The 288,358-nt window shown below is 44.9% G+C and overlaps 1 protein-coding gene across 1 annotated transcript; it reads left to right on the top strand.

Annotated features, from left to right (window-relative positions):
- Positions 1–51,486: 51,486 nt before the first annotated feature.
- On the top strand, positions 51,487–215,866 carry LOC146796256 (myosin light chain 1, cardiac muscle-like). The gene is made up of 7 exons (XM_085628748.1): positions 51,487–51,718; positions 109,005–109,032; positions 153,665–153,814; positions 166,156–166,329; positions 191,997–192,074; positions 201,777–201,812; positions 215,177–215,866. Exons 1-6 carry the CDS (start codon positions 51,599–51,601, stop codon positions 201,803–201,805), a joined length of 579 nt encoding a protein of 192 aa, XP_085484874.1. The 5' UTR covers positions 51,487–51,598; the 3' UTR covers positions 201,806–201,812; positions 215,177–215,866.
- The last annotated feature ends 72,492 nt before the right edge of the window (positions 215,867–288,358 follow it).

The following is a 288,358-nucleotide window of genomic DNA, read 5'->3' as shown; positions in this document are numbered from 1 at the left end:
GAATGTTTACTAAGATCTAAGAGCCAATCAGAATCGTGCTCGCGCACGCCACCGTACGCGTACGGTAAGCTTACGGTAAGCGCACGGTAAGCGCACCGTAAGCTGCCACAGATATATATATTGATTTAAAGGCTATTTTCTCAGAATCTACTGAACAGATTTACACCAAACCTACAAAAGGCACTTCCTTGACCTGGGGACTACCTCTCTGCCAAATTTCATTAAATTCTGTTCAGCCGTTCGGGCTGTAGCCCTGTCTAAAGGTCCTATGGAAAAATGCATGGGAAAAACGCGTTTTGATACCCCCCTTTTATCTCAGCCCCCGCTTGACGAATCCCCCCGAGACTTTCAGGGTAGGAGCGGAGCGTAGCGCCCCACCTATTTTGAAAAATTCGCGAGGATTCGTCGACCGGCGCCAAAGTTATTCAAAATAGAATGTTGCGGATTTCCTATGGAAACGTGGTCCTAACTATAACTACCTACTGGCGACCGCCAGTAGGTAATATATATATATGTGTGTGTGTGTATTGGTGACTTTTGTGGTTCACTCTGGCAAGTATTTTGGTTGTTGCTTGAGAAGGATTTTTTCCACCTCAATCAAAAAAACAATTTCTAACAAGTTTTGTCTCTCCTTTCTGTTTACTACTCTTCCTCCAATTAAAAATATCTCTCTTTCTCGAACAAATGACCTTTGCTTGCCAGCAGATCGCTATCTGTAATGCAGGTAGAGATAAATTACATAGCATGAACTCCTATTTAACTTTCATGATCAGAGTATGTTGGTTTTTGTAAGGAAAGACCTATTTTTGCATTATCATCCCCTCTTCAAACGTTGTGGACTGATGCTGCTGGTCTTAGACTCTTTTGCACTGGGACCCTGCTAATCAGGCACCAGTGCATACGCTCTGATACCTAAAATATGTGCACAATTGGCTAATCCCTGATTGACATCCTTAGCTTATCTGTAGCCCCTAGTATGTGGTACTCTGTGTATCCAGGGCCTGAAAATCTAAATGTCAGTAGTAGACTGCAGCACCTATTGTGCCTCCACTACAGTAACAAAGTAAAAGCAGGTCTTCAGACTTGCCTCTGCAGAGTGTGCAGTTCAAAAGCTGCAAATTTGACCTGGTAAAATAAATATTTTTAATATGAATGATAGAATGCATTCTAAAATCATCAAAACGTTTTCAAACGCTCACAGGAAAAGTTTTAGCATGGAACTCTGGTGCGTTCTCTGCCTAAAATTTAGGTATATGTGATTGGCACTAGCTGGTGCCAAAAAGGTGCACCAGACCCCGAGTGCACAACCACCAAGCCCATAGGTCAATATAATCAGCAATATTAGTCCAATCTACTCAATTATTTGTCAGTTCTTCAATGCTGTATTCAACATGATGATTCCAGTATTCCAAATTCTTACAAGATGCGACTCCAAATGTGTTGCTGCAGGATATAGCCATACATGAGTCATCATTGATAACCATTGTGACATAAAACCCAATGCATTTTGGGATAAACCCTTCATCAGGGGTAGGTTATAGTAATCATATAGTAAAAATCTGACGTCCCATAGGAGAACCAATATGACACTTCAAATAAAAATTAAGCGCGTAGCATGTCAAAATGTGGAGACACCCATCTGTGCAACAAGACACTATGGGGCTTATTTGTAAGCCTCTTGCGCCTCCTGTACATAACTTTTAAAAGTGAGGGACTGGCAGCACAAGGGGATTGTAAATATGCCCCAATGAGATCAAAAATGCAGTCATGAAATTGCCGTTAAAATTTAGGAAATGTGTTAATCGCCAGCCCACCTGTTTGAGGTAAATTGGAAACTGTGTCGGTATCTTGTAGGAACTTGGAACACTGGAATCATCATGTTGAATAAAGTATTGAAGAACTGATGGGAAATTGAGTACATCAGACTAATATTGTTGACTACATTGGCCTATGGACCTGGTGGTTGTGCATTCTGGGTCTAATGCACCTTTTGGGCACCAGCTAGCGACAACATTCATCTTTTGCCAGGTCTAAACTTTCTTTTTAGGTATGGTGTTATCCAAGACCTTTAGATTAAAAAAAAATATATATATAGATATATTTAGGACCTATTTTCCATAGGAAATCCGCATATATATATATATATATATACACAATATACTAATTTAAAGGAGTGTTCAGCCAGCTTTCTTGTTCCATTGGCCTGTTGGTGTGTCATTCACATTTTGCTTCTGCCCACTTCAGCTTTCAGCATGGGGCAGGGGGTCAGCCCACGTCAGCAACTGAATGTGAATATGAGTTTATTCATGATTGATTACTTAAAATCATTACATGTAAGCAATAAAATACAGCATTTTCCCAAGAGCAAGTATGAAGAAAAATGTTGAAACCATGTTTAATAAAAGTTGTCAACAGATATTGTAAACAATCTTAACATTTTTAAAGGAAACGGCATCGTAATTGAGCGTGTAAGTTATCTCTTCCGGTAGTTTGCCATGTTTGAGCGATCCCCATTTTTATGGGTGGGGAAAAGAAATTACCCTCTTAATGAGAATGGGATTGGATTGTTGCAGTGGTGAGGGCATATGTGATTGGCACTAGCTGGTGCCAAAAAGGTGCACCAGACCCCGAGTGCACAACCACCAAGCCCATAGGTCAATATAATCAGCAATATTAGTCCAATCTACTCAATTATTTGTCAGTTCTTCAATGCTGTATTCAACATGATGATTCCAGTATTCCAAATTCATACAAGATGCGACTCCAAATGTGTTGCTGCAGGATATAGCCATACATGAGTCATCATTGATAACCATTGTGACATAAAACCCAATGCATTTTGGGATAAACCCTTCATCAGGGGTAGGTTATAGTAATCATATAGTAAAAATCTGACGTCCCATAGGAGAACCAATATGACACTTCAAATAAAAAATTAAGCGCGTAGCATGTCAAAATGTGGAGACACCCATCTGTGCAACAAGACACTATGGGGCTTATTTGTAAGCCTCTTGCGCCTCCTGTACATAACTTTTAAAAGTGAGGGACTGGCAGCACAAGGGGATTGTAAATATGCCCCAATGAGATCAAAAATGCAGTCATGAAATTGCCGTTAAAATTTAGGAAATGTGTTAATCGCCAGCCCACCTGTTTGAGGTACATTGGAAACTGTGTCGGTATCTTGTAGGAACTTGGAACACTGGAATCATCATGTTGAATAAAGTATTGAAGAACTGATGGGAAATTGAGTACATCAGACTAATATTGTTGACTACATTGGCCTATGGACCTGGTGGTTGTGCATTCTGGGTCTAATGCACCTTTTGGGCACCAGCTAGCGACAACATTCATCTTTTGCCAGGTCTAAACTTTCTTTTTAGGTATGGTGTCATCCAAGACCTTTAGATTAAAAAAAAATATATATATATAGATATATTTAGGACCTATTTTCCATAGGAAATCCGCATATATATATATATATATACACAATATACTAATTTAAAGGAGTGTTCAGCCAGCTTTCTTGTTCCATTGGCCTGTTGGTGTGTCATTCACATTTTGCTTCTGCCCACTTCAGCTTTCAGCATGGGGCAGGGGGTCAGCCCACGTCAGCAACTGAATGTGAATATGAGTTTATTCATGATTGATTACTTAAAATCATTACATGTAAGCAATAAAATACAGCATTTTCCGAAGAGCAAGTATGAAGAAAAATGTTGAAACCATGTTTAATAAAAGTTGTCAACAGACATTGTAAACAATCTTAACATTTTTAAAGGAAACGGCATCGTAATTGAGCGTGTAAGTTATCTCTTCCGGTAGTTTGCCATGTTTGAGCGATCCCCATTTTTATGGGTGGGGAAAAGAAATTACCCTCTTAATGAGAATGGGATTGGATTGTTGCAGTGGTGAGGGTGTAGTTGAAGACCCTGGTAAGTAACCTTGACCAGAAGTCTTGTGTTGTTTTAAAGACTGAGGAAGGGAGGCCGCTGGGACTCGGAGCACCGTCTCAGCTTATTTTAAGTATGGTGGCTATGACTGAGGCCTCTGTGATTGGGAATGCTGGTAGGGCATGGCAGTCTCGGGTGGGGGGTAATTTCACTTTGAGTGACTGCATTTTGTTTTTCCACAAGGAGCACACAAGCTAGTTATTTTCTCTGGCTATGTTTTCTTTTTTAAATGTCTTAATTTTTTTGTTGCCTTTGTATTTAGAGTTTGATGGGACAGTAGAAAACTTCATATCAGATGTGAGCACAGGCCACATTCCACTCTTTATCAGTTTCTGTCTCCTACCGATGTTGTTATAAATTCCTTTTGGAGTGCCCTTTGTTTACTGTTTGACTGCTGGTGTTTCACAGCATAACAGATTGCTTCCATTTGAAAGTGTTCTGTACTAAGTTATCGAAGGTTCAATATTATACATGTGCATTCATAAGTGGACAATTCTTTAGAACACATTTATTCTGGACACAATGTCACCAGTGGCTCTTTATTAAACTTTGCCGAAGAAGAAAACCAGTCTTTATCGTTTTTAATCTGTAGTACTTATAACACTTTTACATTGCCTCTTTTCCTCACTTCTTTCTTTCCTTCTTCCTTCTTTCTATGTTTCTTTCATGACTTCTTTCTTGTTTTCTTTCACTCATTCCTCTTTCTACCGTTCTTTCCTCTTTTTTCCCTTTTTTCTTGCATTCTTTCATTCATTCATTGCATTCTTTCATCCCTTCTTTTCTTTTTCTTTCATTCATTTGTTCTTTTTTCTTTCTTTCCCTTTTCCATCATTCTTTCGTTCTTGCATTCTTTCTTTCTTTCTATCTTTCTTTCTTTCTTTCATTCTTTCTTTCTTTCCTTTTACATTCATTCCTTCTTTCTTTCTTTGTTTCTTTCTTACTTTACCATTTTCTTGTAGTCCCTCTTTTTTTTCCTTTTTCTTTTTGTTCCTTCTTTCCTGCTTTTCTTTTCTTTCATTGTTTTGTTGTTTCATTTCTTCTTTCCTTCTTTCTTGCTTCTGTTTTTCTATCATTCCTTCTTTACTTCTATGTTGCTTGCTTTCTTTTTCTTTCTTCTTTCTTTCCTTTTTTCCTTACTTCTTCCTTCTTTCTTGCTGTTTTCTGTCTTGCTTTCTTTCTTTTCTTCTTTCCTTTTTCTTGCTTTCATTCCTTCTTTTCTTCTTTCCTACTTCCATTCCTACTTTCTTGCTGTTCTACTCGCTTTCCTTCTTTCCTTTTTGCCTTCATTGTCTCTTGTCTTTCTCTCCTTTCCTCTGTCTCTTTCTCGATTCTTTCTATCTTAGATTGTTTCTTTCTTTGTTTCTTTCTCTCTTTCTATTGCTCTTTCTTTGTTTCCTGCTTTCATTCCTTCTTTCCTCTTTTCTGTGCTCTTTGTTTCTTTAATACCTTCTTTCATTTTTATCTTTCTTTCATTCCTTTTTTCCTCTTCCTTTCCTTTTTTCTTTCATTTTTTAGTTCCTTCTTTCTGTTATTTCCTTTTTTCATTCTTTTGTTCCTTCTTTCCATTTTCTATCATTCCTTTTTTCTTTCTTGCTTTTTTCTCTCATTCCATCTTTCTTTCTTCAGTTCCTTTTTTCTTTCACTTTTTCATTCCTTTTTTCTTTTCTTCTTTCTTGACATCCTGTGCTTTCATTTTATCCTTTCTATCCGTCTTTCAGTCATTTATTTTATTTTTCTTTCTTTACTTCTTTCTCTCTTTCTTTCTTTCTTTCTTTCTTTCTTTCTTTCTTTCTTGCTTTCTTTCTTTCTTGCGTTCTTTCTTTCTTTCTTTCTTTCTTTCTTTCTTTCTTGCTTTCTTTCTTTCTCCAAGGCAAGAGGCTTGCAGGCAATGGCACAATAATTGGCTTTTGTATATCTATGTTATCCAGGACCTTTTGATTTTACAAAAAAAATGTGTATGTTATGGGGGGCTTTCTGCTACACTTTATCCATTTGTCTGTGGTGCTGTCATTCACATTTTTCTCCAGCCCACTCAAAAATGCACCAAGGTCGAACACATCATCCCACTTCAGCCATTGGCTGACTTCTGTACGAGTTACAGCATACTACCCTTTCACAAGAAGCATATCCACAAACAAAGTGGTTCCCTTCAGTGTCGGAGAGTACTACTGTAATGTGTGCTTTTATGAGACTAAAATTATTTTGCCTTTAGTCCATGTTTTTTTTTTAGATGGACAAATTCAAGATAGCTCCCCAAACCATAAGGATTTACAAATGTAATGACAAAACAAAACATGAATTGCAAAAATGCTGGTGGACGACTCTAAACCTATTGTCCTTGCCAATGCTTGTTATCACTTGTATGTCTCCTCTAATGTAGTAATGTAGGAAAGGAGCACACCTTGAAATAAACTCTATTAGGTTATTGGTCTACAAATTTAAAGAGTTTTGACTTGGACCAGATTAGCTGTCCCTTTTTAACTACAGACATTGTTCAGAGCCTTCAGCATGCTGTATGCCATTACTAACCTCCGCTTGAGCATCATCGTATTCATATTGTTTCTATGGTTTGAGAACATGAAAAATTTATGATATTTACATTTGTTTTAGGTTGGCTCCTGACGAAGGGACTTTCATAATCCCGAAATGCATTGGGCACTCTCCATCAACGACTTGAAACTATTTTATTATGTATAATCTAGTTACCTTTGGTTGATACCTAACAAGCTAATCTGTACATTCAGTTAAGAAATTATTAACTTGTTGTACCATTGTATATTTTCATTAAGTTGTCCTTTAGAAATACTGGTCTGATACAAAAGATTTTGTTGTTTACTCAAATATGTGTATGGTTTATATATTTGGAATTGTCATTTGAAACAATTTTGAGCTAAATTGTATTCTTGGGGGGATTCCCCAAGCTTGTGAACAGTGCAACGTTCTAAGTGGGTTCTCCCACTTCCCCTCCTCTAATGTAGGCCATAAATGTCCTATAGGGCAGGGTAGATGGTATTTAAAATGTAGGACATTGGTTACTACGCTTTACATGTCCTGGCAGTGAAACAAATCAAAGTCATTTTTCATTGTGGCAATTCTAGCTCTTCAAAAGAAAAGCACTGGTTTACATCGTAACATCTTATAATGCATAACTTTAGTTTGGTAATAACTCGAACCACGGTTCAAGAACTCAAATTAATAGAAATGTAATTCTAATCTGATAGTCAAGTCGTATTTTGAATTACTATACTGAAAATCCCACTTATAGAAAGTTGGTATTTTCTGTCTAAGGTTTCTAGCAGGCTTTTCAGAGTTAATTCCCAGCTGTCACCTGGCAGCTTGCTGAGAGGTGTGAATGGCTCCCATGAATGGGAGCAAAAGGGCCTTAGCTTAGAGCATGTGTGACCTCCCCCTGACAAATGGGCTTACGGATCAGCCCACCAATTGCACAAGCTTCAGAAGGACATTTCCTGTCACAGGCAATGTAACCCATACCTAGACTACCCCCAGCCATTATCCAAGTTACCAGAGTGGCACCAATCCCAGTGGAGATCCTGTACCACACATGATTTGCTGGGTGAGTTTCTCATTTTCCTAGCTACACCTCTGGGGTATGCCCAGAGTTCAGACTAGGGGAAGAACAATGCTGCCATACTAGATTTTAGCAAAGCAGAAGACTCTGGGATTGTTTAGGGGCATATATATTCAGGAAGTGATGTCAAAGTGGGTATAGGTTTGACCCCAGGAACCTTTTCCCTATTGGACAGGAAGTTTCCCTCCATCCCCTATCCACAAGCAAGTGCAAGGCATAAAGGTGGCACCTCTGCATATCTTTTCAAGTACACCTCTGGACCTGTCAAAGACAGAAGAAAGACTGCAACTGCTGTTGAGACATGTGAGGGAACCTTAAGGGCTGGATGTGCTCCTACTTTTACCCAGGACTGAGCAGTGGACTCCAGGGTTCAGTTCGTTGATCTCCTATTAAGCTACAGGGACACAAAAGCTGTAAGAAATCCACCTTTCTGAAGAGTTTAGCTGGACAGTTCAAACGTAACTTGCCCAGAACCCTGCTAGTTGCTCCTCATTGAGTCCTGACCCCAGGTCATGTCAGAGTTTACTTGTCCTGCCTAACCTTAAAATCTGGGATTTAGAAACTGTTTTATGGACCGTTGCCAAAAGAACCAGAGGTTACCACCAGACCGCTGCCAAGCCACAACCGCCTCCCTGGGTCTGGTCTTCAGAATATACCCACTCTTAGTTTTCCCACATTTGAATTCGAAAGCCTTGAACCTCCTGCCAATACTGAGGCTCTCACAGTGGTCCTGAACTTCAGTCGCCGGAAGTCTACAAGCTCCTCTTGCGATCAGTTGGCTTCTTGACCCAACAGCCCCATTGATGAGGATTTTCTCCACAAAAAAGACTAAGTCAGAAAGCAAAATTTCCCATGGACCTATTCGATCCCTGTGGTCAAAATGTCCTCTATTATGTCAGAATTAACTTTTTACTTTGACTCGTCCTAGCACAACCAGATACTGATGGTTGGCAGTTTGGGATTTCTGGTGCTAGAAACATCTAAATGTTGTCATTTTTGTGTTTCTTTAATCATTAACAAATTTTAACTTTTAAGAAAGTGGATTGAGATTTTAATTGTGTTATGTTTTCTACTTTGTAACTGTTTGGAACTGATAAATGCTGTACACGTTTCTTCTAAGCGAAGCCTGTCCACTCTGTGCTACAGCTACCAAGCGTTAAGATCAGGTTTACATTTTCGAGAACTAACAGGATCTAGAAAGGAATAGTGCCATTATTACTTCAAGAGGATCACCATCCACTGCAACTAATAATCCACTTTAATACAGTTTTCCACTGGAGTTTCCTCATTTCACCTGGGCAATACCACTTTGGAGACAAACAGCTCCACAAAGAAGCATTGAAGTCTTGTTATCTTGAAAGACTGCCGGAGTAGATTTTTTTGGGATGGATTTACTGTAACATGCTGGGAAGTACTGGAAAAGAGGGTTTCCTTGACTGTGGACAATTTCTGGTAATAGAATCAGAAACCCCCTCTAATGACTTGCTAGTGGACATCATAGGAAAGGCCTCCAACCACCAGCACACCAGAAAAAAATGGGATTGGATCATCTCAGAAGAGGAGAACCTTGCCACATCAGCCACAGGTGAGGACTGAGGCCACGTCTGCTTGCATTTAAATATACCCAGGAAGTGGCAGTGCTTCTCAATAGTATAACCAGTGAAAATGTTTTATACCAGAGACATAAAGAACAAGAAAGTCATTTTTCCCAGAGAACTAGCAGTCTGTTTGGGAATGGTATCTGTGCTGAAGTCTTTCCTAGAGGAAATGGTTGAAATTGCCTCCCAATGCTATATTTGACCTTGCCCCCCACAGCTGTCCCTAGAAGTGGGAGATTTGGAGCTCTCAGGGTGAAGATATCCAGCTATTGGCCATAACCTTATGGTACCGGATGCAGATACATATGTCTCCCTCGTGTAGAAAGGTGCACTTTTGAAGAAGGACTCAGCATGTCAATGGGACTAAACTTTGGTTGTAGCCCTAAAGAAGCAGGGTTTAGAGGGGTCTGTTTCACCTAAAATATGTGCCTGGAACCCCCGCCCCATTCCCTACATGTGAATGTTATAGCCTACAAGGTGATTGGCCCTGATTTCCAGACATATGTCTTGCAGCACACTTTGCTGGTAACTGTTTTTCATTTTCTATGCTTGAGTATCCCCATAATGTAGATAAACTAATATTGACTTACATACCCCATTGACATTTAAAAAAAAAAGAATTCTTCATATCTCCTGATCCCATATCCATCTTTGATTGTTTTGGTCTCGTTTGACCATGGCATTGCACTTCCTTTTACTAAACTGGTTTGAGAAATTTGCTGATTTCTTTCTTGACTTTAGAGATTTTTGTTGCTGCTTAAGTATTTTACTTGCATTTCTCAGAGGAAATGCCTGCAGCTATGTGATATCGCTCCAAACGGTAATCCCAGGTTTTTTCATTGAAACTGAATATACCTAACAAGGCACTGTTTTAGAAAGTTTGTGAAAGTTCCTATCTTACAGTCCTCTCAGTTAAAAATCAAGGATCTCATAAATTGTTTCGTACAAGACACCAGTTCCAAACACCATCTGACCTAACAGTGACTCGTTAGCATTTTTCTTAATTACTCTCTTCTTTTGCACCTATGGGTCCGGCTTATCTGAAAGTGAGTTCTGCTTCATCAATATAGCTGCTGGTTATTCCATAGCCTGCTTGGAATTGGTGGGCAAGAGTCTAACTTCGTCTATGGCACAGCCACTTGTGGCAACATGTGACATAAAAGCTATTCCAGAGGATTCAACATATCTTTTACATGTGACAATTAATAGCTGCTGAGGCAATTCAAAATGTTGGTCTGTAGTATGCTTTAGTCTAGCTCATGCTCTTTAGTGAGCCAAAGGTGACTCAACGTTCTCTGCTGCATTCCATTTATGTGTTTTTCTTGACAGTGGCTTCTTCGTAATCAGCTTCGTCTGTTATCTCAGTTTATTCTGTTGAGCCAGTATTTTCATTCTACAAGGTTTTGCTTTCAGGGTAGTTACTGATTGATGGGTCAGGGAAATAAAGCATCATGTTGCCAAGCATGCATACCAAACAATCCTCCTTGGAAAATGTTTTTCATGGCCCTTTTACATTACTTGTTTCTGTATTCAGGAAGAGCCTACACAATTTTTCAATATCAGCATTCTTAGTGCACACAAGCAAACCATGAGCTCCCCTTGTGATCTTCAGTCATCTGCAGGTGTAAAATCCATGATCACTTTCAAAGAAGATTTTATCAAGCTTTAGCAAAGGGCTATGCATCGTCAAGAATCACAATTGACAACTTGCTTTCTGCCAATGGGTTGGAGAAACTCACACAAGCCTAAGAGATTTAGGCGAGAAACTGGGAGTGATGCTGTAGAGAGAGAAACAGGGAACACTCATCTTCATCTTATTGGACACTTCAGAAAGGTTCAGCATTCATGGATGGAACATACTATTGATCACAAAGAAGAAAAACATTATCTAAGGTTTGATAAGAATATAAACTATATGCAATAAATGTTAAGCGTTTGTCAATGTTTACCCATCTCCAAGATGGATTACAATAGTTTGATTCCCTGTGTCAATCTGGAAATGAGCAGCTAACACTTGGAAGCCACAGGAAGTTGTAACAGGATGTTTCTGACCAGGAAGCAGAAACAGCCATATTTTAAAAACTCTGCCAATTTTCTTGCCTAAACTGAAGGAAACACGAGGGAGAAAACGAGAAAGAGAAGAGCCGGTATGTCTATGCCAAAGTAGATGGTAGCTAGAAGCTATACAGCTAAAACAGGATTCTGTGGTGGTGAGGCAAGGCTCTTGAAAATCAATACTTCTTGCCTGTAGTGCGGAACGCACTCCAAATGACTCCGGTGAAGGTAGTCCAAACCCCCACTGCCCATAGTTAATTTGATTCTGTCAAAGCGTGGCCAGCCCTTGAAAATGAGCGCTTCTTGTCTGCAGTGTGGGATGTGCCCAGGTGCATGTTCTGGTGAAGACCTGAAAGAGCGGGCCGTCTTCACCTATCATCGGCCAGAAGAGGCTGACAACCCCCCTTGGTTGCAAGATGGACATGGAAGGTATGTGGTGTTTTAGTATTAAAGAGAGTTTGGCACATTGTGAATAACGTTGCTTCAGCGATAAGGTCAACACTCTGTATCTTAGCAATTCATAACTTACTTCTGGCCAAGGAGTGAGAGAGCTGAGGTCCTGTAGAGAATCTAGCTTATAGTAATGTGGAAAAGAAAGGCAGCTGAGGCCCCAATGGGAATGACATTATCAAAATAATATGCTAATCTTCCTCCTTAGAGTGACACGCTAAGAGAAATAAATTATTTAATTGATGGTCAAGACTATTCTGAATGCATCCATTATCTCCATTTCTCCACCTAGAAGCAAACCAATAGCAAAAATATTTTCAAAAAAGCCAGGCAAGCTACGCAAGACACCTTGCCTGCAGAGAAGTCCTCTCTCCATTGTTACAAATGGGAGTGTTAGTATGGAGCCTCTTCAAATTGAGACATTGTTTGAATCCGTTCACGCCTCGTTACCTTGGGACCCTACCATGGTCTTCAAAATGCAAAAATTGATCTGCTATTGTGACAGACTCGGAACCTGTTATATTGTGTATTTCCAATAATGTAAACAGCTATCCTTTTACTAACAGTATCATCCATCATACCCCATTGAATATCAAACTGCTCCAGGTTGTAAATGACTCAAGACCGAACTAGCAGAATTCAAGGCGTGTGTCAAGTCACTAACTACCCAGCTTAAAGTAGTCACACCTTGTGTACAAGAACTGGTTTCCATAAATGATCAATCTACCATATTGTCGCAACGTGGGAGTGAAGCTAGATTAGATAACATAGACAAGCATTGCTACCAGCTCTCCAATGGAAGATGCCACCCGGAGCCTTTGAGGTCAGTACAAAAGGCCATGTGTCCTTGGAGGAAATCCCCAGTATAGGGAAAAGAAGAGCCACACATACAAATCCATCTGCTTACTCATGAAAGATTTAATTCATCTGGGTGGGGAATAGATGTATTCGCCCTTGTTTGTATGAATGGGCTGCCCCCTCCCCACACAAGGGATTATCATCAGGCAATGTCTTTGCATTTTGCCAGAAAAATCTTCCTTAAGCCTCCTCAAGATCATGACTTATGTTCGAAAGGGTTTATTTACATTCATAATACTGCCAGAACTTCTACTGGCACAGGAGAAGTAAGAGACGCACTGATTAACAAAGTGATCCAGTGGATCTGAGATGTTCGCAGATACACTTCAGAAATTCGTTCAGACATTCTGAGGGCCAATACATTGTTCAATACATGGAAATACATGCCACAATGTCAAAATATAATTGCCATCATGAGACCTGGCTGATTGCTGATAGCATTGGAGGCCTAGTCGTTCTGCTCCGTACCAACAAATGTTTGATTGAAGTACAAGCCGCCCCTGGCAAGGGAGGAAAGTCAACAAGCTAATAATTTCACTCCTCAAGATCTTCTAAAGGAACCTTGTTCTTCAGTTGAAAGTGTGGCTTGACTTTGCACAAAGTAATCACAGCTGCTTTCTTCTTTACAGCTAAACAGAATGTTGCTGGCCAGCTTCGTCATGATAGTAACAGCCTCAAATACTCCCACTGCCAGAATTACCTAGGAAATATATCACCAACCCAAAAGCCACTATACTGGTATGTTAAAGTTCTAGTTTATTGGCCTAACTTGCACTGTTCCATTGTCACTGATTGCCACAGCCTGTTAGACCCAATTATTCTACTATGTGCAAGGTCATACGTGATCTACTCTGTCCCATCACTTAATTTGTGCGTTATCCTCACTCTGGTGGTTTTACATTCCATTCCACAGGAGTCAGTCTGGTTACTTCATGGTGTCATGAAGGTACACTCACTGCCAAAAAAAACATTCCCTAAGAGTTTTATTGAGGTTTTGACTTTCTTGGGCATTAAACATGGAACTTCCACATTAAACTGGGGATATGAATAAATGATGTGGGGATAGGTTTAACAAATCTACTAATCTGGCACATTTTTTGTTTACCTGAGCACAGATGTTAAGTTGAGTGGTAAACTTATTTCCATAGTCTGTGAGTTTTTGCTACACAAAGTTAAAATGTGCTAAGAGTTTATTTGTTCATGTTCAGGATATCTTGTAACCACAGAGTTATCACTGGAATCCTACCTAAATACTACAGATCTAAAAAAAAAAGTCTAGTGAGGGTTAATCAGATCAGATTCCACTCCCTCAGTACTATTTAAACCAAGTACCTTTCTCTGATGCCTGATTAGCAATCCTTCATCTTCATCATCTGCAGAGATCAAAAACAGAGATACCCATAGCATACAAAAGGTTGATGGGACACCGCAAAAAAGATGATCTTCACTACACTATGTTGTTCTTTTCCTTCTCTACCAGTAGCAATTTTGTAGGATGTCAGATTTTGATTCACAAGATTTCAAATCTAATATAGCTTTGTATCTGTCTTGGCTTGTAAAGATGTCACTTTTTCCTTTTCATCACCAGAATCTGCATAGCATTGGATGTTTGGAATAACACTGTCTCCACTTATCCTATCTGGTGAAATGTCTTTTTCAGTAAGCAGATCAAGGTGTTATGTTTTGGGAAGTTGAAGGGTCCATGTCAAAATGTTAAGGCTTATGATGTATTCCTCCCACTTCTCTAGATAAGGAAATTATTTGTTTATGTTGAATTTAGTAATGATTGTCATGACTGGATCAATGTTCTGGTCCTTGATTCATTGGTAAAATTTGCTGATATTAAGGTTTATCTGTTACTATGCATTAGGACCATCTCCGGGGAGGAAAGCTGAGGCCTTTTGCCACCAAACAGAAAGCCTACTCTGTTCCATCTCAATGTAGTTGAAGTAGCAACTTCATTAGTTGGTTCTAAATACAGATTGTTTCACTTCCCCTGGAATACATTTCTTAATTATAAGTAGCTCTTTGGATTAGAAACTAAAGAGAGTCCACTATAATGTTTGCCCCTCACAGTGCTACTAAAGCTTCTGACATCCTGCTCTGCATCATGGAGCATTATTTCTTGGCTTTCCATGTGATTAGTCATGTGTGTTGGTGGATGAGTAAGTATGTTATGAAGGTCTTAGAGAGTTACAATTAGATGGGGTATGTGATCTAATTCTGTGAGCTCTCTTTATTTCCAGCAGAGTATTACATTTTAATTGGAGGATCATTAAGGCAAATGTCTCAGAGACCGAACCAGATTTTCAACTTCACACGTATTTTGAAATGTTTCTCCTTTGTTCTTCTAAATCTGTGTTGGCAAGCACCAACACTATGATTTGTAAATGCTTACATCACTCTAGTCTGTATTCTAAATTGGAGAAACTGTTTTCGGCTGCTTTGACTCTCATTTTGAGGGAGGGGTAGAAGTTTTCTGTTTAAGAAGTTAAAGGTTGATTGATTATGTTTGGAGATGTGGATGCTGTTTTTAAATTCCCACTAAACCGCTTTTTGAGTCTCTCGCGTTATGGGGAGATGAGGTGCCTTTAGGTATTTAGATTTTTTTCTAGAAAACGTCTTAATGCCTGTCATTCTGCCCTAATATCTATCTTCTTACCTTCCTAGATGTACATTGAGGTGCCGATTATGATCCTGGAAAAAATGTCCCCGTACGACTCGTATCCGGTCTTTATACCGTACGAATCGTACAAGTGCCGTACAAACTGCCAAGTACGATTCGCATGGGAAAAAGTCCATACGAATCGCATTGGGAATTATTCCCCACACGTCCTCGGGTCGGAAAATGTGTCCGACACATCCTCGGACGATTTACCGTACAAATGTGAAAAGTGAAGTCCGACCGCGCTAGTACGATCCATCCCGTGCGTCCGATGTTACAACCGTATGGAAAAAACACCGTCCGCACCAAACTCCCATAGCAACATGTGCCAGCATATGCGCCCAACACTCCCCCCAGCCCTCCTATGTACGAGTCGAATCCCCACCCGTGTATGTACACCCGTGTATGTACGAGATGTACCCCCACCCGTGAATGTACACCCGTGTATGTACACCTGTGTATGTACACCTGTGTATGTACGAGACGTACCCCCACCCGTGTATGTACACCCCCGTACGTACGGCCGGTACCCCCACCCGCGTATGTATGGAGCATACCCCCACCCCAACAGTGTATGTATGACCCGTACCCTCACCCGCGTACGTATGGAGCGTACCCCCACCCCAACCGTGTATGTACGACCCATACCCCCGCCCCAACCGTGTATGTACGACCCGTACCCTCACCCACGTATGTATGGAGCGTACCCCCACCCCAACTGTGTATGTATGACCCGTACCCTCACCCGCGTATGCATGGAGCGTACCCCCACCCCAACCGTGTATGTACGACCCATACCCTCACCCGCGTATGCATGGAGCATACCCCCACCCCAACTGTGTATGTACGGACCGTACCCCCACCCCAACCTTGTATGTACGACCCGTACCCTCACCCGCGTATGTATGGAGCATACCCCCACCCCAACCGTGTATGTACGACCTGTACCCTCACCCGCATATGCATGGAGCGTACCCCCACCCCAACTGTGTATGTATGACCCGTACCCTCACCCGCGTATGCATGGAGCGTACCCCCACCCCAACCGTGTATGTACGACCCATACCCTCACCCGCGTATGCATGGAGCGTACCCCCACCCCAACCGTGTATGCATGGAGCGTACCCCCACCCCAACCGTGTATGTACGACCCGTACCCTCACCTGCGTATGCATGGAGCGTACCCCCACCCCAACCGTGTATGTACGGACCGTACCCCCACCCCAACCTTGTATGTACGACCCGTACCCTCACCCGCGTATGTATGGAGCGTACCCCCACCCCAACCGTGTATGTACGACCCGTACCCTCACCCGCGTATGTATGGAGCGTACCCCCACCCCAACCTTGTATGTACGACCCGTACCCTCACCCGCGTATGTATGGAGCGTACCCCCACCCCAACCGTGTATGTACGACCCGTACCCTCACCCGCGTATGCATGGAGCGTACCCCCACCCCAACCGTGTATGTACGGACCGTACGCCCACCCCAACCGTGTATGTACGACCCATACACTCACCCGCGTATGCATGGAGAGTACCCCCACCCCAACATTCTAAGTACGGAGCGCACCCCAGGCCCCAACACCAGCACCTTCACCCAACATCGCGCATGTACGAGTCGTACCAAGCCAGACACAAGGACAGCACTGTACAACAAAATTCCCGAAGTACACACCGTACACACGCTAAAAACGCACGTACACAACCAGGACAAAGCAAAACAATACAAGAATACACTATTCGAATGGCACAAAGCCACAAAACATGTCCAACAAGCACAAAAAAAACACATTCACTGACCTGCAACTGCCAAAATCCCAAACAGAGGCCCAAAACACAACCACTCCTTATAACACACCCACCCAAAGTTCAAACACAGCCACACCCACCAATGGACCAATAAAAAGGGCCCACAGACACAAACCATGAGCCTTTGCAACAGACTCACTGCTGCCAGACCCCACAGACAACCTACAGCACCATACTTGAACCTTTACTACACCTTACACTTGCACACCTTCACACACCCACCTTCACAAACACCCCCTCATCACATTCACACACACACCTGCACAACCACACCCACACACCCACAACCATCCACACCCACACCCCTCACCATGCCCACTAACAAGAATCCAAAGTTCACTAGCCAAGAGTTGGAGGTCCTTGTCGACGAAATCCTCAGAGTCGAGCCACACCTCTTTGGAACATTGGTCAGACAGACCTGCATGTCCAAAAAAACAGCCATGTGGCAGAGGACTGTCGATGCTGTGAATGCTGTTGTGTCCACCAGAAGGACCAGGCATGAATGCCAAGCCAGGTGGTACGATCTGCGGAGGGGGGTCCGAGCCAAAATGACCGACGACCACAACCAGGCCAACGTCACTGGAGGAGGGCCGCCCCGCAGGCCCGTACAATACCATCCCTGGGAGGAGAGGGTGATGGCCATACTGCCGGTGGTGTCAGTGGACAGATTAGAAGGACTCTGAGACCCGGGTGAGTACACAAACAACTCACCTCACATGGGGGGAACGTCATCCACAACCAAACTCACAATCCGGCACGCAACCACCCCAAGCTATCGCATGACTCAACCACAATCCATGAACACGCACATGCCACTGGCGCCACCATGCCCCATGCACCCAGCTGGACAATGCAAAGTCACAGGCCACAGAAAACACCAACACAAGACACGGTAAGCCGGATGGCGGGAGTGTGGGCCCCAAAAATCACATAGTGCAACTCAGAAGCAGACAACAATGCCCTCTGCCCATATGGCCTAGGTCACAGCCAGAGAAACAGTGTGTCCCCACACAGGAAATACTTGCCAGCAAATGGCGGACACCTTGCATTAAGACATGGGGGTGACGGCACGTTTTTGCACATGACAGCATCTAATGAACAGCCAACACTGTGAAAGAGTGGCAGCACACACCACCACAGCAGCAGCGCAGACACAGACACTACACCCAATGGGTGCCTGGAGATCAGAAACAAACTCACATCAACAAGCCAAGGGCCATTCAAAGAACTGCAAAAAGTGTGTGCCTAGGAAGCTGGGCTGAGGTGACAGAGGGTGACACACAGAGGGAGGGAGAGGGGGAGAGAGAGGGAGGGAGACACAGGGAGATGGACAGAGGGAGGAGGCTGGCACAGGGAGACGGACAGAGGGAGGAGGCTGACACAGGGAGGGAGAGGGGGACAGAGAGGGAGTGAGAAAGGGACACACAGGGAGACCAATTCAGCCTTGGGGGGTGTGGGAATGTCTGCTCGTCAGCAGGTGGACTGCGTGCATGTAGACAAGAGTGGCCAGTGCCTGAATCCCCCTCTCTTCTCCATGGCAAAACACTGGGCCATGTCTCAACCTGTGCACGAGCACAACGCCAGCTACCTGCATTATATAAGTGTGTGTAACAACTCCATGTGCCCACGTACAGTGCAACACGGAAGGCGCCAATGCATGGCTCGCCACACCTGCTCACTCCACTGCTGACTGCAGTCACAATTGATGCAGCAAGTAAGACTGTGCCACACATAGGTAAAGTTGCAAAAGCTGTGGCCAAGGGACATACCCATGCACAAGTGCACTGTGAGTGGAATGCAAGACATATCCAAATTCCCAGAGGAAATGTGCCAACTTAGAAACGAATGAAACATGGATGTTGGATGGAACCAAATTAACATTGTCTCTCTCACACACAGGTCAACGTCGTGGATCACCCCCCAACACTGGGGGGGAAGACTCACCGGACCCGGCTCGGCGGGATGACGGACCCACCGGCAGCGACGACTCTCACCACTCTGTGGACGACCCCGACCAACCTGGCCCCTCTGGTGTCCAACCACCTGCAGCACCTGCGTCAGGTACAACTGGGCCAACCACCAACCCCACTCCTGCCACATCCCAGGAGACACCCAGGATCCCTGCCCCACCACCACAATGCAGCCAGGCTGTCCAGGAGGGACACGGTGTACCGGGCACCAAGGAGGAGGCAGGCGACAACGCCAATGCCACCCCTCAGGGGTCCCGGAGACCCGATGTGCCCACAAGGGCAGGCCAGGTGCAAGTGGGCAGGGGTGGTGGGAGTGGAGGACGGCGGAGGCGCGAGCCTGACCAGTTGGCTGCGGAACCGGTATATTCCCATGTCAGAAACATCCTGGAGACTTACCGGCAGGACACCACGGGCATGGCCCAGGTTGTGTCCATCCTCGAGGAGATGAAGACCCAGCAGGCCCAGCAACATGCGGAGCAACATGCCTGTCTACTGCGACACCAAGGGCGGATGGAGGACAGACAGGCTGAGCTCGTGACGGTGTTCACGGGAATTCACCGTACACTCCGTCGGATAGCCGACAACATGGGCAACCCTCCCTGTGTCACCAGGCGTAGAACATCACCACCCACAGGGAGGGATCAGGAGGAGGAGGAGACATCCGACGGAGCATCCCAAACATCGTCACGGCCTGCTTCTGAGGGTCCCCGCAGGAGGGCGGGTCGTCCACGGAAAAGACCGTGAGGGTCGGCGCAACAGCACAATCTCCCAGGACACCTGGCCTGGCACCTGGCCCACTGGATCAACAGCAGCACAGCAGCAAAAGACATTCTCTGCCACATGGACTTGCTGGTCACTGTCTGACCAATGTTGACAAAGACTGTGGCATGGACTCTGAGGATTTCCAATGGCAAGGACACCAACTCCCCTAGTGAACTTTGGATTCCAGACACCCGGAAAGCCCCTCATGTCATACCCCCCCCACGTACCCCAACAAAAATAAAAAGTTACACGATAAAGAGATGATGCCTACATTTTGCATTATTACCTTACATGTGTCTTGTAAAGTCTAACCATGCCTGAGTTCTCATATGACTCCAACCATCCACACCCTGGGGCCTGAGTCTGGCACCGGACACACATGGGTCACAATGTATTAGGCAACACAGACATGGAGCACCATACACACCCGTGATGGGCCCAACCAGCTGAGGGGGTGGCCGCACAACCGTGCCGACAGACATATTGAGTACAGCGACAGCCATGCGCAGAGGTCAGGGATCATGTGGAGTGTCCTGGGGGGCACCCAGGTATGTGTGGACAGGTGGCAGAACCATGTCCTGCAAGCTTGAGTCAGGTGGATGCAGAGAATGGTGGCCTGGCCAACGTTGAATGCATGGGGATGGCACATGTCACAATACCCACACAGTCATGGACATCATGCACAATACACAGTCTAATCCCACACAAACAGCTTGCATCTTGCTACTCGACACATAGACACATAGCCACTATCAGGGAAAACCATGCCAGACATGCCGTATGCACCGTGGCAACACACCAGCATTGACTGAGAATAGGCACCTTGGAGGCATAGGGACACCTTTATTATTCATGTATTCGGGAATGCAGAGGCAACTCGGAGTACACATACACAGGTCATGTGGAGTAACATGTGGGTCCAACACAGGAACCCCCTTCTGCAGCACAAATGCTTGATAGCCATGGAACTGGCACACAAGTGTCGGCTAACAGCTAAACACCCCCTGCTGCTCACGGAGAGGCTGCCATACACCATTGATCCTCTGATGTGGAAGTCCCACACCATGTCAAGCCAATGCAAACCGTATGTGTCCGAGGGCAGTGTTACACACATTGATGCCATCATCACAATCCACTATCCCATCACAGATGACTGTCAACAAGTCTGACCATCTATTCAGGTGTACCCAGCTACATGTCATGTGTCCCATGGTGATGCGACATGTCTGCAGAGGAACCAAACATCGACAGGGGCAGTGTGCACACATCGTAAACAACTGCCACACTCAATACACCCCTGATGCATCCCTTACCCTAAGGAGACTTCCAAACTTGTCCGTGCGTGTAACGCTGAGTCAGCACACGATGACGTGTCCATGAGGAATAGCAGTGCCACAATAATGCAACCAGCAGACGGCATGCGCAAGTACCTGGGGATGAGAGACACACAAGAAGTCAGCCACAAAAAGCTCATCCACTTGCATGTACTCGACACATGTAAGGATGAAAACATGCTAGGTCACAATTATGACTGGGGAAATACACTCATCACTGGCACCATCACTCGAGTGACACATCCACACACACCTCTGACTCACGTGGCATACATGCAGATGGACACACACATCGCAACACGTGCCACACGGGGACCAATGCGTGCACACTCAGACACTGGTACTCACCACTAAGCAAAGAAGTCGCGTATGAGCCGACTCCGAATGTCCTCTTGTGGAACCACATCCTCCACATCACTAGCCCCATTGCCAAGCCCTTCGTCCTCCACGGATGGATGGTCCTGATCATCTTGATCCAGGATGAGTGGCACAGCTTTCTCAACTGCCATGTTGTGCAGCATGCAGCAGACCATGAAGATTTTGCAGACCTTCGCCGGGGCATATGGGAGGGCGCCGCCGGTCTTGTAGCGGCATCTGAACCGGCTCTTCAGGAGGCCAAATGTCCTCTCTATCACTCGCCTTGTCCGGCCATGGGCGGTGTTGTAGCGGAGCTGGGCCGGCGTGCTGGGGTTGCGGAGAGGTGTGATCGGCCATGGCATGTTGTGATAGCCAGCGTCCCCTACATGGAAACCACATGGACATAAGTAGGACAGGAGAAGCGGTCGTGCTGGAAGTCTACGCAAAATACAGGACAGACAGAGTGTACCCACCAACAACACATGCTCGTTCGTTGCGCAGCTGCGTCATCATTTCAGGCACCCTGCTACGCCTCATGATGTAGGCATCGTGTGCTGATCCTGGAAAACGAGCACAGACATGTGAAATCACCATGTTGGACAGACACACCACAAGGGCATTGATGGAGTGGTAGTGTTTGCGATTCCTGTACGCTACCTCCTGTGCCTGTGGTGGTACCAAAGCCACATGTGTCCCATCTATGGACCCAATGACATGGGGCATCCCTCCCAGGGCATAGAATCCACGCTTGACCCCAGTCAACAGTTCAGGAGTTGGGAAATGGATGAACTCATCAAGGTGAAGCAACATGGCCTCTAAGAAATCATGCAGCACACGGCTGAACATGCTCTGGGACATGCCACCAACATGAGCTATGGTATATTGAAAGGTACCCGTGGCAAGAAAATGTAGGGCTGCCATTACCTTCAGCTTGGGTGTCAGTGCCGTAGGATACCTGTGCAGCGGTTGCAGGTGTGGTGCCAGCCTTGCCGTCAACTCCTCAATCAACGGTTGGGGGAAGCGGTAGCAGCGTATACAGTCATTCTCCCGCATGTCAGCCAAGTCCGGAATTGGTCGGGGAAGAGGCGGCGCTCTGCAGTAATTTGGAAGTGACAAGGAAGAGTGAATGCACTACAACAACAATTTATTTGTACTGAGCACATGTTAATCTGTCAATACACATATGCTACATACGGAGTTAGGTATGTGCCACATGCCCTGGACACGTATGGCTGCCAGGTGACACTCCTACCAGGACCCAGCTACACACGGAGATTGTGCACCTCCACATGCCATGGCATGGGATTAGCTGTGTCCCAGTGTAAGTGAACAGCCAGACGCAACACAGGAGTCACATACATAAACACATCAGCAGAAGTAGGATGTCGATTTCAGAGACAGGTAGCGGAACACTAGAGCCACAGGTCACATGACATTACACTAGGACAGCCCACACACCTTGCCATTAAGGTGTACATGTAATGACTCACCACACATACATTGAGAGGATGCAGACAGGTCCTTGTTACGCTACTCCGTGTCCCATGCATACATACACACCTCACATCCGATACCACATGTGGCCTGGTGTGCGTAACAGTGTGCCATGTCCATCTACACACAGACACATGTTGGTTGCTGCAACAGCTGATGCTCTTGAGGGAACACCAACATCAAGCTAATGGGAACACACCACACATACATGACATAGACACATCGTGCACCGTGGGTAGTCACATGTCTGGTGTGGTAACCCCTGTAGCGGGCATCAGGGGACACTTGCGTGTGTTGTTGACTGTGCCATGCCAGTGACGCTCATCCCAAGTGTGCAGTATGACATGCACACATGTCAAAAGAGTCATGGGCATGCCTGGCACATATTGCACCGTCACACATAACATCTGTACACATCTCATCATACATCTATTGCCTTCTCGACTCAGGAGTAATGTGCCACATCACAGCCTTTCACACCTGTGCCACACACATGTAGTACTGCCCAGACAATGGCTTGATGTCCATCCATGGACAAGTATGTCAGCTCTATTCCTTCCTGTGTGCTGCCTGTCACCACTGTGATGTGTGAAAGGCACCGTACATTCGCTCAGAGGGCCTGTGTACGTTCCCTAACACTATGGGAGTGCTGCCGTATGCGTACCCATAGTGATAGTGAGCGTACAGGCGTGTGTACGGTCCGTATCACTATGGGTGTGCTCGCATATCCGTACCCATAGTGATAGTGAGCGTACAGGCGTGTGTACGGTCCGTATCACTATGGGTGTGCTCGCGTATGCGTACCCATAGTGATAGTGAGCGTACAGGCGTGTGTACGGTCCGTATCACTATGGGTACGCTTACGCGAGCACACCCATAGTGATACGGACCGTACACACGCCTGTACGCTCACTATCACTATGGGTACGCATACGCGAGCACACCCATAGTGATACGGACCGTACACACGCCTGTACGCTCACTATCACTATGGGTACGCATACGCGAGCACACCCATAGTGATACGGACCGTACACACGCCTGTACGCTCACTATCACTATGGGTACGCATACGCGAGCACACCCATAGTGATACGGACCGTACACACGCCTGTACGATCACTATCACTATGGGTGTGCTCGCGTATGCGTACCCATAGTGATACGGACCGTACACACGCCTGTACGGGCCATTGCTATGCATTTGAGGTGCCCTAGGGCCCCGGAACGCACCGTACCTGTGTGTGAAACTCCAAATTACATAGGGGACACATGAGGGACAAGTATAAAGGCCTACATGCATGCTGGTTGTCATGGAGACCAAGTTTAAAGTATGAATTTTTTTCTGCAGGTGCACAGCAGAAGTCAGTTTGAATGAATCTACTTTGTTGCAATGTGGTTCTGGAGTTGACATCATGCTCAAGAAAAAAAACATTTAAAACCCACTGACTGTGCTAGGTTTGAAGGGATTGGAGGAAAAATAGGATGCAAATGTGAGTGACTAATCACTCTGTACTCCTGTGCATGAAACAGGCCAGCAAGGCAGATATAAGGCAGCCAGGTCCCATGAGGGAGCACTTGCCTGCACAACTTTGGATTCTACGACCCAGCTGCTGCTCCTGATTCCCTGGAACCATGTCAAGGTCTGTGGAGAGGGCACAGCCTTTCCCCCTGGAGGAGAACCTGGCATTGCTGGATGTGATCCTCCCACAGTACCCCCTGCTGTATGGGCGACCAGGGTATCAGGTGAGTGCAGAGTCTACTAGCACAGACTGTGTCCCTTTTTTGTGACTGTGACTTCTGGCATTGTGTCCAGGTGTGACACACATGCAATGTACTGTAGGGGGGGTCCCGGGGGGGAATGCCTGATGTCTCCCAGCCAGAGCATGCTGTGGTGCATGTCTGCCGTCCTCACTTGCATTGTGTTTACTGTGACAATCACTGCATGGTGCATGCCACATTCTGCCTGTCTTATCCTCCTGGGAATGTAGCCTCTACAGTCCTCATTTGATTATGTGGTCAGCCCAGTGTGACAGGTGACTGTACCCACAGATGTGTGTTAGTTCTGTGTACCTGTGCTGAGAGTGTCCACATGATGTGTTCGTACCCTGGACATCAGTGTGTGTGTAAGTCCCCTGTCATGTGGGTGGGTGCATATGTGGAGTGTAGCAGCCGGGCTGCATGAGGAATGGATATACCCTGCCCATCTGATGTGAGCAGGGAGCAGTGCTGTGTGTCTGACGTGCAGAGCCAGCCCCACACCTGTGAGCCCCCCCCCCGTCTAGTGGCACATGTGCAGAGTGAGGTTTGTCGCTGCATTTGGCAATGGCAGGTGAATGTCCTGTGCCTGTGTGTGTCTGTGTACTCTGCTGAGGTAGCGTCAGTGGCCTGTGCCATGTGACTGCTTAGAGGTGCTGCACATAATCCTGGTGTAGCTTGTGATGCACAGTGTGAGCCTGGATCACTGATTGTGTCGTTGCCCTCATTCCACCTGTGTACTTTCAATGGCACGTACTGCTTTTGCCCTTCCCCAGAGGATTATGTCCCTATGACAAAGGTGCAATGCGTTGGATGCATACTATGCCTTGTTGTAAACAGCAAATTTGTTCTAATATGTGTCTCTGTGACATGTGCCAGGTGCATTGATGTAGTGTCACTTGTTCATCCTCACAGGTAGGCGCCTCTGCCAAGAAGCAGATCTGGATGAACGCCGTCAGTGCCGTGAGGAGGACGGAGGGTCGCAAGCGGCGCCTGGCCCAGGTGAGGAAACGCTGGCAGGATATCCGGTGCTGGATGCGGAGGATCGCACGGGTCCTGCTGGGGAACTCACCTGAGACCCATAAGAACCACGGGCGCCGCCGTCTGACCCACATCCACAAGCGTGTGCTGGCGGTGGTCTTTCCAGACTTGGACAGGTGCTTACAGGAGAAGCAGCAGCAGGAAGGGGGTAGGTACATGTGTGTTTGTTGTGTGTCACCAGCATTTGTAAGTGCACAGTTGCATGGATACACTGCCAGGGTTTAAAGGTGCTGTGCAGATCCTGTTACCCACAGTATAGCGGTGCTCTCTTGCCTACCTTCCCCTCCTTGCAATGTGTTCCGTGGTCTGTGTGTAGTCACACCTTCACAGGGTTATCTAGGCTGGCAGTTTATCCACGTGAACAATGCCTGTAGCATCATGTGTTGGGGTGGTGTGTAACAGGTTTTGGGACCTTGCCTGTGCCCTGTCCAGTTCAGTACTTGTGGGTTCCATGTCAGTTGGCACTGATGCTGAGTACAGACATGGGAGTTAGTCTCTCAAGTGTCATGCCTTACAGCACGCATGTCCTATGTTGTGGCCTGTGACATGATGTGCATGAGTGTGCGATACACATGGTGCAGGGATGGTGGCGTGTGTTGCAGTCATTCCCATTCAGGACCATGGAGTTGTGTGGCCACTACTGTCCCCTGGGGCATATTTTCCTAGGTGTCATGTGTGTCATCACAAAATGTGGACACTCTCAGTGTCTACAGCATAGGTTGTGCTCTGTGCCATTGTCCCCTGGCACCATGTGTATTGACGTAAAATGTAGTACAAGTGTCCACTGTACAGCCTGACCTGATTTTCCTTGTTCATACTCACGGTGGCCAGTGCCTGTGTGACTTGTTACAATCATCTGATGATGACCATTTGTACATGATTATTTGGACAGGGGCACCTTGGGTATTTTGTGTCCAATCTTGCATTTATCCAGCCCATGTGTATTTCACCCAGACTAAGAGATGTAAGTGCTTCCTGTGTCTCAACAAATTGTCTCATGTAGGGGGTGGTTGGTGCGGGCAAAGCCTACATGTCAAAACCTGATATCTCCTTGCTAGGTCAGGCCAGTGTGTGATGTTTGTATGGACATACACTCAAGGTGCAGTGAGCCAGTCATGGTGGGCATGTTTTCAGTATTACCTATGCAGCATGTGCCTCAAGTTCATGGATATGGTCCCTGCTCATCCCTATTTTCGGCAATGCTGTGTGGTGCAGATGCAGTGCTGGATTGTCCCGAGAGCCTGGCTCCTCTGTCAAAATCCATTTCATGTCATTTGCTATTGTGTCATGCTCTCCATAGTTTTTCAGTGGCATGGTGGGTCAACCAACTGTGTGTTGCATGCCCTACATATGTACCTTGTTTTGTAGATGTTACTCATCTTTCTTTTCAGGCTATGCACTGTAGCCTATGTAGATTGGACTCATGTGACATATGTATACAGGTGTATGATTAATTGCTGTCTCTTCACCTTGCCCACAGCATCGTCGGGGGACACGGAGGGAGACATCAGCACGGACGGAGCGGAGGGACCGAGCACCAGTGCCAGCGGTGACATCGTGGCTGGCACAACGAGTGGAACTGAGGCGGAGGAGAGTGAGGCCGAGGACCTGTCCAGTGCCACCACAGAATATGAAGCTGACGGGTCCGAGGATGAGCTCTCCGAGTGGGCGGAGGCTGCACCAGCAGCTGACAGCGGCACAACATCTCTCCCCGCCCCTCCATTGCCATCAGCCGCCTCCCACTTGCTTGTGTCCCTTCCCAGCGTGCCCGGTCACCACATGTCTCCTTCCTGCCAGGCACTGCACCCCCTGCCCCTGTCTCCACTGCTGCCGCCAATGCCGAGTCTGTGGACATCCAGCGGCAGTTGCAGGTTGGTCAGCCTGCGATGCTTAATGTCCTCCATGGCCACAGCCAAGTGCTGAACAACATGGAGGCATACTTGGAGGGCATTTTCTCATCGCAGGCTGACCAACGCAACATTCTGAGGTCCATTGACTCGACACTGACTGCAGCAGTGGGTCTCCTGCAGCGCTTCGTCCAACCCCCTACCCCTGACCCATCCACACTTCCCACTCCCATCCCTGTCCCACGTACACCCAGACGTCAGCATGCACCCACCACAACAGACACAGGCACCACACCAGCAGGGAAGGTCAAACGCACACCTCCTGGCATGCACACACAGGGTGAAGTAGGCACACCCACTGGGTCGGGGGGCAAACGTAAGTCATGCAGCCAGAGTGGGAGTCCGCATTCCACCAAATCCACTCCCTCCAAATCCCCTCCCCTCAGCTCTCCTGGCCACATATCCAGCAAAGACTCCTTCATGGCCGCTCTGTCCCTGAGCCCCACAGTGACACCACCCCACAAGCGGTCAAGGGAGTCCCCGGTCGGGGTGGTTGAGTCCCCCCCCTGTCCACACCCTCCCCAGTGGTGCTGCGACCCATTCCTCTGACCCCCCCTCCTTGGGGCCTGTGGTTCCTTTGGGTGCAGGGGAGTCGCTGGAGGACCTTGCTAAGGTGTGCAGCGCCATCCTGGCCTCCGCCTTTGGCCTTGCCCCACCCGCTGTGGTGGAGTCCTCCATCCCTGCACCCACGACGCCTACCCTTCGCCCTCATGTCCCTGCGGTGCCTGGTCCTTCCCCCCCACATGATGCCCCCCCCCTCTGGAAGACGAAGGAGTCTGACTGTGCAGGCAAGCTAAGGGACACGCGTCCCACTGTGTCCCCTACCTGGATTTGAACTTTGGATTGCCCTATGGGCATTGTACATTTTGAACTTTCAAGGGACAAACAGATTTTTGGATGCTGAATAAAGCAATTTCTTTTTCCTTAGTACACTACTGTCTGTCTGGTATTGCTGTTGGTGGACCTGCTCCATTATTTTGGGTGGTGATAATGTGTTGGGTGTGTGGGAATTGTAGTCTTGTGCTGGTCATAGGGTGGATCCTGGTATCTGTGTGCCATCACAAGCTGTTGGCTACATAACTTTGTTCATGTAAGCAGTTACTGCATGGTGACATTGTCCCAAGGTGTGTTCCTTCCTCTGTGTAACCTGACATCTTCCCTGCAGGGTCTTTCCAATATGTGGTGCTGAGCTGTGTCTACATTGGCTGGGTGTGTGACGGACTCGTTGGACTTGGGCCATGCATGCTGAGCGATGTCTCCACCTGCATCATTCGTGTCGTCCTTGGTGGTCACTGTACTTGTGTATGTAGACTGTTGTCATGACTTCATGTGGGCATGTTTTCTTTTCGGCGCTATGCATGTGTATACTCCCAGCCTCGCACACATGTGGTACATGTACTGCAGGATCTTTGTGCACCTGACTGACATTTGTGGGCATTGGATCTGTGGGTACTCCACCCTTTTCTTTGCAGGGGCACTGCTGTGAGTGTTAGGCACCCACCCCTCCTGTGTCTGGGCACTGCTGGGAGGACTCTGCACACACCCCTCCTGTGTCTGGGCACTGCTGGGAGGACTCTGCACACACCCCTCCTGTGTCTGGGCACTGCTGGGAGGACTCTGCACACACCCCTCCTGTGTCTGGGCACTGCTGGGAGGACTCTGCACACACCCCTCTTATGACTGGGCACTGCTGGGAGGACTCTGCACACACCCCTCCTGTGTCTGGGCACTGCTGGGAGGACTCAGCACACACCCCTCTTATGACTGGGCACTGCTGGGAGGCCTCTGCACACACCCCTCCTGTGTCTGGGCACTGCTGGGAGGACTCTGCACACACCCCTCCTGTGTCTGGGCAATGCTAGGAGGACTCTGCACACACCCCTCTTATGACTGGGCACTGCTGGGAGGACTCTGCACACACCCCTCCTGTGTCTGGGCACTGCTGGAAGTGTTAGGCACCCACCCCTCCTGTGTCTGGGCACTGCTGGGAGGACTCTGCACCCAACCCTCCTATTTCAGGATATGTACGCTTAAAACATACACGGGTGTGGGTTCGCTCCATGCATACGTGGGTGGGGGTACGCTCCATACATAAGTGGGTGAGGGTAAGGGTCGTACACACACTGTTGACATGGGGGTACGCTCCATACGTACGCGGGTGAAGGTACGGATCGTACATACACGGTTGGGGTGGCGGTACGCTCCATACATACGCGGGTGAGGGTACGGGTCGTACATACACTGTTGGGGTGGGGGTACGCTCCATACGTACGCGTGTGAGGGTACGAGTCGTACATACACGGTTGGGGTGGGGGTACGCTTCATGCATACGGGGTGGGGGTACGGTCCGTACGTACACTGTTGGCATGGGGGGTGCGCTCCATACGTACGCGGGTGAGGGTACGGGTCGTACATACACGGTTGGGGTGGGGATACGCTCCATACATACGCGGGTGAGGGTACGGGTCGTACATACACTGTTGGGGTGGGGGTACACTCCATACGTACGCGGGTGAGGGTACGGGTCGTACATACATGGTTGGGGTGGGGGTACGCTCCATACGTACGCGGGTGAGGGTACGGGTCGTACATACACGGTTGGGGTGGGGGTACGCTCCATGCATAAGGGGTGGGGGTACGGTCCGTACGTACACTGTTGGCATGGGTGGTACGCTCCATGCATACGCGGGTGAGGGTACGGTCCGTACAAACACTGGTGGTGTGGGGGTACGGTCCATACATACACTGGTGGGGTGGGGGTACGGTCCGTACATACACTGGTGTGGTGGGGGTACGCTCCATGCATAGGGGGGTGGGGGTACGGTCCGTACATATCCGTACCCACGCTGTGGAATGCTTGTGCGGGCCGTACCCAGGCCTTTGCCACGTGGGTACAGCCGTCCTGCCATTGTTGGGGTGACGTAGGTGTGGGCGTGGTACGACTCGTACCCACGCTCTTAAGGCGTGGGTACAGGACGTACCTGTATTGTTGTGTTGCCGGTTCGCGTCATCAACCACTTCCGTTGTGGCGGACGCTGGCTTTGCTGGACACGCCCCCACCCCCTCGTAGTGACCAGGGCCTGGGGGTCAGGTATGTCCAGGGCATGTGTGCTGTGTGACTTGGGTGGGGGTTTTGTGGCCTGCCCCTGCTTCTGCCCCACCCCCCCCTTTCCCCCCTCCCTTTGTTGTTCTGACCTTCTGCGGCGTCTGCGTCGTAACCTGTAGAGGAGGTCGACTGCTATGAGGGCCGGGATGACACGTAGGTTCGGGTCCATGTCTGTCCGTCGCGTGCAGGTACTCCTTGTTCGCGTCGTACTGATTTCCCGGCAGTTTTTGGCTGCCGGAAAATATTCTCCGTGCGGGATGACGTCGGTGCGAATCGTACTTCCTGGTTCGTGAATGGCAGGCTACGTGCGTCCCGACGTCACGTCGGTGCTTTCCCCGATCACATTTGTATGTTTATTTTCGTCGGTCGGGGTTTTGTACGAATCGTACGGAAATAGTATTTCCGTGCGAATCGTACTTACATGTTTGTATATTGTTACGACCGGGTACGTGTCGGACGAAGAGTATGCTCCGTCCGACGGTTCGTACCCGGTTTTTACAGGATCGTAATCGGCACCTGAGTGTCTTGTGGGAGGGGCCATTCTTTACAAGTTTTCTTGAAATATTCTCAAGAATATGGTGTGAAACAATTATTAGATCAGACTTCATTGTGCTATTAGTGGCACATGCAGGCTATTGTTTGGGGCTCTTTCGTCTCAGAGAGGTCTAACAACACAGTGGAGATATATATTTTCAGAGTGGAGTACTGGGTTTCACATAAGATGACTTCTACCTAGGGAGTGAATTGTTGGTTGAGGTGACTGTTTAGATGACTTAACATGATCTCAAATTTAATGCCTCTAAAAAGCAAGTGATATTTTCAGGTATTTTTAGTTGTTACATGCAGAGTAAAATGTATTTTTTCTCATTTTGTTTTTGTTTTTCCTAACTCCTTAACTAAAATCTTATACTCATGTCAGATTAAGCATCTTCTTCCTTATAGAAATAATGGATACCATCAAGGAGTAGTAGGCTCATTGACCAATACCAAATTGTATTTGGATATTGCTTTGCTTGGGAGCCTGCTGACGTATCAAGTAGACTAGGTTCAATATAAGTAGACCGCCAATGCCTGTGTGATTCTAAAGGCCAGCAAATATGATAATATCTCATACAGTTTTGGTCACTTGCACTAGCTTCCTATCAATAATCATATGAGTATCAAGCCACTCTGATGCTCAAAAGCATCCATTGTTTAGACTCGATGGTCCCCGGAGAAGAGCTGTTTGCTTACACCCCTTCCTGAAACCAAAGTTCTGGTATTCTGCTTCAGGCCCTACCTTCAATTCTCATTTGAGAAGGGACAAGCTATAGATGGTTGATAAATTCGATCCCTTTGTACAAAGGATTCTAAAAAAAAATACTTAGGAGTACTCTGATTGCTCTTTCGGTCTTTCGGTCACGTTTTCTCAATTCCGCTTTTACTTAAGTTTGATCACTTTGGCACTTGGAGGAAATTAGATTTAGAGAAGAAAATAAAACGTATTACTGTGATCATTGTGTAGTACAGCTTCCTGAGTCAGCTAGAACCTCTGTTTATACATTCTGAGTTAAGAGGTGCTGAAATTCAAAATGGGTGTTACATAGATCATATGAGACCCATAACAAGATGGCCTCCACATTTCTTAGTCATTGATTGTCCGTGGTGGGTGAAAGCATGGAATAATAGAACCGAAAGGTAATGCTTTCAGTGACTAGTTATCATAGTTTGCACAGTCTCATACATTGCAAGGCCTACTTTGAATTTAATTCCATACTTGGGTTTCAGCGATCATTCGAGTGTTGTTGATATCTTCCCAGATTTAGCGGTGGGTACTTTTTGATTCTGGAAGGTAGGTCCCTTGGGTGTGATCATACTGTTAGTCTTTTGCCTGTTTCTCTCAATGACACCTCACTTATCAGCAGGTGACCAGAAACTCCCCTGTTGAATCAGTGAAGGTAGGCATGCAAGCCTTATCTCTTTTGCAGAAGATGGGTGTGGTGGGTGTCAGATTCTTCTTGAGGAAAAGTCCCCAGAGATGTAGAGTGTTGGACTTGGCCCTTTTTGCAGGGTCATCCCAGAACTTTCTGCCTTCCTCCTGTATTTTTTCTGACCTGTTGTTGGTGGTTTTATGACTCTGGGAACTTTATCACTGCAGTGCATGTGCTGTCTCTTGCAAACTTGGTAAGATTGGTCTACACATGTTTGACATATTTAATTTACCTGTGAGTCCCTTGTACAATGGTATTCCGTATACCCAGGGCCTGTAAATTAAATGCTACTGATGGGCTTGCAGCGCTGCTTGCTCCACCCACCGACGTAGCCTTTCAAACCTGTCCCAGGACTTTGCCACTGCAGGTCCTGCGCACGCACAGTTTACTACTGCTGTGACATGGCATCTAAAGTGGGTACCACGTCTGCAACTACCCTTGTACTACACATCAGTCACCCCTAATGTAGGCCCTAGCTAGCCCTATGGGCAGGGTGCGATGTAGCTAAAAGGTAGAACATGTGCCTCAATTGTGTGGCATGTCCTGGTAGTGACATAGGGGATTCCCTGATATGTGCTTCGATGGTAATTCCTGACATGAATGGGGTAGCATGACCATGTTTGGTATGTTTGGAATAGTAGTGATAAATCCTGCTTATTGCTTATTGGTGAAAGCAGATTTTTTATTACTATTTTAGAAATGACACTTTTTAGAAGTTGTCATTTCTGTGTGCTATGTGTCTTTCTGCCTATCTCGATGTGTATTGACTGTCTGGTTCTGACTGACAGGGGAGAGGGGATGTGCACTCACTCCAGCCAGTCCCTGGGGGTGCTGAAGTGTGTCGTGCTCTGCCTGGGTGACTCAGCACTAGGCTGAATAGACCCTGCCTGAATTTAGAGTAGTGGGAGGAGTTGTTCATTGCACCTGAATAGGCTTGGTCTGCATTTGGAGTGGTGAGGGGAGTTGCGTCTGCACCTGAATAGGGCTGTGCCTGCCTTCCACAATGCTGGCTCTGACCCCTATGGTGTGTCTGGGATCAAGGCTTACACTGTGAATAGGGGGTGTTGTGCATTTGTAAATGTATTTTTAAATGCCCCCCAGAACAAAGGCGTTGCAACTATAAGTAATGAAGCAAAGAAGAGTGCCGACCCACCGTAAGAGGCACCAAGAAGTTGCAATGTGGACCGCTCCTCATGCTGCTGGGGCACTAGGCGTTGCCTAGTAACCAGTCAGGATAGCAAGGAGAGAGAGACCCAGTCCGCTGCAGCCCCGCCCAGCAGGAGCTGCGACGAAACCTCGGTGCAATGAGGACGCATTCCAGACAGGAGAAAGCTACATAACTTCCATTTCCGGATGCACCCGAAGGGAGTTCCCTTCAAGCACCGATACCCGGGAGGATCCTGCATGACCCGAGGCTTCTGGGTGAGTGACCCTCCATACCTGGCATTCCGGCTGCAAGAAGCCAGCTTGGAACCTTTGTTTTTCCCACATTTTGTTGGCATCTATACCACGAGCTTGTGGTTAACTGCCTGAGGGGCCAATTCTGGGTTCCATTATCTTGGCACCACATGGCGGACTCTCAATGGAGGCTCCGGTGCTGGGAATCACCACATTTGACTGGGTAGGCAAGCTCAACTTTGGGCAGCCTATGAGGTGGACCCAAACGCGGTATATAACCCTGCTAGTGAAAGGGCAGGTGTGCCGGGGGTCCAAGGCCTCTGAGGGGACAGAGGTGCCTAAGGGTGCTGGAAATATGTGCCTAGGGGCACGGTGACCTCTGCATTCTTCTTTGTGACAAGCGCCTAGTGGCTCTGTGCATATATGTGATGTTACATTGCCAGTTAGGATTGCAAGTATGTGCCCTCTACAGGTACATGCTATGAGACACTGTTGATTTTGTCTATGCATAATGGTTCTATGCTGTTTTTGTAACATGTGCGCTCTATGAGCATTGTGTCTAGTGCACTACATGTCTCTATGACAGTGGCCTAATTGGCCCAGCGATTTATGCGACCCCTGTGAAGTCATGACAAGTGCCTAGTGGCACAGTAATATATGTGATTGTGGTCTAATGTGTTTTTATGGATAATAGAAAGGATATTTTTTTATAAACTTGTGTGGAGTTTCTATTGTGGTGTGCCTAGTTTGTCATGGCTGAGTGAGTGTGTTGCGCAAACGTTTTACACATTGCCTTGGGATAAGCCTAACTGCTCTGCCAAGCTACCAAGGGGGTGAGCCGTTGTTATCTTCAGTGTGAAACTCCCTTGCCCTGACTAGAGTGGTGGGTTCTTCCTGGCTTAGGTGCATAGCCTTGCCAACCAGAAACCCAATTTCTAAAAGAAAGAATATCAAAGTGGACAGCATTGTTCCTGTGTAATTGATTATATGTGTGTTTGAAGTCCAGAGTGCAAAATGTATTTTAATTGTGAAAGAAAAGTAGACACAAAAGCAAGAATCCATTTGTCAAATGCTAAACGCACTCATAAATAACACATTACATCTGGTGAGAGTGCATTTTATGTTTTGTATGTTGCATAGCTGAGAATTAATGATGGACAATCCTTTTCTAGAATTGCTCAGTATGCCGATTTTGCCCCTCACGCTCGGTTTGTTCGGTAGTATCTGGATATCCGTTCAAGTTTTAGTGTGGGTACGAGTGCTTTTGAGAAGCCTGCCTTTGCCTAACCCTCATTACGTGCTGTAACGCGACACCACAAATTCAAATGATTAAGTAAAAAAACACTAGAAAGTAGGCTGGCTAATTTGTTTCTTCAAAATGATTGGCAAACATACAGAGTGGCTATTTGATACGTGGGTAAATTTGAATGTCTTCCGTGGCTTCAATAGGCGAGCGAAATTTGAGGTCACTCTCACTAGACAGTGAACTGGACCAAAATTATATTTTGAGGACACTTTAATGTCCTCCTACGTACTCCAGCATATGTGTTAAAAGTGTAGGCAAACCAGTCCACTAACAGTAATAGAATAATGCTTGCGCTGAAATCTACCCCTCTGCTGTTTGACAATAGACAATGGTGTTCCATAGAGAAGTTTTGTAAGCCTACAGATTCCTTTAAATTCTATAGGGACCCTATGGGGAACACATTCTTCATATTGCTGCTCTATTATATAGTGCTTGACCTAAAGCTATGAGAACATTCTTTGGGACAAGTCTGAAGACTGGCAATAGGTATCTGAACTACGTTTACAGAGATGCTATTTCCAACCAAAGAGTCCCTGGGTTTTGGATTGTTACTTCACAACTATAATTTGCCCCGGAAGTAGTTTGACTAATATTGACCATTTATACTTATGAGACCAGGCAAAATGCAGTGCTTTTTTGTTCAGATTACAAGACTCGGGTGGCTGTTATATACTAGGAATCATCAACTGCAGGGAAGGCTATGACCAGCAGATTTGTTTTATTCATTAATTCTTATAAGTATTGATTTTAAATCATACTGAAAACACTATAACGGATTTCTGGCACGAAAGATCGAAAAGTGCCATTATGTACTTAACTTCTTAGGGAAGAAATTAGGATTTTCTGCTCGGTTTGTGCTTTGCTTTCACTGCTCTCAATGTTTACTCCCTAAAATATTGAACCTAAGTTCACTCTGTGAAAACCAAAGTCTTCTATAGGGGAAGTCCATGCATGCCACGAGGTGTTGGCATAAAGGTCCTCTGCATGGCTTGGAAAATATGTCAGCTTTTCTGAACCGGCCCTGTGGGTTTCCACCAGGGAACTTGACAGTCATGGGAGTCCAAAGAATGTAATTCAATTTTACTTTACCGTTCATTGCCAGAGGTGAGATCTGGTGATATGAACACGTACATTGCCTTGCCCCTTATCCTGAGCAAAGTAGTGAATCGTGGTCGTGGCAGCAATTACTAATCCTCATGTCCTGGTCCTTTTTCCTTCAAATCTGAGTGGGAAATGGCTCGCTGGGTCTCTTAGTGAAAAGTTTCTCAGCTCCTCATAAATTGATGATTGACCTTCTTCGTGCGTGGGACGTGTGGAAACTGTGATTGCAGGGAGTGTGCTTGTTTTACGAGCCCTCAGTGAGAGCTGTGTTTTAAATTTGGGTACTGTGTGCATGGATGCACAAGATGGAAATTGCACTGCCACTTTGTTTTTGTCATTTGCAAGGCATAGGAAAATGCTTCTCCTTTGCCCGGATTTCACTCTGAAATCAGTCTAACCCTGTGTATCGGGGGTTCTCCCTTTTTAGGTCGAGCCTAGTGCAGCGCGCATGTGGTGCTCTAGAAGATGACCTTTAGAAATCGGTCAGCACTTTTCAAACACACACTCGTGCTTGTGGCGGCATCCACCTTGCGGGAGCGAGCAGCGGCGCGCAGGGGCCATCTGTTTGTAATTACCGTGGCCGCACGCGCTTGTTCTTCCACTGCCTGTCTTACCTTCGCTAGTCATGAAGTAATGTTGAATAGTTTAGTGCCTCCTATACAGTGAGTCATGATATAATGACATATAACCACATAACAAGGAGATCAAACCTGAGTGCTACAACTGAACTGCACATTTGAGTATCAGTGTGTGCATTTCTGAAATGTAAACCCTGGGAAGATGGCTAGACCAATCTAAGAACACTACAAAAATATTCACAATGCGTCTGCATGAACTGCACACAACCGTATCCAGCTGAGACCGCGCATTAACATGGACTGTTCTCATACTTCATGGTGAAGGCATGATCAAACGGTGATGACGATATTCGCGCATGCGTGTATACATTTCCTCTCTTATTGACTTTGAAAGAGAAAACGTTTGACGCGAACTGAATTCCCAAGTTTGTGTTTGTTTTTTTAAGTTTACGCATATTGTTTGACGCTGCACCACTGCTATTCCATACACAAAAACGTGGAAAGCAAACTACATTATATTGTTAGCCAATGTTACTGAAAAGATTTGCGGTGTGAGTTGCTGGAGAGAAGGTTGAAGCAGGACCATAGTGCGAATGTTTGAATTTTCCTCTGGTTTCTCTTTGAGTCTTTTCCTGCCCGTGCATGGGCGCAGTCTGAGCTGTGGGTGGTAAGTCGTTGTAGCCCAGCATGTCGAACTAGGGAGATTACGTTAGGGTAGTTAGTACTTGGCCATACAGATGAATCGGGGCATTCATAGAGCGCTACCAGGCAGGTACCAGCACTGCAGATCTGTCACAGGACACTCTATGCCAGCCAGTGCCCCCTCAGAGCACGTGTTTGCTGTGCATGCTTGGTGTTTGCACTGCATGCTTGGTGTTTGCCTGGGGTATACACTCTGATTGCTCGCTGCCACCGCATAGTGAGTTGTGCACTGTATACTGCTCACGTTTGTAGCTCCTGTCCTGGGAATTTAGCAGTCCTAACTGCCTTTCTGCATAACGGACTGGCGCCATGACTTTCTATTTGTCTTATATATAGTTAGAACACATGAACCATTTGCCTTAAGTGACTTTTCTTGTGTGTTTTTGCTGCTGGAGTTGGCATACTAGCAGTGCACCACGCGGATATCATCAGCAGGCCTGGACCCATGGGAGCTTTCATGCCGTCATAAGTGTTTTGCATAACATGACATCAGTTATCGATCTGTTATAGTGCAGGGTGAGTTTTGAAGAAAAGTACATCAGATGGCAAACCTAATCCTGCAAGTAGAAGAGACAAGTTTTAGTCTACCCACTTGATCACGTTTCTCATCCTTAAGCCTGCTTCATTTTAGGCCTTGTAAGAGAACTTTATTTCCAAGGATGTGTAATTGTCATAGGGTACAAAATCTGTTGGCAAAGTTTATTACAGGCATTAAATCTGACAAATTATGTTAGTGGTACAATGCATTTATTAGCTTCACCTCTCTACTGGTACACAATGCTTGGTTCTTTCATAGTAGCCCCCTGCCTAGTCCACTCCGGTCCTCCTACTGGGCCATCTGGTATACTCTCCCTTATTAAAATGAGCAATACCCCATTCCCAGGCTCGTCCCATAGTGGGATGGGTGGTACCTTCATCTTCTTAAGACTTGTTACTTTGCTTTGTGCCTGCGATTTGGCCTACACTTTTTATTTTGAGTGCCGTTTATTTTTATTTTTTTAATGGATGCAATTTGGGCTTGATATATGGCAACATATTCTGGAACTATGCTATGATTGAACCACCCAGAATAATGTGCTGCATGACTAAACACTTTTAAGGTCCTAAAAGTGAGACATATTGGCTATGACAATGCTTGTTCCGTTTTGTTTCTTCCTAACTCGGTGTTGTTCGTCACCTTGCCCGGGGTCATTTGTACAGTGCTCTGTCTGACTCGGAAAACATAAGCACATCTTGAGCGGTTCGAACTGAACAGCTTTATGACTTCCTACTCTGGGAGACTGTGAAAACAGGACGCAAAATGAGGAGGTGTTTTTTCTAGGGCTGGAGGAAGGGTCTAACATTTGGGGAAAGCATCCCTATGGTTGGCTGTAGCTTTCCACTGGAGCACTAACATTAGAATAAGTACAGCCCCTACCAACCAGTACTTAGCACCATTTGGAGTTCTTTGGGACTCTCTACACGAGTACAGAGCAAACATGCTGCCTACCACTGAACCTCGATTGCTGCTAAACCTTCAGAAAAAGGCTAAATCTTAATTCCCATTAGAAGCTGTCTGGCAGTGGCCTCTGAGGATAAGGAAAGTTTTCTACCTACAGTAAGATCTGATCTGTGCCTGGAAGATGAAAAGCTGATCATTTCCCAGCGAGACCTGAGAAAAACCCAGCTGTTTGGAGAATCTGTTTGTTGTATGTAGGACAACTAATTGTAAGGCAATTGACACATGGAATCCACTTCTTGGTCCTGGATGGTGTAGTGGTGGAGCCACCCGGCCCGCACTATACATTGTTGTTAGTCCAGGAACCCAGAGGGCGGGCACGCCTGAAGGTATAAATAAAAGGGCGCATGACCGCTCGGGGTCTTGGCCCGTAACATATCACTGGTGTGCATGTCTCCCATTATTTACTGCCCCATTACTGCGGCCTACTTGCATAATAACTGCGCAGGCCCCCCTGGTGCCGATCCCGACATTGGTGACGAGGCAGGTCCTTCCCACGCCTCTGCCGCTCTGCTGAAGACCTGCTGCCCAGCCTTGTGGTTTGTGGCGTCGGCCAGGGCGGCGCGTCCCCGTAGCAGTGCGGCAACGCTGAGGAGCTGAACATTGCTGTGGGTGCCCACCCTGCGAGCCCGGAGTCCGACTGCGCCGATCCTGCAACGCCACTGAAGGTCAGTGTGGTGCGAAGCTACGGCGTCCAGCTTGTGCCCCAGCGTGTGGCACGATCTTATACACGCTCCTCGGGCAGGCCATGAGGATGCAAGGATGTGTGGAGGAAGGCCGCACCCCTTCCTTTGCCCTGAGGAGCTCGCACGTGCCTGCATCTCCGGCGATGTAAAATTGACCATCTCAGCCCGGCAAGCGTGTTTCAGTCATCGAGTGTGCAAAGCTGACAGCTTTCCCCAACACCAGGAGCAGCAAACATTGGCAGCAGCAAGTGCCCTTAGGACTTTGAGGTTGAGCAGCGCGACCCCCCCCCAGCTCCAGTGGCAACAAGCATTGGCCACAACAATACTTCTGGACACTGGGTGCCAGTGAGCAGGAGGGGTGAGTCCCTGGGCTCAGTTAGCGGGATGGTTCAGAAGGTGACAGGGCCAGCACAGTCCATCTCAGCACTGCAGCAACTAGTCGGCGATCCCTCAAGCCCCTGCGCTTGCACGTGCTTTGGCGAACATGAGTCAGCAGGTTCAGGACGGGGCTGGAGCCCCTGTGCAGGTGCCACAGCCCCCAGTTCCGGCTCAGAGGAACGCCCCAATGCCGCCTGGCCAAGCAACAGCAGCTCCCCTGCCCCCCTTTAGCGAGTTGACGGATCCAGCAATGGTCGCATTGAGGTGGAAGTCGTGGATTGGCCGGCTAGACCACTACTTCATAGGGATGCGCGAGATGGACTGAAGAGTGAAGAGGTCCCTGCTCATGTGTTACGGAGGAGGCGAACTATATGACCTGTTCGAAACTTTACCTAACACTGGGGCTGACAACAACTATGATGCAGCAGTGGCAGCTTTGAACAGGCATTTTGACCCTCAGATCAACCCTGATTTTGAGAGGTTCAAACTCCGCCAGGCGAAGCACTGTGAGTCAGAGTCGATCGACGTCTTTTACGCGCACTTGAGGAAGAAGGCAAGCTCCTGTACCGTTCCTGACCATAGAGAGGCGATAAGGGCCCAGATCATCCAAGGCTGTAAGTCGGTGACGCTGCGCCGCCTGATACTCAGGCAACCCGGAATCACGCTGGATGAGATCCTTGTGCTCGCAAGATCACTCGAGTTGTCGAACGCTCGAGCAGATGAGATGGAAGCAGTGCTCAACCGCCACCCAGGAACTGCTGGCATGCCGAGGCCATCGTCGATAAAAGAAGAGGGAGTCGATGCTATCCAGAGATGCCCAGCAGCACCTCGTGTGTCCGGGAGGCCGCCACACAGTGGCATGTGTGGTAAATGCGGCCTCGAACACCCGCCAGCAGGTCAGTGTTTGCAAAAGGAAAAACTTGCTCCAGGTGTAGAAGGCTAAACCACTTCGCAAAAGTGTGCCGCATCGGAAGGAACAGATCCAACACTCCTGGGCAATGAGGGATGTCGACGGCAGTCGGACAGCTGTCGCTAGAAGACCCGCAGGAGCAAAAAGATGCCGCCCTGCAAGGATTTGGACTCGGTGATAATGACAATGACGTCTTTGTAGTGTCATTCGTGAGCCACGATGGCCCATGTCACCAGACCCCAGCCTATGTTCTCCATCGAAGTGGCTGGGTCCACAGTCAGAGTGCTTATAGACACCGATGCCTCAGTAAACATCATGGACAGAGACCAATGCGAACGTGTGTCCCCATGGCCACCTCTAACATGCTCGAAGGCCACGAACTACACGTTTGGGGGTACCGATCCGCTTCCCCTCAGGGGGGTCATAGAAGTCGACGTCGCCAGTGACTGACGCTGCATTCACATGCAGTTCCACGTCACCAAGGGAATAAGGGGGACGCTACTTAGTTGCCACACAGTGGAGGACCTGGAGTTGGTTTTCTTTGCCAACCAAGTAAATGACCTTCACGCACATGACATCCTCAAGGATTTCCCCATGCTATTCAAGGGCCTAGGATGCCTCAAGGGGAAGGTATTCAAGCTGCACGTCGACCCCACAGTCAAATCGACCGCACTCCAACACCGGAGAGTGCTGTTTAATCTCCGCCTCCAGGTGGAGGAAGAGCTGCGGAAGCTCGAGCAGTTAGGCATAATTGAGAAAGTCTCCGGCCCTATCCCGTGGGTGTTGCCTCTGGTGGTAGCTCCCAAACCAAAGCAGCCTGGCGTGATCCGTCTGTGTGTGGACATGAGGCTCCCAAACATGGCAGTAAAGCGGGAGCGGCACCTCACGCCTACCATGGATGACATAGTGGCGGATTTCAATGGAGCCAAGTGGCTCACAAAATTAGATCTCAATGCTGGCTACCATCAATTGGAACTACACCCAGAGAGCAGAAACATCACAACGCTCTATAAGCAAGTGGGGCTACGAAGGTACAAGAGACTGAGTTTTGGAGTATCGTCGGCTGCTGAGGCGTTTCAAAATGCCATTCGAGAGACACTCTCAGGGCTGCAGGGGATTATCAACTTAAGTGACGACAACCTGGTGTTCTCGGAGACTCTGGAAGACCACCACGTCCACTTGAGGAACACGCTCCAACTTCTTGCAGACCGTGGGCATCGTGCCAAGTGCTCCTTCTATCAGGAGTCCGTGGAATTCTTTGGCTACATCTTCTCACGGAACGGGCAACAAGTCGACCCCAAGAAAGCTACAGCCATACGCTTTGCCCCCCGGCCGACATCCCCCACTGAGGTTCGCAGTTTCTTGGGCATGGCCACATACTGTGGGTGGTTCATCCCCAACTTGGCGTCCCTGTCCAAACCCTCAGGAGGTTGACGAAGACCTGCACTCCGTGAGAGTGGACTGGAAAGGAAGACGTGGCATTCACTGCCATCAAAGAAGCCCTCATGGATAAGATGATCATGGCGTACTTCCAGCCTAACAGACGCACCAAAGTAATAGTGGACGCCAGTCCGGTGGGGCTAGGAGCTGTCCTTTTCCAAGAGACATCCGCCAGAGAGTGGGTCCCATTGACCTATGCCAGCCGAGCCTTGACAGACACCGAGATGCGATGTGCCCAGATCGACAGGGAGGCTCTCGCAATAAAGTGAGCATGCCATCATTTTCATCTGTATTTCTCCGGGCTCAAATTTTTGTGATGACGGATCACAAGCCATTGGTCCCTCACTTTGTGGGCACTGCCTGGCTGGCGCCTCCCCGGATTGAGAGATGGGCAGTCCAGTTTTAAGCCTACCAGGTCAAGGTAGTGTTCCGTCCAGGTGTCAACAACAGCACAGACTTTTTGTCATGCCACCCTGTAAGGTCTGTACAGGCTGGGCAGTCCACCGATGAGGAACACTCAGAAGAGTTTGTTCGGCTGGTGTCTCAGAAGCATTGCCCAATAGTGCTCACGTTTGGAGAAGGTCAGTAGAGCCACCGTGGAGGATGAAAGCCTGGCCAAGGTGAGAGAGACGCTGCGCGATCGCAGCTGGCAACTCTTCATGGATGGTTCCAGTGGTTTGAAGGGATGATGAGATGATGCACCAACACCTATGGAGAGTGCGAAGGGTCGCATTGAGTGGTTCTGCGAGGGTCCTCGGTGGTTCCTCGGAGCTTGCAGAAGATGGTTGTTGACCTTGCGCACACAGGACATCAGGGGATTGCTAAAATGAAGGCTCATCTCCGGAGCAAGGTGTGGTGTCCTGTCATGGACACCCAGGTAGAAGACACCATTCGTACCTGCCACTCATGCAAAATCACCAGTAACAACCCAGCCCCTTACCCCATCATCACAGAAGACCCGTGTCACGACCCGTGGGCCCAAGTCAGCATCGACTTTGGATCGTTCCCAGATGGACGGAGTACACTTGTCCTTATTGATTCGCACTCGAAATTCCCATTCGTGGAAGTAATGGGATCCACTGCTTTTCCTGAGGTCAAGAGCACCCTGGACAAGATATTCGCAATGATGGGACTTCTGCTGAAGATCAGATCGGACAATAGGCCTCCTTTCCAGGGCAGAGAGTTTCAAGAATACCTGAGATCCCAAGGCATCAAGCATCACAAAATCACGCCGCAGTGGCCCCAGGCCAATGGTGAAGTAGAACGATTTATGCGGACTCTGAACTGAGCCCTGCGAATTGGAGTGGAGAGAGGCGAGAATGCGGAACAGTGCCTACATCAGTTCCTGAGTGCGTATCATCAGACGCCTCACTGCACGACGCGGTGTGCGCCAGCACACCTTCTGTTCCGGAGAGCCCCCAGGGGTTCCATTGTCGCCGATCCATCCTGACGTCCCAAGGAGTTTGATTCAGCGGCTGCGCAAGCCCGGAGGGAGATCTCCAATAAGAAGGCGAAATAGATTTGCGAGTTGGAGACATTGTCATAATGAAAAGATCGACACCCCAGGTGGAAGTATGGCACTCCGTACGAGCCGGAGGTGTGGGAAGTCACGGATGTACGGGGCACAATGGTTTCTACTCGATGTGGACATCGCACTTTCTCCTGGTTCAAGAAAGTGGAGAACGAGAGTATGGGTGGAAGCGAAGAAGAAGTGGTATCACCGAGTGCTCCAGAAAGTTGTGATGCTGACTCCCAAAGGAACCCCGAGGGATGTGTACCATTGGATGGTGAACAACCAGCGGTGGTCATGAACCCCGCATTGACTGCAGCAGGCGCGGCCGGAATGGGGAACTCCAACAACTCCTGGAGCCAGAGGTATGGTCTCCAGCCGAGCCCCACTCCCAGCCAGAGACTCCGAGACTTTGCGTGTTGTGTGCCCGAATGGGTCTAGAAGGACACTGTACAACATTCCATCTAAATGAAAGGAGGGATGTAGTGACGGAGCCACCCGGCCCGCACTATACATTGTTGTTAGTCCAGGCACCCGGAGGGCTGGCACGCCCAAAGTTATAAATAAAAGGGCGCATGACCGCTCGATTCTTGGCCTGTGACATATCACTGGTGTGCATGTGTCTCATTATTTACTAGCCCCATTACTATGGCCTACCTGCATAATAACTGCGCAGGCACCCCCGGTGCCGACCACGACAGATGGAAACAGATCCTGCACTTAGATTTCCCCTCACAGGTCAAAACAACAAGTGCAGTCGGTTTTCTGTCTTCCACAGGTCCAGCAGTGATATGAAGATGGTACTGGGAGTGCCACATGTATCCCTACTGTCAGCCTGTGGGAGTGCCACATGTATCCCTACTGTCAGCCTGTGGGTGGGAAAACTCCTGACCACTCCGTAACCAGTAGGTTAAAAGTTCCCATGGCTGCTCTCCCTCTTTTGCATCACTTCCCTTGCTGTTTTACTATAAACTATCCCACAGTGCCCCACTCTACCTAAAACCAAATGGTAGAACATTTCTTTCTCTGATAGTGATGATGAAGCAACTTGTAAGGCTCACAGCTACTCCGAAGAGTGTCCCAGCACTAAGCACAGGTCAGAAAGGAAAATAAATCTGGTTGTTCCACACCTGGACAAATAGCCAAGTTTTCAGCCTCTTTTTAAATATTGTCATGTTGCTAACAGAGCGAAGCTCAAGAGCGAGTTTGTTCTAAGCTATGGATCCCAAATAGACGATACACCTTCCTCCAACTCTTGGATGCCAGATTCTTGGCATCTCTACTACAAATGTATTGGCTGACCTCAGATTTCTTGCTGGAACATAAAAAATAAACCTAGTTCTGAGGTAGACTGCACCAATCTGATGCAGGGCTCCATGAACCAGCAGCAATGCCTTAACAAACACTCTTTTCCTGATAGGAAGGCAGTGAAGAGCTTGCAGATGAGGAGGCATATGAGTTCTGACTGGCAAAATCAAAAGAAGGCAAGCTGCTGCATTTTGGATCACCTGAGGCCTCTCTATCAGATACTCTGGCAGACCAAAGTAGAGGTCAATGCCATAGTCCAACCTCAAGGTTATAAAGGTATAGATAACAGTCTCTTTTCTGTGATGGACAGAAAATTACGAAACTTTTCCACAGACCTCAGTACACCAAAGCATGTACCCACGACAGTCTTGATTTGTGGCCTGAAAGACAGACAGTCATTGAATATGACCCTAAGCCCTCCCAGAAGGCTGGGAGGGGGTGGCATTTCCGGGTCAGAAAGCCTGCAAGGTTTCTGGAGAAGCATTGCCCAGAAAAAAGTTTTTTCAGCGTTGCAGAGCTCCCTGTGCCCACCCAGAGATGTGACTATGATAATGGCTAAACCCTCCCTTCTGGTCACTCCAAACCAGATCTGGGGTCAGCTCCTCTCACACTGGAATTGTTGCCTGGCTGGCAAGCAGTACAATAGAGTGGCAGGGTCATGTGTGAGCTACTTCTTCCTGTGACAGGATGGGCATCCTTTGAAGTTAATTAGGTTCCTGGACACAACCCAGATGGCCATCCTGTCAGGGAAGGTCAAACTCGCTCTCTTTGTCTCAGATTTGGGAGCCACTTCACACAATATCAGTTACCGTATAGGCTTTTTGGGCATACCTTAGGGGTGACTTATAAGTATTAAAAATGAAGGTGTAGGCCAGGTAAAAGTTTTATTTCGTCATATTAAATTGGAAGTTTTGCATACCCAGTCTGCAGGTGCGGGCCTCAAGACAAGCTTTGCATTGTCACTTTAGTGGTAGCACATTATGTGCTGCAGTACACTAGTTACATTTAACTTACAGGCCCTGGGTACACTTTTGTACCCCATAGTTGGGACTTACAGGTAGGTTAAATATGTCTATCAGGAGTGTAGTCAATTTCAACCTGTTTTAGGGTTCAGAGCATGTGCTTTAGGCATGTCCTAATATACAAAGTCCAAAAACAGCAATAAAATCTAGCAAATAAGGGAGATGACCGCAAAAAAAGAAGCCTTTCCGTATATGCATTGACACAGATCTACTCAGTATTTCTGTTTCTTCTATTCCGAAAACGTTTTGTACCTATACACAAGGAGAGTGCAGTTGGATTTTGCAAGTGGGACTTGATTAAACCTATTCCAGAAACCTTTGCAATAATCTTTTGAACCTCACGGTTCCAGGGAACCATTTATATTTACAGATGGTTTTCAACACTAAATTCAAGGTTCCAGGTAGAACTTGTAAAACCTTCTGGTTCAGTTGTTGCCAAGTACCTGAACTGCCCACTTCGGGAAACTCTTCATTGCAAATAATCCCTTATGGGATTTAGTCACTTAAGTTTGATAATCTCCTGGAATGGAATAGTTGGAATAGCTGCCTTATGTTATTGTTCAGAGAAAATAACTTGTAAAAACCTAAAGATACAAAGGTCCTGTCAGAATACTCAACTTGGCTCTAGACTGTAAGAGACTGTCTCCTTCCCAGTTGTAGTTATGGGGCCTGGTGACCAGTTAATTGGAGCAGAGACTTGGCTGCACCCACTGGCACTTGGCACTTTTCCTCAACATTCGGATCCTATTTCACTTTGGAGCAGTTGGTGATTTTAGGAATTGGCAGTTACTGGAACCATTGTCTGGATTTTAAGTTAACATTAATCCTAAATTAAGGTTAGCCATTTAGGACCTGCACCACTTCAAGGACTTGAACAGCCTCCCCTTCATGAATTCTTACCATAAAAATCAAATGCCCTGTGAAGAAAAACTCTTACACTATGTAGGTCCAGAGCGGTCCTGAGCATCCCCAAGTCTTCTTAAGTGCCCCAAGCAGGATAACATAACCATGGGGTCAATATTATGGAATCATATAGGCCAAGGAACTAAAGAGCTATAAATGCATGGTGAAGAAGAGAAGCTTCAAACATTTTTGCATAAATCTTATTTGTAGGTGTTCTGTTTATCTGCGTAGAAATAAAACCCTATTTGTCTTTAAATGTTGTAACACCTACTGGATATTGATGTTATTGCATACTGTTAGACTTGGCATCCTTGATGTGGTTTCCACTAAACTTTTGCCTCTACCTCCGGCATGTTTGACTGTGTGATGAGTTTTGTTTTTGCTGGCTTAGATGCCAATCAGTGTCAAAGTGCAAGTGCTCCCTGTGTAAATTTTAATTATGATTGCCTCTCCATGATTGACATTTTTGATTTACTGGTAAGTCCATAGTAAAATGCAGTGAGTGTGCCAGGGCCTGTAAATTAAACGCTACTAGTTGGCTTACAGCAATGGTTGTGCCACCCACATGAGAAGCCCTGTAAATGTGTCTGAGACCTACCACTGTAGTGTCCGCGCACGCAGTTTGGAACTGCTCTGTTGACCTGGCAAGTGCACACACTTGCCAAGCTCTAACCTTCCCTTTTCTTACATGTAAGGCACCCCTCAGGTAGGCCCAAGGTATCCCCATGGGCAGGAAGCAGTGTATGTTAAAGGTAGAATATGCACTGGCGAGTTTTACAAGTCCTGATAGTGAAATGCTGTTTATTTAGTTTTTCATGATTGAAAGGCTGTCTGTCGCATAGGTTAACATGGGAGCTGCACTGTAACATCTTACAAGTCTAACTTTCCATTGGGACAAGTTAGAGAAATTGAGTTTGGGCTCTCTGGACTCAGAATTTAATAACACATATTTTAGTAAAGGTGGTTTTTAAATTGTGTGTTGGAAAATGTCACTTGTAGAAAGAGGACATTTTCTTGTTTAACCATTCTGTGTGCCCTGCCTGTTTGTGTATTCAATGTCTGGTTTTGAAGTGACAAGAGATGGGGATGTGCAATCACTCTAGACAGTCACAAGGGGGGTTGAGGTGTGTCCTGCCTTTCCGGGGTGACTCATAGCTGGGCTGAATAGACCTGGTTTAGAGCAGTGGCAGGAGTTTCACTAGCTCCTGAATAGGCTGTGTCTCCTTTGCATAATGCTGTCTCCACCTCCTGTAGTGAAGCTGGGCCTGAGAGGGCAGAATTGGTTTGGACTGGGCTCAGAGACCCTTGCCCCAAAGAGAACAAAGAGAAAAAGGGGTATACGTATTGGACCTTAAACCCCAGTGAATTAGATCACTTCTGGACTCAAGAGGAACCTCTGCCAAGGAGAAGAACCAGAGCACTGCAAGGAGTACTACCCCTTTTCTCTGTGTGATTTGATGGGTTGTCCTGCATTTGCTGCTTTGGCCAAGGAGAGGACAAAGACTGAAACTTTGCTGTGAACCTGCTTGAAGAAGACTCTCCAAGGGGTTGTGCGTGCTTCCCTCCTGTTCTGAATTCTCAGGGCCACAAAGACTTTGCCTGCACCCACTGACCTGCACCTGTAATCCTCTGTGGACTCCGGTATTCAAAAGGCCGCCAATCCCAGTTCCTGGACCTTAACAATTGTGTGGTTGGTTTTACAAAGCAAGGAGAACAACTCCGACACCGTCAGCGAACTGCACTGAGTTTGGGCGTACAGCTCGTGAAGTGCACGATGCACTGCCCCACCTGAAACGCAGCTCCGACGCCTTTCAACACCTGGCGAAGCCTGCAGTCATCTGCCTTCCCACACCAGCACTCACACTGATGCCATCACCACCAGCACTAGTATCACGTTATCACAGAGCCGATAACTGACGAGGGTGACTTCAAAACTTTTCAATGTCACACCGCCTCACCGGAACCAATTCCTCATCGCTGCTGCCACCTTGCTTCCCTTGTCCTGGATGTGACGCTTTGACTCCTCATGTGCTCGGGGCCTCGGCTGAAGGGGCATTTTCCATATAATTATGGAGTTGCTGAATTTTCCAAATAATCGACCACCTGCTGCATAATTTGCAGATTTCAACAATTTTCAGCACACCTCCATAAACATTTATGAAAATAATGCCACATGTGCTGTCACAGAACTGCAGAATCTTCGAAAAGGTTCCTCATCAATGTATTTAGGTGGTAAACTTGTGCTACTAAAGTTTAGCCTAAGACCATACAGTGGCAATATGTGTAAAAATAACAAAATAGCACAATTATAGAGCACTCACTGGGCCACATTATGCTGCATAATTTGTCTTTGCCTGCCACAAAATTTTGTGGACCCTAATGCTTTAATTCAACACTCCTTTGCAGCATAGTTTCAAAAGCCGGAGGTTAGCTTGGGAAATTGCACCTTAACATACCTTCTATAAATAATGCTTACTCTTGGTTTTTAAGTAAATTGCCCACTTTATGTGAATTCTCAAAGAATTTCAGTAGTACTCCATTGAAGCTTTGACTGGCACAGCATTCCAGGAGTCTTCACATGTGCAAGTATTTACACACTCACTATCAATAAGTGTGGATTTCTACACGGCCAAATATAGCGAACAAGTATATTTGGTTTTGCGACCGAACAACACAGGAAAATACACCGCATGCCTTAAGCACTGAGGGGCATATTATCAAGAAACGGCGTTAAAATTATTGCCGCTTTAGTGGGCGGAAACTGCCGCTAAAGCAGCGATAATGGGCTTGATAATATGCCCTTGAGAACTCCAATAGAAGCCCATGTTCTGGTTTCAACATGGGCTTCTATTGGAATTCTCAAGGGCATATTTTCAAGCCCCTTATCGATGCTTTAGCGGCAGTTTTCTGCCGCTAAAGCGGCGATAATTCTAACGCCGTGCTTGATAATATGCCCCTTATTTTTTACTAAACATTTTTTTACAACGCATATGTTTTTACAAGACATACCATTACCTTTATATATATATATATATATATAAAATAAGTATTTGTGGGGGAGAACCCATATGCCTCCAACATACCTTAAATGCGTGGTAAAGACATGCATTGTAAAAACGTGGTAAATCATGCGTGCTAAAAAATGCGTGGTCAAGGCACAATGTGGTAAAAACCTCGTTGTAAAGGCTGTTTCCCAGCATATTCGCATGTTTTTTGTCTTTATACGGGGAAAATATTTTCCTCATGCAGAAACCCTTTCCCACCCACCTTTTCTAATTTTTCGTCTGTTGTCTCTCCATTCCTCTGCAAGCTATGGTCACTTGAAGGGTGTGATATGATTGTCACTTGTGAGTCTGTGGGTGTTCACCTACTTAAGTAGGCATCCCAGTATTAGAATGCCTCAAACCCGCCTAGTTAGCAGATTTCCTCACTCCTAATATCACAGCATACCAGTATAACACACATATAGGTAAATCCAGTCACAAGTGAAAGTTCCCAGATTTTTTAATAGCGTGAGTTTGCACTCTCACATGAATATATATCCACGCGCATAGGCTCGATTAAGCGTACAAATGGATTTATGTATAGGGCTCTGCGAAAATGCAATTGACATCTTATCTCAGTTTCCCTAAAACCATGGAAACTCGTATTTCTATCAGACATTAAGCACTTTACATTATTCTTTCATTACGTTTGGTATAAGAAATACATATCTGTGCCCATATTTCTCAGGAGAGGAGCCTAACACACTGATTATTTTGTTTCTGTTTCCACAGAGAGGAACGCACTCTGCCAGTGTGGGGACGTTTGCTGGAGAGGTCAGAATATATGATATCTCTTCTGCGTGAGGCGCACAGGCACAGAGCAGATCCCCAGCACCTTCCCATTTAAGTGCTAATCCATAACAATGCCGGGCCCATCTGTTCAAAAATAGCAGAGCAAATGTTTTGGCCTTTTATAGGAGTTCCTCTATTGTTATCCGAGGAATGTGGCAGGCCTGTCGAATGACACATTGTGTGACCTTAGGGGAATGAGCTGAGATAAAGACCTTCTTGGCCAGGGAGACCTGTGCTGCATTTTCTCACTGGGTCCCTCAGTGTCTGCCTCCTCTGAGCCCTCTGTCCCTCCGCCGTCCCTTCCATTTACCAGGACCTGATCTCTGTCACAGCCAAACGCCAACATGCCACCCAAAAAGCCCGAGCCCAAGAAAGAGGACCCCAAGGCAGCACCGAAGCCACAACCACCTCCACCTGAGCCTGAGCCTCCAAAGGAAGTCGCATTTGATCCTTCCAAAATTTCAGTAGGTATCAAAACAACGCTTAGGGCGCTGAAGTACTATCACGGAAAAATGGTTGGTGTTTATGTGTGTTTATTTTTATTTGCCTGAGCGTTCCTCGCGCTTTGCTTTTTTGTGCACATACACGTCATTATTGCTGCCTGTGGGTGTGCGTGGGTCTATGTCTGCGTCCTTATCTGCTTCTCTCTTGGTGTTAGGCTGCCCGTGTCCGTCACTGTCTATGCAGCTGTTTTTGTCTCATCCCTCTCCCCTTCCTGTGTCTATCTGTTTCTGGCTCTGTATCTTTTATGTGTTTGGACCCCTGCGTGAGTCTCTCTGTCTGTCTTTAAGTCTGTGTTTTTGCCTGTGCCTCTTCTTCTGTCCATTCAGGTTGTCCGCTGATAGTCAACATCCACGTCTGTACCTCTATCTGTAGTTATATCTGTCTCTCTTTTTGACTGTTGCTTCATTTGTGTGACTTAAGTCCTTGTCCATGTACGTGTATCTTTCTTCGTATGTGTTCCTGTCTATATCTGCTTCAGTTCTTGACTGTGTTTGTTCGAATCTATGGTGTGTTCCCACTAAAAAAGCAATGTAGAACTGACAAAGTGACATTTACAACATTTCACTACGTCACTCTACGCCTTCACTGTGTCAAAATCCCTACTCCTGCTCAGACCAGGCGTAAGGAATGATGCAGGGCTTTTGTAATGTTGTGGCACATTGCTAGAGTTGCGTCACTTTCATGAGCAACTCCAGTAAATTTCACTTTGTCAGTTCTACATGGCTTTATGAGTGGGGACGCCTAGCCTGCGTGACACTATTCCTGGCACAGGTATAATGTGAGGCAGGGCTTTACAACGTGAAGCATCTCCCTAGATGTGTCACATTGTAAATTGGCGGCATTGTTTACGCCGCCGTTGCGTAAAAAATGTGACACAATGGCGATGCAAGGAGGTGCAAGCAGCTTGTAAATCTGCCCCAAGGTTCCTATTTGTCTAACCTGTGCCCTCCTTCATCGTGAACTGGTTCACTGTGTTATCTTAGTAGATGTCTACTTAATCAGCTTGCCCTTTTTAGAGACTTCTGACATTAAACATACATTTTAATCATGACAGAAGAAAGTGCTTAATTGCTCTCTCTTTAGATAGGATGCTTTTTGGCTTATCCGGACCTAAAATAATTTAGAGCGTTGTTTGAGAGTTCTTACATTGCTCATTTAGCTCTGAAGAAAACCCTTTCGAGGCCTCACTTCCGGTCTTCTGTTGCCAGGCAAGGGCCTGTCAGTTGGAGACCACTTAACTTTTCTATCTTATACAATCAATCAATAAAATGCTCACCTTGGCCACTAAAACTTCTCTTTTTGTATCATATCACATAGTGCCCCACAAAACACCCACACAAATAAACTGCAAAACAACAGACTTAAAATGTGTGCGAACTCGTGTTTAAAGGTTGAAAGCATTCACCTTTGAAAGGCGTTATTGTTGAACCATCCCCAGTAAACAAATAATGAGTAATGTTTTCTTCAGTAGTGGAGAAGGGACAATGGTGTACCAAGAGTCCGTTTGGCACTATTAGAAGGAAAACGGGCCCACTTAACCCGTGTTGGGTAGTTGAAGTTAGTTAAGACTAGGGGGGTGCAAAATGTGAGCAATTTGTTTTCGTGTCATTACGCGAACTTTCAGCAACTCACACGAAATTAAGCCTATTTACACAAAATGCGAATCCGTCATTTCTCACTATATTTTAGCATGAAATGAGTCCTCTTGCCAATTTTTGAGGCAAGACTACAGTTTATGCTAAAAATTGACAACAAAAAAAGCTCACTACGAACAACAGCCACTGGTGTTCTCTTGTTCCTGTATGTTCATGTTAAATTTGACAGCAAAATGTGTGTAATCATGCGAAGTAGCGTAATGACGTCCTTTCAGGAATTTCGGGTAACACGAGTAACTTTAAATTCCCAAATGTAAGTACATTTTGCTGATGTCATTTAAATGTCACCCAGGCCTAGTAAATACAGGTAAATGTATGCCTCCCTATATATTCTGACTATCACATTCTGATTGTCAATATTTTGCCATCAATATTTTGGAAGAATGTTTTATCCTTCCATTTCTGACATACAGTCTTTTGTAGATTACCTGATTCAATATATTTATGACCACACCATCGACTAGAGCGGTTGACATTGAAGCTGGGGAACCGGGTTCGAGTCTCAGCGGGGATGTTAAACATCCTGTGACTCTGGGCAAAACACTTAATCGCCCTGTGCTTAACAAAATGAATTTGTCTGTCTGTGAGACACCTGCTGCCGATGTAAAGAGCTCTAATACCTTTGGGTCGAGTTCGCGCTATATAAACCCCCCCCCCCCCCCGAAAAAAAGTTCCTCTATGGTGTCTGCTTGCTATCTTAGACATTCTTAATCATTTCTGTAACACATAACACATGCGAGATACAGGTGAGGGTGGAATAAAGCAAGATTAGATGGGAGATGGACAGAGAGATACAGGAGAGAGGTATGAATGGAGGGGCAGAAAGCGATATCTAGGAAGGGATCGAGAGAGAGATGGCCTGAGTAGAGAAAAGAGAAATGAAGAAAAATGATGAGGAAGAGGGAGAAGGAGGAACTAAGGCACAATGAATGAATAGGTAGATGACATGGGTAGAGTGGGTGTGCATTGTGGTGTGCATTGAGATGGTGGGAGATATAGCACACACCGCGGTGGGGAAAAAATAGCAATATTCACACAAAGTCTTCAATAAAGCTGCATATGCTCAGCTGGGTGGTGGTGAATGCATGCATAGGAGATTATATTAGGGTGAGTCTATGAGACCTGGTCAAGGGTGCAGAGTACCAGGCAGGAATGCATAAGGGAAAAGAAGTCAGCACAGTGTCTTTCTACAAAAGCAAAGAGAGTCTGTGATAATTATGGAGGGAAAACAGCGGAAGGTAGATATGAAAGATGGAAAAAGTGGGCGGGGTTTAGTTGTACCAGTCCTTATATAGTGAACATGTGGCTTCCAATTGCGGCTATTTTCATCCTGGGTGTAGCCAGTGTTCTCGTCACACAGTAATGCACCTGTCAGTTTGCTTGGTAGATGACTTTGTTCTACCTCCATATTAACTTCTCATCTGTCTGAGAACATCCCGAAAGCTTTTTGTCATGGTTCTTCATTCTTCTTGAGTGCTTTGAGTGATGTGTCTTAATAAAAACTATTTCGAATGGAACTTTAATCATAGTCATCCTCAGATTTTAAAATATCTGTACAGGGTCAAAAAAGCAGAGATGAAGTCATAGAGTGATGGGAGGGATAGTTGGGACCCGGAGGCTGAAGTAGACTATTTCTAGAGTGTGATATAGATTTGTTTGAAAAGGTTTGTCTTCATCCCACTCATAATTCAGAGAAGGTTTGGTGCAGCCCTGATGGGTATAAGTAATATACATGGCCAGATACTGGGTGCATAGACTTAGAATGCCTGGGACCTCATGTTCAAAGCAAGCTGTAACAACAATATGCTATCTGATAGAAATATATGGTCCTAGTTTTTTTTTTAACTCCATCTATGGACACCCTGCATCACCTCAAACACAAACTTGATGAAACTGACTATACCATTCCAGGAAGGGAATACAAGAGCTTATCTCTTTTCGTGTCCTGAATTTGTCAAAATGATTTGCCCTCCATCTAATACTGCTCCGTCCCCCCTGACTGTCAGGAAAAATTGCAAATCCATCTTCTTCTCTCTCTATACCTCTCATCATGTACACAAATCCCCATTCCTGACTATTACAGATCCACTCTTCTATGGGTTCAATTGACTGTTTCTTCTTGTTGTGTTAATCTCCCCCCCCCCCCACCACCAGATTAAATACCTGTTTCTCCATTGTTCTGTACTTTAAATGCCTTGGAAACTACTCCTTGACCTGTGTACCGTGGTCCAACGTCCTCTATGGTTAGATTCATGCTACAAAGATACTTCCAATAGGGAGAACACTCTTTTTTTTTAATGTTGAAGGTAGAGAATGAGGCCTCCATTACAAGTTACCCCGAGTTTTAGCCCTAGTGGGATACAGCTCTGGGCAAACACAAATAGTCCGGTTTGCCAACCTGAAATGACTGCACTTTAAAAGACTGGACTTAAATTTACTGGGCGCAGTTTCGTCTCCGTAAGACTACTTCTGAAGGGGGGAGTCGGGCAGAGGCACAGGCTGGCACCTTGCCTCCCACCACAACCAGCATTTTGGTTGTACAACAGTACAACGCAGGCAAATACATAGCATGCCTTTAGCATAAATTTTTTACCACGCATGTTATTACCACGCATATGCTTTCACAATGCATGCCATTATCACAATGTATTTATGGGGGGGAGAACCTCCACTCCCCCAACTTACCTCAAATGCGTGGTAAAGGTAGGCATTGTAAAGGCATGCACGCGGTAAAAATATGCGTGCTAATATTGCGTGGTAAAGGCACTATGGGGTAAAATCCTCGTTGTAAAGGCTTTTTCCCCAGCATTTCGCGGGCAGATATCTCTTCTCCAAACAGACCACAGTTTGAGATGGCCATAGATGGCATGCCTGCCCCACCCCACTGCCATGACCTGCCCCCACCCCCACCAAATGGCAGTGGTAGACTCCTGAAACTAAGAAAACCTATGTAACAGGAAGCAGTAATATTCAATATTCTGGGTATTTAAGTCCTGATGCTTGTTAACACAAGTGGGGATACCAGATGGAACTGTTATTTACAGACCCCGTACTTGCTCACGGTGCGAAAGTGTAACCTGCAATGAGGCTGCAAGTGGTGACTCTGTGTAGTCATTCTTCTACTCGCTTTATGTGATTTTCTTCAATGCAGACCAACATCTTAAGCGTGCAGTGAAAGATAGAAATTGCCAGAACTAATAGTACCACATACAGCATAAATCAACATAAGTTTATTATGGAAGGATTCCGAAACACATCACAGGATAAGCTGCTAATGAAGCAGGACGTCAAAAACTTGAAGATTGAAAATATCGAAAAATATCGCAAGTAATAGTAAGCATGCCTTTTTATGTACACCCCTACCTTGCTCCCACCAGTTGAAAAATTTAACCGTTGCTGCCCCGCACCCGCGCGCCCCGCTGTCAGAACATCGTCTGGAGACAATTCCCCGTGTCAGAAGGTCCACCGTGTTCAATTAAGTCTCACTGTATACGGGAAATGTGCCAGCAAACCATATGGGCTTGATGGAGGCGCTTAAAGCAGGGCTTTTCCAGGCTACCTCACTTCGCTCTCCATATCAAAGGCTAGAAATGCAGGAAGCTCCGCGCGCCCTGTGAAGTGGTTTACCCAATTACTGCGGGGCGCGCGCGGCGGTCTTCAGGGAGAGGCATGGGGGGATCTGAACGGGCTGCTGCAAATTCATTCCAGGCGCGTGCAGCTCTCAAGATTCCATACCGGTGGGAGACGGCTGTGAAATTGGAGGCTTTGTCAGATTATCGCTTTATAGAGCATATAAATAAAAGAAAAGTCATATCAGCACTTCAAAGTCAAAGTTGTACAAATCCATTGAGGATATACAACAGGGCATTCATCCCCGCAGTTTTAATGGAGACCTCATTGCAAATTACTTGGACTTTTCAATAATACCTTTTCGGGAATAGAAGGAACAATAAGGAAATGTCCTGGGTCCTTTAGGCACTAAAAATAAGCCTGGGCGACGCCATTTTGTGTCATGTGTGTTCCATGTTTTGGGGCTGATGGGTATTTTTTTTACAATGGGGAGCTGTTATAGTGATAGTTTACCATTTTGCCAATGTTATTGTTTTTAAGAGGACCTCTGTTTTATAATTTTTGTCTGTCAATGAGCCGTATTACAGGTTTTGGCTGTAAATAGGAAGCATTTGTTGATGCTTCTAAATGAAGAACAGTGTGTTCGCACTTTTAAGGAAATACACTGTATTATTTAGTGTCATTTCTGCAAGCCATTGTAGATGTGAGAGACATTTCTGTTTAATTCAAGTTTCTTTTATGTATACTCTATGTCACAAGCATCCCACTAGGGCTCCTAATATTTTGAGGCTTTCTTCTATTGCCACTCTTGCTTTATCACTTGGTCGAAATTCAGTGAAGCAAATGAACAAAGAGCCAAGGAAATCGTTTAGTAGTGCCTGAGAGACCACAATGGCGGCCAGCTGGAGCACTCACCTTCATTAGGAAGGAGGAATTTTGTATAAAATAAGCACAACCGGACATAATAGGTAATAGGGTACTCAAAGAAGCATGATAAAATCAAACAAAAACATAAAAATAGAAAGGCGAAAGGAGGAGGCATGTGTAACGCAGAGGGAGGTTCAGAGGATGCAAAGAGATGAGGTTACCTCACTTTTGGGATCTATTAATCCATGGCCATCTTTCATGTGTGAGCAGGAGTATTCTGCACATGAGAAAACCTATTCCCTCTGAGCTATCGGGTACAAACAAACCATGCCTTAAGCCCTGTGGGACCCAATTCTCTACAGATCTCGGCAAGGCAAAAAGACCCAATAGACCTGGACATCTAAAATGCCCCTCTAGGCCCTGGACCCTTGCAAGTGGTGTTGGAGGGACTGTTCCTGCCTTATCCTGAAAGTTGGGACTGAAAAATATGTAATCCGCCCCATGTGTTTGTGTCTGGAGCAGTTTAAATACCAGTATAAACCTTCTTTAAAAATGTAACAGTACCCATAGGGCATAAAAGGGTGCCAAATAATGCACACATGAACAGGGGGCATTTGAGGACAATAAGACACGTGCAGAGTGTGGTCTTACACGCTGGAAGTAAGGAGCACACACATTTTATTAATTCAGTAGATCTAAGCAAAACCTCAGAATATGTTTATAGACATGGCTCCAAGATCTTTACACCCTGCAATAACCAGCCCGAAAAACAAGCTGTTTGCCAAGTAATCCATTTATCATAAACATTGTGTGCATGATATCATTTCGAGAGCCCAAGAAAAACACTGTCCACACCACCAGTCACACCAATCATGCTGTGAATGGGAAATCATACACACACCGCTGAATCAATTTCTTACTGGCACTCCATCAAGGTCTAGAAGCAGAGAAACAACATACAGAGTCCATGTTTTGAATGTTTCTTGAAGATGGTTGAGACATATTGTTTTTCACTATTTAAGACCACCCTCCAACCTTATATCTAATGGTTTGCAAGTCCTTGTAAGGACACAATCATCTGAGAGGTTTAATTAATGCAACTCCTTCATAGATAGGAGCAAGCAACCTCAGGGTCATGCGTGGAAGCCCAGCCAGGCTGTCTCAGCCTTTCATGTTTCATGTCTGGTATGGGTGGGTGGCTTAGTTATGTGGTCCATGTATGGATGTCTCATCAAGAAACATTGCCTGCATGGTAGAGTTAAACATTTCCAGTACTATAAGAGTGATTTACGTTCAGGGATATAAAAAGAAATGCAGTTATGTAGAAAACATCAGTGACTTTTTGTGAATTAATTTGTGTGTCTGGCACATGACTTTGAGAGGCAAGCATGTGCGCTTACGGGAATCAAAACCACGGTTTGTTAAACACGTGCAGATACGCTAAATTCCCTCCACTGGCTGGCAAGTTTATCCAACTGTGTGGCTTTGTAACAGATTTGCCAGGCTGGCTTGGGATCTAAAGGTAGTCCTGCAAAATCCTTTAATACCAGACACGAACTGCACCGGGGGTGCAAGAGCTGTGGGCGCCCACACGCCACCCGTTGCCTGGCATTTACTCCCATTTAAAGTTGAGATGCTTTGGGGTAATGCTGCGCAGGAGTAAGTGGATTTACGAGTATAAGGAGTCCTTTTATGACTAACTTGCACTCATAACTCAGGCCAATTGCACTCTTAACATAGATTTGGAAGTGCAAATATTTTGTGAATCGGACCCTATTTAGGGGCCAATTTACAAGCAGCGCCTTGCGCCCCAGGTGTGTTACTTTTAATATGGGAAAAAGTGAGTACCGGCAGCGCAATGGGCTTGTAAATGAGCCCCTTAGTTTTAGCTTGCAGTTCTGAAAAGAAGTTCATAAAACATTAAAGTATTTCCGGCAGAACTGGGGGTTTCTTATTGGCATAGGTAGGTACCTTTGTCCAAGCAGGGATCCTTGCTTCTAGTCAGAGTAAGGGGGATACACACCTTAGATAACGTCTGCTCACCTCCTTGGTTGCTTGGCACGAACAGACAGGCTTAGCTCAAAGGCAATGTGTTAAGTATTTGTACTCAAAACACACAGTAACACCGTGAAAATACCACATATTGACTAGGGATGGGCGGAATATGCAAAATCCACTTTCGCAAATTATCACGAAAATGTTTAAAATTATCGCAAACAAGCGGAAATATCGCGAAGATGCGGAATTTTTTCCCCGCATGTTCGCGAGATTTTCTGCATGGTTGCGGGTCGCCAACTTACCCATGTGGTTGCTCGCGGGTGCGGCCATCTTGTTTTGAGTTGTCTCGCGGTGTATGATCGTGAAAAGAAAGACGTGATCGCGCGACGCATGACGTCACTGCGGGCGCAAACTGTCGCGAGACAGCGCAAATGGCTAAAAACAATCCAACATCTCATGGAGAACGCGACCGGATCAAGAAAACTTGTCGGCGAATGCAGTGATTCAGGTAAGGCGATCGCGCACGCGCGAGAATGTATTATTTTACATCGCGAGCAAGAAACAAATTATCGCCAAGCTGCGGAAAGAGGAAATTTTGACATTTTTGCGCTCTCCGCGGAACGCGAAAATGTCAAATTATCGCAATTTCCGTGAACGGAACGAAATTTTTGCCCAGGCCTAATATTGACACCACACCAGTTTAGAAAAAAAAATAAGGTATTTTTATCTAAACCAAAATGAAAAAAAATCAAGCATACATTTATCAAAATAGCACTTAAAAACAGTTACTTGCAGAAATAGCATTTGTAGAAACAAATAGCTCCACCTGAGGCAATTATGACGTTGTGACAGTAATAAATCCAAAGTACGGCCCCAACCTGCGAGGTGCACAGTGGCGGGCACTGAGTCACATGGACCCTAAGCAACAATACCTTGGAAAACGAAGTCTATGGACAATGCACAGCATCGTGGAGGTAAGGCCAGTTTCCGGTTGCCATGGGGGAGGCAAGGCATCATGTCCGTGAAGTAGCGACATGTAGTGTCCAGGACAGAGGAAGTCGTCGGCGTCGGCTGTGAGACGTAGGTTCCAATGAGGCGATGCAAAGTCAAAGACTTTGTGAAGTCACCCTCGTCAGATATCGGCACCAAGATAACGGGATGCTGGTGCTGGTGGTGAAGACATCTTTGCAATTTCTGGCGTCGGGGAGGCCGATAACTGCAGGCATTGAGGGGCGTCAGAGCTGTGGTGCCTTCGGAGCGGTGCGTCGGCACCTCACGAGCAGTGCCCCGGACCTCGGTGCAGGTAGCTGTGTTACTGGCAGCAGCGCCAATGGCATCAGAGTTGTTTTTCTTGCTTTCTTTAACTTTCTTCCAGCTCTCAACAGCAGGAACAACATCCAGAAGCCCAAAACTGGAATAGGCAGTTCAGACCTCCTGCAGTGGTGTTCATGGGAGCTGGTGGTGAAGTCTTTGTGTACCTGAGACTTCGGAACAGGAGGCCAGCACACAAAAGCCCTTGGAGATTCTTCTTCAAGCAGGTTCTCAGCAAAGTTCGAGTCTTTGTCCTCTTCCTTGGCAGAAGCAGCCAACCCAACAAAGCACACAGCAAAGGGGCAGTACTCTTCCTTACAGCTCTCCATCTCTTCTCCTTGGTAAAAGGTTCCTCTTGAGTCCAGAAGTGATCTAATTCACTGGGGCTTAAGATCCAATACTTATACCCCAGTTTCTCTTTGTTCTCTTTGTGGCAAGGGTCTCCGAACACAGCCCAAACCAGTTCCGTCCTCACCGGTGCAGCATGACCACAGGGGTGCAGACAGCATTGTGCAAAGGCGACACAGCCGATTCGGGTGCAAGGGAAACTCCTCCCACCACTCTAAACTCAGCCAAGGTCTATTCAGCCCATCCATGAGTGAGCCAGGAAAGAAAGGACACACCTCACTCACCTCCGGGGTGGCTGACAGTGAATGCGCATCCCATGTCACTCCAAAACCAGATAGTCAATACACAAATAGGCACTGGCACACAGAATGGTTAAACACGAAAAGGCCTACTTTCTAAAAGTGCCATTTTCAAAAACATAATTTAAAAAACCTCTTCCTAAAAAGATGTGTTATTACATTCTGAGTTCAGAGACCCTTAACTCCATTTCTCTACGCTTGTAAGATGTTATAAAGCAACTCCGACTCTAGCCTGTGGGACAAATAGCCTTTCAATAGTGAAAAAAGAAATTGGCAGTGTTTCCTATCAGGACATGTGAAACACTCCAGCATATATCCTACCTTTTACATACACTGCACCCTGCCCATAGCGACACCTTGGGCCTACCTGAGGGGTGCCTTACATGTAAGAACAGGGAAGGTGGGGGTCTGGCAAGTGAATGCACTTGCCAGGCTGACATGGCAGTTTAAAACTGCGCGCCGACACTGCAGTGGCAGGTCTGAGATACCTTTATAGGGCTACTCAGGTGGGTGGTACAATCAGTGCTGCAGGATCACTAGTAGCATTTGATTCACAGGCCCTGGCACACACAGTGCACTTTACCAGGGACTTACCAGTAAATCAAATATGCCAATCATGGATAACCAATCAGAATCACAATATACAGAGAGAGCATATACACTTTGGCACTGATTAGCAGTGGTAACGCGCCGAGAGCCCTAAAGCTGAAAGAGACAGGCCATGCAAAATAGGAGGAAGAAGCAAAAGTTTGGTGAATAACCCTACAAAAGGGCCATTTCGAACAATTTCAGATCGTGGCACTGAAACTAGCAGCATTATTTATCCACAGCATCAAATTATATATTTGCCAATAAGAAAAATTGCTTATTGAATAGTTAATGTGGGGTGAATACAACCATGGGGGAGTTAAGGCCCTCTAAGTATACCTCCTAGTGAGATGAAAGTTTACTATGTATTTGCGGTGCTGTAGGAAGGAGGAATCACCTGACCCCACTCAAATATGGATCTGCACGATCTGTTCAAACAAACAACAATGTCCAGAGCACATGCCAAAATACCACCATTAATGCACACATTTGAAACACAGTGGTTGTCTCTTTCTTTTTCTTTCCTTTTTTGACTTCACATGCCCAGCCAACACATGTTTTGACATCAGAAAAGTTCCCCACGGCTTCTTCAGGGCTGTATAACAGCAATGTTTCGTAGCATTTCCAACCTCCAAGCCAGTTATACTTTCGTCCGGACGTTCAATGACCAACTTTCAGTGTCCATCCTCCGTATCTGTTTCCTCTCGGGACATTTCGTTTTCCAACTCCTTTTCATACGTCGAGTCAAATTTAATATCAACCATCCTTCAAATTTTATTCAAACCTGGTAGAGAGTTGGCTTGTGAAGTATAGTGTATCCTGGCTTCGTTGTGCAGAAAAATTGCTTGCCCATCCCTGCAGGCTCTCTATATGACTGTATGAACTAATAATGGCACCCTGTCCAGCACTGCAAGCAGTCTATTCTCCTTCAGACCCAGAACCATTTTCTATACTAGGTCTGCGTTAACCGTTTGGTTATACTGAAATTAAGAATGCGGCAGCGAGACTGCTTCTCAATATACCTAGGAATCAGTCAGCTAGAGCATCCCTTAGAGAGCTACACTGGCTCCCTGTCCATACCATAATCAAATTTAAGTCCCTCTGCCTGGCACATAGAGCCATGTATGGGAGAGGTTCAATCACGTTGCGAACCCTGATCTCCCACTACGCACCTCGCCGCTATCTTGGATCAGTTTCGAATTCCTTGATGAACACCATCAGAATTAAGAGGTCAAGATGGGGTGGAAGATCCTTTTCACATCTGGCACCAAACTCTGGAATAGCATGGACCCAGAGCTTCGATCGATCGAAAACGAACAGTCCTTCAAAAAGAAACTTAAAACCTGGTTGTTCCCCTAACTCTTGTCCCAGATGCTTCATCTACCTGTTATAGTGCTGGGATGCCAGCGGGTAGCCATGCACTTTATAAATCCCTAAACCTAAACCTATTTACATTATATACGTAGTTACAGGAGTTTTTATACAACATTCTTCACTCATTGGTCTTTTGTTGGGTCATAAAAAATGGTTTGGCTACCACAGTATGGGGCAATTGATCAGGCCACTTAAACCAAAGGTTAACTTCAATATAAGTGAAAACATCCTTTGCTAAGGCAAGGAGCACTACAGCATAATAATCCACATTTGTTATAATAATCCACATTTGTAAAGCGCAAACAATCACCCGTATGGGTCTCTAGGCGCTGGGGGCCATCGGGAAGATTAAGCAAGCTATTGCCCAGAGTCACATGGTGCTGGGCTAATCTGCCGCCGGGGATCGAACCCTGATCCCCAGATTCCGGAGTTAGTCACCCTGGCCGCAGCGCCACACCTGTGCCACACAAAATAGTTCCCTTCAGTGCCATGGACTATTATGAGAAATTATGGTTTTGCAGCCAAAAAATTGTTATGCTTTTAGACAATGCTGGTAACAGCTTTTAGACAGTGAGTGCCTGGTAACTTCATCCAACAATAAGATTTTACAAAAACTGTGACAAAATAAGCACTGACAAATCTAAATGGTTGGCAGCCAACACCAGACCTATTGGCTTTGCCTGCGCTTCTCTCCCATGAGGCTTGGCCAGGCCAGTTTTAAATGAACCCAGTCTACCTTTTGAAAAAGGAGGGTTCGATAGATAGCTTAGTCTTTGAGTTCGCATTCATGTTACCTAATGAATCCGCTTCAAATTTCAGTTGTTTTTAAGTCCAGCTTGGCAGACTTATTACACACATGAGAAACGGTGCAAGTAGCAGTAAGCACTCATGTGGGCAAAAGAGTCACAAGTTCAGGCATCGGCATTCCAACTGGAAAAAGCAATCCAGGTTTCTGTTTAAACCATGATGGCATTATTTACAAAAACAAGGTAGGAGTATGTGCAAAACTTTATGTTTGTAATTGCAATTGTATTTATATAGCGCTTATTACCCCTGACGAGGCATTGAAGCACTTTTTGGCAAGTAGCATGCTACTCTGGAAATCAAAGGTGGATTAGTGGTGAATTAATTGAGGGAAATATAAATTGCTATTGAGAGTGGTGGGAGTGGTAAACATGTGAGTCTGTTAGTTAAGGAATCGGATATGGGATGGATAGAGGAGGGAAGAGTTTAGAAAGGATTATTTTGGAGTTCATAGAAGGAAAAGTGGCTGAGGATGAGTCAAAGAGAATGTTAGTTGGATGAATAGGATAAAGGATGGATAGAGTAGGAAAGAGTTTGGAAGGAGTTGTTTGGGAGTTCATAGTAGTAAAATAGGTTTGGGATGAGTCAGAGAGTGGAGGTAGGAAATAGTTTGAAAGAGAAAAGGGATTAGTCATAGAGTGGCAACAGGGAAAATATTTCGTATTCTCGGCCATTTTTTACACGATGCTTGCAAAGCGGCACCATTGCAGCTTTTCAAGCTTTCCTGGGAAAGTCACGTGACCTCTGTGTGCTTGCTATTTACCCTATACAGACTTGTAAATATAATACGTTTCCACATTATGAGACAACAGCACCTTGCTGTAATTTCATGTTTTTCCCCAAGTGAAAATATTTGGAGGAACAAATTTAGGTGTTGTGACTACAGAACGGCTTTGCCCCCGTTTTGTCGCTTGCAAATCTGACCCATGGAATAACATTTGCCCCTATTATAAGTTCAGCTCTTATGCCCCATATCAATCTTTTCCACAATGCAACAGAAAATAACATATGAAATGAAATGAAGAATTAATAGAGCGCTACATATATCCAGAGGTGTCTAGGCGCCACCTTCAGACAGAGAGGACTATATAGAATTGCCAGGGGATTTACAACTGTTTGCCGCACAATATTTTGCTGTTTTGCCGCACAATATTTTGCTTAGCACTCTTTTCTGTTCATGCTATTTTCCTCAGCTAACACCTGAAAGGAACTGTGTGTGTAAAACCACAGAACTGAGTGCAGCTTGTGCCAAGCCCCTGATTGTAAAACCAGTCTGAATGTTCACACCTGGTTTTAGAGTTACCACGACACTCAGAAAGCTGCCAAAAGCCTTATTCAAAATGTATTCGCCACCTGTCTGGTGGATTCATTTGGACTCAGAAATTTGGAAAAAAGGGTCATGACCCATTTCAGTAGTCCTTTTCCAAATGGTTGCAATATTTACACCCATCGTACAGGCATACCTTAGGGATCTATTCTACAATCTGAAAAGAAATATCCATTTAGCAATTGCTGAGGTGTTTCAGAAAACTTACAGTTTATTGAGGGCATGCCAGTTCCATAAATACACCCACTGAGTTTCATCTAACCAAGAAAGGAGAATGCTTCATTTAGAACTTGGGAAAAGCCTTTCTCTCCCAAAATAAGCATCCTGGCATTACCATCATATATTAGCTTTCGCAATATCATCTGAGAGCGAAATCCTAAATGTTAAACATCTGGGAAAATTATGGAAAGCACATGGAGCTCATTTCATACTCAATCCAGCAGCAAGGCACATTGTCAAGATATATAGTAATCACTTCACAGATGTCTCATTCATTTCAAATTGATGGTAATTTTGCCAAGGATCTATCTTAAAAGCATCACGCCCACTTGTATAAAGCAATGCTCTGTCTACGTTGATCATTCAAAATCAAATATAATATTGTCTTATATTGCCTGGGGTATTTAGACAAAATATCGAAAAAATATCGCCATGCCAAAATATTGTGTCCAAAATATTGTGATATGGAAATATCGTCAGCAGGACTATTGTTGTCAAAAATACCAATTTGAAGGTAAGTAATATTGGTTTTCAAAATATCAAAGTTGTTAATATCGCTTGCAAAAATATAGCTGGTTAAAATATCAATTTCTAAATTATTGTTATGAATTTTAGTATATATGTTAAATGTATATGATGTAAATTTTTTGTATAATCATTGTTTATGGTTTTTAATATATTTGTTACATTTTTATTAGTTATTAAAGTTAATGTAATTAATTTTTGTGATTTTAGTGTCATTGGCAGTTGTGGGTTTATAGGGCTATATGGTGGGAGGTAATTTAAATATAATACATCAATGATTATCCTTTATTTAATTGATATTTAATTATTGAAATTGTGAAAATTGTGCTAGTAATCATTTTTACTTTTTTTGGTGCAGGTTGTGGGGGTTATAGGGTAAAGGGTGGGAAGTAATTTATTTGTAACTAATTAATACTTAGTTCTAAATTAATAGTAATTAATTGATCATTAATTATGTTAATTGTGTAACTTAGGGGCTGATTTCGATGGAGGTCGGACTTTCGACCGACCGCAATCCTAATAGGGAATGGGACCACCCGACTAGCTGTCGGCGGTCTCACAATAGCAATTACAAGACAACCGCCTTCAAGGAGGTCGCAAAGTGTATCTTTTGTATTGAGGCATGTGCATCGGGCTGCAGCACATGCCGCAGTACAAAAAAAACATTTTTTGGCATATTCCTGCACTATGTGGCAGGCACCATGCGGTGCCTGCCAATTTGTGCAGGGATATGTAGGGGGGACCATGTCGTTGGTCCAGGAGGGAAGGGGACCTGCTACGGGCCCACAAAGCACCTTTCTGCCAGCCTTTTCATGGCGGGTGAACCACCATGAACGACTGTGGAAAGGGACATTGCAATCCTTATGGCAGTGCCTAAGCAGGCACCGCCAGTAGAGTTCCAACTCCCTTCGACGCTCTGATGCATGACGGTCGGTCTCTCCGACCGCCAGACATCTGCCCGCCATCATAATGTGATAGGTGGTAAGCACTATTACAATGTTGGTGGGACTGCCACCAATGGGCTGTTATTCGCAGTCCCACCATCATCGTCATCAGGCCCTAATTGTTTTTTAGGTGTGGGATGTGGAATTTATAGGGGTAAAGGTGGGGAGTAAATACATTTATATTAATTAATAATTTGTTGCTAACTACTATTAATTATTTAATTGATGATTCATTATTTTAATTGTGTAAGTAATTTTTTTAAGTTTAATTTTAGGCGTGGGTTGTGGGGTTTATAGGGGTTAATGTTGGGAAGTTAATTAATTTTAATGAATTCATATTTTGGGGCTTATTACTATGTCAGTTGGACGTACCATAGCGGTCTGAAACCGCCCAACATTAGGTCGGCGGTTCTGACCACAGTATTAGGATCCACCCATCCTATGGGTGGTTTGAAACATCCATTTTTATAATGGCAGCTTGTCTGGGGGGCGGAAAAAGCCCGCAGCACAAGCTTCCATTGTAAAATGGATGTTTTGAAACATTTGTGCACTGAGTGGCAGGCACCACATGGTGCCTGCCACATGGCACATAGATGTTTAGTGGGGCACCCCAGGACCCATAGTGGAGGGCCAGGGGCGAAGGGGGCCCTGCTAGGGGGCCCCTAAAACAATTTCCGACAACCTTTCAATGTCGCAAATGCCAACATGAAATGGCTGTCGGAAAGTGCCATTATAATCCCAACAGCGAAGCCGAGCCTGGCTCTGTCATCCTTAGGGGATTATGGTGGCTACCAATGCTCTGACGAGCTCATTGAGCCCATCGGAAGCGCGTCGAAATCCTCCCACAGGTTTCACTCCGACCACTGTCATCCTAATAGAGCGGTCGGACTGAAACCTATGATGTCAGGCAGAAGGCCTCTGACAGCTGGTCGGAGGCTTTCCGCCCGACATCGTAATAAGGCCCTTTGTTTCTGATGAATATTTTATGATTTTAGATGTTGGTTGTAGGTTTTGTAAGGGTATGAAGTGGGGAGTAAATTCAATTTAAGTAATTAATAATTCATTAATTCTTAAATTAATATTAATTGTTAAATTGATAATTATGTTAATTGATATTGATTTTGTAAATATTTTGCTTTTTAATGTCAACTTTTAAATGCAGGTTGTGAGTTTTGTGGGGTAATAGGGTTTGAATTACCTTAATTAAATATATGTAATAAATATTTTTTAATAAATAATTTCAAAATAAAAATAATTATTTGTATGGAAATTATTTCTGTATTTATTTAAAATAATATTTGTAGGTATTTGTGATATGTATTTGTCATTATAATATGTTTTTTAAATATTAAATATATTTGAAGTTGTTTTTCTACTTATTTATATTTTTCGTACTTTGTGTTCGAAATAATTGTATTTTGTTCAAGATATTTTGTTTGTTTTTTAATGCTGCTCTGACTGGAATGGAAATAGTAAATGTTACCCCTCATCCATCCAACACTTTCTCTACTGTTCTACTGACTGGAGTAGGAATAGTAAATGTTAACCCCCATCAATCCAACACTTTTCCTTCTGTTCCATTGATTGGAGTGAGAATGGTAAAATGTACCCCTCTGCAATCCAACACTTTCCCTACTGTTGTATTGGCTGGAGTGGGAATAGTAAATTTGACCCCTCCGCAATCCAACACTTTCCCTACTGGTTAAAAAAAAGCTATGCTAAAACATGCAATATGAAATTTCAACAAATATCACTGGCTGTAGTTGGATGAAATAATTAGAAAGTTTGTATGGAATAATAAACATCCTAGGGTTAAGATAAATACATTACAATTGGATGTAACATCAGGAGGATTGGCACTCCCACATTTTTCAACTTATTATCAGGCTGCTTTAGTTAATTTACTCTCCCAATTGGGCAAGGAAAATTCAGTTTTTGATAATTTCTTATTGATGCATATGTTGAAGGAAAGTAATATATAGAACTCCCTGTGTTTTTACGACTAGCAAAACTCCCAAAGAAAAAAAGATACAAGGTGATACTCACACTGGCTGAGAGAACTCAGTTATTTTTTAAGTTACGAGATATCCCTACATTCCATGCATATATCCCTATTCAAGAGTGTGTAGTAGGAGGTCTTATATTGTCCAGAGGGCTTGATCAGGTATGGCAAGGGCTGGGTTATTCCCAGCTCGGGGATAATTACAATTATGAAACATTGATTACCTGGGAAACGGTTTGTTTGCAGGCTACTATGTTGACTACTGCTCTCTTTCTGAGTTTTTTACAAATAGCCAATTTTCTTAAAACAAATTATTCAATGCTGGGGAATACGGTACGTCAAATCACTAAGCAGATGGCAAATAAAATGATAGGGGTTGGGTGTTGGTATTGGTTACTTCATCAAAATGCCAATTCTGAAGAGATTATGATGAAAGAGCTCCTAAAAATTTACTCAGAAACGGGCTGTAAGTTTAATACCAAAGAATGGAAACAGCTTAGCGAATTAGCGAATAAAGCACTCAGAGGCGCTAATTACAAAAGGATGAACTTTTTATCCAGATGGTTATTATATTACACACCAGAGATTGTCTAAAATGTTCCGAACCAGCCTGAATCAATGTTTTAGATGTAATAAAGATGGGGATGGTGGATGGCTGCACATATTTTACGAATGTAATAATTTACAGCAATACTGGAAGGGGGTTTTCGACAAAATTTCTCGGATTCTATCATTGGTAATTGAGCCATCAGCCATGCTGGTGCTATTTGGTTCTTCCAGAGAAGTGAAATGCTTTACAAAATATCAACAGAACTTTATTTTAATTGGTATTGCAGTTGCCAGGTCACTTATTATTCAAAATTGGAGAACTAATATACAACCCAGCATTGAGCACTGGTTTAATAAAATGTCCAGGACCTGTAGATTAGAGGAAGCCTACGCTAAACGTATAGAAGCGACTGTAAGATTCAGGGGTATTTGGTGTAATTTCTCTTCTAATGAGGCTGCTGATGGAAACTGATCATAAGACTTGGGTCCTAATGGCCCCTATTAGCACACTGCACTTTAAAAGAATAGATGTCATTGACGTATTCGTTAAAATTAGTTTCTGTGTTTTTTCCTGCACGTTGCAATTTATATTTTATAATTTGTTAAATGGTTAAAAATACATCAGCAGTGATATACACATATGCACTTTATATAAGAATGTCATCTACTGTGATTTCCTATTTTAGATCTGATAGTATGGAATGGATAAAAACATTTTTTAGGGAATTTGTATTTGCGATTAGCCATCTTATAACTGGGGACTACTAAAAAATATGTTCTATATTCGATAGAGAAGATTCATCATGTATCTATTATGGATTGGATTTTATAACTGTAGTTAACTATGATCTGTCAATTGCTTGTTTTGCTGTAGTTCTGTAAACTCTTTATAACCTACGCTTTTTTAGATGTTATTAGGATTGTTTTATCTTTCCTGTTCTAATAAAAATTTCTAAAAAAAATAAATTTGCTGGCTGTGGAATTTGGATATTTCTTGAACATTTCTGGCATAAATAAAATTTTACCTTGGCCTAAATCCTAATCTGGAATTGGAAGTGACTCCAGTTACCTGCCGAATTGAGATTCATGATGAGTCACCAAAATGAGTACACTGGTTTTAATAAATATATTTGATGTTCTATTATTTACCTCCGCATTGGCCACAAAGATCCAGCATAGAATAATGATATTGTATGGGAGCATCTCTTAGTACATTAACTGCTTAGATCTAATTGAAGCAATTCAGACTAACTAACTTTTATTATCCACTGGACAATTAAATGTCACACTAATAAACCCTTGAAAGGATCCCATATTTAAGAGTAAGTTCTGATTTAAAGTTTAGCCATCAGCGTAGGCAGTTAAGTCAAATACATTTTCAATTTGGTCACTGGCGGTCCTTACAACGTACTGCGAAACGACTATTTGTGTTCTGAAAACACACAAATTGTAGAGCAGAAATAATCCCAGGACAGTCAGAATTTTTCTTGTACAAATCCTTAGCTCATTCTCACTTTTTTAAGCCTTTTTACCACCCACCCATGCATGCAAAAATAGTTGCTGTCTTGTTTACAATTGGAGAAATTTAGCTGTCTTGGAATCAAGTACTATGACCTTGAAAGTGCTTTAAAGGAGGTGTCAGTTACGCAAGTACTAATGAGTAATTGATGCATTTGGGCTTTGATATGAATTGTCCTTCTGGACAACTTATATTTCAAACGTCTTTCTAATAATAGAACTAGACACCTTGGCAGGTACATTCGACAAGTGCCTTTTTACTCAGGCAATTGTCGCATTGTGGGGCAGATTTACAAGGTCTGGCGCATCTCTGCAAATCAGCAGGGATGCGCCAGAACACTTGCGACCCGCAAAACCACCCGTGCGCCACCACTGATGCGCCGCATTTACAATGCAGCGCGCCTTGGCATATGGATGGGCAGATGCGTGTCGCATCCCCCTGCAGAAATGCGGTGCATTACTGGAGTCGCGTCGCAAGCGTGATGCGACTCCAGCAAGGCTCCGGGGTGCCCTATGGCTAACATGCTGCGTCAATCCTTACGCCTGCTTCAAGCAGGCGCAGGGTTTTGACGCAGCATGGCCGTAAAAGTGACTCAGTGAAATCTTGTAGATTTCACTGCGTCACTTTTACGAGGCGTACCTGCGAGGGAACGCCCACCCTGCGCTGGAACGCCCACATGAAACCTGACGCAGGTTTCATTTGGCGCAGGGGTTTACAACGTGACGCATCTCCCTAGATGCGTCACGTTGTAAATACAGCGCAACATGGTGCATGATTTACGCCGCCGCTGTGTCACAGAAGTAACGCAACGGCGGCGTAAATGTGTCGCAAGGGGCTTGTAAATCTGCCTCTGTGTGTTTACAGACTAAGGTGGGATTGAACCCCGCGTGTTTCTTTGCAGGTTTGTCCCACTTTTAGTTCGTCCTTTGTCTAGTAAGCAGTTAGGACACCACTGGCCATATTACAGAAAGCGGCGAACGGGTGCAACGGGCATTCGCAGTGACCTTGTTCACAGTGGTTGAGACTGTGCATTTTGGATTCAGGAGGTGTTTTCCTTTTAGTGGTCTGTGGAGCCATTTCCCAGCAAGTTTCCCCTCAAGAGACTGACCTCCTTTTCCACCATCCCCTGCAGTATTTGGCAAACACTGCACCTAACCATGTCTCTCACAGCCTTTGAGGTTCCCATATTTCTTGTATTTTCAACATCTGAATAAACATAATAGAATATGGGGGAAGTCAGCCTCAAATGGGCGGCTTGGGAAATGAGGATCATATTGCTGGAACATATATTCACTTTTAGCCAATTTGTACATTGTTGGCATTTTTGGGGCTTTGCGCGACACCACCCGCAGTCTACAAACCTTTTACTATTGTACTGCTGATGTAGCATGTTCTTTTTCGGTATGGGAAACTATTACATGCGTTGAGAGGAAGGCACATAAAAACGGCCTAACAAGCACATAATCTATATTTTTATGTTTGAGATTAACTTTTCTCTCAATTGTTTAGAAAGCAGAACATGTCATTCCCAGTGAACCTCGCCAGTGAACTATGTTTATGGCTATTTATAGTTTTCATATATTTCAGTGTGCAAGATACAGATGGAAAAATTAACAACATTCTGAACTTTTGCAGTAAACTTTCACTTGGCCCCAGTGAGTACTTAAATATGCCAGATGTGCTTATGCGGCAGTTTATGATATAAGTGCATATGCTTTCGGATTTATTAAACATTGCATACTTGGTGTCTGTGGCAGCGACACCCTTTAAACTGTTGGAGGAGCAGCTGAATCAATATTTCATTAATAAATACAGATGTGTATGTCACCGCTTGACCTTCAATTGATGGTCGTACCTTACCTGCTTTTAAAGGTCTAAAGTGTCCCCTTAGGACTGTAGTCAATTTACCTGCTCGAAGTGCCCATGTTTTATATGATTCTTATTGCTCAAAGACTTGACCATTAGTGACCTTTTGAAAAGAAAAAAAGATCTGTGTCCTTTGCATTATTAAACAGACCATTATCATAATATATCGCACGTGGCGCCATAGCAAGCTAGACATATGTCATAGTTTGCACATTACCGTGATTGGTGCTCTTTTTAGGCTCATAGAGGTGACATCTGCCGAGATCTGAAGGTCACAATTTATTTTCTTCACAACGAAAATCCAAACTTAAATGTTTTCGAGGTTGGCAAATTGACTACTGCTACACTTGATAAAGCAGCACTTGCTATTTACAGCGCTTAGAAGCAGGACAAATGTGGGATGAGGCACCATATGAAAATGAAATTGTTAGTTAGTTAGACAGTTGTGCACTACCCTGTGGGACTTGTACTTCTGCTTTCACAATTTTATATGTGAGCCAAAAAAACATAGTTAACTGAGTTTTGTTTGCTACCAATTCTGGAACGACGGAAGCCATCACACCAGATGTAGAGGCCACATGATACCTATAATAAAAAAAAACATATATAGGAACAAAATAAACTTGCACTAAGATAGAAGGGCCATTATTGATAACATCAAGCTTGGAAACACGACCTTCATACACTGAAACATTTAGACAGGACAAGTTTATCATATCTTAAGGTGATCCAATTTGTATAGTTATGATAAAAGATTTGATCTTGTGATTCATTTGCTCAGTTACCTCTGAGAGATCTGGGTATGTTTCACCTTCAGCTCTTGACCACAGATGAAAAGTGTGTGATTCTCATGAAACCACTTTAGTTCTCCATGGCTCTGCTAGAAATGGGGGTCTCTAGTGGTATGCACCCTGTATAAGTAGGAACCCTTCCTTCTAGTCACAGTAAGAGAATTACACAGAAAAGATAACCTCTTGCTCACCTACTTGGTAGCTTGGCATGAGCAGTTAGGCTTATCTCAGAGGCAATGTGCAAAGTATTTCTACCTCAAACACACAGGAAGACACTAAAAACACTACAAATGGACATCACACCAGTTTAGAAAAAAAACAATCTTTCGCTAGACAAAACAAGACCAAAATGATAAAAATCCAACATACCCAACTCAAGATATCACTTTTTAAATGTTTAAGTAATTCAGTCCATAGAACTCTATGGATGCGTTGATATTAGCACATAGTACCTTTGATGCATCAAAACCCAAGACAAAAAACAACTGCAAAGGGGGGAAGCATAAAAAACACAGCGATGTAATGATTCTTGAGTCTCAGGGGAATGGAGGTGTCAGTTCTGCTGAATGCAGGAAAAATGATGGGTTGATTTCTTACTGCAAGGAGAAGCAATGCGTCAAATTCCGAAAGCTGCTCCTTACTTGGTAGACAGGTACGATGCGTGTAAAATCCAGGTGCGCTGGGTCAATGCAGTGGAGAAGCAGGTGCTACATTGGTTCTTCCAGTCACAGGCAGGTGATGCATTGATCCCTTCAGCCGCACAGCAGGTCCTGCGTGGAAGTCGGAGCAGGGTTCTCAGATGCTGGAGACACAGTGCTGTGGATTCGGGCGGCAGCGGTTCTGCGAGACACGATTAGGCACTGCATCGATTTTTTGTGTTACAGCAAACAAATGATGGACGGAATGCTGACAATGCAAGCATTTTCCCCCAGTCAAAAGATCTGGTTAAATCCATCGTTCTTTTGCCCACTACGCCACCCAAGTTTGGACCCAGCCATATGCAAATCAGTCTTGACCCTGTGTCCCATGGGAACAGTCCAGACCGAACTGCCAGGCCAGGTCCTCCCTGGACCGAAAACAAGCATCCTGGGACCAGTTTCAGGGTATGTCACCCTTCTTCAGCCAGGCTAGCTTGAATCCAGTGGCACAGTGAGCAAGGAACCCACGTCTGGGCATACCCATCCCACGTAGGGTGAAAAGTGTTACAGCAAACAAATGATGGATGGAATGCTGACAATGCAAACATTCTCCCCCAGTCAAAAGATCTGGGTTAAATCCATAGTTTTTTTGCCCCCTACGCCACCCCAGATTGGACCCAGCCATATGCAAATCAGTCTTGACCCTGTGCCCCATGGGAACAATCCAGACCGAACTGCTAGGCCAGGTTCTCCCTGGACCGAAAACAAGCATCCTGGGACCGGTTTCAGGGTATGTCACCCTTCTTCAGGCAGGCTAGCTTGAATCCAGTAGCCCCTGCAGCAATGCATTGGTTTTTCAACCGCACAGCAAGCTTGCGATGGGAAAAATAGCACCAAAGGCAGATGCAATGATTTTCAGCTCGTGAAACAGCAAAACCTCCGGAAAGCAAAGTTGTTTCACGGCTCACAGACAGAAGCAGCAAGTGCAGGCCAACCCAGCAAAGCAACACAGCAAAGGAGCAGTACTCCTCTTGAAAGCTCTTCAGCTCTTCTTCTTGACAGATTCCTCAGTCCAGAACTCCCACCCCCCCCCCCCCCCACAGTCTCCCCTGACCTGTGGCTCTGGCCAGATCTGTAAGGGGGCAGAGAAACATACTGAAATTGCCCCAGACTGCAGCATAAGTATGCCGACCAGCGAGTAAGGCTCCAAGGAGAGGCTGGAGGCCCAGACCAGGCCCAAAAGAAACCACAGCCAATTTGGATGGGGCCTGAAGTTAGGCCTTGAGGCTGGAGCCTGAAATCCTCCTGCTACATAAACAAGTGAGCACCGGAAAGGATACTGATCTGGGGTCCCACGAGGACGACCTGCCCCCCGGTGCACACATCTTGGCACTGACGAGAGGTGATACCTGAGAAAGGAGCCCACGCAGTGAGGAACAGGAGAGAGGACTCACTGAGCCCCTCCTCTGGCTCGTGGAACTTGAACCCGACACGCTGACTCTGAGAGACCCTCGGACCCTCACAGAGGCGACCCTGCAAAGATGACCACACACCGGGCAAGAAAGGAACCCACAATCAAAGACCACCTACAGAAGCCAGGCACTAAAAAGTCAGATGAACACTGCTCTGAGCAGCAAGTGGCCCAACCCCAAAATAAGGAACCCTTGGGGAAATACTCAGAGGAACCGACTACCCACTTGTTCCTGGAACAACTATTTGGCACGCTCAGGGAGTTCTTTGCCGGCCTAAGGCAGGACATCACCTCCAATATTAAGCAGATCAGAGTGGAGATCCAGGAAATCGGGGAGCGAGTCAACTTCCTAGAAAGAAATTGCGTCCGTAGAGAGGAGGGTATCACTGAGCATGCCCGGGAACTGCTGGAGCTTAGAGATCGCAATGAGGAACTCTACTTCCACCTAGAAGATCTAGAAAACCGTTCTAGGCAGTCCAACATTTTCATTAAAGGTGTCCCACTGCAGGTGGATGGGGGAAGCTAGAGGAATGGGTAACCCGCTTCTTCCGACGGCGCTTGGTGACAAAGATATCATCCTGGATCGAACACACAGCGCCGTAAAGCCAGCCTGTAGCCCAGGTCAGCAACAAGATATCTTTACCTGCCTCCATTCATACCAGCAGAAGGAGAACATTATGAGCTCAACTCGGGTCAAAACAACCATTGCTTTTGAGGGTCTCCAGGTTGGAAACTATCAGGACCTCTCGCCACTTACTCTTCAAAGACGCAAAGCCCTGAAGCCAGCCACAAATTATCTGCATGATAAAGGAATCCGATATTGCTGGGGTCACCCATTCAGACTTTCCTTTGTATGGAACAAGGAGCTACAAATGGTTCGGTCCCTAAAGGAAGTGCAGGAGGTCCTCTGAATCAATCTGGAAGAAGAGGAAACTTCCGGGTCACAGAAAGATGACAAAGCACCTCGTGGGCCACCAAAAGCGGGCTGAAGAGGAGGGACCAGGTGGGATTAACACCAAACTTTCTGAGTTGGAATGCCAGATAGAGAGGGAAGCTCTACTTCGACAGCTACAGAATCGAAATGGGGTCAGAGAATCCTTGAATGACTGAACTCACATAGTGCATCTATCCTAAGCCCACGGGCTGCGGCAACCAGCTGGTGGCCATCCTTTTAGCTTCACAGTTCCCGGGAACAGTGCTGGGTGTGCACGCAGAAACACCAGGTAGGATGTTGGCTCTGCGGGTATCGCTAGGGGCCCACACATATATAATAGGCTCTATCTACAGGCCAAATGAACTTCAAGAAACTTTCCTCTGGGAAACGCTGAACACCTTCCTCGAAAGTCGAAACCCCGGATGAGGATTCACTAGTGGGGGGGATTTTAATATAGTGCCGGACCCCCAAATAGACAGAAGAGTGCAGCGGGCTGGTCATTTGGGGTCACTCTCGGACTCTATGCTACAGAGGTTGGGGGAGGTGGGTCTGACTAATGCTTGGAGACTCCGCTATCCCAACTCTAGGGAGTACTCGTTCTTCTCTGCAGCACACCAAACCTATGCACGCATAGATTTGTTTTGGACATCCCCTCGAGTTACGAGATACACCGGAGATGTCATGATAGGGACGGCTGCTCTCTCAGATCATTCCCTGATTTCTCTGGTGTTGCGTCTGCCTGGGGGCTCCCCCGCCAGAGAACATGAAGACTAAACCATAAACTTCTCACATATGAATCCAATGTTACCGATATACGGGCAGCTATACAAACCTATTTGGCAACCAACGGCAACGGCTCGGTTGCTGTTACCCTGGTGTGGGACGCATGGGGCACCACCATCGAATTCCTATCTTCGTAGTATATGGAACTTTCTTGCCCAAGATATCTGTGGGTACTCCGACTTCCTACTGCAAACTCCCACATGGATGACCACATCCACAAAGAATAGAACACACCCCCTGGACAGACGCCCACTCTATTGGTATATAGACCACTTCCAGATACCTTGACCCTGACCTTTTTATTTCTATACACTCTAACTCTCTTCACCCCATCCATGAAGATACATTTTCTTTATTGTTCCCCACCGGCCAATGGATGTAGGTGGCGGCTATTGTTAATCTCTGCACTCTTAAACTAATAAAACGATTTACCCCATAAAACTTCACTTGTATACACTGCAGTGACAGATCTAAGACATGTTTGCAGAGTTACTCATGTGGGTGACACAATCACTGCATTTGATTTACAGGCGGTAGGCACACACAGTGCCCTTTACTAGGGACTTACCATTTAATCAAATATGCCAATCATGGGTAACCAATCATAATCAAACTTTACACAGGGAGCACTTGCACTTTAGCACTGAACAGCAGTGGTAAAGTGCCCAGAGTTCAAAAGCCAGCAATGTTCTGCATTCTGTCCATCAAGTGTTCTTTTTGCATTTGTCACCCTGAGTGGGATGGGTATGCCCAGACATGGGTCCTGTGATCTCCATGACACTGGAGTCAAGCTATCCTGGCTGATGAGGGGTGAAAGCCCGAAACCGGTCCGAGGATGCTTGTTTCCAGTCCAGGCAGGATCTGGCCTGGCAGTTCGAGCTGGACTGTACCCATCGGGCGCAGGGTCAAGACTGATTTGCATATGGCTGGGTTCAAACTGGAATGGCATGGGGAGCATAAAAACGATGGATTTAGGCCCGGATCTCTATACTGGGGTGAATGTATGACATTGTTCTGCATTCTGTCCATCAATTGTTCTTTTGCAGCAAAAACGAAGTCCAGCATACAGTCAAAAATACAAGAGGTATAGGCAAAAAGTCAGGGGAACCTACACCAAGATTGGCAGGCTTTTATTGTAAAATGCATATAATTTAATTATAATTAAAATGGCTGTTGCAGCAAATCTAGTAGTGCCTTGAAAATCACAGCTTTTTCAAAACAACTGAATCCAAAATGCGATTGAAAATCACAAAGTTAAAACGAGTGACCACCAAACCTTTCTGAATACAAATCACTTCATTCAAAAACAGACCTTCATCTAACATGACTTCAAGAGAAGTAATATCTTTCCCAAAGCCGAAGGTGTAAATATTGTGCCTCCCATCTGTAAGCCATTTTTGTACATCTTTCCAAACAGCCTAACACTCTACAAGTATAGCCAATGTAGGGTCAGGAGATTCTGACCAAGGTCACAGTTTCATGACAAGTAATGACTAGTTAAATAAGTTCAAGTTAGATCTATAGCATTTAAATGAATGACTCTTGCAGACATCCTGATACCTAGGCGGGTGTGAAATTTTCATAATTTGAATTTTGCATTATTTCCTCAAATTTTGGAAAAATTATGCAAAATTATACATATTAGCAAAAAATGTAACACCGGCCTCTTGTTCTATTTAATAGTGTGAAATGCATCCTTGTAGCCATTTTGGATACAAGGATGCATTTCATGCAATAAAATAGTGACAAAAACACAAGCGACGCAGGCAGCATATACCCTTGTTCTGTTCATTCATGTTGTTGACCACATTTCTGCTGCCAATGACACATAATTACATGACATGGTATATTAGGGTAAATTCAGGAATTTCCCGTAACAGACGTAATGTGAAATGTTGCGAAATTATGCCGGTCTACTGGAAATTTTGTCTGAGTCTACAGTTAACCTGGCTTACATCTAGCCCCTACACTTGCCATCCCTGCCATAGCACAAAACCTGTGCTGAAAACCTTGCCCACAAAATTTGATCCAACTCCATGTCTTCGTCAAGAGCAGTCATTTTAATGTTTAGTCAGACATTACTGAAATTATTGAATTTGGTAATGACTACTTTGCTCCTATTTACATAAGCCATGATGGTTGTTTCCACTTGACAACATAAGGCTGGTATACTGATGTCAGTAGAGGGAATTATTTCAAGTGCATACTTTACATGACATTATTTTAAATGACTTCCATGCACCAGTTTCTAGAGTGCCCAGCTTCCTCAGATAGTCCATTCCCTGCTTGAAGCATATCATCAAGAGATTGAATTTCTAATAGGTTTATTTAAAAAGCCTTTGGTTATTTTGATCAAAAGACCTGGTAATTGGATTGGGTATTCCAGCTCCTAAGTATAAAAAATGTTGCACATCGGAACAGCAGGACAGGACTAAAGGTACTTTCCTCTCTGTGAACATGAAACTAATAGTATTAGTTCAGTCATTTAGGGAAATATGAAAATATCCCTCTGGCATGTATTATGAAATTTAAGCTTCATACTATTTCATTTTAATGCCATATTATCAACAATATAAATGTTAAATTTATTCTGTAATGTATTCTTGAACCTCTTGCTCTGAAATAAAAAAAATAAAAATAAAAAAATAAAAAAAATGTAAGCTTCATTCTTACATCTGGTCATAGCTGAACTTTGTTAACATTTACTGAACAGATAGTGAGGCAGATTTATAAACAAATTGTGTCAGTGTTAAGTCACAAAAAGTGAGGCAAACTGGTCCAAAGTGTAGATAAAGTAATTATTTTCCAGTGCAAAACTTTATGGGGCATATCAACAACAACTGGCGATAATTATCTCTAAGCGCACTTAGCGCTAGGATAATTATCGCCGGCTAGCGTGGATTTTTATCGCTGAGATTGCATGCTATTAGCAACGCTTATCTCAATAGCGATAAAAATCCTCACGCTAACAGGCTAACGTGAGATTATCGCTGGAAACCCAGCGATAATCTCACGTTACCTTGTTGATAGGGACAGGCAAACTTAGCCATGATATCCTCCTTCCATAGGATATCATGGCTAAGTCAGAAAAGTACCAGACGTAAAAAAGCAGCGTTAACCGCGGTTAGCGCTGCTTTTTTTGTCTCCAACAGGGGTAGCGACATTCTTGATAATAGGAGAAATGTCGCTTAGCGACATTTCTCCTATTATTTTACTCTGGAACGCCCCCTTTGCATCTCATTAGAGATGCAAGGGGAAGCGTAGAGTAAAATGGTGCTAACATGCAAATTTGCATGTTAGCACCCTGTTGTTGGTAGGGCGCTAGTTTTATCTCTCCTTTTTTGGCTTTTAAAGCCAAAAAAGCAGAGATAAAGCCCTTGTTGATATGCCCCAAAATGTGCTGGAAAGTAGCCTGTAAAGTATCACAAATAGTGCTTTGCTCTACTTTGAGCTACTGTTGCACTATTTTGCACTACTTTCCGTCAAGGTGTCGTGCAATGGGTGGTACATGGCTGTTGACAGAGTACCACCCATATTTATGGACGCAAAAATGGTAGACAGGGATTTGAATTTTAAAAAAAAATGATGTGTGAAGCACTAGGCATCCCAATTAAGCTCTGGCGTTGGGTGAGAGTGAAGCAGCATCATATCTTACTAGTGTCCAATAGGGCTATTTTTGATACTTTTTATTCTGAGTTTATGGGTGTGCGCTAGACCGCTGAATTTTGGGTAAGGCAAAAGCACAGACCCTTTCTGCATCTGCATAGAACTCTGCACAGGTTCATGATGCAGCCCCATGAGACATTGGAAGCTGAGAGGTTGCAGCTGCAGAATAGGATCAAATTCGAAGGTCAGTCTCTTAAAAAGTAAGGGGCATATTATCAAGGACGGTGTTAAAAATTATCGCCGGTTTAGCGGCAGAAAACTGCCGCTAAACCGGCGATAATGGGCTTCATAATATGCTCTATGGAATTCCCATAGAAGCCCATGTTCTGGTGTGAACCTGGGCTTCTATTGGAATTCTCAAGGGCATATTATCAAGCCCATTATCGCCGCTTTCTACCGCTAAACCGTCGATAATGTTAACGCCGTCCTTGATAATATGCCCCTAAGAGGCTCAGATGTGAGTTAAAAAATTATTCCTCCTGAGCCACCCCTACGTTTGTCTACTATTGTATTTGCCCAATAGGTGCACCAGCCTTCTAAGCAGCAAACGCTGTTAGAATATGTTACACACTTAAAAAACGCAACAGCTTCTCGTCTTCTACATTGAACACATCACAAATGTTTACTTTCAATGGGTGAAAAAGATAGGCTGGGCAACAACTTCACTTTAAACTACCCACTTTACAAATGAACACAAACACTGAATGTTTTCATGCAGGAGCAGTGTATTCCACATGTCAGTTGAATCAGATGCTTACATTATGTCCATGATTCTGTGCCAGGCAGAGCTGAATTCCAGTATGGAATTCTGATCCCCCTGATTCTGAGTGGGCCTTCTTGCACCCATTTTTTTGGGGCGTTGGAACCCCTGACGCCATCTTCTCAGACAGTTTTTCTGCATGGTAAAATCACATGAGATTATAGCAGCAGCAGCATCCAAGCCTCTTATTCCATTTTTAGGTCTTGCCTGACCCAGCGCATGCGCTGGTCTGGCGAGGCTTATTGAGAGGGCTCCAAAAAGTGCTACCAGGCCAGCCTAGAGCTACAGTGCATGTGCGCGGGCGCGCGCGCCTCACTTTACCGCGATTACTTTCACTTTCCCGGCCGCGCGGCCGCTTTGATGTGTGATCGTGATGCGATCACTTTCACTTTCGCGGCCGCTATGCATAACCAATAGGTCTCGCTTTTGGGACCTTTATAAGTATTTAGTTATGCAACTGTTGCATTGCTAAACACTTATAAGGTCCCAAAGGCGAGACCTATTGGCTATGCCAATGCTTGTTTCTCTGTGTGAGGGCGCATACAATGCTTTCCCCACCAGAAATCAACTAACTTCCCCTTCCCTCCGCATCCCCGCACCATCCTCCTTGCAAACAGTCACAGCATACATTTACTTCCTTTTCGGAGTAGGTAGTAAATAAAATAATCATACAGAAATAAGACTCCTGTGTTGTTTTATGAACATTAACGCCGGTCCCACAGGGCTAGTACTCATTCTATGAAATGTAACTCATAGTTGCACGGTATTGGCATGTTATTACTACACAATAATATTAAACTTGCCTGCAGAGTTGGCACTCGACAATGCTGTGCAGCTAGTAATCAGGGACTAAGGGGCACATGCATCAAACTCCTCACACTGAATTGGGCATGGGCTTTCTGGAAGACCAAAAAAAATGGCCCCTCTTTCACTCTGGGTTAAGATATGGAGCAGCCCCCGAGGATGGGTTTTCTAGGAGCATCGTGGGAGATGGCTTAAATTTAAATAACCGCAGTTCCATCCATGGTTGGCATACATCAAGTACACATTAATTGACCTGGATCTAAGAACACTAGATTCCCCAGACAACAGTGGCCTACAAATTAAGGCCTCAGTAAAACAAAAAAATATTTTGTAGAGAGGAGGCCAGAATAAAGAGATCTTTAGAAATGTCCAGTGTTCTTAATTACATGGAAATCTCCATCATCCCTGGGATTGAGCCTTACCTAACATGGGTCGAAAAGCCGGAATATAGATTTTATTTAACAAGGCTAAGACTAAATGCGATACATTTTTTAGTCACTTTTTCCCTCACAGGATTATGTTTTACATCTCTACCACGGTGCCCATGCAATGATTTTTCTCCCCAATCTACGGGGCATTTTTTGCTTTTTTGCACTTTGTACCACACCTTGAGAGCCCGCTAACAATGCCCAATTTTAAAGCATGAGCAACTTACATCTTATCAAGAAGGGATGACCTGTTTAAAACGTTTAGCCTGCCCCTCAATCTGCTTTGCTGTTCTTAATTATATGCCAACTGATAATACATTGAGAAAGAGATATAATTTAGAAAAGTGTCAAATCCTTGATTTTAAATATGATAGACGTCTTTCCATTGTTTGAGATTGCCACCCCTTAATTTTTATGTGATTTTTAAGCTTACTGATTGCTTGTAATGTCTTTTTATCTTGTGCTTTATGGTCAATATCATGACTGAATAAAGTCTATGGAAACGAACAAAACGAGACAAGTAAGCTTTTCACACCACAATATAGTAAAAAATGCCAATTTGCATTCCCTGTCATTTCTGCGGAATTTCATGTAATTATTAGAGGTGGGCGGAATTTGCGAAATTCACTTTCGCAAATTATCGCGAAAATGTTAAAAATCTCTGCAAACACGCGGAAATATCGCGAAGATGCAGAAGCCTTTTTCCCGCCCGATCGCGGTATTTTCTGCGTGGTTGCGGCTCGCCAACTTACCCATGCGGTTGCTCGCGGGCATCTTGTTTTCACTTGTTTCGCGGTGCATGATCGCGAGAAGAAAGACGTGATCGCGCAACGAATGACGTTACTGTGTGCGCGAATTGTCACGAGACAGCGCAAATGGCTACCAACAATCCAACATCTCGTGGAGAACGTGACCGGATCGGGAAAACTTGTCAGCGAACGCGGGGATTCAGGTAAGGCGATCGCATGCACGCGAGAATGTATTATTTTACAGCGCGAGCAAGAAAAATATTTCCGGTAATATGCGGATTGCGGAAATTTTTACATTTTCGCGCGCTCCGCGGAACGCGAAAATTTCAAATTATCGCAATTTCCGTGAGTGGAACGGAATTTTAGCCCAGGCCTAGTAATTATGCAAAAGCAAATTACGCGAATTATTTCCTCCCTTCTAGTTATGATTTTTAGGTTGAACCAACAGTACTGACGTGGGAGTGCTAGCTTGCTTACCTATCTTGCAATTAATCGTAGCATGGTTTTATGCAAGTCTTTAAGGACCACAGAGAGTAAACAGGTACAGCTACAAACAAGGTCCTCTAATAGTTGGATTTCCAACGTTTTCCCCATTGAATATGCATTTTTTAACCTCGACTAGAATGATGACAGTGACAAAAGTTTGATTTGCGCGCTTTATTCCATGTTTAGGTCCACAATTAATGCCTTTGTTAAATTCACAGCTTGAAAAAAAAAACGGTGGCATGAAAAATAATATTTTCTCTGCTTGCTCTAGGGGCAGGGACGTCTGTAAGGTTTCCGACTGCCAATTTCCTGAGCTGACCACAGCAGCAGCTACATTTTAGTGCTGCACTAGGAAAAGGCTTGTGGCGTAGAAGCATATTTTCTACCGGGAGGGGGGTCGGTGCCATGTGTGTGCCGTGCCGCCGAGCGTCTGTGAGAGAGAGCAGTGCATTTCTACTGCACATAAAACCTATTAGAGCTGTCCATAAAACGACAGAGCAGACCCATAAAATGGCCTCATTTCATGCGAAAAATGCAGTTAAATATAAGTCATATTCCCTCTCTTTCACTGCTGCGTGGGAACAACGGCGCTCCTACTCCCCCTAATGTGCCCTGTTGGCACGCGCCAGCGCCGGCCTACACATTTCATCCACAATAAACTCTGTTCATCTGGAAAAGCGCTTGCATTGCTACCGTTAACTGCTGAGAGCCAAAATCATTCTGGCAGTCAACTTTCCCGACTCCCTGCCCAAGAGGAGCAGTTTTCGCTGAAGTTCAGGGTTACACTTCAGTAAAAGTCTAAAGTAAACTATTACAATCTCGGGTAATCGTTCTAAAGGGGCTGGGTCAGCTTATTGTGCTCAATGATACAATTAAATGGGTAGGTTTATTCATAAAGGGACTTCTGTTGTGATAATGCAAAATGGTTGAGTCCGGCCCTACACCTCCAGGCCGAGGCCAAGACTTCAAACATGAATATTTGTAACCAGGGCTTTAGTGGGCTGACAAAACGGGGAGGTCTCAGAAAGGGGCGTGGCCAATGTCATTGAGGGCATGGCTTAAAAACACGTAAGATAAAAATCTGTGCTTAAAACAGTGTGTTGCCCCACTGGTATTGTGGTGGTTCTGTCTTTGCATCCAGATGTATGATGCAACAAGTAACATCATACCTACAAGTCAGGACTATTGGCTTTGTCAATGGTAGTTAGTTTCATACGATAAATAAGCAGCAACCTTGGCTTGTATATAAAATTAAAAAAGCTTCCACTTAAAGATCTGGTGACATCACGACAATGTTGCTGCTCCTGAGTTTCAAAAAGAGAAGGGAAATCCAGAGAGAAAATGACTCTCTTTAAAGGATTTCCCTTCCTCTACAACGCTCCCCTGCCTTGACGTCATGCCGTAACTTCTCCACGAGTGAGAAGTGAGCAGTGTGAGCACTCGCACATCAATGTGCCTGCTGTCACTGCAGTCCGGGAAAATATGGACCGCCTGTGCCAGGGCACGAAACAAAGCCCGATAGAGACCTGTTTTGTGGCCCCCTTTAAAAAACTGCCGGTGCTCAGCACCTGTGAGACCCGGCCCACTTAAAGCCCTGTTTGTAGCCACATTGCTGCCCTACTTCCTAGAAGTCATTTAGTGGCCTGGATGTAAATTGGTCACAATCTATCACCATAGTCTGTGCTTCCATGTGCTGTGACACCAGCGTCATGGTGCTACTATGTGTTGGCGGCCCATAGCTATAAAATACTATTAAAATGTCCTTTTTTTAATATATAGGGAGTGCTACAGCAAGCAAAATGCTAATTTGTCCACGAACACTCAAAATCGTCATATTGAACCCTATTTGTTTTCTAACCAAGGACTTTTTAAAGGGTTGAGTCCAGCATGGACTTCTCATGAGGTGTAGACATTGATATATGAATGTCAACATGTTTAAATCACTGGCGAGGAGTTTAGCACTATACTGCAGCGCTTTAGCGTGTGCAAAGCATGTTGAGCCTTTTGAATGACCCCTTCTAGTGACATGGATGCAGACATATTTAATATTGCCCACGGCCACTGACAGATCATCCTGGCTGTTGGCTTAAGATTTGCCAGGCTCTGCTCCTATTGCCGTTCATTATTGTTTCCAAGGTTTCTACTGTACAGCGCCCTTAAAACTGCTACACCAAAGATTTGTGCTACTGTCAGAAATGGGGTTAATGATTTGAGAAGAGGGTCCCCATACCAATTCAATAAATTCACTCTGGTTAGGTCCAGGTGCGTAACACAGGATTCTGCAGCCCTTGCTGCGAAGCAGAGTTTCCACCTACCGAGAAGCATCATCAACCCTTCGGGGGGAGGGGGCATTCAGCCCAAGGTCATTGAAAATATATGATATAGGGCAGACAGAGGGGGCACTCTTGCTATTCTGCAGAGGGGGCATCATTTTGCATTATGCCACTGGTTTGGGCAAACACAGTTGTGAGAGAATCTCTGCTCAAACCCTGGTAGCTATGGCACAAGCAGCAGGCAGAGATTAATTTGAGCCAGTGGTTACGTGTGGCTCCCACCCACACTGACTGATAGGAATCAGCACTTATTTTTCCTCAGCAGACTTTGACTCAGAGCAAAAGAAGGAAAACACACCCAGAGGGGAAAGAAGAAGGAAAAAAAGGCAGAACAACTGTCATCAGAAGGATAAAGCAGGAACCTCCAAGAGTGAGATAATGGGGCAGGGAGTGTTTGGTGAGGATTAAAGAGGCTTAAGGTAGAATCAAGACTACGGAGTCTTGGTATTCAACATACTGACATTCAATAGCACTGGCTGCAGGCTTCTGAGCAAAACTTTTGGCCACAGCACTTATCCTTTTAGAAATTAAGCACTGGCAGCAGGAAGTCACCAAAGAAGTGCGTGCTAAGGTCAAGCAGTGCCAGCAATTTTAAAGTATCAAACACAATGCAAATAGCATTCCCAAACCGATCTAGAAAATAAAAAATGTTTAAATTAGCAAAAGACACAAAGAACATCAAAGTAGAGTAAGGGGAACAAGAAATATGATTTCTAAAGGTTTTAAAACAAAAGCACCTAGAAAAATTCACTCTCTATGGAAAAACAACAGTTTGTGTGTGACTGGGACCGAGGCGCCAATCACAATGGAGTCTAGGACTGAAGGGAAGGCTTGTTCGCAAGGCACTAGGCCTCTTTCCATTCAGGTCTCCTGCCAGGTCCATTCCTCTTTAGTCAGCAAGTTACTCCAGGAGTCGGTGCCATTATGCTTTTCATGTCCCTGAAGTAGGTAAACAGCCGGCCAAGCACTTGCCTCTGGGAGAGAACTTCCAAAATGTGGGTGTCAATAGGATTCAGGAGGTCTTGAGAGAGTCCTCTTCTTCCAGCAGGATTCAGAAATAAGGATCCTTCTTCCAGCACGGTCTTCTTCTTCTGGTGAGGTCTTCCAGGTATTGACATTTTCTGAGGAGGTTATGTTTGAGGTGCCAAATTGATCATGTTCAGTAAATAGTGATTGGAGAAAATCTACCACCCAATCCCACCTGTTTTCACACAGTTCCCCAACTTCCTTTTGCAGCACTTCATCTTAGCCTTACAATAAAATAATTCAGGATCCCCTTTTTCAACACGGCAGGACCCAGCTGTCACTGGGAAGGGCTATCTTCAGCTTCTTGGGCAATCCCCTACCCAAAAGGGTCAAAACAATTTTTTCCTACTACATTTAATTATACGTACCTGGTAAAGTTGTACTCCCTGTACATAGGGACTGTAAATTAATTGCCACTAGTGGGCTGGCAGCACTGATAGTGCAACCCACTTAAGTTGCCATTTAACCGTGTCCCAGGCCTGCCAATGCAGAGCCTGTGTGTGAAGTGTACACTGCCTTGTCATCCTGGCAAAATAAAGCTTTTGATGTCCCTGAAATTTCTCCACGAAAAAATATGAATAGTAGTTTGTAGGGCAGCTCTCCTCTGGTCTCTTGTGGGAGGCAGAGGGTGCTTCTTAGTGTTGTCTGTGTATGCTTCTAGATTCTGGGTGATGGTTGAGGGCAAGGTCTGTAAAAAGGAGTATCCAAGCTCTTATATCCCTTTGATGGCCGTTGGGTAAGAGCACCCAGCCAATCAGTGGCAGTACATCTCACAAGTTTGCAATTCCCAACAACCAGGCTGCAGCAGAGATTACTTCTCCATGGGGTATTCTGGGAAGGACCAGCCTTGCTTTCCTTTGAGACTACACAATAAAGACTGCCACCCATGTGACAACGGCCTGGAACAATCATGAGCGGCCAATCTGACTAAGGGCCCGTTTACAAGTTTCGCAGTGTGGGAGAGGGCAGCCACGCCACCCCCCCTGCTCCCACACCACCAATCAGGGCTGCTGGCTGCCCGTCAGAATACGAGTTTCCATGTGATCTGGTGGGCAGTCCTTTGGTGTTACCACAGCGGTGCCTTTCAAAAGGTCACTGCAATGGGACTGCCAAACCTTGTTCCTGCACGGACTGAAATACATAATGTTATGCATTTTGTTCTGTGCAGAAAACTCGGGGTGCACACATACAGGGGGGCACAACATGTGCCTCCCTGCATGCACCTCCCAGCAAGATGCTTTACCTCACCACCACCCTTTCCATGTCAAGCTCACCACTGTGGATAGGGTTGCAGTGAGGAAACACATAATAGGCATATTGTGGCTTCATACTGCCATCCCACCACCATGGATCCCGGATCCATGTTGGTTGCAGCAGTTACAAAATGGTTGGACCACTGTGCTCATAATACAGCAGTGAGACCACTGGTGCAGTGATCCCCAACTGCCACTGCACCTCCACCATGGGTTCAGCAGTTCAATTGACCACCAAACTCCGAATCAGGCCCTATAACACGTGCAGTCCTTTCAGAAAAGTACTTGAGAGCAAGGAAGCAAGTGCGTAATGGTGTGAGTTGGCCGCCCGTGTTGCTTCTCTGTGTGTATCATCCATTTCCATCTTGCAGTCACTGTTCCATACAAATTAAAAAAGGTGATTTGCTTATTGCATTGAGGCCGACCGGAGGGGGGAGCAGTGTTTGGCCACACTATGGACCCCGTAAAGACTTCCTGCCGGTCATCCCTGGATGACGGACTATTTCTCGATCTGTCATCACTCACCTATACACATGTTCTGTTTGTTTCTAAGGGTTTTTCGTTTTTTTGGGGGTCCCTTGTTCACTGCTTCCTGTCATAAAAGGGCCTTACAGCACATCACAGGCATCCTTTGGGGGGTATGAACATGACCATACACACTGGTTTAACCCTAGGTCCCTAGCAGCAATCCCTGTCCTCAGATCCCCAGATGCCCCTCAATAAACTCAAGATCCTCACATTGAATTTGAGAGGTCTCAATAACCCGATCAAATGCATGGCGATTCTATCATATTTGGAGAACACTAACACTGATATATGCCTCCTACAGGAGACACACCTGCTTTCGCGCGACTGTCACCAACTCAAATCCCATATGTTCCCAACGCAACTATTCTCTTCCGGCCCTTCTAAAACTGGCAGTATAGGTTTCCTGGTCCTTCCAGGGAAGGGCAGTTCAGAAAGTGGAAGAAATCAGGGGGAGATTGCTGACTTACCAGTTTGCAATTGGGGGTTTTCTGTTAGTCATTGGGTTCCTGTACACACCAAATGAGGGCCAAGAGAGATTTCTCCATGAAGCTCTGACAGAGGCCACAGAGACGGTTGAACGCAAGATACTCCTGGAGGGTGACCTCAACATAGTGCTCGATAATTCCCTAGACAGGTCTGTGCAGTGCTTCGGTCAGACAGGCTCGCTCTCAACAGAAGGGCTAAATAGAATGAGAGAGCTGGGCCTAGTAGAACTATGGAGATGTCATCATCCCCACCTCCTAGAATACTCTTTCCTTTCCAACGCTCACAAAACCTACACCAGGCTTGATTATTATTCCGCGACCTTACCTCTGACGTCGAAATCCTGGTGGCATCTCTATCGGACCATGCGCCGGTTGTGGCCACACTAGTACTCCCTCCGATTCAGTGGCCTACACAGCAGAGGTGCCTCAGAGACACCCTCCTACAGCACCTGGACGTAGTTGCACAAATACAGCGTGCCATAGACAACTATCTATTGCACAATGATAACCCATACACGCTTATGCTGACACAGTTGGGAGGCACTCAAGGCGGTAATTAGAGGCGAGCTAATTGCAATCTCGACGGGAGACAATGCAGAGCATAGAAAGAAAAGAGATAACCTCACACAGAGAATAAGGGACCTGAAGCAAATGCACCAGAGAACAGGGGCACCCAGAATTTGGTGCCAACTATGTGCAGTGCATACGCCACTAGCAGCCATTGACCAGGACAGGGCGAAGTATGTGGCATTGCGACTACACCACTCGTTCTATGTTTGAGTGGACATATGTGGACGCTTGAAAGCACATAAGCTGCGCAAAACAAGACAAATGCAAGGGGTCCAGGAGATACGCAGCCCAACAGAGAGACTAGCATCTGACGACGCAGTAATAGCCGAGACCTTCCGAGACCTTTAAACCCAGTTATACTCAGGCCAGCAGCTGAACAGTGTAGACGGGGACGCCCACCTAGCAAAGGGAAATCCCCCCACGCTAACCCCAGAACAAACAGAACACCTAGAGAGGGAAATAGGAGTGGAATAGGTCATAGCAGCTATATCACGACTTAAACTGGCCAAATCGTCCGGGCCGGACGGATTCACAGCGGCCTTTTATAAACAGTCTTGCCCCGTGTTAGCTCCTCTACTAACTAGGCTCTTCAACACCTTCACGACCCCGGGGGTCATCCCAGAGGCAATGCTAGAGGGCGCTATTGTGGTCATCCCTAAACCAGGGAAAGACAAGACCAGCTGCAGAGCATATTGTCCCATATCTCTCCTAAACATTGATCTGAAACAATATACAGGGATCCTAGCGCATAGGCTGGCTATACACATGCCAGGCTTGATCGACCCCAATAAGACAGGATTTATCCCCCAACGACAGACTAGTGACAACTCTAACAGGGTCCTACGATAGAGTACACTGGCCATACCTGGCACAGGTGCTGTTGCACGTCAGGCTGGGCACGAAATTGAGGATGCAAATTTTGAACTGCTACCACTTCCCCACAGCGTCAGTTAGGGTCAATGGATACACGTCGACCCTCTACCCCATAGGCAGAGGTACAAGATAGGGGTGCCCTCTCTCGCTCCTGCTCTTTGCACTCTACATAGAGCCCATGGCCCAAAAAGTCAGAGCGCACCCTCACATCACCGGGATCAAGTTTGGAGGAGATGTTCACACCATAAGCTTGTATGCGGATGATGTCCTGGTGACACTGTCAGAGCCAGCTACAGCCTTGGGAGCCTTCTTGTCGGAGCTAGATTCCTTTGTGTAGGCCTCGGCCTTCAAGGTTAACATTGAGAAATCGGTTGCACTTAATCTCTCGCTGTCACCACAAACATAGGCCAGCCTACAGAATCAGCATACTATATAGTGGACATGTGACACAGTTCCATATCTGGGAATTCAATTAGCGCCTACTCTACAAACAATTGTGTCGGTTAACTATGCCAGGCTACACACACAGGTCCGCACAGACTTGAGGCAGTGGAAGCATTACCCTATCTCATGGCTAGGGAGGGTAGCCGCAATCAAAATGACCATCTTGCCAAATATACTATACTTATTTCAAACTCTCCCTTTGCGACCTCCCCCCGGGTGGCTACATTGGGTACAGACAGAGATCTCTCACTTCGTTTGGCAGGGCCGCAACCCACGAATGAAGAAAACCATTAGTACTCCAGCAACTAGCGAGGGCGGACTGAGGATCCCTGACCTTCAGCTTTAATATTTTGCTGCGCAATTACGACACCTAGTTGAGTGGAACCGCACTGAGTCGGAGAGGCATTGGTTGTTTCAGGACCGAGCGGTGGCAGGCACGTCTTTGCAGAAGATTCCTTTTCTTAGTAAACCACACAGACCCCCAACTTATATGCTTCCCACATCACACAAACGACACTGCTAGCGTGGGACCAGACTAACACTAAACATAAGCTGACTACCTTCCCCTCCCCCCTCACCCCACTCTTTGACAACCCAGAATTTGGCCCGGGGATGGGTGAGACCGTCTTTACACATTGGCACTCCTCAAAGTGACGCACTTTGGGATATCTCTTTGACTTAGAAGGAGTCCTTTCCTTCCCGCAAGTCAGATATGACTATGGGATCCCTGAGTCAGAAAGGTTACACTATCTACAACTTCGGCACTGGGCACTACAACTACACTACAGGCCACATGCACAGAGGCATCTCACACCCTATGAAAGATGGCTTATAATGAGGACGTCAGATAAGAAGTTAATTTCCGATCTATACAAGATGTTACTCACGCAACATACTAGGAAAGAGACCTGGGACGAGAACTTAGCAGTAAAGAGTGGGAAGGCGCGTATTATAGGGCACGACACACAGCAAGTAATAGGGATTGACTGAAACGCTAACAAAAATAGTCACCTATTGGTACTACACGCCAGAACACATCCACAGGGCAGACCCCAAAAAAAGCACAGAATGCTGGCGGGGGGAGAAAACAGGGACCACTGGTCCATGTCCTATGGGAATGTGAATGCATACAACAGTACTGGTCTCAGATATTAGATGAGGTGGACAAATATCTAGATACCCAATTGCCAAGATTCCCAGCCTATGTACTTTTAGGAGTACCAAATCCCTTAACGTATCGCCTCAAGTCCAGAAGAGGTCGCCAGATAGTGATAGCCTTAGGATCAGCAGCTCAAAATATTTGGACCCACTGGAGACCTCCTGAACCCTCACCTTCACAGGTTAGCTTCAACACTTGTAGCATGTATTGGGTATGGAGAAGATAACCCTCACACTGGCAGGGAAGGGCTCGACCTTTGGAGAACTTTGGCAACCATTAATGGCTCTCCTCACACCAAAGTTTCGCAAGCTAACGTGCTCTAGGTACTTACGCTTCCTGCGTCTCCCTGATACTCATACCAAGGTTAACCAGGGCACGAAACAACAAGCCACAGCATTGGCTTATAATAAGACTATAGAAGGAGCAGTGAAAGAGGGACTGGATGAGGGGGGTAGTATGGGTTTCTTTTTTACTGTTTTCGCCTGTTCATTGTTTGATTTATCCGTAAGCCAATTGCAAAGGGCTCTGTGTCGCCCATGATAATGCATATACTCAAACGTGATGGTTTGTTTGTTGATAAGGCTCAATAAAAAAGATTTAAACCTAAAAAAGGTGATTTTGCTCATTGGAGTGTTACTGTAATGACAAGTGAACCAAATGTGATTGCAAACAATCTTCTGCACAGCGTCTGGTGTTTGTGATTATTGCTGCAAAAACTAGAAACATAATATTCACAAATAATTACATTCATTTAAAGATAGTAAGTAGAGAGCCAAGCTGCCCCTCTTCTTTAAGCTTAATTTACACACAGAGGCCAGTAGGCACGGACTCCGGATGCAAATAATGCACATAAAAACAAAAATAGCAACCATCATGCAGAACCTGGACAAAAATGTAAAGGGACTGTTCCCTCAAAGCTACAAAGTGTTGAGACGCTTAAAGCGTCTCCTCAAATGTTTAGGAAATGCCTAAATGTCCATGAAGGGCATCTGGTCTGTATATTAGGGGGCCTGCTGGTGACTATGAAAGGTTCTTCACACATTACCAACATGGCGAAAAATCAGGAGAACCTCCAGGGCAAAGGTAAAATCGTGGAGATGAAACTGTTGTCCTGCTAGTGATGGCCTTTCTTCCTCATACACTGTGGACTCAACATTTTAGATGGTGTGCACAGGTGCCTTGCAAGCACACAACCCTTGGCCAACTGTTGCTGCTGACATTCATCATCACTATTCTATAATGAATTTTGTTTTCCATAATACTAGTTAGTAGATCATTTATATATAAATCAGCATAAGATACAATTGCAACATGTAAATTAAGAATCCCACCAAAGATGTGTATTTTGTAACCACAGGTTTTCACAAAGAGTTGTTTACAACTAGAAATAATCTGCTAATCCGGTTTTTCTTCTGGAGTGGCCTCCTTTAACTATATGTGATGGCTGCCATGTATTGCTAGGTTTTACCGATATTGGCAGACAATTTACGTATTCAGTGTGCCACCATAATACTGCAAAGTCAAAGTAAGCCTAGCATCTGCGTTGACCTTTTCAGTGCTCCTCATCAAACCAATTGCAAATCAGAAGATTAACGAGCAGGCGAGGGAATGTCAACAGATGTATTAAGTATGCAGCTTCAGTAATTCACTGCAGTGCTTTAAATGGTAATATAGAAGGGCGGGTACTCACCTGTTTGCTTCTGGTAAGTGCCCCTACTCTCCTATTAAATGTATTGCAGCAGAGTTGAAAAGTGCAGGTTCTCTCCCTTTAAATTAAACAAGTTCAGGTACTCAGTGCTCAGTACTAGCCCATTTAAAGCACTGGTTCCGTGTAAAGAAACCGAACGCAAGAGCTTTGTTAACGCTAGCTCATTCCATCACAGCTTGAACCCTCAAAGTGACTCTGTTGTGACGTACCAGACATAGCCAAGTTGTATCTATGTAGTTTCTTTATTAAGTATGTTACAGGCTGGTTTCCATGTAAAGCAGGTTGATAGTCCATGTACTGCAGCCCCACCAGGAGCTCAGCCATCTTCTACTGTCACACCACACCACACAGGCACCCAAACATTCCATTAATCTCTGTCACACCAGCATTCCACTCAAAACACTCACACTGGCTGAGCAGCTAGGAGATAGTTAAGATATGAGTACATTAATACATAGGCAGGATATAACATATCCACCCCCTTTTAAATGGGAACTAAAATAAACCATGCTAAGTAGGAACAACTATACACAAGAATATACATATGCAGAAAATAGTTCAAAACTCAGGGATGCAAAGTAAAATTCAACACCTTGAGAGAGTCTGAACAATTAAGAAAGCAGAGAGGATGAATAAATAGATACTCAAGGAATATCACTGATCCTCCCCCATTATAAAACATAATTTGTCAAGTGTAGCAACGGGTGACACGCACCCCGAGAACTTAATCCCTAATATCAGGGGAACAAAAATAAAGTAGGCAGGATTCCTCACCAAAGGAATGAAAATGTACGCTGTCAAAATGGGACTAAAACCCATCTTGACACCCCTCATGTAAGGGTAAAAAAAATGCAAAAATCAAAGGGACTGTAACCCATAAAATACATCCCTTGTGTAATGGTTAGTAACGTGAACCATGTAAATGGTACTGACACCCATTGAACTACCCCTCATGCAAGGGTCAGAAAATAATGTAAATGGGAATATAACCCCTACAGACATACCCTGTGTAAGGCTTGATAACGTGAACAGTGTAAATGGGACTGACACCCATTGAACCACCCCTCATGCAAGGGTCAGAAAATAATGTAAATGGGACTAATCCCCATAAAAACATACCCTGTGTAAGGCTTAATAACATGAACAGTGTCAATGGGACTGACACCCATTGAAACACCCCTCATGCAAGGGTCAGAAAATAATTTAAATGGGACTAATCCCCATAAAGACATACCCTGTGTAAGGGTCTTAATGTAACATGTGTAAATGGGAACAACACCCATCCAGACAATCCCCATGTAGAGGTCATGTAATGTAAAATGTAGAGCTGGGACTAGTGCCCATTCCCATCCTTCTTGTAAGGGTGAGTAACGTGCAATTAAAAAACAGGCAAATTCCACCCATGAAACAATCCCCCAAGTAAGGGTGTATATAACAAAACCAAGAAATGAGTAAAAAAAACACACTAAAAACATTGTAACGTACCTCATGTAAAGGTACTACAGCTAACCAAAGAAAATGGGCAAATACATGCTGAACTAAAGAAATGGACAATTTCCACCCATAGAGTCATCCTATGTGTAAGGGATTAGTAAAGCTAAATGTAAAAATCCAAAAATTAAGACAAAAAGGCTGTAAACAGTGATACAGTCACACTCACATGAATATAAATGCCAACCAATCTTTCCACACTCAAAGAGAATTAAACAGCACTGTACACAATGTTCTTCTCTGAAACCAAAGATCTTGGTTGCACCGAAACAATGCATAAGAACAGAATCCCACATGCACAACAAATAAGCACTCAGAACACATAGTATGTTAAGCACACTGCAGGCTACCAGAGTAGTAGTTCTAAACTTGAAATGCTGGCGTGACACAGAATATGCATATGAAACCAATGCAACATCAAAGAAAATAAGCAAATATGTCTTGAAAACACAAGCTCTTTCTTGCCTATGTTGAAACACCAGACCTCCTGTGAACGAACACACACAAATTTGTACCAGTAAAAGTCTGGGTCATCAGTCTGGTCTTACCAGCAAATATATTGGCGATAAAATGTGTCCAGCAAGTTGTGATACAACTTATAAAGTGTGCAGTATAGCTATAATGTTGCTAAACTCTTAGGGGATGTTGCGCACACACACAAATTGGAGCGCCTCAGACTACCAGAGACCACAGTAGACCAGATAAGCTCCATTAACTGCAGCAGGACTCTCCTCGTCAGGTTCTGTTGTAATGTAAAGAAACTGCCTACAAGCGTATCGGGATAATCATCGAAACCATTGCATGAACGCCATAACTTCAAAAGAAGTACACAAAATTCCTCCTAAAGACCAAAGATGGCTGCCGGTACGGTGTTGAACGTCAACTTTCTTTGGAAACTAGGACTTACTTCCATGATGACATCAGCTAGAAAGGAAAGCTTCTTCTCACGCTAGGATGAACTCCACAGCTGGTAAGCAGGAAATCCTCGTGTATATTTCACTTAAAAAACTGTGCATTTTCAAATCTAAACAGCAGCACCTTATAGACTTGCAATGAAGAATTAATAAAGTACTCACATGACGTTTCACTCCAGGACATAATTAAGCTCCATGCAAAACGGGTCATTGTGAGATGCGCCACATTACTTGTACATAAAATATGGGGAAAAAACTACCATCGCTCTAGCTTGATTACTTGCATGTCAGCAGACAACTGACACGGCTGTACATTCCCCACATGCCACTGATTCCATGCTGATACTCTGTGCAGGAAGATGTAAATTTATTGATAATGGTACATTGAAAGCACACCAACAAATCCCACGCAGGTGAGCATATACGATACACGTAGAGACACATACATCCGTACGATGTAGGGAAAACACCATCGATGTCACTGAAGATGGTAGAACACATCGCTGCCAAGAACGCTGGGTCACCGCACAATGACTCATAAATGCCCCTATCAGTTCCTAGCACAGACAGTGACCAAACTTAAACAAGGACACTGGAGGATAAAGATCTAACAGCTAGGTGTAAATGGTCTAGCTGGAAACCCAAGTCACGTAAGCAACTGAAGCAAGCCCAGGCTAGGGCCGTCCGATGATCAGGACACTGGTGGGGCTGGTGGCCTGGTGCTCCAGTTTCTATGCTTTATTGTGGATTCTTGTGTTTTTATGTGAACAACTGCTTGCTTTCTAGTGGACACTTCCTCCTGGAAATTTACTTACGCTGTCAGCATCTGTAGTTTCTTTAGATTCCTTCAGTTTTAACTCTTCGTTTGAGAGCCAGGTTTCAGGAAGTCCAGTTGTAAGACATGGGTCTGTCTCCAGGTTGTCGCCAAAATTATTCTGTGATGTAACAGACGTAGCCAAGTTGTATCTTTGTAGTTCCTTCAGAATCCTCCTCACCCAGATCATGTCAGTATCACAGATTTCATTGAGCAGTTAGGATGCTAGTACACACGTTAGGTAGACAGTCTATCAACACACCCAGATACCCACACCTCCCATCACACAGAAATGACAACGATGCCGAAAATCACAAATGGATGCCACACCAGCCTTCAGTAAATTTCAATATCCCATCAGCATGAAAGCATTTACACCTTTGTCACCATTAAGTTGTATACATTTACGCATTCACTCACTGGTTTGCCTAATAATATAGATAGTGATGATACTGCTAACATGATGAGACGGATTGTATGCCAGACACATGGTCAGAGAGTAAGCTTTGCCGAATCCTGGGTAGAAAGAAGTGCATAACTGTCATCATATTACAGATATGCTTGGTAGACATTCTATTGCCATATTCATCTAGATTTGATGTCACACTTCGGTTATCACTAAAAGTGGCCTGAGAAAGGCATCCGATTTTCTTCATTCCTGATGAAGTTACTAATTTCATGGAAATTGGTAACTCTGAGGGTTGGGAAATTCCAGCCCATTGCAAATTGGACTCTCATGGTACACTAAAAAGTAAGAAGTACTGGCTGAATCAGAAATTCTGGGTCTGACTCCCCTGGTTATTCCTCATTTTGGGCTGGACTTTCACCAGTATTTTCACCTGCTTAACAGCAGGAGAAAGTAAAAAAAGTCATATTTCTGATGCAGTCGGTAACCGCTTTTCCTGGCTGCATTGGAATTAGTAGGTCACTGGTGATGGGGCCTTAGAAGCATGGCTTGAGATAGCTCCTTGTTTCATAGTTTGTTTTTAAGACCACTAAAGCACTAGTAATCTCTCTTTAGTGCTGCTGTTATTGGCTTTACGGGAAGCAAATATAAAGGAACCATATAATGTTGCTGCTTTATTTACTGCAGCCTTTGTCTCTGCGGATCTTGTTGTGATTCAAACCATCACGATGGGGGCCTGCTGGGGTCTTCTTATCACGGTCCAACTCGTTTACAACCATACAAGGATAAAGTGTGAACATGGGAATGAGAATTAGACAAAATGTATCTATCCCAACTAAAAATGAAATTTACCATGGAGGTATGGAAACCCATCGTCTTTTTACATGTATATGTATCCTACTTCCTTTCTGCTTTGAGTACTATCATATGATTGCCTCAAAATTTAGTTTGCTGAAAATGCCTCTTCTTACTTTTGTTGGCAATATGATAGTTATTTCAGTGCCAAAAAGGTCTTATAACTCGTCCTTGAAGCAGTTGCGAAAATTCCTCTGCTAATAAGTTGAAAATAAAATGTTTGAATACAAACATCATGGGGCAGATTTACAAGAAACTGACACAACTCTGCAACATAGCAGAGATGCATCAGTTTACTTGCGTCACACAAAAAAAACCTTGCGCCACCATGGATGCGTCGCATTTACAATGCGGCGCACCATGGCACAAGGATTGACAGATGCATGACGCATCTGTTGACACAAAGGTCACGCATTGCAGGAGTCGTGTCGCAAGCACGACGCAACTCCAGCAATCCTCAGGAAGGACTATACCTATTGTCCTGTGTTACTCCTTATGTCGTAGAAGTGGCACACTGCAATCTTGTAGTTTTCCCTGCGTCCCATTTATGAGGCTTTCTTGATTCGGAACGCCCCCTGCATACATTATACCTGACACAGGTATAATGTGACGCAGGGCTTTATAATGTGACACATCTCTCTAGATGCGTCACGTTGTAAATGTGTTGCAACGTAGCACATTGTTTACACCACCGCTGCGTCACAAAAGTGATGCAAAGGCGGCGCAAAAGTGTTGCAAGGGGCTTGTAAATCAGCCCCTTTCAAAGTAGAAAGACAGCTAAGATTTGTAAGTGGGTTGATGTGAGCGTCACATTACAAATAAACAAACACGTATTTTAGATCAGAACATTGGAATGTTGGGAGCTCCATTGTAGACAATGAAGTGCTCCCTGCTTCTACGGGCCGGTAAAGGCCCGCAGAGCAACATTCCAATGTTTTACAGAGGCCTCTCGAAGCTCGAGGGGAGCTTCGAGAAGCCTTTGTTTAATTTGTTAGAACATTCTGCCCTCTAGTGGCAGAATGTTCTAATCACCTTATAGCCCTTCTTAGCAGGGCTATGCCGGCTATTAATGTCCCGCTGCCTTGTTAAAGTCCCTCGTCTTCGGCTCAGGCCTGTTACGCTGCAGCGGGCCTTTAATAGCCGGTATAGCCCGCTATGGCAGGCTATAAGGCTATATTAATAGTCTATTCTAATTTACCTTTCACAACACAATTGTGTTAGCTTTGACACAAAATCTGTAGTAAAAAAGGCTTTCTGAAATATAACACAATATATATTTAAAGGCAGTTCAGCAGAATTACTGTTAACGGCTTGCAAAGCAAAATTTATCCGTGGAAGCAAGTGGTTCGATAATGCTGGATTAAATGATTAAAAGTGAGCTAGCTGTTGCAACTAAAATATTACGATGAAGACTTGTTAGGAAGTAAATACTCAGTAAAACCCCTGGAATTTTTTTACAGACTCCTTAATTAATCCATGGTTAATGCATGGTTATCCATAAATATTAAATAGACAGCCATTTTTCTCACATTGCCATTCAACTCAATGAAGTCATTTTGAAAGTTCAGATATTTGAAAGTTCAAATGGAGAGGAAAGTACTGCAGCTGACTTGCAATAGTTAGGGCCTCATTACGAGTTACCCGCCCCATCAGAATCACAATATACAGAGTAAAACTATGGATCCATGGTGGTTCTTCTGGACACTTTGGGGCATATGTACAAGCCTCTATTCCCACCAGAACATCACTTTTATCGACGTTGTGGCTATAGGGGCTTAGCCTTCTTTAGAATGCAGTGTTAAGCGCCTTAACGTGGCCTAATGCTGCCTTGTAAATAAGCACCCCGTTCACGCTATGGTTAGTGTGAAAGGGGTGGGCTGTGGGTGTTGCGGTGGTTCCACCATATCACCCATTGATTTTGACACTTCCTCCTATGTACAAGGGCAGCATACATAGGAGGCAGCACCAAAATTAAGACCAGGGAAAACCAGGTCTTAAGTTGGCGAAATGAGTAGAAATGCATTATTTCTCCTCGTTTTTGCTTTTTCCATTTGTGCTGCCTTGTGCAGCACACATGTAAAAAGCTAAATTGTTTGGATTGTTTATGTATAGGAAGGTCCCCCTTCCTGTACAGAAAAAAGCTTTAAAAAAAATGCCATTTTGTGACTTTATGTGTGCTCCATCAAGCAGCATACATGAAAGTGACAAAATGGCATTTCAGGATTGTTTATGTGCAGGAAGGGACACCATCCTACACATAAACAATCCTCCCCTGCACACAGACACCCTTGCACTATGGTGCAAGGGGGACTGCGCCGGCGCTCCACTGCTATGGGTAGTGCCACTGCAGAAGGGAAATGCAAGGCTGCACCAGATCGTTGTAAATATGGTGCAGCCGTGCGTTTCAGAAGTGGCGGCGTGAGGCGTTAATCCATGACGGCTAACGCCTCACTCTGCCACTTCTATGTACATATCCCCCTTTTTCTGCTGACAGCAGTGGTAATGTCCCAGTGAAACTGTGGAGGAAAATGAGACATTGGTAGGGGAATTGGATGTGGTATTCCAAACACCCTTATCATTCCTCATTTCATTACACTCAGGGCACACCGGGCAATGTGCAGTAAACTCCTACCCCAGAACTTCCAATGCTCCTGCTTTTTTAATCAGTTCTATGGGACGAAGCCATACAGAGCCCTATACCTGTGGACTGATAATGAACCCCAAAGTGTAAACAAGCATTGGCAAAGCAAATACGTTTCGCCTATGTGAACTTCCATTCCCACCTATACACCATAAAATTGGACGCTTCAGATCTGTGGCATATACCTTAGATGGCAATTAGTACTAATATTGAACTCTGCTTTAAGCCTACAGTCAACAACATCTGACTGTGGTGCAGCCACTTACACTCCTTCTTGTAATTGGATTTTCCAGGTTTTGGATGTCCCTGGGGGTCTTAGCAGACCAGAACATTTAAGGCCAAGTGTACCCTGTATTGAGCCAACCTTTTTACAAGTTTGTCACACGATGTCTAAACATCAGAGATTAATACTCATGACAGATTTGGAACACTATTGCTTACTTTAGGGCAGTGACCCTATATAATAAAGTCCTCTTGATTTAGTAGCCCAGCATTGAAGTCACAGGCCCTTATGCAAGCAAAGGAAAATGCACCCTTGGACTGCTATTAGGGGAGTAAAAATACAGCAATCATCAGGATTCAATGGGACCCTCAGAAGTCTGGGCCCAGGTGCACTGTACCTGCTGCACCAATGGTAGCTATGCCCAGTCTGGGTTTGAAGGTCCTCACGGTTCTGCAAGAACTTAACACAAGCAGTGAAACATCTACTTCCATATAAAATACAGGCCTCGGTTGATGCCCATAGGACTGGCTTATAAGTGAAAGTGTCTCCAACGCATAACAAAGAAATAAGCGGTTGTTTGCTTCTGAAGGACACAAATGGGAGACACAAAACAATGTGCGGCATAGAGCAAAGACAAGTAGTAGTGGGGGAGCTTTAAATTAGGGAACAAAGTAAATCAGGGGTACTACTCACTTCAGTTATTAACTCCAGGAACGCTGAAACCAAATGCAGCAAATAAAACTGATATATTATGAGTTTGGCCTTAAGTTCAGTCAATTCCTCAAACTACTTCCCCAGCACTCATCCTTAGAGATGGGCGAACCACTGAAAGCTTGAGTTAGGCTCAAGCCTGAAGCCTGGACCAGCTCAGCTCTAGGTCCTGTTGGAAACTCAAGCCCATAACAAGCCAAGCTTTTATGTGGCTTCTGCCTGCCTCCTTCCCTGTACCCTGGTGCTGTGTAATGGCCAGAGCTGTGAACTTTGGAACTGGGGAATCATATTTGAGTCTCGATGTCAGCTCGAAAACATGTGATTATGGGCAAATCGCTTAATCTCCCCAATGCTATAAACAATTAATGATGACCTTGTGTAATGTAATTGGTGCTCATGTAAAGCTCTCCAATACATTTGGAGCGAGTTTGTGGCATATTAAAAACTGCAGAAAAGTCCACAACGTGGTAAAAACAAAGCTTTGACACAAAGAAAGACATATAGATAGCTATTTGCTGGCTGATTTGTACAAAGTGGCACCAGAAAACCAGGATAAATTGAGGCTGCCCCACTTAAACTGTGTGATCTTAGACAAATATTTTATTGCATCAAAACTTTCTTTTCTTCATTATGTAAATGATGCCCTTTCAAATATGTGAGTTCAGAATACCAGTTGTACAAAAACCTATTGTGTTTTATTTAATAGACTATTATGTTTCTCTATAACAATCTGGACCAAGTACAGGGTTTACATGACAATTGCCTTGCCTCTTAGTTCAGTAACAGTTCATGTTTTAAAACCCTCACTTTTAATAAAGAACTTCTCTGTGTATTTTTGACATATTAATGTATAAGCTTTGGCATGTTGAAGAAATAAGCCTTTTAGAATTTCTTTAGAGAGTTTATCATATCTTACATGATGTTTGGTATGTGATTTACATACCAAACATTTTTAGGGCTCATGCACAAGCTATAAATACTGCAACAGAGGCTTTCCCAATTAATTTGGTGGCTTCTCCATCTCTACTAATCCCTACTACAGAAATGTAAAAAAACATCTGCAGATTGTCACATTGTTTCCATGGTTACTAAATACCAGGCCATGAGTATCTCAATAACCCTTTTCCAATAAAACAAAGTACTGCATACCACTTTTCCTTCATATTTGTTGCTTCCAGGCACGGCCGGTACAGATAAGAGCGGTGGGGTGGGGGAGTTGACATTCGATGGGATAGGGAAAATAAAATAAATAAAATCACTTACCTTGTGCTCACCGCATCGCCGACTCGGCGATGGGGCGAGAGCATGGTAAGTTGTATTAATTAATTAATTAATTTATTTTATGTTCCCTATCCCGTGGTACAGCGAATTCCCCCCAGCCCGCCCCCCACTCTTACCTGTACCGGCCGCGTCTGCTTCCTTAAATATATGCAGTCCCCAATGTTTACGAAATCAAGCAACCTATCCTAGTCTGACATCAATCGTTGCGGAGTCTCCAAACACGCCAAAGAACGACAGTACTTACCATTTGTGCAAAAACATGATTAAAACAGGTGTGTGAATATGCAATAGACGAAGCCCTAATTGCTTTGAGAATCTATTACATCCTACATAAGTGAAAGTAGAGCCCAAGTAAAGCATGCCCGACCCCACAAGATTACCCATAAAACTCAAAGGCAGTCCACTTGGGTCACGGCTGCCCTCCTCTGGATCTCATTGCACATACACGAGACTCCAGCACAATGCAAGAGACAGCACCAGTTTGAATACATCCCTTTTTACTAAGGACTTTCACCACTGACAGCCTTAAGACCACCCACCTTCGCCATAGGAGTGAAGTGCCGCCCTCCAAATACAACCGACCCATCTGTGACGTCAGCTATAAGATGCAGAGGGAGTCCCAATGTCTCTTTTAGCCCTCATCTCACCAGGAAGGGGCTGTTTAGGGAGACGCAGTCTGTAGTCCTATGAGCACCGTCACTACGACAATACAAATACATGTAATTGATGTCAGTATTGTTATATGTCAAGGTTACATTAAGATGGACCTAAAAACAGCTAAAATACTGGCACCAACTACAGACAGGACAATTAAGGTTTTGGATGGCATGTTCTTCTCTTTCAGAGACAGTTACAAGATATGCTACAGTTGAGATGCATAGTTTCTGGGACATTGGCAGGGAAACTGTTGTCCTCGAAGTGTGCGTTTGTTTGAACAGCCACCGGGGCTGGGAGAAGTTTGGAGCTGCTGGCGGCCGCAGTCATGTGGAATGCATCGATGCCAGCTGCCTTCCATCAGGCTGTCAGCGCTCCCAGCGTGGTAATGGGACAGGCAAGGAGGGCCATTGATGTCTTCAAGACCCTGAGTCAGTCACCAGTCGCCCCTTGTCCAGACCCTCCCAGTGATCCGGAGATTTTCAGTAATTTGATGGTTTTGCAGATTATATTTTCTGAGAAAGCCCAAACCCACTGCAAACGGCCTCATGTGTCCTCCACCAGATACTCCTGTGGGGGAAGACCACTCAAATGAAAACAAGGAAGGAATGGACTGCAGTCACTGTTTGAATCGCAAACATTTGCGATATTCAGGGTAGAATAGGCCTGTTCACGCATCCAGGCCCCGGCGTCACTGTACCTGCTGCACCAATTCCTGGTTTATATAGAAGACATCCTTTTTACAACCATGTCTGGATACAAGCTTTCCATGGCTGCATGATATGACATGGTACCCTTCTCAGCAGCACAAAATATTTGCATTTTTAAGAATATTGTGTGCCGCTCGTTCTCACTGGAAAGTCAAACAAAGACCCAGAGGTTCAACCAATATAGGGGCAGATTTACAAGCTCCCTGCGCCACCACTACGTCACTCTTCGTGACGTACTGGTGGCGCAGGGGGTTCCTCCATATTTATAAGGAGAGGAAAAGCCACGCTGTGTGACTTTTCCTCTCCTCGTAAATATGGCCCCTTCACACACAGCACTGTGCGTGGAAGGGGCGTTCCATGGGTGTTGCTGTGGGTGTTCCCACACAACACCCATGGAAGAAGACATCTACAGATTTACGAGAAATTGTGAATCTGGAGATGCATGTGAATGCTACGCCACCCTAGAGGTGGCGTAGCGAGGCGCAACGAGGAGAAATGTTTTCATTGCTCCTCGTTTTTTCCTCTTTCAATGCGTGCTGCATTCTACAGCACACATTGAAAGAGGAAAAAGCCTCCTGTGATTGTTTTTGTGCAGGAAGGTGTACCTTCCTGCACAAAAACAATCTCCCCACGACGCAGGCATCCTTGCACCATGGTGCAAGGGTGCCTGCGCCAGTGCATGTCTGCAGTTTGTGCACCAGCACTGGGGGAAGCACAGAGATGCGACATATTCTTGTAAATATGTCGCATCTCTTTGCTTTCCAAACTAACGCAGCACGGCGCAGCAAAATGACTTGCTGCACCGTGCTGCGTTACTTTGTTGTAAATCTGCCCCATAGTTCCCTGCACCCGAAGCGCACAAAAGAGAGAGCTGACTAAAAACTCGGCAGCTGCTTTCACTATTGTCTGCTCCCCGTGGCTGTGATTTTTTGTGAAATATGGTCTGTTGACCAGTCAAGTTTCTTTGTGAAATAAGTCATGACTGATCTAATATTTCTATAATTGGATATTTGCAGGCGGCAGTTCTTTTCTTTGGAACAGGAGGCATTATCAAGAAACAGGAAGGTCGACAATTTCAAAAACAAAAATTCTGGCATTTTTCTTGGCCGCTTCATGAGCACAGGAAGTGAAACCACGTAGCTCAACCTAAGTTGGGCTCCATAGAGAGATACAATTGAATGCTCCCAATGTCTTAAGTACATTTAGAATGCATGTCCCAAGTGGTAAATATTTTACCAGGATAACATTGAGGCATTGTTTGAGCATGTAGCTATTGCCAATGCATGTGAGTGGTGCTCTGTTGCTTAGGCCGGCAAAATGGTGCTGACAGGACGACATTACATCCATCAAGCACATTTTCGATGTGTGTAGCCAGACAAAGCAAAGTACAATTCAACAGTAAGAACAGTGAACACTGTGCAGCCTTAATCCAATGAAAGAAGTTCCACCCACAAGAGCGGCGAATGGAAATGAGTACCTGGGCCACGGGAGACTGATAGGAGAAACACACAAGCAGCAACAGGAAATGGACCGCTAAAACTAATAGAAACAAAGGAAAAGTTAATTGGCAAGCACACTGACAAACAAGAAGCAAAGACGGGATCTAAGTCCCTTTCCAGATATAACAAATACAATAGATTTCACAAGCACAGCGCTAGTGCTGTGCAGGCAAAACCTAAAAATGGAGTGGTGGAGATATGTAATGACATTTTGCTGTGTGGATGGAGGATGTGGTCCGTCGGCTAAACTGCCGACTTTGGTGCTGGAAACCAGGGTTCGAGCCTCGGGGTCGCGTCCACTTCCAGTGATTCTGGGCAAATCACTTAATCTCCCCGTGCCTGAATATGTAATGTAAATACGGTGCTCATGCAAAGCGCTCCAATACCTTCGGGTCGAGTTCGCGCTATATAAATATACAAAAAAACTAAAATTTAATATATTACAAGGATATGAGAGTGAGGAAATACTTTTAACAATATTGTTTTAGGTATCTCACATGATTGAATGTCTCTGTGTGCTTATGCACATATACAGAATTTGCACCAATTCATTTGACACGGACCAGTGACCTTTACAAGTGGTGCTCCCTTCAAAAGTGTGTGTGTTCCACCCAGCTCTTAGGGATGCAGGAAATCCACAAATCTGTCTGGGATGGTTCCTCCACTTCCACATGCCACTGCCAATATGGAACCCACAGTCCTCCATGTATTGTACCATACACAGACACACATACATCACATCATGCAAATACAATCACACGCATGCTAAGCAGCGCTACCAACTAAACTGATGTAGGCTAAGGGCGAGTTAGGTGCACAGCATGTAATTCACATTTGTCCCTATTTCTTAAAACCAACTGTTTCATACTAAAGATCCCATTTAAGCACTAAAATTTGTTTTATCTGAAGATGCAAAAATGCCAAACGATATAGTTTGTAGATCTTAAGGGATCATTTGATTTTACAAAATAAGAGTTTTCCTGAATGAATTTGATGATTATCTTAGTTCTATCTGCTGTTTCAGTGGAAAACTTATGTGAGCTAGGAGATTTCTGGATTAAATATGTGCAATTTAGTGCCATTTTCTTCCACCTTCAAAGTAAATGAATTGTGTCATGATTTTTGCTTGTATTGCTGTGTTGTACATGTACTCGTTTTTCTTTATGGTGTGTATGAAGTATTGTTTTTGTGCACTTGATGTACATTGGCTATAATTCTTGAAAATGCGGCTGTTCCAATCAGTGGACCTTACATTTTCAAAAGTGCTCAGCACTGGTGCCCTTCCATATAGACCAGTGTTACATTAGCATGATTTAAAATTCAAACCATTAAAAATGCATTCTTTGTTTTGTATCATAAACAATAACTAATGACTTATTCATTTGATTTGCAGATTGAATTTACAGCAGAGCAGATCGAAGGTAAGAATCCAATAAACATTTCGAGCCTTGGCTATGCGTTTTCTGTCTAGCCTTAATGAATTATGAATCCGTACAAACATTATAATTGTAATTGTCATTTTATTCATGAGGCAAAATAAATGTGAATGTGACTTTCAATGCTATGTAGAGTCGTTCAAAAGCACTGAGCCACGTTTTAACAGTGCTCTGTAGGTGATAACTGCATTACCAGGAAATTTGAAGCTGTATCTTTGATACGATTGTAAGACGGAACAACACAGGGAAATTCATTGCACGTGTTTTTACCCTGCATTTGTTTACAACTCAAATGCTTTTCCAACGTATGCGATTACCATGCATTTTTTATGTGTATCAAAACAGTATATTTGTGGGGGGAACCCCCTACACCCTGCAACTTAGCTTAAATGCGTGGTAAAAGCATGTGTTGTAAAAACATACATGTGGTAAAACGTGCGCTAAAAATGCGTGGTAAAAGCACAATGCAGTAAAAACCTCATTGTAAAGGCTGTTTCTCCTTCGATGGAGGGTTTGACAGATTCACTTTCCTTTTACCACAGAAACTGTGTAACTATCTCTTTCTATGTCCCATCTCATCCTGCTGGCGCTACATGTATCTATATCCACGGTGTATGTCCTTGCTTGCTGCTGGTCTGTGAAGACATGTGGGTAGAATTAGATCTGTGCCATGCACTGCAACAACTCACAGTGACAGCCACCACCTAGAATGGTGCCTGCTCCTGCTCCCTCGGAAAGAGTCAGAGCAAAAGCAGCTCTCTGAAGGAACTGAAGTGTCAGGCGGGTCATGTGAAGAAATATGTCACGTTAGTACGCATGCGTTTACAACACATGCCATTACAATGCGGTCGTTACAACAACCGCGTTGTTACATTGCATAACTTTGAAACAACGACTCGCTGTAGGGGGCACTGGATGTTGGAATAGTATTATTTACTATTGCAACTCCAGTCTGTGCAACAGTAGGGAAGGTGTTGGATTTTAAATCCAACACCTTCTGCCCCCTAACGCAAGTCGTTGTTCCGACTTGCGTTGTAAAGGTATGCTATATAGCAACGCGGTCGTTGTAACAACCGTGTTGTAATGGCATGTGTTGTCGCGCATGCGTGGTAAACGTTGTTTACCAGGTGAAGGTGTCAAGGATGCAGTGCGGAGATAATTATTTTGAAACACCTGTGAAGACCGAGGTAGGTGAAGTGAAAAGCGAAGTAATAGAGAGTGCAAGCATATTTTATACATTTGTGAATATAGGAACAATCAAGGGAGTTATAGAAAGTGTGCAATGACTGTGGGACATCAGTTATTCTATTTTAATAAGTTCAAGGGAAATGGGACGGAAGCTCGGAGAGAGGCGAGGTTGACATTTTCTTGAACAAATTTGCTTATATGATTTGGCTGAGGGGTACGATGGGAAGAGTACAGGAAGGACATATGTTTCTGAAAGAATATTTTGTAATTTGCCCAGTGCTTAATTTGAGCTGGAGGTTTCCGGCTCTCAGCACCGCACCTTATTACCAACACCGGCGCTTTTGACAGCTGCTACATGGTGGTGCAGTTTGTGTAACTTAAATATACGCAAAACACTTGTTTACTAATTCAGTATACATTAGAAACAACTGTTACCTGGTCCCAAGCCATTCATAGAGCTGTGGTGGCCTCGAACAGTCTGAATCTTCATGCTTGTAGGAGTGTGACGGTTAGTAGTTGTAATTGGCAGCACTACCAGTGGCTATGGGTGGTGCAAGCTGGAGTGGCCTCCTGACGAGGACCCTGGCACTGATTTTTTTTACAAATTAAGAACTGAATGCATCTGTGATTTCTTCCCTCCTCAAAACCTTGTCCCTCATCTCATGTGGATAGGGGCTCGAAGAAACACTATGAAGAACCTAAAAGTGTACATGGATAGTTACTAACATAGATATGTTTTCCATGCTGACGTTTAAGGTACAATACAGACAACTCGAGCTTCAATATCATTGCAGGGGCGTAACACAGGCCCCCACAGCCCCCTCCGTGAAGGGGGGCCCCAAGCTCCAGGTGGGCCTCCTCGGCACTACACTCTGGCCATAGAGCTCCTGATTGAGCCTGGAGGGGGCCCCTTTCTGTACCGTGCAGGGAGGCCCCTCAATTTTCGTTACGTCAGTGTATCATTGTGTATAATGTGACTTAGAACCCTTCAGTAGCACAATAACCCGGTTGTTGATGTCTTGCCATGTAGAATACTATATACTCTACACTGGGTGCATCCCAAGGACTGCCTCCACATATTTCTTACTCTGCCTGTCTTTAATGTGTAATAGAATCTGTGGTGTTTCACTTGGATAGGTGCGGTAAGTGTCTTCATACTACTGTGACTTGATATCAGTGCAAGATCATACTGGCAGCGGGAATAACGCCAGAATAAAATGGCAGTTGAAAGGACAGTCCAGTTGGACCTTCGAGGATATGGCATTTTTGCTAACCCAAGACTTTTTTACTGACATACTAGGAGTGTGTTTTATGACCTTCATGACGATTGCACCCTTGGGCATAAATTTCCTTTAGTCAGCCATTACTGCGTCCCTTAGCATCATCAGCTGTCTGGGGTTTGACCCTATATATGAATGAGTGGTTTTTAAGATATCTTATGGGGCGAGAGCCAACTGGATTGTACAAGATGGAGCGGCGCCATCAAAGAGCCTCCTCAGCTATCGCTATCAGTATCTGTGATAGGTGCACTCACCCTGCATGAGCAGGCCGGCCAAACCAACATGTGCACTTGGATATCCCCAGGCTATTGCTCGGAGATGTCGGCATGCTCAGTAGCACAGGCTCCCAGTCTCTGCTGGAACGCGGAACCAGCCTGCTCCGCACAATCCCTACACTTCTCTCATGCTGGTTAATGACATCATGAGAGTAACGTCTGGATTGGCGCTGGGGAGTGTGGGAGTCTGTGGGAGCATTTGAGCTGTAGAGGCAGCGGACATCAGGCTTCAAGTAAGTTTTGTTTCTTTTATTTATTTGTTTCTACCCGCGCTGCCCCACCATTTTCCCCTGCCTGCGTCCGCTACTGTGAGTGACTGCATCCGCCCTTAGAAGAAAGTCTAGAGAGACAATGTAGCCCCACTTGCCCTCTTTCACATTTTATCTGGGGGGTGGGGCTCATTATCTGTTCGCCATTTCTTTTGTGGTGTACTGTCAGCGGGCTCGGCGGCAACCTCTGTGCCTCTGCGTCCATGTCCTTAACACGGCACAGTGCAGATGCAAAATATTTCCTTCATGTGAAAAGGGTCATGATCCCATGCAAATAAAGCAAAGCCCCTTCAGGATAGCTCTGGTGGCACATGTGCACCAGCACTGTCTCAATTATAAAAGAGGCCGGATTAGCATCTGTGGCCCCTTCTGTAATGCCAAAGTACCCTGGGTGCATAGAAAGTGGGTGCACACTTCCTGGAGCACTTAGGGGCATATTTACAAGGCGGCGATAGAAAATTATCGCCTAATTAGCAAGGTCACGCTAACGTGTGAAACCTTGCATTAGCGCACCTATTCTTAACGCCCAGCTTTGCATCTCTAATGAGATGCAAAGTGGACGTTCCTGACCTGACATGACATGAGAAATGTCGCTAAGCGACATTTCTCTTATCTTCAAGCCCCACGCTATGAAGCATAGCAGCAGGAAAAGTAGCGATAACCCCTGTTATCTCTACTTTCCTTACGCCTGCTTCAGGACTGACTTAGCCATGATATCCTATGGAAGGTGGATATCATGGCTAAGTTTGTGAGTCCCTATCAACAAGGTAATGCCGCATTTCGTGAGATTATCGTTGGGTTTCCAGCGATAATCTCACGTTAGGCAGTTAGCGCTAGAATTTTTATCGCTGAGGAGATAAGCGTTCCTAATAGCACGCTATCTCAGCGATAAAAATCCACGCTAGCCGGCGATAATTATCCTGGCGCTAAGTGCGCTTAGCGATATTTATCGCCGGTTGTTGCTGATATGCCCCTAAGTGTATTACAGCCCCAGCTATTAGTAACTGAAAACAAAATGTAAAGGTGGTGCAATCCTTTAGGTTTCGAGAGACCCTTCACCAGTGAACGATGGTTTGCTTTATCTTTCTCCTTAATGTGTGCCTATATGGGGTATTCTCGGATCTGTGAAAGCTTTTGCTGTGACCTCAGTGAATTGTTTGTAATTTCGGAAGTGCAGCACATGCCTTGATTGCCTGCTTAAGGGCCCAAGTCACCAGCAAGTGGGGTTATAAAAGCGGCCCCTGAGGGCCCGAGAAAGTGATAATTAAGGCAAATGGGCTGCATGATTGGTAACATCTGTTAGGCGAACTCGCAAACTTGAGAAACAGCAACACGCCCTATTATTTTGCGATTAGTGCTTATAAATGAGCACTTCGTCAATGTGACTGAGCAGTCTGCCCTACTAGGAGTTCAGCAGTATTCGAGAGGCGCCCATAGCACGCTTCACGCCGCTGAAAGTTCTTTATTGAGCCCGCCATGTCCAATTCTCTTTCCTTTTCTAAAAGTTTGCAGATGTTTTCCAAGACATGCTTGATTGGGCACACAGGGCTTGCACATTTCCTCCCTCGTTTTTCAGTAAGAAAACCGTGCTCCAAATCCTAACGATACATTTGGGGATTTCTAATTTACTTTTTAATGAAGTCAAGTCTTCTGGTTTAGGGGCCAGACGCCATTAGCATATTTTTACACAACGGCGCATGCTTCTTTCATTAGCAATAACGGAGCATCGAAATCTCCACCACATGTTCTTTTTTGACTCTTTCCATTTCCAAATCCACTCCATAACTTTTGGTTCCATCAGTTGCAGCTATGATGTCCCTCCAAGAGAAGTTATGCCTTTATAGGAAACATTGAGCTGATTCTGTAGCCTACTGCACAAGTCCAGGCGCTAATGAGTCTCATATTGCAACTGACAACTTTATACTTGTAATTGTGAAGCTTAATGAATGCATGCCTGATGAAGTTTGAGGTTGTTTCTCAAAAGTGATGTAAGGATATGGGTCAGAGCCACAATGCACAGTGGTGACTGCCAGTTTGCTAAGCTTAATAAATGCCATGCATTGCTGTCATGCATGAGGCAAATCTCTTTACTATGTTCTTGTTGAGTTGACAACCTGCAGAGAGGTTTTAATCTTCCTGGAAAGGTCAATGTGATAAACAATAAATTGTTTTGTCGAGTGACTCTCTTCGAAATACTTTATCAGGAATTCAAGATTCCTATCCCCCCTAGCCCCTGTCTCCCAGAGGAGTCCACGCGGTTCTTTCCAAGCGCCTGTTTGAAGGGGGCGACCTCCCTGCTCTGATGGGGAGCAGAGAGCACGGCTTCAGGAGGGGGTAAGCTGCAGAGGGTGGGGAGAGAAAGTGGCATAGGGCCAGGTAATGGAGTATTTTACCTTATGGGGAGGGTGTGTGTACAAGTGTGTGGTGGGAGGGGGGTTGGACACCAGGTATTTGTTTTCTAATATTGGATAGGATGAGAGTGGATGTTTTTTAGGGTGGTGTAGGAGGGCAGCCGCAGACCAGCTATTGTTTTTTGTTTTACTGTCTGGGTGGGATAGTGCAGCGTGGCTTTCAAGTGTTTTTTTAATACTTGGCATTGGACATTTTCAGATATAGGGGTGGATGAATGATGATGGAGGCTATTTTCAAGAGTAGCGTGGGAAAGTGGTGGCCAGGAAGATTTTTTTAAATTTATTTGTGAAGGGGAAGAAATCATGAGGACAGTAAAGGTGAGCAGCTGAACACTATGTTCATATTTTTTTAAAACTAAAGTAAGGTGCAGTGGGCAGAAGTAGGTGAGGCCATGTTGTGCATGGCTTCCCAATGACTCAAGTTCCCCTGTGAAGCCCATTCATACAATCAGCTACACAGTCAACAAGCATTGGCAAAGCCAATATGTCTCACCTCTAGAAGAGCTATTGGCTTTGGCAATGTGTTTTTGCCATGTTGTACACCACTGCACCTGCTGCTCAGCATGGGTAACAATTAGTGGTGTGGGCGTCATAGACTGGATTCGTTGGAGTAGAGTATTTTAGAGTGGAGTAGGGGGAGTAGAGTGTTGTAGAGTTGAGTAGAGGGAAGTAGAGTACAGTGTCATAGAGTGCAGTGACGTAGAGTGGAGTGGCATAGAGAGGAGTGCCATAGAGTGGAGTGGGGTGGAATAGGGTGGAGGGGGTTGGAGTGGATTGAGGTAGTGGGGTGAATTGGATTGGAGTAGATAAGGGTGGATCGGATTGGGGTAGAGGGAGTTCGATTGAGTGAAGTGTGCTGGATTGGAATGAGTGACCTAGATGGGTGGATAACATTGGAGTTGGGTGGATTGAAATTGGGAGGTGGATTTAGGTTGACTGGAGTGGGGTGGATTAGATTGGGTTGGGGTGGACTGGATTGAATTGGGTTGGACTGGATTAGAGTAGGGAGGTTAGGAGTGGGTGAATTAGAATGGAATGGAAGGGGGGATTGGACTGGACTGGAGTGGGGTGGATTGGATTCAAGTGGGGTGGATTTGATTGGAGTTTTGTGGATTGAACTGGACTGGAGTGGGGTAGTTTGGTATATGGCGGGCTGAATGATCAGATTGAGTGGGGTGGGCTGAACTGAGGTGGGGTGAATTTGATTTTATTGGCAGAGTGGGGTGGATTAGAGTAGAGTGGGGTGGATTGGAATGCAGTGGAGTGGTGTGGATAGGAGTGGGGTGGAAAAGATGGGGTGGCTTAGATTGGAGTGGGGTGGAGTGGATTGATATTGGGTGGGTGGATTGGATTGGAAGGGGTGGATTGGAGTGGGGTGGGTTGGAGTGGAGTGGAGTGGGGTTGAATGGAGTGAAGTAGATTGGATTGCAGTGGGTGGATTGGTTTCAAATGAGGTGGATTAGATTGAGTAGGGTGGATTGGATTGGGGTGGATTGATTGAGATGGATTGGAATGGGGTGGGGTGAACTGGATTGGAGTGGTGTGGATGGACTGATGTGGATTGGATTTGGGTGGGTGGATGGGTAGGTTGGAGTGGAGTGGGGTAGATTGGATTTGGTTGGATTGGATTCGATTGGGGTGGATTGGACTAGGGTGAGGCGGATTGGATCAGTAGAGGGGATTAAATTGGAGTGGGAAGGATTGTTTTGGATTGGAGTTAGGCAGATTGTTTTGAATTGAAGTGGGGCAGACTGGGGCAGTGCAGATTGGAGTGGGTATATTGTTTTGGACTGGAGTGGGGCAGATTGCTTTGGATTGAAGTGGGGAAGTTTGGAGTGGGCAGATTGGAGTTGAGCAGATTGTTTTAGATTGCCATAGGGCTGATTGGAATGGGGCAGATTGTTTTGGATTGGAGTGGACCTGATTGGAGTGGGCCAGATTGTTTTGGATTGGAGTAAACCAGATTGGGTAGGTGCCTATTGTTTTGAATTGGAGTGGGGAAGATTGTTTTGGATTGGAGTGAGGCAGATTATTTTGGATTGGAGTGGGGCAGATTGTTATGGATAGATTTGGGCAGATTCGTTTGAATTGAGTGGGGAAGATTGGAGTGGGGCCGATTGTTTTGAATTGAAATGGGGTGGAATGGGTGGATTGGGGACGGATTGGGGTGGGGTGAATTGGGATGGAATAAGTGGATTGGGGTGAGGTCAGTGGAGTGTATTGGAATGGAGTGGGATGAATTAGAGTAGGGTGGATTGAGTGGGACAGAGTGGAGTTGATTGGGGTGGGGCAGATTGTTTTGGATTGAGTTGGGCACATTATTTTTGATTGGAGTGGAAATTGTTTTGGATTGGAGTGGGGAAGACTGGAGTGGGGCACAATGTTTTGGATTGGAGTTGGGCCAATTGGAGTGGGGCAGACTGTTTTAAATTACAGCGGAGCAGGTTCGTGTGGAGCAAATAATTTTGGATTGGAGTGGGACAGATTGTTGTAGTCTGGAGTGGTGCAGATTGTTTTGCATTGGAGCGGGGCACATTGGAGATGGCAGAATGGAGAGGGGCAGATTAGGGTGGGGTAGGTTTGAGTTGGGAGGATTGGAATTCGGTGGATTGAAGTGGATTGGATCGGGGTGAGGGTTTGGATTGGATTAGTCTGGGATGTACTGTCTGGAGTGGGGTGGATTGGTGTGGGGAGAAGGGGGGTTGATTGGCATGGATTGGAGTGGGGTCGATTGGAGTGGAGTAGATTGGGGTGTACTACATGATTATGAGTGAAAGCATAATTTCAGAAATTACACATAAGAAAGAAACAATGTCACTTTGCAATAAAAAAATCCTCATCTTTTGAGAACCGCGCCCCATGAGTGAAAACAAAAGAAAACATGAGTGCAAAGTAATGTAATGTAATGTAATGTTAATGTGATGTAAAATGGTTCTTGTAAAGCGCGGGCTGTCACTCCGTAAGGAGCATCCTGGCGCTGTGGAGATTGGAGGTAAGAGGAGGGGAGGGGCCCTAGCGTTTCTAAATAAGGGAGAGACACAGCTCTTCTGGGGCTGCAAATACCCAAGTCTTTAGCGCCTTCCTGAAAAGTGTCTCTGTATCAAGTGATCTCAGGTGGGGTGGTAGAAGGTTCCAGGCTTTGGATCCCAGAACGGCCACTGTTCTACCGCCCTTAGTTTTATATTTGAAGGTGGGTGGCTTGAGAAGGTTGGCAGTGGAGGACCTGAGATTTCTAGTTGTGGAATAGGGGGTGAATCTTGCAGAGAGATACTTGGGTCCAAGTTTGTGTTTGGCTCTGAAGGTAATGAGAAGGATTTTAAAAAGAATTATTTTGTGAACAGAGAGCCAATGAAGGGCTTGTAGGGCTGCGGATGCTGAGGATCTTCTTGGAAGTTTGAGAACAAGTCGAGCCGTGGCATGCTGAACAACTTGCAGCTTCTTTAAGGTGGATTTGTTGGATCCTGCCAATAAACTTTTGCAGTAATCAAGACGAGAGAGTATCAGGGCAACTGCCACTGATTTCCTAGCTGTGAGGGGGATAGAGTCAAAGAATTTTTTTAAAGATTTAATGAGGCTGAAGCAGGTCCCTGCTACTGCCGTCGTGTGCGGGAGGAAGGTAAGCACAGTGTCAAATTTTACTCCCAAGTTTTTAGCTACCTTGACTGTGTCAGGGGGGGTGGTGTCCCTTCTGGCCACCACTTACCAGGCTGGAATAGGACATTTTTGCCTATAGGGAGGATTTCAGTTTTGTCCATGTTGCATCTCAGATGGTTCTCTCTCATCCAATGGATGATTGCGGTGAGGCAGTGTTTGAAGGTGAGTTTGGTCGAGGATGAGTTGTTGTCAAGAGAAAGGATCAATTGGGTATCATCCGCATAGGACGTGACTTCAATGTCAAATGATCTTATCAGGTGGATGAGAAGGGTCATGTAGACATTGAACAGCAGTGGGCTCAGAGTTAAGCCCTGTGGGACTCCTGTTGTTATGTTACGTTCAGTTGAAATGAAGGTACCTAGGGCAACTGCTTGTCTACGGTTGGTAAGAAAGGATTTAATCCAGTCTAGGGCGGTGCCTGAGATGGCGCTACGTTCAAGTCGCTTCAGGAGAATACTGTGTGAGATGGTATCGAACGTGAGAAAAGAAGACATGACAAAGTCAAAGAAGATTAACTATAGAAAAGAAATCTTTGCAATTATGTTTGTCCTGTTGGGCACACTTTTGCCAGTCACATGCCTTCTGTTTGCAGGGCACTAAAAGTTAAAAAGAACAAAATAGCACCTCAATCACGTCAGGAGCAGCGGACGGGCTCTAATTAAGTTGAGTAAATCAGTGTTTGGTCCTTGCTCCACAGAGAGTAACAGATATGATGTCAAGGCTGCCTTGACAAATTATGAGGCTGTAAAGAAGAGTGCCATGCAAACCAACAAATGGTTAGAAACGGACGGGCTACAAGCCATTTTAAGTATACAACAATGTCTTGCAAGCACGATCCATGCACTAGGTCATGCTCTCGTAGGCTCGGCCCTAAAAAAGAGATGGGGGTGCAACAACACCGGTATTGACATCAACCCATAAGTAGTTTCAAATGTTCAGGAATTCATTCAGCATCTATTAGGGATACTCAGAAATTCATTGAGAATGATGTTCACAGTTTTATTGTTTACAAGTTTGGCACTGAAAAGTTAGTATTTAGTTGGTTCCAGCACTTGGAAGATTATGTAATATTAGTAGAATGTAAATATTTAACCTTATCAAAAGAAAAGTTTTCATCTCTTTGAGATCCATTCCTGACCTGCTTCACTTTAGGGAAACTCTTAAAACCTGGTTATTTAGCCATTAAATCTTCTTCTCAGTATCCCTGGCCATTTTTCCTTTGGTTAGGGCCAGGACACCCATTTTAGGTAACCGCTGTGCTTTTATTAAATAGCTCAATCAATCAATCAATTATTATTTATCATATAACCATGCCTGGATCATGAACACAACAGCTTTAGTGAGAGCTGCCTCACCTATATATGGACATTGGTCAATAGAATGATAGTTAAGCCTCAGTTAGCTCAGGTATTTTTCCTCTTCAATTCATGCCAGTATAAAAATATTAGCCTCTTCTTCACACAGTATCATTGCAAAGTTGTTAGAAATGTTGATACACTTTTACTGGGGAAAAACCTCTTAGAAAACTAGTGTATTTGTACTTGTGCTGGCTCATAGGCCTTTGCCACACTTTCTGTAAGCAACATTAAAGCCTACAGACATGGATTGCCACAAACATGATCACAGGTTTAAATATTTTACTACACCCCTTCACTTATCTACAGAAGTCACATTTGGGGTTTATTCATAGTCCTACAAAAGTCCACCTACATCTTTGTGTTGCCTAGCTTGGAAAATCATGTTTTCCAGTTATTATCATTTGTTGGGATGTAAAAAACTCCTGCATGCTAATGGATATGCATCCCTGCTCTGAGTGCCGCTGCTATAACAATATCTGGATCTTTGGTACCAAGTTTGTCATCATGGGCGCCATGGTTTAGGCTTGTTTCAAGGACTGTGGTCTTGTTAGACCAGGCATACAGCATTTCTGTGGTAGTGGTAAAGGGGCACTGTCCTTTCCCAGAGTTAGGTAGCATGAATGCAGCATACCATTTTTTGTGTGACAGTGAACAATAAAGTGAACATGCCTTTTTACCTGTGTCACTGGAGTGAGGCCTAAAGGCCCAACCATGTATAAGTCCACTTCTCTGCACCTAACTCGCCCTTAGCGTACATCATGTTAGTTTTGAAAACTGTTTAGCAAATGTGTGATTGCATTTGCATGCTGGGATGTATGTGCGCCTGTGTTTGGTATGGTACATGGAGACCTGTGAGTTCCATACTGGGAGAGGTATGTGGAGGAACCATCCCAGACATATTTGTGGATTGCCTGTACTCCTAAGAGCTGGGTGGTACTCAATCACTTGTGAAGGGAGCACTACTGTAAAGGTCACTAGTCAGTGGGGCCTGGGCACATCTCAGGAAGGAGAAGGGGCTGATGGTGCTGATAAGGGAATCATAAAGAATAGGGCTGAGGGCCTTGGTGAACTTTTCAGTTCGGGTTTCAGTGAGGCTGACACCAGATGTGATCCTCTAGTCCCTCTCATGGCCTGGGTGTCGGGCAATTACATTTGGAGTCATTCCTTGCGTGACAGGCTGCTTCCTGGACAAACAACAGGACAGGTAAGTAGGCACTTCAAAGGAGGTAACCCCCACATCATGAATTTCAAAGACTCAGACACTAAATCACATCTGTGTCTGGAACTAAGGTCTACCAGTCTCTCAGCAAGATGAAGGGATGTCATCCAGGAGAATCAAGACCACTTGCCCTGGAGCCAGGATCACCAGCATTTTCTGCCAATCAAGACCAGTGAATCCCATGAGGAGGAGAAGAGCATCAGGAAGCGGAGGGTTCAGTGGCGATTTTGTTGAGTGGATCACTGAAGCGCAGTGTGAGATACTGATTCTGCGATGAGGTCTGTTCGACCAATCGATCTGTTGCCCAAGTGTTTCTGGCCATTGAAGAGTTTTTTCTGCAAAGCTGTAAAAAGAATGAAGAACATCTTAGTTACAATCTTGTACTAGAAGGACATACCATGACATATTCGGAATCCTTGTCATAAAACCTTCTTAGTGCAATTCCTAATTAGTGTTAAAGTTTAAAAATATCATACTGATATTGCTATCATTACAGCAGGGATTTACAGAAGCATATGAGGACATCAGAAATGTTATACATCGGAATATGCTTTTCGCATGAAAGTAAGTATCTGGTTGAACATTTTTTTATTGGGGTTGCTGAGTGCATTGTGAGTTGAGAGTCTGTGTACACCTTGCATCTATTTCCCATCCCGCAATAAGCCTTGGTCTGCTTGACTTTTTCTACCAATGAAAGGGAAGAGCTGAATGGGTAGTACTTGGCCCACTTACTCATGACCCATACAAGGTCACGCCCAGGGACATTAAGAATATAAGTCCCCAACCTCTACAGTTGGACACAGTGCCGCCTGGCCACCCATATCTGCTTTTGGGTTGAATGAGTGCCTGTAGATAGGTTGGGGCAGTGACCTACCTCATTTACCCTTCGTCATGTAAAAGCGAATTATTATATACTTAGTTATGTAAAGTTGCATTTATTTTTTATATTACGCACTTTATATATTTGCACCAAAGGTGTAGCAATATAACTTGAAAAAACTTTCAAAAAGTGTCTCAATAGAATCAAAGCAGAGAAGTGAATTAATAGCATTAAACAAATGGTTGAGATTATGTGCCTGGTGACTAATCTGGAATATTTTAGAGAGGGTAGGTAGCAGGCAATTTTTATCTGGGCAATCATTCCAAAGGCTAGGTGCTTATACCACAACGTCTTTCTTACCTTTTCTTAAAATGGTAAATTGGAATATGTAGGGAACCCACTGATCTTGACTACAACAGGAATGCTAAAGTCTACAGAATGATTGTATGGTATCATTTGTTTTGCCTCACGGATTAAATGTAAATGTAATATACATCTTGTTGAACACCACCCTTTGCTAAATTACAAGGCAATTCTGTTTTGTAAAGATAATAAGTGCATAATTAAACTTCTGCAGAATATGTTGCAGGTGCAAGGTCTCTCTGCCTTGATGAGGGGCATATTTATGAGAGGGTTGCATCCCGTTTGCACCCCTCAATTGCGTGACGCAAACCTCTAAACCAGATTTTTGAAGCCAAGCAAAGCCTATTTGTGTGGCTTTAAGTGGTTCCATAAATCTGAGGTAACGCAATGCATCACAAATCGCTGCATTGCGGTACTCGGCCCTGGGTAGGTGCTCCATGGGCGTTGTGTGAGTGTTCCCACAAAACTCCCATGGTTTATGATGCAGTCCCAGATTTACAAGACCCAAATATCATTACTTCCTCTTTCTATGTGTGCTGCATTCTTAGGCACACATAGAAAGAGGATTATGCCTCTCAGGATTGTTTTTGTACAGAAAGGTGTTCCTTCCTGCATAAAAGCAATACTGCATGCAATACAGAGACCCTTGCACCATATTGCAAGGGGGCCTGTGTTGGTGCTAGCCAGCTCATTGTGAGCCAGTGCAGGGGGGAAAGTCAGAAATACGCCTTATGCCACAAATATGGCGCATACCTGCCCGTTCCCAGTGACGCAGCGCTGCAAGGTGACATACTGCACTGCACAACGCAACGTTTTCATAAATTTGCCCCTCAGATGTAACTGCCTAGTTCAAACTAACCAGTGCAACAATCAGTACTTAGCTGAGGTCACCGGGTATAAAATTTAATATAGAATGGTTCTGACGCAACTGTTAAATTGCTCCTTACATGAGGGCTCTGAAATAATTATAAAAATTGTCATCTCGTAAAATAGCCACTTTTTTATTTTTATAAGGCATAAAAACATCTGAGTATAAAAAAAATGGTTGAATCTCGGACACTTACATGGAGTTTCATGTGGTTTTCAGCCTTGATTAGCAGACCTCTCTATTGGCGCCAACTAATTTGAGAATGCTTGGCAACTCATCAAGTCTGCCAATGGCTGCAACCACTTACTGGAACTTTGTACTGCCTTCATTCAGGACAGAACTCTGGGGCATATTATCAAGACAGGCAATAAAATTATCTCCGTTTTAGCGGCAAAAAACTGCCGCTAAAACGGCGATAATGGGCTTGATAATATGCTCTATGGAATTCCAATTGAAGCCCATGTTAGATGTCCTTCACATCTAACATGGGCTTCTATTGGAATTCTCTACGGCATATTATCAAGCCCATTATCGCCGTTTTAGAGGCAGTTTTAGCCGCTAAAGCGGCGATAATTTTATCGCCTGTCTTGATAATATGCCCCCAGATCTTTTCGTGAATGTGTTGAAAATTCGATTTTCCATCTTCATCTTAACAAATACAGTCCATTACCCTCCGAGCTCTGCTATCTCGATCTTCTATGCACTTCTTCAAAGATTGTCTACTTTTCTTTTCTTTTGCATCAGTATTTTCTGCAGTAATTATATTGCATGTTGTCTAGTCATTTTTAAAGTGCAGTTATACCTCCCGGGGTAGAGCAGCTATATAAAATTGAAAATAAAATGAAATGATGAAATAAAATTACTTCAGTTCTTCGGACACCTTAATAAACCTCTCATGGGAACCGCTGACAGGCAGATGCATTTTGAAACAATCTGTGACAGTGGTGCACTGCATGTTCCAGATCATATCTGTGATGGGTTTCAAAAAACCATGGGGATGTTGAATGAGTGGTTCTAAATGTTATAAAAACATTATTTGGCTACATTGTTTTGGTGAGCTTTCTGTTTCCTTTTAATGTTTGATCTTGTTTTGCTTCTGGGCGCATGAATCACTTTTCCCTTTTCAAAGCACAACCAGAATTGGTTTTCAATGCAACCTCAAACAACGAATGTAAAATAAAAGTCATATGTTAAAACAGCCAGAGGTCAGAACCCAACATGAAGATCCAGGCAACACTGTTGTTTTAATTAGTTACATCTCTATAAAATGAAAGATTTAAGGTCGCTTTCAGACACATTACACCACTCTGCATGAGACAGGCTGATCCTGTACCCATTCTCAGACAGCGTACAGAATGTAAGTGTAAGAAATTGAGTTACTGGTTGAGGGGGGTGAAACCCTACTCAAGCAGCAACCACAATACTCGTCAGAAAAATCCCACACAAATTTAGAAAAATAGAGAACATTTTAATAAACTATAGACCAGAACAACAAAAATCCAGTCATTATAACCGGAGATATGCAATTTTAAAGATGCAAGTCAAAACAGTGCTTAGAAGCAGACAGCATCAACTGTGGTTATCTGGTCATGCCGGACCAGGACAAAGTCACAAGTTCAGGTCCACTGTGATGGAGTGTGGATCAGATACAGCGACCAAGTTAGGCCTGCTAAACAGAGTGCCTTAAATCCTGTTTGCAGAGTGTTGGGAGTTCCTGCTTTCAGGATGCATCGCGCAACAGGAGTCCCGAGGTAGCTGCACGGCTGCAATGCAGAGTCCTGCATCATCATTGGGGATGCAGTCAATGAGGGACTTGCAGTGCGAAGGCCTGCATTGAGGATGCATCGCACAGCAGTGGTTCTTAGGAAGCTACAGGCTAGGATGCGTGGTCTTGCATCAGGGATGCGTCACACAAAGGTGGTTATGAAGCGTCTCAGAGTAGAAGCATTGTACTGCATCAGTTCTGCCCACAGGACTAGCTTTGGGCGGGCAGAGCATCTTCAGGCCCACTTCTAAGGGTCCAGGACTGGAATAGAACCACTTGGGGGGCAAGACTCCCAACAGAGAGAGTCCAGGTGCTGAGTTCATGGTGGTTGGAGCCTTTTCTGTCTTTAAGGCTCTTATCAGGAGGCCAGCCCACTGGTCCTTGGATTAATTCTGGTGGTCCTGGGTTCAGGATGCCGGTCCAGTCCATCTTCCTCAGGCAGCAGAGCAGCAAGGCTTGCGGCCACAAGTAGCATTTAATTTACAGACCCTGGTTACCTGTGTTGTCACTTTACTAGGGACTTACAAGTAAATTAAATGTGCTAATTGGATGTTAGCCAATTTTCCCATGTTTAAAGGAGAGAGCGCAAGCACTTTAGCACTGGTTAGCAGTGGTAAAGTGCATAGAGTCCTAAAAGCCAACACAAATGGGTTCATAAAATAGGAGGGACAAAATGTTTGGGCCAAGACCATCACAACCCCCCTCCAGCCAAAAGCCAGGGTAAATTAATATATACCTTAATGGTCTTCCCTGCTTAGGTGCTAGAACATGGACATACAGTCTGGTATGAAGGGGCACTTGTCAGTTTTACGCCTCTCTAAACTCTGTCTACACTCTCCGGAGCCACTCGACTTACCCATGGGCAACCCTTCTCCTCACTTGTGGACCGCATCTGTGAAGCATTAACCTTAAATTGCTCACAGATGCATCCCAGTAGGCAGACAGTATCACCATGGCCAACAAAGCGATGTGGCTCATTCCGCCCCTTAGATCAGACTTCTGTTCCGAACCCAAGGAACATTCTGCCCATAAGGACAGCAACCAACAGAAGCCACTGACAAATATGTGTCAAGAGTCAGGCCCGGACCATCCACTGCCAGGTGGAAGCTCCAAGCATGGAGATTGGGTAGGCATCTCTCCAGCCTTGGGGCTGACAAGGAGCTCCCTATGGTCTCCTGACATCTCTCTGATCTCTGGGGTTTCTCAGAGTGGGGAACAACCACCCCAGATATTAGGCACCTTAATTAAGCTCTTCTTCCCATCAGTCCAGAAGTGCTATCCCGAGACTTGCTTTTCAGCTCTTGGTCTGTGCCCTGAGGTGGAACAGGGGACAGGGTTGAGCCCTCCCTCACTCTGGCCCTCCAGCTGGTCTCCCATACTCTCTGCTTGGGAGTGGTAGCCCCAGAAAACTGAACTGTCAGGATGCCCTTGGCGGCCGGCCGGCCGGCCCAGTTTTCCTGACACCTGGAGCAACTCATTCCCCAGAATGCAGTCTCTGAAGTCCTCCTCTGGGTCACATCTCCATTCCATTCCAGGGATACCAGGGCCAAGGGACAGAAAAATTCCTGCTTCTGGGCTAGGGTTAGCCTACACACCTGACCGGTGTAATGTGCTTGAGAAACCAGCTTTCCACTATCATGGCTGGCCCACGTACCCTTCAGAGCAGTTACAGTGACCCCATTCACCTTCACCCGGTGGATGTGACAACTCCCCGCTTCAGGGATCACCAATTCCCCTCTGAGTCCATCTCCTAGCTGAGGGAGAACAGGTCATGGTATATGACCTGCCCCTGGTGTCTACTTACTACTAAGGCTACATTGGCTAACCTTGTAGAGTTCCCACCAGTGGATGGTTTCTTTGGGTAGACAGAGACCCTCCATTTGAGTCTTAAGTCAGAACAATAAAAGCACCAGGGCTAGAAATGGGGCACTTTGGGCCACTGTCCACCAGAACCTCCTCCCTGTTTTTCAGGAGGGGTTTGGGAAAACTTTCCTTCACTTTATTATGGGGCTTATCTAGGTCATCTATAACCTTGTTGTCACTCTGCTGGAGGGGACCTGAACCACCCTTTTTGGGGGTCACTCCCAGGTACCTGTTTGGACACTGTGGTGCTGATTGAGAGGTTTGCCTCCTTGGGGTCAGTGGGCTTGCTATCAACCTTTTGAGGGCACACATTCACAAAGCATGAACTGAGCATGTGCTCTCTCTCAGTATCAGATTAAACAGCCCAGTAAAATCAGAAACATTGCTAACCTGTACCCAATCATTCAGTGCCTTGCTGGCATACTCAAGAACATTCACTCAAGACTGGTTCTGGGAGGAGGAGCCAAGATGGCGGACGGACAGGACGTCTGAGCTCCCGGCTCCGCAGACCGTCTGCTGTTTATATGACATCCTGATCTTTAATCCTGCCTACGGTGCGAGCAAATGTAACCACGAATGCGCTGATACTTTCCGCATTCCTCCGATGTCCCCGCCGGCTTTTTTGGTCGAGGATTCATAGAGTTTGCCGACCTCGGACCTTGCCCACGCACCCTGGCCCGACCACCGTCACCGGACACCGCTTATCACGTACGGTGAGACGACCTGGGGCTGGACCGGCGCCTGGGGAAATGTGACCGGATGTGGAGTGGGCGGCTTGGCGGAGCCTTCTTCGCGACGGATAGAATTCCTGTATGATTGGGCCCGGGCTGGCGACCCTTCCTTTGTCCTGCTACCAGCGGTCAGAGCGGTATCCGTTTTAGAGCGCCCACCACCCGCATTGCAATACAGCCGAGGGCTCTCCCATCGTGTGAGCCCCGTATAGCGAGCAGTAACTTTTCTTGCCTTAACTACTATTCCTCCGCCCTATGGAGTCGCCCTCACCCCTCCGATGTGAGCTAACTGCAAAAATGGTGGCGGTGCCGGTCTACCTCGCCGGAAAGACGGAAGCCTCCATACCCCTGACGCAAGCTTCCCTGCCTACTGTCGAGCTGGAGGGTGTCCTGGTGGCACCTTTACATACTGCCGACATGCGGAAGCGAGGGGCAGACCTGACCTATGGTGATATCCTTCTAGCCCTGGAAGACTTGAGGGCGACATGGTGCCAACACACTCGAGAACTGGAGCGGAAGATCGATGCTGCTATGCCATCCAGGGAACTACTGCGGTTGTCTGACCCCCCAATGCCTCTCATTCCCTTCGAGGTGGATACAATGTGGCGACAGGGGGATACTGTGGAACTTCCTCTCCCTGGCTACAGTGTCGAGTATTCTTTTAATGACAAAGTTGCAGATACAAAGCTCCCTTCCACTTTACAAGCTGAGACTCTGCCTCTGCAAGTGTTGCCACGGCTTCCTCAACATCGCCGGAGTGTGTGCCGTTCTGTGGGGAAAACTGTATTGGTTACTATCGCTGTGGTGATGGTTTATGATTGGGAACTCTCGCTTCCTCTCCCTCTGCGTCTTCTATGCCGGGAGCGGCCATCTTGCTCCTTTGTTCTGCCTGAGGTACACTCCCAGCGGTGGCCATGCTTGGTGGGGTCTCCGCGTTCTGGCCAGGGCTGATGTTGTCTCCCTTGATGATCCTGCCTGACCGCCTGGCATGACCCGGACTAGAATATTTGTCTATGTATTTGCTGTGCCGCATGTGTGTAATTTGCTATTGTTGATTGCGGGGGTGGATCTGTGGGGCCACTTAGGATCGGGCCAGGGCTGGGCGATTCCCTTCAGTTTGCTGTACGTATTGGCGGGCGGGGACTAGGACGGGACTGCTAATTATCTGATTTATTTGCACATTTGGAATGGAGTCTCCCCACCTACTGCTTTGCTTGCTACTTCAGTTGTGCTGATGATATTCAGGGTGGGGGATGCTTATGGGGCTGTGGTGACCGGGAGTATGTAAAATTTCCTCCTCCTGCCTTCTCTGGGAGTCGGAGACTGGGATGTTCTTTCCCGCTCTCCGGACTCTCTTTCCTACTTGGGGTTCATTTGGGGCGACAGGCATGCCTATTGGGGGGGGGTGGGCCGTGGCCTTCCGCTGGTATGCAGGGTGGGGGGATGGGATGTGTTCTATGTCTTTTCTTCGTCTCTATGGCCCTCTTTCTCTTTCTTTCTCTCTTCTTCTTCGGTTTCTTTTTCTTTTATGTTTCTTTGTTTCTTCGGGGTCGGGGTTCAGTGTTAGTTGGGAGTTTATTGTGTTCTATCATTCTGTGGTATAGTGTTTGCTCTTAGTTCCCGGATGGTGGCCACCTGTTTCCTTACAAATGCTTTCCTATATAACGCCTCCTTCTGGGAGCTCCGTGAACGGTGATGTCTCTCCTGGTCAATGTTAGCTTCGACCCCTTTCGTAGTTCACTACATTGTACTCGACAAAATTATAAAATTAAACCTTTTCTTATCCTGACATTATTGTTCTATGTTCTACAATGTCATAGCGGCCGGCCCCGAGGGGTTGTAGGCAGACGCTGTGTATTGTGCATTTACCGAAATAAAGGTTTTAAAAAAAAAAAAAAAAAAAAAAAAAAAAAAGACTGGTTCTGCATCTATTGGCTATCACTCAGCCTAATGCAGTACGTTTCGAGGGTGAATTCAAACTTGGTGACATGGATGGCTTTCATGAAAAGGTACTTCATTTCGTCCCCCACCTCCAGTGTAAGCAAGGCATCCCTCCTCACTGTAGGCTTGTGTTTCCCGAGTGATGCCCCCCAAAACTCTTCTGAGTACCTGTGCATCTTAAGGGATGCCCCATAAGCAGAAAACCACTTGTCTATGTCATCCCCTACCACAAAGATATGCACCAGATCTTTAGGTGAGAGAACATTTTTGTCCCCTTCAGACACTGTGAGTATGCTGCCACTATTATTACTGGTATCCACTTGTTTAGCTCTGATGCCAAGCTGTTTGAGAGTTAGATCATGGGCTATTCTCCTTTCTTCCATGTCCAGTTTATTTTCCTTCATGGCTCTGTGGGCTGCTGCCTCCACCATCTTGAGTTCGGCAATCTGCAGCCAAAACTCCCCATCAGCATTTCTGCTCATCAGCTCCTCTAGGAACAAGACACACTGCTCTCCACTCTGGCAGGGAGTTCCAACTCAGGAGACGAGTTATCCCCCTCCCCAGAGTGCTGCATGTCAGGGGTTGCATCCAAATCCTGCTCCTCCATAACATCTTCCTCATTTCCATTCCCTGTTGCTGTCAGCAACTGATGAGACTTCACCGAGGTCCGCAGAGCTTTCTGACGCTCCAACTTCTTGGTGCCTTTTTTGATTGGCCGTCCACTTGTTTAACACAACTGCATGAGCTCAACCAGAGTGTATCTCTCTAGGTTGATGAGCTTGAATTCCATTTCTGTAGGTATGTTCACAGACAGTCAAAAAGAATGAGAGTGAATTTGAAAAAAGCAAAAAAAGCCAATTAAAGAGAATTTAAATGAAGTTGAATTGGTATCAAATTATTAATTTGGTATTTTTAGTGTAACACAAAATCACTGCACAAACACAAGTCCAAATCCCACAATTCTCGTCTGAGTGAAACACAAGCAAAACACAAATTAACCTGTGCATAACTTCTGGTAGCTTAGCGCTAAGGCAGTCAGGCTTAACTTAGAGGCAATTTGTAAATTATTTATGCAGCACTTCAAACAGTAATAAAGTGAAAACACAACAGAACTAAATCCCACACCAATATAGAAGAAATTGTAATAAAGTATTTCAGACCAAAAAGATTTAACTAAAAACAGTGCTTAGAAGCACAAAGTGGCAACTGTGGTTATCTGCTAGCACCAGACCGGGACAAAGTCACAAGTTCAGGCTAACCGTGATGGATACAGTGACCAACTTAGGCCTGATAAACAAAGTACCTTAAATCCTTGGTGCAGAGCCCATGTGGAGGATCTGTCACACTTCGACCTTTCTGTGGAAGCTGCGAGGCAGTGATAAAGAGTCCTGCATCGTCATTTGAGGATGCCATTGTAGAGGGGCTTGTGATACGAAATCCTGTGTTGAGAATGCGTCATGCAGAGGCGGTTACAAGGAAGCTGCAGGGCTACAATGCGGAGTCCTGCATTATTGTCATGCATGGCAGGGGGTTGAATTTACGTGTGGTTAATAAATCCTAATTTATGTGAACAAAACTCCTAGAAATTCAGTGGAAAAAAATAAAGTTTAAAGTAACGTTATGGTTAGGCGAATTTTCAGTCTCAACATAATGTTTGAACTAGAAAAATACAGAAATTCAACAATTATAGTTACCAGCGCTAACTATAACTTGCGCCCCCGCCATGCACTGCTTGTGACCTCACATATGACATCACGCTTGTCATGTTCTATAACATCATTTATGACATCACTGATGGCATTTCGAATGACATCATTGATGACATCACTGAAACTCCACAATCAACAGCCTACACTTGCTATCATACCAATGTCACATATGCCCCTCTTGGTGCCAGACTGTATCATACTTTGTGTCAAGATTCAGCACAAGAAACCCTTATTTCTTTACTGACCTCTCCAATTCTAGGGCTCCTTCTCACTCTTAACACCCTTGATCCACTTTGTTCCTCATTTTGGACTTGGCCATCACTTCAACAACAGAGATCACACCTTAAATCAAATAAGTTAATCCGTCCTGTGCTCATCTGACCTGTTAACATGTGTATTTGTAAAGCGCATATTCACCCAAGGGTATCTTGGTGCTGAATAACTGTTGTTACCCAACTCACTGGTACTCATTTTATCGACCTCAGAAGGATGAAAGGCTCAGTGGACCTGCCAGGATTTTAACCTGTGAACATGAGGTAAAACACAGGTCCAAACAGTGGAGGCATTAGTCCACTAAGCCACCACACCTGGCCTGTTCAGCTCACAAATATGTTTCATTTGCTTTACCTTCCTTTTTATTTAGTCCCTCTTTCCGGCACATAGAGTTAGTGCTTTTAATACTGCAATGGTGACACCAGTGCTAAATTTGAGACAGTGGTTTCCTGTGCTTGGCACCGGCACTTTATTGTCAGCTCCTGCACTTATGGCAGTCTGACACATGGTGGTGCTGTTTTTCTAACTTAGAGATCAGCACAACAGTTTTTTATTAATTCAATATACATAAAAAATGACTAGTGCTTGCCACCCAAGCCATTCATACAGCTTTGTGGGCCTGAAACCTCCTGGTCAAAGCCACAGGAGCAGAAAAGGCTCCAACCCCACTTGAACCGAGCACCTGAACTTTGTCTGCTGTTGTGAGTCTTGCCCCCCAAGTGGTGACAACCTAGTTCTGGACATTTGGTAATTGTCCTGAAGGTGCTCTACCAGCCCAGCTGTTGTCCTGAGTGCAGAACCAATGTGCAATAGGGAGTTGGACTCAAGGTCTAGCCTATGGCCAAGTCCTACGGCCAAACCCCATAAAGGCAGCGAACCCCACACTACGTAGGGCCGTCAGTCGTGAATGGTGAAGGGTTGGCCACAGGGTCTGGCCTGAAGCTAACCACTAGCATGCAGCCAACCCCACACTGCACAGAGCCTTTGGGCATGCACAGTGAGGAGTTGGGCACAAGGCCAAGCATGTGGCCTGGCCCAGTGGCCAACCCCACCAAAGGTTGCCAACACCACACGACACACAGCCTTTGGCCATGCATGGTGTGGGGTTGGAAATAGGCAAAAATAACAATTGATGGACAGAATGCAGAACAATGTCATACATTCACCCCAGTACAGAGATCTGGGCCTAAATCCATTGCTTTTTAGCTCACCGTGCCATTCCAGTTTGAACCCAACCATATGCAAATCAGTGTTGACTCTGTGCCAAATGGGAGCAGTCCAGCCCGAACTTCCAGGCCATGTCCTCCTTGGACTGGAACCAAGCATCCTAGGACCGGTTTCGGGGTTTCACCCCTCATCAGCCAGGATAGCTTGACACCAGTGGCATGGAGAGCATGGGAGGTATGTATGGGCCTACCTGTCCCACTCGGGGTGACAAATTCAAAAACAACAATTGATGGACAGAATGCAGAACAATGTCATACATTCACCCCAGTACAGAGATCTGGGCCTAAATCCATCATTTTTTGCTCACCATGCCATTTCAGTTTGAACCCAGCCATATGCAAATCAGGCGTGACCCTGTGCCCAATGGGAACAGTCCAGCCCGAACTGCCAGGCCAGGTCCTCCCTGAACTGGAAGCAAGCATCATAGGACTTGTTTCGGGGTTTCAACCCTCATCAGCCAGGATAGCTTGACTCCAGTGGCATGGAGAGCACGGGACGCACGTCTGGGCATACCCGGCCCACTCGGGGTGACAAATGCAAAAACAACAATTGATGGTCAGAATGCAGAACAATGTCATAAATTCACCGCAGTACAGAGATCTGGGCCTATATCCATCTTTTTTTGCTCACCATGCCATTCCAGTTTGAACCCAGCCATATGCAAATCAGTCCTGACCCTGTGCCCAATGGGAACAGTCCAGCCCAAACTGCCAGGCAAGGTCCTCCCTGGACTGAAACCAAGCATCCTAGGACCGGTTTCGGGGTTTCACCCCTCTTCAGCCAGGATAGCTTGACTCCAGTGGCATGGAGAGCACGGGACGCTCGTCTGGGCATACCCGTCCCACTCGGGGTGACAAATGCAAAAACAACAATTGATGGACAGAATGCAGAAAAATGTCATACATTCACCCCAGTACAGGGATCTGGGCCTAAATCCATCGTTTTTGGCTCACCATACCATTCCAGTTCGAACCCAGCCATATGTAAATCCGTCTTGACACTCTGTCCAATGGGAACAGTCCAGCCCGAACTGCCAGGCCAGGTACTCCCTGGACTGGAACCTAGCATCCTAGGATCGGTTACGGGGTTTCACCCCTCATCAGCCAGGATGGCTTGACTCCAGTGGCATGGAGAGCATGGGACCCACATCTGGGCCTGGGAACCCCATCAACTAGGCCCTTTTTTAATTAAATGGGGGGTGCATAAACCCGCTCCCCAAGCTCCTTTAGGCTCTGGGAACTCCATTCTGCAGGGCCGTGCTTACCAGTTAAAAGTAGAAGGGGGCTTTGCAGCCCCTTTAAGCCCTGGGTACCCCATTCCCCAGTGCTGTAAATATATGTTAAAAGGGGAGGGAGTAATGCAACCCCCCTCTCTGAACCTTGTATGTTCCTGGAGACTCCATCCCCTGGTGCCACTCTTTTGAATAAAGGGGTGGGGGATGCAATTGGACCCCTTCCTCAGGCCATTTTCAGTCTGGGGACACCATCTTCCAGGGCCCAGGTGTAATTTTTAGGCGAATAGGGGCACGCAGCCCCCCTACCCTGGCTGATTTTAGCCGTAGGCACTCCATTACCACATTTGTGAATGGTGAGTGCACTGATGCTTATCCAAGGCACCCATCATGCTCTTGTTTGGGGCCCTGGGGGAGATCCAAGGCCCCATGGGACCCAGCAGGCTCCCCACATGCAGCAAGATCTGACGTTGCTCCCACCTGAAGGGATCACCTACTAATGCTGCTCCTTTCAATGTGCTTTAGATCAACATTCAGCTCCCAGTAGGCGGGAGCATTTTCAAAGCTGCTGCCCACTGGAAGTGGACTTGGTTTTTGCTCTCACTTGGAAGAAGTATTGAAAATGCTACTGCAAAGAGAGAGCAAACACAGGTTTCCCTGCCCATGAACTGCAGGCCAGGAATCTGCTATGTCCCAGGTGGACTTCCTGGGAGCTAGCATCCGAGCCGGCCCTGGGAGCCCCCTCTCTTAAAGTAATTGGTCCCAGGGGTGGGCTCTCCAGGGACTTCAGAGGTTCAGGAATGGAGTCCACATGCCCCTCCTAATTTTGAGCAGTTTCAGCATCAGGGTTGGGTTCCCCGGGGCCTTCAGAGGCTTCAGGAGGTCCCACATGTCTCCTCTCCCAATTTAGCAAACTTTTGCCCCCTAGTGTGTGCTCCCCTGGGCCTGTAATAGCTCAGGTAGGGGGCCCGCTGCTCTCTCCCTTTGTTGAAATGATTTTGGCTCCCGAGGTAGGGCTCCCCATGGCCTTTGATAATTCAGGGATGGGGGCTGCATGTCCTCCTCCCCATACACAATATGTTTGGCCATGGGAGTGGGCTCCCTGGGGCCACTGATGTTTCGGGAGGTGGAACGTGCCGTCCCCCTACCCAGTGCTTTAAATGGGAAAAAATAAGTGCAGGTACTCATCAAAATGAGCTAGAGGTGTGGCAAGTGGGCGGGGCTAAGGGCAAGACATGATTATACATAATGACTGCTATGCAAGTTGCAGCACATATTAAAACACGAGAAATGTGTTTATGTAAACAAAACAGATTTAATCATTACACAAAATGAAAGCCAAACAGGATGATCTTTTAACCTTTACATATATATGTATATTTATTACAGTTAACAAGAAATACAGCAGATTTTTAACTTTACAAAAATTTGTGTTAAAATGCCATTTCTAAGCTCCGATTTTAGAACTGAACTCATATCTGGTATTTTTAATTCGCAAAAGTGTCAATCCTAACTTCACCTGTCACATCACTTTTTTACATTCCTCCCCCCCTTCCTTCTTTGTCCATCTCGATTTCCCCCAACCAGACCCATTGTCAGTTGTAATGTGAGCTCATTCCTGGAGATGCAGCGTTTCATTGCTCTTTGGGCAGGGCTATCTTCACACCCATGGATCTCTCTCTGTTATGTAAATACGGCCATTAGTGTTGGAGGCGCACACAAAGGGAAGCAGCTCCTGGGCTGAAAAAAACTAACATGAACAGAAAACCGGCTTTGAGGAAGGTGTAGGATTGTGCTGCACTGCCACTCGCTTTTGTAAGGTCAGTTCAATACCTATTAATGGGACTCGATTACTGACCGCAGCCCCAGCCTAGGCCATTTCACGCACCTGACAGGGAGGGGGGTGGCTAAAGCACTTTCACCTGAATGCTCGTTGCATGCCTAATTAACAGTGCAGGGTCTGCCTAGAGTCGACCCTGCACTGTTAATCAAAGCGTGATGCAAGCCCTCTCAAACCCCTGCAGTGTGGGTACATTAAAAAGGGCGCCTCTAGACTTTAGCAGCGTCCCTGCAAAAGTCTACTTCAGACCCTCAGTGCGATTGCGAGATCCCCTGTGTTGGAGGACATACCGAACCTGCCCATCAATCAGGGTACCGGTACTCTCCCTGACAAAAGAAAAGTGCCGGTACTGACGGCTAGAAAATTTGGAAGTGCCGGTACTTAGTACCGGTGAGTACCGGCCCATTTAAAGCACTGCCCCTACCTATAAACAATGTTTTGGTCCCCAGGTTGGGCTCCATGGGGCCTCTGGGGACTTGGAGCAGGGGGATCAAAACAGCCCCAGTGTTGGGCTCCCCGGGGCTTATACTTAATAAATACAGCCTGGCTACCATTTTGTTTTCTCCTGAAAGAGTCTTGTGGGATTTCAGGATTTTTTGCCAATTGTTTTCTTTTTGGGCCCCAGGGGTAATCCCTCTGGTTCACCCTATTGGGTATAGTGGCTCAGGGCAAACCCTAAACTTATATTATATATATTTTTTTTTACTTCAGGACAGGAGACTAAGTCCAGTGCTGTCAGCAAAATTTTTCTCATGTTACTGCCAGCCAATTCCATCGCTCGCATCCAACAGAGTCTGACTGCCGTGGGAGTGAGATGGCGCAAGGCACAAAAGCTCCTTGGGCTGATCAGAACCCTCCATTTTTAGATTGGTGCTACCACAAAACTCTTGCGGACTCAACTGTCCAGATGTACAATTTTTTTTGTTCCATAATTTCTCAAAAACTACTGAACAGATGGACACCAAATAAACTATAGGCACAATCTACGGAACGAGATCTAGCTTCCTGACAAATATGGTGTAATTCCACTCAGCAGTTTTTGCTTTAGCCTTGTCTAAAGATGTCTATGAAAAATGCATGGGGATTTTGTGTTTTGGGAGCCCCTTTTTTCTTGCACCCATGCCTAATGGACTGCCCAAACCTTCCCAGGAATGAGCTGAGGTGGATAAACTTGTTTTTGGGAAAGTTATGTGATGATTCATCAAGTGGGTCAAAGTTATTAGTAAACCAAAAAACACTCTTTCCATGGAAAGGCAGACCTAGCTATAAGTACCTAGTGGTGATATGAAATATATATCTACAAGGATGATACAGTTAGGAATTAGCATTTGAAAAACCCTAGAAAATCAGTGAATAAACCAAAGGTTACAGGGACGTTATAGTTTGTCTCAGGTTTTACATGTACAAAAACAATCAACTTCAGCCGTTATAGTTAGTGAGCTAACTATAACTCATGCCCCCACAAGGCACTGTTTATGACCTTACATACATCACTCATGACATGGTCAGTGACATCACTCATGCCATCTCAAATTATATCACTGATGAAATCATCCACAGAATCTCTGACGCACCCACTCACACCCTCATTTAACCTTTCATACCTTCTGAAGACCTTCTAGGAACCCATCTGTGTGGGCCTTATTGAAGGTAACAGGAGAGGTAGTTGGCCCCCAAGGACGTCCTTGGGGACCAAGTATGCCTCCTGTTACCTCCAGTAAGTCCCACACAGCAGGATTGTTGAGAGGTTTGTCGGAGGCCATGCCCCCTTCTCCACCACTCTGCGAACACACCTAGTAGCAATCTACTAGTAGGGGGATGAAGTCCCCTTGGCAATTGAGGGTCCTTGGGGGCCAACTACCCCTCCTGTTACCTCCAGTATGTCCCACACTGTGTGTTTGCTGAGAGGATTTTGGTGGCCACACCCCCATTCGCCATAATTCTGCAAATGTGCCATCTCGTGCATTTCTAGTTGGGGGATGTAGTCGCATTGGCTTCTGAGGGCTAAATAGCTTCTTGTTACCTCCAGTAAGACCCACACAGCTGGATTGCTGAGAGATTGTCAGAGACCACACCCATTTCTTCACTACTCTGTAAACGCACCTCCTGGTGCACTACTGGTTGGGGAAAGAAGTCCACTTTAGACGGCCCTCTGGAGGAAAGGGGACTTCATCCCCCAACCAGCAGTGTGCCATGAGACGATTCAAACCCACCTCAAAGGGGAAGTAACATAATTATATCTGGGGAGCCTCGGGACTCCATCACCACAGCAGGAACCTCCACCTCCTATATTTCCACTGGCCCACCCAGGGGCTCATTCATGAGTAATCACAGGAGCCTGCACTTCATTTAAAAAAAAAAAAAAAAGAAATATTGCCAGGCTTCGTAAATCCAGGGCCACGAGGCCTAGGGGGTCAGGGGGTTTCTACCCTGCCCCCTTTTCTTTTTTCAAATGTTTTTTCATGTGACTCGGTTCAAGATGGCTGCCAACACTGCATGATTTGAAGTGTAGGCAGACAATCAGATCTCAGTACGAGATTGGGAGGGCTCACGGATCCTCTGCATCCCCAGATATACAACTGAAAATTTCTTTAAATATCTCCGAAACTACTGAATGAATTTATACCATTTAACAAAAAGGGCTCTTTCTGGACCAACAGCTAACTTTCAGCCAACTTTGGTCTAATTAGTTTAGCAGTTCAAGCTGTAGCGGAACCCCCCAAAATATGCAACACAGCAACTGAAGTGTTAGTGAAAATTTCGCAAACATTCGTTAAACAACGTCAAAGTTATTAGCCAATGCAAAAATGACATCCTAACTATAACTACCCACTGGTAAACGCTAGTAGGTTAACATATATATATATATATATACACACACACACACACACACACACACACACACATGCTCCAACTGGTCCCCTGTGTTTGAGCGCTTCCTACCCGGTGGTGCAAAACACCTGCAGCTGGACCATGAAGCTGAAATATTTTATCAATTTTGTTGCTTCTCGCAAATAAAAAAGCAAGTCGTATGTCCGGGGTGACTGAAGCGCGTCTGGTGTTTGATTGCTAATTCATGCATTAAATGGAGAATCAATACTGAATTTGAGAATGTTACCCATTTTTTTATTTGCAAGCAGCAATGAAATTAGAAAAATATAAGAAGACTTATACCTAGCCAAGGTGTCAATGGAACCTTAGGGCTTATTTAATATTGTGTCATATTCTAATGACACACAATTGATGCTCTCCTTCCACCACGGTGGCATGGACATTTTAAGGCTGCATGAGTGCAGTGACAAACTTAACTCAGACAGTTCAGAGATTCTGGGGCCTATTTACAAGGGCTTTATCTCCACTTTTTTGGCTTTTAAATCAAAAAAAGCGGAGATAAAAATATCGCCCTATTAACAAGAGGGTGCTAACATGCATTAACGCATGTTAGCACCCTTTTACCCAACGCCTCCCTTTGCATCTCTAATGAGATGCAAAGTGGGCGTCACCGGGCAGAACAACCTTGTAAATATCGCTGATGTGCACATTGCGATATTTACAAGGCTGCCAACGCATTTTAGCAGACGTTAGTTTGGGGCGAAAACCGCTATTTTTGCCGGAATCTAACGTCTGCTAAAATGCAGACTAAGGCATACGTATTATGGGGGTGGATTGTGCTGATACGACCCTGTGGGTCGTATCAGCAAGGTTATCACTGTTTTGCAGGGAACATCGCTGGAAAACCAGCGATGTTCCCTGCAAAACAGCGATCTCCCCGCTATCGCTGATAATTATATCGCCCTGGGGAAACGCGTTGTAAATAACGCGCTAACAGGGCGATATAATCAAGCGATAGACGGCGATAAATAGAAAAGCGCTAAGCGCACTTTGCGTCTATTTATCCCCGTCCTTGTAGATATGCCCCTCTATTCTTCACCAACTCTCAAATATCTGAGTAACTGAGCTGGTGGCCAAAGGACCTCAGGGAACCCTCTGCCCCTTCCATCATGGTGTGGAACCTGGTGATAGAATCTGACAGTGAGCTTTACTTCAAATATCATATCCATGCCATCACTGCGTCTTGTATTTGCCCTACTGAAATCATTAAAGAAGACCCTAAAATTCCTGCCAGCACATACTCGCAAAATGCAGCCGTGGTCCGTGCAGGTAACAGCGGTGGGGCGGTGGAGCATGTAAGGGGAATTACTAGGGACGATGCCAAGGGAAAATGAGTTATTTATTTAATTTTACCTTGGCATTGTCTCTCAAAATCCCCTTTACCTTGCCGCACCGCCCGACCCTTGTTACCTGCAAAGACCACGGCTGGCAAAATGATTGCCCATACCATGGTAACTTCTAGATTCGATGATGCAAAAAAATGATGTAAGGGTCCTGATTGCCCTTATTAACAAGCTGCAACTAGTCCGGAATACTGCCGCAAGGTTGATTCTCAATATGCCTTGTTGGCAGTCCATCTCCCCTTATTTAAAGCGATTCCTCTTAATTCTGGCGAATAAAATGATCAAATAGGAGCCTATACTCATCACTTTTAGACCTGTCCATAATAAGGGGCTTACCTACCTCGGTGACAAACTCAGAAAATACATGCCTTCCATATCTTTACCATCAGCCAATCAGGGCCTTGTATTTATCATCGAAATTCACAGAGCCAAATTGGGAGTTCCCTCCTTCTCTTCCCTGGGCAGAAAAGGTCATGAATTAGCTTCCGGGAGCGTTGAGAAACTATACTTCCGAAGTCTATTTAAACAAATGTCTGAAAACTTTCCTCTTTGGATATTTGCTGGATGAGGGTGGGTCACCCGCTGGTAGAGCCGGGAGGCTTCTCAGGAAGCAGATGTTTGAGCTCTACAAATGCAATCTATGTTACATGAGATCCTGGCCAGTGGGCGAGAAGCAGAAGGGGAGAAATGCAGAGGGAATATGGTGCATGGAAAACAGGTTTCAACTCATCATGAATTATGTCACATTATATTGAATGAGAGGGTTGCTGCTGCAATTTGTTATTTCCAAACCATGAGGGCTGTTTTGATCAACCTGCTATGTAACCAAAATGCAGGTTAACCTTCATGTTGTCAGGACTCTGGCTTTACAGTCCCGAGGTTTCCTTTCACATATTATTAATTTCAGTTGTGTTAGTTTGATTTGTTATATGGAACCAACTGACTATAACTTCCAGAATGGAGAGATTTATGAAATCAAAACAGGACCCTGGAATAGATGTGTCCTAGTGACATGAAGCTATCACGTGACTACCAATGTGACCCCTTTAATGTAAACATGCTTATTGTTTTTGCTAAATTTTTGGAACTGGGTATTGAAATTCGTTATCAATCACTTATTAATAACATGTAATCTTGTCATTGAGCTTGAAGATCAGGGAATGTAAAAGCTTTTATTGTCATATTCGGTAACTAAAATTCGAAGGTCACTTCTGCTATCCCTATTTCATTGATGAAAATATAGATATTTTTTATTTTCAAAACTTTCTTATGAAGAAAACAGAAAGAAAGTCTACCATTTTATATCTTTATTTTTTATATCATAAAATTCTGCTGCAAAAATGACCAAGATGTCTGCCCTCCAAAGATAACTTTTTTTATTGTAATCAGACGAAAGTACAATAAAAATGCATTTCTTCAGTAAAGAAAAAAGGTCCAGTTTGGGACTGCATTTCTGGGCATTGGGTGAGACGAACTCTTACCAGAAGATTCAGAATACGATTTCAATACGTAGTTCTGATTCCCCCTTCTAATTTTTAATGGGTCTGGGTCATTATCATGCTGGCCTAGACTGGTGTTTCATGAGATTGGAAATAATTTGGATTTCTTCTTGGGCAAACGATCATTTGTCAATCCTAGTTAAGTTTGCTGTAGTGCACACAGTCAAAGACCTTGGAGCTGAGATAGCAGTGCCAGAGGTTTTTTGCAAGAATGCCCCTCAGAACAAGAGTTTCCGACTGCAGTGCTTACCTAAAAAGGGAGGGGCATATCTACATGCAACATGATTCATAGGGGCATATCAACAAGGGCCTTATCTCCGCTTTTTTGGCTTTAAAAGCCAAAAAAGTGGGGATAAAACTATCGCCCTATTTACATGTGGGTACTAACATGTATTAGCGCATGTTTGCACCCGTTTTTCAGACGCCTCGCTTTGCATCTATAATGAGATGCAAAGTGGGCGTCACTGGGTAGTACTGCTTGTAAATTATCGCTGATGTGCACATCACGATATTTACAAGGAGGCCCGCGCATTTTAGCAGACGTTAGTTTTTGGCGACAACCCCAGTTTTCGCCAAAAACTAACGTCTGCTAAAATACTGACTTACCTATACTTTACATTGGGGTGGATTATGCTGATACGACCTCAGGGTCGTATCAGCAAGGTTATCGCTGTTTTCCATGGAACATCGCTGAAAAAACAGCAATGATCCATGGAAAACACCGCTATCGCTGGAATAATTATCACCATTGTGCTATGCGTTGTTAATACAGCGCTAGCATGGCGATAATTTCCAGCGATAGCCAGCGATAAAAAATCTCACGGTAAGAGCGGCCAGCGATAATTATCGCTTCCGCTTGATAATATGCCCCCAAGGTTTTACATCTTTCGTGAGCGTGGATAAAACTCCAGACCTAGTGATGTTTTGCAATGGTGGTCTGCATTTCTGACTGAACACAAGACATTTTCTTGGTCCTGTGAAGATGTAAATATTATTCTTTATCCATGTTGTGAAACAGAAGAGACTTAAGGGACAGACAAATGTTGTGCACCCTTCACCTAATGTAGAACAGTGCAACATTAGTATGTGGTTGATATTTAACAAAAAAAACCTAATGGTGGAAAAGAGGGGAACCAGAGAGGTATTAAAAAGGGTCAATGACAGGGCAGTACCCTCTGTAACTTTCATGAAATGTTTGTATTGACCTAGAAACAAGGGCGGCTGCTCTTCATTTGTTTGAAAAGAGGATAACCATTTCTTGGGGGTGGTGTTCACATTCACAAAAATGGATTGTCAGTCCACCAGAATCTTATTATCAGGACAGCTTCATGAACCTCACCCACATATCTTAAAGAATCGCACCAGAAAGCCATCAATCCAGTCTCAGCTCCATGAAGAGGCCTAAAGCCTGATTGTAAGGCATCAAAAATAGTGGTGCAGCTACAGGTACTGCAATTCTCTGACCACAGTTTTCTCAACTCGTTTAGACAGGGCGGGTGGTAATTGGACGAAAACTGGCCAAGACGCTTATCCAGGTATATGCATATATCTATATTTTACCGGTGGTATCATCAAACCAACTTTTCAGGACAAGAGAACACAGAATTAAGGGGTCGGAAGATTAATAAGAGTAGCACTAACAATGTATAGTGTTACAAAATGTTCTTTTGGGAGCCACATAAAAGTAGGCCCCAGTAAAAGGTTTAATATGAGGCAGAAATTTAGTAAAATTCGTGTATGTTCTCGATGACTTTTGTACGTGAGTTATGTAATTCCTTATGTTCAAATTGCACGAAAATTATTGGCCAAGTGCATTCCACGCAATAGGCATAATTTCACATAATGTGACAAAATGTAGAATATTTCATGAAAAATGTTGACCGCCCATATGTAAAATCAGGTTAGGACTGAGTCGGTGATAGAATGTCAAAGAAGAACATTTCAGGCAGGAGCAGGAGAGCATTCCATTTATCTGGCACAACTGGGCACATAAGGAAGAACTCTGTTTCACTTACATTTTTATACATTTTTCACGTTTAATGACTTTCTTGGAATATAATCTAGGGATGAAAATAAAGATCTAAACTTTTCATTCCATTAATAAACTATGAAACATACAAACGTATAACATATTCCATAATTTATGTTTCATATTTTCAGCTAATGTTGATCTACATTTCAGGAATCTGCCACAAACCGTAGTTATCATTTATTAATTTCATTTCGGTATAGAAAATTTGATCTTGAGCTCCTAGCGCTTTAATTGACAAACTTATTAAAATAACCCATTACTCCTCATATGCAGTGGGACAATATCTCAATTCACATGATGGCCGTAGCTTTTATACATTAAAAAAAACCTGTTTCCTGAAAAGCTTTTTTTGTGCTCTGTTCTTTAACGTTTACTCAATTTTGACATTACGAATGGTTTTTTGTATGTTTTCGTTTGAAGTGCATGATGTTGTTTGTTCATTTATGTGTACATGTGCCAAGCACTGCTTAAGCAGACCTGCGGCTCTATATTCAACACAGATGGAAAAAGATCTGTTCCAAACCAGAAAGAGTGCACAGAACAAACAAAGCAATGCACACTTTACATTAGCTTTGGACATGCCCGTAAAATCAATAGGTAGCAGACAGACATATTTCATCAATACAGGGCTGGGATGGAAACACAAAGTAGCTCTCTCTCTCTCTCTCTCTCTCTCTCTCTCTCTCTCACCCTCCCTCCCTCCCTCTCTCTCTCTCTCTCTCTCTCTCACCCTTCCTCCCTCCCTCTCTCTCTCTCCTTCTCCCCCCACTCTCTCTCCCTCCCTCTCTCTCTCTCTCTCTCACCCTCCCTCCCTCCCTCTCTCTCTCCCTCTTTCCCCCTCTCTCTCTCCCTCCCTCTCTCTCTCTCCCTCTCTCTTTCTCTCTCCTGAAGCCTCCCTGTGCCTGCTGAAATTACCAGGGGAAGTGGAGAAAGTGACAGAGCTGCTGGTACCCTGCCCTAAAACTCGACCTCAAAAGGCTTCAAGCCTATCGAAAGGCCCTTTGGGAAACATTGCCTGTTCAGACACCATTTTCCCAATCAACAGGAAGAGATTTTTTGTGCCGAGGGAAGATGGATGGCTTCTGGTTGGTATACTGTCATTGGTTTTTATTGATTAAGGCAATCCCTCTAGCAACAGGCGTAGGCGGGTAAATTTATTAAAAAGTCACACAATGCAATGCAGCAATACAACCTGCTGCCCTGCGTTGCATGACCGGCAGAATTGCCGCGTATCTATGCTCTCCTGCTCTCTCCCTGCGCTGGCGAACTGAGGGCTGCCTAGCGCCAACATAGGCACCCCTGCGCCACGGTGCAAGGGTGCTTGTGTTACAGGCAGGATTGAATCTGTGCAGGAAGGTATACCTTTTTGCCTGCACAAAAATAATCATCTGAGGTATTTTCCTCTTTCTACTTGTGCTGCGCATGGAAAGACAAGATACGAGGAAATAACAAGAAGAAACAAAGATATTTCTTCTTGTTACGCCTCTGTTGGGAAGGCGCACCATTGTGATGCAATCCCAGGTTTTATTAACCTTAGTAAATCTGCGATTGACGATTGAATCAAAATCCATGGGTGGATGCATGGGAATGCCCAAGCTCTGCCAAGATCTAACTTGGGCCCCAAGAGTGGTCCACAGTAATAAAATACAATGTGGTACTTTGCCCACCCACAACTCTTGCCGACAGCATCTGCTTCAAGGGAAACATTTGTTCCTCTGAATAGGAAGTCTGTTGGCCCATATCTAAGAAAACGTAGTCACATGGAGCAGCATACAGCGCATTCATTGTGACACACCTATCTCCTGGCATATCAAGTAGAGCCAGAAAGCTCTAATTGCACACTGTGTACCATGAGGCCACAGAACCCTACATGAAAGACTTGTGAAATCTTCTCAAGACAAAACATGGAGACAGCCATGTGCCTAAAGATGCCATCATATCCCTAGTGATCAATAAATTAGGGTGCTCAGAGACTTCTAAAGCGTCATTTTCATTAAATATGCACGGCACCCTTCGTATTAACATTCATTGCATCATGTTACATATAATGCACTTTTATACATTCTATATTAAATATATTAAATACTCAACTCTCATCTTTTTTCACACATGCATTAAAATATAATTCCTCAGCACCTTAGAGTAATAATAGCAAAATCATAATTAAAGCAATTATAAAGCGTGCTAGGCTCACTATAGAGGCAAAAACAGGATCCTGTTTACTCATTGGATATATCTGTTATCACCTTTGAAGATATAGACAATGACTAAGCATTGCACAAGGTACTATCAAACAGTGTTAATGTATTTAACACATCTATTATCATTATTTAGATATTGTTTAATTACATAGGGTCCGATTCACAGAACTAACTTAAGACAAAATCCTAAACTTACTACCATTTTGGTATTCACAGAAGGCACTTACCAATTTTGGTATTCACAGAAGGCACTTACTCATTTCGGTATTCACAGAAGTTAGGAGTCCTAACTCTAGGATTCCTAAATGCCTTCTGTGAATACCGAAAGTCTTCAAGTTAGAATTTTTCTCAGTTTAGGAGTAGTAAAGTTAGGACTCCTAACTTTAGGACTCCTAAACTGAGAAAAATCCTAGCTTTAAGACTTTCGGTATTCACAGAAGGCATTTAGGAGTCCTAAAGTTAGGACTCCTAACTTCTGTGAATACCGAAATGAGTAAGTGCCTTCTGTGAATACCAAAATGAGTAAGTGCCTCTGTGAATACCAAAATGGTAGTAAGTTTAGGATTTTGTCTTAAGTTAGTTCTGTGAATCGGGCCCATATCGATTATCAACTTTAAAGACTTAGGCCCAGGTAGACCCTTGTAATTAGTTAAACATATACATTATCATTATCTATGATTTATTTTATACTTCTGTTATCAGCTTTAAAGATGTGGGCTTCAATAACAAGTTAGACTTGCAGAGAATCCACAGTAGCTGTCGCAGTCGCTGCTCTGGTGGCCATTGTTTGGCGCTGGTGCTGATCTGCTGATAGCAGGAAAATCCTTGTGTGAAAACAGCAGCAGACTCTGGAAAAGCATGCGGGCTTGGGTCAGTTAATTACAGATCCTCTGTATAATTGCCCATTCTGGCCACAAAAACTCAGAAGGGCATGATGCGGGGAGAGGGGAGGCAGTGTAAATGGGGTGGTGCTGGGGAGGGTTCATGCAAGAATCAATGATTCTCACTCCACTATTTCTGGCGCCCCGGCGCCACACTATTTTGAACCTTCCACATAGTGCTTTCAGGAATACTTATTTATTATAGCCCACTGCCAAGGGCTATACTGGTTGGTAAAGGGCCTGAACCCAAGTTTTGGGCCTATCAAAAAGGAGAGGGCCTTTAACCAATATATCCTGAGGCAGAAGGGCTCTAAGGCTATTAGAACATTTCACCCCCTAAGTGTGGAATTGTAACGCCCTGAACGTCTCAGGATCGTTTAACAGACACGACAATGAGGACGCAACCACTTGTGAAGGGTTAGTTCTTTTAATGAAGGCAAATAAAATACAAAGAACAAACAAAAGTTATAGTCACTGGAATCCTCCAGGCTAAGTACGTTACCAGCCCACAGCACGGATGGTCCTAACCGTCCTCTGCATATACGCCGATCCCGGCGTATGCCAACAGAGGGCAGAAATGAAATGGCCGACAATGCCAATCGGTAGGCTGTGAGGGGCACGAAGAGTGTTGGGGAGAATCGAGGAGTCAGGGAAACACCCAGCCGGGGTCTCTACCTGAAGGGAGCAGCCGCTCAACCTCTTCCTCAGACTGCACCGGGACGCGGAGTCACCTCCTGGTGATGCGTCACCGATACCCCAATCACAAGCAAGAAGACTGAACCGAGAGCAGCCGCTCGATCGATCCTGTGGACTTCCGAGTCTGTAACGCGGCAAACACCTCCTGGTGTGCGTTACAGCTGGCAGTCCCTGTGTCTCTGGTCGGGCTGGGAGTTACGACTCCAACCAGCAAAAGCGCCACTGCGCTTGGACTCAGCCGAGTCAAAAAGCGAAGCTCAATGGTTGACCGGTAGAGCTTCCGGGTCCTTCACAGGTGACGATGGGGCAAGACACGGCCCAGGGAGTAACGACTCGACCTACCTCCGTTCTTGCCTTACTGGAGCACCACTCCGGAACACTGCTCTTCACGAAGCAGGTACGTCGGTGTAAACACAATATCCGACAGCCTTGTACCTCCCGGTTCCTCCCTTTATAGGGCGTGTTTTCCTTGAGTTATGTAACAGCTCTCCTGTTTACATAAGGGCGTGTTTCCCTTGAGTTATGTAACAGCTCTCCTGTTTACATAAGGGCGTGTTTCCCTTGAGTTATGTAACAGCTCTCCTGTTTACATAAGGGCGTGTTTCCCTTGAGTTATGTAACAGCTCTCCTGTTTACATAAGGGCGTGTTTCCCTTGTATGACAGGAATTCTTGACAGTACATCCTCCCTCTCAGCGGCTCCCCACGGGTCCAGCGCTGGCAGGAAAACGCCGATGGAACAAGGAGACCAAGCGCGGAGCATGAACCCCTTCAGCCGGTTCCCATGAATGCTCCTCCGGGCCATAGCCTTTCCACGCAACCAGGTACCACAGCTTCCCCCTGCGCCATTTGGACGCCCGTATGCCCGACACTTCATACTCCACCTCCGACTCCACGCATACCGGCCTAGGTGTCCCAGACGGCTTGGAGGGTGCTGGTTTGAGCAATGATACATGAAAGACAGGGTGTATCCGCAATGACTGGGGCAAGCACACCTTCACGTTCACGGGACCCATACACTTGGTAATTCGATAGGGGCCCATGTACTTGGGATGGAACACACTGTTCTTTCGAAACCTCATGTTTCTTGTGGATATCCAGACGTAGTCTCCAGTGCGGTACAGTGGCCCGGGCCTTCTCTTCCTATCTGCCGCAGCCTTGTATCTTCTCTTGGCCTCTATTAGGACAGCCCTTGAGCGCATCAACGTGTCTTTTATGTGTGCCACCCTGTCCGCTGTGGCGGGAATCCTGTCCTCTCTGAACGGATGTAGAAATGGCAAGAACCTGGGATGTTGGCCATAGTTGCTATAGAACGGAGATGACTGTGTGGAGCTGTGAGTGGCGTTGTTATAGGCTATCTCTACAACCCATAGCAAGTCGACCCATTCTTCCCTGCCCTGGTCCACAAAACATCGCAGATACTGTTTGAGCGTTTGGTTCAGGCGCTCGGTTTGGCCGTCCGTTTGAGGGTGGTAGCTGGTGGACAGGGCGGTCTTAACATGCAGCGCAGTGCACCAAGTCTTCCAGAATTGCGCAGTAAACTGCGACCCCCGGTCCGACACGATCACCCCAGGTAATCCATGCAGTCGTACCACATTCTTTAGGAGTAGTGACGCCAATTCCCCGGCCGTAGGGACTCTCTTGCAGGGGATGAAGTGCCCCATTTTCGTCAAGTAATCCACCACCACCAGTATTGCCGTCATCCCCTGGTCTACCGGTAGGCCCACCACGAAGTCCAGTGATATGCTATCCCATGGTCTATCCGGGGTCGGAAGTGGATGTAAGAGCCCTTGGGTTCGGCCATGGTCGGCCTTCATGGTAGCACACGTAGGACACTCCTGTCCCCACCTCCTGACATCCACTCTCATGGTTGGCCACCAGAAATGCCGTCCCATGCTAGCCACCGTTTTTTCAAAGCCCAAATGACCTGCGCATGGAGAGTCATGGCACCAGATGAATGCTTGTTTCCTTAGCCTAGGCGTGGGTATCAATAGGCACCTGCCCTTCAGGGGTATCCCGTCCTTCAGCTGCCATTCTCTGTGACTGAGGAGCCACCTCCGCCATGCGAATGACCTGATCCCTCTCTTTATTCCCCTCAGGAAAGTATCCGGTTGGATAACCCCCAATACCATCCTCGGGGAAATGATGGAACGCTCGGTTGCAGGCAATGGTTCCTTAACTGCAGATTGACGGGACAGGGCGTCCGCCTTCCGGTTTTCCGTCCCCGGCCGATATGTGATGCGGAAGTTGAACCCCGCAAAGAAGATCATCCACCGCAGCTGCCTGGGAGAAAGGTGTCTAGTGGCCGTCATGAACTGTAGGTTCCGATGGTCCGTGTACACCGATACCACATGTCTTGCCCCCATCAACCAATGCCTCCATTCGGTGAAGGCGTCCTTGATTGCGAGAAGCTCCTTCTCCGCAATATGGTAGTTGCGTTCGGCGTCGTTGAGTTTGCGGGACATGTACGCAACGGGATGAAGCACCCCTGTGTCGTGGTTGCGTTGGGACAAGATAGCCCCCAGCGCCACATCCGACGCGTCCGCTTCCACCACGTAGGGGAGATCCGGATCGGGGTGAGCCAACACCGGCGCCTTACCAAAGGCGCTTTTCAGGGCCTCAAAGGCTTTGTTCGCTTCAGGGGACCAGACAAACTCCTTGGACTTCCTCAGTAGCTGTGTGATTGGGGCCACCACTCCTGAAAATCCATCTATAAACCGCCTGTAAAAGTTGGCGAAGCCAATGAAACTTTGGACGTCCTTCACGCTTTGGGGCACCGGCCATTCTTTCACCGCCTTGATCTTTCGTTCTGCCATCTCCTGTCCCTCTGGACTCAGCATCACTCCGAGGAATTCCACGGATGTGACGTGGAAGTCACACTTGCTGAGTTTACAAAACAGCATGTTTTCCCTCAGCTTTTGGAGCACAGCTTTGACGTGGTGTACGTGCTCCTCCACACTGGACGAATAGATGAGGATGTCGTCGATATATACGACCACGTAGATATCCAACTCCTCTCTGAATACCTCATTCAAAAAGTACTGAAAGGCTGCCGGGGCATTGCACAGACCGGACGGCATGACGAGGTACTCAAAAAGGCCGAACCTGGTCTTAAAGGCGGTCTTCCACTCATCTCCGTCCCTCATGCGCACCAGATGGTATGCCCCTTTCAAATCCAACTTGGTGTAGATACGAGCTTTCTTGACCTGTTCCAGAAGTACACTGATGAGAGGCAAGGGGTACCGATTTTTTATGGTTATCGCATTCAATGCCCTAAAGTCCACACAGGCTCTCAGCTCCCCATTAGCCTTCGGGATGAAGAAGAGTGGCGAGGCGGCCGGAGACTTGGACGGGCGGATGAATCCTAGCTTGAGGAGTTTATCCAGGTACCCCCGGAGATGCACGTTTTCAGGCTCCGTCAGGGCATACAGCCTGCCGCTGGGAACGCTGGCCCCTGGCACCAGGTCGATCTGGCAGTCAAACTGTCTATGTGGTGGTAGCACTTCCGCCTTCACCTCATCAAATACATCCTCAAAACTGTGATAAGCCTGGGGGAGAGCCACATCTTTTTCTGCCGCTGTAGCCACCGTCTGACTCCCGCTCTCATCTGCGTCAAGGGATTCCGTTCTTATTCCACAATGCAGGATGCAATACGGTGACGTCATTTCGATGCGATGTGTTGGCCAATCCACAAAGGGGTTGTGTTTCTGTAGCCACGGCAATCCCAATATGACGCCATATTGGGGTGCTCGGATGATGTTAAAATCGATTTGTTCCAAATGGTTTCTCCCATATCTCATCGGAAGGACCCCCGTGTGCTGTCCGATGGGCCCCGTCACCAATCGCCTTCCGTCTACCGCATAGACGTCTTCGGGTACTGCTTTGGGAAGAAGCACTAGCCCTAGCCTGCATGCCTCGTTGTGGTCCATAAACATGCCAGTGGCCCCTGAATCCACCATGGCCACAACGGGTATCCACTGGTCATGCACTCCCACGTGCACCGTGATAAACAGGTGTCGTTGTCCCTTAGTGACCGAGTGGGAAAGTGAAGGGATGGATGAGTGACTCCGAGATGCCCCTTCTCTGGTCTTGGAGTCCTCTAGTTTTCCGCCGGTATGTCCACCACGGCTGTTACCGACCGGTTGGCCCGATAACGTGACGTCTTCGGTTTGGCAGGGCATTCACGTACGTAGTGGCCTTTTTTGCCACAATATAGGCACAATCCTTGTTTACGGCGTGACTCTTTCTCCGTGGCTGTGAGGCTCGCTCGTATTGCGCTGATGTCCATGGGTTCTCCCTTGGATGCGGTGGAAGTTTCAGGACTTCCCACCGTCACATAGGATGGAAGGGATTTTCCTTTTCTCCCATGATCCCCCTTTCTTTCACTTAGCCTATGTTCCAGCCGTAATACCAGGTTGATAAGGCCCTCACATGTCTTGGGTTGAGGGTCAATATGAGCCACGGCGTCCTTGAGCTCATCGCACAGCCCTTGATGGAAGAGCGCCGTCTGTTTAGCAACAGGCCACTTGGTTTCCGCAACCAGCCTTCGGAACGCGTTGAGATACTGCACCAGGTCGTTGGATCCCTGTCTCAACTCAAGCATTTCACGGTCCGCCGTGTACGAGTCAGCCCTTCTGTCGAATACCTTCAGGAATTCCTCGCGAAAAGCACCCCAATCACATAAGAGGGGGTCGTCCCTGCTCACCAGAGGTACGGCCCATTGTGCCGCGTTTCCAGCCAAATAGGATATAAGGAAAGCCACACGAGCCTGACTCGTGGGGAACGCCTTTGGTTTGCACGATAAATGTAGCGCCACTTGTGTGAGGAATACCTGCACTGTGTTAGGATCCCCACTGTACCTCTCTGGTGTTGCCAAGGGGATGGCTACCGGCATTTCCACTACTACCGCAGGGGTCTGGTTCGTGAGGGAGGTGCTGGGCGTGAGCGGGTCCAATTGGATAGCATCCAGTCTGGCTTTTACATCGGCTGTTTCTTGCCTAGAGGCAGCCACTTCAACTTGCATGGCCGCTAAAGCAGCCAGCACATCATCAAGGGTTGCCATGTCTGTTATCGACCGGGAGACAGTTAGTGTTATTAAGGTCGGATATTTTGTAACGCCCTGAACGTCTCAGGATCGTTTAACAGACACGACAATGAGGACGCAACCACTTGTGAAGGGTTAGTTCTTTTAATGAAGGCAAATAAAATACAAAGAACAAATAAAAGTTATAGTCACTGGAACCCTCCAGGCTAAGTACGTTACCAGCCCACAGCACGGATGGTCCTAACCGTCCTCTGCATATACGCCGATCCCGGCGTATGCCAACAGAGGGCAGAAATGAAATGGCCGACAATGCCAATCGGTAGGCTGTGAGGGGCACGAAGAGTGTTGGGGAGAATCGAGGAGTCAGGGAAACACCCAGCCGGGGTCTCTACCTGAAGGGAGCAGCCGCTCAACCTCTTCCTCAGACTGCACCGGGACGCGGAGTCACCTCCTGGTGATGCGTCACCGATACCCCAATCACAAGCAAGAAGACTGAACCGAGAGCAGCCGCTCGATCGATCCTGTGGACTTCCGAGTCTGTAACGCGGCAAACACCTCCTGGTGTGCGTTACAGCTGGCAGTCCCTGTGTCTCTGGTCGGGCTGGGAGTTACGACTCCAACCAGCAAAAGCGCCACTGCGCTTGGACTCAGCCGAGTCAAAAAGCGAAGCTCAATGGTTGACCGGTAGAGCTTCCGGGTCCTTCACAGGTGACGATGGGGCAAGACACGGCCCAGGGAGTAACGACTCGACCTACCTCCGTTCTTGCCTTACTGGAGCACCACTCCGGAACACTGCTCTTCACGAAGCAGGTACGTTGGTGTAAACACAATATCCGACAGCCTTGTACCTCCCGGTTCCTCCCTTTATAGGGCGTGTTTTCCTTGAGTTATGTAACAGCTCTCCTGTTTACATAAGGGCGTGTTTCCCTTGAGTTATGTAACAGCTCTCCTGTTTACATAAGGGCGTGTTTCCCTTGAGTTATGTAACAGCTCTCCTGTTTACATAAGGGCGTGTTTCCCTTGAGTTATGTAACAGCTCTCCTGTTTACATAAGGGCGTGTTTCCCTTGTATGACAGGAATTCTTGACAGGAATGTTCTAAATTAAAAAAGGAGAAACATACAGACAAACATTGAAATGCAGGAGCAGAAGGCTTATACCAGCCATCATAAGCCTGGAGCGACTCCTTTATCTTCAATGGAGCTGTCAACATTCCAACTTTCTAATAACAGACCTGGTCTTTGATGCCAGGCTTCCATGGGTTTTTATTGTTCTAGGGCTCATTATTGTTTTTGACAGCTTATTCATTGCCAGCCAGTATATGTGCTATTGTTGGAATAAGGAAATATTGGCACAGCCTGTACCGATCCTGATTTTATTAGATTTAGGAACCTTAAGCAATCTAATTTATAGAGCCGGCAGAGTGCACGACAACCACACGTTATACAGTGCAACTTTTAAGATGCTATTTGAAAATGAAAAATACTAAATTATGTACTCCCATTTTCTCCTCCATCCCCACAAGCCCAAACCCATATATTTGGAGAGCCAAGTTGGATTCATCATTGGCACAGTGAAAGAGCCTTTCCCTCAAATTCAGCTTCCCACTGAAACTTCGCTGATGATAAATCAAAATGGCGATGACACCTAAATTATATGAAATTCTAGTGGAAATAATACGTCCATCAGTTTTGAAAACATGCATCCGTTCAAGGTAAACATTGATCTTTTCCCTCCTTCTTTTCAGAGTTTAAAGAAGCCTTCTCTCTCTTTGATCGGACTCCAAAGAACGAGATGAAGATCACCTACGCGCAGTGCGGGGACGTCCTAAGGGCCCTGGGACAGAATCCAACCAACGCTGAGGTTTTGAAAGTCCTGGGGCGGCCTAAGCAAGAAGGTGAGTCCTTGTTTGTAATGTCAGGGTTCCAGAAATCTGGCCTCTGCAAATAGAGTTATTTTTTAGGTATTCCTACCGCTGGAAAGCGCGCGGTGAGAAACATCTGCGCAAACACCAGCTAGAATGTTGATGTTTGGGTACAATCAGGATTTAAAAAAAAATAATTGGTCAAGAAGTATTAACATTGTCTCTTGTACCGCTCTCACTTTTCAGTGGAAGTAGGTGAAACTAAGAGTATCTTTAAGTGGAACACAACATTTTGTGAAATGCATGCAAAATTACACTAAACTAGCTGCATGGGCAGAAGGAAGCTATGCCAAAGTTGGGATAGACAATGCACCAATAAATTCAAAAAGCGATATTTTTGTCTGTATGTTTTTTTCAGTTTTGCTACTGTTCCGTCTGTATGTTTTGACAAAGTTCAGTGATTTGTTGATTCAGATTGTAAAAGTTAACTGTATTTTCTTTAACTTGCCATAACACCAAATTAATGCAAATCAAACCAAAATAGCCTTTATTTCGGTTTTTATAATACCATAAAATGATACATCAATTAAAAAATATATACAATAGCATCAAAATTTACAATTCATCAATATGTAAAATTGTTCAATGGAACTATCAAATAAAGCAATATCCTAAAAAATAAATATATAAAAGTTACATCACAGTTAAACAGTACAAAAAACTTTTTGTGGCCCTAGACAGTTGTCATTATAGACAATCATGTTGTATTTTGGAAGGTGCATTATCTAGTTATGCAGTCATTCGATTTCCCTTACTAGTTATTTCTGTGCAGTAATAAGGGAGCTAATCATAAACCATAAAATCATTGAAAACCTTGAAACTGTAAAAATAAAGGGGGTTCTGGGTTAGTTTGGTGGGTCCTGAATGCCTCCTCATAATTTTTGGTACCCATGCTTCTACAGATAGGAACCAGCCATTTTGACCTAGGCCTATTATAAGCTGGGCAAGAAGAAAAAAAAGATGGGGTACTGTTTCTTTCACATAACCACACCCTGGGCAGCTCTGGAACTTAGGATCAGCAGCTCCTACCCAACCTGATACAAAAGAACAAAGGGAGATCGTGCCAAACCTGAACTTCACATACAGTTTGTTTTAGCCAACATTAGTTTAATATCATCCTCTAGGAGAGTCTTTGAACTTTAAAAAAGAGCTAGTTATATTGCCATGTGCATGAGAAGTTAAAAGATTACACAACTTGTAGGACTTATACTTATTCTTTAAGTCCTTTTCACTTATTCCTAGGCAAAAACCCTCTGGCTCAGCCCACAAATGAGCTAATCCTATCCACATAAATGTGTCTCTTATGTGTTTTCGCCAAAGAAAACTGGAAGAAGATGGATTGCTAAGAATTCCCTCTACCCCTCTGCAGTATGATGACAACTCATGGGTAACCCAGAGTCTTCTCAAACACATTAAGTGTTGTGCTTCTCATAAATCTGGGATTGATCTAATCTCCATGAGAAGTCTCAGCAGAATCAAGGGCGTACTTACAGGGAGGCACAATAAGAGGTTCAAAAAACGATTTTCGTCTAATTCAAGATTTTTTGTTTTTTTTTACCCCCATATCGCTGCTGGAGAAACAAGTTTACTAAGGGACCCCTTTTGTGGCTTCAGTGGCCCACCAACTTGGGGGCATATTAACAAGGAACAGGGAAAATTAACGCTAAGGGCGCTTAGCGTTAATTTGTTTAACGCCCGCTATCGCTGGATAATATCGCCTGGTTATCGCGTTATTAACAACGCTAACCGCCTAGATAAAAAATCCAGCGATAGCGGCATTTTGGGAGGTTATCGCTGGTAATGCAGCGATAAAACTACAAGGATAGGGATATCATTGTTGATAGCCCATGGTGGACTTAGCCATGTAATCCACCTCCCAATGGAATACATGGCTAAGACGTAAAAAAGCAGCGTTAACCGTGGTTAGCGCTGCTTTTTTTGTCTCTAACAGGGTTAGCGTGAAGTTTGATAATAGGAGAAATGTCGCTTAGCGACATTTCTCCTATTATTTTGCTCTGGAACGCACACTTTGCATCTTATTAGAGATGCAAAGGGAAGCATAGTGAAAAAGAGTGCTAACATGCGATTTTGCATATTAGCACCCTGTTGTTGATAGGGCAATATTTTTGTCTCCGCTGCTTTGGCTTTTAAAGCCAAAAAAGCGGAGATAAAGCCCTTGTTAATATGCCCCATAGAGTCCTAATTTTAGCTTGCGTTTTGAGAAATGGTGCTCCAATCCAAATTCTCATCAAGAGTCATCCCCAAGTAATCAAATAAATGCACCATTTAGAGGGGAATGGCAAGGCTTAAATACCATATATTTTGTTTAGTTAATGTTTACTTCCAACCCTCTAGAAGAACAAAACGTACTGAAAACTCGTTCAGTGTGTTTTTTAATCCCCATTGGGGATCTGTCCAAGAGAAGAGTGTCGTCTGCGAACACGAGGGCCAGAACCCACATGCTTACCAACATTGGGTTGATCATTTACACCTGTGTTAAGATGCTTAACAAGATCATTCAGATACAATGCAAAAAGAGTGGAGCTAACACGCAGCCCTGTCTTACTCCCTTTCCTACAGAGATTAGGTCTGTCAGTTCTTCCAACATACCACAGTTATCCCAAAATTATTTACATGTAACCTATCAATGATGCTTTGTAGGTACTCAGTAACTCCCATCTTAGCGAGCACCTGCCTCAATTTATTCCTTGGGACCATATCAAAGGCTGCTTTGAGATCTACGAATACCACTTAGCGCCTTCCTTATTGATAATGACTGTTTTCCAATAGATCACTTGTAGTCTGAATAGTTGATCTATAGTAGAAGTATTCAACCGAAAGCCAGCTTACAGGGGACATAAGACTGCATCGTTTCCCAACCAAAGCAGAAGCCAGGTTAGTATAACCCTGCAGAACATTTTCAGGGTGATGTCAATAAGGCTAATGGGCCTATAGTTGACAGGGTCTAGGGATGATCACTTCTTGTGCATGGGAACATTTTTAGCCCCAGGTCATGACGCTGGGTTCCTCACCCTTTTAAGATGGCACTGAAAACCACTGTGAGATATAGTCCCCAGATACTGATCTCTGAGAGAGATAAATCTCCTGGTATTTTATCAATTCGTGGGACACAATCTTTCTAGAAGTTAGTTCAAACTCAAGACAGGAGACTGGTTGAAACTCACAGTTCTCCACAAATCTGTCTTTGTTGACACTGCATAAGCTGCTTACTGTGGCATCTTGCCTGATATCCGAAGGTAATGGTGAGTAGAGGTGTGAAAAATTCTGGGTCTATGCATCAGCTGCAATATTATTATCCCAGTCCACTAAACCCTTCGAAATCCCTATGGCTACAACATTCCAAAAAAGAGAATGCCTTTTTTATCTCTGGTGGCTTCCAGGAGTTGGACCCACCTCCTATTATCCCACTCCCTTTTTGCCTTACTGAGTGCCTTCTTGTAGTTGGCTCTTTTAATTTGTATCTACCCTTTTTCCCCAGATTTAATAGCTTTGACAATGGGAATAAAACCAGGGTAAGACACCGCTTTTGGGTCCTGATTCCTCCAAACCTTGAAGAATTCGTTTTTAATCTCTTAAATAGGAACTGGTGTTCCACCCCTACTTTAGTTTGGACATCTTCTTGGATTAGGTCCATGGTGATATCACATAACACGTTCCACATATGTATATATGGCCCTCACTATCCATTCTGAGCGGGACACTGAACGCCAGTGAATCTAACGCTCATTATGGGCTAATAAACATTTATTATCTAGAGGACTAATGAAAAGACCAGGCGTGGGTGCCTTCGGGAGATCCATAACTAACTCAAGGGCATTGTGATCATTATAATGTCCTGAGGCCCCAATCATGTCCTCAACCATGGGGCAAATACTAGCATCAACTAAAATATAATCAATTAAGCTTGAATTGTTATGACTCTTGAATGTATCAGACTTTGCCCTTCCATTGCAAGCCTGCAAATTCTGGTTTAACACCAGTGCATTAATTTGAAATGCCAAGGGGGGCCAATTCTTGATTGGCTTAATGGTAAGATCGGAGATTGACCAAAGTCTATCATCCTTCTTGGGGTGAGCCCTGTATGAGTGGTCTAGCGCCTCAAACTGACAGTTGAGGTCACCTCCCACTATTTTCATTATCCCCAGCTGCAGTCCACTCAAATGTGAAGTTAGCTGGTCAACTAATGGTGATTCTTGCTTATTTCCTGTGTATCTTGAGTAGATGTTGTAGATACAAATAGTACTACCTTTGCTATTGAAACACACAGGACAACATTCAAAATGGCCTCTGTCCCCACCACTGTACACTTAATATGAGTGCCTACCCTAGTCATCAGACCCTCAGAGGATGTCCCCATTCCACTGGATACTGCCTCACTACTGATGGTAGCAAAACCAGCTCTATTTACTTTAGATGTAAGCCACGTTTTCGAAAAAGGTATATGTCAAATTGGTTTTATATATGAGTCCAATTCCTGGTTCTCAAGCTTTTATCCAAGTCCAGTGACATTCCAAGAAATCACCTTAAGGGTAGAATTGGGCCCTAGCATTGGAGTAAACCTGTCAGAGACCTCCTTATCATTATCCGCAGTAGAAGCTTCACTCACAAAGACCCGCTCAGTAACAGCCGGGTTAAAATTATCCAACCTCTGAATCCTAGGAGGGGTTACATGATAATTAAACACCACTATCAGGCAGCTTTATGTTACCTGTTTCCCCTCCTTCTCTTTACAGGATGCAGTGGCCTGATTTTCTTGTTGTAAAATGGGGGGAGATAACCCCAGGTGACCATCACATGAATCAACTGCACAAACAGGGATCTTATCAGTCACGTTCAACTTTGATGAAGCCCTTGTGCCCTTACCACATTTTCCCTCCCTTCTAACCCCTACAGGGAAGCTGTTCATAATTTGGGAGTTCTCTCCATCCTTGAGTCAGTCAATATGACTCATCAAACAGTCGCGTAGTTCCTATATAACCTATACAGGATCTGCGCGTTTTGGATAACATAAACTGTGGGATTGGTGGCGGACTGATTACGTGCCCCCCATCGGATACATTAGCCTGTCTGTATCAGCTAGCTCACAGTGCCACTAGAATCTCCTCTTATTGGGGAGAGATTTGGTTTTGGCAACCTCAGAACATGACAACCTTGATCCCCCAGGATCGTGAAAACAATGTACTACTTTTCGCTCAGTCACTCGTGCTCACTTAGTTTGTCTCAGAGATACACAGAATAAACATACTGGGCGTTTGTCAATAAACATTTATTAAACAGTTGTTATTCTAGTGTAGAATAGATGAGCTGCAACAACCATTAGACAGCAGCAGAGATATATGATTAGCAGTACTACGAATGTAAAGGGATGGTACAGTTCTACCATTTTGCAGTAATCATGAATATATACAAGTACATTAAATACATGATAAATAAGTGCGTACTCCTACAATGCCTCCCTAACTAGATGTACGTAAATGTACCTAGCATCTGTGTAGGTGTTATGCAAATAATCCCTCTAGGATTTAGTCCACCCAATTACCTGAGAATGAGAGAGTATGGGACCCCATCCTGGTCTCGAGTTGGACACCCTGCGAGGGATATTGGACCACTGCGAGCTCAGCGTCTCTGGTCAGTGTGTCAGCCGGGAAGTCATGGTCTCCTCTGTCTTACTAAAGCAAGACATGATGTATATATACCCCACAGGTCTCCCCAGGGGTCCTACCTTGCTGTGTTACTGTGTTGGCCTAGAGGATGATGTCGGGCCTGAACTTTATACAGAGATATTATACAGGAGATGGTAGTGCAGCTGTGCTTCCAAGAAACCTCATGCATATTGTATGAGATTCAAACTAGGGAAAACCTGCGTTCTGAATACAGTGTCGTATCTAAGTAAAAGGTCAGCACCTAAGAACCGTTATGTATGTAATGTAGGGAAGAATATAGGTGAAAGGTTGTGATGTTACCTGCACCTATATAAGGTACCTATATGGAATATAACAAAACCATACCTATTATGCACAGGCACATTGAACAAAACACCATCCATTGGGGGCTTGGTCAGGCAGGATTCTGCAGAGAGCAAGCAACTTCTAAGTGGAATTGAATGTTGCCTCCTGCCTAGGACTGTTGGAGACTTGTAACAAATATCCCAACAGGAGGACAATTATTCTGGAACCCTTCGCCTGGAAAGGGTTAACATCAAATAGCAATTTAAAGACCACTGCAGGGTTCCTAAAATGAATGATCTTGCAGTCACCTGCGAAATCCTTTGGTCTCCTCCCAATCCATCTCACTCGGTGGGAAAGAAGGATGTCGTTGGCCCATGAAGGAGAATAGTTCCTAAAATTTCCTAACCAGTTTAAGCACTTGTTTTTCAGTTCTGCGTAAGAATACTAGTTTCTTGAATAGGAGGCCCCTCAACTCCTCTCTATGTTGATTCTGGGGTGTGCCAGTTGTTCCCTGGCTCACACATCGCTTCATATTTGCCGCCACTTCTTTGTGCAAACTTTAAGATTTAGCAGGCATATTATGACAGGGCTCAAAAAGAGTGTCAAGTGTAGAATTACTTGGGTTCTCCTATGTGTGGGAAGTTGTTGGTAATTCCTCATTAGATCTCAAATTTAGGGGCAGCTCTAATGTATGTATAAATTTCTGCTAACTTCGGCTTAATGGGATACAGTTGTTCCATTAATATACCCTTGACCTGATCGATTAAGTCCTCCATGTAGTTGTCCAGTCATTGAGGTTTTACATTAGCTTCAGGGGAATCCTTATTAACAGTAGTAGAGATGTAGCCAGACGTATAGTGTCTAGGAAAGGCAAGCTGTCCATCAGTATTTACCTTTCTCCTGGTGGCCCGTTTAGTCTTTTTAGATGGTTGGTGCAACTCCCCCACTGCACTTTCATGACTTGAACCATTGCTAAATGTATTTTCTGTCTTACTACAATCTGCATTTTCCTGACCAGTTTGTTGGTCAGGGACCTCAATAGTAGGAGAAAGGGGCCTGGTTCTGCTACAGAATCTCCACCACCCAAAGCGAGGCGCCTCTCAGTGAGCTCGATTTCGGTGGCAATTAGCCTTATTGCCCTTTAAAGCATCTTGTCAATGGAAGTAGATTTGGGGGAGATGACTTTCCATTGACAGCATTCATTTGTGGTTGTTTAATAAGCTGCAATGTCCCGCAGTGGCATAACGAAAGTTGAAGGGGTCCCCCTGCAAGATACACAGAGGGCCCTGGCTCCGGATTTAATCTGGAGCTTTCCGGCATGAGTACAGTGCACAGGGGGCCCCCTGCAGCTCAGGGTCCCCCCACACTGTGGGGGATGCGGGGGCCTGTGTTACGCCCCTGATGTCCCGCAATATTCTGCTCTTAAGCAGCTCCTGGTTACTCAAACTGTTCCGGGAGTTGTAGTAGGCCCTGTGGCACAGCAACACTGTGACGGGGTGGTTCCCTTGGAAAGCGAGGTTTCTTTGGGGGTGGAAGCTTTCTGTTGCAATATGTGTCAATCTGCAAGTTTTCTTGGCTGCTAGTCAAACAGCCCTGCCCGCAGGCCGCAACCAATCTATCAGGCCACTTCCATGAGCTAGGCTTAACCTGGGCCTAGCTTAGGCCTACTAACAGTGCCCTGATGCTGCCTTGATGCAGCCTCGCCTGGCAGTAGATGTGGGCAGGGGGCGCACAGTGACCATGTGCCAAGGCTGCAGTGGAGGATGCAATGGAGACTGCCCTCATGCTGGTGCCTAGCCATTCTGGAAGCTGATGACACCTAAAGTTGCCCTCTGCCTCCCGCCACATTGGGCTTTCTCAGGGCAAGGCTTTGAAAGATTCAGTCAACACCTACAATGAGACTATTGAGATGGCTAGTAACACCCTCAACACATGCAAAGTGGCTAGATACTATTCCTATATTTGCCTTCGTTGCAAAAATAAAGTCTTCACAGAAAATGAATCTGCACTCTCTCTTCTCAAGGGGTGTTTTAGCTAAAGTGTAATGTACATTTTAATCATAATGCAGCTCCTAAAACTCACTTCATACAAAACTTCTTGCCGTTCATCAGAACAAACTCATCTTTGCAGCACATACCAGGCTATAGATAGCTTATGAAGTCCTTTGTGTCAGACAGTGTCTAAGATAACAGCACTAACTTAATGACTGTGTTTAAAAAAAGCTGTACCAGGGAGCCACTTAGTTAAAATGCTGTACATACTGATGGCACTACTATGCCACATGCCTGTAACACTGTCTGAAAGCTACCAAATTTCAGGAATAACCCCTGGCCATCGCTACCAACCACTCCCACCTGGACAGCCATGGACCTCTACTTAGATGTCTGCTGCCTTTGGAACCAGGCAACAAGAATGCATGCAGTGGCATCCTGGTGCAAGAGCACTGCTAGCTTGTGTTGTGATGCAGCCTCTGGTCAGCACTTTCTAGTCGTATCTCAATGGGACGCTAAGCCAACCCCCCCCACCCCCAACTACTATCATGTCACTTCTCAAGAGATGGGAAAATAAACTGTGTGGTGCAAAAGTTAGGTGCCAGAATGTAGGATGAAAAAGCCTCCGCAAAATGGAGGAAGGCACCAAGAGAGATGAAAAAGACAAAAGGAAATAAAATAAGATACAGAAAATGGCATGCAGAGACAAAAAATATAGGTATGGACAAGCAACACAAAACTTGAAAGAAAGAAGGAACTTCAGTCAAATAGGCAATAATCATGATGGAGAAGAACTCATGAAACATTGTGACACACTGCATTCACCTGCTTTCTGAGACAAATAGTTAAGGTAAAAGGGCTCATTTTATATTGACCTAGAAGGGAAGCAGACATGTTAGAATAGGCAAGAACACAACAGGAAACAAAGAACCAGCAACATATTGATAAAGAATGTGTTAACACTTCCCATTATCACCAGGTTAGGCAAGTGAGATATGGGTTGTGATGCATAAATATCCCTAATACTCTGGCTCTGTAACTGTGCCCAGCTGTCATTTTTCAAAACACATTGCCCCACAGCTTCCCCCTCCACCAACCCTTGAGCACCCACCAGAAGTAGCCCCTAATTGTGAATCCACCAGCTTGCATGAACAGCAACCTGATAAACAGAACCAGCAGATGGACAAGAAGTTAAGACACGGGAGGCCAGTTGGGCTGTGCGTGCTCCCCCTTTCCAGTCCTACTTTTTTGTCTTTCATAAAGAATTGGGATGTGGCCAGAACAATATTCTGTGGCTGAGATTCATGGAAGCACTACATTCAGCGCTTTTTTGTTTTTCTGAGTGAAATGCCCATACAAAGGGCAAAGTAGGAAGGTGATCTAAACACTCAGGATCAAATTTGACAACTTTTTGAATTGGTGCTGTCACCAAAAGAGGAAAGAGGAGAAAAGCGGCGCAAAGTGTTGATTTGGGACTTATTTTCAATAGCAATAGACAGTTAGCTAAAGCAAAGTGAAATAGAGCTTTTAAGACATGGGTGTTTTTGGTTGGGGTGTGACCCCTCGTCATGCAGCAACCACAATACGTGTAAACCCTAAATACGAGTCAACCCTAACTTAACCAGTGCCTAACCCTCAGGAGGTACCTAGGCACCCAGCAGCCAGGCTTAACTTAGAGGCAATGTGTAAAGTACTTGTGCAACACTTCAAACACTAACACAGTGAAAACACGCCACAAAAGGACCCCGTACCAGTTTAGAATGTTTTTGCTTTTTTTGTCAATGTAAAAATTAAAAAATTACAAACATCCAATTAGTAGAACCAGAGATAAGCAAGTTTAAAGATTTCAGTGAAAAAAGCGCAAAAAAGCACAAATCGCCATTTGCCAATTAAGTGTAAAAAGGTCATTCCAATAGTAGCCTATGGGAGAGGTAGGCCTTACAGTAGTGAAAAACAAATGCAAGAGCATTTTTCTACCAGGACATGTAAAATCTAATAGTACATCTTTTAAATAGAACGCACCCTGGCATCTGAGCTGTTCTGCGCCTACCTTAGAGAAGTCATATATTAAAAAGGGAGGTTTGGCATAGTAAAAGATTTATTTTGCCAGCTCAAAATTGCAGTCTAGAACTGCACACAGAGGCTGCAATGGCAGACCTGATACATGTTTAAAGGGCTACTTAAGTGGGTATCACAATAAGTGCTGCAGAACAAAAGTAGGATTCAATTTACAGGCCCTGGGTACATGGAGTACCACTGTACTAAGGACGTATGAGTAAAATAAATATGCCAATATGGATATGCAAATGTTGCCATGATTTAAGGAGGGAGCACATGCACTTTAGCACTGGTTAGAAGTTGTAATGTCCATAGAGTCCTAAGGCCAGCAAATATTAGATCAGCAAAAATAAGTGTAGGAAGCACACATTGTTTTGTAAGACTACCCTAAGGCAAACAGCTCTAAAAGAGCTTTTGCTCTTCTTTGCACTGCTTTGCTTGTAGAGGCACCCCGTAGGCGGGTGCAGCCCGTGCAGGTAAGAGCGGTAGGGTGGGTGGCAGGGTGGGGGGAGTCGACAGACAACGAAGAGGTAAACTTAAATTTTAAAAAACAAAACCACTTACCTAGCACTCGCAGCACCAACCAGCTCAGCGATGCAGTGAGCGCAAGGTAAGTGTTTTTTGTTTCTTTTTCCAAATTTAAATTTACCTTGTCGTCATTTGTCGACCCCCCTCCACCCGGTCCCCCTGCCTCACTGCTCTTACGTGCTTGGGCCGCGCCTGCCCACACTCTCTCCTTTCACCAACCCTGAAGGGTGGGCTCTCACACTCTCACACTCTCTCCTTTCACCATCCCTGAAGGGTGGGATCTCACACTCTCACACTCTCTCCTTTCACCAACCCTGAAGGTTGGGTTCTCACACTCTCACCTTTCACCAACCCTGAAGGATGGGTTCTCACACTCTCTCCTTTCACCAACCCTGAAGGGTGGGTTCTCACACTCTCTCCTTTCACCAACCCTGAAGGGTGGGTTCTCACACTCTCTCCTTTCACCACTCTTGAAGGGTGGATTCTCACACTCTCTCCTTTCACCACTCTTGAAGGGCGGGTTCTCAAACTCTCTCCATTCACCACCGCTAAAGGGTGGTTTCTCACACTGTTTTACCAGCCCTGAAGGTTGGTTTCTCACATTCTCTCCTTTCACCACCCCTGAAGCATGGGTTCTCCAACTCTCTCCTTTCACCACCCCTGAAGGGTGGTTTCTCACACGCTCTCCTTTTACCAGCCCTGAAGGGTGGGTTCTCACACTTTCTCCTTTCACCACCCTGAAAGGTGGGTTCTTACACTCTCTCCTTTCACCACCCTGAAGGGTGGGTTCTCACACGCTCTCCTTTCACCAACCCTGAAGGGTGGGTTCTCACACTCTCTCCTTTCACCACCACTGAAGGGTGGGTTCTCACACTCTCTCCCCTTTGGGTGGGTTCTTACACTCTCTCCATTCACCACCCCTAAAGGGTGGGTTCTCACACTCTTTTACCACTCCTAAAGGTTGGGTTCTCACACTCTCTCCTTTCACCACCGCTGAAAGGTGGATTCTCACACTGGTGTACCACCCCTGAAGGGTGGGTTCTCACACACTCTCCTTTCACCAAACCCGAAGGGTGGGTCCTCAAACTCTCTCCTTTCACCACCCCTGAAGGGTGGGTTCTCACACTTTCCTTTCACCACCCCTGAAGGGTGGGTCCTCACACTTTCTCATTTCACCATCCCTAAAGGGTGGGTTCAAACACTCTCTCCTTTCACCACCACTGAAGGGTCGGTTCTCACACTCTCTCCTTTCACCACCCCTGAAGAGTGGGTTCTCACGCTCTCTCCTTTCCCCAACCCTGAAGGGAGGGCTCTCATACTCTCTCCTTTCACCACCCCTGAAGGGTGGTTTCTCACACTCTCTACTTTCACCACCCCTGAAGGGTGGGTTCTCACACTCTCTCCTTTCACCACCCCTGAAAAGTGGGTTTTACGTCTGAGTCACAGTTAAGAGCCAGAGAAAGCTGGCACTGCAGATTGTGCGGGTATGTGGCACATTACATGATCGGACTATCTGGGACAATGTCCATAGCTTAGTAGACACACACAATCCTAACATGGGAATGATTTCTGGTGTCACTTGTTTTTGCTTAGCGGTTTTAAAAAGATTGCTCCTGGAAAATGTTTAATGGCATCACATGATATTCACGAGTGTTCGAAGTTAAAAGTTTGTAACAGTGCTACCCGAATGCTGGGTTATTTTAACTATTGCTATCTTTATACACAAAGGCCTTTTCCACTCACTTGACTATGGCTTGTTGTTCTTCAGAGATGAACAGTAAAATGATGGACTTCGAGACCTTCCTGCCTATGCTTCAACATGTGTCCAAATCCAAAGAGAAGGGCACCTACGAGGACTTTGTGGAAGGCCTGCGAGTGTTTGACAAGGAAGGAAATGGCACAGTCATGGGAGCCGAGCTTCGCCATGTTTTAGCTACTCTAGGTATGAACTGGAATTATTTACTAATATTATACTTGTCTCTTTCTCTCTCTCTCCCATTTACACCACGTTTACCAATCTCTTTAGGTATCATGGACTCACTTTACTCCCTAATTCTCTTCCAACCTTTCCATTTCCATTACACATTTCTTTAACCTCTACACTCTCTTCTACTATGTCAGAACCATTTTGTGAATTAATCATTAAAGAAACTACATTTGCCAGCATGTATCTGGTCGGTGGTTTTTGATTTTTTGATAAGGGCTGAACTAATCTTAAACCATTTGTGATTATTATTTTTGGGATTTTGGAATTAATTGTGACGTACTTCCTCAAATGCTTGATTCGATTTCACTTATCCTGTATGTTAGAAATGGGATTTCTGGTTGGCTAAGGCTTGCGCCAAAGCCAGGCAGAAACCACCACTCTAGTAAGGGCAAAGGAGTTACACGGCGAAGATAACCCCTGCTCATCCCCTTGGTAGCTTGGCACGAGCAGTCAGGCTTATCCCGGAGGCCATGTGTAAAGCATTTGCACACGCACACAGCAACAACATCCCAGGCACACTACAAAAGGAACTCCACACAAGGTTATATCAAAAATAGCCTTTGAATTCTCATAGCACATTAGAATAGTAAACACATAAAATACATTGTGCCACCTGGCACTAGGTCATATTTACAAGGGATTATATTCACCTGACAGGGCCAACGGCATTACCGTCAGAACCATAACACAGTGAACTTAGTAAAAGTAAGACATATAATAAACGTACAACCTGTAATCACTGGTATCCACTGTACTCAGCATCGGCCTGTAACATAAACCACATTATGTACAGTATCACATTAGGCGCCAAACGCATTGTACGCCCATAATCTCAACAGTCTAATATCTTAGACTCTAACCTTCTAAGCTTCACTCACATTAGGAAATAATCACAGTGGAGGATAACCTCTCAAGCATAAACCATATTATGCAAATAACCTCATACCTAAACCACAGTTAGAGGCATTAATCACATTAGGGCCTGGCGCCCTATTAACCTCCCAGTCCACCTGACCAACTGGCCATCTCAAAGGGGCTCAAACGCCCTGTGTTCAGAATGTCAGGGCTGCTGCCTATGCAGCGAAATCCAATTGCGCCATTGCGCTAGGGCCAAGGAGTGCATCTCACTCCTATCTCATAATGCCCCCAAAGAACTGTGGCCTAAACGTTGCAGCTGCCCACTACTTGCTGGGCAGCTGTGAGTCAAGCAAAGGCCTGGCACCTCTGTGCCCCTTCTGTCCCTCTCAGGGACTCCTGAATTAATTATACCAAACAGTGCAGCTGCCCGCTTTAAATTAATACAATCAAAATGCGGCAATGAGGGGTAGGCTCCCTCCTAATTAAAAGTGTAAAGCGGGATTGGCACCCGCTTCGGCCGGCATCACGGGGGAATCCCTACGACGGGGATTCCCTCAACACAGACGGCAGCTCAGCGCTGCGGAGCATACACACTCCTCTCTCCTGGGGGAATTAAAATAAAGTGCACACAGGGCGCAAAAAGATGCAGCAAAGGTCCTGGATGTCCTTTTAGGAAAAGTCCATGAGATGTTTCAGGAGCATAGCTGGGCCCAGGGGGCAGCACACAGGGAACTCCAGCAGGGAGGCAGCCCCCATGGCGGTTCCTCCTGGGTCCCAGCAGCAGCAAACCCCCCTCCGTCAGGAACAGCACACCAGAACAGGAACATTTTCATGGGGTCACAGCCTCTATATTTATGCTAACATTTCCTTTGTGTCACAGCACAGGGCTTGGGGATACCAGTCAGGACTGGTTTAGGGGGGCTTTGGAGCACTTTGTTTTGCCCAGCTCCTCTCCCCTTTGTCAGATGGGGGCTCAGTGATCAGACACACCACAGGGGGAGGAGCCAGCATTGTACAAGGGAAGCACCATCCTATTCAGAGTCAGGGGATTTCTCCTCCCACTACTCTCAGCCCAGGTGTCCCATTCAGCCTAGCTGACAAACCCTGCCCCTCCTGGAGCCACCCACACCTCTCAGCTCCTGTCAATCACAAGCCAGACATGCAATTCACATAAGGCAGTCAGACACATAGCACACAGAAATGCCATCTTCGAAAAGTGGCATTTCTCCACCAGTCACCATAAATCTGTGTGCATCATTGCGCAGCATTTACCCTCACGAGTTCATACATACTAAACTCGACCCTGCACTCCTCTCATACCAGAAATTACCATGGACACACTTATCGCCCATGCATTCCTATGGGAGGGCAGGCCAATCTCACCACATGCACTCAGAGAGTGCACACACTTTACAGTGGGCCACAGTGCTAAAGCGCCCAGAGGCTTAAAACCACTACCACCATGTCAGAGCTTAAGGCAAAAAGTTCAGGGGCGAACCTGCCAAAAAGGGCCAAGTCCAACACAGTACATTTAGAATAAAGTAACAATTGCGTTGTGTTGTGTACATAATACGCCATGCCTCATGCTGCACAAATATAATGCATTTCATTTAGGTTTCTGAGTTGAGTACACCTACGACCATATTGACCAATAATACTGTTGTATTTTGAATTTATAAAAGCCGATGGGGTGAGGGAAATTCTACTTTTGCACAGGAGCAGCAGCACTTTCTAGAATACATTTTCTGAATTAAAGACGTTTGTATTCAACGTGTTGATTTTTTGGCTTTCTTATTTATTAATGATTTAAGAAACACCAACATCGGCAAGCGTTCCATTAGGCAGCTTTCTCTTTGAATCAGAACTATTTAGGTATATCATCCCTTTTGAGTACTGGATCTTTGAAATGTGCCTTCCTTTTTACTTGTCACTTACCAATGCTTTCGTACCACATTAAGCACCTGATTTCCACTTACTCAAAGTTTACTGTCCACTACGCAAACCCCTTTGTGCACCGGTGTAAAAAATTTGATTTTGGTGGTATTTACCCCTAGTAGCTGCCGGTGTCTGGGCAAAGTGGCAGAGCGAGGGGACCGGGGATAATGGACAGATAAACAAAACAAACTACCTGCTGCGACGCTAGTCTTCCATTCCTCTCTGGCTCCAGTCCACTGCAGGCACAGGCTCCCAGACTCCCCTGTGGCCAATCCTGATGCTGCTCTCATGCTGCTGGCAGCAACAAAGCAGCATCAGGATTGGCCTGAGTGCCCTCAATTTGTACTCAGAGTGAAAATGGGAGCCGTGCCTGTTGTCTCCATCCCAGCAATGCAGCTTGGGTTGGAGACAGCTTCAGTGCGCATGTCGGTTTGGCGGTCCTGAGCCAAACCCACATGCTCCTTGAAGCCAGTGTGTGCAACCATTCATTCCCGTCAGTGCCTGTCATCGCTCTTGGCCCGCCCCCAAAAGACTTTGTCCATGAAACAAAATAAAACAATAATAAACCCAGGTCTATTATTGTTTTCTTCTTCATTTTTATGGGGCTGTTAGCAGAGAATGTGCTGTGCCTCAAAGCAAAGGAGCCAACACTGCTTATCCCACCTGGTAACTACCGGGTATGGTAAATATTTTACCCTTCTTTAAATTTTGGCAGGTAAAACCTGTTAGAATTTAACTGGGGAAAAGCGTACGATATTTACTGTACCATTCAGATTGTGGTGCGTTAAGCACCAAAAAGTCAGCATAGGTGCTATATATCACATCCAAGAAATAATGTACCCCATGGTATCATTATTTATCAGGTATGAGAAGTAGCACCTATTACAAAAAAACACTCAGACTCAAGGCCAAAGACTGTTTTGTATACCCTACAACCTGCACCTTTCACCACAGAACAAGTTATTCCATTGAGGAACAGAGGGAGCACATGTATTGCATTAGAAATGGTAAAGTCCTAAAATACCAACATAGCACCACTCAGCTCCAGGCCGAGAAGAGGTAGTACTATTGTTTAACTTCCTTACCAAGTCAGTCGTGAAGCTTTATCATCCTCCTTCTAGAGGAGGCTGATGTTTGACACTATTTTTTCAAGAAAGGTTTTTTTTCCTATGCTCTCTGATACTAAATCTTTGGTGAATCAAATTCATCTACAGGGGATCTGGTTTAAAACGCTGCCTATGCTGCCAAGACTTTGGTGCCAAATACATCGTTTGAAGTCCTTTGGATTTGTCATTGACTTCCAAGTCTAGGGATAATGTTTCTATGTAAATGTCATTTCTGAAAATAGGAGGGCAGCCAGAATGCTGGCTTCCGTTTTTTGAGCAGAGGTGCCTCCTCTACCAATCTATCGGGATGCCTATTATTTATAATAAAAGGCAGTCTTTGCGATGTTCACGCTAGATTAGTGATGTTATGGATATGCAGATAGCACTGTTGCCCCGTGGATGAGGATAGGACGACTTTTGTACCTTGTGCGTAATGAGGCCTAGTACATAATATTCACGTCATCGTGATAAGGTTGTTTGAAGATGGATGTGTAAACAAAGTAGTTTCAGAGAAACTAATCCAACATTGTTGTGCATGCAAATGTGTACAAAAGGTCACAGCTGAAATGTTATTTTGTAAGACAATGTAAGAAATAAGCTGCCTCGCTACATGGGCCTAACTCTGGAATATAACAATCAGTGATGTTATCAGTGGTATCAGAGAACATGTCATGAGTGATTTTAATTATGAGGTCGTATATATGGTCAGAAGCAGTGTATGGTGAGTGTGTAAGTAATAGTTACATAATTTAACTACAACTCTTACCCTAATCCCTTTTAGTTAAAATCTTAAGGACTCAGGGACTGAGTACTGTGACTGCTGCCACAACAATTTTCTCCCTTGTAGCAAGATAATCACATCAGTTGATCAGAGATGTGCGGCCAATCAAATAGCGTTTCTGCCCTTGCGGACATGCCAGAAAACCATGTTGTTAAATATCTAATAATTTTGAATTTCTCAATAGTTCTCATGTATTATGTCATAGAACATGTCATAAGTGATGTAATATGTCAGGTCCTAAGCAGTGCATTGCGGGGCTCAAGTTATGGTTAGGTCTGCTAACTATAACTGGCAAATTTCTGTTTTTTTAATGTTACTTTAACCTTTGGGTTTTTCAGTGAGTTTCTGAGGTTTTGAAAAAAACAAAACCAGATCTTTTTATAATGCCTATCTATAATGTTACATTAACCATTGTTTTTTCCAGTAAATTTGTATGATTATTTTAATGTAATTAATATTTTATTACCATACGTAAAGCTAACCTCTGCCTCACATGACCTTAGACCGTGAGCTCTAGAGGCTTGGCCATAGTGCCATATGTTTTTAAAGGGGAGAGGGACCATGTGGCCACCCTCCTGAGCCTAATTAAGCCCATTAGGCCTTTTTTTAAAGGAGAGGGGGTGAGTGGCCCCATCCCTGAGCCTTATTAGACCCTTTTGACCCCATCCTCCAAGGCCATTTTTTTATGAAAGGGGGGTCGAGGCCCCCCTCCCCGAGCCTCGTTAGGCCCAAGGGAGTCCATTCCTCAGGGTAGAATTTTTTATGAAAGGGGAGGGGGGCATGTGCCCCCCACTCACTGAGCTATGTTAGGCCCTGGGGACCCCATTCCCCAGTGACTATTTGTTATGAATGGGGAGGGGGCTGCGTGGGCCCCTCCCAGCCAAACCTTATAATGCCCTTGGAACCCCATCCCCTAGGGCTGTTTTTTTATGAATGGGGTGGGGGCTGCATGGCTCCCTTTCTGTTAAAGTAATTGGCTGCAGGGTGGGCTCCCTGGGGCTTTTAATGACTTGGTTCAGCCACATATAAACACATTTCAGCCCTGGGGGGGTTTCCCAGGTCCTCCGAAGGCTCGGGAAGTGGGCAGTGCAGCCCCACTTCCCTAACATGCAAATTTCATCCCCGGAGTGGGCTCCCTAGAGTCTTTAATGGCTTGGAAAGGGGACCACACAAAACCCCTCACGTTTATAAATCCTATCTCCGTCCCTGGGATGGGTTCCCTAAGGCATAAACTTAATAAATGCACTGATTTAATTTTTTGTTTTTGCCCCCAGGGGGCCCCTCCAGATCCCCCCAAGAGAACTACAGTGTCAGGGTATCACTACCCTGTCCCCTATGCTATTTCTGTCCTTAACTTCAGGACAGGGGCCTAAGTCCCGGAGTTCTGCATTCAGTGCCAGCAACAGTTTTCTCATGTTGCTGGCAGTCAGTTAGAGCACTTGCACTCGCAGGGGTCTGACTCCCATGTGAGCGAGGTCACTCAAGGGAAATAGAGCTCCCTGGAAAAATCAGAACACTCTCTCAAGCCTCGGGGACCCAACCATCCAGATATACCATTATTTTTTATCCTTGATTTCTCAAAAACAGCTAAATGGATTCACACCAAATCACAAAAAGGACATTCTGCAGACTGAGAACTAGCTGTCTGGAGGGCTTGCAAAATTGCTCTTTGTGAGGGTTCTCATGGATTAACCCAAACAATTCTGAGCAAGATGGTCCATCAGGCTCATACGAGCTCCAGTGTTGACCCTGCATCCTGCTTCCTTGTCTGGTTGCAGTGAAACGTGACCCGAAGCCCTGCGGAATGTTAACCGAGAAGTTGTGCATCTAATCTGGGGTGGGGTGGTCTACCCTGAGGGGAGCTGAGGTTCTGGCACTGTTGAGCAACCAACATTGATCCCGTCTTGTGGCCTGGTTGATTGTCCATGGGAGTAGGCTGCTGTGAGACATGAACATTTGAAAGATGATCTGAATCCTCCAGGGACACTGAGGAATGTTTGGACTCACCAGGTGATTGTGCCTATCTGAGACATTAGGATCACCCAGCGGCTGCCGTCAGGTAGATGCCTGGATCACAAGGCAAGGGGAAGGCATGGGGCCCCACCAGTGTTGGTGCTTACTCATAGGCTGCCGCATTAAGGTCGCTGAATTCAGGAAACTGGACAAAGGGATGGCTGGGTCGTGTTAATTGAGGCCTGAACTGATCACCATGTGAGTCAGCAGAAGTGTATTCGGTCGGAATCTGTAAACACTGGAAATATAGGAACTTTCAGAGCTGTTTGACATACCTAGCTTTCCATCGGTATTCATCATGTAGAGAATCATGGGCCCTAGCCCGAAGACCTGTCCTGGGAACACCAAGACCAATTATATCTCGATGCTGAACTACATCTACCGAGAAAAGGGCCTAAAACTATCTCAGGAAAATTGAGACCACATTTACAGTTGGTTTTCTATCTCATTTTTATCCACTTCACAATAGCTCTCTTGGAAGCTTGCATATCATATACTGTGGGAAGAAACAGTTGCAAACCTTGCTGCTGTCCTACCCAGTGCTCTACTGAGGCTAGCCTAAATTCACATTAATCCAAAGCTGCATAAATTCAGCAACCCACAAGCAGCAAACGCTGCTCAAAATAATTCTGAGGAGAGAGGCAACACCAACCAGGAGTGAAGAGGAGGAGGAGCAGATGGGACCTGTGAACAATAAGGATTACCTGTAAGGTGGGAGAGAGTGCTTACATTGATGCTGTTATAGTTGACATCTGCCAATTGTCATTATCCAACTGGCACAACTTTGATGCACTGTGGCAAAACGCACCAGTTCATGTTCAGAGTAGGATACATCACACAGGCTAGCTGAAACAGGGGCACACTGCCAATATGATGACTATCCCCGAGTATGTGAGGGCTCAGCGATCCTTGAACACGATATAAATGCGGCATTTGTTCTGATAATGCATTTATACCCACAGACTGAAAGTGCAGTAGACTTTAAAATGGGAGAGCTGCTGCTTCTAAACTTCCTAGAACACGTGAATTAGGGAAGTGGTGGTATGCAGGGCCTGACTGGGAATCCAAAGCAGCCCTGGCAAGTTCCTAGGACCAGCCCCTGGGGAACCACTGCCTGGCCCCGGGAGGCTGGAAATACTTGTGTGCTGCTTTTGTTACTGGGGACGATATTGCAGCACCGCTGCAAACCCGGCCCAGGTAACAAAACCGGTCCCAACCACTGCAAAACCAGCCCCCACTTCTTCCAGCCTCCTGGGCAAACACTCGATGCCTGGTACAGCTAGTCTGGCCCTGGTGGTATGGTAAAGGAGAAGTACCCTGTTCTGTCTGATTAGGGAGTTTAGTGTCCCAGAAGGGAGCTACTTCGCAATCCAAGGGGTTATAGAGGGCAATATATCAATGCTGGTTAATGTTTACGTACCCAAACTTTTACACCTTACAATTCGACACCAAACTGCTCACGATTTACTGGGGATTGGACGCCACACTCTATTATCTGAGCAGTGGCGGCTCCTCCCTGAACTTCAAGCTAAATACAGAAAATAAAATGATTATAATGTTCATTATTATTATTTTGTTTTCTGTATTCAGCTTGCAGCTGAAGTCCGGGGGTCGGGGGCTGGGCTCCCCAAGCCACAGGGGGAGGAGTGGTGGCAGCACCTAAAGTGCGCATGATGGTTTGGCTGGCCGTCTTGGGCCGGCCAAAGCTTCACTCTGCATGCTCTCCATGCAGGCTGTATTACAGTCTGCCAGCGCCTGTCTGAGCGCCGAACATGCGCAGTCTGCCCGCCCCTGTCTGAGCGCCGAACCACATCGCTCAGACCGATGACAATGCTGCCAAGGCAGCATTGTGATTAGTCAGGGCTTTCTGGGAAGGAGGATGGAGGACAGGGGAAGAAGAGGTGGCGGCCTGTGGTATAGGTAAGTGCGTTTTTTTTTATTTTATTATTTCCCACTCTCTCCCCCCCGCCTCACCACTCCTATTCGGTAGCAGCCGCTACTGCATCTGAGGCAGAGATTTCAACATGAGTGTGAATACAGAGATTGACATGCATGGAATATCTCACAGGGCTTTTGCTGAATTGCAGGCCATTCATTAAATATTATATAACAGCACTCTGGTGGACACTGAGGCACCTCTTAATGTCTAAATACACCCTTTATTTGTCAGTGTGCTGCAGGCACTGGCATAACGACTTCTGGTTGGTTAAATGAGACTTACGGGTGGACACACAGTTGTAAACATTTACTATCCACATTGTTAGAAACGTCACACTGATTTTGCTGACCTACTGAGCCCTTCTGTTCAACCTCCCTTCATGGCCCTACTGAGCACAGACAGCAATGAGAACCGCTGTAACCGAATGCTTTATCATTACCTCAGGTTAAGTGACAATACCTGGAACTTACTACTCCTTGGTCATACATGTAGCTAAGAGTACAAGGGCTCTAAAATGAAAGCATGGCAGTCTCGACAGACTGAAGATAGCAATCCAGAAGATGGAGTCTTGGCATGCTGTCACCAGGATGCCCACCAGCTCGAAGAAATGAATACTGCGATGGACAAATTCAGCAATATGGTCTGACCGGTAAGTTAAATTCTCACCATGAATGCGGAGACAAGGGCATATGAGGAAGGAGAGAGATCCAGGAAGATACTGTCTAGAATTCTGCACCTGGATTGGACTGCATGAGGGATGTATGACGTTACAACGCACACTTTTACAACGCATGCACTTACAACGCATTTTTTACAACGCATAATCCATTACACCGCATGACATTACAACGCATGACACTACAACGCATTTTTAAAAAATACCTTTACAACGCATTTCCATTACAACGCATACTACCTTTACAACGCATACCATTACAACGCATAATATTAAATTACATTTAAGGTAAGTATTAGATAGTATAGGGGTAAAAGCTACTTTTCTAACTCCTGGGGGTGCAACAGTAGGGTAAGTGTTGGATAGTATAGGGGTAAAAATTACTATTCTAACTCCAGGGGGTGCAACAGTGGGGTAAGTGTTGGATAGTATAGGGGTAAAAATTACTATTCTAACTCCAGGGGGTGCAACAGTAGGGAAGTGTTGGATAGTATAGGGGTAAAAATTACTATTCTAACTCCAGGGGGTGCAACAGTAGGGTAAGTGTTGGATAGTATAGGGGTAAAAATTACTATTCTAACTCCAGGGGGTGCAACAGTAGGGTAAGTGTTGGATAGTATAGGGGTAAAAATTACTATTCTAACTCCAGGGGGTGAAACAGTAGGGTAAGTGTTGGATAGTATAGGGGTAAAAATTACTATTCTAACTCCAGGGGGTGCAACAGTAGGGTAAGTGTTGGATAGTGTAGTGTAATATTATGCGTTGTAATGGTATGCGTTGTAATGGTAGTATGCGTTGTAATGGAATGCGTTGTAAAGGTAGTTTTTAAAAATGCGTTGTAGTGTCATGCGTTGTAATGTCATGCGTTGTAATGGATTATGCGTTGTAAAAAATGCGTTGTAAAGGTAGTGCGTTGTAAAAGTTGCGTTGTAAAGGTTGTTCCCCCTGCATGAGACATAACTGCTATCGACAATAGGAATAGGGTATATGATATGATTCCCTTCATATAATCCAGTTTTTTAGGAATTGCTATGAGGGGCTTTACTTGTTGCAGCTCCCCTATCTAAAGTTTTGCAATTGATTTAGACATTCATGGCCCTATATATCAAGATGTGATGCAGCACAGTGCAGCAACTCATCTTCCTACTCTGCATGACAGGGAAAGACCAGGAATGTACCGTATTTAGCATTATACAGCTCATTCCTGCCTTTTCCCGCCCATTCCTGTCTTTTCCATGTGCTGGCGTACAATGTGCTGCCTAGCGCCAATGCTGGCATTCTTAGAACATGATGCAAGTGTGTATGAGTAGCAACAGGATTGTTTTTGTGCAGGAAGGGGTGCCGTCCTGTACAAAAACAAATCCCCTGAGTCATTTTCTGCTTTCAGTGTGTGCTCCAGAATGCAACACACCTAGAAAGAGAAAAAGATTAGAGACATAAAGATATTCCTCCTCGTTTACACCTCCCTTGGGATTGTGTAGCAATTTGGCTCATTCCCAGATCTACCAGTAATGGTAAATCTGGGAATGCGCCAAAATCCCTAGGTGTTGTGTGGGAGCACCAACGCACCACACATGGAAGGCCTTCCTGGGGCAGAGTAACGCAACACTGCGATTTGCGCTGCGGTGCATTACTCTGGATTTATCAAGTCTCTCAGGGCCATGCAAGGGGGCACTGTGTGGCTTGATAAATCGCTGCTTAGGGGCAGCATCAATTTTGCACCACATTGCATGGTGCAAAAGCGCCGCAAACTCTTGATAAATATGGCCCTTTCTCTGGCATGGCTGGAGGATTTAGACAGAGACGTACAATCATTTCCTATCACTGTAGCAGATATCAAGAAGGCTGTAGGCGATACTCTGAATGGTCGAGTGGCGGGCGCAAATAGGCTAACAGCAGATTTCTATTAAGAGTGATTTTATGAGAGCACCCTATATACACTCAAAATGTCACTCTAAATTTTCTCTGAGATACATGAAAATGCCAGATTGTTGTCGTCTCTCAGGGAGGCCATCATTTTCAGCCTTCTGAAGCCGGAGAAGCTTGAGGATATCGCTGCATCATATGGAAGCTTGTCACTACTTCATATCAATGGCAAAACGTTTGCAAAAATCAGTGCCAGTTACTGAACTCTTTCGTGCCTGGTCTGGTCCTCCTATTCAGCGGTTCAACCTGTAATTTAAGACGGCAGCGGCCTGTTTGGACACAGCGAAGACCTGTGACTCTTTGGAGAGGGGATTTATGATGGCGGTCTAAAGGAGGATGGAGGCGGACCTATGCTGCTGTCTTGGTGGTGACTTGTACTACCTAAAGATAACAAACACGCACAGATAGGTCCTAAACACTGTCTCTTTTTTTTTTAAACGTCCTTTTTCACTTAACCTGCAGAAGGGTTACTTGTCTTTTTTTTCTTTTTGCTTGTAGCTTATGAAAATAATATGTCTTCAAAATGCCGGCACTTTTCATTACATTTATGTTCAGTACCAGAAAAATAAATCTGCGTGCATTAAAAAAAATATAAACGAATTTCACTGTAAAAAGGACTTTTTCAAATGTAAGGGACACAAAATGTCGAAAGAGAAATTAAGACATTTTGTTATGAGCAAAATTGAATAATCAACTATTAAGGACCTCAGAAGGGAGATTATCCTTTTGAATAGCCTTTCACATTTTCTCACGGGCTAATACAAAAAAAACGTAGAAAGAGGTTAACTGAAGCTTGAAAATTGCATGAAGACTTTGAGAATTTTCTAAAGAAAATGTTACAAATTACTACAAATATGAATTAGAATTTTTCTGTGGAATGTATTAATTCTTTAAACACACAATGCATAATTTAATAACGTTTCTGAAATGAAATAATTAAATATTAGGAAAAGGTCGTGGCAGGCAAACACAATGTTGAATACATGAGCAATTTTATGAACTCCAAATCTTACGAAGCAATGTTTTGCCCTAGACCCCTAAAACAGTAATTAGGTAAGACTGTACAAATGTAAGGGAGACAAAATGTAGAAAAAGAAATTAAGACATTTTCTTATGAGCAACATTTAATAATCAACTATTAAGGACCTCAGAAGGGAGATTATCCTTTTGAATAGCCTTTCACATTTTCTCACGGGCTAATTAAAAAAAAAGGTAGAAAGAGGTTAACTGAAGCTTGAAAATTGCATGAAGACTTTGAGAATTTTCTAAAGAAAATGTTATAAATTACTACAAATATGAATTAGAATTTTTCTTTGGAATGTATTAATTCTTTAAACACACAATGCATAATATAATAACGTTTCTGAAATGAAATAATTAAATATTAGGAAAAGGTAGTGACAGGCAAACACAATGTTGAATACATGAGCAATTTTATGAACTCCAAATCTTACGAAGCAATGTTTTGCCCTAGACCCCTAAAACAGTAATTAGGTAAGACTGTACACAAAAACATAAACATGCTTTCATTAATGACTGGCCCTGCCAGGAAAGGGGGTCTATCAAGCCAATGGAAATTGTTTTCTGACTCAAAAGGCCTCTTTCAGGGAAGTGTGGTGTTGGCGAAGCCTGATGAATGGGCTCAAACCACAGGATCTGGCTTTTCCAGGGGAGTCCCAGACAGCTATGCCCTGTTCTCTGCGCGGCAGCTTTGAGGTTAGAGGTGACAAACAATCTCAACCTCCAAATCACTGTCACCAAGTGTGACAGCTAAATTACACACATCTCGAGAAGCAGCACTTTTCAGTCTTTTCCTATCCCTTCCTACAGAAGTAAATGTATTTTTCTTGAGATCCACACATTTTGACAAAGGAGGCCCAGTGCATTATGGTTATAAGGTGTTTGTGTAATAAAATTATTCTAGTTTCCTTGATGTGAATAATGTGCTTAATGCAAAAATCCCTGTATAACATGAAGTTTTTAAGTATGAATTAAGAGTAGCGATGTCTTAACTCTTCATCTTTACGAAGTAATCAAATTTAATCCGACATGTGTTGGTTAAATATATTTTATATTGCAAATTTCGAAACCACCTACGCATCTTTTCTGGGTTTTTGTTTCATAGGGTAGGCTGATATTGTCATTGTGTATGGCTTTCATTAGCAGTTTTTATTGTGAACTCGAGATTTGAAATCCAGTTTCATCACAGAACTGAAAAACGTTTGTGAAAATTATTGGGACAGAAGCTACTTGCCAAACTTATGTGACCTCAGTTGACTCCCTGTAGACCAGGAGGGACGATTGGAAGGCTCAGAGCTCATATGCCAAAGGCCTTTGGGGTTGGTGGAATGGCACCTTCTAATGATCATTCCTTGGTGACCCTACAGACCCAAGGCTGGTGGGAATGGCAAGTGATCCTATTTAGCTGCCAGTCCTCATTCTCCGTTCCTACTCAAATCAATGCACTTACGCTGATAGAGCCGCTGCCAACATGGTGTCGACTCTCTGCGCTCTTATTCAGAGGACACAATACAGATTTGAGGAGGGAAAGGGTTGGCAGGATAGAGGAAGGTTGAGGAGGTTCAATAGAGGCTGGGTGTACATTTTTAAGATATGGGAAGATGGAAGGAAACTAAAAGAGGAGGGGGTGGAGAGGAAGGGCATTTTCTTTAAGTCTTCTGCAAATGCCTTTGCCCAAGCACAACTAGTTCATAGGTTTAGGTTGATCAGGAGGTGTCCTTTAGGAGAAATATTCATAGCATTAAATTGTACATTATTAGGTGTCAATGAAGGTGAGTTTTCCACTTTTGTGGTCCGAGTGGCATTATGGAATTTCACTCTTGATCATGATGTCATATGAAACCTTTGGTTAAAAACAACCTTGCTATGTGTGGGTCTCACCACCAGAATAAATACCAGATTCTTAACCTGGTTATTCACTACTATGACATTGTAATATTGGGAGACAAGGAATTCCAGGCCAGACTGGAAGGACTCTCAGGTATATGTTCAGTTAAGCCATGGCAAATCTCTCCTCTGACGGAGAGCAGAGATCACAGCTTTCAGTGGGGAGGAGTGACGACACAAAGGCACAGAGGGTAGTAGGGGTGAGAGCCTGAGGACCAGGTATTATGTTGAGTATCTTTGAGTAGAGAAGGGTGGATTAACGAACGGTGGTGTGGGTGGTAGGACACTAGTATTTACTTCTCAAATTTGGACAGTAATAGGATTTTGAATGCAGAGTATGGTCAGACACCAGGTACATTTTCTAATATCTGGGGGGTAATGCTGAGGGTCTTGTGGAAGAGTGGCAGGACATCAGGTGTAGCATGCTTTAGTAGCATGAGGTGTGTTAGGCCTTGCTGTGGATAGCTCTCCCATGACTCCTGTAGCCATACATATCTGTTGAAAGCAGGAGCAGATGATATGGGTAGGCCATAGCGAAAATAAAATTGTAGATGGGTGAATGAAGGGGTAAATTTCACCATCTGATTTAGAGATATTAAGGACAACCCAAGCCTCACCCTCATTGACTGTTTGACACCTCACAGAATCCCTTGGTGAAAAACACTGCCATTATTCATTATTCTCCATTTATAATGATTTATTATTATTATTATTATTATTAGTAGTAGTAGTAGTAGTAGTAGTAGTAGCAACAGTGGTAGTAGTAGAAGTAGAAGATAGTACTATTAGTAGTAGTAGTAGTAGTAGTAGTAGCAGCAGCAGCAGCTACAGTGGCAGTAGTAGTGTTCATAATAGTCATAATGCTGGTGTTTTTTTATCACTCTAAGAGGTGTGGTGCCGCGGCCAGGGCGACTGACTCTGGAATATGGGGATCCCGGTTCGATCCCCGGCGGCAAATTAGCCCAGCACCATGTGACTCTGGGCAATAGCTTGCTTAATCTTCCCGACAGCCCCCAGCGCCTAGAAACCCTTACGGGTGATTGTTCGCGCTTTACCAATGTGGATTATTATTATTTACTGGTCATGGCACTTGAAGTATTAGAAGTAGCTGCACAAGATTAGTAGTAATAGTTGTTGTGGTATGTGTACTGAGGTATGAGTCAGCACTCTGAACACCATTGTCAATATAAATATTTCAGATTGTTGATCAGCATGTGAGCCTGCTACTAATCGGGAACAGAGCTCTCTTAAAAATATATGAATGTCATACAAAATAATTATAAAATAGATATATTGATAAAAGGGTCTTCATATGTCAACTGAAGCTGGATCCAGCATTGCACTGCTACAAAGGTCACATAACTCATGCCGCAGTATTTGCAATAGACTAATTCTAAAGTCAAAATGCACATGTCCTGTCCTCATCAACTTACTTGACTGATCCACAATGGGAGAGATTGCAGAGTTAATTTATTGAGTGAAGAGTGGGTTTGGTACAGTGGCTCATACTGGGCACTCTTCCAAATTGTGTAAAAACAGAAATGTGTGTTACTGGAACATAGTGTCTACATCTATTCCTTGTTTCTCTGCATATGTGGAAAGTTGGTATCCATGGGGAGGTTCCTTCAAATTTTGAAATAAACAAACTTTTCCCTCACTGTTGGAATTCCACATAAAGGTGGCTTCAATGTAATGACTCTGGTTGATGGAAATCACTGTTTCTGCTAACAATCCTGCCTCACAATAGATCCAGCACAGCCACACCTACCCACTTAACATCCTCAATCATTTTATTCCAAATTTAATTATGTACTCTGGAAGGGATCTATGGAATCCTCTCCCCTGGATGCACCTATGGCTCCTCCGTCCCCCTCATCTCTCCTAATCAGCTTGGCAATGTGCATCCCTCCATATTTTCTTATACATAAGTTATACAGTATTGGCAGTGATCTTTGAAAAGTTTTGCTGTTTGCATTTTAGATTAGAACTATGCTCACACAAGTGTGTCATCATCTAATAATAGTCTTATGGTTGTATTCACTTGTGTTAAAGAAGGTGTGTGAATAACAAATCTGTGTCTAAGTCTGAGCTTGCTTAGACTATATGGAGTTAGCTGTAAAATACATGTGTAAATTTCAGATAGAATATAGTCAGGGCCGGCTGAATCTATCAGGAGTTGAGGGCCACATCTTTTGGCAGGCTTGATTAAATAATGAAACAAGGAAAGGCTAATTAAGCATTAAAAACTGCTCAGTAGAACAGTGTAGCCCATTTCATACTTTTTATTTATCCATGTCTCTTTAGGAGGTTCTTTAGGATTCAAGACATGAGACCTAAAGAAGAGCTACATCCTATTGCGAGCCTCCTAAGTATGAGTATCTTGGTGAAATGACTGCAGCTTTGAGAACAGTTTTTAAGTGTAAACTTAAATCTGTATTAATAGTGAAATTACAAAAAAAATATAAAAAAGACATACTCATTCTACACTCTATTAAATTACATTTAAGTCGGAGTAGCATACTATAACCCTTTTCTCGGAGGGGGAAAGGAAGATGGTGGATTGACTCCACCACGGAGAGCACGTATCTGGAGTTGCCCCCCTTCCTCCATGCTGCATCACTAGAGGAAAGGAAAACCAGCCGTGCATAGCATACTATGTAAGATACGAGAACTGAAGAGAAAGGTGAAAAAAACGGGGGGGAAAAAGGTTTTTGAGCGGACCTGGTCTGCCTACTAGTCTTTCTGATGTTCGTTTTGGCCACGGGGCTCCTAGGTGTTTCTGGCTGCTGACTTGATATGCACTCTTGATTACCGGCTCAAGTCCCTCTACTCTCTACTTTCCTTGCCTAGCTCCATTTCCATTTTCGTCTTGAGCCATTGCTCCTCCGAAAGCCAGCACACCAAGAGAAGGTTGTGCCGCCTGCATCTCCATGACTGCTGTACCAATAGGGACTACCATGGTTACAGCAACAGATGACTCCCTGACTGGTGGGCAGAAGTGTGTGGCAGCAAGAGGAGGTTCTTCTTAAGTCGGCAAACCAATCCTGAAACTGCTGTAATCAGATAAAGCTGCGGACCTCTTACACACTGGGGGTGCAGCGGATTTTTTATCAGAACTGTAATTATTAATACGTTGCTGAATGCGGTCCCCCCTGGCCACGAAAATACAGCTGAGAGACAAGGTCCACCCCTGTCAGGGTCCTTGGCACTCTTAGAGATTATAGATGTGGCAGGCAGCCAGCAGCAAGGAAAGAAAACAGCAGATACACAGTTGCAAGTTAACGCTGGGGACACGCTGCTGGAGGCTAATAGCATTATTGCACTCAACCCTGACTCCTCTGATGTACAAATTGACGCACAGGTTTTATCTGCAATGCCAATATTCACGCAGTACAATGCGCCACCCAGTGCGTTAAAAGAAAGGGATGCCAAGCTCCACTTTCCCACTATAGAAAGCCTTTCTATCTCAAGCTCACTTGGTTTAAAAATTTTGGATGGAAAAGAACATATGGTAGATGAGGGTACCACCACTACCAGTACCTATCTTACTATCCAGAAAGAGATACTGGACCATGATCAGACCACCAGAGTGGCTCATGAGACAAACAGCGGCATTATGTTAGTTACTACACTGTATAATGAAGCAAGCTTCCTCTCGGACCCCACAAAAACTGTGGAGGTTACGCACCTAGCACCAAGTCCTTCCCCTGGGAAAAAGAAGAGTAAAACTAGATCTATTAAAATTTTTTAAAAGGCCATTGATCCCTATGGAAGCCAGCGATAAAATAGTGCTGCAGTACGAACTTAGGGTGGCCCTGATGGCAGCCTCCTGCGTAAATGGGTCACATCTGAGGGAGATGTTAAGGCTTTGATATCCCGTTTATCAAGCTCAGGATTAGGAGCTGGATCCAGCATAGACCCAAAGTCTACAGTTAATATTGGAACACATGACCCTGGTATCAATCAACTGCAAAGCCCTGACTCCTTGGATAGTTTGCCAACATCGGGGTTTTCTTCAGTAATGAAGGAAACTATTGAAATGATCTCTTCAAAGGTTACTCCTGACATAAAAGAGCCTTCACTTTCCCTAATTCTGCAGGCGCTGCATGATCAAAGGCTAGAAGCGCAAGAGCATTATGCGCAGGTCACAGTGGGCAACCTCCTAATTCAGCAGCCTCTAACTGAGGTGACTAGCAAAGTGGTATCAATCATGTGTGATATATTGGAACGACAACAACGGGTTGCTGATACAGAGTAGATCACTACATCAATGGCCAATACAGTTCAAATGCACGCTGACAAATTACTATCCTTGCAGGAGAAAGTCGAAGATCGGCAACGCCCAACAATATAAGGCTGTTCGGGGTCCCTAAAGGAAAGGAAGGATCTGGCCATCGAGCTTTTGTAGTGAAACTATTCCAAAAGGCTTTTCCAGATCTTGCAGATTGGAACTGTGACTGCCATATACAGCGTGCTCATAGACTACAATATCTTTTAAATAATGCTAGTTCACAATATCCCAGACCATTGCTTATTTTTTGGGGTAAATTCTTACTGAGAAAAGCTATATCTATTAAAGCTCATCCTGGCACCCTTATATTGGTAGAATCCTTTTCCATTTTCATCAGACTTGTGCAAAATCACTATGGACAGACGCTGGAAGCTGCGTCAGCTCATCGGCCCACTAAAGTGGGACTCAGGTCTTTTTACAAGAGCCTGCACGCCTAAAGGTCATCAAGTACGACCATTCTTAGATTTTCCATACAGGCCTGGAGGCTAAGCACATCCTAATGGCATTAGGCGGCTGCTAACTAGATTAGGTTAAGCTATGGTATAATATACAAGCCTAGATAATCTATCAAAGCTTTCTCATCCTCTTTCTTGCTATGCTACAACTTTTCTTTTGTCTGATACTTTAATATCACTGCTTTTCTTCTCTTTTTTTTTTCTCTTTCTTATTGGTATTTTTACTGCATGTTATGCATTGTGGGTGATATGGAGGCACTCTGGGTGGGGTGTCACCTTATAGCTGTCAATTTACCAGCAGCACAAAGGGGGATGATTCCTTTTTCAGGGCACGGGGTGGGAGGAGTGAGCTTAAGGGTGAGACGGGGGGATCTGAGGGATAAATATTGTGGCAGGGGCTGGCAAAAGTGAGTGCATGAACATATACAAGCTTGGTATTTATCCTAACAAAGGTTTTAGGCTGAGTGAGTATGGGCTTGCATTTAACAAGTACCTTAACGCTATAAATAATGATTTCCAATGGGGCTAATTAGATCTATCGGCTGGAATGAATTGGGTCTAAATATAGGAAGTATAAACCAACTATTGTGGATTGAACTGAAATTGTACAGGCCCTATATTGTGCTTCTTACAGAGACTGACTTGGCTTATAACGACTGGGGTCTGTTTAAACATCTAAGCTACCAATAATTTTCTGCACATCTCAGATTGTCTCTATAAGAGGGGTAGCTATCCTGGTGAACAAGTCATTTGAGCATAAAGATTTTGAGGTTTCTGCTGACCATCGTGGGCGTTGTGCAATTGCACAGCTTGAAATCAAGGGTATAAAATATGTGTTTTGTACTATATATGGACTGAATGTTGAGGATCCTGACATTTTAGATTTTTTAATGGTAATGTCATTTGATTGCAAGGGAGAGCTTCTAATCATGGGGGAGTTAAATTGTGTCATGAATTATGGCACTGATTTCACTAACAGAGCTGCTACTTTAACAAGCATTGGCATAGCCAATAGGTCTCGCCTTTGGGACCTTATAAGTGTTTAGCCATGCAACAGTTGATGTTATTGCACTAAGGATATTGTGTTGCATAACTAAATACATATAAGGTTCCAAAAGCGAGACCTATTGGCTATGCCAATGCTTGTTTTCTTAAGTGAGACAACTTAAAATTTCTTTAATTTATCACACATTAAATACAAAATTGCTTTCATTTATTGCATTAATAGTATCGGACTAAAACAAAAAAAGTGCACTTTGAAGATCTTTACTACTCGTTCTTCACGCGCACGTATATGTATATATTATCTTGATTTACACTGGTTGACCCAGTTGTGCGACGAAAAAGAAATCGGACATTAGTCTGAGCCAGAACCAACCTCACAGCTGTGGGGTATTGAAACCTGATCCGGGCTTTCCCAGTAACACTGTAAACCCGGTGTACCCGCAGACAGACTGCTCCAGTGAGAGCAGAACATTTCCCTTACCATATCCCTACGGCTCAATGTCAAAACAAAGGATATTCTAAGGGCTGTTAGATGTGTTACCATGATGACGAGGCACTTGGGGTGCACCAAAGTAAATCCCCAGTCTCCGCCCCAGCAGCTCAGTTTCATGGCAGTCGCCATGTTGTTATCGTTTGCCCTTAACCCGGAAGGAGTCTCCGCACTTGATTCCACCCGCCCTCCTATTCCTTCTCCTCTAAAATCGCTTGGCGGCATTGTTTGGAAGGAAGGAGGAGGAGGAGGTAAGGGGTGGTAGCGGATGCTCAGCTGGGTGGATGGAAACATAAAAACCCATATGCACGAATCAGTTAGCGGCAGACATGAAAAACATATTTTGGGAGCACTCCATGGGGAAGTGGGAGTGAAAAGCGAGAACGCGGAATAGTAAGTAGCAGGGCTGAAATGAAACGGAGGCGGGAATAAGTTGGTTTTGAATAAGACAAGTACTGGTTAAGAGGGCTATTGTACTTGTTGTGAGACAGTACCAGCGTTTCCCAGTAGAACAGAAAGTTTAATGGGATAGTGCCACTACTCCTCTACAGAGGATGGGTAACTGTCCAGATTTTAGCAGGGTTGTCTCTAGGGGTGTGAGTAGGCCGAGCTTAAAAAATACTTTTGTATTTGTATAGATAAACAAGCAGTGGCCATGCGGAATGCACAGATGGAGGCTGCAGCGGGATAGAGAGGCGGAGGGAGTTGTGTGCGCGCTGGCTGCGCTAAATGCACGGATGGGGGCTGCAGTGGGAGAGAGAGAGGCGGAGGGAGTTGTGTGCGTGCGCTGCACGCGAAAGCACTGCTAAGCAGCATTTAATTGTCCGATGGCAGGAACTGGTCGGGGAGGGGTGGAGCGAGGCGCGCGAGCTTGTGCGCATAATCACAAGCTGGAGGCCAAGCCTTTGGTAGCAGCACTTTTAAAACCCGCTTACAAAATGTCTCGCAGAGGAGCGCATGCGCTGACTCAGCGAGACCTAAAAATGGTGAAAGTAAGGGCCTCAATCCTTGAACTAGCCCGGCTGCATAGTCTGAGAGATGCATGGCAGGCACTTCACCCTATACTGCCAGGGAACACATATTATTCGGCTGCACACAAACAATATTCTAGGATCGCTATGACCTGGGTTAGTGATAAAATACTGTTATCTGCAGATATCGAAGTATGCCCCAGGATAACTTCTGACGACAATCCCATCTTGCTTACCGTCCAGTTCCAAGTAGCAGACAAAGCTATGCATCCTTTTTTGTTCCCACGCTACTTACAAACAGATAGCGAGTTTGTCTCGTTCGTTCATAAAAACTTAACGGAATTCTTACAACACAATGTGGGTACTGCCTCCCCTTGTATAGTATGGGATGTAATGAAGGCATATGTAAGAGAGATTACCCAGCAACATATCTTACAGCAAGATAAAAATAAGGAAGCCACCACTAGAGTTGCCTGTCAAGCACTGATAACACTAGAACTTCTTCACGAAGAGGCAATCCGACAAGGGGGCCAAAACCAGGAACAGCCGTACATTTCATTAATAGACAAATGCTCTTCCTTGAGTAGGATGCTTAAAGAAAAGATTGCCACTAGCTATAACAAGCATCGCTGCCTTCAGGACGAATATGGCAAACAGATGAAAAGGGTGCTGGCGCATCAGCTGGCTGATAATATAGCTAAGAGGCAAATTAAGGCTATTAATGGGGAGAACGACACATTAAACTGCATCCACATTTAATAGTCGAGCACTTCTCCAGTTCTATCAAAAACTCTACGCACAAACACACTCACTAAATGAAGAAGGTTTGTTGAAATATCTTAAATGATGTGACTTCCTGTGTTTGAACAAAGAAGAGCCTGCTTCTTTTAATCAAGAAATTTTACATGACGAAATCTCTAAAGCTCTGACTATGCTACCTTTTTCTAAGGCAGCCGCTGATGACTCGATACCAATCACGTTTTTAAGGTCTTTAAAAGTATTATAGTGCCACCATTGGGCAAGGTTATATAGGGGTCAGTGTAGTGGTGCCTGAATCATGGAATATGACAAATATATTTTTTTTCTAAAAAGGATAAGCCCCCTGAGGAATGTAGTTCCTATCATCCAATATCTCTTGCAAACACAGACGCAAACATTTTTGCCAAAATTGTGGCCCCCCCCCCGACTGGCACCTATGATGCCAGGATTAGTGTCAAGCCAGCAACATGGTTTCATTCTGGGCAGAGATACTACGGCCCATGTTAATACTGCAATTGTTGTTTTTGATATATCAAGGAAATCTGCGATTATTATCGGGATGGTCTTGTTGTATTCCGAAAAGGCATTTGATTGTGTGTTTTGGGGCTGCCTATGGGCAACACTTTCATCATTTGGCCTGGGTGGAAGATATGGTAAATAGATACATGCTTTATATAGTAAACCACAGGCCAAATTGCTCTTTGCCAGCCTGCAATCAACTCCTTTTCTGATATATCAAGTCACTCGACAGGGTTGTCCTCTCTTTCCACCACTATTTGCGCTTTACATCAAGCTGTTTATACGCGCATTACACTCTAATATACATATACTACCATTGAGATCAGGGCTCTTCGAGCTGAAAGTTACTGCTTATGCTGACGATATAGCCATTTTTACATCCGACCTAGTAGTTGCAGTAGAGTTTATTCAGCATGAAGCTGACACATTTGGCTTCTTCTCTGGATATAAGCTAAGTACCAAAAAGACAGAAGGGGTTCTTAATTTTCACTCTGACAGACCAATTACCACAGTATGTTTGACAGTCACTTACTTGGGGATTACTATTTCTCCACAGATTGAGCACATATCAAGACTAAATTATGATCTACTGCTGCAATCTATCATAAAAAATCTGAGCAGCTAGAACAAATTGCCAATTGTCAAAATGGGGATATGTAATATTATAAAAAAGGAAAGTATTACCAAAATGTGTATATTTATTTCGTTTTATTCCCCTACGTGCCCCTAACTCTTTCTTTAAGAAACTAGAGGGATGATAAGTAGATTTATTTGGGGCTATAAGCAAGCAAGACAAGCAATGAGACTTATCAAACTTCCTTACAAACAAGGGGGGCTAGATCTTCCAGGTTTCAAATGATATTATTGGGCAGCATTTGCTGGCCTTCTCCGCAGCCCTTTATCGTCTGAAACTTAAGCTTTTTGTCAATGTCTTGCTCTTGGCTCTGACAGAAGAATGTTTCCATATAGAATTAATGATCCTAACTACTTAAAGAGAGTTTGCTTTAAAACAATCAGGGATACTGCATACATATGGCGAGAAATTTCAACTAAATGCTCTTTGTCTCTTACTTATGACAATTTTCCTTTATGGGGCATCCCGATGCTTCTCGAGGTATATCGTGACTCTGCCTGTAGGTCATGGGCTAGTTATGGGGTAGATCATCTTGGACATTTATATGACCTCAATGGTTTCCAAACATTCGAAAGCTTACAACTATCATTTGAACTCCCACGTCGGTTGTTTTTCAAATACCTGCAGATCTGGGGTAAATCTCGAAAATCACTAATAAGTACTATGTATCAGCATTTCTGTCAGTTCAGAATGGACAGCAATGCAAAACTGGCGGTGAAATGGAGCAATGCTCTGGGGTCAGACATCATGGCGGCAATAAGAGCAAATGTCAAAAATGTGGACTGACTGCTGCAAACATAGTGCATATGTTTGCTACCTGCCCTGAGTTAGAGACATTCTGGAACAAAATAAGGCATATTATGAGTTTTCACACTCACTCCTTTAATACCCAAGAGCTTAGCACACTCAAGGCCCCTCCAACCCATAGTGTTTAATGAGCAGCACCCTCACTGCCCCCATTCTGCAGGGGTGTAAACTACAACTACCCTACTTCCAGCTGTAGAGTGGGAGTGACATAAGTCATCCCACTCCTCCAATGCCCAAGGTCTTGGCACACACAAGGAAGACTCCTCCAATCCAGGTTGAGGCACAGGACCCTCTCTGTCCCAACCACTACCAGAGGGCAGGACTCTCGGCATGGTTTCATTCCATGTGATACAATTTGGCCACCAAAGTCCCTACCATGCCATCTCCTGCCCAATTTAGCCCTGTCCGAACCACCTCTCCTCCACACGCCCCTCCCCCCACAGTCATCGGTGCAGCCCAGGTGATAAGTGATGTTCCAACAAACAGTCAAATGTGACTTTCGCTGCTAAAAGTCAACATTGAGACACCAGTGTCCAGCAAGTGGAAGATGATTCAGACTCTCCCATGTAAATTCTCTTCTGGCTTTTGACAGCAAACTTTATATTTCGCAGTGTGCTGGAGACATAACTTAAACCACAACAGCATATGGAATGCCGCTGTATAAAATGTTCCTTTTTATATGAATGGACTTTTTCCTCCTGACATGGAAGAGCCACTCAAGAGGAGAAAGTCGTGAAACAAATTCCACTATTTCCTTGTCAGATTGTACAAATCCAACACATTTAGGGTGGAAATGTACCCAAAAAGTGGTGGTGTACTCTTAGCACTCATATTGTGCTCTCGCGATCATGCAGAGATAATTCTCTAGCATTTTAGGAAAACACTATGAAACCTTCAGTGAAAAATCACTGTTGTTTGAATAATGAACTTTTACAGGAGAAGTGCCAATAAACATGGTGATGGACAAGTCAACCTCGACTGGGAAGTGCTCCATCACCATCCAGTTCACAGGACTTGATGGAGGAGATAGCGTATGATCCACCTTCAGGCCATTTGTCATATGTTGCCCTTTTGTGAGGATTCTGGACATCAATATGTGCCATCTGAAATCATAAGACTTTGTTTGGTGTATTTCCTATTTCTTTGTCTAAATAAGGATATGTGTGTACTTAATATGACCGCCGGTTGATGATACTTCCTTCCATTCGACTTCCATTGATCCTGTTTTTCAAGTTCGTAATGTTTGTTGTTGAAATGCAAATGTACTTTAATTTTTCAAGTACTTCAAATGCTCATTTAGAATAGAGGTACGGTGTTGTCAACTTTAGTTAACACCAGCATTTGCATTTAGTTAACACCATCCGTTTCTACAATGCAAACCAGCCCCTCCAATCAGACAGATTTTCCGGAAACTTCAGTGGTGCTACTAACCTGCAGCTATTGTGAACATTAAATATCACTGGCAAAAATGTATGTGAAAACATCTTATTGTTTACAATGCCATATTCATCACAGAAATCTATGGAACTAAAGGATATCGTTTTGTTTAGGTGAAAGGATGACTGAAGAGGAAGTAGACAAGTTGATGTCTGGGCAGGAGGATGCTAATGGTTGTATCAACTATGAAGGTAAGCCATAGTAATAATTCAATATATCCTTATATGCCAATCCTATATGGACTGTTTTGTATAGGAAGTGAATTGGGTTGCAGTAGAAAAGCCCTGCAATCCAGTTGTTTTGACCATGGCTTCCCTTTGACGTGTGTCTTCATAACCATTCTTCTTGCTGTTCTCCCATGCCCTGTGACATCTGTAAACTTTAGACTTCTGGAGCAAAGGGTTTGTGCCTAGAGATGATATACAAATAAACTCATTGTCACAACAGTCCCTAGAGATCCACAAACTTGCTGTTGGTTTAACGCAGCATGCTCGGCAGTCCATAAGCAATTGATGAGTGCATTGAAGAACTGTCATCGTGTAGCATGCAACATTAAGCAGGCTAGAGCGATTATAAAATGGCCCTCGAGGAGAGGAAAAGAGAAATTAGGTCAAGAGCATGGGAAGATCAATCACCAGCAAGTTCATTGATCTGGGGTTGGTCCTGGCAAAAAGGGAACTTACTACCCATTGGAAGGCAATAAAGGGGCCTACTCTTATGCGCTGGCAGTTTTCAAAGTGGGCAGAGAGTGAAGGGAACTGCAGACTATGCTTAGCCAGGCGCAATGGGAGTGAGAAATCAATGGAAATGGCTCAGGCGTGGGTGGCGCTCATGGAACTGGTTAAGCACCCGATTGAAGATGGGGAGGGAGTGCCCCGTGAGATGGAGGGTGCACAGGCTGATTTAAACAGCTTACACTTGATGGAGGAAGGGCATGATGGGTCCGGAGAGGACCTGGCAAGGACTCTCCCCCTGTGTTCCCGAACCACCCTAGGTTGAGATCTGCGAGGCAGGGATTCTGGTGGGTGATGCAAGTGTTCTAGGTGACTGCCTGAGTATTCTACTGGCCAACCGCATGCCTGGGGGGGTGGATGGGGTGGGGGTCTTTGTTGGGGTGTTTGAAGACCGGGGGGCTGGGTTGGAAATTGGGAGCTTTCTACTTGAATCTGTCTATTGGAGTGTAACATGTGGGGAGGAGAGCCGAGCTGTATGCTGAATTGACTACGGGGCAGGAAGTGGGGGGCCAGTAGAATGCTCCTGTGGGCTACTTGATCGGACTATTTGATTGTAGCTAGTTCGGGGAGTACCTTAGGAATGCTAATGTCTGTAATTGTAATGCATGGTGCTTTCCCAACTGCTTCTCTGTACTGCCCATGGGGCTGTCCATATGGCTTCTTCCGAAAACCAATACAAAGTTGTTACAAAAAACAAAACAAAAAGAACATGGGCAGATCATAAAAAATACTGAGGAAATGAAGGACAGTGTATATGTGGAAAGTGATTAATAGGCCTTTCTTCAATGAATTGGATGCCCCAAATATAGTTTCTATTATTGAGGCAGATGTTTGGGTGGACCCTTACTTAAAGTTTTTTCACAGGAAGAAGCATCACTCATACAAGGCCCAGCTTGTTCCCCACCTATCTTACCTGGCAGTGATTTACAAACCTCTGTTACTGTAGATGAAGTTATCACTGCCATAAATAAGTCCATCTCTGGTAAGGCCCCGGCCCAGATAGTGTCCCAGTGAACATCTTCAAGTCCAACACTTCCCTCTGGGCCCCACTTTTAACAAATGTGTTTAGATCAATAACCCAGGGCCCCATCCCTAATTCATGGAAGATGGCCTGTTGGTCCCAATTTTAAAAAAAGGGGATAGGTCTCAATCTTCATGTTACCATTCGATTTTGCTGATTGATTTTATAGTAAAAATCTTGGGACAAGTTTTACTGGCCTGTTTAGAAGAATGGGCCTTGGCAATCAATGTTCTATCTGAGGCCCAATTTGGTTTTAGAAACGGTTTGGGTACAATTGAACAATGCTTAAATCTCTATTTAATCTTGGGGAAATACAGAGCACCAAAACAGTCCATTTACACTTCATTGATCTATCTTGAATGTTTGATCTGGTGATTCACTATAAATAATTGGACCTCATGGGAGGGATGGGTGCGGAACCAGAACTTTGAGCTCTCATACATCTCATACATATATTAAGTCCTCTAGGGGCAAAATGCAGGTATGCATCCTGACTCCCTTTCTTTTTTTGTTATACCTAAACGGTATGAATTCCTTTTTGAGGGAGAATGGGAAGGATGTCCCACAAATGGGGAACAAACTGGTCCCTATCTTGCTGTACGCAGATGATGCCGTATTGATCGCCCCTACAGCAAATGGGTTGCAGATGCTTTTAGATTTATTTTTATCATTTATGAAGGAGTTGGACCTTCATAAAAAATACTTTATTGCATTTGGACTTCCAGACCTGCATGATAATCCATCCATGAACAGCCTCTGCCTTAATTTGTGTGTTAAACAGCGTTGTCTGGACCATTGTGTAAATCTACACCTAGAATTAGTCCAAGTTTAAACCTCGATTGTTAGACATCTTCCAGTATCTACAACATAGAGCATGGAGCCATACCTTGGGTGAATAGAGAACTCAACTCAACGGCATTGGTTCACAACACTAAGGTTGGAAACATTGAATTTAAATTTGCTATCTCTATTCCCGGGGTCTGGAGCAGGGATCCTCCACTATGCGAATGTGTTGGTATTTCAACACAGACCCACGAGTCACTTTATTTTATTTTGCACATTATATACGGAGCTCCTCCGCAGATCAAATCTGAGATCTGAAAAGGGTTAATATACTTGCTATCTTTGGGCTTGCAAGAGCTATGCTCTGCTGTATTAAATTTTATTAAAACAACATTTTATATTAGGAATAGATATGCAATTTAATGTATTGTCCCTGATATTTGTTTTGATTTTCATGTATCCTTTATTAATATGTGTAAAGCATATTTAAAGTTATTTTTTTTCTTATGCTATGCTTTCATGGCCTTGGCCGAATAAAGTTTCTTTGACCTTGACCTCGACATACAGTGCTGCAGGTGGTTTGCAGTAATTTTTTGCATTGCCCATGTGCCCGTGTTTATCAATGTAAAATCTACTAAATTACTCAAAAAAAACATTGCTAAAGCGAGAAGTGAATGAAATTCTGTAATTTCTTCAACATGTAATAGGTATAATCAGCCCTGCCAAGTACCATGCATCAGGCGTTAGACTAATATTGTAGTGCTGTTGTCCGCATCGCTGCGCTACAATGCATTAGTCACGTATATCGAGCTCCCTGCCACAATGTGGGGATCATGTGGCACTTCAAACAACTCAGCCTTGCATGCAACCCATAATCTGTGCACTATGTGCCTGCCACACAATTTAGCCTGCTGTCGGGCATTGGAAATGTTGCTATGGTGACCTGGCATAGTAAGATACATTTTTTAAGTCAACGTCAAAATTGCCCCACCTCTTGAGTCCCCCATCCGGCCTTTCTGAGATACAGATGCAACTATTGGATCATCGGGCGCAGGTGGAACGGTTAAATTTTGAGTCCGGGAGGTGGTAGTATTTTTTTAGAAATTTCTCTGCTTTAGAAATACGTATGAGTATTTTTTTTTTGTTTGCTTTATTTGGTGACCTGTAGATTCAGAGGTAACTTCGGATCTGCTAAAACCGCCAAAGTATTTAAGCTTAGTGAGGGTATGTAAGTTTACTCGCGAAGTGACTTCGATGTTTCGAGATACCTGCGGACCCTTCTCAACCGAACTAATGGCATGGACATCACCATCGGCCACCCATGGGTGAGGTGCCCTTGATTTCTGAGCCCCTTGTTCCCCAGCCTGCACGTGTAAGCCAATTTAACCCACTGCGCTACCTTTCTGACATTAGAAGCGGGGACCTGACTATTAAACTGACTCTGCCTCGTCTCTGCAAGCCTTTCAGAGGGTCTGATGTATTGTGCTATCTTTCTTTGTGCATAGACAAATCGATTTTAGAGAGACATGGATGCACTTGCAACTTGGAAACATTTTTTGAGCGCTAGTAAAAAAGGTGAGTTTGATCTCATCTGCAAACATTATTCACTTCTGGTTATATTGTGTACTTTGGGAAGAGTTAGCGTGGCTCCTTCTGTTCACCAAGTTTTCACCTACCTTTGTGTTCAAGTCGGCCAAGTGCTCAGTGGACTGAGGTGCGCACTAGAAGATCCTTTCGTCATAGGTTCCTCTCGCAGCGGTGCGCAGTCTTTCATCATCATGAGGTGGATCAAAACGCAGCATTGTATGCACACATACAATCTGTTATCAGTGCCGAAGGGCCACTGCAATATCTGTGCCATGCAATGACATTATGCTGTGACTTGCTCCTTTACAAATAGATGCAATAACAATATTTTTACTGAGGGGGGAGCTCAATCCTGCACCTATGGTTTAGCACAGCCCCTGGCCTTTGGCAAGACACAGCCACAGTCTCCAGTCACAATTACCAAAAGACATTTTTCCATTTGCATCTTTTTCCCCCTGGTCTAGCTGCATGTCGAATGGCAACCTTTGCATTCCTAATCCACTGGGCACAGCAATACTGATGTCTACTTCCATGACTGTTGCAGATTTTAAGTAAAGCATGTCTAAATTAAATCATGATAATGTTGTATGGGCATTTCTGTTTATTCTGGGGCATACAAGGAGTATCATTGTGGTAATTGAACTAGGAAAGAAGAACAGGAGTCTGTCAATTCTTAAGATCTTGCTGACAAACTCTCTAGTGTAGTCAAATTGCTTGTAAAGAATGAAGAGGAGCAGCTTTTTTGGAATCACACATCTGAGATATTAATCAAATTACCCCCACATATCTAATCAAAATGATGATGTTGTCTTAACACTAAAGAATATACCTTTTACTGGAATACCAAATGCACACATTTAACCTAAGCCCACCTATATTCATAATCAACTTATTCTAAATAAAGAAGAGGCATGCTTGCATTTTCAGACTGTCCAATAAATTAGCACTTATATTTAGACCATCATTGGTTCTGAAAGGGTCGGGCCCATGAGTTCTGGACCTGCTCTAGAGACACAATCTGATGGTTCTTTTTAGCGGCATGGAAGCCTAGAGGGGAGGAAATTCATTAATAAGCTAATAAATTCATCAAGAGTTCTTTTGAATACACAGAAACCACAAACAACTATGTCAAATGTATTTGATTTATTACAAAGCCAAAAATAACTGAACATAAAGGCACCTCAAGATGAGAGTGTAAAAATACATCGGTATTAGCATTAGGGGTGGGCGGAATTTGCGTAATCGCGTTACGCAAATCTCCGCGAAATGGTAAAAAATCTCCACGAACATGCAGAAATTCCGCGAACACGCGGAATTGCTTGTTCGTGATGCTTTTTTCCTGTTCACAGTTGCTGTTTGCGTGCTCGGGGAGAAATATTTCGCGAACACGCATTTTGAGAACGCGAACAAGAAAAAAATTCGCGAAGTCGCTGAAAGCAGACTTTTGGGCACTTTCGCGTTCTCCGTGGATTGCGAAATTACAAAAATTCCGCAAATTCCGCGAGCGGAACGGAATTTACCGCCCAGGCCTAATTAGCATAAAGCCATATCTGAAAGTCAAATCATTAGTCCAAATTTCCCTGCATCTAGGGTTGATGAATAAAGAGCATTGATCTATCCCTACACTAACACTAAAGTGAAATCCCTACTCAAACGTCTTCAGGAAGAAGGTAAAAGGTGTCAATATGTAGAGTCTCCCTAAGAAGTCTCTCCACAGTTAATGGGTCATGTAGCATAAAGGTACTGAGGCAGAGCTTGCTCTCACATGCTCGCTCTCCAAAGGCAGAAGGAGAAGTGGGCACTTTTCCTAAACCTATCATCAAGTTATTCATGGATAACTTTGCCAAGCTTTATTGTGGTTCACGCCATCTGATCTGAATACACTCCTAATAGTGTTTTTCCATTGGACAATGGGGATCTTTCCTTGCAACAATTTGTCCTTGGTTCCCAGGCCTTTTCCTGTGTCAAGCACAATGATCTTCCTTTTTTCGACTCAAGCAACACCATGTAACGTCTTCTCTCCTTGCCTAACTAATAAAAAGGACATTATTCTAGCTAAGGGGAACCATCTTTCATTTGCAACACAAAACGTGAGAAAGAACAAATTCCAACTTAGATGAATTTTAAACTATGAATTCTAAAGCAAAAATTTCCAGGGAACTGCATTTCAGGCCTAGAAGAATAAGCAAACATAAGAAAAGAGCATATGAGCTTTACGAATGTGTATGAAAAATATAAGGTGCCTTCAATTAATGCATTTCCCTACATGTAAAACGACACAATTTATAACACATTTAGTACATGAATAATTGTCAGTTCCACAACACGAATTCTTCATGTTAATGTTTTCTGCTAGTTACATTTACTTTCCACATTAATTCTCCATGTTACTTTAAAATGCCCTATGCACTTCACATTTCAGGTTAATACATTTCAAATTATACCACTTCAAGTTATTACAACAAAGGAATATATGTGGGTGCGTTCTATGCGTGTAATTATAATGCAGCCCTACATATAAAATGTGATTTCCGCTACATCTGTTTTCTCCAGCAAACATCACTGTTGTGCACCAACAGGTGGCAGAGATGGAACAGCAAATTGTAGAGAGACACAATATAAATTTAATGAGATAATCGTGCAATATCTGTCTGACAGGCCAAGCTAAAAAAAAAAATCAAGAATTGTAAACTCAGAAACCAACTTTATGTATTGTGTGTCCTGATTTTACTGAAAGTGCATGATATGCTGTAGCTAATACCATCCAATACAAATCAGAGGTGCAGCATGCTATCAGACAGTTACCATGTACTTTAAAGGACATTAATGTCTGTCCGTTGTTTTAGATTCCCCATAAAGCAGGTTTCCGGTAAGAGAGATACGTTTGCCGTAGTTAATACTGTACAATGTCTGTTAATACCTAAACCCATCTTTAGTGATTTGTGAATCCCAAAGCAAAAAAATGTAAGTTGTCAAAAAAGAAACCAAACAAGCCGTAGCTTGTTTGGTTGCTGCTAACAGTTTAAAGCCAAACACAATTGGTTTAAAGCTAATGATTAGGGGCATGAATAAAGCATCTCTCTGAGAGCTATGAGTTACTTTCAATTCATAGTGTTTTTCTATGATCTCGTGTTATATTTATCTTCTTACATCAATATATAACAAGAACATAAAGGTTAGACATCACAAACAGTTATTTCAGCACTACAGAACCTGATACATGGGTACTCGCAAACATTTGCCCAGGGGGCCACAAAGTATGGTCTGTGGTGTGACCGAGGGCCACACTGTGGTGGAAGGGGGTCCTGGGTGGTTCAGGGATTGTATGAGGACATCTAAAAATAAAAATAAACAGACAAACATTTATTTTCAAGTTAACTAATGTTAAGTAGTGCAGGACACCACAGTAGTTAATTCATTTAACGTGCAAATGCTTGCCCGTTTGCTTGACATTTTTTCTGATTATTAGTGCTCAGCAAGTAAACAGCAGTTTATGCTACTCATCACGGGGGGGGGGCATGTAAAGGTCAAGAGGACCTCAAGCGGCCCCCGGGCTATTCTTTGAGTATCACTGACCTAATACATATAAATACCCCACCCCAGAAAAATAGTCAGCCCAGATCTCAAAGAAGTGATAAGTGTAGAATAGTTTTCAGGTAGTCATTCGACTACCACATACCCATAGAACACGTACCATATAGTACAGTTGTCCTGAGAATCTAGTATCACATTAATTACAGATGCACCAATAGCTGGTTATCTGTCAACTTGTAACACCCAGGTAGAACTCCGGCATGTGTTAATTTGATAACTACCCATGTAAATGCCCTCTTAAATCTCATGATCTGAATATAAAGGCTGCATTTATGAATCTAGTTCAGTATTATCATTGAACACAATGGTGTCCTGGCTTTAATTTTCTGGGGAGGCAATTCATCCAGGAAAGAGCCCCATCCCAATTAGCTAACAGCATAAGGAGGGTGCTAAACATTTCACTGGTCTGGGAACGTCAACCACACATCCCAGCGAGTGGTTGGCATGTGCAACGTTTGAAATAATGGATGGAACCTCTTTGAAAATGTCCAAAAACCCTCGGCCGCTGCCATGCCCGATGGATTAAGTCTGCATATGAATAACAGCACTTGCAGCCGGAAAGAGGAGAGCGCCTATGACCTAAATTAGGCAACCCTCCCTGTGCACCCCTTGGTCATGGATGGTCATTACTGAGCACGAGCTCAAAGTAGAATTGAGTGAGCCATGTAGTCCCCCAATGAGTGTGGTCTGTAAAAGTTTGTGGTACATCTTCAGTTGTCTCATGATGCCAATGTCATTTTAATTTGTCAAGTTATATCCAAGTCAAAAGGGCTTCAGATTCTGTCACCTTGTGGGCATGTGCTCTTCCATGAGTCATGCTAAGTGCAGGTTTCGGTCACTTCATTCATGGGCCAGTCACGGACACCTTTCCCCACACTGAGAAATCCACCTCCCTGTCTTCAAATTTGTGGCAATACGCTGCCTTATTCTTTCTTCCTATGCTAAATCTCAGTCTCCCTGGAAACAGGAATAGGGTGTCCATCTTGAGCATTGTTCTTCTAGTGCTGGAGCACTTCTTTTTTAGTCTAAAACAAGTACCAAAAAGCCAATAGTTCTGACATTGGTGGCCGGATTTTTAGATTTGTCAAAGTTTGGTTTATTTTGTCATGGATTTTGCAAAATGTTATTGTTGGATGAGCTGCCACGTCCACACCAAAATTAAAGAGAAAAAAAACATCGGCTAAAGGTAAAGCAGCTTTTTGTTCCCGATAATCACACGTTGCCAAAGTAGTCCTGGTACTTGAGGGAACTGCTTTGTGTACAGATGTGCTTTGAAAGAACAGATTGCTGTCACTCACAGTTAACCAATGACTTAACTGGGCTGACTTATTGCCCAATGTTATTTCCTGTAGTGAGTGAAAGAAAAATGTAAATAACACAACAGCAGAACAATGGTTTAACGGCTGGCTGAAAGACCCTACAAGGAAGTATATAATTATGTAATATTGATAAAATTAAAGGATCTTAGCTAATGACAGGCAAAAACAGAGCAGAATACTATAGGTGTCCATTTATTGTTAGGATTTTATCACCACACGTCACATTCCATCATGCATCAGTTTATCTACTTAGCCATCCACAAAGGCTTTCAAAGTCCTTCAGTTGAGCCACTCATCCATTCAACCATCCATCCATAATTTATACACTCATCAACCCAGTTATCCAAACAGTCATTCACCCAAGTATCCTTCTGTCAAGAATCTGTTTCATCGTCAGGCTTGTCACATGCCTTTTTCTCAGGTCTATGCATCAGTTTGTGTTACATATGTATGTCTGCTTGATTTCCTGTCTGCCTCTTCACTTACACTGTTTCCACTTGGAATTCTATACACTATGCTCCAGAGGCTTGTTAAAAGTGTGTTCCCTGTGTTACACCATCCCTTTCAAAATCAGGAAAGTAAGATGTACTTCGCAGTGGACAAATATGTGTTTTTCTGGTTGTAAAACGCGTTCTACTTTGCTAATCGTGACACGCGCCAAAGGTGGAAGCACCTAGATTAGTCTGTTTTAGAAATGCCTTGCACAATAATGCAAAAACGTATGTACAAAAGCGAATATAATATCCGCCTACGGGTGAGCAAAGTGTTAGTGAATAGTGCCTCGAGGCACCTGAGTACTTTAACATCATATGGGGTTGACACATTTTAACTGCTCTCTTTTGTTTACTTTTCCAGCTTTTGTAAAGCACATCATGGCCAGCTGAACATATGGTGAGCGCATTTGTACTGCAGAGGTTGCCTACATTTGTTTCTGTATAAAAAAGGGTTTTTATATATGATTGTCCTATCGTATTTTTGTTTTCTGTGTTGTGTTCGAGAGCGGTTAATGTAATTCCCCTTTAAAATTGAACAGAAATATAAGATGGCGGCTCCACGAGGGAGTGCTGCTGGGCAGTGAGACGGGGCAGAGGAGGGGCAGGGGAGGGGCACGGTGGGGGGTAGTAAACTCTGGCTTACGGCCGACCGGAGTTAAGCGAATAAATAAATAAATAAATAAAACAAATTACATTGCGTGCGCTCCAACGCAAATGGCATTGCAGCCCACGCAATGTAATTCATTTTATTTATTTATTTATTTATTCACTGAACTCCGGTTGGCCATATGCCGGATTTACTAGCCCCCACCGTGCCCCTCCCCCACTCTGCAGCACTCCCTCGAGTAGGCGCCACTGATAAGATATCAAGATTATTTGCTGCGAGCACTTTCCTCATTGATGACTATGTAGGATATATTGCCAGAAAACAGATGTGCATTCTAACCCAACTCTGTGGCATTCATTTTAGGATGTAATGCTGAATGGACCAACCAAGATTTTAAGCTGTTACCATGAGGTCAGCCATCGATCCCTACAGTGGATCTAATGATCACCAGATCTGACTACACCAAACACTGGGTGCAGCATTAGTTTTCAAATCAAACGCCCTTTCTTAGTTCTAATGTGATCAGGGGCTGTATGACGGAAAGTGCCCAAGAGTGTAATGGGCGTGCACGCCCACTTTGTGCACCAATAGGGCACTTTGGAATTACAGAAAGGGCTGCAAACACTTGAGCGACCCCTTCTGACATACTGATAGCAGCTGTGCACATGTAGCGCCAGTGCTTTTGTGAGAGGGTGTTCCTTCATTTGCATGGCCCATGGACTGACGCAAATGAGGGAATCACTTTGCCTGTGCACCCATGCCATTTAGTGAAGCTGGTGCCGAGGCAAACATGCCCTTAGGAGGCACACTGAAAATCTTTACACAAAAAGATGTCACACTGCCAGTGCACACATTTGAAGGCAGCCATTTCAAATGGGTAAGTGGGGGTCTGAAGAACCACCCAAACATCCACTTGCAGGCGAGTCTACCCCTCACTGTACCCCCTGCAATGGATCTTTAAACCCTCTTCAAAGTGTAGGCTCATTGCCACCTGCACAGAGAAACATGGAGAAACTTTGAAGCAGCCGCTACCTTTGAAGCAGCCGCTCCGTATTTCACTTGAATGTGTTGCCCAAAGGCAGTGCAAGTTTGCGGCTGTCCTGGCGCAGCGCATTCATCATAATAGGATGCCCGGCACTTGATTACTCCCAACGCACCTGTTTGAAGGGGCTCCATGGCACAAACCAGGAAAGTAGTACACCCTGGTTGTAATGCTGGCCCAGCTGGAAATGAGGCTGTGCATTAAATAAACCAAGTATTGCATCACACAGCCATCTAACAATATTTTTACATTTTTAAGCACTGCTGTCAGAGAAGATTCACATTGGGGTAGTTCTCAAATAAAGGAAGGCACTGAATAAGACAGAGAGCTATTTGCAGTCACCAAATGAGACACTTTAAGTCATGGAACGCGAGGCCTTGAGTCAAGCTGGATACAGAATTTTGACAGTATGACACACCAAAGCATTCAATATATGGCTTTCTAGAGTATCAAGGTTAACATCGTCTAAAATCCAGTAATTCCCCGGGTATTTCCTAGCTAATTTATGCGGTTTTGTTGTGTTTTTTTAGAATTTGACACGCGTGGGGTCTTTGCCTATAATTGTTTGATGTTACTTCCACTCTTTAGAGTGTCTCCTCGTGTACACTCTTGATAGTGCCTACGGGGGTCTCTTGTTTTTACAGTACACGAACTGTAAATATTTAAATGTTAGCACAATGGCTTATCGCTTTGATGAAATGGTTATAAGGTTAAAGAGAGTGCCCTGCCTTTATTTATAATTACTAAACTCCATGGAATTTTCAAAATGTATATATTTTTAAAGAGGCAATCTTGTATCTGTTATGGACATAAAGTATTCCACATACTTCTAATATGGGGTCAGACTGTGAGATTGTGGCTAATACCAATGTGTTCCAATGACGCACAGGGCACGGTGAACTATCACAGTCAATTACCACAACATCGTATATTCCTTGAAGTCAAATATGCAGATGTTGTTTGCTTAAGTATTTTTTGTTGAGTTTAGAGAAAATGTCATATAGATTAGTTACACAGATGCTTTAGAAGGGAAACAAAGAATTGCTGATCTGGAGGCAGAGTTTGCCTCGCAAGGAGATGGCTGCCTTTCCAAGAGGCTCCTTGGAACACCAGCATTATCCTGCAGAATTCTTCCAGCTGGGGACTCCTGGGACCCTAGAGGCAGTGCTGTTGTGACGCCGCAAACTTTAAGTTATCCTCCCTGCCCGGACGCAGACTCGGTGCATGCTGTTTGCTGGCCCCAGGGAAGGGGCCGTTCAGGCCTGATGTCATGGTGTGTGGCCTATCTATTGTGGGCTGTGCGTGAGACAAGTTGCACTCCCAGCAAAAATCCATCATGGTAATATTTAAATCGAATAGTGTGGCTATTATTCTCAGAGAGACCAGGTCAATCCACTGACATCAAGCTTGATAAGCCTTGGTTTCTTCCAGCCTTTCTGATTGTTGAAGGTCCCTTTCATATGGAGAGAGGGGGAAGTAAGATATTATTAGGAAGTAGAACACCTCTGTAGACTTTGAAATAGGAAGAAGTACAATAGAACTTTCACAGACCTGGAACAAATCTTGCAGGACCTGGGCGTCCTTTTACGATAGGACTTTCACAGACCTGGAACAAATCTTGCAGGTTCTGGGAGTTCTTTTACGATAGGACTTTCAAAAACCTGGACCAAATCTTGCAGGATCTGGACATCCTTTTAAAATAGGACTTTCAAAAACCTGGACCAAATCTTGCAGGATCTGGGCATCATTTTACAATAGGACTTTCACAAACCTGGGCCAAATCTTGCAGGATCTGGGTGTTCTTTTACGATAGGACTTTCACAGACCTGAAACAAATCTTGCAGGATCTGGGCATCCTTTTACGATAGGACTTTCACAGGCCTGGACCAAATCTTGCAGAATCTGGGCGTCCTTTAACGATAGGGCTTTCACAGACCTGGACCAAATCTTGCACATCTGGGCGTCCTTTTACAATAGGACTTTCACAGACCTGGACCAAATCTTGCAGAATCTGGGCATTCTTTAACGATATAACTTTCACAGACCTGGACCAAATCTTGCAGGATCTGGGCGTTCTTTTACGATAGGACTTTCACAAACCTGGACCAAATCTTGCAGGATCTGGGCGTCCTTTTATGATAGAACTTTCACAGACCTGGAACAAATCCTGCAGGATCTGGGCATCCTTTTACGATAGGACTTTCAAAAACCTGGACCAAATCTTGCAGGATCTGGGCATCCTTTTACGATAGGACTTTCACAGACCAGGAGCAAATCTTGCAGAATCTGGGCGTCCTTTTACGATAGGACTTTTACAGACCTGGACCAAATCTTGCAGGATCTGGGCATCCTTTTACAATGGGACTTTCATAGACCTGGACGAAATCTTGCAGAATCTGGGTGTCCTTTTACCATAGGACTTTCACAGAGCTGGACCAAATCTTGCAGGATCTGGGCATCCTTTTTAAGGAGGAGAGTGGGCCAGCATACAGAAAGGCTGGGATTAAAGTGAGTCTTAAATCAACTGGGACAAGGACTGTTAGAACTGGGGGTCTCTAGTTGGCAGAGGTAGGTACCTTTGACCAAATAGGGACCCTTGCTTCCAGGTCAGGGAAAGGGTATTACATTACTGGATAACCCCTGCTCACCCCCTTGGTAGCTTGGCACGAGCAGACAGGCTTATCTCAGAGGTAGTGTGTTAAGCATTTGTGAACACATTCAGTAATACAGTGAAAGCACTACAGATGGACACCACACAGGTTTTATAAAAATAAGTATTCTTTATATAGACTTAACACAAGACCACAAACGACAAAAATCCACAATACTGTACTCAAATTGACTTAAAGATGGTAGAATTAACTTAGTTCAGGTTGATGGTAAATGCGACACAGTTCTCACAAAAGTACCTGGATGCGTAACGCAAAATAAAAAAAAGGCTCACAGTGTTGGCGATGCATCGGTTCCTTGCTTCGGGGGAGACGATGTGTCGCGCCTCAATGCTTGCGCAGAGTAGGGGATTCCTCTTGATCCTTACCGGAGAGGAGGTGATGCGTAGATTCTCGTGCTGCAGCCTGGTTGCGATGCAGCAAGATGGCTCCTCGATGCAATGCGACAATCCGGTGCGATGCGATAAGATGGCGCCCTTGATGTGATGATGTGAAGACGTTGCGTGCATGCCCTGGCAGCCTTGCGGCGACTCTGTACTTTGGAGCCGCGACAGGCCCTGTGACACGCTTCTTCGATGATGCGATGGTGACCCTCCCGGTTGCGACACACTTCTCTGGTGATGTGACAGCAGACAGCTGCGATGAAGGCACGCTTCTGGGAGATGCGGCTGCGGCACGCTTCTCCGGCGATGCAATGACTACAGCTGCGGTGACGACACGCTTCTTCTTGTTGCGTCGCGCTTCCAGCTCCCAGCGACACGCAGGCTTCTGCAGATAGAATTCCCAGCAAGGAAATTCAGAGGGGAGCTGGTGGTGAAGTCTGTTGTCCCTGAGACTTCAGCAGGAGGCAAGCACAAGTTCAAGCCCTTGGAGAAATATTCAGCATGATGATGAAGTACACACAAAAGTTCCTTCTCCTCTCCTTGGTACTGAAGATACCACTGTAGGCCAACACAGCACACTGGCAGGGACGCAGTCCACTCCAACAGCTTCCTTTGGTTCTTCTCCTTGGTAGAGGTTTCATCTTGTTGTTCCAGAAGTTATCTAAAGTCTTGGGGTCTGGGTCCCCATATTTATACTACTTTTCTCTTTGTTCTCTGAAGGCAGAGAGGCCCTTGCCTAGTCCAAGCCAGTTCTGTGCAGTCCTGGAGCACTTTGTTTACAAGACTCCTTCTTTCCTTTGAGAGTGCAGGGCAGAGACATCAGACGCACCACAGGAGGTGGAGCCAGCATTGTGGAGAGAAGGCACAGCCCTCTTCAGGTCCCAGGTGTAACTCCTCCCACCCATCTACATGTAGATCTTCCTATTCAGCCCTGTGCTGACTCACCCTCTCTCCTGGACTTACCCAGCCCCTTTCCCTCACAGAACCAGACACACGATACACAACGTAGCAGAGGCAGGCTTGGACAAATTAAGCAAGAAAATACTTCTTTCTAAAAGTGGTATTTTCAAACACAGAATGTTAAAACCAACTTCACTAAAAGATGTATTTTATCATTCGGAGTTCAGGCATACTAAAGTCGAATTTCTACCTAGTTCCCTGAGTCAGTTAGGATTATAAAATGTAATAATCAAACTGCCCATTCTGGCCTAAGGGGACAGGTAACCTTGCAATAGTGAAAAACGAAAATGGCTGTAATTCACTACCAGGACATGCCACACACACCAGGGCATGTCCTACCTTATACTTGCAATGCACCCTGCCCTTGGGCCTACCATAGGGGTGTCTGATATGAAGATAAGGGAAGTTTTAGGGACTGGCAAGTGGGTGCACTTGGTCAGTCAGCATGGCAGTACCAGACTGCACATAGGCTCTGTAATGGCAGACCTGAGACACACTTTACAAGCTGCTTCTGTGGGTGGCACAACTAGTGCTGCAAGCCCACCAGCAGCATTTGATTTACAAGCCCTGGGCACACATGGTGCACTCTACTAGGGTCTGACAGGTAAACCAAATAACCCAATCATGGAGTCACTAATCAGTACATCAATTTAAGAATAGGGAGAGCATATGCACTTTAGCACAGATCAGCAGTGGTAAAGTGCTCAGACTCATAAAACCAACAAAAACAGGTCAGACAGAATACAGGAGGAAGGGAAAAAGTTCAGGGATGACCCTGCAAAAAGGGCCAAGTCCAACAAGGACCTTTTCATATATTTTTAAAGTATGCCCAGAATACCAATAGTATTCTTTATGTACTCTTCCTTTTCTCTCTGCGCTCTTGCAAACTGAACCGTCTATATAAATGGGAGATGACAGAGGTGGTTACTTAACGTTGATGGTCGTGGGACATGTGCAGACCCCAAATAGACCCAGTGGAAAATCCTACATCCGTTAAACTCTAAACAACCTCCAAAAGACACAAACTATCTCATTGTGTTTTTTCAAGGCACATCCAGATTACAGCAAGGGTCCAGTGCTGACAATGGTTTCTGTCTTTGCCTACTCTCACATGATTTGGTCCAGCAGGAAACTGGAATTGACCCCAGATTCTCCTGTTTTGTACCATGAAATTCAGTCATAATGATTCAATGGACATCCAGATGGGCCAGGAGGCCCATGACTCACAGGCTGCTAAGCCCAGGGATTTGTGTGGATAGTCATCCATATGAGTGTTTCTCACAAACTCACCCAGATGAGAAGCTTCAGGAAGCAGCAAGGAACTAATGTGCCAATGGTTTCCGTCTCTTACCTGCTCCATGGTGGGCGATTAATTAATCTGTGCAGGTAGGTGTCCACCTCACATTTCAACATTCCATTGCCGGTGCCTGTTGCTCAGCTACTCTCTGTAATGTTGCCCTTCCAAAACTCTCACAGCCGCAAAGCATCAGTTAGTGTGCTGGCAGCTAAGTGTAGTGCAGCCTTTGCAGCACACCAATAGGCAAAATGGTCTGACTGGAGTTGGTGATGGATGACGAGCACACTATCAAGGGAGGATCTATTTATGGCCAAACAATTTCAGATTCAGGCAGCCAGGCATGCAAAAGGTACAAACGCACTTTACTGTGCTCTTCATATGCCGTGCCTTGCTGAAAACGTTGTCCTTCGCCGTTGCTGTCCCAGCCGGCCTGGCCCTAGCTTAGCCACAATTATCCAATCAGAATGAGAAATATTCTATAGTCCCGGCCCTGTAAAATAAGTGCCTGTGCTAAGCACCGGAAACCGCATATAGAAAAAAGGTTTTCCCCAGTTGCTTTTAGGTCCAAGAGGGGGGAAGAAGAACAATTACACAAGGTTTCAGCCTCTTATCTGACCTATCACTCTTTTGTCACCGGTAAGTACTCACGAAAAACTTATTTGTATAAGTGCATCAATAATTCCCAATAATCAGAAACAACTCATTGTCTACAAAAAAGTTCTTTTCGTCTTTTGTTTTTTTATTTATCAAAAAATATCCGTTTTTCATGTTTATCTTCTCTGTATTTTCTCTTTTGATGTACAATTAATCATAAAACATTTATATGCACACAATCATTGATGTGGACATTATACACATTGTTATCAAGTCACAGTTATTGGACAAATGAGAAATTATTGATGCACTTATATAAATACGTTTTTCGTGAGTACTTACCGGTGACAAAAGAGTGATAGGTCGGATAAGAGGCTGAAACCTTGTCTAAGCACCGGAAACCACCAGCACAAATTGAGCACCGGCTGGGTGTTCTTTTAAATGCAGGGGTAAACCTCCAGTTGCCCCTCTATGTTTCAGGACTCGACTCTCTGTTCTACTTTTGCAATCGGTGTTTTTGTTTCTAGTCCCTCCATGTCTCTAGTGGAAACAGACTATCTTCTTTCTCTTCCCCTCCATAACTAGCCCTCTTCTCGCACTTCCTTTTTTATTTCAGTTACCTTCTTTCACAACAGCTACCATGCGTTTCCTAGGGTTCTTAGTGCTATGTTTTAAAATACCAAAAGAGCAATTATTACCAAATATTTCCATTTACGTTTCTTTTCACTGAATTTGTTTAAACACGGCACATTTAAATTCACTTTTTACCATTCATTCAAATATGCCACATTTTTTGTATAATTGTTTCGGATGATACATTTATAAAGAATATTTAGATTTCCCTTTCAACTCCTCGAGATGGACTGCATCTTTATAGAACGAGATCATGTACAGAAAACTGTGGCAACATATTTTGCCTGCATGTTCAGTGGAGTGGCTAGGCCAGAGAGAAATGAATTGGGTTATGGTGATTTGAGTTTTGACAAACTTTCAAAGTTTTTTGAGCTTCAATTTAGACACAGTTGACCCCAAAACTAGATCCACAAGTTTGCATATAATAACACCTTTTTTATTATAAACACTGTTGGGAATGCATATTCTTGTTTAAACGGCCTATAAACATCGGAAACTAAATTATATAGTTTATGGAATGGTGTATGGGTATATTCAGGGTGGCTAGAGGTGGTTTGGCCTGTTGTGATTGTGGGTTGCATCAAATCACTCCAATCTCATGCAGTCTTTCCCACAAACCTATTAAAATGATGCTTGTCAGCAGTAGTAGGAATATAGGGGCATATCAACAACAACCGGCGATAATTATCTCTAAGCGCACTTAGCGCTAGGATAATTATCGCCGGCTAGCGTTGATTTTTATCGCTGAGATAGCGTGCTATTAGCAACGCTTATCTCAATAGCGATAAAAATCCTCACGCTAACAGGCTAACGTGAGATTATCGCTGGAGACCCAGCGATAATCTCACGTTACCTTGTTGATAGGGACAGGCAAACTTAGCCATGATATCCTCCTTCCATAGGATATCATGGCTAAGTCAGAAAAATACCAGATGTAAAAAAGCAGCGTTAACCGCGGTTAGCGCTGCTTTTTTTGTCTCTAACAGGGTTAGCGACATTCTTGATAATAGGAGAAATGTCGCTTAGCGACATTTCTTCTATTATTTTACTCAGGAACGCCCCCTTTGCATCTCATTAGAGATGCAAGGGGAAGCGTAGAGTAAAAGGGTGCTAACATGCACATTTGCGTGTTAGCACCCTGTTGTTGATAGGGCGCTAGTTTTATCTCTGCTTTTTTGGCTTTTAAAGCCAAAAAAGCAGAGATAAAGCCCTTGTTGATATGCCCCATAGATCCTACCTGACATTTACTTGAGTCGCCGTCGACCATTTGCACTGAGACCATCAAATTATAGAAAACCATGCTTCCACGAATAATTTTAGTCTTGGGGTAAAATAAAAAAAAACTTCAATGACCTGATTATGATTGAAGTGGAAAATTCTGATTTTGCGCAGTCTGGAGTTCACGGCGAGGGGAGTAGTTACTACATGTGGTAACAACTCCCCGACCTGCAGTTTTTTATCCTGGCAAAATTAATTGATGGGTAATAGTTGGCTAACCACAAATCCGTGCAGATTGGTGCATTAAACACTGGTTCTCCATGGTATGCCTAATTTGTCCTGGACCAACAAGTAATAGGGAGTGTAAATCCTCTTTCCCGGGTTAATGATGTTTACGGAGGCTGTAAATATTTGCCCGTCCTTACAGAAAACCGGAGCTGAATAGCCTGGAGAAATAATTGTTCAAGTGTGTCAACAATGGAACCTTAAAAATCAAAATACGTTTGTATCTAATGTTAGAAGTATGCATTTCTACTACAAATCGTCTTTGTGGGTTACAAAGAAAATGGTACAGAAGCACATTATCAAACTAGAGCAACCATGGCTGCGGTTGATTTGGAGAAGAGCAAAAGGAACAAATGATTAATGGAATGCTGAACAATGCAAACATTCTCCCCAGTTACAAATATCTAGGTTTAATCCATCGCTCTTTTGTTCACCATGCCACTCCATTTTGGACCCAGCCATATGCAAATCAGTCTTCACCCTGTTTCTCATGGGAACAGTCCAGCCGGAACTGCCAAGCTAGATCCTCCCTGGACCGTAAACAAGCATCCTGGGACCGGTTTCGGGATAACACCCCTCATCAGCCAGGCTAGCTGGAATTCAGTGGCGCAGTGAGCATGATACGCACGGCCGCAGCACGATGATTTGGAGAAGGGCACGTGGAGCAGAGAGATGTCCAGCAAAACATATTAACATTCACACAAGGGTTTATTGGAGTGTTGAGGCCACTGTTGAAATCTGTGATGATAATGATCAACTCTAGTCTCTGCGGATCCTTTAGTGAGGTGGTTGATATTTTTTTTATAAACTTCCTTTATTGATTTTTGCTTTTACATAAATTCAAATGTAACATAAAGCTAAAGCCTATTAGTGTCTGATATCAACCCACCATATCGCATTACAGCCCAGGACAAATGCGGCATGGTCATGGTACATATGTACCCCACGGAGCCATCAACAGTTGTCAGGGAGTGTGCGGTCACATGGGAGATGGATTCAAGCTGAGGACGCCATATCTTGGCGTAATTCTTACTTGCACCTCTGTTTTGGTATGGCAATTCTTCTAATTTGGCACAATGATCCAATCTTCTAATGCATTTGGTAGCCATGGGGGTTCACTCTCTCACCAGATGTGCTATAGCTGTCTTTGATAGTATGTGTTCTATGGCCTTTAAAGTATAGACACTGCGCAGGCCACTTAAGTTGTCCATGAACCCCAGCAGTAGAATATTTGGATCTAGTGCTAGCGACATGCCCATGACACTCCCTAGATTCCTGTTTATCATGTAGCAGTACCTTTGGACTGCTGCACACCCCCATACCATGTAGTAGAATGTTCTAGGCAACATTCTTCACCTGAGTCAGTTCAGATTGAAAGCCATACACATACTTTGCAGCCTCGCAGGCCCATAGTAGTAGTGGTGCAAGTATTGCAACTGGATGAGCCTGAGATACATGGAGAGCGCAAACACTCAAGGGGCCAGTTTGGCTTCAGCCCATTCAGTGTTCTCCAGCCCTCCCAAGTCTGCCTCCCAGTCCTCCCTAAATTTCTCAAGTTGGTTTGGCAAAATACACACAATGGTTTTGTACATTTGAGAGAAAACCCCTTTTCCAAGCTTATCTGGCCCAACCTGAGCCTCTAGGGAGCTGTGATCAGGCAATGAAGTGAGTCTGTCCCGAAAGATGGCTTGTGTATGTCTAAACTGTAGATAGCGATAGAATTGTGTTTTGAGCGCCTGAAACTCCGCTGACAGTGCCTCAAATGTTTTAATGTGAGTCCCCTTCCAGACATCCTCTAAGGTAATGATACCAATAAGGTGCCATGGGAAAATCTCTGGAGCCTTGACGCCAGAGACGACCAGGTGTCCAGCCACAGGAGAGTCATGACTGTTAGGATCTGATGCCATTTAATTTGCTTAAGCGCTGCTCGCTAGCAAAGTAGGGAAAATCTTGCGATGGTGGTAAAGAGTGGGGTAGGGTCCCACTGTATAGTAGATATAGGATCCCTTGGGCCTCAATGGACTCCTACTCCAATGTGTAAGTAGGATCGTGCTTGTCCCAACTCAGCCAGTCATTCATCAGAACCATCTGTGAGGCCCAGAAGTACCGCTAGATGTCTGCTCAGCCCGGGCCCCCAATGTATGGCGAATGTCTGCACTTCACAAAAGACACCCACGGGGTCTTTCCTGCTCAAAGGAAAGTGGCAAGGGCTTACTGAAAGTCGGTGAAGTGTGAGGAAGAGGGGGTGTGGGTAGTGCTGCAGGATGAAGAGGAAGCAGGGAGGGAGATCATTTTAAAATGGCCCCACAACCTGTCATGGAGAGCGGCATTGATGCTCACACTTTAAATTCTCTCCTAGCCTTGGCCAAAAGTGCACGTTGTTGAGGTAGCAACAGCTTTGAGAGGAGTGTGCTATTATCACACTCAAGTACCAAAAATGGTCCATCTCCACCGGCATTCTGACATCTACCCCACTTGTGGGAAAGTCAACTCTGACTGGTGCCAATGTGGACTTTTCCCAATTCACCCTCAGCCCAGACGTGTTCCCATATACTCGCAGAACTCCATGCACAAAAACAACCAGATTTCAACGCAGGCACCCTTGCATAACGTTGCAAGGGTGCCTGTATTGGCGCTATGCTGCCATTTGTGGGCCAGCACAGTAAATGAGGACAGGAACACGCTGTATCTCATAGATAAGGAGCATTCCTGCCCTTTTCTTATGATGTAGGGCAGCGAAGCAGGAAGGCTTGCAGCGCTGCCCTACATCTAAAACGTTGTGAAGGAGGCCCCCGTATGTTTTCCCCTGTTAAATTTCATCAGGTTTGACCTGCCAAATGGAACTAATCTTGGGTTATCTAACGCATCCGAGCGGGTGGAATTATTCACTATTAATTGAAAAGAGGTAAACCGAGCACAACAGCTCTTATATAAGAGGGTCAAATAAAGTCCAAATATCCGTTCTATGTTCGTTTCTTCTTCTTTAATTCAATCTTGTCACATATATTTCTTATTCCTGTACATATTCTTCAAGCTAATGCCTACAAGCCAAGCCAACATGTGTTTCGTCCCCAAGGCTATCAGCCCAGGACTTCATCAGGGCTAGAGACAAAAAATAGGCTACATTGTATTACATAGTTCCAACATTACACATATTGTTCAAGTGGTAAACTTAACTCTACCCACACCACATGTGTGCATTCTGGTTAATTAATTGCGCAGTGTTGTAGAAACCGCATTATAAACACACCAGAAACAAAAGGGCAACTTTTTGCAGTAAAGACACTTGAAGTAAAAAGATGTCCTTCAGCCTAAGATCTCAACAGAAAAAGAAAAGAGAAAGAAAGCCTACAATGTGCACTGTGCACCCCAAGTGACGAAAAAAGAACAGAAAATATAATTGTTTGAAAAGTTGTTCTATGTAATGAAAACATAAACCGTGAGTTAATGCAAAAAAAGAGAAAATAAACATAAATAAATATAATAAAGTAACATACCTATCACGAGAAAAGACAAGTTCCATAACGGAACATGAGACAGAGTACAAAACCAAAAGACGACCACCATAAAACACTTGACAATATCCAAACCCGTGTCCATGCGACAGTAAAGGAGAAAACAATAAATACGGTAGTTTAACACTTACCCAAGTACAAAAATCAATATCAAGGAGAAAATGAAATGCAGTCTTCTATACCCTGTAAGGTCAGAAGACGTCTTATAAACCAATCTTCATCATACGTATCAGTATATTCTAATATATAGGTATAAACCATAATAAAAAGGGATCTGACCTCTATAGTTAGACTTATAAGTAAGTCAAACAAAATGTCCAAACTAATCAGTGCTAGATAGTAAAGCAAAACCGTCCTATACTCATAAGATCAGTAATGGTATTGATCTTAAATACAAGTTAATTATTCACTAGCCTTGCAATCAGGCCCCTAGAGTTGACGGGGCTAAATGTTCACTATAATATGATGGAACTGAACTCCAGTGACCTTACCTATGTAGAGTGATGTGTAAAAGCTTCAATACTATTACAAATATGTTCATTTTTACTTCTTTTTTAGGCTAAGACATTTCCTATACAGTCCTGATGGCACCTGATACTTCAGACGGTCACGCTGTGTTTTTTTCTGGAATTTCCAATTACTAAGCCGAACCTTACAGTGATTTATTTGTTTTTTACAACATTTTTGCAACAAGAAGAACATCACCTCAAAGACACCGCACGCTGCCAGCGGATTTCACTACCGCAGATCATTTCTATACCTCCACAAGATGGCGCATTGTTTTCCCACAAATTACACTTGGTGGGTTCATCAAAATGCGCACTTCTCATCGTGAGTCATTATTTTTTAACGAGGGTAGCCTTTTAAATGAAAGATCTCATGCACGCTGGTTCTTGTTTATCTGCTGCACAGTAAATTGAGAGAGAGTTTTAATATACATTGCTATCAAAATTGTCTTGACATTCAGTAATGTATTCCACAAATATATATATATAGTCGAGCTCTTTTTATCATCGATAAAAATGCTCCCTGCCCTTTATTACTGTGTACGCTAGAGGAATTCTCAAATCCACACTCACATCAGTGTTCTTTGTTAAAATGCCGTTAGTTCGACATTATTTTTGGAAGCGAAATATCACATATATTAAAATTATTGTATGAAAACTCTGTATTAAATCTATCATTGTTTCGTAAAAACCCAATAAGATTGTGACTAAATTGTTTGTAATTAAACTCATATTTCTCAAATTGGAGTTGGTTGTTCATTTTTATGTTGTTGGGGCCTTCATATCCCTGATAGAATTGAATGTTCTTAAATTGGAAGTAGCTTTAGGCGATTACTTAGAGTTTGACGGATGTGATGTTTCCTACATTTGGCAGATGCCCTGTCCACCAAGTCACCCATTCCCCCCTGGCTTTTAGAGGTGCAGGAACTGCAAGCTTTCCGAAAGTGTAATTTTAGGGGCAGATTTACAAGCCCCTTGCGTCCCTTTTGCGCCGCCTTTGCATCACTTTTGTGATGCAGTGGTGGCGTAAAAAATGGAGCCAATTTACAACGTGACACATCTAGGGAGATGCGTGTCGTTGTAAAGCCCTGCGTCACATTATACCTGCGTCAGGTATAATGTATGCAGGGTGGGTGTTCCCACGCAGGAAAGCCTTGTAAAAGTGACGCAGTGAAATTTATAGGATTTTACTATATCACTTCTAGGACGCCACTACATCAAAACCTTATGCCTGCCAAGGAGTGATGCAGTGTAGTGGGAATAGGCCTCAAAATGCATTGCTGGAGTTGCGTCGTGCTTGCGACATGACTCCAGCTATGCGTTACTTTTGCCCCAACAGATGTGTCAAAATTTCAGACGCATCTATCAATCCTTGCGCCATGGTGCGCCATGTTATAAATACAGCGCATCCATGGTGGCGCAAGGGTTTCTCATGGTGGCTCAGGGAAAGTGACGCATCTCTACAGATGCGTCACTTTCTTGTAAAGCTGCCCCTTAGTTTTTCTGACTTTCAAATCCTTACACAGCAGCCCATCTTTCAGAGGGAAGTCAGCAGCAATGGATTGGCATGTCCTCCCTATTGTGGACACATTTTCCGAGGGATATTTTTTTCATGTTCCTAACCGCCACATAACCATGCTGGGTGTAAACATGAAATATCTCAGTGCCTCAGGGATACTTCTTATCTCTTTTACTAAATCAACACCCACTTAGGTAGTTTGTTTTTGAAAAAAAAGGATTCCTTTCCATTAACTCTTAAACGTTTGTGCCTGAAGAGAACCTTGGACACCAGTGGCTTTGACAGAAGGCTGAATATCAAACACTAGATCAAGCTTCCTTGGCTACCTCTCCACACTTGACAACCATGCTCAGTTCTTCGGCCTACTCCATGACCTGGTTCCATTTCTTCTCAATTACCCAACACAAGGTTTCACCAACATAATTATTTTGCATTTGTCTATCTCGTCGTATTCACCAGGGAATGTGGTAAGCAATATGCCCGGGAGGAAATTGCTGCCACAGAAGTGTAACACAGACATGTGAATGGAGTCTCCTTAATACCTCTGTAGTCTTACTACTGCCACCATTGCATGAAACATGTACAAAAAGTTTGTGATCCATCACAATCATAAAATATTGTCCCCCAAAAAATGATTTAAACTATCCACAATCAAATAGCATGCCAACATTTATTTTTCAGTAATGAAATAGTTCTGTTTAGCCTATCAAAGCATTAGAGAAGTAGACATACTAACTGGGGAACCAAAAGATGTCATAGCAAAAATACTCAAACAGCCCACTACTTTTCCATGCTCTTCTCTGTGCTCTTCTGCCCCATTTCTTCTCTGTGCTCTATCGTTCTCTTTCTATCCATCCATCCATCCATTCTTTCTTTCTCTCTCCTACTCCGTCTCTGATCTCTCATGTTCTCGTCCCCTGCGGTGCCTGCAGCAATTCATCTTGGGGAGCTGAAAAAAATGACAGGCAGCAGCCCTAGACTTTAAGAAGAGACCTCCAATGACTCCAGCCCACCCTGGAGATGGCTGATGGAAAATCTCGCAGGTCCAGCCCTGATAGTTATATCTTCAAAATTGTTCGTCACCTGATTAAAACACTGTCCTATCATATGCCCTGGCATTATGAGGCATAACTCAAGGGCATCCATAATGAAACCACAGTAAAGTATCAGAAAGCATAATATTATCTGTCTCTTGGTATTCTATTCAAAGGACACCCCTCTCCGACTAATTCCTTCAGTGTCTCTGACAGTCTGGTCAAATTGTGTACACCCACTGTACAATATTCGCAAGATCAGGGAAGGAAACTAAGGGGCATATTATCGAGGAAGAGCGATAAACATTGCTAAGCATACTTAGCGCTTTTCTGTTTATCGCCTTCTATCGCAGAATTACATTGCCGTGTTAGCGGTGTATTATCAACGCCTTGCGAACAGGCGATGTAATTCCAGCGATAGACGGTGAGAAACTGAAACATCGCCTGAAATCCAGTGATGATAATGGAGATGCTTGCTGATAGGGGAGCGTGGTCGTGACATGGCGATCCACCTCCCATTATCAGCATAGCTAAGTAAAAGCAAAACCAGACGTTAACTTCATGCGATAACCGCGGTTAGCGCGGTTTTTTACATCGCTGGGGCTGCATTGTTAATAGAGGGAAGTTCTGTTTGCCACGTAAATGAAGCAGACCTTGTGGGGAATGCCCATTTTGCATGTCATTAGCCATAATAATCCCTGACATGCAAAATGGTGAAAAAACGGCAACTGCATCAAGGAAACACGTGTTAGCGTGTCCTTGAAAATAGTGAGATAATTATTTCGCCGCTTTTCTGCCGAGATCGGCCGCTAAAGCAGCGAAAATGGGCTTGATGATATGCCCCCTAACTTCTATCAAACTATAGGAAAACTAGCATCTCTCATTGCAGTAACTCAATCTGGTTTGGACCTGATACCTTCCCTTGCACTTTCAACTTCATCAGGCAAAACCACAAACTTGTCTTTACTGATGACCATGCTACATGACTTAATAGTGCCTAGTACAGACTTAGGGATTATGGTGTATCTAGATAAATTAACACCAAAGAGTAGAGCATCACCTTTATATTCCTGAACACATTGTTTATCACCAAGCAATTCGTGCAAAATACTGAAACACAGCAGAGGCAGATGCTAAACAGAAGAGATGAATACACTCAATACCCAGGAATCTAAGCACAACTTAATTTGGTAAAATGCTGTTCAGAGGCATTCATTTCAATATTAGTAGGCAGAAAGTATAGTGAGCATGAGCCCATTCATTTTGGGAAAGGGCTGGCAATCTAAAACTGATGTTAGTTAAGCTGAGTAGATACACACAAACTGAAATTGCCCATCTTCATAGGTGCTATACAAAAAGGATTTAGCCATAATGTAGATTCCATAGGCTCAGTGACCTTATCGTCATGCAGCAATTCCAGATTGTTGGAAGCCCACACCTGACACCATTGGGGACATTTCACAATATACAACTCACAGTAACAGCACCCCCCCTACTTCAGCTTGATTTTGTGCTGAAAACCAACTAGCTTAGCAAGTTTACAGCAGATGTCTTGCAATTGTGAATTTATGTGTTGAAATTGGTACTTTTCCTGATCTTTCAAAACCTGCGTTTCTAGACGAGGCATCAGAAAGATGATTACTTCAACCAAAACAACTCTAGATCTCCCTTAGAGACATACACATCATTTCCATCCTATAACTTGGGAATATAAGCATAGCCCAAAAAACCAAAGCTTATAGAACTACAATCTAAACATACTATATGCGGTAGCACCAAACGATTATTACCTCTTCAGCACCTATTAAACAGTGCTTCATTAGTAATGGTAACTCTTGCAGATGAATCCATCAAACAACACAATCTGTCTTTTGGCCAACATCTTCACAGCTACAAAGCAGGGTGACATTGTCACATGAGGCACTTGCATACGTTTATGGAATGGATGTCTCTTCACAATGGCAAGCTGATTTTCTAACCTTTTGACAACTTATGTAAATCGCAAAAACAACAGTTGATGGACAGAATGCAGAACAATGTCATACATTCACCCCAGTACAGAGATCAGGGCCTAAATCCATCGTTTTTTTGCTCACCATGCCATTCCAGTTTGAACCCAGCCATATACAAATCAGACTTGACCCTGTGCCTCATGGGAACAGTCCAGCCCGAACTGCCAAACCAGGTCCTCCCTGGACTGGAAACAAGCATCCTAGGACCGGTTTCGGGGTTTCACCCCTCTTCAGCCAGGATAGCTTGATTCCAGTGGCATGGAGAACACGGAACTCACGCCTGAGCATACCCGTCCCACTCGGGGTGACAAATGCAAAAACAACAGTTGATGGACAGAATGCAGAACAATGTCATACATTCACCCCAGTACAGAGATCTGGGCCTAAATCCATCGTTGTTTTGCTCACCAAAAACTGGGGTGGTGGAGTGAGGTACAGAATGATGATGGATTAAACCCAGATCAGTTGACTGGGGGTGAGTGTTTGATTTGCTCAAACGCTCCGTCCATCATACCCTTTGGTATCGCTTTGTTTGCCCTAAGTTGGCAGGGTATGCCCAGACGTGGGTCCCTTGCTCACTTTTTTCCACTGGATTCAAGACAGCCTGGCTGACGAGGGTTATGAACCCGAAACCAGTCCTAGGTTGCTTGTTTCTGGTCCAGGGAAGACATGGTTTTTCAGTTCGGGCTGGACTGTTCCCATGAGGCACAGGGTCAGACTGATTTGCATATGGCCATGTCTGAACTGGGGTGGTGGAGTGAGCTAAAGAATGATGATGGATTAAACCCAGATCAGTTGACTGGGGGTGAATGTTTGATTTGCTCAAACGCTCCATCCATCATACTCTTTGGTATCGCTTTGTTTGCCCTAAGCTGGCAGGGAATGCCCAGACGTGGGTCCCTTGCTCACTTTGCCACTGGATTCAAGATAGCCTGGCTGACGAGGGTTATGAACCCGAAACCGGTCCCAGGTTGCTTGTTTCCGGTCCAGGGAAGACATGGTTTGGCAGTTCGGTCTGGACTGTTCCCATGAGGCACAGGGTCAGACTGATTTGCATATGGCCATGTCTTAACTGGGGTGTTGGAGTGAGCTAAAGAATGATGATGGATTAAACCCAGATCAATTGACTGGGGGTGAGTGTTTGCTTTGCTCAAATGCTCCGTCCATCATCCCCTTTGGTATCGCTTTGTTCGCCCTAATTTGGCAGGGTATGCCCAGAAGTGGGTCCCTTGCTCACTTTGCCACTGGATTCAAGATAGCCTGGCTGACGAGGGTTATGAACCTGAAACCGGTCCCAGGTTGCTTGTTTCCGGTCCACGGAAGACATGGTTTGGCAGTACGGGCTGGACTGTTCCCATGAGGCACAGGGTCAGACTGATTTGAATATGGCCATGTCTTAACTGGTGTGGTGGAGTGAGCTAAAGAATGATGATGGATTAAACCTAGAGCAGTTGACTGGGGGTGAGTGTTTGATTTGCTCAAACGCTCCGTCCATCATCACCTTTGGTATCGCTTTGTTCGCCCTAAGTTGGCAGGGTATGCCCAGACGTGGGTCCCTTGCTCACTTTGCCACTGGATTCAAGGTAGCCTGGCTGACGAGGGTTATGAACCCGAAACCGGTCCCAGGTTGCTTGTTTCCGGTCCAGGGAAGATATGGTTTGGCAGTTCGGGCGGACTGTTCCCATGAGGCACAGGGTCAGACTGATTTGCATATGGCCATGTCTGAACTGGGGTGGTGGAGTGAGCTAAAGAATGATGATGGATTAAACCCAGATCAGTTGACTGGGGGTGAGTGTTTGATTAGCTCAAACGCTCCGTCCATCATCCCCTTTGGTATTGCTTTGTTCACCCTAAGTTGGCAGGGTATGCCCAGACGTGGGTCTCTTGCTCACTTTGCCACTGGATTCAAGATAGCCTGGCTGACGAGGGTTATGAACCCGAAACCGGTCCCAGGTTGCTTGTTTCCGGTCCAGGGAAGACATGGTTTGGCAGTTCGGGCTGGACTGCTCCCATGAGACACAGGGTCAGACTGATTTGCATATGGCCATGTCTTAACTGCGGTGTTGGAGTGAGCTAAAGAATGATGATGGATTAAACCCAGATCAGTTGACTGGGGGTGAGTGTTTGATTTGCTCATACGCTCCGTCCATTATCCCCTTTGGTATCGCTTTATTCGCCCTAATTTGGCAGGGTATGCTCAGAAGTGGGTCCCTTGCTCACTTTGCCACTGGATTCAAGATAGCCTGGCTGACGAGTGTTATGAACCCGAAACCGGTCCCAGGTTGCTTGTTTCCGGTCAAGGGAAGACATGGTTTGGCAGTTCGGGCTGGACTGTTCCCATGAGGCACAGGGTCAGACTGATTTGCAAATGGCCATGTCTTAACTGGGGTGGTGGAGTGAGCTAAAGAATGATGATGGATTAAACCCAGATCAGTTGACTGGGGGTGAGTGTTTGATTTGCTCAAACGCTCCGTCCATCATACCCTTTGGTATTGCTTTGTTCGCCCTAATTTGGCAGGGTATGCCCAGAAGTGGGTCCCTTGCTCACTTTGCCACTGGATTCAAGATAGCTTGGCTGACGAGGGTTATGAACCCGAAACCGGTCCCAGGTTGCTTGTTTCCGGTCCAGGGAAGACATGGTTTGGCAGTTCGGGTGGACTGTTCCCATGAGGCACAGGGTCAGACTGATTTGCATATGGCCATGTCTGAACTGGGGTGGTGGAGTGAGCTAAAGAATGATGATGGATTAAACCCAGATCAGTTGACTGGGGGTGAGTGTTTGATTTGCTCAAACGCTCCGTCCATCATCCCCTTTGGTATTGCTTTGTTTGCCCTAAGTTGGCAGGGTATGCCCAGACGTGGGTCCCTTGCTCACTTTGCCACTGGATTCAAGATAGCCTGGCTGACGAGGGTTATGAACCCGAAACCGGTCCCAGGTTGCTTGTTTCCCGTCCAGGGAAGACATGGTTTGGCAGTTCGGGTGGACTGTTCCCATGAGGCACAGGGTCAGACTGATTTGCATATGGCCATGTCTGAACTGGGGTGGTGGAGTGAGCTAAAGAATGATAATGGATTAAACCCAGATCAGTTGACTGGGGGTGAGTGTTTGATTTGCTCAAACGCTCCGTCCATCATCCCCTTTGGTATTGCTTTGTTCGCCCTAATTTGGCAGGGTATGCCCAGACGTGGGTCCCTTGCTCACTCTGCCACTGGATTCAAGATAGCCAGGCTGACGAGGGTTATGAACCCGAAACCGGTCCCAGGTTGCTTGTTTCCGGTCCAGGGAAGACATGGTTTGGCAGTTCGGGCTGGACTGTTCCCATGAGGCACAGGGTCAGACCAATTTGCATATGGCCATGTCTGAAGTGGGGTGGTGGAGTGAGCTAAAGAATGATGATGGATTAAACCCAGATCAGTTGACTGGGGGTGTGTTTGATTTGCTCAAATGCTCCGTCCATCATCCCCTTTGGTATAACTTATGTAAATCGTCCAACACATTTACACCCCCACCAGCCTCTTCCTAAATCACCACAAAAACACTTGACTGTTTTCCACTAAATATTGCAAAAGAAGATTATATTTCCTTATTAATCGAAAATCCAGACGTCTCTGGCCACCAAGCAATTGGCAAAGCTTCTACACTAAGACCACCGCTTCTTCGTGTGCTCCACGGAAACTAGAAAACTAAGGGGCATATTATCAAGCACATGCGATAAGCATCGCAAATCGCGCATAGTATGATTTTCATTATAGCCGTCTATCGCTGGATTTCAGTGCCAGGTGAACGAGTATTAACAAAGCTTTTCACCCAGGCGATGTGAAATCCAGCAATGCAGGGTGATAATATGCATTAGCGTGAGAAAAGCAGCGTAAAATGACCTGCGATAATGTAAACCTTGATAATAGGCAGGTGTGGACTTAGCCGTGAGAGCCACCTCCCATGTTACAGATGGCTAAGTCGGATTAATAGCAGGAGTTAAAATCCTGCGATAATGGGGCCTTAGCGCGACTTTGATCATCGATTCGCGGGTCTGGGGCATCCTTGTAAATATCGCGATGCAGTTTTAGCGATGTTTACCCATGTTGTTCTTTGAGGAACGCCCACTTTGCATGTCATTAGCGATAATAATCGCTGACATGCAAAGTGGAGAAAAGACGGCGCTAACTCAAGGAAACACGCCTTAGCGTGTCCTTGATAATAGAGCAATATTTAAAATCGCTGCTTTTCGGCTGAAAACGGACGCTAAAGCGGCGAAATTGGGCTTGATAATATGCCCCTAAGAATTAATGTGTACCACCCTACATAGTGTATATTATTTTGGGCCATATCACATAAAATGAGCACTAAAAGTGCTAACGTAAGACAGGTCTCTGCAACAGTTTGGGGTCAAATAGGTAAAGAGCTGAAGCTGTCTCATAGGTGTGTTTTACAAGTGTGTTTTACCACCGTAGGCAATGGTAAATGGTTTCTTTTCAAAGGAAATGCTAAAGCATCTGCTATTTTTGGCTGGAAGGATAATGCCATTTGTTGAGATACCAAAAGTAACCACCCGAACACTCTAACTAGCACACGTCAACATAACAGCACAATAAAATGTAATTGGGCACAACTCAAAAAAGATGATAAAACAACAATAGTACAGCACAAAATGACATTGCAATAATGCAGTACAAAAACAAAGCCACATTAAACACAATAGCAAATATAAACACCGCAACAAAATGGTATACAGTATATATGCACAAACATTTTTGTACATAATACCACCTCCAGAAACCTGTTTTTATGGTATGGTGGTAAAAGGTGTTTGTGTTGAGCACTACCTTAACTTCTCACAAAGGACGTGAAATAATGTCAGTCAAATTTGTTTTGTGAAACAGTCCAGAATGGATGCATACTCTTGACTTAGAACTGTATTACGTGTGGCCTGTTCATTCCCAGTCCCTGTACAGAAAGTAGTTTGCACCAGGTTTCGAATTATTAGTTTTGTGGTAATTACCACATCCCTTGCAATTCGCCCCAGGTGAATTTTGGCAGTGAAACCTGAATTTTACTGGGGAAAAATAAATGGTAAATACCAGTACATGCAGATTTTACTGCACAAAGCACCAAACATTGTGTCGTGACGCAGTTGAAAGGGTACGACTTGCAACAGCCTATAATGAGACATCTTTTAAATCGCGGGTTCTCTGGTATTGAATTTTAAATGGTGTCATAATTATCGAAGCCCTAGTCCGGCCACTTGTAAAGAGGGCCATAGTGTTGAATATACAACTGCATCACCTCACACTCAAAGGACAGACACGAGTGCCCTGCGGGGCTGTGTAAGAAAATGATGAAAACAGCCAAAAACAGACACAACGGTAGTGAATGTAGAACTTTAATTTTGTATTACACCAGTTTGTGGGAATCTAACCTGTGGAAAATGGCCCCAAAAAGTCATAGTGTGCCCTGAAGATGAAGAAGAGTAGTAACTCTTCACGTTCCTCACTGAACGTAACTGCAAAATAAAAATGTCCTCTCAGAAACATTTGATGGGAAAGACATATATATAGACCAACAACGCCTCAAACAGTCACAATGATCCAAACCAAACACAAGATGAAAGAGGAGCAAAGACAAGTCATGCATAAAGCATGTTGATGTTATTGTCACATAGCTGTATTTCAGCAAATGCAAAACAGGAATGGGAGGCAGACACACAGGTATTTCTGCAGGGAAACAGGTATAAAATGGAACTGATTTTACAGTTACACACAAGAGTATTGGTTGAAAGCAGCGTAGGTTCAGACATAGTTAACAAAAAAGAGTGAACTGTATAAGATGTTTCATAGGAACGCTTCTGATATCAGTCGTGATGTACTGGCCTGATGTGGCAGGCAAGCACAACAAATGCCAGTATGTAAAATCGTATAATTCAACTAAAAGCACCTTCCATATTGACTCACTGGCCAGGTGGCATTCAACTAAAAGCACCTTCCATATTGACTCACTGGCCAGGTGGCATTCAACTAAAAGCACCTTCCATATTGACTCACTGGCCAGGTGGCTCAGACAAGTGTCACATAAGGCCCATGGACTCAAGTTCAATCAGCACCCAGCTCATGCATCAAGAGTCAGTCAGTCAGAGATTCTTTATTCAGCTAATAAAAACCATAAAAGCAAAAAAATAAATGGACCAACAACAGTTATTTAAACAAGACATAAAAAGGGCCATGAATACATAACAAATACAATTTGCAGATCTAAGTATTCCTAAAACCATATTTACGAAAAAAGTTAAAATATTATTAAAAACACATACAATGACAATTCAGCTTGTAAAACACATAAGATAAAGTACTTGTACAGTTCATCAGTGTGAGAAGTTGGCCTGGTATATGCTGTCCACTAATTGAAGTGGGCACCCTGTACCAGTCCAAACAACCCTTATGGTGATTTTAAGAGGTCAAAGACAACCTTAAAAAGCTATCCAAGTGGTAGCTGTGGAGAGCAGTCTTCAGGCTTAGTCTTAAAGGAATGTTAAGCAGCTTGTTTTAACCGAATGCAAACTTATAATATTGGTTAAATGAAAGGAGAATCACACAGTAGTTATAGAAATATGTATTTATTAGTATAACACACTTTAAATATGATAAAGTATCTCTTACACGCAGATAATCACAAAGCACACAATACTGTAGCACAGAAACCATGTAAATAGCACTAATACACAGTGAAGAGTACCTGAAATCAGAGGGGACAAAGTCTGGGTCACTCAGGAGTGACCAGGGGCTCAGTAGGCGAATGCCCACCAATGTCGGGTGCGTTGAGAGGGTTCATGACTCTGCAGCCACAGGTAACAGGAGACTTCGAAAACGACCAGGAGCCAGATGCGAGCTGCCCCACAAAGGATGTCGAGTGCTGATGGGTCGGTGTCCGGCTGGAGCACCAACAAGCCTTGGCAGCGGCAACCCACACAGAAGGTCAAGAAAGGTTATGGTTCAGACCAGCAAGGTCCAGGAGACTCACCAAACACAGGGGAGTCATGGCAGGCTTGGACCAACCAGGGAGCCCAAGAAAAGCAGTGTTGACCCTCAAGAAGACCCACAGGTCGGAGGCATAGGAGTCGCAAGGGGACCTCCAGCAGTTTCACAAAGCAGCAGCCCACGGAGGACTCAGGGTGAGGAGGCCAGAGTTCTTCATAGGAAATGGTGCTAGGGGATGGGGCTACTCAGAGCCCAGTGCACTTGATTTGGAAATGTCAACAAGCATATGCACGTGCAAAGGTATACAGTGCACAGGGGTACGGGTATTGCAGCCCCCACAAGGCCTCAAACTTGGTGAGTGGGCAGCTTGGACCTTGAACGACTTGGAAACCCACCTCATGTGTTGCTGGAGCCTTCGGAGTCCATGGGAGCTCAGGAGCAGCAGACCAGTCAGTTGAGATGTGGTGATTGCGGTTGCAGGGGAGTGACTCCTTCACTCCAAGGGAGATATCTTCAGTTGTCCTTGATGCTCTACAGGCACTGCACGGAACCTCTATGGTGCACGGGCACAGACGATGCTTTGGACGGAGTGGGAGACGAAGTCGGGCCCAAACGGAGTCCAGCGAAGTCCAGAGTGTCCAGATGGTCAAAGTTCAGTGGTTTCTGGTTCAGAATCTTGTCCACGTTGAATCTAGGGTCCTACACCCTACCCACGGGATAGGGTTGGCCAGATTCAGGGGACCCTCCCAGGGAAGGGTCTAGACAGTGGGGAGGTTACTCCCATGTCCTTTGTCCAGTTTTGCGCCAGAGCAGGAGCAGGAGCCAACGACTCCCAGGACTGGTTTGAACTTGACTATGCACAGGGACACCAAATGTGCCCCTCATGCAGACTTTCGGTCACTGGCAAGCGCACCCACCCAGGCCTAATACACTAAATCCTTTCTGGGAGGTGATCACACTTCCCTGTGACAAGATGCCTATTGCTCTGCCTTCCCCTGTTCGAGCTTGGCACAGCAGCAGGAGGGCAGAAATGTGTCTGTGGTTGGCAGCAACCATTTTGGGCTGCCTGGGACTAGAAGGCTGGTACCAGGAACACCAGGGACCTCACAAAGCTTATTTCTGAGGGGTGGAATCATACCTCCCACACCGGTTACTGGTGTGGGGGTATGATTCCATAATGTTTGACACCAAACACAATAGGGTTACTTTCAGCCATTTTAGCGTTGGTCATCACCACGCGGTCGCATAATGCCACTCTGTAAGTCGTAAATGGCTGCAGCACTAACAACCCGGGAGAATGGTCTCCATAGGTGTCGTGATCGTGCAGTGGCACCCTCTCACTTAGAACTAAGCACCCTGCCTTCAGCATTGTTAAGGCCTGCCATAAGAGTAACTTATAGGTTTTAAGTGTAGTGACCCTAAGATATAGCAAACCTATATCTTAAGTAAGTTGGTGCATGCACCAACTTACCCAGGCTGCAATGGTAGGCCTGTAGTTCCATTTTGCATGGCCTCTCATGGGTGGCTTAGTACATGCTTCAGCCCATAGGAGGCTTCTGGGGTACCTATGCCCTGGGTACATAGGTACCATATACTAGAGACTGACAAGGGTTCCCCAGTATCCAATACAGGGTGTACCTAAGTGCATAACATACCAGTTTAGGGAGATAGCAGATAGACTGGGGTCCTAATTAGCAGGATCCCAGTCAGACTAGTCAAAAACAGTATCACATGAAGCAAAAAGTGGGGGTAACTATAAGAAGCAGATCCTACTTTCCTACGCTTCCTCCCAACATAAGGAGATGAGACTTACCTCGCCTGCTCTCTCTGGTGGTCAACCTTCTGCTGATAAAAGCTACTGGTTGATCCTAACCATCTGTTTTAAGTTGTGACAACACTGCCCCTACCCTCAACTAAGATGCATCTGTTTGGACAATAAATTGCTTGGAATAGTCAGGACTTTGGAGAATGGGAGCAGTGCACATGGCCTGCTTGAGGTCATCAAATAGCTTCTGACAGTTAACTGTCCACTGAACTTTCTTGGGCATTTTGTTAGATGTGAGAATATTCAAGGGAGTCACTACAGACCCAAACCCTTTATCAAATCTCCTGTAATACCCAGTCAGGCCCAAGAAAGCTCTGACCTGAATCTGGGTAGTTAGAGCAACCTAGTCCATTCTGGTCTGGATTTTGCTCTGTAATGGTTGAACCTGGCCTCCACCCACAAGGCTGCCCAGGTATACAACCTTGCTCTGCCCTATCTGGCACTTAGTAGCCTTGATAGTGAGGCATTCTCTCTGCAGAGCCTCCAAAACATTCTCAGGTGGATCAGGTGATCCTCTCAGGTGGAGCTAAGGACAGCTATATCATCAAGATATGCTGCACTATAGGCTTCCAGGCCAGTAAGGATTTATTCACTAGCCTTTGGAATGTGGCAGGTGCATTCTTCAAATCAAAGGGAATCACAATAAATTGATAATGCCCACTAGGGGTTGAAAATGCTGTTTTTGGTTTGGCATCTTCAGCTAGTCTGATTTGCCAATAGCCAGCAGGTAGGCCAAATGTACTAAGATACTTGGCTGAGGCTAAAGTGTCAATAAGGTCATCTGCCCTGGGAATTGGGTGAGCATCAGTCCTAGTGACTGCATTGAGTCCACTGTAGTCCACACAAATCCTCAACTCTCTCTTACCACCCTGGGTGTGAGGTTTAGGTACCAGGATTACTGGGCTAACCCTTGGGCTATCTGAGGGCTCAATCACTTCCAGTTCTAACATATTTTGGACCTCTGTCCTGATGCAATCTCTGACATGGTCAGGCTGCCTGTAGATTTTATTATTGACAGGTAGACTCTCACCTGTGTCCACTTCATGGGTACACCTTGTGGTTTGACTGGGTGCCATAGAAAACAAATGCCTGTATTGATTGAGGAATTTCCTACAATCAATCTGCTGTTGACCAGTTAGTCTGTCTGCCAATACTACACCATCAACTGATCCATCATCAGGGTTCTATGAGAGGAGGTCAGGGAGTGGGTCACTCTCTTCCTCCTGTCCCTCAACAGTTGCCATGAGCAAGCCCACGTCCGCCTTGTCAATGTATGACTTGAGTCGGTTCACATTGGGCACCCTGTGGGGGCTCCTGGGAGTACCAAGGTCCACCAAGTAGGTGACCTCTCTCTTCTGCTCAAGAATGGTATGGGGTCCACTTCATTTATCTTGGAGAGCTGCTGGCACCACAGGCTCTAACACCCACACCTTCTGCTCTGGCTGATAAACAGCCAGAACAGCCTTTTGGTCATGCCAAGCTTTTTGCAATTCTTGACTTGCCTCTAGGTTTCACTAGCCTTCTTCATGCACACAGCCATCCTGGAGTGGAGACCAAGTACATAGTCCATTATGTCTTGTTTAGGAGGTTTGAAAGATAACTCCCATCCTTCCTTAACCAAACACAAGGGCCCCCTAACTGGATGCCCACTCAGAAGTTTAAAAGGGCTGTAGCCTACCCCCTTCTGTAGGACCTCTCTGTAGGCAAAGAGAAGGCAGGGCAACAGGACATCCCATTTTTGCCTGAACTTTTCTGGGAGGCCCATGATCATGCCCTTGAGGGTTCTGTTGAATCTTTCAACCAACCCATTGCATTGTCGGTAATAGAGTGTGGCAAACTCCTTCCACATAGCAGTGATGTAACTTGACATGACGTTTGTTCCTCTGTCAGTTAAGACCTCCTTAGGATAACCCACTAGTGAAAAAATTCACAGGAGGGCCCTGGCCATCACAGGTGCTGTGGTGATTCCAATGGTTATTGTTTCTGGATACCTAGTGGCATGGTCCACCACCACCAGAATATAACTGTGCCCAGATGCAGTAGGAGGGTTCATGGGACCAATGATATCAATCCCAACCCTCTCAAAGGGAACCCCACCACAGGTAGTGGTACAAGGGGGGACTTTGTGGTACCACATGACTTAACACTGGCTTGACAGGTGGTACAGGAGCAACAAAACTCCTTTGTGTCTTCTGACATGTGAGGCCAGTGAAAGTGAGGGACAAGCCTGCCCCAAGTCTTACTTTGGCCTAGGTGTCCTACTAAGGGAATGTCATGTGCCAAGGTGAGGAGGAAGCCCCTAAACTTCAGAGGTATGACCAACCTTCTGGTCGCACCAGGCTTGGGGTCTCTACCCTCTGAGTAAAGGAGTCCCTCATCCCAATAGATCTTGTGAGATCCACTGACACTCCCAGCAGCCTCAACAGCACACAATTCCTGTCTGAGGGGTTCAAGAGAGTTTCAGGTTTGCTGCTCCAAACTCAAGTCTGCCCTGGAAGGGCCCTCCTGTCCCCAAGTACTCAACCTGATCAGGTCCAGTTTATCTAAGACAGTTCCTTCACAGGGACTGAGATCATGTCCCTCAAGAGAGTGATCCTCATACTGAGTCTGAGGGGGGAAGACACTGCCTCGCCCTTTCTGCTCCTTCTCTTGGAAGGTCCTTGGTCCATTGTTCCAGGATCCAAGGTCTGTTCAGTGGTAACCAGCTTGGCCTGTGACCTGGTCACAGCAAACACATCTGTGGTGATGCCCAGCATTGCTGCATGAGTCCCTAACTCTACCTCAGCCCAGGCTGAAGTTTCCAAATCATTACTCAGAATAATACTCCACTGGAAGCTCTGAGCTAACCACAACTTTCTTAGGGCCAGCTACCCCTTCCCAACTGAAATTAACAACTGCCAAGGAATGATCAGTCCTGACATTGTTAGCATTGGTCACTTGGTACATTTCTCCAAGAATGAGTTGGTCAGGGCCCAGAAGATTCTCTGTCACCATAGTGAAACGTGCACGTGTGTCCCTGCATGCCATGGCCTCCTTACCATTGTGTAAGGCTGTTGTCTGTATTTGCCCAGGTTATTGGGACTGACAAATGAGGTGGCGAGACCCATGCCACCATCACAGACTAGCACAGCCTGAGCTGGAGTTTTGACTAGGCCAGAACCCATCTCAGTGCCCAAGGTTAACCATACTAATCCCTTGTTCCCTGTACCACCACCTGTACTTGTTCTAGGGGGCGTAGTTGCCTTAGGGGCAGTGGTGGTATGAGAATTTTCCTTGGCTTTTGGACAATCAGCATCCTTTGTCCAATGGGTCATTACCTTACACAAGTAACACCAAGGTTTCTTTTTGCCTTTACCTTTGTTGGATTGTGACTCCCCACGGATGCAGGCTTTTGGGGCCCTGATGCGGACTTCTGATCTTTACTCTTGTGCCCACCCTTAGCTGGAGTTTTAGCATCTTGCTTCTTTTGGTCACCACCATTGTTCTGATTCTTCTGCTTCACCCTGGTCCTGACCCACTTATCTGCCTTCTTTCCCATTTCTTAGGGAGGAGTTGGATCATAGTCAACCAGGTACTGATGCAATAAATGATTTTGGTAATTATTAAGGATCTGCTCCCTCATAATCAAATTGTACAATTGTTTAAATTCATTCACTTTGCTGCCAAGCAACCAGCCTTCCAGAGCCTTAATGGCACTATCCACAAAGTCTACCCAATCTTGATTCTTTGTCTTCTGGGTGTCTCTAAACTTAATCCTGTACTGTTCAGTGGTTAAGCCAAACCCATCAATGAGAGCACTCTTAAAGATTGAATAGTTGTCAGTATCCTCTTCTCAAACAGTGAGGAGCGTATCTCTACCTTTGTCAGCAAAGGAGAGTCACACAATAGCTGCCCACTGCTCTTGAGGGACCCTCTGAACTTTCCAGGCCCTCTTCAAAGCAGTTATTCATTTATGGATGCCATCCCCACCATGGAAGTAAAGGACAATCTTGCTCAGGTTCCTATTATCAAAAGAATGGTCCTTAATTCTGGGGACACTGTTGCTGCCACCATTGGACTCTAGTTTCAACTTTTTTCTAGCTCTCTGGACTTTTAGGGACTCTGTGTCCAGGTCCAATTGCTATTGCCTGAGCCTAAGCTTAGCTTTCTCAAGTTCCAGAAATAGGTACTCCCTGTCATAAGAGTGGTCCCTCTTGCTAGATACAGAGGTCCCTAGAGACTGTCCTGAGTGATTAGACTCTGCAGAGGGAGATTTAGAACACCTTGGTAAACTCTACACACTGCCAGGAGGGGTAAAGAGGGGGTCATCATGTCTTTCTCCACTGCCTTCTGGAAGATCTGAGTTATCCAGGTGGGACCCATCTTGGTTCTCCTAGTCAGGGTTAGACTCCAGGTCATAAAAGGTGTCACCTCCTGACCTATCTTCAGTCCCTGTCCCACCCACTCTGTCCTATTTATCTGACCCAGGAGTCTTCCTTAGGTCATCTAACAGTAACATCTCTATGCGACGTTGAGTGTTGGCACTTCTCCCTGTCTTCAAGTTTCTAGAGGCACACAGGGCTTTCAATTCTTGGCATGAAAGCTCACTGTATCTAGAGGACAGAGAGCCACTGGTATCTCCTTTAGTAGATATAGTAAGTGTGGTGAAGTGTTGCACCTACCTAAACTAGTAGGAACTAAACTCTCTGAGGTTGGAGAAAGGGTGTGCTAAACCATTGATTTACCCAACCCTAAGTTCAGTTGAACTTACGTTTTCTAAGCTAGTATTATATGTACCTAGTACTTAGTAGTTTTCAGTTAATCAATACAAAGATTTATCTGGTAAAATAATGTAGGCTTGAATCCCAACCGCTGCACACCATGTGTAAGGTTGGCCTAGTATATGCTGTCCACTAATTAAAGTGGGACCCTGTACCAGTCTAAACAACCCTTATGGTAATTTTTATAGGTCAAAGATAACCTTAGGAAGCTATCCAAGTGGTAGCTGTGGAGAGCAGCCTTCAGGTTTAGTCTTGAAGGAATGTTAAGCAGCTCTTTTTACCAGAATGCAACCTTATAATATTGTTTAAATGAAAGGAGAACCACACAGTAGTTATAAAAATATGTATTTATTAGTATAACACACTCTAAGTACAATAAAGTATCTGCTACATGCGGATAATCACAAAGCACACCTTACTGTAGCACAGAAACAATGTAAATAGCACTAATACATCGTTGGCACCAGGGGGAGACCAAATCATATACTGAAATAGTGGTATAAGAACCACGACTCGAGTCAAGACAGTGTCTAGAGGTTGTAAAATCGCCGGGACCCCAAGGAACCACCGAAGGTGAGTAGGTAGGGACCCTACGGAGGATGGGTGCAGCGTGGGAACAATTCTATGGGAGAGTCCCGGTTGCAGTTTCAAAGGTTAAGGACCCTTCTAAGTGGCCTTCGAAGAAACCCCGTGGAAGTTAAGAGGTTGGAGAGCCACCCCACCCGTGGATACTGTAGTACCAGAGTTACTTATCCCAGGGAAGCTGGGTGCATAGGTCTGAAGTGGCGTCAGAAACTGCAGTCGATCTCTATGGAGGACTTTGAAGAAGAGACACTGCTGGGAAGAAGAAAAGTGTCAGTTGGAATCCAGGAGTGGATTCTTGTTGAAAAGTATCTGAAAGCAGAGGGGACAGAGTCTGGGTCACTCAGGAGTGACCAGGGGCTCGGTAGACGAATGCCCATCGATTTCGGGTGCTTCAGGTTCGTTGAGAGGGTTCTTGACTCTGCAGCCACAGGGACTAGGAGATGTCAAGGACCTTTAAGAAATTTTTCAAACAAATCCCCTTTTTGGTTCAGCTGCTGTGTGCAGTGATGTAATATGTGAGGTTATAAGCAGTGCATTGCGGGGGCATGAGTTATAATTAGCTCAGGTACTATAACTGCTGAATTTCACTGGCTTTGTATGAGTGAAATCTCAGTCTAACTAGAGTGCGCCTGTAAATTCTGTTTTTTGCAGTGAATACACACATATAGATATGGACCATGCCATTTGAATAAATAATTTCACGAAATCTGGAGTCTGTGCCCGAGGCTTGAATTCATGTTGCATGTACCAGGAAGGATTTGTATGTGTGTGTATATATATATCTATATCTAAATGAAAGGGGGGCTCCTCGACTATACCAAGGCTAATGCTAAGTTACTACTATTTTTGTCGATGCTTGTGTGAATTTTCTAAGATGCACAATTGTTGGTCTTTTTTTCTTCTGCAACTGTAATGTTGCCTGCAAACTAATAGGCAGAGTTAAAAAGCAGATATAGATATCAAATAGATACTTGTGCTCCTTTATTTTAGAGTCCATTTTACCTGAATTGTCTTGGGGCCCTGATAACATATTGTTTATACCATCGTTGTTGTTGTGCTCTGCCCGGGACCTTGTTGGAAGAAGGAGACCACACTCCCCAGCATTCCTAGGTCAGTGGGGAGGCCGCAACACTGAATCCAGGTGCCGGACCGCCTTCAATCCACCGAATGCTTCCTGCAGCCTGGGATGCGCCCGAGCAAAGCCTGGTTAAAAGGCAGGGCTGTCCATGTCCGACAGAGCCCAGAGGAGGCTGGGATGGGCCACACCCCTAACGTTAGCCATCTGAGGTACTTGAATTTGACTTTGCATTCATGTTTGCCCATTTCAACAGAATTTACGTTTTATTTGATGGACTAGGACATGGGGACCTGGTCTGTGACAACATTGTATTAGGTTTTTAGGTCTCGCCTGAGCCAGCGCTTTAGCGCTGCTCTGGCGAGAGCTATAGAAAGCGGGATTTGGAAGTGCAAACTAGTGCTTTTCAGGCCGCCAACTACAGTGCATGTGTGCCGGGCTCGCGCACCATTTGTTAGGCTGCTGATCACTTTCGCGGCCGCTTTGATGTTCTCAGTGAGCCGCGTGGCCACTGAGAACATCAAAGCGTCCGCGATAGTGCTCACCATATGCCAGCCTCCCCTGTGTCCACACGGCTCACATATTTTCAGCTCCATACTGCTCCCATCTATTCCCAAGAACTAGGGCCGGCCCCTCCATGAGGTTTACTGCCTTCTGAACATCACTTCCAGGCATGAATACCTACATCGCACTTTTATGTATTTTGGCACCACGATTAATCATTTGTGTTTATTCATCAAGGGTCCAATTACAATAAACCCACCAGCACCCCTCAGAGTGTAGCTTTGAAACTACAGTATTAACCCGGCTCCAATCCCTACGCGGTACAGAAACTCTTCTCTTCCCTCCATACTCCCAGCTTTCAAAAAGAAATGTATGATAACAAAGTACTTTTCTGACATTGTTGCAAGAGTGTGGGACTCTCTCCCTCCAAGCCTCTGCAGCACCACCTTGAAACGTTTTCTGGTTCAAAGATATCTCCTAGAAAGCTTTCGATAAATCCATTTATCTGATTCTGGCCTCCTCCTTACTCCCACTCCTGTCTTATCACCATCTATTGATTCTTCTTCCCTCTTTTCTTACAGGTACCAAATTCCTAAACTCTTCTTACTGAAGCGTTCTCCGTGACCTCCTTCCCAGCCCTTTTAAAGCACATCCTGTTTTAGGATGCCCAGATAAAGGTAACTCTCCTATTTTGTGCTGGCCTCCTGCCGATAATGAACGGTTTGCTGAGTTTTACAGTCACAGAGACAGTCACAATGAAAACAAGCATTGGCATAGCCAATAGGTCTCGCTTTTGGGACCTTATAAGTATTTAGTTATGCAGCACAATATCCTTTGTGCAACAACATCAACTGTTGCATGGCTAAGCACTTATAAGTTCCCAAAGGCGAGACCTGTTGGCTATGCCAATGCTTGTTATTGCTAATAAGCAGAGATTCTTTCTTGACCTGGCAGTGGGGCTGTTAACCTTTGGCCCAGTTGAGATGCATTTTTAATAATTTTTCTATTTGTGATATTGTTTTGATCATGGGCAAAAGGAAGGCTGTGAAGCAATCAAAGGGTGCTGCAAAAACAAACATTTCAGAAAAAACAAATCAAATCTGCTGGGGGAAACTGCGTGAGTGATCAAATTGATCATCTTTTGGTCGAATGTAAAGATTTGTTAAACTCTGATTCCACACAGTCTCAGGATATGTCATATATTCTAGACCCCACTCTTTCAAATTCTACTACTTCACAGCAACCCAGAATACCGAGTTTGTTTGGAAAATCTGGAAAACAGCCAGCCTCAGTATCTGTTACTGAAGCCCAAAGTGGGTCCCCTGGATCGGCTGTAAACATTCCACCATGCTTGTCTTCAACAGGGGAATTGTTCTTCGTGATAATAGGTTCTCTCAACAGTCCAAAGAATCCCCGTTTTCTCTATTTTGAGCTAACCTGCCCCTGATGTTATGCCAATGGCCCTCCTACTCTTCCAAGAGTAGATTATATCACTTTGATTACGGAGCTGAAGGCTGAGGTGGTTGAGCTAAAACTGGTCATCTGTAAATTCATTTCTACGATAAGCAAGACACTTGGAGACAGGCTGAACATTAATCTGCTTATCACCCAGATAACTTTGCAGTGGCATATTGCTAAATCAGATATACAGCAGTCAAAATCTTTATTTGATATTTTTTGTGTCGGCATGAGGAGGCTACAGATGGTCATAGGTCCTTAAGACATGGGGCCTATTCGCAGCATAATTTAGGTGATGTCTCACAGCCTAATTGGAGCAATTCCATGAATAACAATCGCCATGTACAGCCGATGAATATTTCTAGGATTAATAATTCCCCTTACGGTGGAACAGATAGGGGTTGGAGTCAAAGGCCTGTTGCATATCCCATTAGGGTGGATAATATGCTTAAAAATCAAGTTGCAGTGGTAAAAGCTTGAAGTTGCCACCCCATATAAAATTTTAGTCTGAAGATTCGTTCAAATACAAAATTACGCATTGGATCCGAGATAGCAGGGGCTGCAGCTCATTACTCTGAGAAGATATTTTCAATGCTTGCAGGAGTTCCACCACAAATGCAATGTATGATACGATTGAATTAACACTAAAGGACGCAAGTTTGGTGGATGATCTGGTGGCCCTTGATATTAGGACAAATCCACCAATTAACTCATATATTCAGTTTAAATATTTGTAGATCACTGATGGCAGAGGTAGATTAATTTAGCAACCCCATCAATTTTTCCTCATTGAAGTTTAACATCTGAGGATTTTAATTGTGAGCGTGTGTTAGGGTTTGACAGTGTTCCTTCGATTCTGCCTCGCCATATTATTGTCTTGGAAAAAAATACAATATAATTTGAATTGATATAGTACGATGGGTAAAGGCAGAACTAATCCCATTCTTCCATTAAAGTTGACTTCTTTCTGTAGTATCATTAATATGACCTTGGTAAATAATTCAAACTATGGTGCACCCGTTCTTCAAAGGCAAATTACAACTAATGTTGAAGTATTTCCAAATTATGGTTTTACTGTAACCAATGTTACTCCTATTGAGATTAATCCGGACCTTTTAGAATTTGTGATCTTAACACAGATGCTGTGTGTTCTCACAAGGCAGGGATCCCAAGAAATGCAACTATAAAGAATCAAGGCCGGACTGGCCATAGCAGGGCACTGGGCCTTTCCCCGCAAGGGCTGCGAGGGTGGGGGCCGGTTTTGGGCCCCTGGGGTGCAATTTTTGTTACAGGGCCATTTTTGCAGCATAGCTGCAATATCAGACCCTGTAACAAAGTCGGCCGATATTGGCACTGGCAAACAGCTCGGCCACACCCCCAACCCCTCCGGGTGGCCGGCCGAGCACTTTGCCAGGGCCGGTTTTGGTTCCCAGTCCGGCCCTGTACAGAATAATGGGGCATTTTTAGGTTTGTCTATTGTCTCTTGGAATTTGGCAGGGATCCACACTAAACTCACTGATCCCAGCTGCTTTGCTTTTGTAGAGAAAAATGGCATCTGTATTTTCCAGGAGACAAGAGCTGTGGATAGGGTGTTTATTAACGGTTATACCACTTATTGTGTTGAAGCAATTGCCCAGTGGAAATCTGGAAGAGCTATCGCGGACCTTGTAATCTTATTTTGTCTGTATATAAGCAGTTATTATTCAATGCTGCTGCTATAATAGGGATCCAGTTCACCTTCCCTACAGGCTTAATCCTGACTATGTTTAATGTTTAAGCTAGGTCTGTACCCTCAGGTAGTGAGTCTCTGGTGTGGTTCATGTTAGTTGGCCTAATTGTTGGTGTATACCAAACTAGTTCTAAGGTTTTGATGGCTGGGGATTTTATTGTTTCTTTTGAACCATCCCCTCTACTGAATACTGTATTTGAAGAGGAGGACGAGATTTTGAGTATAACAACTTTAGCATTAAGCACTGGTAAATATTGTCTCTCCGATCGCCAATCATCCACAGGGTCCGGGGCGGTGAGATCACAACCGACCGGCTGACGGTGGCGGTCCCATCGCCATCGTAATGAGGACCTATTTTCTTGAACATGTAGGTAATAAAAGAAAATACAAAAACGTTTGCTGCAGAAAAGAATTCAGGTAATTATGTCCTAACAGAATATTTATAGAATAAAATTTAAAAAGAAATATGGCTCGAGGCAAAATGGTTCAGGCAGAGGAAAGGAAGATGCAAACATGACCTGCCTAAAACCAACACCCTTGGCCTCTGGCTATTGACACATGTTCCTGGCAGAATGCCGGACACTGAATGCAATTCTAAAGTTCATGTTCATGAGCAGAAAACTTAAAAAGATAATGCAGTACAAGTTGTTCAAACAGAAATGTTTGTATGAAACACAGATTGTTGTAAAATGTCTGCTATTGGACACATTTTGTAGCTTTCGTGAGTACTGGAAGCACCATGTGAATCCAAGATGCCAGCCTGAGTCTGCCATCTTGGCCGGGGCGTGCTGGCCTCTGTACCAAATTGGCTAGGGGCGCGCAGCGTCAGGACTTTGGCTGCATGTACCCACATGCAAGCAATTACATCATGAGTACCGAAAGTGTCAGTTTGGCTTTTGGAAAATTTCCATTTTGATTTTTCTCTTTATTTAAAAAAAAATATTTTACTTAAATCTCCAGATCTTCAAGTACCCCCTTGAAACTCTCCCAAGGCACATCTGCAATAGGGTGTCTGGGTTTAGGTGCATTAATGTTAGTTTTTTAGGAACTGTACAGTGTAGTTTTAGTATCTATGGGGGAAAGGCGCATCAGAAGAGGCAAAACAGTAGGCAGACACATTCTGCAAACTCCACTACTTCTGATTAGCTCTGTAGATATCTGTTTTGTCAGCCATAAAAAAAGATATTTCCTTTGAAAAATAAAACTTCTTTAGAAAAGCCATGTAAAGAGTTGTGTGACCAGATAATTGGCGTGTGCCCACATCTACATTAACAAGATTGATTACCAAACAGAAAACCACGGTACCCATTAGCGTCAAATAACATTTTTTCTCGTAAAAAATGCTTTATTAAATTTTGCTCAACTCCAGAAACAAATCCGCAACGATATTATTAAATCACTGAGACAACAAATACTGGAGAGTTTGTGGTGGGTGGAAAGATTGTGTTTCTTTAATTGTTTTAAATTATTCTTCTGCATGGCACCGACAATACAAACAGGGTTCATGTTATGTAGAACCATTTCATTTCCATAGTAAACACCACCAGAACAGCTTGAAGCAGAAACAAACCTCCCACTTACTAAAATACACCCCGACGGGATGAGCACACAGCTCTGAATTTAGGAAGCTATGCAAAGCTTTCACGCGTGAAATGGGAGCTTCAATCAGTGTAAAGCAAATGTAATTTCCGCTCTTAGGCAAAAGTACAGCGAGTTCATGTTCTTACAAAATCCAGGAAAGGGGCAACATATGGAGTATTTATTCCTCTAGTTAGATTGAGGGGTAACGGGGGCGGTAGAATGCCTGCAGGTTTCTCTCTGCGTTGAAGTCATGGCAATGTTTAGCCCACGTTTATCTCTGTAAAATGGCGGCAGTTTCTTTAATATTACAACAACTGACAGCGATAGGATGGAGTGGTTAGAAGACTCGTAATCATAACATTTTTCATTTCATCTCTGGTATTTAACTGAAAGCTTTGATTAGTGTCTCAGAGGCAGTTCCAATGATGCAATGTGTAGCTGCTGATTTCACTGTCTTCGTTGTTATTTTTGTGCTAAGCAGGACAATACGCTCACTAAAAATCTTGACAACATTTTGCGATTTTGTAAAAAAATAACATAATTAACATTTTGGCAAAAAGCGGATTTTTTCTTTTTTTAACCAAAGACCCTTTGAAGTAAAACCCATGCAAACAGTACATTTAAAAAAAATCTTATGATTTACTGGGCAAGTACAGGCTCTTGGGTCAATAAAAGGACGACAGCGCAAGGAGGCAGGATCGTAACCACTACCCATCATGTTCTTAACTACCCTCTCAGACAAAAGGGGCCCATGACCAACCAACAGACTCCACTCAACCTCGCCCCTGACTTTGACCTGCAATGCGAACCGGCAGTACTCACTGGGGTGGGACTACATCCCCCAGCTTCCCAGGCCATCACGTGGGGTCTGACAGGGTGCTGGAGTGCTATAAAATCATTGGCGGCATCCCTCTGCACAGGACGCGCACGGTCACGCCTGGACGTGTGCTCGAGCGAAGACCGGGCCAAAAGCGAGCCAGTCTGCGCCCATCCGCGCCATTCTGAGCCCGTCCATGGCTGAACTAGGCTGGGCTGGACCTTCTTCTTTGACTCTGGCTCTGTTTCGGCTCTGGCTCCTATTGTTGTGTTTGGGCCTCCCACCATTTTATGACCTGCCTTGCTGCCTTGGATTTTCTATCCAGGAAGTAAGTGGGAATTGCATTTCTGCACTTTTGTAACTTAACACACAGACTTGTCTTTTTCCTTTGTTGCCCAACTGGATATCTTGCACGGGGCCCAGTACTTTTACAACCTACAACCTTTAACACCATGGGTAAGTGCAAGACTGGGAGTACAAAGCCAGGAGCAGGTACAAAACGCACAACTACAGACTCAGTCCTTGCGCGAGCTGTGGGAGTCATTTCAAAGAAAATAGAACTGGCACAAGGCTAAGTGGGCTCGTGGAGACAACTGAGGGTCCTATAACCATGACCAGTTCAGATAGGGAGCAGGATCTGGTGGAGAGGCATAGCATTAATGAGGCCCAGGAAGATCTCATTCACCAGCAGCCTCCTTCTGTGCCATTGGCAGCCCCTCCCACTATGGCCTCCATTTCTTCAGTTCATTCACCAACAGCCAAACATGAGAGGAAGAGCCAAAGGGCTGTAGCCGTTAGCCCTAGCCCGTTTGACTCCCCTGGCCTGGTCTGTCCTGTGGTGGATAACCACCTAGCTCCTCTGTATGATACTCTTTGGGCGCTCATTTTGTGTAAATTATCGGACATTATCAAAGATTTGTGGTCACCACTCAGGGAGAAGCTAGAAAAGATAGAAGGAACCATTGAGAAAGTAACCTCTCTCTGCCAGAATATGGCAAACCTGAGCATGACTAATGTTTTTACAGTGGAACCCCCCCCCCCCCCAAACTTCAGAGGGCTCTGTGGTAACCACAGATGCCCTGTGGTGTGACCAGGGAGTTGAGCTAGGGCTTCATATGCAACAGCATTTAACTAGGCAGCAGCAGCAATCAAAAGCTACAGATAATCCCCAACTGAATCAACTTCCACCCTCAGTTACCCAGCCACAGATTCCAGTAGTGCATCGTGCTGATTCTAATATCCGTCCGGCTTCTTGTGACCCAGTAGCAATCAATTTGCCACCAGCTCTATGTGGCTGTCTTGGCTTATATCCACCCTTGAATCCTGGATCAAATGAAACCCCAAAGTCTTTGAATAAATTGGCCTAATGTGAACCATATATTTTCATCTGATAAAGCACATCAAATTCTGCTAGCCAGGAGAGTGGGTTGGATTGGGCCTATGAGGAATTTTTTTAAGGGTGACTGTATTGTCATTAACTTCCAGCACCCAAGATTCACCGGTGAATCCCTGACAAGATCTGTGCCGTCCTCCCCATTTGTTAGGAACATGGCTCTTTTTCCACTGGGCTTCTTTTATCACCACCTACATAGCTTTGAAGAAATGGATTGTACCAACCTGAAAACTGCAGAGAGGGACTGGGCAAGATCCCCCGCGCTTTTATTCTCTGCTGGCGACGAGGAACAGGTTCCAGTATTGAGCTTACTACAAGCCAGCCATTGAGAACCAAAGCAAGTTTTGACCATTGATGCTGAGGTTGACAACTCTGGAGGCACTATGATGGACTTTGTTGTAGATTTACCTAATCCTGAGGTAGTAGGTATTACTGGGTCAGAGAAAGGCCTAGTAAATGTTAACCATAAACCCACTGGAAATAATTTTGAAGTTAATCATATCCCTAGTTGCTTGATTATTATTAACTTAAACTGATTTTTGTTGTGCAGAATATATATATATATATATTTTTTGCAGATTCATATAGCGCGAACTCGACCCGAAGGTATTGGAGCGCTTTACATGAGCACCAGTTACGTTACACAAGGACACATTCATATTTTTGGTAGGCGCGGGGAGATTAAGGGACTTGCCCAGAACCACAGGATGTTGAGTCAACACTGAGGCTCAAACCTTGGTTTTCCAGCTCCAAGGTCGGCAGTCTCGCCGTGAGACCACATCCTTGCCCTCTCCCTAGTTGAACTCACAAAGTTGCCTTGAAGTTTTTGCTTACACTAAATGATCACCTACTGTGTTTTAATGTTGCCCTTTGTATCTTCAAAGCCATCAACTTGAGGAAAAGTGTTATGTATTCGAAATCCTTTAGGTTAATGGAATACTCTAATGACTGTAAGGTAAAGATGGTCAATTAATTATGTGATTAGTTGGAATTGTTTTAATACTGCTTTTATCATATGTTTTTATGCACTTTTATGGCTGTTTTTAACTTGCCGAATAAAGTTTTTGGAACTGAACCGACTCTTGCAACATATCTACCATAGCATATGACAGGCATGCTAAGGAAGCCGCTTCAGTGGAGGGAGAGTGGAGGTGGCTGAGTTGCTTATGTAACTTCTCCAGCAGTTTTCCTCAGCCTGCCTCCATCAGAATTTCTTCTTCAGTGTATTCTCCCAAGAGCACATTTACATGCTGAGAGGATGCTTCAGCACAGTGGAAATTTTCTGCAGTCTGAGCAGTATTTTGCACCATTCCTGAATCGGAGCAGCTCTTCCAGCATATGTGCAGATGCCTGCAACAGATATGCTAATAAGGCAACTCTAAACTGTCTCTAGATATATGTTGCTGACTCAGAGGGACATTTTAAGGGAGGTGCTGTAGAAATCGTGCAGCAGCCACTTCTGTCACTCAAAAAGAATGTGTGTGGTTTTAGGAATTGGATGGTAGGATAACCTGGCATGGATCCATCTTAAGGAATTGGTAAAACGCAAAAGCTATGGGAATTTTAAGTTAGATTAGGGGAGACAGTGGAAATGTGCATGGGATTTTTGTTGGGCAGGGCATGGCCTGACAACCATGTATGAAACTGTGATTGGGCTTAAGAATGTGACAAGGAGGTGTGGTATTATTTGTGGGTTGTGGCAGGATAACAATGTATGGGACTGTGCTTGGGTTGAGAGAGCAGCAAGGTATATAAGGCCCACTGTCTGAAACTTTCTGACAGTGAGCCTTAGCTTGCATACTGTAACGTTTTTCCTTCAGACGATGATGAGGTTAACTCAAAATCTTTCATCTCCCTTTTTTATGACGTAAGGGTAGCAAGGTAGCCAGGTATATATTTGTGTTTGGGTGGAGCATGGTGATACAGTCAGGTATGGGACTATGCTTGAGACGGAAAGGTGGCAAGAAAGCCACTTAAGTGGTCACATCTGTGATTTGGAGTGCTAAAAGACAACCAGAGATGGTAAAAGGAGGCTGATAGGAAAATGTGGTTTGGGGGCATATTTAAGATGGAATTGAAGCAGAAAATCTGTGACCGCAATAGTTTAGGGCAGGAAGTGATGTTAGAATCAGGCATTGAACTCTTTGCACATTTGGGTTTCAGGGCAATGAGGAATGCGGTTGTCATTGGTGGTGGGAGGGTGGCAGGACATGCACATGTGGGGGTTTATGAGGGTGAAGGCCAGGCTGAAATTTTGGCCATTTTATGGAGTGTACATGCCACCTCAAAAAACGGGCAGGATTTTATATTATTTTATTGATAGAGTTTTATATAGCACAAAAAAGACCATTTCTAGTATCGGAGCCCTGTCCAATGTGAAAAAAACACAGAAAATGAAAACAGGAACACATAGATTCTTGGAGCTGATAACGCGCACAAGACCATTTCAGGTAACTGGGCATTATACAGCAGTATACATATGGGAGGTTTTGAGATGAAAGATCGGCAATGATCACAGTTGGTATTGGTAAATAAAAATAATTGATAGAATGTCAAACATGGGAAATAACAAAGAGAATGTTACGAGGAGCAAACAGACTCTAGGGGGTACGGTTAAGAAAGGTACAATATCATTGGGGATGGAATATATTCAATAATAACAATTTTACTTCTTTCTTGAAGAGGGTGATTGAGAGGTTGGTCCTGGTCTCGGGAGTAAGACAGCTCCAAATTTTCTGGGCAATTCCAGGGAAGACTCGCTTGTAGGTTTTCTTTTTATTGAATTTTTGCGGCTTCAGCAGTAGGGAGCTTGTGCTTCAACAGCATCTAATTCTACCAGATAGAGCCAGAGTCTGGGCCAGGTGGGATGGATTATTTAGAGGGAAGCACTTATGTGTCATGGAAACAGTTTTGAGATGGGGCCTTGCCTCATAAGGTAGCAAGTTAAGTGCTTAGAGGACAGGTTGATATGTTTTTTCGAGCATGTTATGAGCCGAGTAGCCTCATTCAAGGTAGCCTCCGAAGGTACTAGTTTTATTTTTGGTAGGCCCACAATGGTAGCTTTCCTGAAGTCTAGTTTGGGTTAGGCCTGGATAGAGTTTGCGGAGTTCTGCTATACAGAACTCCGTGAAGTGCTGAATAAACTGCACCGCGCTCCGCGGAGTTCCGCAAGCGGCAGAGTGAGGTAAGTCATGCTGCTCAGGCTGATTTGTAGCACTGAGAGTTTGTCCCACTCTTGTAACATCAGCATGAACGGCACTACGTGCAGCACATTAGGGCGTTGCTTCTTTCTGCCGCTCGAGTAGATATTCTACTCGAGTGGTAGCTACCCCAAATGTCGCTGGGAGGTGGTCTAGCATACAATTTTCCTCTCTTGTGTTCACCAACTTCAAGTTGGTGAGCCACAAGAGAGGAAAAACTCTGCTCTGTGCCGCTATGCAGAGTTTTTCGGAACTCCGCACTCTACACGGAGTATGGAGAAGGAAAAACTCTGCAAACAGAGGGGAATTTTATGCCCAGGCCTAGTTTGAAGATCACTAGTACTTGAATCACTGTCTTGAGAGTTGCAGTGGGAAGGAACGGTTTTATTTTCCGTAGTGCATGAAGCTGATGATTGGCCTCTCTGGTGGAGCCGCTGATGTAGTTCGATGAAGTGTAGGGTACACTTCAAGGCTGTAAAATGTGGGATTTTTCCTTTGATGTTAGAAGAGGCATTGGGTGGAGAAATTAGGAGGAGTTCAGTTTTGAGTGTGTTAAGTTTGAGATGGTTACGTGTCAACCAATGATGTGGTTTTGTCATCAGCATACATATAGAAGAAGATGTTAGAGGCTTTGAGGATTTCAGTCATGGGTTCCATGTACAGGTTGAACAAGGTGGGGGAAGGTATTGAGCCTTGAAAGATACCAATCGTGATTGGTGTCTGGTTGGATAGGGTATGGTTGATCAAGACTCGTTGATATCTGTTGTGTAGCAGTGAGGAGAACCTTTTTAACACGGTACCAGAGAGACCCATTCCTGCATTCTAAGGGGTTCATAAGCATCTCATATCTGAATGTCTCAAACAAAGCTGCTAGATCAAGTAGGATTATTAAGCAAGAATCCTTTAGATCGAGGAAACATAAAGCTTCATTGACAATGTGGACCAGGGAAGATTCAGTACTGTGACCCAAACCAGATTGGCATTGCTTAAGGAGTTAGAATTGCTCAATGTGACTAAACAGTTGTTGATGCACACATTTTTTCAAGACCCAGGCCAAAGTTAGGATGTTGGACATTGGGTGATAGTTGTTAGGATGAGACTTGTCAGCGTTAGCTTTTTTTTAAATAGGGGTATTCTGGCCACATTTTAGATAGCCAGGTATCTGTGCTAGGATGTGAGGCAGTGAGCTTCCAATGGCCCCTTCTGTTTAAAAAGCTCCCTTGAGCCAGCAAACTGATGAGCTTTAGAGACTCAACTGTGTGCCTGTGAGTGGTGCTGAGACCTGTGAAGACTTTGGCAACATTTCCAGCAACCCCAAATTAAATTGCTTTTTGTTCTCTACTGATGAAGGATGAAATCCAGAAACATGTCTAGAGATGTACAGCACGGTTTCCAGCAACTTTGGTGAAAAACTACAAATAATATGAAAGTAAGCACTAATTATGTACTGCCTTTACTATAATGCCAAGGGGCAAACAGTGCTGGGATGTGAAGCTGTGTGCACCCAACCCCCTTTCATGTTGATGGAAGGGACTAGGAAACGCTGGATGATAACAGACAGCATGCTTGAGTTGCTATTAGGGGTGTCTTTAACCCAATGTTTGGCTTTCACTAGTTGACCTTTGGTGATAGCTGCCCTTTAAGCTGTTAAAACGGTGATGCAATGATGGTCAGTCCAGTCGCATGGTACGATAGATTCAATTTGGATGAAATTCATCTTGCTATGAATAAATCTAAAGTGGCCCCTTTATTATGAGTAGGGCTGTTACAGGCTTGAGTCTTTAGTTGAAATGTTGATCCTCAGATATTAGCAAGAGGACATTAGCAAAGTAGAGATTTGTTTTACTGAGAGGTTGAACCACTTGATGCAGGCTATGCCACCCCGTGGTGGCCTGAGCAATCTAGTCAGATGATGCCATGAGGGTTGTAACTAGGATGTCTAGTATAGGGGATAAGAATTAATTTAGCTATGTTTCAGTGAGTAGTTTGTAGGTGTAGGTCAAGGTTGATTATAAGGTCAGCTAGGATGTCACATTTTGGCTTCTTTGGGGGCAGTGGAGAAATTGGATGTAGGGTGCATGGTAAATACTGCTGTGGGTGTGGGTAGGACCCTGCTACATTTGCAAAGGAGTGTTACTCTCAGCTCTGGAGATTCTGCTTTTGTCTCTTCTGTGCCACGTCGGTGTTAAAAAAGTAATGCAAACCTGAAGTAAAATATTTTCAAATCTAGTGGAAATCTGTTGTTATTAAAAGTGCTTGCTTATTACTTATACTTATAACAGTAGACATTACTTTTATTATTATTTAAAGACTGCTATTGTAGGCTGTTGTGATACATTGACATATAGAAACACACCTGACAGACAACATTACATTTTTCTGTTTTTAACTCAAGAAAGTCTGTTCTAAAACTGGCAACTGAACTTAGAGATAAAGACAAAAAATACGTATTCTTTCCACACTGGCGTTCCAAGCCCAACATCTCTCCGGCCAACACACTCTGCTCCCCAAGATCATTACTTTGCTTTACTTTCCACAGTACATTATCATGTGCTGCTAAGCACTTTTGGTGTTGCTGTGTACCTGGAGCACTTGAGGTGGTAGTGTCCACAGGTGCGATGGAGGGTATTGAGGTGGATGCAGACTCCTCCTCTGCATCACGTTTCTGCTCCGCTCTGGCAAGGCATTTGGTGTGGCATGCTCTTATGTGCTTACACATCCCCAATGATGTGGGGGAGTACTTTGTAAAAGTACTCCCTGAGAAGGTCTTCGTACATATTCGGTATGTGTCAATTTTAGCTGACACCCCCTTCTTTCATAGATGGATTGTGAAGAACTGCTGCATAAGCATATCTTTGTTGGTTGGTGGAGTTTTCCCCTGATGTTCTTCTATGTCTTCTCTTTTCTCTCCAGATGCCATTCTAAAAGTAAAATCCCTCAACAATTTGCAAAAATGCAAAGAATACTGGGAAGGACCAACGCAACAAGTGATCACACCTATGTGCCACTCCTAAATGAGGTTGAAAGGGTACAAACTTAAATGAAAATTACTGTTTTATATTAAACATAATTAAAACACATTGTTGGTCATGTGGCTCTCCCATGGAAACTAAATTAGGAAGTAAAACCCACACAGAACTTCCACAGAGCCCTTCCATTCGTTGTATGAGTCCCGCGGGAGCACAGCAGGATCATGAATTGTGAAACATAATTAAACTAATAATATACGTTAAGTTTGTACATTAAAACATACCACAGAAAATCCACTATAAATCCTAGAGACAAAATAGTAATTGTTCTTTACTTTGTTCATTAGATTTTAATTTATATAAAAAAGCTATAGTAATTCAATGAACTAACTTAAGGTTAAAGCAGTGGTTTCCAAACTTTTTGAACCTGTGTCTCCCTTGACCTATTGCCCTTTGGCGTCGCTCCCCATTATATTACTTTTTTTTTGCGGGTGGGGGAGATGTAAGCAGAGTAGGCCTGTATGGAGTTTGTGGAGTTTCTGCTACATGGAACTCTGTGATGTGCCGAAAAAACTCCTCCACGCTCCGTGGAATTCTGCATGTGGTGTAGTGCTGTAAGTCGTGCTGCTTGCACTGATTTTTAGCACCAGGGGTTTGTCTGCACCATGCGCAGAGCAAGAAGGCACTGCTGCTTTCTGTCGCTCGAGTAAATGTTCTACTCGAGTGGCAGCTTCCTCAACACGAGCGGCAAATTTCTCATCATGAGCAGTAGCGACATGCCGTGACCGCACGCGTTGAGAAATCTCACTGGGAGGTGGTCAAGCATGTGATTTTCCTCCCTCTTGCTCACCAACTTAATGTTGGCGAGCTGCGAAAGAGGAAAAACTCAACTCCACACTGCTTTGCAAAGTTGTTTGGAACTCTGCGCTCTTCGTGGAGCACGTAGTGGCCAAAACTCTGCAAACTCTGCTGGTGGAGCGGAGTTTACCACCCACCCCTACTGTAGAGCCCCATGTAGTGTCAACAACTGATTAGATTGACATGTTTCCTTGGCAGTGTGGCCCTTGAGACTGAGGTTGGTGTCCAGGGTGAATCCAAGTAACTTGGTGTTGTATGAAAGTTGGGGACTGAATTGGGCTCGGTTCACATAGCAGACTCAGGTTTGGACTATTAATTGCTTGTTTTTCTTGCAAATAGCAGCTCTTTGTGGTGCTGAGCCTCAGATCAGTGATTAACATCCAGTTCTGAATGAGGGGCAGACACTGCTTGTGATGTAGAATGCCTGGAGCTGAGGACACTTTCAAGTAATATGATCTTTTCCCAGCAGTGCCCTGTGAGTGCTAAGACTGTAGCAGTGACCTCTCCCTGCGATGTACCCCATAGGACCCCAGAAACATTAGCTTCCTCTAGCAGCTTGTCTTTGATATAAGACTCAGCAGTGTGAGCTTTCTAACATCAGTGCTCTCTCAGTACTCTCACTATAGCACTGTGAGTCCCCTTCACTGTCCCCAGTGCTTTATGACCCCAGCAGCGTTATCTTCCTTCCATTAGTGGTCTGATGGTGCTGTACAAAACCAGCCCAGCAGCGTGACCTTCCTCCCATCTAGTGATGGGCAAGCCAGACAAGACTGGAAGCTGGCTCCAGTTCCAGTTGAATATCTACCCTGTCCCTTCCATTGCCCATGGAACTAGTGACCCTCAAAGGATCTGGACCCAGCATCCCAGACAGTGAAATGAAATGAAAAAAAATTAAATGAAATGAGGATTTCTAAAGCTCACTACTTTCCGCGGGTGTCTAGGCGCTGACTTCCAAGGGGAAAAGGGGAAGGGAAAAATACAGACATCAGTGAGGCACCAGAGAAATAGAGGAGCATACTAAGCTAATAATTAAAAAGCCAGGTTTTAAGCGCTTTACGAAAGGTAAGCAGTTTATTCGAAGTTTTGAGAGTAAATTGCATCGTATTCCAGAGTTTAGCAGTCGCGACTGCAAACCTCTTGCCTCCCCAGGTAGCTCTTTTAAACATGGGAACAACCAGATTATTCTGGGAGGCAGATTGTGGGTTGCTGGCAGGGATATAACGATGGAAGAGGTGCCTAATAGACAATGGACCCTCAGAATGAAGGGCTTTGAAGGCTTTGCACAGGGATTTGAACATAAGCCTTTTTTTGACCGGGAGCCAGTGGAGTAAGGGGAGAAACTTGGACACCAACTGATGTTTTGGGATCCCTAAAAGCAACTTGGCCGACGCATTCTGAACCATTTATAGTTTGTCCAAGGCATTCTTGTGGGCGGTCAATAACAGCCCATTGCAGTAGTCAATTTTAGAAAAGACTAGTGTGGTAATCACTGTTTTACGTAGGTCTGGAGGGATAAAAGGGAGGACCTTCCTAAGAGCTTCGAAGATGAAAAAACAAGACAAGGTGATGGCATTGGCATGGCCCACAAAGGAGAGTTTTTCGTCAAACTGAACTCCCAGATTTATCAATTTTACCACAGGAGTGGGGAGTGCACCCATTTCCTGAGGCCACCAACAAGGGGACCAAAATGATAGTTTATTACCAAAAAGCAGCACCTCAATTGTATTTGAGTTCAACTTCATACAGTTGTTAGACATCCACCTCCCAATCTGTAGCATACAGTTGTGGAGGCATTTAGCTGTGTTATCAGCGTTCCCTGTGACTGACACTACAAGTTGGGTGTCATCAGCTTAGGAGACGACAGAGAAGCCAAGGCCTTTGATCGGTGAAGCCAGAGGTCCAACATACAGATTAAAAAGGGTGGGACTCAGTGACGACCCTTGTGGTATGCCCCAGGAAAGGGTGAACGGAGTGGATCTGTGACCATCACATTCCACGTACTGCATTCTGTCGGTAAGACATGAACTGAGGAGCTTAAGAGCAGTGCCTCTAACACCTATCTCGGATAACCGGTTAATAAGGCGTTGATGGGTCACAGTATCGAACGCTGCCGAGAGATCTAGCAAAATTAGTGCAGCGTTCCCTCCTTCGTCTAAAGTTGTTATGACATATTCTGCGGCTGTGATCAAAGCTGTCTCAGTGCTATGTTGGTTTCTAAAGCTGAACTGAGAAGAATCCAGTAAATCGTGTTCCTGGATATTAAGAAAGTGCTTGGTGTTTATACCTTTCTCTATAAGTTTGGCCGGAAAGGGAAGTCGAGATATTGTCTGCAGTTGTTGGGAGTATCAGCCTCCAGATTGTTTTTTTTAAAGAGAGGAAGAATTGATGCGACTTTCCAACTTTTGGGGAAGTAACCAGACAGGAGCATATGATTAAAAATCCCCAACAGATGTCCAGGAACTATAGCTGATCCCAACTGTAGTACGCTAGGAGGGCATGGGTCGAGAGGTGAGCCCGACTTAATTTGCCTGAACCAGTTGGTAGCTTGGTCTATTGTAAGGGGGAGGAAGCCAAAAGACTGGGATTATTGGAATGGGAAGGTATCACCACTTCTGTCTTTGCGATTGTCGCTATCCTACTTGCCTTTCCTGCTTTGGGGTCTTTATACACTGCTGCCTGAGGGTTGTCAATCGAGCATCGACCCCCAGAGCTGGCACTTTAAGTTAACGCATTGAAGATCACTTCTACCTTGGTTTTAAAAAAGGTAGCAAGTTTGTTGCAAAAAGAAGCATCTGCGTTAAGATTGCTGGCTGGAGATGGGTTGCTAAGCTTGACCACAGTGGAGAATAACTCCTTTGGGGCACTCAAAGCCGTGTTAATCTATTTATGAAGAAATTGGATTTAATTTTGGACAGAAGTTTTTTGTACTGTTGTAATTTTTCCTTATAGGATTCTTTATCCTCCAAGCAGTTATTCAACCTCCATTTCCTCTCTGACCTTCTGCACGATTGTTTGACAAGTCTAAGTTCTTTGTTTAACCAGGGTTCAGATGGAATGGTTCTGTTGTTGTTTCCTCGGTTGGGTGGAGCTAAGCTGTTAATAGAAACCTAATCCATTGATGGTAATACTCCGTTGCTTGATCCAGATTGGGAGATGCTGTCATGATAGAATCTTTAAGGGCTCTAGTGAATGTGCCTTTCGAAATCAAATGCCAAGGTCGATGGCTAATCCTAAGCAGGTTCTTGGGCGCTTTCAGATTGTGGCCCCCTCGGTTCAGTTGGAACATCACTGCCCTATGGTCGACCAGGTTAATGGTAGAGACTGGGAGACCTGAATGAGAGGACAGTCTGAAAAGATGCCATCTAGGGTATGGCCGCCACAATACATAGGACCGCAAACTAGTTGTGATAGCCCTAGAAGAGAGAAGGAGGCTGTAAGATCAAGAGTGCCCGGATCCTCCATGTTCTCTAGGTGAAAGCTGAAATCACCAAGAATAGTGAAGTCAGAGGAGTTAACTTTTATGTCCCTTGGGGACTTTTCCATGTCTAAAAAGAGATTTCTAGGACCAGGGGGTCTATAAATCAGGGCTCCATTGAAGGAGTAGTGATTAGTAAGGCCAATTTTAAAGGTCAGGGCTTCGCAACCAGGGTAGGGTAGAGGGTCAAATCTGACTTTGAAGTTGACTTTAAATATAATTGCTAGGCCACCCCCTCCATTTCCAATATGGTCCAGCCTGGCTAACGAATAGCCGGGAGGGGTGGCTGTAACCAGGTCTGGGCCAGATGCGGCATCAGCCCAAGTCTCAGTTATAAACGCTATGGGGCAGATTTATGAGCCCCTTGCGCCACTTTTGCGTCACTTTTAACATGGGAAAAGTGACGCAAAAGTGGCGCAAGGGGCTCATAAATCTGCCCCTATGTGCCTCTATTTCTCCCTAAGTTAGTTCTTAAAATGCAAAAAACACTGAATACAGGACAACTGAGTGAAAACTGGAATTAGAAATTAGAACAAAGAACGTGTATTGACCACTCAATTTGTCCTGTTGAAGAGTAGTAATCTGTGCACCGCCTCCCTGGGATCTCCTGCACCTGCTATTAACAGGACAGAGAAATTTCAGGCAAATCCCTTTACTTCACATTCTCATTTTCCTTGGCCACCTAATATAAAAGCGCCATGAAGTAAATTTGTTCAGGGTGCAAGCAATACAAAAAAAACAACTCTTATTCTATTTAGCTGAAATATGCTTTACATACATTTGCAGAGCTGTCCCTATATTCAGTGGTCATGACAAACTGACATTTCATGCTCACAGATGGTGACGTCATCATGGTACCAGCGAACTGGAGCAAATCACCTTGATGATGGGAGACACAGCTAAATGTTTGGCTGTATCTCACTCTACTTCATTTCACTCTAATCACAGCCCCAGGCACATGTTGGCACGGACACTATCTGCATAGCATGCAATGCACACACGACACCAAAAGACTTCATACACAGGCCAAACTCCATGTATGCATTACTTTCCATCCATGCACTATCTATTTATAATAGTAAGCATCTTATCTTTCACCCTTTTCACAATGCTACATGATACGGCATAGCAACAAAACATGATGAGAGCATGTTAAGCATCCGACCTTCAAGCACAACATGAAAACACCACTGATATAGATCATATTAAAGACACCCACTCTCCCACCCAAGCAGTCCCAAGGAGCAGCATATTACCCACCAAACCCTGGGCTTCAGCACCTATGTGGGGGTATGCATTGCCATACAAATGCCACTACAATACAATGCTGTAGAACAACCTCTTGCAAAGAGGTAGTCTGGACACAGACCAAAGAAGAAGGAAGCCCCTGAATGACCTCCATATTTTTCATTGCTAATCCTCCACTGAAGATCCTTTGTGCCAGACCTCTTGTATTGCAAGGATATTGCTTTATCACCACCACCATGGCTGCCCATTGCATCTACATTCTTGAAAGAGTGCTCCTGTTCTTTATGAAGTCTATTTTCTCCTCAGGTTCCATGGCCACTACCTTGCACAACCTGTTTCCAGTGACCCTTAGGGCATCTGCTGATTCATCCCACATCTTCCTGCTGTCCTGGGCTAGATGTGTAGGGAGTGATCGCTCAGCTCTCCACAGACACCTATAGAAGTAGTGAAGAGAGACCGCTTACACATGAAACTTTGGCATTCTGCTGCCTTCCTGTCACTGCTCGTTCTTGCAAACAGGAGCCAGAAATCGATGAATGAGCAGAAGCACCTAGACAATGGATCTGTGGAGCTGCCAAGTGACCCCAGAGCGCCACATTCACAAATCCTGGCTTCAGTGCCAGCAGCGCTCTGCACTGGGGCATGTGTGATTGTTGGACTTTCATTGATATTTCATTATAAGTGAACGTAGCCTTTCCTGATTTAATGCTGTTTTGGGATCCATGGATACATTGCCACCTGTGTAATTTCCTGCAGAAAAGGACTGCACAACCATAGCAAAATTAAATAATTGAATGCAATGTGATATAAGAACTCTGTGGCACAGCACTCTGTTAGAGTAATCTTCCTGCAAGTTAAACACTGTGATTTGAAAGCCCTTGGAGAAAACTGCGCTGATGATTACAGCCAGTTAAATGTTGAAATGTCAGCAACATCCAAGGAGACAGATATTTCAGGGGGTGACTGATGCCAGCTGTTATCTTGTCAAATCTTTCATTTGCCAAAGCAAAAGGGCCTGGGATGGCTAAGATATTAGAAAATACTGGAAAGCTTGGACATTGAGTAGAGTTTTTCAAAATTGGTCAGCATAAAAGCATTATATTGTTCAATTCTGCTTGTTGGAGGAGTCCTTGCTGAGCCTCTTATCATATGTATTTGAATTAAACCATGGAAGCGGAGATGCTCGTAGTAGACCCTGCAAGGTAAGCAGAGAGTTATTGTGCACCCAGAGAAATATAATTAGGAGTGCATCATGTTTGCAGCAGACAAGCCAGGATACCCATGAGTGTACTGCAATGAGTCAGTATCCAGTAAGAGAGCAACAGTAGAATGAACCGCAAGACTCCTTGTTCTCCGATTACTGCAGTAATACAAGAAACGTTCTTTCCAAAACACTTCCGCTTACCCGCCCTCTGGTTTATAATGCCTCTGTGTCGGTCTTGGCCACAAGATACATAGGAAGAAGTGCACCAAATTTTCTGCCACTCATGGCTCGCAAGACCTGCAGAAACAAAACAGAAGGTAGACGTGAGGGGGGGGGCACACTGGGTCACCAGGCTTTTCACTTCTGGAAGAGCCCAGGGTGAGGTCTGCTGCAGCCAGTCTCCGAGATCAAACACAAGAGTGTGTCATGAACCTGCAAGATCCCTGAAAACAAGCACAAAGGAATCCCCGCCCATATAATGACAATAAAGGAATTTATTTTTTTCAGTTTGGTTAACATATTTACATTGATTACAGTCATTACACAATTTCACCACAACAGTGGTTTCTGAACTTTGGATTTGGTGCACAGTGTCACAGGCTAGTTTTGATGGTGCTCTGGGATGCCATGGTGAACAGATTGGGAACAACTGGGTTAAAGTGACATTATAGCTAGGTATACAAACAAATCCCATTAACTTATGTTTAAAAAAGAACCAACAAAATTCACTGTAAAAAACTAAGATTAAAGATACGTTACAGTTATAAACATCCTCACTATGTAAAATTTGTCTTTAGCTTTGCATTACAACTATTTAATATGAACAGTTGTACCTCCTCCCTGCCTTCTGTTGTACAAGCCAATGCCCTTTCCGCTAACCCCTGCCATTCTTGGTGCGATTTTCAGCCACTTCCCCTCCCGCTAACTCTCTACAGTTAGCATGTTGTCCCTATGCTTGACCAGCTCCCTTGACCTCTGTTATCTGAGTCCATGCCCTTGCACCATCACTCAAGCCCTGCATGGTCTGTTGTGCTGCTGTTGCTCCTCCTGCCTGACCTGCACAGTTAGCTTGTTGTCCCTGCCCTGCTTCCTCTTGCTTTTCGTTGTCCATTTGCATGTCCCTGTCCCCTCCTTTCATTCCACCCTCCATGAGCTGCCACTTCCCCTCCTGCCTGCCCTGCCTGCCCTGCATTGTCTGTTGTGCTGGTCACTGTCCCTCCCGCCTCCCTAGCATGGTCCATTTGTTGTTGTTGTCCCTACCACCTCCTCCCTGCTTCCATCATCCAAGTCCATGCCCTGTCCCCTACCTCCTGTCCCCAATGGAAAACTGTGCTGTCCCTGCCAACTGCCCTCCATGGTCTGTTGTGTTGTCATGGCACTTCCTTCTTGTCATGCATGGTCTGTTGTGCTACCACAGTCCCTCCTGTACATCTTGCGTGGTCAGCTGGCTGCCTTTGCTCCTGCTCCCTTCCCCTCTGTTGTCTTAGTCCAGCCTCTTCCCTCTCCCTTTTAGCCACCATAGGCCTTGGGGTATGCTTGTGTCTCACCCTTCTTGCCCACCATGGTGCGTTGTGCTACTCCTAACCCTCCCACATACCATACATGGGCTCTTGTGCTGGCACTGCCCTTGTTCGTCAGCTTGCTGTTCCTGCCCTTGACCCCCTCCTGCCTTCCCTCTATTTGCCCATCTGCAAGCCCCTATCCCCTCCCTCCTTCCCTTCATGGTACGTTGTGTTTCCACTTCCCTTCATGTGTGACCTACATAATCAGTTTGCTGCTCCTGCTTTTTCACTCCCCCCTTCCATTGTCCATGTGCAAGCCCCTGTGCCCTCTCTCCTGACCTTTGTGGTCTTTTGTTTTACCACTGCCCATCCTTCCTGCCCTGCTTGGTTCACTGGATGCCCTTGTCTCCTTGCCCCTACTATCTGTTGTCAGTTTGCATGCCTCTATCCCCTCCATCCTCTACTCCATAGTCAGTTATTCTACCACTGTCCCTCCCACTTGCACTTTCTAGTCCATTGAGCTAACATTACTCATCACATCTGCCTTGTGTGATCAGCTTTTTAGCCCTGTCCCCCTCCAATTGCACTTCATTTTAGGCTTAGGTGATTCAGCTGAACTCTACCAATGGACAGAAGAATGCTTGTCAGCACTGCCAGGCTGCTTTTTCAGGCTAGCAGTGCATTCTGTGCTGAAAAATCAGCGTGGAAGGCACCACGCGGTTCGCATTAGTGCAGCCATTTTGTTTTTCCAGCTTTTTCTGCTGTTCTGTGCATGGTGTATGGCCTTTCTCTCAATCTGTGCCAATCCACCTCCTTACTCACTCATCCACCCAGCATTTATTGTTTTTTATCAATATGTGTCTTTCTGTTTGTGTATTTTATGTTTTTGTCTTTTTTTTTACTTTTTCATGACTTTTGTACTTTTTTCTGATTCCTTTCCTCCCTTGTGTTCCAATTCCTTTAGTTTTTCCTTTCTGCTTTGCTGTTTGCTTTTGTCCTACTTTTTTGTTGTTTTCACTCAGTGCCAAGGCAGAACAGGCAGCAAGCGGCGGCACCAGGGCGCCGGCAACTGCAAGTCGCACACTTTGTGGTCACCGATGCTGCTCAGGGGTGCTGCCCCACCCAATATTTACAGAGAAGAAGGTGGCCATGCTTGGTTGTTTTGTGGAGCACCACCTGCCCTTAATGCTGGCAGGAGGCGGCAAGCCTGGTAGAAGGGTACGCCTCACGAAAGCCTTGCCTGCTGTGCGGGAGAGTGCACCATGCATGCGCTGGGGTGCAGTGCCCAACACAGCAGCTTATGCACTGCTGGCAGGCCTAATATATCGTGAACAGGGTGTTGAGGTTGCGAGGTTTGGTGAGTAATTACATTTTGTTTTCTGAAATTGCTGTTTTTTTTCAAATAGCATGCTGCTCACACTCAGAGGTAAGGTAAGTTTAAGTTATGAATAATATCTGATCAAGCTTGACATAGTCAGGTGCTAGGTGATACACACTCATACTTTTCTGCGGTTGCTTGGGCTGAATATTTAAGAAGTGATCAGACTCCTCTGCCCTGTCACTAAGATAATATATCCTGGAGTTAGCATTGCCTTTCTTTATGCAGTGGGTGGAACCACCATCACCAGCGCCACTGCCAATTGTTCTGCTGGCCTGAGTAAGTCCTGTTATTATTATTTCCCTACCTTTTACCTCTCCCCACAATTAGAATCATTTTGCCTTGTTTGTTTTTTAAACTGTCTTTTTTACCTCTTCTCTCTAATGTTTGTTAAATTCTTGTTATCCTATCCCTACATTATGCTTTTTTCTATATTTCATGTTTTTGCAGCTTACTTCCTCCTGCTTGTAGCTTTCTTCTGCTTTTTTAGTAAGTTTTCCCTCTACCCTTATATGTCTTGTGGTACTGTAAGTCTAAGAGAACAGACTTTTGGTACTGTGTAGATTGCGGGCCCAATAAAGCAATTTTTCACCTCACAAAGCTTTCTTGCTCATGCTCAAGCAGTCAAAACAAGAGTGGCCATGGTTATGAACCACCCCAATGTTGTGTTATGATAAATTTATACAGTATAGCTACAGTTTCAATGGTAGTGCAGCATGGCAGGAAAATATGGGATCCCAATGCAGATGCTAACCAAGACTATATGTCCTTCATTGACCATTCCATCCCTTCATTGCACTTCAATAACTTAGAGTCATCACAGCTGTGTCCCTCATTTATGAAACAATTTTGTTTGGCTTGACTACCTGGCTTATCTAACATGTGTACCAATGAACCTCCCAAAGTGATAGTCTCAATAGAAGAATACTAACTGAACTTTAGTGAGTTATTGCTGTTGTACTTTGTTCAAAAATAATAATAATTATGTAGGAGGCGAATCTGGTATCTAAAATGTGTAATCTTTTATCTAGCCGCACAGACCACCAGTGCTGTGGCTTGCAATGGCAGAGCCAGTGTGACAGAGGAGACCCAGCAGGAGGTTGAATGGGGAAATCCCAGCGGTGGCAGGAACGGGTGGTCAAATTGCTTGCTTATTGACAAATGAAGCATACTGTATCTGTTAAGAGATTCCACCCATCATCATTCATCACCTCACTGCCTATGACATTTCACTACCCCTGACCTAGTTGCAGCATGGTTCAATTTGGCATGGCAGTCTTAGCTGTGCAATGTGTGTCAGCTTCAGTTAATATTGCATTACAAAGTTTTCAATGCATTACAAACCAAAAACAAGGTGTGTTTCTCATTGCCCACTCAGTCACCTCCTACCAGTACTTCTCTCCATTATTCTTCGCTAATTTCTGTTCCAGCCTACCAAATAATTGAAAAAAGTATTCTTGGCATGTGCCACATTTTTCTGGCCAACTGATGTATATATATTTCAAAACGTCTGTAGTGGAGGCAGAGTTTTAGATGACACACATTGCTATGTTAGCATAAGCGTCTTAGATGTTAGAAATGCCATCTTGCAACTTTTGCTGCTTTTGCACACGACACTGCAGATAGATGTTATTATTTGAAAACTGCTTGCTTGCCTTTTCTTCAAATGAGAACTGACTGTTGTTCACATCCCTAGACGCTCACTGCGACCTTGGTCTGAACATTGTGTGCAGAAACAGTGTGAGCCACCAAACAATGTATGTTTTTGAGTTCAGGTTGATCGGCCTACGCTCTAGCCATAACACGCACACAGTTGCAAATATCTGAAAGTCGAGAGCTTTTAATATTGCAGTTTGCATGCATTACACACATTCTGGAGAAGAACTTTTCCAGGCACAGAGCAAAGCTGATCCTGTGATGTGAATTACCTAAGCTGATTTTTACGATATGGGGTTCCCCATTCAAACCTAGAGACCTTCTATTAGTCTAATAATATTAGCTTACTAGCGAAGGGAGGGTGGTTGTATTCCACTATCATTTGTAATATGATTTCTCCCTTAATTTTCGATGGTATCGTAACAATGCTGATGGTTTTAATTTTACTCATTTGTCTGCGTATGTTAGCCAAAGTCCTGCATCTTCGGACACGTAGTTTATAAAATAAACATTTTAAACTTTACTGTGTCTCTGAATACTCTTGTTGTGGACTGATATGAGAATAATAACGAACAGGTATTTCTGATTCTCACCATTCCTGAGAGTACTCTAAGTCGGATATTCTGGGTTCTCTAATCATTGGTAGCTTCTATATGGTATGAAGAGCGAATGAGACACTGATGCTGGTCGGATAGGGGTTCTGGGTACTAAGGTGAGTTTTTGGTACACCGCAATTCACTGAGGTCCTGGTTTCCTGCGCATAGTTCTGTGCATGAGCAGAATCCCTGCAACACTTCCATGACGAATTGCCGGCTGCGCCAGGGAACTGCTATTTCCTGGCATTGGCGCGGCGGAGGGGTAATACAGTATTATGAGTGGGTCTGGTGCACCTTTTCATGGCTGTGAGCCTGCCACAAAAAGGCTGGCAGTGGAGAAAAAACAAGGGGGTCTATAGGGCCCCATTACCCTCCTGCCATGTGGTGGATTCAGAGGGGCACACCATGTGCCATCCTGTCTGCTTGCACCCCCAATCCTAGCACAGCATAGACTACACAGTCCATGCCAGGCAGGAACATTTTTGCCATTCCCATTGTGATGCCTTTTTTCAGGGCACCGTTGTGGGAATGGCAAAAGGATCATCCTCCTGCACAAGTTCAACTCGTAATCAGGAGGGTAATCTTTGCACGGTTTTAGTGGTGCTGTATTGGCACAAAGCAGGCACAGCACGGACAAAGTCGTAATAAGCCCCCTAATTACCTGATTTAGAGTTTGGTGGGTGGGATACTCTATAACGAACATGCCAAATAAAATATATATCTTGTTTCCTTCCCTGTACTGCAGTGCATTGCTTTTGTTATTGTCTACTTACAACAGACAGGATATCTGTGTTTATATACATGACGTGTGTGACATAGTATTATTATTATTCATGTGCCTCTTTGGAGTCAGTGTGGAATTGAAATGCAGTCAAAGAAGAGCAGGGCTATTGGAAATGAAGTAAGATAACAAATTGTCCATTACAGCTGCCCCAGCGATATACAACGGAGAGTAGCAGACCAAACTCTAGCGTGCCTCCATTAATTTTACACAATAAGTAAAGAATACTATTAATTGTGCTGCATATATGCCTTACTCATCAATAAGAGGACATTTTTACCCTGTTGACAGTCTGGCTTAATTCTTTGCAGTCAGTGTTTTATGTGATGCATTTGTGGGGAAAACGTGGCCCTGTGACTGGCAAAAAAAATGCTCTCTGAACAGTCACATAACTGTACCTCAACTTTTCCTACTGGACTTTCTCAAGCTGATTCAGAATAAATGAATTATTTATTTGCTAGGTTAATTGGTTTTCCTATACCCAAACAATTCCCCGGTAACAGAATGGAAACAACACAAACTAGATCTGTCTTATTGGATCTTGCTTGAGAATGTTAACTTTTGAAACACCTGCCCACTTGCCAAAGGGTATATACTAGTTAATTATACCCTTGTCCTACTACCCTCTGTAACTGTTGAAATAAATAAATAAATAACTAAATAAATATATATACATACATACATACATACATACATACATATATATTACCTACTGGCGGTCGCCAGTAGGTAGTTATAGTTAGGACCACGTTTCCATAGGAAAACCTCAACATTCTATTTTGAATAACTTTGGCGCCGGTCGACGAATCCTCGCGAATTTCTCAAAATAGGTGGGGCGCTATGCTCCGCTCCTACCCTGAAAGTCTCGGGGGGATCCGTCAAGCGGGGGCTGAGATAAAAGGGGGGTCCCAAAACGCGTTTTTCCCATGCATTTTTCCATAGGACCTTTGGAACGAGCTACAGCCCGAACGGCTGAACAGAATTACTCAAAATTTGGCAGAGAGGTAGTCCCTAGGTCAAGGAAGTGCCTTTTGTAGGTTTGGTGTAAATCTGTTCAGTAGATTCTGAGAAAATAGCCTTTAAATCAATATATATATCTGAGCCCGCTTACGGTACGCTTACCGTACGCTTACGGTAAGCGTACGGTGGCGTGCGCGAGCGCGATTCTGATTGGCTCTTAGATCTTAGTAAACATTCGAATCGGCCGAAACCAGGAAGCGGCGGCCGCCATTTTGTGTATTTCACTCTGAAAAAAAAGAGTGAAAACAAGGAAAGGGGGCAATGAGGAGAGTTACAGACCCCCTAACATTTGTAAGGGGGTCAAAGAAGGACAGAAAAGTACAAAGAAAACATTTATTGATTTTAAAAAAAATCACGGGGTACGCGTACGGTAAGCTTACGGTAAGCGTACGGTAGGAAAAAAATAAATAAATAAATGAAAATCAGATTTAAGTGTTTAGATATTAGGGGGCTCTAAAAAGAGCCGTTGTGTTTATGAAATGATTTTTTAGTGGTACCTACAAGTAAGTACCGATGCAGAGTCTAAGGTTCAAGAGGAAGACTCTGTTCCCTTCATCATTGAAGTGCACACCATCTCCTCTATAAATGTCTTGCATGTCATAACGCAAGTTGTTGTGGTAAATGGCACCCATACCATAGTCACGGAGGAAAGCAGAAACAGATTTGTTGACGTGCTTTCTTGCTTTGTCATCGCACCGCGTGCCCACCGTGCGTGCACGGCACTAACTGCGTAAAGTGGGCGCGCGTGCTCACTGTGCGCGCACGGTGCGCGAAGCGCACCGTGTGCGCACGGAACGAACTGCGTTAAGTGGGCGCGCACGCCACGAATGGCGTAAAGTAACTTAGCATTTAAAAAAACGTACAAATTCACTGAAAAAACCATAGGTTTCACACACGTTATAGTTAGGAATTAGCATTTAAAAAACCTTGCAAATTCACTGAAAAAACCATAGGTTTCACACATGTTATAGTTAGCGGAAATTTTACTGATAAAAAACCAATGAAATTCCCCCGTTATAGTTAGTGCAGGCAACTATAACTCACGCGACCGCAATCTTCTGCTGATGACATATGTGTCTTTATGAAAAAAAAATATTTGTAATATATGTATAGCTAAAAATGTATGGAAGAAGACATGGGCAAATAAGTGTCTAAATACAGTATTAGCATCAGCAGAGGATTGCGGTCGCGTGAGTTATAGTTGCCTGCACTAACTATAACGGGGGAATTTCATTGGTTTTTTATCAGTAAAATTTCCGCTAACTATAACATGTGTGAAACCTATGGTTTTTTCAGTGAATTTGCAAGGTTTTTTAAATGCTAATTCCTAACTATAACGTGTGTGAAACCTATGGTTTTTTCAGTGAATATATATATATATATATATATATTCACTGAAAAAACCATAGGTTTCAGGGGTGTTATAGTTAGCTGGACTTTTCACTTGTACAAAACCATTGAAATTCCCCCGTTATAGTTAGTTCAGCTAACTATAACTCGCGCGCCCGCAATGCATTGCTGATGACGTCACATATTACATCACTCATGACATGGTCAGTGACATCACTCATGACATCACTGATGACATCTCAAATGACATCACTGATGACATCACTAATGACATCATCCAGTGAATGTGTGTTTTTCTGAAAATTAAATATGTTTTATATATATATATCTCAAGGTCGATGGAAGAATAAATGGGTATATAAGTGTCTAAATGGATGATTTGTTTTTGAAAAATTGATTGTGTAACTGACTGATTAAGTGTATCATAGTGAATACATGGCTTAGTGAGTAATGTTTAAATATGTAAATATCTGTATCAGTCTCTCACTTTGTGTATAAGTGGCTGCATGGGTTGGTGAGTAGCTACATGGGTGTCTATATAGGTTATTAGTTGGTTTTTTCAGTATCAGTCTGAGTGTCTGCATGGTTCGGTGGGGGGTATTACGTAGTGCATAGGTGCATGAATGAGTGACTCACTGTTTGTATGGGTTGAACACAGCATGTGTGCAGGACTGTATGGGTGGATGAGTGTGTGTATGGGTGTGTTAGTGAGTGAATGACTGTCTCAATAGTGTCTTTATGAGTAACTACATATGTTTTAAACTAGTATATGTGACTATTGGTGTATATATGTGAGTATATGTGAGAGTGAGAGATTGAAAGAGTTCCTGTATGAATAAGTATGTGTTTCTATAAGTGATTGTTTAAAAGACTAAGTATGTGTAAGTTTCCGTAGAAGTAAGTATGGTGGTGTGTGTATAACTGTATATGCAAGTAAATGTATGTTTGATTCTTTATTAGCATGAGTGACTATGTGTGTGAGTAACTCTATGGATGAGTGGCATTGTGTAACAGGATGTATAGGTGTATGAGTACATATGATGAGTGAGTACATGTATGAGTGACTGTATAGGACTGTGGGTGAATGAGTGGATGTGTATGTGGATCTTAGAATTATTGAAGAGGTTGTTGTAACTGGTATTGGTATGTCCATTGTTTTGAAAATTTTAGTCTCTATTTTTGAATGTGTGTATCAAAGGTTATATTAGGGTGAGAGGAGGTCTGCCACTCTATCACAAGGATGATGTCATCAGTGATGTCATTTGAGATGTCATCAGTGATGTCATGAGTGATGTCACTGACCATGTCATGAGTGATGTAATATGTGACGTCATCAGCAGTGCATTGCGGGCGCGCGAGTTATAGTTAGCTGAACTAACTATAACGGGGGAATTTCAATGGTTTTGTACAAGTGAAAAGTCCAGCTAACTATAACACCCCTGAAACCTATGGTTTTTTCAGTGAATTTCTGAGGTTTTTTAAATGCTAATTCCTAACTATAACGTGCCTGAAACCTATGTTTTTTTCTGTGAATTTCAAAGGTTTTTTAAATGCTCATTTCTAACTATGCCTACAGAGATAGGACATGTGAAGAAAGAAGAAAAAATGCACAGAAAGAAACAAAAGAAGTGCAGAAAGAAGCAACAGAAGTCCTCAAATACGAAGATAAGTGCAGGAAGAAGGATAACGTGCAGAAAGAACAAAAAGAAGAGCAGAAAGAAGCCTTGTTGCAAAATCATCCTGTACCCTCAACTTTTTCAGACGGATACTGGTGGTAACTGAGTCTGACTAACCAGTCCTAGAGCCAGTGCTATGTTAAAAGACACTTAGAATACAGTGAAAACACCTACATACACTAGGGAACATTATGCGTTGGGGTCCCCCTGTGATTAGCATGACCTCCTCTGTAAGCCCCTAGTATATAATAGGGCATGGGGATAAAACTACCTCTTAAAACAGGCCACAGGGCGTTTTTGCACACGTTAACTCAGGCCCCGTCCCCTCCATTCACCACTGTGTAAACACGCCCTGTGTCCATTTTTAGTTGGGAGATTAAGTTCATTTGAATCCTGAGGGTCCCTAGGGTCCAACTAGCCCACTAGGTACCTCCAGTAAGTGCCACAGAGCTGCGTTGCAGAGAGGTGTAAAAAGTGGCACGGCCTGGACCACCTCTCTGCAATGCAGCTCAGTGGCGCTTACTGGAAGCACTTGGTGGGCTAGTTAGCCCCCAGGGGCCCTCAGTATTGAAGGGAAATTATATCCCCAATTTAAAACGTGCCATAGTGCGTGTTTGCACACGTCACCTCAGGCCCCGTCCCCTCCCTTCACCACTGTGTAAACGCGCCCTGTGGCTGTTCTAAGTTGAGAGATTAAGTCCCCTTGAATCCTAAGGGTCCCTAGGGTCAAACTAGACCACTAGGTACCTCCAGTAAGCGCCACAGAGCTGCGTTGCAGAGAGGTGTAAAAAGGGGCTTGGCCTCAGAACACCTGGCTGCAGCGCAGCTCCCTGGCGCATACTGGAGATGCCTGTTGGGGGCGCGTTTGCAGAGTGCTGCACGGAGGGGGCATGGCCTCCGGCACGATGCCAGTCTTTTATTTATTTTAGTTTTTTAAGAAGGGGGGCTGTTTGGTTCCCCTTCTTATTCTAATTTATTGGCCCTGATGACCCCATCCCCCAGGGCCAGTCTCCTAATTATATTTTTTTGACCCCAATCCCCAGGGCCGGCCACTGTTTTTTATTATTTTTAAAAAATATATATTCATAGACACACCTAGGACATGCTGGACAAACCGTACGTACCTATCACCATGACGATTTGCGTGATATTCATTAAAAGGCGACTATGCATGCAATGAATCCACGTGGAATGTATTTACACCACTAGTGAAGCTCTGACATGTCTGATGCCCTACCGTGCTTAATACTGGTAGACACCCTTGTCGTTTATTTATACAAACATGGGTAGCTATTGACGGGCACATTTAATACACATGCACACCAAGCCATTCAAAGGGGATTCGACAAAAATTCGACCAAAACTATGCAAGAAACCCCCCTCACGGTTAATAAAACACACATCCACTGCCGGATGTGTAATACTTTTTATTTTACTCTCTGGAAAGGGGACGAACATCACTTGAGAGTCACAGCGTGCTTCTGACAGAGCCCAATGCTGTGTTACACCCACCATTGCCTGCCGAGTGCCACACACCTCTGTGTTGTATTCCACTAGCTAGTGCATATGCTATGACACTCTCTAGCCCATGTGCACTGTAACACCACCCCGTGAATATGTCATGCCACACTTGTCTTCGCACGGGTTATATTGCCCCATCTAACGTGCCTTTCTTGATGCCTATGTTATAACGCACAGTGCTATGCCATACATATTACAATCTGGGATCCATATCTTTGTCACAGTGCATATGCAACGTTACACTCCCCAGCACATATTTTATATTACAACTTTAGAGACTAGTTAGGTTACACAACACTGCCCTGTGCATATTACACTCCAAGGCGCATATCGCATAGCACGCGCTAGTGCCTGTGCTATCTCGCGCTCTCCAATGAATCTGTCATTGCGCACAATGTATTGCATATTATATTTCACGCCCGGTTCATCTTATATCACACTTTTTGGTGCATAGTTTATACCATACACTATATCTAGTTTTCATTTTCAATCGTGCTCTCAGGACTATGTTCTATATAACGCTGTGTTCACCTACCCTTTTCACGGGCATTACATTTTGCGATAGGGGGTGGAGGGTCAGGGGGTGTTTCTGCCAAGTGAGCCCGGAGTCACAGTCACAAACGTCCTCTTCTTCCTGAATAAAAGTGAGATTATGCTGCATACTTGTTCATATTTTAAGTAGTTCGCACAGACACAATGTTTTAAAAACAATAAAGTTCCTAATACCCGCCTTCTCTGAACAGTTAGCTTGCTGCCCCATCCCCTTCCTTCCTATCCTCTGTTGTGTGAATCCATGGACTAGCCTCCTCCCTCCTGCCATGCATGGTCTGATGTGCTGCCACTGCCCTCAATTTAGTATGATGTACCAGTCCACTCCTCCTGCCCTCCATTGCCCAATTCTATGCCCCATCATTGACCTCCTGCTTAAACTCTGTGCTTAGCTTGCTGCCCCTATTCTCCTTCCCCCTGCCCTCCGATGTCTTTGTGCATGCCCCTGCTCCATCCTTTTTGCCCACCATGTCCCATGGACCTGCCACTCCTATCTACTCTGAGTGTTCTGTTGAGCTGCCACTCCCCTCCCACCTGCCTAGCATTGTCAGATGACTGTAACCTGTCCCTGCCACCTCCACCCTGCCTGTCCACATGCCATGCCCCTATCCTCTTCCTCCTGTCCTACATGGTCCATTGTACTGCCACACCCTTCTGCCATCCCTGGTCTGTTGTGCTGCAACTGCTCCTCCTGCCTGCCCCGTGTGGTCTGTTGTGAGGTCCCTTCCCCTGAACTTTCTTGTCTGTGCACAGGTCCTGACCCTCCCTTCTATCCTCCATCGTCCTTTGTGCATGCCCCTCCACCCTCCTTCTTGCCCATCATAGCCATTGTGCTGCCACTAACCCTCCCACTTGCCATGCATGGTCTTCTGTGCTGCCATGGCCCCTCCCACCTTCCCTGTGTGGTCAGTTAGCTGCCCCTGACCCCCTCCCACCTTCCCTCCATGGTCTGTGTGTATGCCATCACAGTCTGCTCTTCATGGTGTGTCTTGCTTCTAGTGCCCATCCTGCCTGATCTCCATGGCTATCTTGCTGCTCCTGCCCTGCCCCCTTGCCCCCAGCCCTACTCCCTCCCTCCTGGCTTGTCTGTTCCATTGTAATGCCCCTGATCCGTCCCTCCTGCCCTTTATGGTCTGTTATGCTGCAGCTTTCTCTCCTGTCTGTCCATTATGGTCAGCTATCTACCATTGCCTCTTGCCCCTCTGTTCTCTGTTGTCCATGTGCATGGTCCTGTCCCCTCCCTCTTGCTTTCTATGGATTGTTGTGCTGCACTCCCGTCCTGCATGCCCTGTGTGGTGTATTGTGCTGCTGCAAACCCTGATGCCTGCCCTGCAGGGTCAGTTTGGTGCACCTCTCCATGTCCCTCCTGTCCTCTGTTATCCAAGTCCATGTCCCTATCCCATTTCCTTCCATGATCCAATGTACCATACTTGCGAACATTTTGAACTTGGTAAGAGGGAGATTTTGAAAAAAAACTGGGGTATTGATTTTCCCCTTTGAGTTACATTGAAAAAGAGGATATTGTAGACAGGAGACAGATCAAATAAAGCCCATTTGAGCTTAAAAACATTGGACGTTTCCTGGCTGAATCGGGTCTGTTGGCATGTATGGTTGTACTACCATTGCCTCTTCCTTCTGCCCACAATGGTCTATTACATTGCCACAGCCTTGAAGGAGGGTAGATTTTGTATCACAGGGGGCCCCTGGCCTGTTCTGTCCACACCTGAAGTATGAGACCCTTGTCCTTGCCCTGCCAGCTGCATTTGTAGGCCGTATTAAATTGACCAGCGGGTCCTGTGTTGCTATATAATTATCCTGAGACATCCTTACCACTCAGCCAGCATAAAACCCCTGTGTAGGCCCTTCTGTTCAATATGTAGGCCTCTTTGTTAAATTGACCATAGCTCTGCAATTTTAGTGTATAGCAGTCTGAAGGCAGGTGTGCGAGGCCTTCTGATCCAAACTAGTAGCCCCCACCCTACCCGAGTGCTCCGTGGTCGGTATCAAAGTTCAACATCCCCCTGAAGCTGTCGACATACAGTAGGCTGCATCCTGGACTGGTACTTGCTTCCTGGGCAGGTTTCCCGCTTTTAAGGAAGTGGCAACCGCAGAGCGTCAAGTTAGGAGAACTGAGGAGATTTTATACATGAATATATTGAATTCCCGTACAATACCCATTATTTTCTGCTTGCTCTATGGAACTTACGATAAGCGATTGGCCTGAGAGACTGACCTTTTCACCCAGTCCATTGTCAGCATTAAGTGGGTAAATGACGAAATGTCTGGTAAAATCTGCAGACGAAGCTTTTGGGTAGCATACGTAGGTAGATGTAGCGTGCAAAGGAGCCCACAAAATGATATGAAAAGGGAGCACCCACAGATATCGACGGACTACCTCGCCGTCTGTATGTAGGTTAACAGGCAGTGCAGGTTTTCCCCAAGAGCTGGGAGCTCTTGTCTTCCTTTGCTTAAAATGTCTTGCTCTGCTTTGCTTGAAGTATCTTATTCTATTTTACCTATATGAAATGGCATGTTATGTTTAACCATTGTTCTCTTTACTTTTGCATTTAAAAGATTTTGTATTGTAATTGCAGGAATGCTTGCTCTAAGAGTAAACGTGAGTGTTCCTAGGTAACATTTTCCTTGGTGTAACTTGTTTCTCATGATGCATTTATAGATGTGTTTTCTCTCTCTCTCTGTCAGTACATTAATTGAGATACAGAGAATATTATGACAGCTGTATGATTATCTGGATTCTGTATTTTGTACTTTATGTCTCTATTCTGCCGTTTCTTTGAAGTTGCATCTTCTCATTAAACTGCCATTGTATTCTGCCTCCAATTCCATGTCTCATATGTCTGTTTTCTTCATTTTTGGAGCAAGCGTTCCTAGGCACCCCGGCTCAAATTAAGGTGCCCCTTTTGTCCCTGACTCACTCTCCTGCTCAGTTCTGTGGTGGCTCCCGGGGATCTGGGGACCGCCCCTAGCTTCCTTGACCCGTAATAGATCTTCCCTCCAACAGCCTCTCTTGCAAGTCCTGTATTGTTGGTTTGTTGCCCCTGCCCCCCTTTCCACTGCCCTCCATAGTCTGTTGTGCTTCCACGGCCCTTCCTGCCTGCTCAGTGTGGTTAAATTGTTGCCTCTGCACCCTCCTACCTGCCTTCAATTTTCAGAGTCCGTGCCCCTGGCCTCTGCCTCTCAACAGTATCCTAATGAACAACTAGATTGCTAACATTCTATATTTATTACAAAAGTGTGGAACGCCTGACATCATCTTGATGTAATCAAAACTGTAATACCTAGAGCATTTCCTTTAGAAATTACATATATGAGAGGGTCTTATTGGCATCAAAATTATGGTTAGTGCTCTAAAATACTAAAATAAGGACATATTTTCTGAGTTTTCAAATAGCGACAAAGCACTTTTAAATTATTTGTTATCTTTATGTTTTTTTATCCAGTTGACCACTTGATTAAATGTTGCACTTAGGGGAGAGGATGTGGTGTTACTTCCAGAACTGAAGACTTTGCAACTGGGGAACCAGGTTGCAGTTTCTGCTTCAGCTCGACATTCTGTGATTCTGGTCAAATCACTTAGTCTCCCCATGTCTACAACCAAAATGAATTTGTTCTTGTGTGATGTAACCAATGCTCATGTAAAGCACTCCAATACCTGACAAGTCTGCACTATATAACACTGCAAAAACACAAAATAATAAGTGTTTTGCACACTTCTGTCATTGGGCTATATTTGGGCTACATCTGGGTGATTTTGGGCTACATTTGGGCTCTTTTGTCTCCGGTGGCCATCTTGGGAGATTTAATTGTTATGAAGTTTCCTAATTTCCTCATGTACTGCAGTCTCCTCAGTAGGAAATGCTTTCAGTTTTTTACTTTGATTCCATCATGAAGGTATTCAGATATGTCACACATTTGCCATAAATTCTGAATGTTAGCACTCTAGTTGCTCATTAGATCACTGTAGTAAAACTACTGCACCATGGAAGTCTGCTCCTGGTATTAAAAGTGCATGTTTCAGTCTGCATGTCAGAATTTTTTAATGAAATAGAAGAGGATTTGAGAAGTCACTCAAAATGTGCCCTCATTTTCTTTCTTCAGCATTAATCATAATTTCTATGGCAAAATGAACCTCCTCATTGTGTTCCTTTTTAAATTAAATGTTTTAAGTGTTACCAGTTTATTCCAATCAAGATGGCTTCAGGTGTGCCATACTTTTGTCATAATGAAGACAGTAAGCGCTCTAGTTGTTTTTAAGAACATTCTGGGACATTCTGTCATTGGGCTATACTTGGGCTACATCTGGGTGATATTTGGGCTACATTTGGGCTCTTTTGTCTCTGGTGGCCATCTTGGGAGACTTATTTGTTATGAAGTTTCCTAATTTCCTCATTTACTGCAGTCTCCTCAGTAGGAAATACTTTCAGTTTTTTACTTTGATTCCATCAAGAAGGCATTCAGATGTGTCACACATTTGCCATAAATTCAGAATGTTAGCACTCTTTTTGCTCATTAGATCACTGTAGTAAAGCTACTGCTCACCAGGGAAAACTGCTGCTGGTATTGAAAGTGCATGTTTCAGTCTGCATGTCAGAATTTTTTAATGAAATAGAAGAGGATTTGAGAAGTCACTCAAAATGTGCCCTAATTTTTCTTTCTGCAGCACTAATCATACTTTTTATGGAAAAATGAACCCCCTCATTTTGTTCCTTTTTAAATTAAATGTTTTAAGAGTTACCACTTTAATCCAAGCAAGATGGCTTCAGGTGTGCCATACGTTTATCATAAGTAGGACTGTTAGCGCTCTAGTAGTTCTTTGGAACACTCTGGGAAGCTGCAGTAGAACACAAAGGAATCAACTGACAGTCTCTGCCCTTGTTGGATGTACATGTTTTACTGAGAATGTCAGACTTCATTCTCACATGACTGAGAAAGATAATGTGAATTTACAGAAAATAAGCTCTCAGTTTAGCCTATAGATCACCTTCCAAACCTCTGTGGTAAAAGCATGAGAAAATATTTTTCTCTCAATCATGATATCCCAGCAGAAGGCTTTTTCACATGGTGAAATCACCTTAGAACATACCACAATTCCTAAAATGAGTATGGTACCATCAACAAATGATTTATAATGTAACTAAAGTCTTAAAACCTTCTATTAACTGCAATGCTTTTTAATGAGGTGCTATCATGTATATTGGTCCCAAGATGGCTGCCAACACTTCTTGGATGAAGTGCTGACAGCCAATCAGATCTCAGGATGAGATGTGTGGTTAGGCTCCGCCCACATATATATATGCTTTTAAATGCTATTTTCTCAGGAAATACTGAACAGATTTACACCAGACCTGCAAAAGGCACTTCCTTGACCTTATGGCTACCTCTCTGCCAAATTTCAAGTAATTCTGTTCAGCCGTTCGGGCTGTAGCTGTGTCTAAAGGTCCTATGGAAAAATGCATGGGGAAAACGCGTTTTGGGACCCCCCTTTTTTCTCGGCCCCTGCTTGACGAATCCCCCCGAGACTTTCAGGGTAGGAGCGGAACGTAGCGCCCCACCTATTTTGCGAGGATTCGTCGACCGGCGCCAAAGTTATTCCAAATAGAATGTTGCTGATTTCCTATGGAAACAGGGTCCTAACTATAACTACCTACTGGCGACCGCCAGTAGGTAATATATATATATATATATATATGTATATTTTCACTGAAAAAACCATAGGTTTCAGGGACGTTATAGTTAGTTGGACATTTCACTCGTACAAAACCAGTGAAATTCCTCCGTTATAGTTAGTTCAGCTAACTATAACTCGCGCTCCCGCAATGCACTGCTGATGACGTCACATATTACATCACTCATGACATGGTCAGTGGCATCACTCATGACATCACTCATGACATCTCAAATTACATCACTGATGACATCATCCATGTGATAAATTGATGCATCTTCTCACACCCTAATATAACGTTTGAAACGCCCACTCTAAATTACAGACTGCCATTCTCAAAACTATAGAAACTCCAACACCAATAACTACATATCCACTCACTGATTCTGTGGTCTACACACACATCCACTCACTCACCCGTACAGTCACTCATACTTATAGTCACTCAGTAAAGGACTATCATATGCACTCATACACCTATATAGACAGTCACACACCGCCACTCATCCATACAGGTACTCACACACCTAGTCAGTCATGCAAATAATTATTTACACTCCCATTTACTTACCTATACAGTTATACACACACCAGCTCACTTATTCATACAAATACTAGCACATTCTTACGTTCTTATACAATCACTGATACAAGCAAACACTCACCCATGCAGCCACTCTCACAATCACACACTCTCACTTATAGCCATTAATATACTCTAACACACATATATACTGCCTTTCATATATGTAGTTACTTACACATGTACCAATGACATATAAATTCACTCACTAACACATCCATAGACACACTCACCCACCCATACAGTCCATCACAGATGCACACTTCAAACTATGCACCCAGTGAATCATCCACTCACACATCTATGCACAGAGTCACACACACCCCACCCACACAAACACTCAGGCACCCATACAGATACTCAGAGAACCAATCAATAACTCATATAGACACTTGTGTAGTTATTCACAAACCCATGCAGTCGCTTACACACCAACAGACAGACGGATACAGAGATTCACACAGTTTAGTCACTAACCCATGCATTCAGTAAGATATGTTTAACCACTCACAGTCAGTCATGCAACTACTGAATCATCCATTCAGACACTTATACACCCACTCACTATTCAATACGCCTTTCCCTATATATATTAAACATATTTAAACTTTACAGACACACACTGTCACTGGATGATGTCATCAGTGATGTCATCAGTGATGTCATTTGAGATGTCATCAGTGATGTCACTGACCATGTCACGAGTGATGTAATATGTGACGTCATCAGTAGTGCATTACGGGGGCGCGAGTTATAGTTAGCTGAACTAACTATAGCGGGGGAATTTTACTGGTTTTGTATGAATGAAATGTCCAACTAACTATAAAGCCCCTGAAACCTATGGTTTTTTCAGTGAATTTCTAAGATTTTTTAAATGCTAATTTCTAACTATAACGTGCCTGAAACCTATGGTTTTTTCAGTGAATTTCAAAGGTTTTTTAAATGCTAGTTTCTAACTATGCCTACAGAGGTAGGACATGTGATGAAAGAATAAACAACGCACAGAGAGAAAAAAAAGAACTGCAGAAAGAAGCAACAGAAGTCCACAAAGACAAAGAAAAGAGCAGGAAGAAGCAAGACATGTGCAGAAAGAACCAACAGAGGAGCAGAAAGAAGCCTTGTTACAAAATCATACTGTGCCCACAACTTTTTCAGACGGGTACTGGTGGTAACTGACTCTGACTAACCAGGCCTAGAGCAAGTGGTATTCTAAAAGACACTTAGAATACAGTGAAAACACCTACATACACTAGGGAACACTATGCGTAGCGGTACCTCTGTGATTAGCATGACCTCCTCTGTAAGCCCCTAGTACATATAGGGCAGGGGGATTAAAACTACCTCTTAAAACACACCATGGGGCGCGTTTGCACACTTGTGAAAGGAGGGGGGCCTGAGTTGACATGTGTGCAAACACGCCCTCTGGCACTTTTTAAATTGGGGATTAATTCCCCTTGAATCCTGAGGGTCCCTGGGGTCAAACTAGCCCACCAGGTATCTCCAGTAAGCGCCACAGTGCTGCGTTGCAGAGAGGTGTAAAAAGGGGCATGGCCTGGACCACCTCTCTGCAACATAGCGCAGTGGTGCTTACTGGAAGCACCTGGTGGGCTAGTTGGCCCCCAGGGGCCCTCAGAATTGAAGGGGAATTAATTCCCCAATTTAAAAAGTGCCAGAGGGCGTGTTTGCTGAGTGTTTGCATAAGGGGTGGGCCTTTTTGGAAGGGGCTGTGTAACCCCCCCCCTTCTTTTTACTTATTACGGGCCCTGGGGACCCCATCCCCCAAGGCCTGACCCCCAATTTAAAAAAAAAATAATTATTAACGGGCCCCCCTCCTGTGGCCAATTCTGGGCCCCAGGGACCCCATCCCCAGGGGCATGGCCATTTTTAAAAATATTCTTTTAGAGGGGGGCTGCGTGGCCCCCCTCCTAAGTCCATTTATGGCCCCGGGGACCCCATCCCCCGGGGCCGGCCTTTGCGTTTTTTTTTTTTTATTATTATGGGGAAGGCTGGCCCTCTCCTTTGGGGACCATGGAGGGGTCCCCAATCCCCCCATGGTCCCGCTGGCTTCCCACCTCCTGCGGAAGCCGGCATTGCTTTTCCACATGGGGAGCTGCTAAGATGCAGCTCCCTGTGTGGAAAACCAATCTGCTTTACTTTTTGGAAGAGAGAGCAGGGGTCCCTGCTCTCTCTTGCAAAAACCATAGCAAATAGCAGTGTTCCCAAGGTGGGCACCCCGGGACACTGCAGGAGCTGGCCCTGGGGGGTGGCGGTCCCCAGGGCCATCACAGGGCTCCAGTAGGGGGGCCGCGTGGCCCCCGCCCAACATTGTTAAAGCCCCGGGGAGGTGGCAGTCCCCGGGGCGTGTGGGGGGTGTTCGAGCCCCCCCACACAGGTAGTTTATTTTTTTTAGAACAAGCCCCGGGTGTGGCGGTCCCCGGGGCTATGGGGGGGCCATGTGCCCCCACCAATATTTTACAAAAGCCCCGGGGTGTGGTGATCACCGGGGCTTGGGGGGCCTTTGAGCCCCCCCATCCATTTATTGTGCTAGCCCCGGGGGTGGCGGTCCCCGGGGCTGCGGGGGGGCCATGACCCCCCGCAAATACTTTTGAAAAGCCCCAGGGGATAGCGGTACCTGGGGCTTGGGGGGGCTTGGATGCCCCCCACATTAAAAATCAAAGCCCCAGGGGTGGAGGTCCCCAGGGCTGTGGGGGAGCTTTGTGCCCCCCCCTGCAAATCTTTGAGCAAAGCCCCGGGGATGGCGGTCCCCACACTTTTTTTTCTACCACCGGGACCTGGTCCACCTGGGGGCTTTATTTAAACAGAGCGCTGGAGCCGGCATTTTTTTTTTTCTATTTCGCGCCCGGATCCGCGGATCCTCCGTGCATCCCACGATTTAAAAAAATTAATAATTTTTATTGTGGCCCTGGGGGTCCTTGTGGGACCCCCTAAGAAGGCCTAGGGGGTCAGGGTGTTTCTACCTGGCCCCCTTTTCATGTTATGTGCATTTGTTTTTCGCTTTTCTTTTGCCTCGGTTCTACCAAGGCACAAGATGGCTGCCAACACTTCCTGGTTTGGAGTGTTGACAGCCACTTAGCATGAAGCACATGATCGGGAGGGTGCACGGATCCACCGCGGCCATAGATATCACTATCTTTATTTCTTAATTTCTCAAAACCTACTGAACGGATTTACACCAATTTTTTAAAAGGTCGCTTTCTGAGCCAAGTAGAACCCTTTTGCCAAATTTGGTGTAATTCCGTTCAGCAGTTTTTGCTATAGCAGTGTCTAAAATTTCCTATGGGAAAAAGATTTTTTCACCACAATTTTTTTAATTTCTCAGGAACTACTGAACGGATTTACACCCTTTATAAAAATGGGCGCTTTCTCAACCAAGGGCTACCTTTTTGCAAAATTTGGTGTAATTCTATTGAGCAGTTCGGGCTGTAGCCGTGTCTAAAATTTCCTATGGGAAATAACATGGGGAAAACACGTTTTGGGACCCCCCTTTTTTCTTGGCCCCCACTTGACAAATCACCCCCAAACTTTCAGGATAGGAGCTGACCAGAACGGGCCATTAGTTTTGAAAATGTTGCGAAGATTCGTCAACCGGCGCCAAAGTTATTGATAATAGAATGTTACAATTTTCCTATGGATAATAGGTCCTATCTATAACTACCTACTGGCGACCGCCAGTAGGTTATTGTTGGACTTGGCCCTTCTGGCAGGTTCACCCCTGAACTTTTTTGCTTTTATTGGTGACTTGGTGATAGTGGTTTTTGGTTTCTGCGCACTTTCCCTGTGTCCCAGGGTAAAGTGCGTGCGCACTCTGAGTGCATGTGGTGAGATAGGTCTGCCCTCCCATAGGAATGCATGGGGAATGTATGTGTCCCTGGTAGTTCCTGATGCGTGGGGTGTGCAGGCTCGAGTTTGGTATGTGCGGACTCGTGTGACCGAATGCTTCGCAATGATGTATGATGCGTGATTATATCATGTGCGGAAGTGCCACTTCTAGGAGTTGGCATATTAGTGTAAAAGGTGTCTGGCGTGTGATTGGCTGGAGCTGGCTGGTGAGCCTGGCTCCAGGAGTCTGGTTGGGTCTGCCCCAGTGGTGAGTGTGAGATTAGCATGCTGATGGCTGGGGAGGAGTGCACCTTGGACCTGAATACGGCAGGGCTTTCCCCATACAATGCTGGCTCCGCCCCCTGTGGTGCGACTGACGACCCTAGCCCTGCCAGTGAATAGAGTGAGGGGCTGAGCACATCAAGGGTGCTCCCCAACCAGCTGCGACTGGTTTTCCCCCTCACCCTGAACCAAGAACAAAGGGCTTTACTGTATAAAAATGGGGCTGTGTCCCCACAGAACCTGTTCTCTTGCTGATCCAACTTGAGGGGGGCCTGCTGCTGCTGGGCGCCAGGAGAGACCGCCACTGGGGACTGCCTCCCTGCTGGAGGGCCCTGTGAGCCGGCCCCTGGGCCCAGTCTTTGCCCCCCCTGCTTCTGCAGACTTTTGCTGGACTTGCTTTCTCCCCTAAAAGCCTGGAAGCGCTTTTTACTTATAGCGCTAGGAGCGCTCTATTTGTGGCCCCAGCAGCGCTGAGCGGCGATCCTCACGAGGGAACCCCGAAGTAGGGATTCCCCCGCTCTTGCCTATTTGAAGCGGGTGCCCACCCCGCATTGCCGTGTTCGTTGGCGGGTGCCCACCCCGCTTATTTGCTTATTTCGTTGGCGGGTGCCCACCCCGCTTATTTGCTTATTTCGTTGGCGGGTGCCCAACCCGCTTATTTGGTTTGCTCACGAGGGAGCCTACCCCTCTTACTGCCGAAGAAAGTCACCGCCACGGCCCCTGCGAGACCAGGAAGTCAGGCGCCCGAGCGAGGACGTGGGCGGGACTCCAAACAGGAAGCGGACGGGAGCCTACCCCGCGCTCCTGTGCCCAAGGACGACCCGGAAGCCAACGGAAGCCCACCCCGGGCTCCGGTGCAGCCAAGAGAAGGAAGCTGGCACAGAGAAAGGTGCGTCGATCCCCCAGCGGAGCTCTCGTGAAGTGAGAGAGCCCCGCCCACCACAGAGTAAACGGAGCGTTGTATGCTCCATCGTCGGCCCAGCAGAAGTCGACCGGTAGACGGGAGCCTACCCCGCCGGGAGAAGCCGGGAGATCAACGCGTGCAGCCTGGGACCCGACGGAGACCGGTGAGTGGGGGCTCTTTGATACCTAGAGCATGGGGCTCCTCGTCGTGCTATCTGAGCAGCCCCGCACCTGACAGCGGGCCGCTCCACCGTCTGGCCTCCTTGTGTCTCAGAGCCCAGAGGGGCTCCAACGTTTAAGGGGGCAGTAGTATTCAAGAGTCCAGCGGGTCTCCCACGTTAAGGGACATTATTCCTTCACGAGCCCTGTGAGGCTCCAACGGGGCACATTGTTTTGTAGAGTCCAGAGGGACTCCCACGCCGGGCATTAGAGCGCTGGTGCGCTCCAACGACGGGGCCAATATTTTCCCAGAGCCCAGAGAGGCTCCAACAACTGCCCTTTGGTTTTAAAGGCACAGTGGTGCCCACGCTCATTTTCTCCAGCTGCCCAGCACTTAGTGGGCAGCTGCATCGTGTAGGTTGTGCCCCTGTGCTTCGCGCTTTGGCTTGCGCAGCCTGCACAGTCGCGCCCTGACAGTATTGGATATTGGTCATTTCTACACCCCTGAGAGGCCAGTTGGCCTGGGGACAGTTATCTTGTGTTGTGCCCTCACCTAGGGTACCTAGTGATTTTCAGATATGTACTTTTGCGCCTGCGCAATGACTTCATGATATTTTCCTTCCTAAACTGTGTTTTTGCATTGGAGATTGTTTTACTAGTAGTAATTATGCTAGTGTGTTTATGTTTCCCTGCGCGATATTCTCCTAAGGTGGTTAGGGTTGCGTAGGTGGTACTTACCTGTGACCAGTAATTACTGGTTGTGTGCTACATTTGCTATTTTGTACTACAGTATTATTCCTATGTTCTAAAAGTGCTAATTCCTGACAGTGGTCCATGTGGCCCTGTCCCCTGTACATATAATCCCTTGTAAATTCTGCCCGTGCCTGTTGGCACATTGTAAAGCGTGTGTTTTTATCTAATGTGTTTTGGTATAATACAAAGGCTATTTTTATATAATACCTTGTGTGGAGTTTCCTTTGTGGTGGGCCTTGGGTGTTGTTGCTGGGTGCGCGCGCAAACGCTTTACACATAGCCTCAGGGATAAGCCTGTCTGCTCGTGCCAAGCTACCAAGGGGGTGAGCAGGGGTTATCTTTGGCGTGTAACTCCCCAGCCCTGACTAGAGTGGTGGTTTCTGTCTGGCTTTGGCGCAAGCCCTAGCCAACCAGAAATCCCATTTCTAACATTGGTGATCAGCGGTGGGATTTGGACTTGCGTTTGCGCTGTACCGCAGCGGCAACTGGCCACACTACAAAACTCTGCATTTAGATAATCACATGGTATAGGGATTATTGTGCTAAGTTTGTTTTTGTCATATCTGTGGAAATGTGTTTCTTGTGCACTGTGAGTTAGGTGTCCCTAGCTCAGGAGGGTAGATCATCCCCCTTAGTGCATTGTGTTTTCTGGATTCACCAGAGGGTGGGATCCAGTGGTGGCAGCATAATAGTGTCCAGTACATTTGACCCCGCCCTGCGCCCAGAGTTGGTACCTGTGTCACTTGTGGTCAGGTTGAGGAATCAGGGGTGGTAGAAACTGCCTTACCAGTCCGAGGGGAGGGTTGTGTGTGGATGAATGGTGTGTGGCACTAGACGAGTGGGTGTGAGTTCTCTGGGATAGAGAGCTTGCTGAACCCTTTTTGTGAATTGTGTACTCCTGTTAAGCTCAGACCCCTAGGTTCCCTGTGTAATCTTTTCACCAGAACGTCCACCAGAATGGAGCCTGCTTTTGATCTCAGTGATCTAGTTTATTACAGTATGCAGGAGTTGGAAAGGTTCTGTAGAGAAAGAAACATAGGGGTGAGAGAGTCAGACACTGTGTACGAACTGAGGAACCACATGATCGGATGGCAAGCAGATGAATGGGAACGTGAGCGCAGTGAAGAAGAAAGGGCCCGGGCCTCACACCTGGAGGGTGGTGGGTCTGTGGGGAGCCCTGAAGATTCAGAAGAAGATGACAGTACCTGGACGCCAGTAGAGAGTGAGGACCCCGTAGGTAGGGAGTCCCTTGCTGGATCCAGCGTAGGAGATAGCGCCTCCTCCCTTTCCCTGTCCCCTGAGCACAGTGGTAGTTTTCTGGATTCCCCAGTGAGGGTGGAGTCCAGTGGTGGCAGCGATATAGAGTGCAGTACAGAGAGTCCCATTCCCAGTTCACCCAGTCTGGTACCTGTTTCCCAAGAAGAGGAGTATAGGTTGAAATTCAGGGGCAGTAGGAAGCTGTCTTACCAGACTTGGAAGGAGTTTGCGGATGAATGTGATGATGCACTGGACGATTGGGTGAGGCTTAGCCCGGAACGCAGTTATTCCGCCATGTATGATCTGGTTATCAAAGTGCAGATGCTCAGTAGTTGTTCTCCAGGGTTGCGCCAACACCTGTTGAGGTATGGCTCTTTTTGTCCATGGGAACTTGCAGAGGAAGTAGACCGCTGGGAAAGGGCCAGAGGTTCTCTAGAGTCGTTAGTGAGTGATTCCAACAATAGTGGGTCAGAGATCCTCCAGCCCAGCGTGGTGGAGGAGGCTCAGTGTAGCCCAGCTAGGTCCCAGGATAGCGAGGAGGGTGTAGGGGCTTACTGCCTGGCTCAGTGGAGCGGGAGTAAGAGGGTGACCGAGGGTCCCCAGACGCACGAAACCCTGCCTCAGGACTTGGATGGTTCCTTGAGGGAACACCAGGTTGGGGACCTAGGCTGTCCTGTTAGTCCACTTGAGGAAGATCTCTTAGTGAGTAGAGGACCTGGAGCGCCTGTAAACAGGGCTCCTGTGGTTCTGGAGTCTGGCAGTACCGCTCCGGTAGGGAGGGTACAGGAGTCCAGCGTGAGGAGTGATTGGGGGATGAGTTCCCCAGTGGAAGAGCCGGTAGGTCAGGGACTTCCCAGTTGGGCTAGGATCCCGTGTAGTGACCATGGGGACACCACTTCTGTTCTGGGGGATCTCCGCGCACTGTCAGGTGGACAGGGGACGGGAGATCAGCGCCAGACAGACAGTCGCTCGACGTATGTGTCATTTGATAGCCTCAGGGGGATGGAGTGTAAATCTCCAGAAGTCCTGGAGTGCCAGGCGATTATTCCACCAAAGGTTCTAGGCCGGAGGTTGGAGGGCCAGGTTCGGGATCAGCCTGACCTGAAGGGTGGGACGTCTGTAACCAGCGTCCTGACCGGTTCTTCTTCCAGAGGTACCGCCCCAGTTGGTAGGGAACAGGGCTCTGGAAGGGGGTGCAGAGGGTGGAAGAGCCCACCTCTGACCCCGGTGCAACTTGAGGGGTTAAACCCTGGGTTGGAATGGCGTTCTAGGTGTACCCCTCACTGGAGGAGGAGGAACCCTAGGAGAAGAGGTCGGCGGAGGAGAGCCTTCCCTGAGACTCCTGGTCCGCCTGAGGGTGTAGACCCTAGGCTGGAGAACCAGTGGCAGTCTAGTCCTGTCTTGCAGACAGAAAGAGTGGAGAATGGCCGCTATGTGCCAGGGGTTACTACCCCCCACTCTGTGGTTAGGCAAGGACCGGTGGCACCTGGGTGGCCTAGGGCCTGGTCTTGGCCGCGGACAGCTTGGGAGTACCAGTGGGGTAGCCCAGTTGGTCCAGACAGTGGTTTTCGGAGGAATTCCAAGGGTTCACCGTGACGTAGAACCGGAGGGTGTCCCTGCAGTTGCGGGCCCGCGTCCGTGTTCTATCGCCCCAAGCAGGGAAGTCCATCACGGTGGTGATTGGTCTGCCCTGCGTTTTGGCTGGAAGGGGGTTGTGTTGGACTTGGCCCTTCTGGCAGGTTCACCCCTGAACTTTTTTGCTTTTATTGGTGACTTGGTGATAGTGGTTTTTGGTTTCTGCACACTTTCCCTGTGTCCCAGGGTGAAGTGCGTGCGCACTCTGAGTGCATGTGGTGAGATAGGCCTGCCCTCCCATAGGAATGCATGGGGAATGTATGTGTCCCTGGTAGTTCCTGATGCGTGGGGTGTGCAGGCTCGAGTCTGGTATGTGCGGACTCGTGTGACCGAATGCTTCGCAATGATGTATGATGCGTGATTATGTCATGTGCGGAAGTGCCACTTCTAGGAGTTGGCATATTAGTGTAAAAGGTGTCTGGCGTGTGATTGGCTGAGCCTGGCTCCAGGAGTCTGGTTGGGTCTGCCCCAGTGGTGAGTGTGAGATTAGCATGCTGATGGCTGGGGAGGAGTGCACCTTGGACCTGAATAGGGCAGGGCTTTCCCCACACAATGCTGGCTCCGCCCCCTGTGGTGCGACTGACGACCCTAGCCCTGCCAGTGAATAGAGTGAGGGGCTGAGCACATCAAGGGTGCTCCCCAACCAGCTGCGACTGGTTTTCCCCCTCACCCTGAACCAAGAACAAAGGGCTTTACTGTATAAAAATGGGGCTGTGTCCCCACAGAACCTGTTCTCTTGCTGATCCAACTTGAGGGGGGCCTGCTGCTGCTGAGCGCCAGGAGAGACCGCCACTGGGGACTGCCTCCCTGCTGGAGGGCCCTGTGAGCTGGCCCCTGGGCCCAGTCTTTGCCCCCCCTGCTTCTGCAGACTTTTGCTGGACTTGCTTTCTCCTCTAAAAGCCTGGAAGCGCTTTTTACTTATAGCGCTAGGAGCGCTCTATTTGTGGCCCCAGCAGCGCTGAGCTGCGATCCTCACGAGGGAACCCCGACGTAGGGATTCCCCCGCTCTTGCCGATTTGAAGCGGGTGCCCACCCCGCATTGCCGTGTGCGTTGGCGGGTGCCCACCCCGCTTATTTGCTTATTTCGTTGGCGGGTGCCCACCCCGCTTATTTGCTTATTTCGTTGGCGGGTGCCCACCCCGCTTATTTGGTTTGCTCACGAGGGAGCCTACCCCTCTTACTGCCGAAGAAAGTCACCGCCGCGGCCCCTGCGAGACAGGAAGTCAGGCGCCCGAGCGAGGACGTGGGCGGGACTCCAAACAGGAAGCGGATGGGAGCCTACCCCGCGCTCCTGTGCCCAAGGACGACCCGGAAGCCAACGGGAGCACACCCCGGGCTCCGGTGCAGCCAGGAGAAGGAAGCGGGCACAGAGAAAGGTGCGTCGATCCCCCAGCGGAGCTCTCGTGAAGTGAGAGAGCCCCGCCCACCACAGAGTAAACGGAGCGTTGTATGCTCCATCGTCGGCCCAGCAGAAGTCGACCGGTAGGCGGGAGCCTACCCCGCCGGGAGAAGCCGGGAGATCAACGCGTGCAGCCTGGGACCCGACGGAGACCGGTGAGTGGGGGCTCTTTGATACCTAGAGCATGGGGCTCCTCGTCGTGCTATCTGAGCGGCCCCGCACCTGACAGCGGGCCGCTCCACAGTCTGGCCTCCTTGTGTCTCAGAGCCCAGAGGGGCTCCAACGTTTAAGGGGGCAGTAGTATTCAAGAGTCCAGCGGGACTCCCACGTTAAGGGACATTATTCCTTCATGAGCCCTGTGAGGCTCCAACGGGGCACATTGTTTTGTAGAGTCCAGAGGGACTCCCACGCCGGGCATTAGAGCGCTGGTGCGCTCCGACGACGGGGCCAATATTTTCCCAGAGCCCAGAGAGGCTCCAACAACTGCCATTTGTTTTTAAAGGCACAGTGGTGCCCACGCTCTTTTCTCCAGCTGCCCAGCACTTAGTGGGCAGCTGCATCGTGTAGGTTGTGCCCCAGTGCTTCGCGCTTTGGCTTGCGCAGCCTGCGCAGTCGCGCCCTGACAGTATTGGATATTGGTCATTTCTACACCCCTGAGAGGCCAGTTGGCCTGGGGACAGTTATCTTGTGTTGTGCCCTCACCTAGGGTACCTGGTGATTTTCAGATATGTACTTTTGCGCCTGCGCAATGTCTTCATGATATTTTCCTTCCTAAACTGTGTTTTTGCATTGGAGATTGTTTTACTAGTAGTAATTATGCTAGTGTGTTCATGTTTCCCTGCGCGATATTCTCCTAAGGTGGTTAGGGTTGCGTAGGTGGTACTTACCTGTGACCAGTAATTACTGGTTGTGTGCTACATTTGCTATTTTGTACTACAGTATTATTCCTATGTTCTAAAAGTGCTAATTCCTGACAGTGGTCCATGTGGCCCTGTCCCCTGTACATATAATCCCTTGTAAATTCTGCCCGTGCCTGTTGGCACATTGTAAAGTGTGTGCTTTTATCTAATGTGTTTTGGTATAATACAAAGGCTATTTTTATATAATACCTTGTGTGGAGTTTCCTTTGTGGTGGGCCTTGGGTGTTGTTGCTGGGTGCGCGCGCAAACGCTTTACACATAGCCTCAGGGATAAGCCTGTCTGCTCGTGCCAAGCTACCAAGGGGGTGAGCAGGGGTTATCTTTGGCGTGTAACTCCCCAGCCCTGACTAGAGTGGTGGTTTCTGTCTGGCTTTGGCGCAAGCCCTAGCCAACCAGAAATCCCATTTCTAACAGTTATATATATATATAAATTAAAACTTGCCAAGATGTTTGTGAATAAACGACCTGACAGAACCCCCATAGATCAGTCACAAACTATTCAAACTACGAATTCGAGTGGCTTAAATACCTTGGATGCTGCAATTCTGGGCGATTTAATGGAACTGTGTAATGAAAATGACTGCCCTTCCATAGACTCTTTGCAGATAGAAACTCTGAATGAAGGAGATACATTGGGATTATTGAGTAGCGACCACACACCGTTCCGACCACGATCTAAATTCTTGCCACAAACAGCGCGAGATAATTTGGATATTTTCTCTGAAAACGTAACGAGGGATCTGAAATTACTGTATAGTAATTTAGCAGATCAGAAGAAGGAAAGAGACCCTCGAAAAGAAATCATACAGCAAACGGTGGAGAAATTGATTAAAGATGACGGTGTGTTGGTGAAACCCTCCGACAAAGGAGGAAATGTTGTATTATGGGGACGAGAATTATATAAGAAAGAGGCCCTTACTCAATTAAATAATACTGAATGTTACAAAAGGATTGACATGCGAGAGTTTATTTTGGTGAAAGAAGAATACCATGCTAGATTAGATGTTTGGAAGGCAGAGGATTTACTGAACTGGGATGAGTACAAATTTATAAGACAAAATAATCCAATTCTCCCAGTTTTTTATATGCTCCCCAAAGTCCACAAGAGTGTGGCTTCACCACCAGGGAGACCCATCATTTCCTCTTGTGGAAGCCTCTTTGAAAATACCTCAAAATATATAGATTATTTTTTAAACCCTATAGTTAAGACCTTGACCTCTTATATTAAGGATTCTACGGATTTTTTAAAATGTATTTATGATATAAGATGGGATGAAAACAGTATGATGTTATTAACGCTTGACATTGCTACTCTGTACACGAGTATACGACATACTGAGGGTTTGAGAGCAACTGAATTTTATCTAAACAGGAGGCCTCTGAGGTTTTTTAAACAAAATGAAATGATTTTAGAAATGATGCAATGGTGTTTAACTAAAAATAGGTTTTTGTTTGGGGAAGAAATGTTCCAACAGGCACAAGGAACAGCGATGGGCACCTGCTTCGCCCCCAGTTATGCCAGTTTACACCTGGGCTGGTGGGAGGAGCAGGTGCTCAGAGGCCCACACTTGGAACATTGGAGTAACAACATACTTTTGTGGGTGCGATTTATCGACGATGTTTTTGTGCTGTGGGAGGGCACGGAAGCATCAATTGATGTATTTATTAATTAAATAAATTGTAACACCCTTAACTTGAAATTCACTGGACAATACAGTAAATCCTGTATAGATTTTCTGGACATAAGAGTTAAGGCAGTTGAGGGAAAATTAGAAACTACTGTTTTTAGGAAGCCCACCTCAGGAAATACAATTTTACATGCAGAGAGCGCTCATCCAGCCCCGTTAATTAGAAGTATTCCCTTTGGTGAGTTTTATAGAGCCAGAAGAACATGTAGTAGCCTTGATGAGTACACAAAAATTGAGGAGGAAATGAGTGAAAGATTCCTACAGAGAGGCTACCCACAGAATATAATAGAAGGGGCAGCCTCAAAAGCAAGAAAACTAGACAGGAAAAAGGTTTTATTTGAACCCTCGAAAACTGAACAGAAAAAGAAAAAGAGGAATCTGGGACAAGGACAAAGTGATTGTAGATTTATCACTACATTTAATAAAAATCACAAAGAAGTCAGAATGATTTTAAACAAACACTGGCATCTTGTGAAGAACGATCCAATATTAGGTCCTAACATGAAAAAACATCCTGAGTTGACCTTTCGCAAATCTAAATCATTAAAGGATCGAATTGTAAACAGTGAATATATTGAAAGTAAGAAATTGGGACCGCCTACTTGGTTGACACCGAAAATGGGTTTTAGGAAATGTTTTAAATGTAAGGCGTGCCAGCATGGAGTAAATCGGACGCATTTTAAAACTTCTTTTAACAAAACCATTAAAATCAGAGGCTTTTTAACGTGTAGATCCAGTTTTGTGGTTTATGCCTTACAGTGCCCCTGCCAAAAGATGTATATAGGGAGTACCACCTTACCAGTGTTCCAACGAGTACTGCAACACAGGAGAGCGATTGTAAATAAGGATAGAACGTATCCAATCGCAAGACATTTTGAAAGGTACCATCAAAGCGATCCAACAGGCCTACAATACAGCTGCATTGCAGAAATCCCAAAGAAAAAACGAGGAGGGGATCGAGAGAAGGAACTCCGTAAATTAGAAACTTATTATATTTTGGAGTTCGACTGCAAAGAACCACAGGATTTGAATGTGGATGAAGATCTACACACGTGTCTGTATTAAGAAATGAAATAGTTGCTAATAAAAATGTATAGTCAAGGTAATTGAAAAAGTTCAATGAAACTCCAACCTGAATTAATATCAAAATAAGAGATGCCGTTTATTCAATGAATTATTCGTTTGTGAGAGGATGCTACACAAATTTTATGGTAGTCAGGTGGGAGATTGTATATACATCAAAAACCCCTTTTTTTAACCTTTTTAAAGTTTACACTGATTCACTTGAAGCACTAGCACTTTATTAAAATAGATTAATGAAGAGAAGTTGTTTACATGGAAAGCACTAGCACTTTGTAAACAGAAAAGGTATATGCACTGGCACTTTAGTTGAAATCAAGTGTAAAAGTTTACATCGCTAAGCACTAGCACTTTGTAAACGAATTAAGATAATCGTCGGCACTTGCGACTAGTCTTCTTATAAAAGGTTGAGAAGTTGAGAAATTTTGAGGTTTTGTTTTTTGTATATAGAAATCAATCAAGGATAAAGAAATTGCATGTAGAAATAACTGCAAGTGATTCACGCCAATGAAAATGTTATGTTGGAATAACAATTCTAAATGTCTTTGTAATGATTGGGTGCCAGGCACTGACATGGAAAGACGTTCCAAAATGACGGGGGCTTTTGACCTACCGTTTACCATGGTTGATAAAATAATTTGATAGTCCCTCTTTTATGTCTTATATGTCACATGTTTGTTTAAAAAGAGGAACGAATGATTTTTTCATTATCGTGAACAAGGTGGCGAGAGGCCATCGAAACGCGTCTATATGAAAACTCATCAATAAAAAGCCGAATGGAATAACCCCCCTGGGAGTGCAGTGT

The sequence above is a fragment of the Triturus cristatus genome, chromosome 10 (assembly GCF_964204655.1).
Source record: "Triturus cristatus chromosome 10, aTriCri1.1, whole genome shotgun sequence".
NCBI classification, from domain to species: domain Eukaryota; kingdom Metazoa; phylum Chordata; class Amphibia; order Caudata; family Salamandridae; genus Triturus; species Triturus cristatus.
The sequence above is the reverse complement of the archived record's forward strand: the minus strand, read 5'-3'. Positions and strand labels throughout refer to the sequence as shown.

Bases quoted from the DNA above. Each gene is read 5' to 3' on its own strand.
- LOC146796256 (XM_085628748.1), top strand. From the start codon at position 51,599: ATGCCACCCAAAAAGCCCGAGCCCAAGAAAGAGGACCCCAAGGCAGCA. The intron at 51,719-109,004 runs GTAGGTATCAAA...TTTGATTTGCAG, and splicing joins TTGATCCTTCCAAAATTTCA to ATTGAATTTACAGCAGAGCA. The intron at 166,330-191,996 runs GTATGAACTGGA...CGTTTTGTTTAG, and splicing joins CCATGTTTTAGCTACTCTAG to GTGAAAGGATGACTGAAGAG.